The sequence below is a fragment of the Schistocerca cancellata genome, chromosome 3 (genome assembly GCF_023864275.1).
Source record: "Schistocerca cancellata isolate TAMUIC-IGC-003103 chromosome 3, iqSchCanc2.1, whole genome shotgun sequence".
NCBI lineage: Eukaryota > Metazoa > Arthropoda > Insecta > Orthoptera > Acrididae > Schistocerca > Schistocerca cancellata.
In genome coordinates this window covers 689,133,704-689,377,496 of record NC_064628.1, presented here as the reverse complement: position 1 = coordinate 689,377,496, position 243,793 = coordinate 689,133,704, and the positions used below count along the sequence as shown (strand labels likewise).

The window sequence follows — 243,793 nt, the reverse complement described above, 5'->3', positions numbered from 1 at the left end:
CAGACAGATTGGTTGCAGGCTCTCAGCTGGCCACCACCTAACCAACACACGGCCATCACTGGCATCGAGACAGAACCGGCTTTCATCAGAAAACACAACAGACCCCACCCTGCCATTCAGTGAGCTCCCGTTTGATATCACTGAAGTCGCAAACAGTGGTGGCTTGGGGTCGGTTGAAGGGTGTCTGGCTCGGAGCTCTCTTGAAGTAACTGATTTGTGACAGTTCGTTGTGTCACTGTGGTGCCAAGTGCTGCTCAGATTGCTACTGCAGACGCAGTACGATGCACCACAGCCAGAAGCCGAACACGATGGTCTTCCTTCGCGGTAGTGTCGCGTGGCTGTCCGGAGCCTGGTTTTCTTGCGACTGTACATTCTCGTGACCACCGCTGCTAGCAGTCATGTATAGTACCTTCATTCCTGCCAAATCTTTCTGCAGTATCGCAGAAGGAACATACAGCTTCCTCGTTCAAACTTAGTGAGGTGTTGATAATGCGTCTTTGTCACTTTGAAGGCGTTCGTGACTAACATCAGCTCACCTCGTTCAATCTCAAAGGTAATGCTCATGACTGTTAAAGGTGTATTTAAAGCAAACCCCAATTGCACGTCAATAGGGCACAACTAGTGACATTCATAAGCATCTGGGGTGAAACTTCGATAGAAATCATCTTTCAGGTGTAGAAACACGCCTACCACCTTTCGTTTATGTCACACAACTCCTTCTTTATGTTGTGATTCTTTTTCCATCAGTGTATTTACCGAGGTCAGGAGCCCCTCATTGCCACTGAGTTGTTACTATTCAGTGTGAGTCAATCTCTCTGCAGGTGTATTAGGGATCAGAAGCTTAAAGAGTCTTATGGCCGATATTATCTTATGTAGCTCGTAGTCCAAGGAAGCTCCACTACCTTCTTCACAGAGATCGCGTCTAACCGCACCTCTACATATCCGAAAATAAGTAATATTATTATTTAGACAGGTTCACTCCGCTCTGGAAATGGCTCTGAGCACTATGGGACTCAACATCTTAGGTCATAAGTCCCCTAGAACTTAGAACTACTTAAACCTAACTAACCTAAGGACATCACACACACCCATGCCCGAGGCAGGATTCGAACCTGCGACCGTAGCAGTCCCGCGGTTCCGGACTGCAGCGCCAGAACCGCTAGACCACCGCGGCCGGCACTCTCCGCTCTGGAGATCGAATTGTGGGTACTGCATGGTGTAAATGCTTGAGAAAAATTATTAAATCACGTAAAAAAGTCAGGTCCAGATTGTATACTAGTCAGGTTCCTCTCAGAGTATGCTGATAAAATAGCTCCATATTTAGCAATTATATACAACCACTCGCTCACAGAAACATACGTACCTAAAGACTGGAAAATTGCTCAGGTCACACCAATACCCAAGAAGGGAAGTAGGAGTAATCCTTTGAATCACAGGCCTATATCACTAACGTCGATTTGCAGTAGGGTTTTAGAACATACACTGTATTCGAACATTATGAAGTACCTCGAAGAAAACGATTTATTGACATATAGTCAGCACGGATTCAGAAAATATCCTTCTTGTGAAACACGACTAGTTCTTTATACTAACGAAGTAATAAGTGCTATCGACAGGGAATGTCACATTGATTCGATATTTTTAGGTTTCCAGAAGGCTTTCGACACCGTTCCTCACAAGCGTCTTCTAATCAAATTGCGTGTCTACGGAGTATCACCTCAGTTGTGCGACTGGATTCGTGATTTCCTGTCAGAAAGGTCACAGTTCGTAGTAATAGACGGAAAGTCATCGAGTAAAAGAGAAGTAATATCCGGCGTTCCCGAAGGAAGTGTTATAGGCCCTCTATTGTTCCTGATCTATGCTAACGACATAGGAGACAAACTCAGTAGCCGTTTAGATTGTTTGCAGATGATGCTGTCATTTACCGCCTTGTAAAGTCATCAGATGATCAAAACGACTTGCAAAATGGTTTAGATATCTGTATGGTAGGAAAGTGGCAATTGACTCTGAATAAAGAAAAGTGCGAAATTATTCACATGAGTACTAAAAGAAATCAGCTAAATTTCGATTACGCGATAAGTCACACAAATCTGAGGGCTGTAAATTCAACTAAATACTTAGGGATTACAATTACGAATAACCTAAATTGGAATGATCACATAGATAATATTGTGGGTAGAGCAAACCAAAGACTGCGATACACTTGGCAGAACACTTATAAGGTGGAACAGGTCTACCAAAGAGACTGCTTACACTACGCTTGTCCGCCCTTTTCTGGAGTACTGCTGTGCGGTGTGGGATACGCATCAGGTGGGACTGACGGATGACATCGAAAAAGTACAAAGAAGGGCAGCTCGTTTCGTATTATCGCGAAATAGGGGGGACAGTGTCACAGACATGATACGTGAATTGGAGTGGCAATCATTGAAACAAAGGCGTCTTTCGTTGCGACGGGATCTTCTCATGAAATTTCAATCACCAGGTTTTTCCTCCGATTGCGAAAACATTCTGTTGGCACCCACCTACATAGGGAGAAATGATCATCACGATAAAATAAGAGAAATCAGGGCTCGCACGGAAAAATTTAAGTGATCGTTTTTCCCGCGTGCCGTTCGAGAGTGGAGCGGTAGAGAGACAGCATGAAGGTGGTTCGTTGAACCCTCTGCCAGGCACTTTATTGTGAATAGTAGAGTAATCACGTAGATGTAGATGTTTGGGCGTAATTACGTAAGTTGAAACCAAAGATTTTCTTCTATTCGTTTATCCGTTACTATGCGAATAAGGATGACAACACCAAGATCCGTAAGCACAATAATCTCTGGTAAGCATATTGAAATTCTCAACTGTAGGAAATTCTTAATTACGTAATCTGTGTCCAATTTAGACGCCTCTTGAATAATGAAACTGATAATGTTTCACTGATATACCGTCCGTCCCCGGTAGCTGAGTGGTTTATGGAACTTACTGCTGCAGAAGTAGTTTGGTAAACCACATTTTCCGTCGGCTCGGTAGATCAGCGTGTTCGGTCAGAGAGCTGGTTGGCCTCTGTAAAAAAAAAAAAAAAAAAAAAAAAACTGAGTGGAAGTATCAACAAACGAACTTTAACGGATGTCTTGTGACGTCCGCAACGGGGAAAAAAAATTGGTCAGTGCCACAGAACGTCAATCCTAAGGGACCGGGTTCGATTCCCGACTGGGTCGGAGATTTTCTCCGCTCAGGGACTGAGTGTTGTGTTGTCCTAATCATCATAATTTCATCTCTATCGACGCGCAAGTCGCCGAAGTGGCGTCAAATTGAAAGACTTACACCCGGCCAACGGTCTACCCGACGGGAGGCCCAAGTCACTCGCAGTAGTGGTACTGATATACCCTAAACTATGGTTTGAAAATCATTCCTAGATTCATAGTTTATATCCCTTTTCGTAAGCTCGGTAAGTCAGAGGTTGAACACAACTTCCTTTTAGAATTGTAAGTTATGTAAATTTTCATTCATTCACACACATCTCAGTATAAATAAAGTGGAGTCACTTTTCATTTCGTAACACCACATACAGATGACTGCCACTTAGGTATTTCGAAGTACATCTGCCATCGAATGTGACTCTTCAGAACAGCTAACATCGAATTCTGACATAGGACTGAAGTTACAACCTTACATTTTCGTTTATGAAACGTAATTTCATTGTTAAAAACACAGGCTACAGCAAGTAAGGGAAGCGTCCGGCATCTTCTTCCTGCGCACGGCCGTCTACTTTCTGATGTGTGCGTAAGGCGATTTCAACATTACGTCCCAAGTCGAAGATACTGCGCCGCTTACGAAACATAAGAAACAACAAATATATACATTTGTACGTTTCACAACAGACGTTAACATAATTTACACAAACTCTGCCTGTGCTATATACTATAGGCCTACTTAACACGAATGAGTTCAGGCAGATACTTGCCATATGTCGTTGCTGCGTTAACTGATACTGTAAAAAACTCTATATTATCACATAGACGACCCTCAGCAGAATGACATATGGCGGAAGTTATTTTAATTCTTTACTAAATACAATTACTAATGGGATAACAATTTCATTTTCCTCTTGGGAAATGATCTCTTATTGCAGATACTGTTTAAGACGCCATAGTCTACACATATCTAACATTGCACGTCTCGGATTTTTTTTTACAGTTCAATCATAAAAAACTATCACTTCGGCTAATATGTCAATAGCTTTTAATCATTTACTTTTATACGAATTGTTGCAAACCTTCTCAGTCTCTTGCTCTTAGAATAAATGGAGCGTTACATGCAAATAAAAACCGTATCTATCTATAAACAGCGAGATGAACTTTTGTCACTCTTTTGTGTTTAAATTGAGCTAAAAATAAACCTATAGTACGTTGTTGCACTGTCTCTGAGATAAGCAGGTTACTCTTACCCATCATTCTCTACTTTAGAGTAATGACATGTTGTGCTAATTTGGGAGCAGCTTGGTTTATGTCCCAATGGAGTTCCTTTAAACTTTATAGATTGTATCACCTACGCCAAATTATATTGGCACTTGGATCTATGTGCATTCAAGGCTCAAAATATATTGCTTAGCCACATCTTCCCTCTTACTTGTCAGATGCGTACGACTGTGTTCCTTTTAATGACACCTTTTTAATAATAGATTAACGCGTGTAATTGACATCCTTTTTATAAACTTTTTTTTTTTTGAGTCATCAGACTTCTGACTGGTTTTGATGCGGCCCGCTACGAATTCCTCTCCTCCTCATCTCAGAGTAGCACTTGCAACCTACGTCCTCAATTAATGTATTTGCTGGATGTATTCCAATCTCTGTTTTCCTCTACAGTTTTTGCCCTCTACAGCTCCTCTAGTACCATAAAAGTCATTCCCTCATGTCTTAACAGATGTCCTATCATCCTGTCCCTTCTACGTATCAGTGTTTTCCACATATTCCTTTCCTCTCTGATTCTGCGCAAAACCTCCTCATTCCTTACCTTATCAGTCCACCTAATTTTCAACATTCGTCTGTAGCACCACATCCAAATGCTTCGATTCTCTTCTGTTCCGGTTTTCCCACAGTCCATGTTTCACTACCATACAATTCTGTACTTCAGACGTACATTCTCAGAAATTTCTTCCTCAAATTAGGGTGGATATTTGATATTAGTAGACTTTTCTTGGCCAGAAATGGCATTTTTGCCATTGCTAGTCTACTTTTGATGTCCTCCTTGCTCCGTCCGTCATTGGTTATTTTACTGCCCAGGTAGCAGAATTCCTTAACTTCTCCACTACGTGACCATCAATCGTGATGTTAAGTCTCTCGCTGTTCTCATTTCTACTACTACTCATTACCTTTGTCTTTCTTCGATTTACTCTCAATCCATACTCTATACTCATTAGACTGTTCATTCCGTTCAGCAGATCACGTAATTCTTCTTCACTTTCACTCAGGATAGCAATGTCATCCGCTAATCCTATCATTGATATCCTTTCACCTTCAATTTTAATTCCACACTTGAACATTTCTATTATTTCCATCAATACTTCCTCGATGTACAGATTGATCAGTAGGGGCGAAAGGCTACAGCCTTGTCTTACAACTTTTTTAACGAAGTGCTCGCATTAAAAAGGGTGTAAAACATTTTCTAATGACATACATTATTCACTAATTATCAGTTCTTATACACCATTTATTTCTATGTCATGACCTGCATTTTACTCTTTGCTGAATGTCTCACGGAAGCAGTTAGGTACATACTGTTAGCTTACACCTCAAGCTAGTAGTTCTTCGTAAAATTTATAATTAAACAGTTTGGCTTCTAGGAAATCGTCACAAAATGACCAGGATCTTAAGGGTACTACATTATGTGATTCTAATTATTACATTCAATTAACTTTTGCCCATTATTAATGGAGTGTGACATTGACAATTCTTAAACTAGCTTTAGGAGGGATAAATATAGTAGTAAATAACCAAGATATCGTCTTCTTTTTAATGATTGTTAATGATTGCGTCTATTCATTTTAACTGCCAACACTTATAGCCTCTCATGACTCTTTGCGGATTTTTCTGCCTATGTTACAAGTTTATAGTAAATTAATTTACCCTAATTAATGTTTCTGGGGTCAACTATTTGACCACTACCGAGATACTTCCTGTCCATACAAAGCATCTTGGCGGGCCGTGGTGGCCGAGCGGTTCTAGGCGCTTCAGTCTGGAACCGCGCGACTGCTACGGTCTCATGTTCGAATCCTGCCTCGGGCATGGATGTGTGTGATGTCCTTAGATTAGTTAGGGTTAAGTAGTTCTAAGTTCTTGGGGACTGATGACCTCAGATGTTAAATCCCATAGTGCTCAGAGCCATTCGAATTTGAAAGCATCTTGCTTAAGCAAAACATCGCATGAGAACCGCTTATCTGCGACATTCCCACAACTAATACCAATAACTCACTACAGAGAGAAACTTTTTCTGCACTTATCCACTAAAATACATACAGTCAGAACCGAATAAGTCGGATCTACCTCAATTCTCGGAAAATATGTAACTTCGGCTGATCCGTTTTGGCCGTATTATTCACAGCTAAACTATATACAACTACTTCTCATGCTTAAACTATACACTCTCATTGTAGATCCACTCCTAAGCTGTAGATTGTAAACACTCATCATCTGCATTACAGTTAATGAGGGAATTCATAAATTATTTCCGACATCTGCATTATTTTCTACCCTTTTTCAAGCCCATTCTTTATGTCCCTCTTTTATAGAGATGGTTTTAGCCAACAATGTCACAAACGGGATTACGCGTCCACTTCCTTTATTTCAGTAATTACGTTTCCTGAAAACCTGGAACAATTTTACCTGTTCTCTTTTTCTTTTAATTTGTAAATCTGAATTTGCACCACAAACTGGCAGTTGCACTGTCTACCACGCTGGTTATAATACCATCACTTGTACCTGTTCTTGATTGAAGATATAAAGTTCTTGTTTTTACGTCTTTTACACTGTTTGTCGAATTTTGCACTAGTAGGGCCCACTAATCACATATATGCTATAAGTACCATTAGAAAATTAGTTGCCTTTCTATCTTTCCTATTTTCTTTATATTTATCTTATTTGTTTCTTGCTTCTATTGCAGTAATCGACATTTACAAATGGTTCAAATGGCTCTGAGCACTATGGGACTTAACTTCTCAGGTCATCAGTCCCCTAGAACTTAGAACTACTTAAACCTAACTAACCTAAGGACATCACACACATTCACGCCCGAGGCAGGATTCGAACCTGCGACATTTACACATGTGTTCTGTATTATATAGGCCTTTGTTCTCTCCAGTACTAGGGTCTAAGTACTACAGCCTTGGGGTGTTTGGTTTCAACTGTCTCCCATGGACCTTGGTTCCTTACCTAAAATTTCTGTTTTTTATCTTGTATTTTGAGTTATGCTCGTGGGCTTTAACCATGACCAAGACCCTACTATTGAATTCCGGCAAGTACGCTAATGTATTGTGTTTCTTTAATCTTCGTTCAGTATACTGTTTAATTCTTGGTCCATTGCTTGTATTATAAAGTCTACATTCCCATGTGTTTGAGGAGGCCACCTTAGCCTATCTAATAGTGGTTCTCCTGTCACCCACCTACCCAACACCTCTAGTGGAGCAAACCCTTTACTGAAAGGGGTAATTCGTTCACCACTCAACCCATTTCATATGCATGTGCGCGGAATGTGTTCTACATAATCTGCCTGTCTGTTTCATTACCTGTTCGGTCATGTTTCCCTGAGGATGAAATTTCGAGATCGTTACTTGTTTAATTTCTCTACTTGTTTAGTTCCATAATCTTTCAAGAATTGAGTAAACATCTTTCCTGTAAACTGCCTGTGCGATCGTATGCGATGAGGGGCATGATATTTTTCGAAATAATGTATCTTTAAACACCGTATAACGCTGTGAGCTGTCGCAGCCCTTAATGGGTCGAAGCATACGAATTTAGACCAGCATTCCAATAAGACAAACATGTACTCTGCACCACCTCGTTCCTTCGGGATTGGCCCGTAGAAATCTGCTGCACATAAGTCACAAATTCCTATAGGAATAATCGGATATAGTCGTATTTTACCATGACAGTTAAAATATTTCGCCCTTTGGCAAACTATATATTGCCTAATAGTGACCTGGATCAACCTACTTAAGTTCTTACAATATTAATATTTATTAATGTGTAATAAACATTTTTAATACAAAAATGGCCATAACCATTGTGTATGTAAAGAACTAGTTGTTTCACTATATGGGAAAGAACACGTATCCTCCACATACTGTATTTCACATTATCTCTCCAGTACACTTACACCAATGATCACGCTGCTCCTTGTACCAGCTCTGATTTCTCGATGCGTGAATGATTTCCTCAAATAAGGGTCTGTTCTCTGTGCGTCGAGTATTGCTTTGACAGTTGTTTTTCCGTTTATATCTTTAAATTTGCAACTTAAAAAATAGATATGAAACTCTTTACCATTGGTCTCTGTCGCGTGATAGGTGTCTAATTCCATAGGTAAGCGAGAAGGGATCTGTCACTACATTTTTATCTCCTTTTACATAAACAGTCTCAAAATCAAATTATTGGAGGAAAAGTATTCACTTTTTTTAAACGTTCTTGTAAGAGTTTACTATTCATAAGTAAGGATAACGCTTTGTGATCAGTATATATTACACTTTTCTGCCTAACTCACAAGATCAAATGGCTCTGAGCACTATGGGATTTAACTTCTGAGGTCATCAGTCCCCTAGAACTTAGAACTACTTAAACCTAACTAACCTAAGGACATCACACACATCCATGCCCGAGGCAGCGGTCGCGCGTTTCCAGACTGTAGCGCCTAGAACCACTCGGCCACCCTGGCCGGCAACTAACAAGTATCGAAATCTTTTGAATCCGCAAATGAAAGCTAAAGCCGTATTCTGTAACGGCGCAGTTTATTTCATGTTTTCCCAACACTCGGCTGGCACATGCTACACTTATATGGTTACCAGTGTTTTCGAAATCCCCTCTATAAATCTCAGAGGCAACGCCGCAATCGCAGGCATCAGATGACATTTTGGATACCTCATCCATTCTAGGATGGTACAAAAGGTTGCCATTCGCTATAGCTGCCTTAAGAATGTAAAAGGCTTCTTTTCCCATCATCTAGTATTTTGCTTCAGCAAATTCGTGGTATCTTGTTGTACCGTACTAAACGCTGGAATACATCTTCTATAGAAACTGATTATGCCTAGAAAGGATTCCATTTGCTTTCTAGATGTTGGATAGGGACATTTGATTATGGCCTCGATTTTACTTGGACCTGCTTTAATACCCTTACTACTCACAATATGCCCTAAATTCTTCTTAGCTTCGGGTACCCCAAATAAGGATGTACTCAGTTTTATAGCGATACCTTTTTCCTGGAATTTGTCCAACACTTCCTCTAATAGCTCTAAATGTTCACACCAGGTTCGCGTAATAATTAGGACATCATCTACATACACGGTTATCTTCTGTAAAAGGTGTGCGCCCAGAGCAGGGTCTAAGGCTCTCATAAAAACACTTACAGACACATTTAACCCAAAGGGCAATATGGAACATCTGTAGGACCTTCCTTCGAACAAGAAAGCTGCGAGAGGTCTTGAATTAATGTGGAGCGGGACCAGCCAGTACCCAGAGGTTAGATCCATGGGGCTTATCTATCGTACTCCATCTAATCTGACTAGTATTTCTTCGATTGGAATTGGTCTATCTCTTTCCGTTTCAATATATTGATTAAGAGTGCACGCATCTAGAACCAAGCGAACTTCTCCGTTAAGCTTTTTAACAACCAACAAGGGATTGTCGTATGGACTAGATGACCGTTCAGTCACACCTTGATGCACCATTCCACAAATCTCTTGTTGGCAGTTTCCCTTAGTGCGAACGATATCGCATAAGACTTAACAAAGAACGGTTTACCTTCCTTTATTTTTAATTTACACTGGTACCCTTATATAATACCAGGCTGGTCTGGAAACACTTCCGTCTCAGTAAATTCCATAACTATTCTCTCTCTTGACTCGTTAACAACTCACTAGTTTGAACTTTCTCTCGGATTTTATCTATTTCACTATCCTCTAACTCCTGGTTATGTTTAATGTTGCTCTTTTCTGAAGCTTCTACGTTACTCGAACTTGTGAATATCATTTCTCGGTTTTCTGTTTGTTGTTCAGTCTGCCTAGTTCCTAGAAAGGGAATATCAACTATCGAATTGACAGTAGACAGCGCTAACTTTTTCCTAGCAAAATCTAATAAGTCCTGGTACTTCTAGAGCCAATCTAGTCCCAACAGCATTGAAACATTTAGATGTGGAATAATTGAAATTTATGATACGCGTCAAATTACCTTTTGAAAAGGTTAACGAAACTTCTTCCGCCGTAGGTTTTCCTCTTCCGCCCGTGATTCCTATAACATCTATAACAATTATCCCTTTTACTGAGTGAGCTTGATGAGTACTTGCCCTGGCGTCTTACTTGATAAGTAATTCCTTGTTCAACACAGATATATCACTGCCTGAATGCAGGACTATTTCCACAACTCGTCTCACCACGTACCCAGTGATTATAGGTTTGATAGTCTCACTTCCTGTGTCCATTTCCCTTTCTTCTAATAACTCTTCCCGTAACTCTTGTTCCTATCCTAACGTCTGTATTCATAATGATTTGGGCCGAGAACTGTTTACTGTTGACCCGCAAAATGGTCCCTCCTGTGGGTCCTTCGCCGTTTTCTGCCTGTTCAGTTATTACACTCCTCACTGAACACTGTTGTTGGTTTGAATTCCAGCGAAACTGCATGTCATTGCTAAAAACATTCTTGTTTCGGTTTTCGCTGAATTTTGCCCTTTTTTATCGCAATGTTGACTATTTGCTACCGTTGAATCCCTCTTCCCATTTCCTCGGTTCTCCTGTAATCCATATTTATTCCTGCGAGGCATTCATCTTCTTTCTCTTTCTCTAAACCATATTGTTGTTCTAGATATGTTAAAATTTCGTTTATCTTGCCTACATCCTTTCCAAACATCTTTTCTCTTAGGTGAATTAGCAGGCAATTCATCAATACTCCCACCATTTATCGTTTATCCAACTGTCTGTCCAATAATTTTATCTTATTTATATACCACTCAAAATACTTACGATAAGCTTCCCATTTTCGCCCAGGGACTGAGGTGCGTCAGTTCTGTAAATAACTTTTGGTGTTCTACTGTAGACCAGCATTTAGCCTACAGAACTCATGCCAACTAGTAAATTCTGTTCTATTTAAAACTGCCCATTCGGAGGCTTCACCCATCCAACAACCCACCAGGACATGAAAGCTGATTCAAACGTTCCTATAAAGACTATAAGGTGTATTTCATTACCCAGCTTGAATGTTTGGAATTGATTCGTCATATAATTGCTACTTTCAAACCGACATTCTTCTAGCCATTGTCGTGTTACGCTGTAGCTTCCGTATCACTATTTATCACTCCTCGGTGCTGTTCAATATATTTAAACCCACTCAAGCTCACCGAACAGGGACTAGGAAGTGCAGTAAACTCTCGGGATTTAGGGCGGAATACCTCAGAACTTTCTTTATTGACGTGTGAGCCTCCATTGCCTACTCTGTCACCCTCTCCGCATGCTGATGATCGAATATCAATTTAAATTGTTCTCGGACGCGCTCTGAATCTATTCTGGCACTTTTCCGTTGAATTCTAATGTTTTATACTTTACCCTGCAACTGTTCTACCGCATCTTCTACTTTCTTGAATTTTTCCTCTTGCCTTTTCTCATTAATGGCTTCACAATTACCCCAAGATACCATGATTTCCTCCCGCAATTTTTTAATCTGATCCTCAGTAAACTGTTGACCTTCATTAAACCTTTTGTTTGCTTCTTCATGGGACTTTAATTTCAAAGTATTTAGTTCCTCAGACTATTTATCTGTCTTTTAGATTTGCTCTTTACTGTTCTGGGATTCTTAAATGTGTTCGTCCAACTTAGTTGTGATCTCTTTTATTCTTTCTGAAAATAGTCCCTTTAAAGTTTCGATCCGGTTCTTAACGACCTCCGTTTCTAATCTTGACTCTTCAATATGAGTCTCCGACTTTTCGTTGACCCGAGTTACCTCATTATTAACTAGTTCCATTTTTGAACTTATTTCATTGCTACTATTGGTTAATATAACGTTCGTCTCTTTAAGGCCTGAGGCTAAACGATTATTTACTTCTTGCAAAGAATTATCTATTTTATTATTAGTTAAATTTATTTTATCATTAATTTCTCTCTTATTGGCCACTAACATTTCCTTGCTCTCCTTCACCATGTGGGAACAGCCTGACAGTGATGGCAGAACTTCCACGGTAAATTATTATGTTGACTAAATCTTGTAGTAAATTTAGGATCTACCTAACGATTAAGTCTTCACAATAGCATAACAGTTACTCGTACCAGTTAATGTAAATAAACCGCATCGATTAAAAAAAAAGTGTTCAAATGTGTGTGAAATCTTATGGGACTTAACAGCTAAGGTCATCAGTCCCTAAGCTTACACACTACTTAACCTAAATTATCCTAAGGACAAACACACACCCATGCTCGAGGGAGGACTCGAACCTCCGCCGTGACCAGCCGCACAGTCCATGACTGTAGCACCCTAGACCGCTCGGCTGATCCCGCGCGGCACATCGATTCAATTTGCTCTCAGTAACCCATGAAACAGTGTCACCACGATCACCCACGCCTTTTAAACAACATTCACCACATCTATTTATTATCTACACTGGGATGAGTCGCTACGAGGCTGTTGATCAGTGCTGATGCTGGGTGACGATGTGCTTCGGCTGCCTCGCAGTACTACGTTGGCTGCGAGTTGCTCTGCGTCGGCTGCAAGTTGCTCTGCGTCCATCTGCGAGTAGCTCTGTGTCAGCTGCAGGCTGCTGCAGCACCACCTCGTGGTGTGGGCGACCGCTCGTTGTTGCCGATCGCGCTGACCTTCGACTTGGAAAGGCCACACCTGTACAAAAAAACCTTCTCTGCCCCCTAGAGGCGTCTTCTTCTTTTCTTGTGCTTTCGCTAACAGTTTTCGCTTCGTCTTCTTACTTGCATCTTCTTTCTTCCGGATGTCTTCTTTCTTTAGGACGTATCTTCTCGTCTTGTACGTCTTGGTTTTTGTCAATGACTTTCTTTTATAGCTTCATTAGTGTCCACATTTTCCGTCCTGTCACGGTCGCCACTGAGATGTTACTATCTGAGAGTGGGTCACGTCGTAGTCTCTGTATAGCTATAATGGGCATCAGAAGCTTAAAGAGTCTCTTAAAGACTGTCTGGGCGCTTACATAAATATAGAAAGGAACGGCTCTTCCAGCATAAAGTCCGAAAATATAGCTCTAAGACAGAACGACAGCAATTTTTCAGAGCCGCAAGAAGTTAAAAAAAAAATGGCTCTGAGCACTATGGGACTCAACTGCTGTGGTCATAAGTCCCCTAGAACTTAGAACTACTTAAACCTAACTAACCTAAGGACAGCACACAACACCCAGCCATCACGAGGCAGAGAAAATCCCTGACCCCGCCGGGAATCGAACCCGGGAACCCGGGCGTGGGAAGCGAGAACGCTACCGCACGACCACGAGATGCGGGCGCGCAAGAAGTTATATCCACTTTCATCCATCATTACATAGTTATAATAGGCAAATTGACAATGGTTTTCCCTAATTTCTGAAGGTTCCACTTCGATGAAGCGTTTGCTTTGTCTTACATATTCCTATATTTTTCTTTATACGAATGTATTTTTCCCTCCATTATATGCTACTGTATTTTCTGTAAATTATTTCTTGACGTATTCATACTGCGGTTAAAATGGTTGATATTTAAATAAATAAATAAAACTAAAGAAGAAGTACTAAACGAAATGGAGAGAAAGGATCGTTATGGCTCAGTTTGAGTAAAGGAAGGGATTGGTTGATAGGTCACATTCTGAGACATCGCAGAATCGTCAGTTTCTATTGGAGGAAAACGTGGGGGGCGGGGGGAGGGGTCTAGGGTGGGGGTAAAAACTATAGAGAGACAACAAGCCTTTAATTCGGTACGCTCGTTCAAGTGGATGTCGGTTGCAGCAGTTATGCAGAAATGAAGAGGCTTCAGTCTCCGGGCAAAGCCTACAACAACAGCCCTGCCTGTCAGGAGACCAGACGGCTGTTGCGTAAGAGCGAGGTCGGATTACATGACGTGTCGTTATCTGCGAGCTAGCAGCGAGAGGAGCCAGTGTCCGCCCAGGAGGTGCGCAGTGCACACGCGGTGCAGGGCTATATACCGTCTGCTATGGCGGAGCCCACCAGCATCGACGATACACACACCACGTGCTGGCGGCCGCACGGCTTCTCTGGGTCATCGGCGACAACACAGACTGGTACTCCGACCGCATCTGTGGTACACCGAGAAAGCTGCGACCTCTCAGCTGCTATGTAGTGGGTTGCTGACTCAGCAGCGGTACCTCTACTGTCATGTAACTGGCGAGAGGGCAAGTGCACATCAGATCTAAGAGTTGCAACATCCTGCGTGCTACAGTTCGTCGTCTATTGTAAAACTCGTAAAGATGTTGTGGTCAGACAGTTTGTGGACAACGCTCTTGATTTTAACAGTAATTATAGCTCTGTTGTACGTGTACTTGTCGTCTGTGAATAACTACTGGAAGAGACTCGGCGTTCCGTGCGTGAAAAGTGAACTCCTCTTCGGCAGTGCTCGCCGCGCCCTCTTCGCCCAGGAGTCGCTGCCCACGTGTATCCACAGGATATGCCAGGAGCTCGGCGACGTGCCTTTCGGAGGATTCTACCTTATGACGACGCCTTGTCTCATGGTGAAAGATGTCGGACTCATCAATAAAATCCTTGTCTCTGACTTCGCGCATTTCACTGACAGGTAAGTCTCCAATTCATCTTACTTTCTTTAAGTCCACACTTTTCGAAATTTGTATGCCGTTTTTCTCTTTCTACTGTATCTGAGTACGTAAGTTGGAGACTGATTTGATGTAGCTCACCACGACAGCCTGCCTTGCGCTTTTCATATCTGCGTCACTACTACACCTTTATCCATTCCTATCTGTTTTTTGTATTAAAGCACTGTCCCACCCCCTTCCTCGTTTCCCTACTCCCCTTTACTACCCAACTAACTATTCCTTGCAGCTTCACGATGTGACCTACCAGCCTATCTGTTCCTTTAGTGAAGTCGTCACCTACACTGACGTCTACATGAATTCTCTGCAATTCCCACGTAAGTGCTTGGCAGACGGTTCATATAACCACTTTCAACCTACTACTCGACCGATTAACACTCCCTCTGGAGGTTGGAATCAACAAAATATTGTCATATTCGGAGGAGAAAGTTGTGCTTGAAATTTCGTGAAAAGACCTTGCCGCAACAAATAGTTGTTTTCTCCCCATTTCGAAGTTATACCTCCATTAATTATCCAATGTAATCGTTTTTGTCTTCTGCATTCTTCTGTAGCATCAAATTTCAAAAGCTTCTGTTCAATTCTTGCCTGTAGTTTTTATCGCCCACGTTTGATTTTCGTGCAATGCTACTCTCCGGACAAATACTTTCAGAAGAGGCTTCATAATAATCACGTTTATAATGAATGCTAACACGTTTCTCCTCAACAGGCACATTTTTATGCTGTTGTCAGTCTGCATTTTCTAACCTCGATACTTCTGCCATCGTCAGTGACTATTCTATCCGAATAGCAAAAAGCGTCTCATTTTCTAAGTTAGTTTCCTCATCATCACCTGATTTTAACCACCAGCACACAATTATTCCAGTTTTCTTTTGTGGCTGTTCGTCTTATAATCTCTTCCTGAGATTCTGTTCAACAAATCTTCAAAAGCAAAGGAAACTATATGGTTCCAGACTCCTCTTCAAGTCTCCAACATCTCTGACGTATATAGGGAGACTGAAGTAACGGAAGGAAATTTGTACCACGGCCAGGATTCGAACACACGTCCCTTGCCCACTAGGCAGGTGTGCTAACCACCATAACTCTCTGGCACAATGGCTTTGCACAACTGCATGGGCTACCCTAGCAACCCTCCCTACTCAATCCAGTTAATAACACATCTTTTGTAAAAGTTTTAAGAAAATGTAGTATGGACGGTTGGTTGGATGATTAAAGGGACAAAACTACTAGACCATCAGTCCCTGCGGATAGTTGCAAAGACGGAACATAACTCCACGAATTTTGAAGCTATTAAGGACGACGGAAAACGGAAAAAATGATTTTTCTTCTTTCTTCACGTTTGTAACCCATTCTGGGAGTTTCTTATTTTCATAACAAAAGTATGTTCTGCAGTACTCGATGTAAAAGTGTGTGCTCTCTAAGTTATGAGTTCCTTCCAGTTTGTGACTTCACTTTGACTAAAAAACGAAAGATGACGTTGCTGCGACCGAAACAATTAACAGTGGCATTTATATTCCTTATTCTCTCAAATGTTTGACCTTTTTTCCGAATTCGTATATCGCGATTTACGAGGGTATGCATCGGCAGGAATCTAAGAGTGTAGCTTAAACTTTTCTTAAGTAAAATGAGCAGCAACGATGTACATATTCTTTCTTGTCACATATACACATATGAAAGTTTTGCATCACCCTGGTTCCCATAACTTCTGGAGAGAGATGTTGACTGTGGATATTGTATCACAGACACACTCCCCTTGACTGTTCGGAGATGTCACCAAACCCGCCCAAAGATGTAAACAACAACGCATGACCAGCGCCTATTAGACGGAGGGGTTCCGACAGCCGATCAGTTCCAGTCATTCCTCCAGGAAGGAGGTACACGGCTCGTGTTGTCTGTAATTCAACCATGTCTAGACGGTCAATACCGCAGTTCGATCGCATCCTTGTTGTTACTTAGTGCCAGGAAGAGCTCTTAACAAGGGAAGTGTCCAAGCGTCTCGGAGTGAACCAAAGCGATGTTGTTCGGTTACGGAACAGATACAGAGAGACAGGAATTGTCGATGACATGCCTCGCACAGGGCCCCCAAAGGGCTACTACTGCAGTGGATGACCGCTGCCCACAGTTTATGGCTCGGAGGAACCCTAACAACAAAGCCACCATGTTGAATAATGCTTTTCGTGCAGCCACAGGACGTCGTGTTACGCCTCAAACTGTGCGCAGTAGGCTGCATGATGCGCAACTTCACTCCCGACGCCCCTGGCGAGGTCAATCTTTGCAACCACGTCACCATGCAGCGCGGTACAGATAGGCCGAACAACATGGGCAATGGACCGCTCAGGATTGGCACCACGTTCTCTTCATCTATGAGTGTCGCGTATGCCTTCAACCAGACAATCGTCGGAGACGTGTTTGGAGGCAACCCGGTCAGGCTGAACGCCTTAGACACACTGTCCAGCGAGTGCACCAAGGTGGAGGCTTCCTGTTGTTTTGGGTTGATGTTATGTTCGGCCGACATTCGCCTCTGGTGATCATGGAAGGCGCCGTAACGGCTGTACGATACGTGAATGCCATCCTCCGACCGATAGTGCAACCATATCGGCAGCATATTGGCGAGGCATTCGTATTCATGGACGACAATTTACGCCGCCATCGTGCACATCTTGTGAATGACTTCCTTCAGGCTAACGACATCGCTCGACTAGAGTGGGCAGCATGTTCTCCAGACATGAACCCTATTGAACATGCCTGGGATGGATTGAAAATGGCTGTCTATGGACGACGTGACCCACCAACCACTCTGAGGGATCTACGCCGAATAACCGTTGAGGAGTGGGACACTCTGGACCAAAAGCGCCTTGATGAATTTGTGGATAGTATGCCGCACGAATACACGCATGCATCACTGCAAGAGGACGTATTAGAGGTACCAGTGTGTACAGCAATCTGGACCACCACCTCTGAAAGTCTCGCTCTGTGGTGGTGCAACATGCAATGTGTGGTTTTCATGAGCAGTAAAAAGGGCGGAAATGATGTTTATGTTGATCTATATTCAAATTTTCTGTACAGGTTCCGGAACTCTCGGAACCGAGGTGATGCAAAACTTTCTTTGATTTGTGTATTTGGCTGTGTGTTTTCGAATATGTCGCGATTTCTGGTGGTGTGGTTAGGCAGGACCCTAAGAGTACAGCTTAAACTGATGAGAGTAAAACGAGGGGCAACCATGTTTATAAACTTACTTCTCGCTAATAATTTGCTGTTTATTCGGAATATGTGGCGGTTTTCGAGGGTGTCGTTTGGTAGGAACTTAAGAGCTCAGCGTAAATAGCCGTATATGAAACGAGCAGAAATCAGTTTTATGGTCTTGCTTGTCACAAATATTTAGCTGTGATCAAATCCTTAACAGTGATTTCGTAAATTTGTCAGGCAACACAAAGAGCCCACCACACATGTCCGCTTTCCGATTTCAGACGAATGCCAGATACACGTCCGATTTTGTTCAAAAAATGGTTCATGTGGCTCTGAGCACTGTGGGACTTAACATCTGGGGTCATCAGTCCCCTAGAACTTAGAGCTACTTAAACCCAACTAACCTAAGGACATCACACACATCCATGCCCGAGGCAGGATTCGAACCTGCGACTGTAGCGCCTAGAATCGCTCGGCCACCCTGGCCGGCCCGATTTTGTCACCCGTACTCAGAACACGCAGCGCTCTCGACGAATCACCTGGTCCGTCACCTAGGGACCAGAATGCCCTTAAAAGCAGTGTCCGAGATTGTTGACGTCATCCTCTGGACGTCCTACTCGAACCTGACTGTTCTCTACTGGACTGGATTACAGATTGCTATATGGACTATTGAAATGATAATTAAATGGACACCCTAGCTGCAAACAGGCGTTGATGAACTTTATTGGGGACATGCTAGGCGCACTACGAATGTAGTGGTGTGGACATGTTGGGTATGTGGATCTCACTGGGAGCGTGCAAGGGATAAGTCCCTGCAGACGCACTATCCTCTGTGTTTGCGGTGGCTCAGATGGACGCAGTCTGCCTTCGGCAGTGACACAGTGCGGACCGTGTTGCCTGCCGGCCGCGCTGTGGTGCGCGCGCCGGTTTGTTTACGCCGGAGCAGCTTCGCGTGTGCGGTGTTGTGAGTCTAGAACGAGATGGCACACTCGTACAGAAAAACGACTTTGAAGTTCAGTTTTGCGAACGACTACACACGACCAAAGGCACACGAGATTGAACGTTTCTTAAGAGAAGAGGTAAAAATCGATCCACAGGAAATCGTGGGAATCAATTTATCGATCGTTTCTAGCGTCGTCTATGTCAAGCTTGTTGACGAGGCGGCTTGCGAAAGACTTCTACAACGATCACCTAACGGGTATCGTTTCTGTCATGCCGACGGGAATGTTGGTGCGGTTACAGTCGATCATGCGGGAATGGGGATCCGCACTATACGAGTCTTCGAACTTCCGTTTGAGGTCCCGTCTGAACTTGTTACCGACGCCTTTCGACCATACGGTACAGTTCTATCCCATGTGGCCGAAAAATGGACGAGTTTTACCGCGTACCCCTTTTTAAATGGGGTGAGACAAATACGGATAGAACTGCGAAAGCACGTCCCTTCTTATTTGTACATAGGAGGTTGTCGCGCGATTATAATCTATGATGGGCAACCTCGCACTTGCTCGGGGTGTGGGAAAGAAGGTCACGTCCGCTCGGAATGCCTCCAGCGACGTTTAGTACAAACTCCACATGATGACGTTCAGGCGCCACAACAGACGCCTGTCTTACCGTTGACCATTGTGGAAGCCCTGAGAGGCGATGTGAGGGAGATTTCCGATGGGCACCAGCAGCTGCCCCCTATAGAGAACATGGAAACCAACGGACTGGAACTCCGACCACCGGTTCCACCACAGCAGACACAGGACACCACACAAGAGATGCAGCTGACGACCGCTCCAGGCTCATCCGTGGTGGCTGCCAGTGCTTCCACCGAGAGCGTGATAGGCCAGGACCAAGACGGAGGATACGAAACCCAAACAGCCGATGCGGAAGCAAGGCAACGGAAACAGCGTTCGCCGAAGAGAAGAAAGAAGCGTCGACTGACTTCTGCTGACGATAGCCATAGTCCCGATGGGACAGTGGACGACAACGACGGTATCGACCTGAGACCAGTGGATTCAACAGATACCGAGATGACGATGCAGGAATTACACAGCGACGATCACTTGAACTCTCCTTCTGATAACCGGAAGGCAGAAGTGGTGATGACAACTGTCCAAAATCAGAGCGGTGACGACGTTGCCTCCCATCCTTCGACCTGTTCCGGAAATATGCTGGGGGACTGGGCGCAAGAAATGGACCAACTGGAACAGAATGAAACTACGAACGCGCCGATTGAGGATAGTCCTGGCGAGAGGCCGGGAGGGGTCGGGAAATGTTGAACAACTTAGTGTGGTGAGGAGCGCCGGGAGTGCAGATAGATGCTTAATGACACCGCCCTGCAACTGATGAACACACGCCAGGCGTACCGCATTGCCACGATAAACATTAATGGCATTCGGACACCGCTTAAAATTCAAATGCTGAAAGATATGTTACGCGCTGCGGACGTGGATATTGTACTCCTACAAGAAGTGCGTTTCACTTCGCCGCCAGAGTTATACGGCTACGAGGCACATTAATCAGTGCACGATGAAAGTGGATGCGGTGTGGCGATCCTCACCAGGGAAGGAATAGGACTGGAGGACGTCATGTCCCTCCCTTCGGCACGTGACATAGCGATCACTGTCGACAGCGTACGTTTCATCAATTTATACGCGCCATCTGGCTCCACAAAACGCAGAGAAAGGGCGACCTTTTACACTGACGAGATAGCACCGTTGTTCGCTGGACGCTATGATAACTATATAGTGGGCGGCGACTTTAATTGTGTTGTCGACAAAAAGGACCAAGTACCTCATTATGTGCCATGCATAGAACTGCGTGCGTTGATTACCGAAATGGCGCTTCTGGATACCTGGGAACTGGAACATGGCGACAGACAGGGTTATACGTTTTTAACGGGACATTCGGCGAGTCGACTTAGTGTATGTGACTCGAGCTCTGCGGACGGCGATACTGGATGCCGAAATCTGGCCAGCGGCTTTTACGGATCATATGGTGTACGTCTGTACGATTTCACTAAGGCGTCAGAAAATATGGCGGAGTAAAGGTCACTGGAAAATGAATTGTGCACTTTTACGTGACACTGAATGTCGCCGGATGATAGAGGCGGCCTGGGAGACCTGCGTTCGCCGCCAACGAGCATACACCTCGGTTCTCCAGTGGTGGATTAATTTCGCAAAACCAACGTTACGGAGAACGTTGTTACGATACGGGCAGGACAAATCGCAGTGGAACCGTACGACGGCTGATTTTTATTTTACAGCCCTGAGGGAGCTGATGACCCAACAACCATCGCCGGAAAGGACACGGCCATGCGCAGGATAAAAGCCAAGTTATTACAGCTGACGAGACTAAGAATGGAAGGTATAATGGTCCGGGCAAGATTGGCGGACACAGTTGCTGCCGAAACCCCCTCCATGCACCACGTAGTACGTGAACGCCAACGACGACGCAGGACATTGATCAGGGAACTAATCTCTGAAACTGGCCAGCAAGTTGTGAACCAGCGTGATATTGCGCATGTGTTTACTGACTATTTCCGCCAGTTATATGGACCTGTACAAGTGAACCACGAGACACTACATGATGTCATCTCGGAAATGCCAGATAGAGGACCACCACTGGATGCAGAGACTTTCATCACAGCGATAACAGAGGACGAGCTGACAGATGCAATTGCCAGGGGGGCTCCGAACAAGTCCCCAGGACAGGACGGCTTCCCAATTGAATTTTACCGCGCCTTTGCATCCCTCATGGGACGGACCTGGATTCAGATGTACAACGAACTCCTGTTACCGGAGACTGAGATATCTGCCGAATTCACGGAGGGTATCATCATCCCAATACCCAAACCACGCGGTGGCAGAAGGCCAGGAGATTATAGACCACTCACTCTCTTGAACTGCGACTATAAGATTTTCGCGCGCATCCTTGGGGCTCGCCTGCGGTCTTCACTTTCTGATAGATTCCTCATAGATCAAACTTGCCTCGGCGGTAAGAGTAACGTACATTCGGCGCTCGGTGACTGCCGAGATATCATCGCATTAGCAGCGGCATGCCGAGTGCGTGGGGCACTCGTCGCAATTGACTTCGATCATGCGTTCGACAGAGTGGATCATACCTTTTTTCATGCGGTGATGTGCAGATTGGGAATCCCACAGGTCTTCATTCTAGTGATCATGCGACTGTTACACGGCGTGCGATCAAGGGTCTCGGTGAATGGACGGGGCACTGACTACATTGTTATTTCAAGGTCAGTTCGTCAAGGTTGCCCCCTTTCGATATTTTTGTATGCAATGGCTTTGGAACCCTGTCTATATGGTCTCCGAAGACGGTTGGAGGGAGTGCCGTTGCCACAACTGACCTTTCATTGCCGCGCTTATGCTGACGATGTGATGCTGGTGGCACGCACAGGCGAAGAAGTACGTACGGCGTTGGCATGGATACAGCGATACGGGATGACGGCAGGAAGCGTGCTTAATCTACAGAAATCACGCTGCATGAATGTCGGTCGAGGATTACAACCGGGGGAGGAAGGCCCACTCATGTTAGTTAAGACCATAAAATGCCTAGGTATTACGTTCCACACGGATGTGCAGCGGATAACTACCGACGCATATTGAAGCTGATGCGGACAATGGTGCTGTTACAGAAATTAAGAGCGTTGGATATGATTCAGAGCGTGACCTATGTTAACGTATACCTAGCACCGCGACTCACTCACGTAGCGCATGTCCTGCCTTTAACGCGCACAATGGCCTCACGGATACAAGCAACTTTCGGAACCTACGTGAGTGTGGGACACCTATTTAAAATCCAATACACAACGCTTACGCCACCACCTGGAGAGGGTGGACTTGGTCTAGTGAACGTATATGAAAAGGCACGGGCGTTATTCGTCAGTACGATTTTCCGACAGTGGCGCGGTCAATTTCGCAATATCTCGGGTGCGTTGGCCGATGTACTAGCGCCGACTTCAATGCTGCCCCCAGTCAATGTGGGCCATATTTCACCGAAGCTGTCACATTTCAAGTCATTTTTTTTGGAGCTTAGCTATGTCAGAGATTCCTTCCCAACAACTCGACTACCGACGACGCGAGATGTATACCAACTCTTACTGCGTCGGTGTCCCAGGAATACCCTGGAAAAGAAGTACCCAGACAAGAGCTGGCGACAGATATGGCGCGTTATACGGAACGTTTACCTCCCAACGTCGGTACGCTCAACATGGTTTGTGGTGGTAAATAGGAAGTTCGCAACGAATCAACGGCGGCACGCGATTCATTTGGCAGACACTCCACTATGTTTAGGCTGCGCAACAGTGGACACTGATGAACATCGCTTAGCATGTAGTGGGACGGCTCCAGTGTGGTACTTGGCACAACAGATATTGGCGTTCCTGTTACGCTCCGCCCCTCACACAATTTCATCAGACACACTTTTTCCCCCAAGAATCTTATTTTCCGGTCCAAAAAACCAATGCAGTGACATGGGTACGGGGAATGGTGGTGGACTACGTGTATAACGAATCGGAAAAGGACAAAATTGATTTTTGGCATTTTCTCCTGGATGGACACACGAAGCTGCAACAGCATAAGAAATATGGGCAAGACTTCGCTAATTACTTGCGACTTACATTTACCGACCCGCCGGCCAGATGGGGTGTGACGGGTGAGAGATGAGATAGACGAGGAAGCCGAGATAGACATCGATCACACTTACGGACCCTTAGTTAATTTCGAGAAGACGACCCAGTCTTACATCAACGTCTGGAGAACGAGTCGATAGATGGCTCTCTTGCTCTATCGAACGTCAGGTCGTGAGCAGGTGTCGCCCCCGACACGAATTTCATTTCATTGCTACAGGAGCATGTTTCTTTTACATTTGTACTATCCGCAATGCCTTCATGTCTTTCAGTTGGACATTTTCAGTTTTATTCATTTCCTTAATTACTTAATTTTCTAATTAGGCACTATCTGTCAACATATGGACATTATAGACGCTATTTATGCGGTAGTACAACAAAATGTATGTCAGCAAAGATGGTAAGCCTGACATTGGAAATTAAAAAAAAAAAATAAAAAAAAAATAAAAATAAAAAAATAAAAAAGTGGTAATCTTAAAAAAATGGTAGAGCACTTGCCCAAAAAAAAGATGGATAGAGCGTCTGCCATGTAAGCAGGAGATCCCGGGTTCGACTCCCGGTCGGGGCACAAATTTTCAACATGTCCCCAATGAAGTTCATCAACGCCTGTTTGCAGCTAGGGTGTCCATTTAATTATCATTTCATTTCTAGCAAAGCTGCATGGTCATCCACGGTAACTGTTCTTTCGGGAACAGATACTACTGTCATATGTATGGACTGTTGACTGATGTGCTCATAACTACTTTGCGAGACTTACGGACTTTTTGGTACTGTTCTTCTACCATCAAGTTTGCTCGCTCACCCTAAAGCACTTCTTTCAAGTTATGTTTTAACCTGTTCTGTCGTTGTGAATTAATAAAAGCTGTGTCCGCGGCTTGTGGTCTTGCGGTAGCGTTCTCGCTTCCCGCGCACGGGGTACCGGGTCCGATTCCCGGCGGGGTCAGGGATTTTTCTCTGCATCGAGATGACTGGGTGTTGTGTGTCTTTCATCATCATTTCATCCTCATTCACTCGCAAGTAGTGGCGTTAAAGAACTTGTGGAGCGGCGGCCGAACCGCTCCGCGAGGGGTCTCCCGGCCACCAATGCCATACGCTCATTATTATTAATAAAAGCTGTGCAGTTTGGTATACAGGAACCCAATAACCGAGCTGCAGTTTATGGCGGGTCATGGCCCATCTTACATAGGCCGGTGTGAGGTGGAGCGTACACCATTAAGTTAAGTAGTGGTTTTGACTTTGTTCATATGTACTGTTTGTGTTTTCCTTTTTTTTTCGTTTATAAGTGTATAGCTATGGTGTTCTTTTAATCATTGATAAAGGTCTTCTTAGGCACTTGTGGGTTTTATTGTTCTGAAAAAGGTGTAATTATCTACTCCGAAACCTAGGTTAACACTAGGTGCTTTTTTCGCAATCGAGGCGGGTTTCCAGTTTTTTAGTATTTTAATATACGCAGGTTTTCTCGTCGCATAATTTCCCTCCGTAGACAGAATTCTCGCAACCTCTGGGAAATGTCGAGTATGTAGTCTAATGGATTTATATTTTTCAGACCGTCTCGTCTCACACATTCGGGATGAATTGGAAGCATTTTTCCAGCGTGTAGTCGATTCTCTAAAAAAAGTTGATATTGTCTTTTACAGTGGCAACAGTACTTCTAATTTCCGGCACTGCATTTGCATCATCCACCACAAGGTTGAGTTTGTGATTTTAGCAATGAATATACTAGGTTCGATAATATTTTTTTGCTAAAATGGCTTGTACACCACTCTCTGCATGCCCTCGTAGAACAGCCGTCGAAGCCAAATACTACACAAGCTTCTGCTGGCAGACTATTACTGATCTATAAACTGTCAATGCTTCGGCGATTGATGAGACATTCTGTGACTTTCGTTCTACAAAATCTACAAATTCTTCCCGGATTTTCACTTTGCTTTCATCATAGTGGCTATATTCTCCCTAATAACATCGAATTATGAATTCTTTTTGGTGATGGTGATGTGTAAACAGTATGACGACGCCACTTTTCCAGATGAGTCCTTAACTTGTCGTCGCCAGAATCCGTTTTTAAATTCAATAAATCTAATAAAACACCATCGTGTGTCCGTTTTTCCCTAAGAGGCATATAGAGCAAAAAAAAGTATGCAAGAGAGAATCCATGACAATATTTGGCTGTTTTCATCGATCACTTTATGCAGTTGCACGTCCACAGATGTATGTTCAAGAGAAGTTTTTGCTGCAGCTAACGCTGTCAAGTGAAGCTGGGTTTTGACATGTTTACGACTATCTTCATGCACATTCTTGAATTTTGTGGATACCCTAATTATAAATGATCCAAAAATGCCTCCAACAGTGTCAGTGACAGGAGGGAACAAAACACAGTGGAATATACTAGCAACATTGCATATTGATTTAATCAAGTACGATTAAAATTTTTTTAGAAATCGCTTGCATCACTTTCAAAATTGTGGTTCCTTGAAGTGATTCAAGGATTTAGTAAAAGCTCCTTCTTCTTTTCCACTGACATTTGAGTAATCAGCCCAATATAACGACCCAGATGGTTTTCATTGCAGTCACTTTTTATTGCAACTTCCGAAACACCTTTGGACATACAAGGTAGTTGGAGTGTTGACTGAGAATTAGGAACCGAGACTGCTACAGTTAGAGGTATTTTTGATTATTGTTCAGTGTCACCATTGGATGTTGATCGTGACACTTCACTCTTGTTATGATCGTCATCGCTTCCATTGTCGATATTTCGATTCCTTTTCCTTTCATGAGCAGCAGATCCTATAAAATAGGTAAACGTAAATTATTTCCTACTATTTAACCATAAAACGAAAATAGAGTTAAGATAAATGGAAGACAGACAGTTTTATCGGAAACATAATAATATTCATGTGCCAAGTATCTATATTATTACTGCCGCTTCTGGTGTCTGAGAACAATATTAACAACGAGAAAGTCCAGAAACATCACAATAACATTTGTTGATTTCAAGAACGCCTACGACTCCATAGACAAACACTTTTCAATACATTGGAAGAAGTGAAGGTAGACAAAAAGACCAGAAAACTAATCCAGGAAACATTAACAAATTCAAAATTCAAAGTGAAGTTCATGGGAGAGATCTCGGAACCGTCCGAAGTCAAGACAGAAGAGAGACAGGGAGATGGCCTGTCACCCGTTTTATTTAAAGCAGTTTTAGAGAAAATAATCAGGACATGGGACAAAGGAGTCAATGGGGTAAAGATGGGGAGGCACAAAAATAGAACCATCAAAATAAAATGTCTGGCCTTTGCCGATGATATAGCCATCATAACAAATAACAGAAAAGAAGCCAAAGAAGCCCTAGAGACACTACATGAAATCGCAGCCGGAACAGGACTACAAATTTCGTATGAAAAAACGCGGTACATGGACACAAAATCCACAGACAGAAACCCATTGGTAAAAAGGTATGGAAAGATAGCACAAGTAGAAAGTTTCAAATACCTGGGAGAGATTATACAGAAAACAGGGAAAACTCGACAGCCAATCAAGAAAGTGTCGCAAAGCTGCAAAAAGCTTACAGACTTATATGGAAACATTACAACAAAAGAAATATTTCCGTTAGTGCTAAATTAAGACATTACAAGACATTACAAAGCAGTAGCCTTACCAGAAGCCTTGTATGCCTCAGAAACGACAGTAATCAGGGGAAGAACGAAAATCAAGGAAATGGAAAAGCAAGAGAGGAAAATTCTGAGAAAGTTCAGAGACAGGGGATTTGATAAAAAGACCGACAAAAGAACTGTACAAACAGACAGAGACAGTTACAGATAACATCAGAAAAAGAAGGGCTAAATTCTATGGGCGCATATATAGGATGAACGAAAAAAAAATAGGCTGATCAAGAAGATTTTTAACATAGTGATGAGTAATACGGTGAAAAGTAACTGGGCAAAGGAATGGAAGACCTCAAGAAATTAAATATCTCCACAGAAGAAATAACAAACAGAAAAAAATCAGGAAACAGAAATTCGAGGAAACACCAAAAGACAAGAAGCCAGGAAAGAAGTGGACAAAAGAGAGGAAGATGAAACGCGGTGAATATATGAGAGGTTTTTGGGAAGAGAAAAGAAAGAGACAAAAAAAGTGCTATGAAAATTGATTGTGTTTTAACGCTCTCTTAAATGGGGAATAAACGATAATAATTACTTCCTCCAGGCCGTGAACTATAAGAAATAATTGTTGTAGTGTGTGAACTTGTTAGTATATCCATGCCATTTCAACTACTAGGATTTTTTATGAATTCGATACAAAGCAGACAGTACTCAGGCAACAATCAATTTACTCGTAAATCTAGAATTAAAGTAATTTCCTGTTGTAACTCTCTCAAGACATTCCAAGTGCATTTGTTGTAGAATTCAGTAGAGTTGTTCCTATATAAATAGCATCAATTTCACAAGGAAATATTATAAGTCGCCTGCTGTTCCTAATCTATATAAAAGATTTAGGAGACAATCCGAGCAGTTATCTTACGTTGTTCGTAGATGATGATGTCTTTTTCCGTGTAGTGAAGTCATTAGAAGATCAAAACCAATTGCAAAATGATTTAAACAAAATATCTGCATAGTGGGAAAAGTGACAATTGGACCTGAACAGAGAAAAGTGTGAGGTCATCATGAGTACTAAGTGGAATCTCTTAAATTTCGTTTACACTACATATCACACAAATCTAAAGGCTGCCAATTCACGTAAATACCTAGGAATTAAAACTACGAATAACTGAAATTGGAGCTATCATACAAATAATGTTGTGAGGAAAGCTTAACAAAGAACGCAATTTATTGCCAGAACTATTAGGAGATACAAGTTTACTAAAGAGACTGCCTACACTACACTTGTCCGTGCTCCGCTAGAGTATTGCTATGCAGTGTGGCGCCCTTATCAGACAGGACCGACGGAGGACATCGTAAAAGGCGAAAAATGGGCAGCTCGTTTTGTGGAAATGGAAATGGCTCTGAGCACTATGGGACTCAACTGCTGTGGTCAGAAGTCCCCTAGAACTTAGAACTACTTAAACCTAACTAACCTAAGGACAGCACACAACACCCAGCCATCACGAGCTCGTTTTGTATTCACTAGCAGTGGCCTGTACGACAGCTAGCGCTCTGGAATGCGTTACCTTCTTTATTGTGTATTTCCTTCAATTGGTGTTGAGAACGATAGGCTCTCCTACTAACACACCCTTAAGTTTTTTTGTAGGGTTGAAATGTATGCAATGTTATTGGGCTGGTGCATAAGTTCATAGCGTTTTTCCATAAGTTTAATAAACACCAAAGATGCATATAACAGAGACTTCAGTCATCAATAACGTGTTCTTCAATATTTACAACACTCTGCCAATGCTGGGGTAACTTTCAGATTACCTGGCTGTGGAAATCACGTGGTTTTGAGGCGAAGAACATGTCGATCCATGTTTGAAGCGCATTTTCATTTGCAAAGGAAGTTCAACATTTTTCGATAGAGAGCAGAAATGGGGAAAATCTGAGGGCACAAGGTCAAATAAATAAGATGGGTGCGGAATGACTTTCCCATACAACTGCTGTGTAGTGTTTTTTGTCAATTTGTCACAGCTGTCGTCAAATTTTTCTGCTTAAGAGCCGAAATTGATGTTGTAGGACGACACCTAGGGCCGCATGGGAAGGAGAGTGGAAACTGGAGAGAGGGGGCGGTGCGAGGAGGGGGCGGCAGTTTTCACTAAACCACTGTTATTGATCGAAGCTTACCACTTACACGTATGAATCTACGCATCGTAAGGTATCACACCAAATATTTATAAGTGAAAAAGAAAAAAAATGAAACTACGTTCATTTTTCTGAAGGTTTAAACAGTGACCAGTTTTCTACATCGTAGCTGATACTGTGGCCAGTGCCGTGGCAACAAGATTCCGTGCTTGTTGTTCTGACTTGCAGACATATTTTCTAACTGTCTTGATACCCTACTATCTGAAACTATACCAAGCGACTGCAGCACATCCTTTTTAATAGCACTTTTGTATTATGCAAAATATAACAGAACAGAGACCGTTTTAAGGAATACAGTTAAACTAATTCATAATTGTTACGGAGGGATAGAATAGCGGATGATAGAATTCAGTTTTATCCGTTGTGTTATGAGTGTTCTGATTATAACTAACTCTTACTGTAGTGAAAAAATTGGCTACTTTTCCCGACCGGCTTACTGGCTCGCAGAAGAGACTGTTGTTGTTGTGGTCTCCAGTCCGAAAACAGCTTTGATGTAGCTCTATGCTGCTCTGTTCTGCGCCAACCTTTTCATCGCTGAGTAACTACTGCAACATACATACTTCTGAATCTGTTTGCTGTACTCATCTCTTGGTCTCCCTCTACGATTTTTACTCCACACACTTCCCTCCAATACTAAACTGGTGATCCCTTGGTGTTACAGAATTTGCCCTATCAACCGCTAACTCTTTCATTGCCATTGCCAGTCTACATTTTATATCCTCTCTACTTGCACCATCAACCGTTATTTTACTGCCAAAATAGCAAAACTCATCTACTACTTTAAATGTCTCGTTTCCTAGTCTAATTCCCTAAGCTGATTTAGTTCGACTAAATTCCATTATTCTTGTTTTGCTTTTGCTGATGTTCATATTATATCCATGTTTCAAGACTCTATCCACTCCGTTCATTGCTTATCCAAGTCTTTTGCTGTCTCTGACAGAATTACAATGTCATGGGCAAATCTCAAAGTCTTTATTTTTTCCCCCTGAACCTTAATTCCTTCTCCTACTTATTCTTTGGTTTCCTTTAGTTCTTGCTCAGTGTACATATTGAATAACATCTGGAATGGGCTACAACCCTATCTTTCAGTTTATCCAGGTCCCATCTCCTTAAATTTCCACCTTTTTGCAGTTTCTTAGTTTTTAATCTGTAGTTCATAACCAATAGATTGTGGTCAGAGTCCACATCTGGCCCTGGAAATGTCTTAAAATTTAAAATCTGGCTCCTAAATCTCTGTCTTACCATTGTGTATCAATCTGAAACCTCCCAGTGTCTCCAGGTCTCTTGCACGTATACATCCTTCTTTTAGGATTTTTAAACCAAATGTTAACGATGGTTGAATTATGTTCTGTGCAAAACTCTACCAGACGGTTTCCTCATTCGTTGCTTTCCCCTTGTCCATATTCACCTACTATATTTCCTTCTCTTCCTTTTCCTTGCGAATTTCGGTCTCCCATCACTATTACATTTTCGTCTCCCTTAATTATCTGAACAATTTCTTTTACGTCGTCATACATTTCTTCAAATTCTCATCTGCGGAGCTAGTTGGCATATAAACTTGTACGACTGTGGTGGGTGTAGGCTTCGTGTCTATCTTGGTTACAATAATGCGTTCACTGTGCTGTTCATAGTGGCTTACTCGCATTCCTATTTTCTTATTCATTATTAAACCAACTCCTGCATTACGCCTATCTGATTTTGTATTTATAACCCTGTATTCACTTGACCAGAAGTCCTGTTCCTCCTGCCAGCGAATTTCACTAATTCCCAGTATATCTAACCAACCGATCCATATCCCTTTTTAAATTTTCCAACCTAGCTGCCCAATTAAGGGATCTAACATCCCAGTCTCCGATCCATAAAACGCCAGTTTTGTTTCTCCTGATAACGACGTCTTCTTGAGTAGTCCCCGCCCGAATGGGCGACTATTTTACCTCCGGAATATTTCACCCAAGAAGAATCCATCATAATTTAACCATAGAGTAGAGCTGCATGCTCTCGGGAAGAATTACGGCTGTAGTTTCTCCTTTCTTTCAGCCGTTTGCAGTGCAACACAGGAAGATCGATTTGGTCGATGTTACAAGGCTAGATCAGTCAATCACAGACACGAAGCCAACAGCCACCACAGTCGTACAAGTTTATACGCCAACTAGATCTGCAGATGAGGAGATTAAAGAAATGTATCATAGCTGCCATTGCAACTACTGGAAAGGCTGCTGGCCCTCCTCAGGAGCCACATGTCTGTCTGGTTTTCCAATAGATATCTCTCCATTCTAGCGGTGCGGCTGTCTGTATCGCGGACGCACGCAAACCACCCCACCGACGGCAAGATCGACAGTTCATGGGGGTGGGGGAGGAAGAGACTATCAAATTGAAATAAGTAACAAGTAATTACATTGGTAGGCCAAAGGACGTTGTTTAAACATTGATATTGTAAAAATTATTGCTCGTCACACAAGTGAGGTATGAAGAATGATATACAGGACTTAGATTAGCTGACTCAGAAAAAAGTATTTACTAAAACGAAAGGGAACAAGTTTCCTCTGTCTCTCACTGACAACTATGACGATATATACGAGTGCTATTCGGAAAGTAAGTTCCGATAGCTCGCGAAATGGAAACCAATGCGAAAATCCGATGAAGTTTTGCACAGATGTGTGGATCTAGTATGCCCGTTGAATGTGGCACGTGATTCTTTTGAACTCTTGAGCGCACATCGAACACATAAGGATGCCTCGAAAATAGTGTCTCCGGCCAAGTATGAGCGCCGAGTGAAAGATTTCGCCTGACGTCGTGCAGCCCACATAACACAACTGTCATGCGTTTCGTTCTTCATGACAGTTCTCGGCCGCACTCTCCAGGGCAGTGAATATTCTCCCTCAGCGTCTTCTATGGAAAGTTTTTGGTCACCCACAACACAGCCTGTAATTATCTCGTCGTGAGTTTCATCTCTGCTCAAATGAACCACTGGCTATGAAGACAACATATGGCACAGACAACAGGCTGTAGTCGAGCGTAGGGAATTGACGAAAAGCATAGGTGGCTACCTTCTATGACAAGCGTACTGGAAAGATGGTACAAAGCTACGACAAACGTCTAAGTCGGTGCGGCGACTACGTAGAAAAGTAGCTGAAAAGTGTAGCTTACTACTACAAATAATTTTATTTTCAGAATGGTTGCCATTTCGCGAACGATAGGACATTACTTTAAGAATAGTCCTCGTGTTAGAACTAGTGTCACAATTTCTCGGCAGACAGCAGCGCTCTTCAGGGCAAAAACTACGCAGTGGTCACCTTTCTCATACTAGCTACTTTACCACACCTCCCCTTATCGACATTATCATGTTGGTAACCTACATAAATTAGTGTACTATAAATGCAATATTAAACACGAACTCAAATCTTATTAAATATTCTGAAAGTCATTTTTATTTTATTACAACAGCCTTAATTCATTTCCATATTACTTGCTACAAACATGTACCACATTTGAAGATGACCGTCTCTCTAATGTGCATTCACGAATCGGTGTTACTTCTGTTTGATATTTGTATCCTACACATTTGTACCATAGCGTTAGTTGCTCACTCCTGTGAGTTGTCATCGTTAGAAGACTAACAATATAATATTACCCCAATCATCTCTATTAATGAAGCAGCGGCCGCGCTACTTTACTTACCTCACCGAAGTGAATTAAAATTAAGCACATCTTAAAATACTTGTGTCTCTGTAAGTAATTTTGGTTATTATTGAGCAAAAAAAATACACTTCTAAGAAGCTCTTAAAGTTATTTGACGTTTTTGGATTCTGCTGTTAGTTGCTAGAATACGGCTGAAAACACTTCATTCGCATGCGGCCCGCGGGCCTCAGTTTGACGACCACTAGTTGGTTGGTTGATTTGGGGGAGGCGGACCAACAACGAGGTCATCGGTCCCATCGTATTAGGGAAGGATGGGAAGGAAGTCGGCCGTGCCCTTTCAAAGGAACCATCCCGACATTTGTCTGAAGCAATTTAGGGAAATCACGGAAAACCAAAATAAGGACGGCGGGCCGTAGGTTTAAATCGTCGTCCTCCGGGATGCGAATCCAGTGTGCTAACCACTGCGCCACTTCACTCAGTGATGACCACTACAGTTGAAGTGACAAACGATGCCGGTCGAGTTTAGGTTCGGTTCAAATGGTTCAAATGGCTCTGAGCACTATGGGACTCAACTGCTGCTACTTAAACCTAACTAACCTAAGGACATCACACACATCCATGCCCGAGGCAGGATTCGAACCTGCGACCGTAGCGGTCGTGCGGTTCCAGACTGTAGCGCCTTTAACCGCTCGGCCACTCCGGCCGGCGTTTAGGTTCGGTTTGCACACCTAAATCACGCATTCTCCGACAGCCAATGAGAGTTCAGTGGTCGTGGTAAGCGAGAAATTCTACACAAGAAGTTCTACACAGCAGTAATGGTTAGGCCTTGGGGAAGCAATCTGTAGTATACCACACCGTCGCTGTTCCACCAAATGCACAACATTATCTTTCGTGGATGAGTGCAGGACTTTGCACGGAGAGTGGTTGCTTTGTTTGCGCTCGTCCTTTCCTTTCTTTCTCTTATGTTAGAATAAAGACACCATTTCTCGTCGCCAGTAACGATACAGGATAGGAATGGTCGTTGTTGTTCACGAGCCAATTGACGATGAGCAAGCAAAGCTGTACATATAGCCACCCGCAGATTTTTGTGATTTTGGCACTGACTGCTGCTTATGTATTTGACGTGCCAACGAACCATTGTGTGTCATATTCAAGCAAAATTACCTCGTGTTAGAAAACTCTGACAGAGTTCGGGTTTGAAGTAGATGAAGGCGGGATGTGTCATTAAGATTTCGATCGCATAATGCGTTCACTTCAATAACAAAAGTGTATCCCGCATGTCGAAAATTCTGTAAAATCATCAGAAAATGCACTTTCTAAACTGTTGGTATATCGCCTTAACAATTTGTTGCTTGAAACTTCCTTGCAGGTTGAAACTATGTGCCGGACCGAAGATTGAACTCGGGACTTTTGCCTTTCGCGGGCAAGTGCTCTACCAGCTGAGCTACCCAAGCACGACTCACGTCCCCTCCTCACAGCTTTAATTCTGCCAGTACCTCGTCTCCTACCTTGCTAACTTTACAGAAGCTCTCCTGCGAACCTTGCAGAACTAGCACTCCTGAAAGAAAGGATATTGGGGAGACATAGCTTAGCCACAGCCTGGGGGATGTTTCCAGAATGAGATTTTCACTCTGCAGCGGAGTGCGCGCTCATATGAAACTTCTTGGCAGCTTATAACTGTGTGCCGGACCGAGACTCGAACTCGGGACCTTTTCCTATTCTTCCAGGAGTGCTAGTTCTGCTAGGTTCGCAGGAGAGCTTCTGCAAAGTTTGGAAGGTAGGAGACGAGGTACTGGCAGAAGTAAAGCTGCGAGGACGGGGCGTGACTCATGCTTGGGTAGCTCAGGTGGTAGAGCACTTGCCCGCGAAAGGCAAAGGTCCCGAGTTCGAGTCTCGGTTCGGCACACAGTTTTAATCTGACAGGAAATTTCATATCAGCGCACACTCCACTGCAGAGTGAAAATCTCATTCTGGAAACATCCCCCAGGTTGTGGCCAAGCCATGTCTCCCCAGTATCCTTTCTTTTAGGAGTGTTAGTTCTGCAAGGTTCGCAGGAGAGCTTCTGTAAAATTTGGAAGGTAGGAGACGAGGTACTGGCAGAAGTAAAGCTGCGAGGACTGGACGTGAGTCGTGCTTGGGTAGCTTAGTTGGTAGAGCACTTGCCCGCGAAAGGCAAAGGTCCCGAGTTCAAGTCTCGGTCCGGCACACAGTTTCAATCTGCCAGGAAGTTTCATATCAGCGCACACTCCGCTGCAGAGTGAAAATCTCATTCTGGAATTTGCTGCTTCACTTACAAATAAAATCGAAACGTGGCGCAACTCTTCTAGAACACATTGATGCCAGTTCCATATTTGTACATCGAACAGTCTGCGTTACATATTCCTACATCAAATAGTCTGCCTTTTTGACCGGTTTGAATGAAGTATATGATTAGGCGTGTGTTCTGCGCCGGATGAAGAAGACGACACACACCGAAAACCTTCTCAAGAAGGAGGGGAGGTAGTGAGGAAGAACTCCGTCCTCAGAGAATATGCTTCAGATTTTTTATTCATTCGAAACTGAGAACTTTCTCAGAGAATGTTCTTTTGATTTGAGAATCTTCTCCAGAAAAAGTTCTCTTTTTTATTCATGGAACTAAGTGTCACAGATACGATGTGCGATTTGGGGTGTCAATTATTAAAACAGAGGCGTTCCTCGTCGCTGCGAAATCCTTCCACGAAATTTTAGTCTCCAAGTTTTGTTGACATCCACGGAGAAATGACAGTTATAATAAAATGAGAGAAATCAGAGCGTACACGTTTTCCCTGCATGCTATTTGAGAGTGAAACAATGGAGAAATAGTGTGGAACTGGTTCGACGAACCATCTTCCAGGGCCGTAAGTGTGCACTGGAGAGTAGTCATGTGGATGGAATTTCTTTGTGCACTATATCGCATGTTACGTCGGTTTACATGGAAAATGGTGGAGCCGGAGATGACGCGAAAAACCGCATTAAAATGCCAAATGCTGCCTTCACAACAAGTTATACATATACCTGTGTAATATAAATACCTGTCGTAATATAAAACTACCTGTTGGGTCTGTAATTCAGAACAGTAGCAACCTACGTAAGAGATCAACAATTACTTAATAATGATAAAAAACAATTTCTTATTAAATAGGAACCTTGAACTGACGTAAAAAATTTGTACGAATGACATTCTAATACGTCACACGCTCCCCCTTGTGTTTCGCGCGGCAGAACGAACGACTTTACAAGAGATCAGACAGTCCTATTTGCGTTTCGCGCGTTATTACTGTCTACTGCTCACGCTCTCCGGGTGTATAACGCGTGGATGGTGTTATAGATCTACGTGAAGCAGCCGGTAGTCACAGATATGCACGCTTGGGGTGCTGTTGCGTAGGTGTATACTTTAAGCGCATCGTGTAATAGGGGCCTTGTTATGCTATGGGAGACATTCTAGTGCGCTTGCATGGGAACTATGGCAGTAATCGGAGGCACGCCGCCAACTGTAAACCATCTGCATCCCTTCATGCTTGATGTCTTCCCCGACAGTGATGTCATCTTTCAGCAGTATAATTGTCTGTGCCTCGGAACCAGAATCGTGCTACGGTGGTTTGAGGAAGATTATAGTGAACTCACGTTGATGTCTGGGCTACGAAATTCACCCGATGTAAATCCTATGGAACCCGTCTGGGTCGCTATCGGGAGGCATCGCCGCGTACTCAAATCAGCAGCCCAATTATTCATGCGATTGGATGACCTGTATGTAGACATCAAATGCCATATACCTCCACAAACCTACCAACAAACTGTCGGATTTCTGACACGCAAAATCAGAGATGTACTTCGTTGCAAAAACGAACAAACAAGCTATTAAGCAGGTGGCCTTAATATTTTGGCTCATCGGTGTAGAATACTATAGCAACGACAGTGCTACTAGCAACCAAAGATCACATTGCTTGTACTCAGAACCTCTGTGGTGTAGCATATCTAGTATTGAAAACCTCTGTCTTAAAAAAATATCCAGTATACAGATATGAAATATGACACATCGAATGAAAACAGAGCTTTGTATGTATTGTATTGTATGTTATAAGCGGACCTAGAAACGACGGAGAGGCTCCGACCCCGCCGCAGCCGCAGTGGTCCACAACCCCACGGCGACTACCGCAGTCCACTTCACCCCTCCGCCGCCCCACACCGAACCCAGGGGTATTGTGCGGTTCGGCCCCCGGTGGACCCCTCAGGGAACATCCCACACCAGACGAGTGTAATCCCTATGTTTGCGTGGTAGAGTAATGGCAGTGTACGCGTACGTGGAGAACTTGTTTGCGCAGCAATCGCCGACATAGTGTAACTGAGGCGGAATAAGGGGAACCAGCCCGCATTCGCCGAGGCAGATGGAAACCCGCCTTAAAAACCATCCACAGACTGGCCGGTTCACCGGACCTCGACACAAATCCGCCAGGCGGATCCGTGCCGGGGACCGTGCGCTCCTTCCCACCCGGAAAGCCGTGCGTTAAGCCGTCGGGATACGGACCGTGCATCCGAACGTTGAGCGTGCCGAGTTTCTGACGTCATAGCGTGGAATAGCACGGCCGGGAGTCTTTCCGAACGTGCAGAGCAATATCGGTCATGTCAGATATTCTGAGCGTGTGTCTGAGCGTTGACCAATGAGATGGTCAAACGCCACCTACGTCACACGCACGCCGTCTCCCTTCAGCACAGAGTTGTGAGGCGCCATATTGGCATTCATTTCAAGCCTGCCGTTTCTGAGCACCAGCAAATTGAGAATCACTGGAAAACTCGTTGTTACTTGTGTGATTCGTTCCAATAAAATAATGAGCAACATCATATTCGTGGCAAAGGAATTATTGTAAATTGCGTATTATGAGAGTAGGCTATTTGAAGGCAGCGACACGCTCAAGATCCACCCAAAACACATTGTTCTTGGTACAATTTGTTATAATTAAATTTCAGTTAGTAACATAATTATCTACGATTAACGTTTTTAGCAAAGGGTAACACAATATGTTTACATGTGAGAAGCCTCATCTTGGTTTAGCGTAATCGCTCGGCCAAGGTGGCTGAGTGGTTAACCCATCTGCATAGTAAGCAGGAGATGTGGATTCGATTCCTGGTCTTGGTAAAAATTTTAACGCCGGCACGGTAGCTCAGCGTGTTCGGTCAGAGGGTTAGCTGCCCTCTGTAATAAAAAAACTGAGTTAATCGATCAACAACGAACTTAAACGGATGTCTTACGACGTTCGCCCCGAGCAGATGCAACGAACGAAAGCGAGCAAAATGAAAAAAGAAAAAAAAAAGCGTAATGAGTAGCGTGTCTGTCTGGTAAGGAGTCTTCATTTGGGCGGTGGTTCGCGTCATAACAATTCAAATGACTTTTTCCCTAACATTTGCGTATTTATTAGGTTCTGATACTTTATTATTAGTTTAATATAAGTATATGCTATAATGTTTGATGTTATGGAAATATAAGTTCACCTTTAATTGACTTTGTTCGATTGGCTTAATCTACAGGACCGCTTGCGCTACTAGTGAAAGATATTTTGCGCTTCGTAATTTACATGTTGCAAAGATTCTGCTACTGGGTAGGAAGAGTGATCAAGTAAGACTGACCTTGGGGTTTTACCAAAATGTGGGAATGATGAAATAATGTTTATCTTATGTGGAGAAGTATTCCAAACTTGTACCGCACTGTTTGTAATGGAACTTTTATAAGCCTGTGTTTGAAATGGACATGGTACTTTCGTTTTCGTGGAAGATGGAGGAAATGTGCATTTTAACAGAGCTAACGTGGGAGTTTTACGCGCGCCCGTTGAGTAAACTGTGTGATTTACGAACTAGAAACATCCCTCAACTGTCGCTGGAGTGCGTTGCGATCGTGTATACCACGTTGGGGCCCCACGTACCGTATGCACAAGTCGCACCGTTCCTGAGCGTTCAGCATCACGTTGAACTTGGCACGCTCAACGTTAACGTTCGACAGCACGGTCCGTGTGCCGACGGCTTTAGACCGCACGGCCAACCGGGCGGACAAACAGAGCTTACTTCACTTTTCTTGAATACAAAGATTAGTTAAAAACCTAGCAAACAAACCTAGAAGAAGTTTTACTTAGTGCATGCGTTGCAGGATCAGCCCTCTGAGCACCAAGATGGAGCCGTTGGCGAAGCATCTGTTCTGCCTGGGCGGCGACCTCTGGAGGGAGATGCGGCTGTACATGTCCTCCGCCTTCTCAGACAGCAGCTGCCGGCGCGACTTCTGCCTGGTGAGGCTGTGCTGCGACCGGCTGCAGCAGAGCGTTCACGCGGCCTTCCAGGGCCGACACAGCCGCGACTTGCGCCTTACGGACCTGCTGGCCGGCTTCACCACTGACGTCATCGGCATGTGCGCCTTCGGCATCGAGTGCGGAGCCATCGACGACCCTAACTCGCAGTTCCGACGTATTGGAAGCATGGTAAGTCCTTTCCCGCTGCGTGCCGTTTAAGCTCTTTGGGCAGTTTCTCACAACCTCGTATCACGAACTCGCATCAAGAACAACTGCAAAGACTAGCAAGTTACAGATAGATATCCTCGGTGTAGCGAAGCAGCTTAACTTGTTTAATAAAGGCATGGTCTCCGATCCAGATTGTATTCCAGTCAATGTATTGACACATGTTGTTGTTGTGGTCTTCAGTCCTGAGACTGGTTTGATGCAGCTCTCCATGCTACTCTATCCTGTGCAAGCTTCTTCATCTCCCAGTACCTACTGCAGCCTACATACTTCTGAATCTGCTTAGTGTATTCATCTCTTGGTCTCCCTCTACGATTTTTACCCTCCACGCTGCCCTCAAATACTAAATTGGTGATCCCTCGGTGTCTCAGAACATGTCCTACCAACCGATCCCTTCTTCTAGTCAAGTTGTGCCACAAGCTCCTCTTCTCCCCAATTCTATTCAATACCTCCTCATTAGTTATGTGATCCACACATCTAATCCTCAGCATTCTTCTGTAGCACCACATTTCGAAAGCTTCTATTCTCTTCTTGTCCAAACTATTTATCATCCACGTTTCACTTCCATACTTGGCTACACTCTATACAAATACTTTCAGAAACGACTTCCTGACACTTAAATCAATACTCGATGTTAACAAATTTCTCTTCTTCAGACACTCTTTCTTTGCCATTGCCAGTCTACATTTTATATCCTCTCTACTTCGACCATCATCAGTTATTTTGCTCCCCAAATAGCAAAACTCCTTTACTACTTTAAGTGTTTCATTTCCTAATCTAATTCCCTCAGCATCACCTGACTTAATTCGACTACATTCCGTTATCCTCGTTTTTGCTTTTGTTTATGTTCATCTTATACCCTCCTTTCAAGACACTGTCCATTCCGTTCAACAGCTCTTCCAAGTCCTTTGCTATCTCTGACAGAATTACAATGTCATCGGCGAACCTCAAAGTTTTTATTTGTTCTCCATGGATTTTAATACCTACTCCGAACTTTTCTTTTGTTTCCTTTATTGCTTGCTCAATATACAGATTGAATAACATCGGGGATAGGCTACAGCCCTGTCTCACTCCCTTCCCAACCACTGCTTCCCTTTCATGTCCCTCGACTCTTATAACTGCCATCTGGTTTCTGTACAAATTGTAAATAGCCTTTCGCTCCCTGTATTTTAACCCTGCCACCTTCAGAATTTGAAAGAGAGTATTCCAATCAACATTGTCAAAAGCTTTCTCTAAGTCTACAAATGCTAGAAACGTAGGTTTGCCTTTCCTTAATCTTTCTTCTAAGATATGTCAGCCAACACAAATTCGGAAAATACCGTTCTCATGAAGCATAACTAGCTCTTCGTTCAGACGAAGTAATGAGTGCTATCGACAGGGGATGTCAAATTGATTCCATATTTCAAGATTTCCAGAAGGCTTTTCACACCGTTCTTCATAAGCGACTTCTAATCAAATTGTGTATATATTGAGTATCGTCTCAGATGCACCACTGGCTTCGTGATTTCATGCCAGAAAGGTCACAGTTCGTAGTAACTGACGGAAGCCATCGATAAAACAGAAGTAACATCTGGCGTTCCACAAGGACGTGTTACAGCCCTCTGTTGTTCCTGATCTACTTAAACGATATAGGAGACAAACTAGATAGCCGTCTTAGATTGTTTGCAGATGATGCTGTCATTTATCGTCTTTGAAAGTCATAGATGATCAAAAGCAATTGCAAAATGATGCTGACAAGACACCAGTATGCTGTGAATAGTAACAATTGACTCTAAATAATGAAAAGTGTGAAGTCATCCACATGAGTACTTAGGAATCCACTAAATTTAGGTTACACGATAAATAACACAAATCTAAAACCTCTCAGTTCAACTAAATACTTACGAATTGTAATTACAAATAACTTAAATTTGAACGATCACATGGATAATGTTGTGGGGAGAACAAAGCAAAGACTGCGATTTATTGGCAGAGTACTTAAAAAATGCAACAGGTCTGCTAAAGTGACTGCTTACATTACATGTGTCCACCATGTTCTGGAGTATTGCTGTGGTGTGTGGGATCTGCATCAGTCAGGATTGACGGAGGGCATCGAAAAAGTGCAATGAGGGGCAACCCGTTTTGTGTTGTCGCGAAATAGGGGAGAGCTCGCCACGGATGTGATAACCGAATTGGGTTGCCAGTCATGAAAACAAAGTCCTTTTTCGTTACGGCAGGATCTTCTCATGAAATTTCAATCACCAACTTTCTGCTCAGAGTGTGAAAATATTTTGTTGGCGCCCACTTATCTGGGGAGAAACCATCATCATACTAACATAAGAGGAATCAGAGCTCGCACAAGAAGATTTAAGTGTTCGTTCTTCCCGTGCACTGTACGAGAGTGAAACGGTAGGAAAATATATTCTGAAGATGTTTCGATGAACATGCTGCCAGGCACTTAATTGTGGATTACAGAGTAATCATGTATATGTACATCCAGGCCTCTCGATCGCTAATCTTCTTCCAAATTTCTGCCTGGCATATCCTCATCTAATTCATTTTTTCCAGTCTGCACAGGGTCTTCCTGCTTTCTCTTGTATGGAGGTCGTCATTATAGTGCTTTTTCGGCCATTGTTCATTCCGTAATCTCACCACGTGCCCATACCATCTTGAACGCCGTTTCTCCATCTCTTCAGTGGTGTGCGCGGGAGTCTTAATTCGCTTTCAGATTTCTGAATTTGGGGTCTTCTCTCGGCCTGAAGCTCCACAATTTCTTCCAAAAAATCCATTTGCACGGCTGCAGGTCTTCTTCTGTCCTATCATTTCTAAGGATTCATCCCCATATTAACGAATGAAATTTTTTTTTCTCATTGGTTCGGCCTGTAAAGGGCCACATGAAATGTCTTCTTTCTTTTCTCCTTTCTCTCTTTACAGTAGTTTTCCATCCTTTCCCTTTGTTTTTCACTTCTTTCTTCTGTCCGTATTGCGACTACCTTTTTCTTTATTTTCCTTTGAAGTCCTTGAAGCTTTTTGCTTTCGCTCTGAACTTCTGTCTTTTTCCTATTTCTTCCTCCGTTATTTTCGTTTCCTTCAGGTCTGCTTTAACTTCTTTGATCCAGATCACTTATGTTTTTGAGTCCGTCAAAAAATTTTTAGATATACGTAGAATACAGCTGTTCTCTTCCTCACTGTGTCTACTATTCGTTGTACATTTTCACAAACTTCCTTGTTACTTTTGAATTTCCATTTCCCATTGTCGTATTTTGGTCCCAAGATTTTCTTGATTGTTTTCCCTACTTTCTTTTTCTATTTCACCGAATCGTTTGGCTGTATATATCCAAAAGATATTCTGGAGCATAAAGGCACTATGGTCTAATGACAGTGCTGTAGTGCCGGATTTTTGAATTTATGGAAATGTATTTTTTGTTATACAGATTTTTTGTTAATTGAAAAACCACCGCAGGCCGGGGTGGCCGAGCGGTTCTAGGCGCTACAGTCGGGAACCGCGCGACCGCTACGGTCGCAGGTTCGAATCCTGCCTCGGGCATGGATGTGTGTGATGTCCTTAGGTTAGTTAGGTTTAATTAGTTCTAAGTTCTAGGCGACTGATGACCTCAGAAGTTAAGTCGCATAGTGCTCAGAGCCATTTGAACCTTTTATATTCTTGTGTAACCAGTTTTCAGGTATTTCGATGTCTTCTTCACATCCGTCACATATCCCATTTTTACAAAAGATATACCGTACTCAGGTCTGCTTTTGAAGCCCTCACTTGCACGAGATTTATCTGTATTGTTGCATCTTCTGTTGATTCAGCAAAGAAAGCAAGGTCGTTCGCAAAAAATTATTCCCTTTTCTCTCAATTGTGATTTTCTTGGTTCCTTCTTCTTCTGTTCTTTTCCTCCATTCCCTGATTACCCTTTCTAGTACACAGTTCAACGGCAGCGGAGACAACCCATCTACTTCTCTTACACCTATTCTGATCTCAAAAGCCATGGAGGTTTTACCTAAAAATTTAATAGTGCATTTTGTATTTGTTAATGTGTTTCTTAAGGTTTCGTGCCTCAATCGATAAAAACGGAACCATTATAGGAACACTTGTCCATCTGTCTGTCTGTCTGTTCAGAACAGTTTTTGTCAGGAGTGGGTCGACGTATCAAGTTGAAATTTATGTCACATACTGAGGTCTATAGTCGTTTGGCCGTATAATTAACGTTAGCTTCAATCAAAAGATACGGCCATTTATGCCACATATTTTGATACTTGCAAACTCACTCATTAAATCCTCTAGGGTATTCCCATTCCTCTGTAATCATGAAATTCGGCAAGAAGAAAGGTTTCACACTACAAGTTAAGGAAAAAAAAGAAGAAAATTATGAATTTGTGGTATGTCGCAACTGGGAATTAATTTGCAGAAAATTTGGAGACAGCTATGGTATTCACCTTCCTGGCCTAAGGAAAACCTGCAAAACCCGGCTAAAGCCACTGGTGGTTTACCACATTTTTGATTGTGCACTACTTTTGTGCATTATCCTTGTCCGGTCTCGTTGGTCGTCTTCTTATTGTCTGTGTTCTGCTCCCTTCCTGAATTGCCGCGAGGGTCCCTGGCCCCATTGCCACGATCGGCATTTTTCACTCTTTCATTAGGGCTCCAGAGAGACAAGATTAGGGTTAACTCTTCCTTGTCGCTTTGTCTGGTTCAAATGACTGCTTCAGCCATTCGTAATCGTCTGGCGTCAGAGGCCAAATGGAGAAGTCGAGGATCTCCTCAGTTATGATAACTTGGTCGACCATCTCTCATTGCGTTGGTCCATCTTTGACTTCTCTGGCTGCCTCTGCTTGTGTTCCACGGTTGACCTCCATTCTTGCCAACCATTTGCGGTGGTTTCTGTATTTCACAGTGTTGCTGTGTGTGGCCTTCCGTTTGGGACGCTGTCGAGGTACCCATTGGTAAACTGGCCTGCACGTCTTTGGGCTCCATTTGAGGTCACTGCAGGTATGCCTTTCTCAGGAGAAGGCTAGCAGCCACCGTCTCAGCACGGAAACTCGCTTCTGCTTCCTCCAGGACGGCGTCGGCGTTGTCGTGCCGGTTGTTTTTTTGTTGGCCTAATGTTGCGCCATCTACTGCTTCTGCAGGGTCATGCTCCTCTCGCTGGTCGGGCGCTGATTGCCCCCTCTCTACGGCGCGTCGCCGGCCTTCGTCACTCGCCCCCCCCCCCCCCCCCGCCCTGCCCGCTACTTCTGACACTGGGGGGTGGGGGAGAGGAGTAACCCCTCGCGCGAGATGGGGGACCACGACTAAGCAAATCCTTCAGGTACTTAGCGGATGAGTATGTCAGAGCACCAATGTTGCTGGTAATGAGGTGTAAATTAACCCCTTCTTGTGAACCTTCGGCAGTCCATAAAGTTTTGGTGGAACTAATGCAATCTGTCTTAGTCTTTTAACAACATCGTCTGGCAAGCCATTCTTTGAGAATGTCATGGTCTCCCTCTTCACCCTCTTGGTATTACTCTCTAAGTACCTAGAGGATTTGCTTAGTCCTAATGTCGGGAAGTGCTCACATCACATTTTTGTCGAAGTTCCTGGTATTGTTCGTTTGGAAGTCTTTCTCAGTTAGTGATAGACAGTTCCTTTCAAACTTCCTTTTGACTGTCATCGGTTTTGACGTTTAGCATATTTGTTGTTTAAAGTTAATGAAGTCTTCACTTTTTCTGGTGGAATACCATTTCTGCCTGACCTGTCTTCTGAGCAGTAATGCTTCTTCACACTGTTCATTCCACAATCCCTGCGTTTTGTGGCTTTTGAGTCGTGCTATTTCAAAGACGGTTTTGACTAATTTTGTTTTAATATCTATGCAGTCTGTATAAGCCGTTCCTGAAATTTTAGTTTCTTCGGTTTCAGAACTTCAGCGTCAGTTAATGAATCGTATGCCCTTGTTTCGGAATCCTTGTTTGTGGAATAAATTTCATTTTTATTGTGATTAGACACAGATCTGTTGCTATATTTGCACACATTCTTTTATGTTCATGATTTATTTTTGATTGTTTAAAGGCAGAGCTATCTGGAGTTCTCCCAGGTTTGCGTTTGTTGACTTCCAAATTTTCCATGGTAGTTCCTTAAAATGTTGCGAACATTAATTTAAGACTGAAGCCTCTGCATGGTTCTGTTAGTCTTTTCCCAGTTTTATTGATTATGTTATGTAAAAGTTCTAACATTATTCAATTAAACCTTTGCTATTTCGTGGTCCCATGATTCCAGAAGTTTTCAACTTTTCCTGTATTCCTTTTATTTTCCTCATTTATTGGAATATGATAGTTTGTTACGGTTTAAGACTTATTTGCATATCGCAGAGTAGGAACTCATAGCCTTTCACTTAAAAAAGCACTCCGTCTTCAGGCCACAAGTGGCCCATCGGGACCATCCGACCGCCGCGCCATCCGCAGTGGAGGACGCGGATAGGAGGAGCATGTGGTCAGCACACCGCTCTCCCGGTCGTTATGATGGTATTCTTGACCGACGCCGCTACTATTCAGTCGAGCAGCTCCTCAATTGGCATCACGAGGCTGAGTGCACCCTGAAAAGTGGCAATAGCGTATGGCGGCCTGGATGGTCACCCATCCAAGTACGGCCACACCCGACAGCGCTTAACTTCGGTGATCTCACGGGAACCGGTTTATCCACTGCGACGAGGCCGTTGCCCAGAGCCTTTCACTTGGAGAATAAAAATCTATGACCGAATTTAGTACTGCTCTGCTTCCACGAATTCCGTTCCCAGATGTGGAATGCCTTTTCCCATTGGGTTTCAGCCTTTCTCTCCTTTAAGAATCCTATATACCTCTGATGCTATAGTGTCCTCATCAGTGAATCTAATTTCTTGAAGAGCTAAGAGCTATATTTAGTATTTGACTAATACTTTAATTATTTATTATAATTCCCCGGTTTTCAAGAGTGAGTTTATGTTTAGGATGCCCAAGAAGTATTTCCTTTTTGTTATTAATTAACACGTAGGGCTTCAAGAAGATTGTCACTTCATCACTTTGCACTTTGCACGATCTGTCTGGAATACGAAGGTCCGCTTGCGCCGTTTTCAGCGACGGAGGATTTCCTTTTTAGTTTACCTCCTGGTGTAGTTCCATTTGGGGAAATTTCCATCATGCATAAGCTATCTGATATTCTTGTTGCGGAAATGGCGTGTTCCAATTCACATTTAAAGTTGAGATTGTAAATCTCAGACTATTATTTCAGCTGCACCTCACATGGGGTTCAGACGCTGACCAAACGCAGACTGATATAAAAACAAACCCATTTGAATTTTAATTTGTAACTTCTATATTATCCTTGAAACAGTGTTTACTCTTCCGCGAGTTCCACCGTACCGGTGATCTTCATCTCCGCCTTCTCTGCCGCTGACATCTTCACCGTTATCCTGGAAAGGGGCTCTCATGAGATTGTTATTTACTTTTACTTATTTATTTATTTCCTTAGTGATACAGAGTAACCCACAGCCTTGAAATTTTAGGTAGACTGCATGCTACTAAATCGAATAGAAAAGACTTTTCATTCTTAGTTATTAATGCTATTTAAATACTATAAAGAACATGATATATAAAAGTTTCTCCATGGTTACAAAGAACTTAACGTTTTATAATTGTTAAAGTGGTCCTATATAATTTGTTTCTGCCTAGTTGAAAAGGTTGTAATTTATATAATGCGAATATCAAAAAGTAATACAATAATGTGGTAAAAATAAGTTGCAATTTACAGATGGAAGCGACAGGCTACATTTGGATGTGTAACATATACTAAGTAGATTGTTGCTTGATAATAGCCTATTTCTACTTAGTTCATGTGAGAAGGTCTCGGTGGAACCTCGAGCTATTGTCATCTGAAATGGTGTACGTTTATGCAGTTTTGTTGTGTTTCTGTGTATTGATCTATTACTTGGAGTATCGCAAGTCAGGACACTACATGAGATTCAGTAGTTGTTTGTCTAGTTGATAGCTGTATATTCTGTGTGATGCCTTAGATGCATACACCTGCTGTTATACATATTATATACTGACTGAGCATTTGATAATTTGAATAAATGAATTTTAGCTTTACATGAAGAATAAACCTATGGTTGTAAATTTATATTAGTAGAAATAGAATGTAGTTCTTTGCTACTTGAGTGCAATATTCCTTAAAAAAATAAATAACATTTTTAGTTTTATACATGGCCTGTATAGAAAATACATTTGATATATATAGTACATTGAATGTATCTATACATAAAAAAGAGAATATACTTCTGCCTACACATAATAAGACGAATAATACATTGCTGCTCCTGTACAGTATACTACAAACAGTATACAATGTGTCGTTGGGGAGGAGGAGCCTTGGAATAAAAGTTCTTCGAGCCTTCTCCTACCCAGCGACATTACCTTATTACTAGTCTCTTAGAGTGTGGTGTCACTGCTTGTGTCGGTATCTTGTTTATTTTATGATTGGTACTGCTTGTTGCAGTGTCATGTGTTTGTGGTTTGGGCCCCTTACACTTTGATCTCTCCTGAGTCATGTTCACTTAATGTGTTGGTTCCTTCCTCTCTTTCGGAATCTGTGGTCGTGCTTGTGTCCTCCCATATTGTTTGTTTGTTGTTTGTGCTTGTCTACACCTCCTTTCATATGGTTTTTGGAGCTTGTATTCTACACACAGTGTGTTTGATACAATATCGGCTGTACTATTTGTTGTGTTCCAGACATCGGAATTGCATATGATTCTGGCGATGTTATTTTAGTTCTGGATACGTCGCACATCTGCTACTGTGTTGCATTGTAGTGTGACTTGTTCTAGTGTTTCAGTTTCTCCACATTCCCAGTTTCTTCATAGTTAGTTAGTCCCAGCGGTTTAAGTGTACCGGGTACGGTCCGTGACCAGTCAGGAAATCGTCCATCCTCCGACCAGGGTCGACATGCTTTAATTTTTAATTTTTCTCGTACAAAAGGAAAGAAAGACTATATTCGGCGACCCTTATCGGATGCCTCCTTCTCTCTATGCCATGTTTGAATCCGCCATTGTTTCATTCGTCTTTTGTTTATAATGTTGGTCCCTGTAATCTCAGTGTCTTTATCGAACCTGCCCATCTCAAGCCATTAAGGTGCAGTTCTATAACGAATTGTTATATCTATAGGGCAAGTTCCCATCATAATGAAAAATGCCTCTAGTGATGTGGTGTTGAAGGCTCCTCTCATTCTCAGGAGTACACTACGTTGACCTCGTCTTGCAGCTGTCTTGTTCGTCTGTCCGTTCAGTCAGTGACCACAAGCACCTGCGGCAAGGCATACGATGAATTCGAATAACAGAATATGGCAGATCCTCATCGTTTTAATAGGTAACTTGTACTGTGTTGTGTTGAGTCTTGCTAGTTCGTGCATAGTGTTGAAGGCTTCGTCAATTGTCAGTTTGATATGTTCGTTGGAAATCTGTTTTTCGTCAAGATGCAGTCTTAGATAGCGTGTGGCCCGCTTCTTAGGTATTGTCTAGTTTTAAAACTAGGTTCCTCTGTAGCGTCCTTCTGAGCAGTAAGTACACAGTTTTTTTGGATGCTATATTTTCTTTTTTCCCACCATTTTTTCATTTTCTGAAGTGGTTGCATGCCTTTTGTCTCTAGTGCTGCTCTCGAGTCGGCTGACACCACTGAAAGCAGGTCACCTGCGTTCGCCATTACAACTCTTACCCTGTCGTCAACCGCTAGATTAAGATATCCCAAAATTCTGGTCCACAGATCGAGCCCTGTGGACATCCCTTTGTTATTCTCTTGACAACCTTGCGTGTACCAGGCCTCCACTCTGCCACTCTGCCTCTGCAGTAGACGAGGAGGCTATTGCAGAGCGAAGTTGATAGCCGCATTTCCCTTAACCTGACAAAGAGAGACGGCCGCCACAGGTTATCAAAAGCCCCGGCTATGTCGATTAGTATGGTGGTCACGTATTGTTGCTGATGCTACTTGTTACTGTCAGTGCTTCGTTGATGGCATTTTCTATTGATATACCTTACTTGAAGCCTAATTGATGGGGTCTTAGGCCGAAGAGGTGTCTGAGCGATTGTAGGCGGTCACACAGGTGTCTTTCCTTCCCGTACCTTGGCAAGAGTGTTTAAGAGGCAGATCGGTCGGTAGGTTTTGGGGTCTGTTGGTTCTTTGCCTTTGATTTCCTGGTTATTACTACTTTAACAGTTTTCCAGAGGTTTTGAATTCTGCCTCTTAGTAGTGCCTCGCTGAACATGCTGGTAAAAAAAAAGTGTGATTTGTGTTACTGTTTGTTTTAATGTTTCTGAAAGTATTTTGTCTGGGCCGGGTGCTTTTTGGTTTTTAGGCTTATCGATTGTCGTCGCGGCTTCTTCTTATGAGAATGTTATCGTTACACTGTCATTGACGTGTGGTTGACTCGTCCTGTCTCTTAGAAAGTATGGTGTCGCTCGTCTTGTGTTCGATCGTCATCTGGGATGAGCCTGTTCAGGAGATTTCTGCTATGTTTCTCCATCCTTTGGTCACTGTGCCGTCATCTTGTTTTAGTGTCAATAGACCCTTTCTGTGTCTTAATTTGTTCTGTTTCCATCCTGAATGGTTGTCTCCCAAACATCGATTTGTTCGTGGGTTTTGACGAAATTGGTCCAGAAGTCTTGCCTTCTTGCCTGTAGTTGTTTTCGGTATTTATGTTTAGCATCACGAAACAGGTCATGTCTTATCTGTCTTTCAAGAGCTGTCTTTGCTTTTTTGTCCCGTGAATCCTCCGTTAATCTTTCTGCTGTTGTTTCTGTCCCACCCAGTTTTTGCTTGTGGTATAGCTGCTTCCTGTGCTCTTTGTAGGAAGTCTGTCAGAACATGCGTTTGTAATCTATGCTGCCTTGAACAGTGTGTAGAGATGACGCCTTAAAAATGTCTCGAACTTTTTACAGTTGGCCCATCCTGTCAGTAGATGCTACTGTTCATTGACCATGTTATGTGTTTTGGCATATTTGTCTGTGGTTATGAGGATTGCGTTATGGTCGCTGTGTGTGGCTCTATCTACTATCCTCCATGTTTTGACTAGTGGAAGAGATGGCTCTAACACTGGCTGTTACGCAAGTAGTTATTCAGCTTGGTGTTGATTGACAGAGTTATTGGATGTTCTGCTGAGGAATATCGTTCAAATACTGTCCAATTGGGGTGTTGTTGTAGTGACCTTCAGTCCAGAGACTGGTTTGATGCAGCTCTCCATGCTACTCTATCCTGTGCAAGCTCCTTCCTCTCCAAGTACCTACTGCAACAGACATCCTTCTGAATCTGCTTAGTGTATTCATCTCTTTGTCTCCATCTATGATTTTTATCCTCCACTCTGTCCTCCAATACTAAATTGGTGATCCCTTGATGCTTCAGAACGTGTCCCACCAACCGATCCCTTATTCTAGTCAAGTTGTGCCACAAATTTCTCTTCTCCCCAATTCTGTTCAATACCTCCTCATTAGTTACGTGATTTACCCACTTAATCTTCATTGTAGCATCATATTTCGAAAGCTTCTATTCTCTTCTTGTCTGAACTATTTATCGTCCATGTTTCACTTCCATACATGACTACACTCCATAGATCGCCCAAATTATGAACTGGTTTCAAATAACGATAGAGAGATACTGAAGGAAAGAGGTTTGACCATTAGTGACTACCATGGTAGAATATTGTCGGAAGATCTCTCGCAAAACGAAAAGAAATTCTGGTCGGATGTAAAGGCTGTTAGGGACACCAAAGTTAGCGTCCAGTCACTGGCGGACGACACTGGAACAGAAACTGAGAGTAGCAAAGCAAAAGCAGAAATGTTTAACTCTGTTTTCAAACGGTATTTTATAAAGGAAAACCCAGGTGTGCTGCCACAGTTTAATTATCGTACCACTGAAAAGATAAGTGAAATATCTATTAGAGTCACTGGCGCTTAGAAACGGCTGAAATCGTTGAGACTGAAGAAATCCGCTGGTCCCGAAGCAATCTGTTTCGGATTCCGTACACAATTGGCGGCTAAGTTAGCTGCTCTGTTAGCTATAATGTATCGTAGATACCTCCAACAAAATACCGTGCTTAGCAGCTGTATGAAAGCATAGGCCACACCCTTCTGCTACAAGTGTAGCAGAAGTGATCAACAAATCTATATTTCAGCATTCTTGACATCCATTGGTTGTAGAATCTTAGAGCATATTACGATTTCAAACATAATGAAGTATCTCGAACAGAATGGTCTCCTCCATGGAAACCAACCCGGATTCCGAAAATATTGATCGTGTGAAACACAATCACACTTTTACCACATGACATACTTCTGCATAATAGTTATGATGGAGGATGTATTATCGCCTGCTCCATGCATCATCTTGTTACAACAAAATTGCAGTACGATGGTATACATTATAGTAAGCACATGCTAAGATAACTTCCACCTAATATTCACTTGCAAGTGACATATCGCAAATAAAGACACCTAGGGTTATATCTTAACGATAAGACGGTTGTGATTGACTGTTTAACGTGGATGACCACCAGCTGTAGAATAAAACTACATAATGTATTTGTACGTCAAATCACAAGTCCAGTAGTGAACAAGATATCTGTAGGCACGTGCTTGACTCTGTGCTGTAAGTATTTCAAACGTTAATAAAAGGTGTTTACAACATGCTCGTGGTGTCAGTTCGTCTACTGGTGTACAGGGAAACTATAAACCATGTCCTAATTAAGGAAGTGCAGTTAATCAACTATGCTGACCCTAATAAATATGAGACAGAAGCGGTACACTGAGGTGACAAAAGTCATGGGATGTAGTGGTGCGCCTCCTTTTGCGCGGCGTATTGCAGCAGATCGACATGGCATAGACTCAACAAATCGTTGGTAGTCCCCTGCAGAAATATTGAACCATGCTGCCTCTAATGGCGAAAACGTTGCCGGTGCAGGATTTTGTGCATGACGTAACCATTCAGTTGTGTCCCATAAATGTTCGGTGGGATTCATGTCGAGGATCGAGGTGGCCAAATCATTCGCTCGAGTTGTCCAGAATATTCTTCAGACCAATTGTGAACAATTGTGATCCGGTGGAAACGTGCATTGTCATCCATAATTTAAGTCCCTGAATGGCTGTAAATGGACACCAAGTAGACGAACATAACCAATTACAGTAAAGTGGTTGAAATGGCTCTGAGCACTATGGGACTATTGGAGGTAATGAGTCCCCTAGAACTTAGAACTACTTAAACCTACCTAACATAAAGACATCACACACATCCATCCCCGAGGCAGGATTCGAACCTGCGATCGTAGCGGTCGCGCGGTTCCAGACTGAAGCGCCTAGAACCGCTCGGCCATCACGGCTGGCATTTACAGTAAATGATCGGTTCAGTTGGACCAGAGGACCTAGTGAATTTCTTGGAAACACAGCTTAAACCATTGTGGAGCCATCACCAACTTGGACAGTGCCTTGTTGTTAACTTGGATCCATGGCTTCTTGGGGCCTGCCCCCCATTCGAACCGTACCATCATCTCTTACAAACTGAAATCGGAACTCATCTGACCAGGCCACGGTTTTCCAGTCGCTTAGGGTCCAACTAATGTGGTCACAACCCCAGGAGAGGCACTGCATGCAATGTGGTGCTGTTAGCAAAGGTACTCGCAGCCGTCGTCTGCTGCGATAGCCTGCCTATTAACGCCAAATTTCACCGCACTGTCTTAACGGATAATTGCGTAGTACGTCCCGTATTGATTTCTGAGGTTATTTCATGCAGTGTTGCTTGTCAGTTAGCACTGACAGCTCTACACAAACGCTGCTGCGTTGTCCATGGTGAGAGGTAATGCATGAAAGTTGTTATTCTTGGCACATTCTTGACCCTGTGGATCTCGGAATATCGAATTCCCCAACGATTTCCGAAATGCAGTATCTTACGCATTCCAACTATCATTCCACGTTCAAAGTCTGTTACTGTACTGGCATAATCACCTCAGAACCCTTTTCGCATGACTCACCTTGAGCACAAATGAGAATTCCGCCAGCGCACAGCCCTTTTATACCTCGTGTACCCGATACTACCACCATCTGTATATGCACATATTGCTATCAATAACTTTTGTCACATCCCTGTATATTAAAAGAGGGGAAACGTTGTTCTCCACAATACTGCCATCGGCACAATGTCTGTTGTGAGTTGGCACAGTGTGACACACAGTTCGCCGAGAGACTAACAAACATTTTTTCTCCATAATTTCTAGGAATTTATCATTAAATTATTCTGTAGCGTTAATATTCGTCACAATTTTGTGGAATATGCTATGACATTATTATCTTATACACATCACACAAGGAAATCACATACAGTGTTTCCCCATGACACTACGCTATAAATCTGTGCTGCAGTCATAGGAAGCAACCATAAAATAAAACTTCGTAATCAGTCATCAGAGGCAGTATTTGGAGGAAGACTCCACGCCAGATTAAAACACAAGAACACGCAAGTACCTGAGCATGCAGCTAAGTTGCCTCCCTATACAGGTGTTTAGTGTCACAGTATAGGAGTGGGCACAAAAGACTTTAGACACACATGGTCATCGAAAACGCTGCAAACTGATTAGTAAAACAAAATCTAGTCAATAACGTAATATAAGTGAGACTTTCGTTTATAGAGATATCAAGGACACACTGATGTGGGTCGAAACCAGCAGCTTGCAAGCAATTACGACAGATAATTGGTTATACCAACTATCAAACAGCAATACGGATATGGTTAGGTCTCTGTTCGTCATTTCTAAATCAACATGTAACATATCTGACGTTCTTTTTTTTTTTGTAAAATGTGTAACACTGTTACTATTACTGCTATTATTAATGGTTATTCACTTGCAGCTATGCTTTTAAAAAGAAAAAAAATCACGTGAATATGATGACCATAGTGTTGCTGAACCTCTACTACCCAACTATTGCTGTTGGCGAGTCTGCGATTTTTATACAGTCTTATTATGACGGGTTAAATGAAAGGGTGCTCCATACTGATGGAAATCAACAGTGTCAGCTATGTCTTCTTACTGAAGCTTAAGTACCAGAAATTGCTCTTTGACATTCAGTGGTGGCGTGAGGTGGCTTGTTCCGCCTTATGAGTTAGTTATGTTTGTTAACTTTTTTGCAGATATGGAATGTTGGTCCTTCAGTAAACAAAATGTAATGTACAAGTTGTTCATTGTGTGCAGCTCCTATCAAATCGTAAAACACAAATTACCAAGTTGCATAATCTTTGTGGTCTAATTTGTGAAGCACCTGATTGTGGTACACTTAAAAAGTTGACACAGTTGGCTGGCTTTCGATTGTTTTTCTGATTTCATGAACATGCTCTTCGACTAAGGATGGAGCACCTCCACGCCCACACCGACGTGGTGACCAAACCAAAAGTTCTACTGTCACCTCCGTATAACATGTTAGTTTTCAAATCAGGAGTCACAGGATGCGGGCTTTGATGTTGTCCATGCGTCTGGGTAGGATCACTCATTAACATGGTCCATCACGAGACAGAAAGTGGACGAAAGCGATCGAAGGGCAGCGGTTTGTAAGGGAAAGACGTGCCAAGGCAAGCGCCAAGGGAGAAAAACCTCTGCGACAGTAGGACGGGTAGTAAGGGCAGTAGCGGTTTGCTAGCTGCGAAGTGCATGCAAGGTGTGGTTATGTTAGTGCGAGGTATCGTGTATCGTTACCTTTGTCGTGGCGGGTGCTCGTTGTAGGGCCTGTTGCAGCAGCTGCGTCCCTGTAACAGTTCGAGGTCGTCATAAATCAGTGGGTGATCGTCCATAGATCAGCTCACGCTGTAAGATGTGTGTGTGGCTGGTTGGCGTATTGTGTACAGTACTGCTTCCCTGCGACTGCCTGTTTTTCGGCGGGTCCAAAAAATGTCCAAATGAGTGTGAAATCTTGTGGGACTTAACTGCTAAGGTCATCAGTCCCTAAGCTTACACACTACTTAACCTAAATTATCCTAATGACAAACACACACACCCATGCCCGAGGGAGGATTCGAACCTCCACCGGGACCTGCCGCACAGTCCATGACTGCAGCGCCTTAGACTTCGGCCGGTCGAGCGTCTGTGTTGCTGTGTTGCAGGGGCTCGCCAGTACTGTTGTGTTGGCGTGCTACGGGCCGTAGATGTTTAGTTTCTTGCTAATAGTGTCTTTGGTCTATTATGTTTCCATCTATGGTTGTGGTCGTAGTTCCCCAGAGAAAGAATAAACGGGTTACGCGAGTGTCTCGTGTTTCTGTACAGTCGTGTGGAGAGTTTTTGGAATACCTGCAAGAGGATATCTAGCCGATATTCCCGGTGAAGATCCGCGGAGCATTGCTTATGATTGTGAATACTTTGTTCTGTATGAGCTGCAGACGGCGCAGGCGTGTGAGCGCAGCGTATTCCCAGACGGGAACAGCATACGTCATCAGAGGTCTAATAAGTGTGGTGTACATGGACCTGGACATCCTCATATTCAGTGTGCTACGCCTGTTAAGCATTGGGCAGAGTTCTTTGAGCGTCGAGTTTGCTTTGTTGGTCACGTGTTGAATGTGGTCCCCGCCAGAGTAGTTTGCGGTCCAGCCAGACACCGAGGTATTTGACCTTCTCACGGAAACGTATTGGGCGTGCATGTAGTATTATTGGGTTGCAGTGTTCATGTTTGCGCAGTAGTTTCAGTCTCCTAGTGAACAGAATGGCTTCGCACATGTCGAGGCTCTTGTGGTATAGGATATCTGCTTGCACGTCTAGCTACTTTCTCAGTAACAATTCGTATAGCGAAAAAAAGTTGCAGTGCTTTATGCAAGAACCAGCTGGCCGACTCCATGACGAGTGTCGTCTTGACATGTGTGCTATCCGTATGTGTGTGTGTGTGTGTGTGTGTGTGTGTGTGTGTGTGTGTGTGTGTTGGCTTGATACGGAGGGTGGCTGAGCAGCAGTGCCAGCCAGCTGCAGGCAGAACTCACTTCGTGCTGTGGCTTTCAAAGCAATTATATGTATCTTAATCTCACAGGGCTGGGCTACAAAGTTATCATTATTATTATTATTTCTCTTTCCTGTCTCAGACGTTATGTCTGGTTAAAAATGGAAAGTGACGCGGACCTTGATCAAGCGTGACTTCCTTTTAACTGTACGGTATATGTTACATTGCATTTAGGAACTTTCGGGTAATTGAACATGTACCAATAATTACAGTTTTCTGTAGTTGTATATATACGTTTGGATGTAGCTATATTGCCTTGATGTACTGGTGGATATTGTGTGGTATGACTCCTGTAGTTGATGGTATAATTGGTATGATGTCAACTTTATCCTGATGTCACATTATTATTATTATTATTGGAATATACTACAATAATTGCCTCTTGTTAGGGGTTTTATGCTACGGATTGCACTGTATTAACCTCTATAAATTGACAGTTACAGCTCTAGTAGGAATTTCCATAGACTACCTCTGTTGGTGGACCCATTTGCAGATCTGATCGTGTTCATAAAGTAACAAGCTGGAGATTTCTTTTCGTAGTCACAAGCTTCCTAGCAGTTTAACTTACCACTAATCATGTGTATGTCGGATTGCGCTGTTCTGCAGTAATATACATTACAGATGTAACAATTACATAAAAAGAGACATAGAATTTCATTTTTCGACTTCAATTTTTATTCAGCTTGTAAAAGTTACCCTTCTTGTGGAAGTGGAATAGTGGCTGCCTATAAAGACTACGTGATCAAAAGTATCCGGACGCCCCCAAAAAATACGTTTTTCATTTTAGGTGCATTGTGCTGCCACCTACTACCAGGTACTTCATATCAGCGACCTCATTAGTCATTAGACATCGTGAGAGAGCAGAATGGGGCGCTCCGCAGAACCCACGGACTTTGAACGTGGTCAGTTGATTGGGTGTCACTTGTGTCATATATCTGTACGCGAGATTTCCACACTCTTAAACACCCCTGGGTCCACTGTTTCCGATGTGATAGTGAAGTGGAAACGTGAAGGGACACTTACAGCACAAAAGCGTACAGGCCGACCTCGTCTGTTGACTGACAAGAGACCGCCGACACTTGAACAGGGTCATAATGTGTAATTCAGACCATCGCACAGGAATTCCAAACTGCATTAGGATCCACACAGTTAGGCGGGAGGTGAGAAAACTTGGATTTCATTGTCGAGCGGCTGATCATAAGCCGGTGTAAGGTGTAAGGAACCTAAAAACTGGACGATTGAACAGTGGAAAAACGTCGTGTGGAGTGACAATCACGGTACACAATGTGACGATCCGATGGCATGGTGTGGATATGTGAAATGACCGGTGAACGTCATCTGTCAGCGTGAGTAGTGCCAACAGTAAAATTCGGAGGCGGTGGTGTTACGGTGTGGTCGTGTTTTTCATGGAGGGGGCTTGCACCCGTTGTTGTTTTGCGTGGAAATATCACAGCACAGGCCTACATTAATGTTTTAAGCACCTTCTTGCTTCCTACTGTTGAAGAGAAATTCGGGGATGGCGATTGCATCTCTCAACACGATCGAGCACCTGTTCATAATGCACGGCCTGTGGAGGAATGGTTACACGACAATAACATCCCTGTAATGGACTGGCCTGCACAGTGTCCGGACCTGAATCCTACAGAACACTTCTGTGATGTCTTGGAACGCCGACTTTGTACCAGGTTACACCGACCGACATCGATACCTCTCCTCAGTGTAGCACTCCGTGAAGAATGGGTTGCAATTCCCCAAGAAATCTTCCAGCACCTGATTGAACGTATACCTGCGAGAGTGGAAGCTGTCATCAAGGCTAATGGTGGGCCTACACCATATTGAATTCCAGCATTACCGATGGAGGGCGCCACGAACTTGTATGTCACTTTCAGCAATGTGTACGGATACTTTTGAGCACATAGTGTAAGTAATGTAAATGAAAGACCACAGCTGTATTTTCAAAATTTTTATTACTCAGGCTACTAGTTTCAACGGTACATTTGTGTTATCTTTAGGTTCTGTGTATCAATAAAATAAACAAAAAAGGAAATCTCATATAGTTGCATTGCCTCTGTCTAATAAATTAATCGGTGGAAAAATAAAATACCACAACTGCTTTCACGTCACAAAAGGAAGAAAACTCGAACAAGGTACCCTTTGAGTGTATATATCAATACATGGAAAGGTTTTAAGTGTTGTGTTGGCAGAAGAGCCAACACCGTGTTACTAGTGGGGGCCGAAATGCACGCGTTTTAGCTCACGCAGGCTGGCGTGAGGAAGGAAGGACTCTACTAACGTGATGTCTGGAACATGGCAAGGAATAAGAACTCAGAAAGCGGACGTAATTACTTTGATACTAAACTTTAACCCATTAATGATGAACGTCGCTCTTGACGCTTCATGATTTACAATATTATCTGTTCAGAATAGTAACTGAATATGGCGCCTTGCTAGGTCGTAGCAAATGACGTAGCTGAAGGCTATGCTAAACTGTCGTCTCGGCAAATGAGAGCGTATGTAGACAGTGAACCATCGCTAGCAAAGTCGGCTGTCCAACTGGGGCGAGTGCTAGTGAGTCTCTCTCTAGACTAGACCTGCCGTGTGGCGGCGGTCGGTCTGCAATCACTGATAGTGGCGACACGCGGGTCCGACGTACACTAACGGACCGCGGCCGATTTAAAGGCTACCATCTAGCAAGTGTGGTGTCTGGCGATGACACCACATTAAGTACACAATTTTTTGCAGATACTTCAATCAAAAAATGGATAAAAGTATATGAACATTGATATGTTTCCCTTTCCAAAATTTACTGTTGTTAGACACTATATTGTTTTACAAAATGGCTCTGAGCTCTATGGGACTTAACATCTGAGGTCATCAGTCCGCTGTTGTTTTACACTGTCATAGTTTTAAAGTAAGCCAGTAGTTACCTCAGCAGGTTCCACCTTTTCCGCATGTATTAATAACTACACATATGATTGCTATGGTACATTTTTCTAACGTATGTTTTTACACTGAAGCGCCAAAGAAACTAGTCTAGACATGCGTGTTGAAATACAGAGATATGTAAACAGGCAGAATATGGCGCTGCGGTTGGCAACGCCTATATAAGACAACAAGTGTCTGGCGCAGTTGGTAGATCGGTTAGTGCTGCTGCAATTTAAGTGAGTTTGAACGTGGTGTTATACGGGACACAGCATCTCCGAGGTAGCGTTGAAGTGGGGATTTTCTAGTACGACCGTTTCACGAATGTATCGTGAACATCAGGAATCCGGTAAAACATCAGATCTCCGACATCGCTGCGGCCGGAAAAAGATCCTGCAAACGTGACGAACGAGGACTGAAGAGTATCTTTCAACGTGGCGGCAGAGCAGCCCTTCTACCAATTGCTGCAAATTTCGACGCTGGGCCATCAACAAGTGTCAGCGTGCGAACCATTTAAAGAAGCAGAATCGATATGGGCTTTCGGAGCCGAAGGTTCACTCGTGTACCCTTGATGATTGCACGACACAAAGCTTTTGCCTCGCCTGGGCCCGTCAGCACTGACATTGTACTGTTGAAGACTGCTGTCTGGTCAGACGAGTCTTGTCTGAAATTGTATCGAGCGGATGGCTGTGTACGGGTGTGGAGAAAACCTTTTGAATCCATGGACCGTGCATGTCAGAAGGGGACTTTTAAAACTGGTGGAGGCTCTGCAAGAATGTGGGGCGTGTGCAGTTGGAGTGATATGGGACTGCTGATACGTCTAGATACGACTCTGACGGGTGAAACGTGCGTAAGTATCTTATCTGATCACGTGCATCCATTCATGACCATTGTGCATTCCGACGTACTTGGGCAGTTCTAGCAGGACAATGCGACCACACTACCAAAATTGTTACAGAATGGCTCCAGGGACACTCCTTTGAGTTCAAACACTTCCGCTGGCCACCAAACGCTCAAGACATGAGCATTATTGAGCATATATGTGATGCCTTGTAACGTGCTGTTCGGAAGAGATCTCCACCTCCTCGTACTCTTACGGATTTATGGAGAGCCCTGCAGGATTCACAGTGTCAGTTCCTCCAGCACTACTTCAGACACTGGTCGAGTCCATGCCACGTCGTGTTGTGGCACTTCGGCGTGCTCACGAGGGCCCTACACGATATTATGTAGGTATACCAGTTTCTTTGGCTCTCCAGTGTACGTTCATGTACGAGGTGCATTCAAGTTCTAAGGCCTCCGATTTTTTTTTCAAATTAACTACTCACCCGAAATCGATGAAACTGGCGTTACTTCTCGACGTAATCGCCCTGCAGACGTACACATTTTTCACAACGCTGACGCCATGATTCCATGGCAGCGGCGAAGGCTTCTTTAGGAGTCTGTTTTGACCACTGGAAAATCGCTGAGGCAGCAGCACGGCTGGTGAATGTGCGGCCACGGAGAGTGTCTATCATTGTTGGAAAAAGCCAAAAGTCACTAGGAGACAGGTCAGGTGAGTAGGGAGCATGAGGAATCACTTCGAAGTTTTTATCACGAAGAAACTGTTGCGTAACGTTAGCTCGATGTGCGGGTGTGTTGTCTTGGTGAAACAGCACACGCGCAGCCCTTCCCGGACGTTTTTGTTGCAGTGCAGGAAGGAATTTGTTCTTCAAAATATTTTCGTAGGATGCACCTGTTACCGAAGTGCCCTTTGGAACGCAATGGGTAAGGATTACGCCCTCGCTGTCCCAGAACATGGACACCATCATTTTTTCAGCACTGGCGGTTACCCGAAATTTTTTTGGTGGCGGTGAATCTGTGTGCTTCCATTGAGCTGACTGGCGCTTTGTTTCTGGATTGAAAAATGGCATCCACGTCTCATCCATTGTCACAACCGACGAAAAGAAAGTCCCATTCATGCTGTCGTTACGCGTCAACATTGCTTGGCAACATGCCACGCGGGCAGCCTTGTGGTCGTCCGTCAGCATTCGTGGCACCCACCTGGATGACACTTTTCGCATTTTCAGGTCGTCATGCTGGATTGTGTGCACAGAACCCACAGAAATGCCAACTCTGGAGGCGATCTGTTCAACAGTCATTCGGCGATCCCCCAAAACAATTTTCTGCACTTTCTCGATCATGTCGTCAGACCGGCTTGTGCGAGCCCGAGGTTGTTTCGGTTTGTTGTCACACGATATTCTGCCTTCATTAAACTGTCGCACCTACGAACGCACTTTCGACACATCCATAACTCCATCACCACATATCTCCTTCAACTGTCGATGAATTTCAATTGGTTTCACACCACGCAAATTCAGAAAACGAATGATTGCACGCTGTTCAAGTAAGAAAACGTCGCCATTTTAAGTATTTAAATTCTCGCCGCTGGCGGTAAAATTCCATCTGCCATACGGTGCTGCCATCTCTGGGATGTATTGACAATGAACGCGGCCTCATTTTAAAACAATGCGCATGTTTCTATCTCTTTCCAGTCCGGAGAATAAAAATCGGAGGCCTTAGAACTTGAATGCACCTCGTACTTATGTAGTTTTATCGATCTTACAGTTCACTCACAGGGTACTTTGGTTGAGTTTTGTCCCTTTTACGATTTTAAAGCAGTTGTAGTATCTTATCTTTTTTCGTTAGTTAAGTTATTAGACAAAGGCAGTATAAACATATAAGTCGTTTTTTGATAAACAGGATCTGAAGATGACACAAATGTTGCGTTGAAACTACGTCTGAGTAGAAAATACTATGAAAATACGGCGGTGGTGTTCCATTTGCATTACAAGTTTTGTTTCGCTCATGTTCGTTTTAACACACAATGAAACATTACATTTCCCTCATATGAGAAATATCACGAGTGACGATCACATCACCAACGTTCCAACAATTTCAGGTTTATTTCAGCAGCCACTTGTCCATATTTGTCAGAACACAGGGAATGAGGGGCACCCTTATCCTTAATGTTGTAGACAACGTATTCCGGTAACAAATCTGCAACTCACTTCACTTTCTCCAAGCCCTTCACGAAGACACGCGACTCGACTGAGCATATGTAATTCTACCCCGTCTCCAATGGCATACCAGCTGTGCCCATACTGTACTCGTGGTTATTCTCCATTAACAGGTTTACAGAAATTAATGCAATTCATAGTAGGGCCTATTCAACTCCAAAATAAAATCATCAGATGCAATCACGCTACTTCGAGCGTCATCCGACATCAGAAGCGTTAGTTTCTTTGTAACAAATCGATTGTCTGCGATGCAGAATTCTTGCTAATCAAAGAGCACATCGTACATGGCTCTACATCTGACTTCAGCTTTCATACTAACACTCAAGCTGCTGCTAACAACGCTCATATAAGACTGATGTGAATTGTAGTTGGAACGGTGGATACATCTAGATTCTGGGCAGGAGTGAGCCAATAGGAGCTGTAGTTGGGTGAAAGCCTCTTGCTTCCTATTGGCTTATAAAAGCAGTAGGATGCATTTTCTCCACCACCACACATGAATTCCTGGGCTTTGACAAAAAAGGACAATATTATATGAAAGACACACATTTAAATTCCATCCTGAAAATTCGGCTTATATGTGTGTAGGTCATAGAAGACGATCCGGATGATGTGTGTATGTGTATGGACACACAACGTCATCTAATTCGATTACTACAAGCACAATAGAAGGTGTGAGTTGTGACAATGCATTTCTGAATGATAACAACATCAATATTTGCAATTGCTCGCTGTGTCCTGTACCATTTACCTGCATGCGTTGGTATAAATTATAATCCAGACTCCAACAGAGCTGAACAGGAGTACAGGTAGCAGCCATGCTAGCACGTCAATAGTTGCCGTGTTGAAACTACACGTAGTGTATGTTTAAAGAAAGAGCTTTTTTTGTAAACTATGTCTTGCTGCTAATAACCGAAAAGTTAATTTGTTAAACTACAGTTCAACTGCTGGCACATAGATTCATTGGTAACAAGCACAGCTGGGATCACATTTTACATAGGAACCCTTGTCTGGAAACATCATCCAACTACACTATAGAGCGTCAAAGTTACAGGGGCTGATGCCTATAAATGTAAATATACACAGTGTGATTCCATGATGATGTTACAGCCTTGCTAGGGTGACAGAGAAGGATAAGTATATCAGTTTGAGGTGAGAGTTCCTGTATCAGAAAACGAACGAGTCGAAAGTTATAAGCGAAAACCGTTTTGGTACCTCTGACAGTGTGATACATGTACTGGTACTACCGTTGCTAAGATTGTAACGCATGCAACTTTTAGAGATGCTAGTATGGACCAAAGCAAGGAAAAAATTTCCAGTAAACATGGGTTGTAAAATGCATACCTTAAGAGCTATAAGCACTTGTTCATCTTCGCTACTGTGAAACACATCTTCTATATTGACCCAGTGCTCATGCTCTTAAGGTATGCATTTTAGAGCCTATGTTTACTGGGCGTTTTTTCTTATTTTGTTCCATATTATCACGTCTGAAAGTTGCCTACCCGACAATCTTAGCACCGACAGTACCAGTACATGTATAACACTGTCAGAGATATCAAAACAGTTTTCGCTTGTAATTTTCGACTAGTTCGCTTCTGGTGTAGGGATCCTTAACTCAGACTGATACATTTGTTCTTCTCCATCGTCCTAGAAAGTTTTTAACATTATCACGGAATCACCCTGTATATACAGGGTGGTCCATCTGATGTTTCGGATGAGATTATCTCGAAAACTGTATACATTGGGTAAAAGTAGTGGGCAGGACAAGTTTGTAAGCTCAAAGGGGGACATCAAATGATAGTGCACGTGACCCCCAGCCCCCGCTCCCTTGGGTGGTGCAGGGGGCAGATTCGGATTCTCCATAAAAAAGTAATCAAGTTTTGTCTGAATCAGTTTTTAAGCCATTGAAAGATGGCGCAAAAATCGAGAAAAATTAAAGTTAGGGAAGAACTCCGATTTATTTAGAATGATCCGAGAAGGACGCATCAAATCGATAGAAAATGTGCACCTATCCTTCATTACGCCAAATTGGGCTTTTTTTTTCAAAATGTATCCTACCCGCCACAGTTTTGATCGAGGGAGGCGGAATGGTATTAAAATCTCGTTAGGGAACTCTTCACAGTTGCATTACTCACCCGACTGTGGTGCTACTGTGGCCAAACTGCGAACTATAGCTCAGTATAAAGGTTGGTGCAACACGATCAGACGTCACTTCATTTTCAGATTGTGAACCGTAAACATCAACTGATGAAAGTAAATTATTCCTTAGCGAAACATGGCTCACTATCCTACTACGGAGATTGTTGATATGATGTTAATTTTAGGTAAATGCCATAAGAATTACGCTGCAGCTGCGTAATTGTATGCGGATCGTTTCCCAAACAGACGACATCGAAGCGAAAACATTATTCTAAATTGCACTCAACGAGCTCGAAATGGATACATGCACCGTCCACCTCGCCATCGCGAATACAATGAAAATGACACTCGTACCGTTACCGTTCTCGCCTGTGCTCAACTGGATCCCGAAATTGGTAGTCGTGCGATTCACAGACAAACTGGAATACCAAAACCAACTGTTTTGAGGATTTTGAAGGAACATAAATATCATTTCTATCATATCTTACAGACACAGGCATTAACGCCGAAAGATATGCAGATAACGCGTGCATTTCCGCCAGTGGGCATTGGAAATGATAAGAGGTGACAATGATTTTTTTTAGATACGTTATGTTCACCGATGAAGCCACATTCAAAAACAATGGCGAATTAAATCGTCATGATTGTCATTATTGGTCCCCTGTCAATCCACACTGTCACAGACACGTTGACAATCAACACAAATAACGGTTAATGGTCTGGTGTGGAATTTTAAACGGTTACTTGGTAGGACCGTATTTTTTTTGACCGAAATGTTACTGGGAATCTTATTTACAACTTCTCTGTGATGCTGATTTTTTTTGACCGAAGTGTTACTGGGGAATCTTATTTACAACTTCTCTGTGATGCTGATTTAGAGACAGGATGGAGCAGCTCCCCATTATGCTAAAAATGTACGGAACGTTTTAAAATTACGGTACCCTGGTCGGTGAATAGGACGCGGCAGACCAGTTCAGTGGCCTCCACGTTCACCAGACCTAACATCTCCTGATTTTTTCTTGTGGAGTTATTTAAAAAATATTGTTTATGAAAGACGGCCTACAAACAGAAACGATATGGAGCAACGCATTCGAAGAGTGTGTGCGGCCATACCACGGGATGTGCTGCTCAAAACTATGGACAACTTTCGCCAACGATTGACTTTATGTATTGAAACAAATGGGGATAATTTTGAACAATTTCTTCGTCGTTAATTTCATTAATTAAGCACCCCAAATTGTGGGAGGCAAGGGGACTCACAATAATGAAGCACCCCATGGGAGCATCATTCTACTACGTTCATGTCGTTGTTCCTGGGTAACGCTAAAAGTAGGACACATTACATTTTGTACAAAAATAGCTTAATTTGGCGTAACGAAAGAATTGGTGCACATTTTTTATCGATTTGATGCGTCATTCTCGGATAATTCTAAATAAATCAGAGTTCTCCCCCAATTTTACTTTTTTCTCGATTTGAGCGCCATCTGTCAATGGTTTCAAAACATGTTTCAGACAAAATTTGATTACTTTTTTATGGAGAATCCGAATCTGCAATGAAAAATGGGTGTTTCCATTTAAAATTTAAAAGTTGCCCCCCCGCCGCATCCAAGGGGGTGGGGGCTGGAGGTCACGTGTAGTATCATTTGATGTCCCGCTTTGAGATTACCAACTTGTCTTACCCACTAATTTTACCCGATGAGTAGTTTTCAAGATAATCTCATCCGAAGCTTCAGATCGACCACCCTGTACCTACATTTACCGGTGCCGGCGCCTATAACTTTGACACTCTGTAGTGCCATTGGATGACGTTTCTGGACGTGGTTTCTTGCGTACAACTTGAAATACTAAGTCCCCTCTACAAACTCTAGATGTGTTTAACATGAATTGTCCGCAGCTCGTGGTCGTGCGGTAGCGTTCTCGCTTCCCGCGCCCGGGTTCCCGGGTTCGATTCCTGGCGGGGTCAGGAATTTTCTCTGTCTCGTGATGACTGGGTGTTGTGTGCTGTCCTTAGGTTAGTTAGGTTTAAGTAGTTCTAAGTTCTAGGGGACTGATGACCATAGATGTTAAATCCCATAGTGCTCCGAGCCATTTTTTTTAACATGAATTGCGAAACACCCTGTATATACATTTATTTACAAAAATTGTGTTGTAGCACAGTATTTCATAAACAGCTGTCTTCCATAAGCCTTTAAAATCAACCTGTATTGCAGGGAGTCCAACACGTGTGAACACATACATCCGAATACCGTTCATAAACTCAGCCGCTACGGACTTGATAGATTTAACACTTACACACTTACGTACAGGAAGGTTACAGGCACTGATGCACTTACTCTATATTTACGCTGTTGTGCAAATACATAGTTGTGTAGATTCATAGTACATTCCTCTTAACTTATATACGCCAGAGGCGCAATCTATCTGTTGCAGTTGATAATGCGTAATTTGCGTCTTTAAGTTCAGCACGACTGCATGTATTTACACATATGGCAATTATTTTCTTGGACGGTACGTCTGAATTTTTGGTCTTTCCTACCAATTTACGACTTGGCAACCTACAAGTCTCCAATTTTACCAATTGCCAGATGTGGCACCACTCAACTAACATCTTTTACGAACTACAGTATGACGTCTTTATTTTTTACACTGTCGAAATACTTACCACAGAGTACGTACGATGTATGTGTGGTGCATATGAGGCGCATTTGTGACACAGTTTTAGTGTCAATGTGGTATAGTTGCAGTACCGTGACGCCAGTTGACCAATTATGCAGCCAATTTACCAAGTTTTGGATTTGACCTCCTACCAAACTTTAAATTTTTTGTCAATTTGTCTATTGTACAGCCAATACTACCAATTTCTGGCTTTGGTGCCACTCAACTAACATTTTGCAGACTAGGCTATGACGTCATTATTTTATACTGTAAAAGTATCTTACCCACCCATCCCCCCATCCCCCATCGCCATTTTTTTACTCTGCTTCTCACTACAGCACTTGATCCCCTCACTACAGAGCTGCAGTTTCAAATGGAGAGCAACAGCACGTGCCTGACAAATAATACAGGCACTTTTGAGCACTAAATTAATTATGGACAGTGGAATCACATTATACCAATGTGTGTGTTGCATGTGAGACATCGATGTTACACCGACATGACACTTGCGTTACGTCAGATCATTCAGATACTATTCAGCCAGAAACAATTTGTTATATCTGAGCATTGAGAAATTATAAACATTGATGTGATGTGATGATGATGTGTATCTTGCATGTGAGGTACCGACATTACAGTGATGTGTGGCATCATCAGATTATTTGGATACTTTTGGCCAAAAAAATTGTTATAACAAATATCCAAGCACTGAGCTAGAAGAAGAGCACATTGCAGGAAAACAGTCGGAGCCTGTTCATTTTCACAGTACGTACAGCACTTGTATTAAAACGCTTGAAGGGCGACTGGCTCTCAGCATGATGCCGTCTGGAGCCGCGGGAGTTACTAGACTCCTACCGGGCGCCTCCCCAGGTGTCGGACAGGAGGATGCTCACCAAATTTGCTGCGTACCGGGGAAATAAAAAACCCGGGGTGGACCAAAACTAGTACCAAAGGGCACGACGGCTCCACACGTTAGTGGCGGTGCCCGACAGGGTCTGTTTCACATGTCAGTGGCGGCTGAGTCATGATTCAGGGCTACAAAACTTCGGTCCTATCAACTGGCACATGCCAGACAAAACTATGAATTACAAATAAAATCTTGGTTCATGTACGAAACAACAAAATTACCCCAGGTGGTAAAATCCACCAGTCTAGTGAAAAGGTGGCAACCGGTCGTTCGGATCCTGGGGAGATCGGGCCTACACTATTTGTGAGTGAGGCGGGGCACTCTGGAAAACTTTCCAAAAAAAAAAAAAATTTTTTTTGGAACAATAAACATACAGACAGTGATATAACCAGGAAAATTACATACAGTAACCGAAGAATTAAAGAAACTGAAAATCCAAATCCTAGCATTACAAGAGACAAGGCTTTTACAAAATCTTTTGATTCTTCAAAAGGAGAACTGATACGAAAATTGGCAGAGGGGTAAACATGCTTGATGTGGCCTTTATTGTTGAATAATCCGCTGTTAAATCTACAAAGTGTGTAAGAACCATTAACAAAAGACTAATGTTTCTTAAATTTAAAAATCAGAATAAAAACTATACTCTAATTAATGTTCATGCATCTTGCAACATTCAAAATAGGAAGAACCAAGAAGATGTAGATAAATTCTGGGAACGATTAGAACTTGGAATCTCTAAAATACCAAGAAATGACATGAATATACTTACTGGAGACTTCAACGCACAGATTGTCAAAGAAAAAAAAAATAGGAAGACAGTTGGCCTATACCCAGCGCACAGAATGACCAACAAAAACGGTAAGAGACTAATCCAGATCTGCCAACAGTTCAACATGAAAATCAGCACAGCTTCCTTCAATAAGAAACCTAGAAACAGAAAACGTGGAGATCCCCTATAGGCCATCTTGGAGAATTTCAGATAAACCATGTAGCCATCTCTTATGACTTCCAAAAAGAGATCAGAGATATCCAACTTAAGAACCACACAAATATCGACTCTGATCTCTACCCACGAGGCTTCGAGGACAGTTCACCATACGACGAAAAACACCACCAACACAGCCGGTAGTTCCAAAATTTAATCTACAAAAACTAACAAAATCAGAAACAATAGAAAAATGGGAAAATTCTCCTGCAAACAACTGGGAAATTCAAGACAAAAATCACGGAAACAGCCAAGGAACAAAAACCGTTACAAAACAAACCCAAACATCCATGATGGAATATGGAATGTGCAAATGCAGTTGAACTACGCAAAAAGCCTTCGCAAAATACAACTCGAATAAAATGAGGAGAATCACCAAAACTTTCTAGAAACACGAAAGGTTTCGAATAAAATTATCACACACGAGAAGAGAAAATATGTAATCCAGCAACTAGAATCAATAGAAACAGATTTTAAAAATTATAATACACATGGTTTATACAAGACATTCGAAAACCAAATTAGATCTTTGCTTCCGAAAACCAGATGGGAATTTAGCACTAAGCGATGAAGAAAATTGTGAAGTACTAGCAGAATATTTTGAAAAACTACTAAACTGTCCAGAACCAACAGAAACCTTCCCAATATTCAACACCAAAGCCCCGCAACAAAAAGATTCTACACCGCCAACAGAAGAAGAAATAATCAAACACATAAACAAACTTAAAAATGACAAAGCCTCTGGGGAGGATGGAATTGTAGCCGAATTTCTCAAAAGTCTAGGGACTAATTCAAGAAAGGAGCTAGTAAGAATTATTCAAAATGTGTGGGTCACCGAAGAAATCCCAGAAGATTGGAAGTGTGCCTTAATACACCCATTACATAAAAAAGGGAACAAACATGATGTGAATAATTACAGAGGAATTTCTCTACTCCCTGTCACATATAAAAAAGATATTGTCAGCTTGTATTCTTGAAAGAGCACAATAACTGCTAGAACCTAAAATCTCAGATTTTCAAGCTGGTTTCAGGCCAAACTAATAGTGCCCACAGCAAATTTTGAACCTATAATTCAACACAAGAATAAGGAAGATGCGAGGCAAGTCGCCTTCAAAAAGGCCTATGACTTCGTCCACAGACTCACATTATTTAAGATTCTTGAAGAAAAAGGACTAGATCGGAAAATACAGAAAATCATTCAGCAAACATTAACAAATGGAACATCCAAAGTGAAATTTATCGGAAAACTTTCAAAACCATTCGAGATAAATACTGGGATTAGACAAGGTCATAGGTTATCGCCTTTGTTGTTCTATGTAGTTCTAGATAGAGTCATGGAAGAATTGGAAAAGAAACTTGAAGAAGAAAATTGCTGGAAACCAATTTCATTAGGAAAAAAAAAAAAGAGCTACGTATCCTCTACTTAGCTTTTGAGGACCATCTCACAATAATGGCAGATTCTTGAGAGATGGCTATAAAACAGCTAGAAACTCAAAAAGAATGCGAAGAGAAAGTCGGCCTACAGATATCATTTGAAAAGACAGTGTTTACAACAACAATTTTAGAAATTTTCAAATTACAAACCAAATATGAAGAAATTAACAGAGTATCACACTTTAAATATCTAGGAGAAATTATCTCTCAAAAATATGCACAACAAGAAAGAATACAAAAAGCTCATAAAGGTTGAGGATTAGTGCAAAACCTCTGTAATAAAAAAATGCTTATCTTTAAATGCCAAAATTAGACATTACAAAACAGTAATTAAATCATCAATGTTACATGCCAGCGAAACTTCGGCACTAAACAAGAAAACTGCTATAGAAAACCTAAAGAAAGAAGAAAGAAAAATAATTAGGAAAATTTTGGGACCAAGATGGACCGAAAATGGATACAGATTACAGAAAACGTCCAAAATTGAAGAATATTCTAACATAGAGACAGACATAAGGAAAAGACGCCTCAAATTCTGTGACCTTATAATGAGGCTTCCCGAACACAGACTAACAAAAAGAATAGTGAAATATGTAGATTCTCTCGCTAATGAAGGGGAATGGATTCAGAATTTTAAAAAAGATTTGGAAGTAGCCAAAATCACGAAAGAAGAAATAGACCAAAGGCACAATTTTAGAATAAAAGTAGAAAAACGGGAGGTTAACCAGAGACAAAAGCCCGAAGAACCGGAACAAAATGGAGCGAAGAAAGAACAGCTAAATTCTCGCAAACAATGAAAAGCTGGTGGGTAAATAAAAAGAACCAGAAGAACAAGAAGAACGGAAAATGAACCATCTTTACTTAACATCTTTCACTGTAGGATCTTTGCGACTAATAATAATAACAATAATAATTACTAATAGCATTTATTAACACTGATGATACACAGTTTTGCTAAATTTTAGTAAGTCGTGTGGCACTTTGATGTCCTATACCTAATAAAATGCAGCTACATAACTTTCCTGTTTCTTGGCAGTTTATGATTTAGTCACTAAGACTGAAAGTATTATGCAGACACTCGGAGTTAACTGTTCCTACTGGTTCGTAAATAGCAACTGCTAAGTCGGAACTGTAATCATCTGAAAGTCAAATAAATAATAATCTGGTCCCGCGCGCCGCGGAATTTGAGTCCACACCACACGTCATGGACGTCGAAGACCCCTAGAGATCTCTGCACCATCGCGCCGTAAGCTGTGGCGGCGCGCGCCTCCTGGCCCACAGTTAGTGTGAGGGCGCCACAGTAAAACACGTGGTTCCAGTGGCCAATAGCTTCGTCCCCGATAGAGTACTTAAGCACCTGCCTCTCGCTCAGCCAGCTACTTTCTCTTCCCAGATGTCGGCGATCGAACTGACACCTCTGTCCCTCCCCTCGCTCCTGGTTTCCAGGAGCACACACCGAACTCAATGCCCCCTTCACTACTCAGGATATCATCGCTACATTCCGCACGAAACGCAACACCGCTCCCGGTCACGATCGTGTCACCTGCGCCACCTTCGTGAAGCTCCTGCCTCCTTCCTCTCCACCCTGACCATGCTCTATAATGTAGTCCTGTCCACCAGCTACTACCCTGACCTGTGGAAAACCTCCCGCATCCTGATGTTCCTTAAACCCGAAAAACTGCCGTCCGCTGTCTCCTCCTACCGTCCCATCAGCCTTACCTCGTCTTCAGCAAGGTCCTGGAATCCATCCTTATCTGACACATCCACCAGCATCTCCGCCAGCACCGCCTCCTTCCCGTTACCCAGTGTGGCTTTCGGCCATCCTTCTCTACCGATGACCTTCTCCCTCACCTCACTCATCTCCTCTCTGAACAGCTCAATTCCCGTTACTCTGCTATCTTCCTCTCCCTCGACCTCGTACGCGCCTATGACCATGTTTCCTCTTCAAGCTCCAAACCTTCGCCCTTCCCATTAACTACGTCCGTCTGATCGGCTCCTTTCTCTCCCACCGTCCTTCCTACGTCACCATCCATAACACGGATTCCTACACCTTTTTTCCCTCTGCCGGTGTGCCCCAAGGCTCCGTCCACTCCCCCCTTCTGTACCTTTTGTAGATGGCGGACATGCCGCCGCCATCACCCCCCGTCCACCTACTCCAGTTTGCCGATGACACCGCCTTCCTTGCCCTCGCCTCCACCCTGCAGAGCTCCCAACACCTTCTCCAATCCCATCTTGACCGGTCACCACCTGGTGCAACCAATGGTTGCTTAAGGTTAATCCTTCCAAAACCCAGGCGATCATTCTAGGCAAAACCACCCCTTCCTTCCGCCTCCTCGACCTCTATGGCACCATCTATGGCCATTCTATCGCCCTCACCCCCGCCCTTAAGTACCTTGACGTCACCCTTGACCGTCGCCTCTCCTGGACCCCTCATCTCCGGACAATCCAAGCTAAGACACGCTCCCAACTCCATCTCCTCAAGCTCCTTTCTGGCTGTACATGGGGTCTGGACCCCTCCACCATCCTCCACACCTATAAATCCCTCATCCGCCCTATCCTCTGCTACGCCCACCCTGCCTGGGTATCTGCCCCTCCTACCTTTTACAAATCCCTTCAAATCCTCGAACGCCATGCTCTTCGCCTCACCTATCGCATCCGTCTCCCCTCCCCCCACGCGGATCCTGTATGACCTTATTCCATTCCCCCAGCTCCTCCTTTTCCTAGAATGGATACGGATTCTCTACATCTCCTGTAAACTAGATCCCCCTCACCCTCTTGTCTCTCACATCCTCTCCCACCCACGTCTGCTGCCGCACCTGTATTTTATGTCCCACCTGCTCTCCATCTCACCACCCTCCTTACCCTCTCCCAAGGTGGCTTTCGCCATCTCTCCCTCCCTAATGATGCCCTCCTCCCCTCCATCTCCCTTTGCTATCAACTTTGATCCTCCCCTCCCACTTCCTGTGTTTTTTCCTCAGGGCACCCTCTCTCCATTCTCTCTCCCTTCCCTCCCTCATCCCTTCCTCCCCCCTCCTTCCCCAGGCCTCTGCTATCCCCCATCCCTTCATTCCTCCATCCATCTCCTCTGCCTTTGGCATCTCTGCTCCCCCCTCTCCCTCCCCCACCCTCCCCGGATTCACACACGTTAAGTGGACATTTGCGGGCCAGAGATCATCGCCATCGGTTTAGTGTGTGTGCGTCGTGTTTGTGATTCAGTGTTTTTCGTCGCCCACGCTCCTTCGTTCACGTGTGTCGTCTAAATCATCAGTGTTTGTGCACAGCGCCCCCAGTTTTCTTGTTTTTCGTCGAGTGTGAACGGCTTCAAGTTTTTTTAATTACTGTAACTCTTGTTTTTTAACCACCATTATGTTACTTTTCTGTCTTCATTCGTTTTCTCTCTTATTGTACTGCTTGTGGCTGAAGAGCGGAGTAAAATTTTCCGCTGCCAGCCCACCTTGTATGAGGTGCGAAATGACAATAACGAAAAAAAAAAAAAGCTCAGCCAGCCAGTCTAACATTGCGTACGTCTTTGGACTCATCGCCTCGCCTTAGACAGATTACTTACTTTCTTGTTCTGTGTACGAGTGGACGTGGTTGTTAGGTTTTCTTGTTACTCTGTTGTTTCGATTTTGTTGTTGTTCGTTCTGTCCTTTGTTGGTCGTGTCCGTCCTCTTCCGTTGTGTTGTTGTTCGCGGGCCGCTCTGTGGGTCCCGCCGCGTTTTCCGTCACTTCAGTCCCGCGCCTGTTCCGCTCGCTGTTACAACAAATAGTAATCGTTTCTGTGGGAAATGAAATCTGACATCCCAAGGTAGAGAAAAGCTATAATTTTGCTTGAGGATAATTTCCAGCATCATACAGCAGAAAACGATCCAGTGCATTCAGAATATTGGCTTAAAGCTGATGAAGCGCTCACCGTACAGCACTGATCTAGCTTCAAATGATTTTCACTCCTTTATTCCAACGAAGGAGCACCTACGTAAATCCGTTTTTTGTCTCGTTGCTTAGTTACAAAATCCTCTGTGGTTTCTGATATCTTAGGTAGTCGCCTAGCAACGGATACTCTGGGTATTTATTTAGTAGTAATCTTGTACGGCTCACAGTTGTATCGATGACAGCGAAAACTACCCTCAAGATGTTCATATGCTTAATGTGCCAACTCGCCGCTGCCAGAAACTCTCTCGCAAGACTTTTCGCTAACGGGTAGACCGCTGCAATATTCTGGAGTCTAGTGAATGTATAGTTCTTGCTGTTTCAACCTGTAGATGCCTCTTTCGTTTTGCGGCCGAACGAACTGCACGACATCTTTTTCCCGGTTGAATGATGATACTGTGTATCGCCTGGATTTGCGCAATCCGGAAGTGCAGCTGTTTCTGTATGTCCGCCTTTTGCTATCATTAGAGTGCCGCTTGAGTGTTAAAACTGCTGATTCATTCATGCTCCACTTTATGTTGTACGTACTCTAGAATAATATGACTCGATTTCAGACGAGGGTGAAGTTCAGCACACTGTAAGATAGACTATAAGAAAAGAATTTGTTTTTCAAAATACTTTTTCAGGCTTTCAATGTAATCTCCATTCTTGCTTGTGAGAACTTCCAAACATTTTAGCAACTTCTGTATTCCCGATAAGGCACCTTCATTGTTCAGATGTCTAATTGTTCGCGTTCATCAGTTGCATCAAACGTTTTCCATTGAGTTTGGGAAACAAATGAAAGTCTGGTGTCCTCATATAAGGAATGTACACTAAAGTGACGATAGTCATGGGGTAGCGGTATGTATATATACAGATGGCGGTAGTATCGAGTACACAAAGTATAAAAAAGCAGTGCATTGGCGGAGCTGTCATTTGTAGTCAGGTGATGCATGTGAAAAAGGTGACCGACATGATTGTTGCCGTACGACGGGATTTAATGTACTTTGATTGTGGAATGTTAGTTGGAGCTAGATGCACAGAACATTCCACTTCAAAAATAGTTAGAGAATTCGATATTCCGAGTTCCACAGTGTCAAGAGAGTGCCGAGAATGACAAATTTCAGGCATTATCTTTCACCACAGACAACCCAGTGGCCGACGGCCTTTACTTGACGACGGAGAGCAGCAGCGGTTGCATAGCGTTGTCAGTGCAAACAGAGAAGCAACATTGCGAAAACAGTCGCAGAAATCAATGTGGGACGTACAGCGAAGGTATCCGTTAGGACAGTGCGGCGAAATTTAGCGTTAATGAGCTATGGCAGCAGATGATCGATGCGAGTGCCTTTGCCAACAGCACGACATCGCCTGCAGCGCCTCTCCTGGGCTCGTGACCACATCAGTTGGACCAGGCTGTTCCAACCGAGCTCCAGGGAGCCGGAGCGCTCCGGAGCGCTCACTGCGGTAGCTCGGAGCCCACGTGGAGGGGGAAAGCGAACTCACTGCCCCCTGGCCGCATGCAGTCCCAACTGACGCAATAATCCGTGTGCAATGACAGCTATGACTAACCACGGGAGCCCTGTACCTCTATTGGAGGATACCTTTCTATTCATTGAGAGGGATGGTCGTCCACAGTGTCTTGTATGTCATAAAGTATTTAATTCTGCGAAGAAGTACAATATACAACGACATTATACACCTTCACGCAGCGCACTACGATCAGGTAGAAAGCGTCACCAAGATTTTGCTTCTTGTTTGAAAACTAAACTCAGGGACGAATTCGGGGAAGACATTTTGACTCTTCATTGTTTTATTCACCAAGAGGCACTGCGTGCTGGAACAGTAGAGCTAGGTGGCGCAAAGAAAGATGTCGTGAAGTGTGTGCATTTTGTGCGGCGTCACGGTATGAATCATCGCCAATTCAAAGGATTCCTGAAAGATATGGAAGCGAAGTGTGGGGATATACCTCACCACAGCACAGTTCGTTGGCTAAGTCGGGGAAAAGTTCTTGATGTTTTCTTAACCATTCGTGAGGAAATATCCCTTTTTCTCGAAATGAAAGGGGAAGAAATGCGTTGTGTGAAAGGTATAAAATGGATATCAGACTTGGCGTTCCTATCTGACATAACTATGCCTCTGAATAATTTAAATCTGTCATTACAGGGCAAAGGGCAGCTAATCGTTGACATGCACGACCAGATCAAAGCGTTCATGGAAAAGTTACGTTTATTTGAGAGGCAGATGAGTAATGGACATTTAACGTTCTTCAATCGTCTTGTTTCTTTAAAACTACCTGAAGGTACTACTTTCGGCGATTACCAAGCAAAGTTAAAGCAGCTCATCACGTCGTTTGAAACACGATTCCGAGACCTCACTAGTTTGGAAATCGAACTTAAGGTGTTCAGCACTCCTTTTTCAGTTTCCCCCATGACTTGTCATCGTCACTTCAATTGGAGATTATTGATTTGCAAAATTCAACTTTGCTGAAAGAGAGGTACTACAACACGCTGGATTTGTCACGATGGTATTGCTCCTTACAGCAAAAAAGTTTCCCATGCTTCACTACAATGCCGCTCAGCTCCTGTGCATGTTTGGATCTACGTATTGTTGTGAGCAGCTTTTCTCGGCTATGAAAAGAGTAAAAAGTAAGGAACGATCGTTTCTTCAGGATGCAACAACGAAGGCCATCCTCCGCATTAACGCTGCGAACACTTTGACGCCCGATATTTCCGATCTTGTAATGAAAAGAAAATGTCAAGCTACAGAGGCCCAATAAATTTAGTATGAAATTTCTTGGAAAACTGTTGTTTCTTATTTATTTTCTGAACATCGTATTTCCTGGTGTAGCATGTCACCACTAGCTAAGAGTATGAGGTTGTCGATCCTGTAAGATGCAGATGGCACATCAAAACGCTCGCCTTGCCACCTGCCTCAGCCAGAAGTGCCACGTGCCAGCGTGCAGGCCCACTAGAATGGTCACAGCGAGCGACACGGCTCCCTGGAGCAGGAGCGCTCCGTGGCTCACAATGGAGCCGACGAGCTGGAACAGCCTCGGTTAGACTCTAGACGACTGGCCTGGTCGGTTGAGTCCGGGATCAGTCGGTAATAGCTGATGGTAAGGTTCGAGTGAGGGCAGACGCACAAAGCCAGGAACCCAAGTTGTCAACAAGGCACAGTACAAGCTGGTGGTGGCTCCATAATGGTGTGGGCCGTGTTTGCATGGAATAGACTGGGTCCTCTGGTGCAACTGAACCGATCATTGACTAGAAATGGTTGTGTTTGGCTACATGGAAAACATCTGTAGCCATTCAACGATGAAATTTTTGTGGATGACAATGCGTCATGTCACCGGCCCACAGTTGTTCGTGAATGGTTTGAAGAACATTCGGGACCATTCGAGCGAATTATTTGGCCACCTAGATCTCCTGACATAAATAAAATATCGTCTCACTAGGGCCTCCCGTCGGGTAGACCGTTTGCCGGGTGCAAGTCTTACGATTTGACGCCACTTCGGTGACTTGTGCATGGATGGGGATGAAAATGATGATGATTAGGACAACACAACACCCAGTCCCTGGGCAGAGAAAATCTCCGACCCAGCCGGGAATCGAGCCCGGGTCCTTAGGACTGACATTCTGTCACGCTGGCCACTTAGCTACCGGGGGCGGACATCCCCTGACATGAATCCCATCTAGCATTTATGGGACATAATCGAGAGGTCAGTTCGTGCACAAAATCCTTCACAGGCAACATTTCCGTAGCTATGATGGCTACAGACCAGCATGGCTCAATGTTTCTGCAGAGTACTTGCAACGACTTGTTGAGACCATGCCATGTTGGGTTGCTGCACTACACCGGACAAAAGGAGGTCCAGCACGATGTTAGGAGGTATCCTACGACTTTTGTAATCTCGAGATAGTGTCGTATAGAGGCCGGCAGATCCTACTGCAAAGCTGTAGATGTGGATAGGGATACGTGTTAGGGGTGGAGCATCTTGAACAGTTTATATATGAAGATAGTAACTATTCTTGAAAGTACAGGTACCATTGATGACCGTGCAACTTCCCTAGAATAAAGGTAATTAATTGCAAGGACTTATCCCTTGCACGCTCCCCGTGAGCCCCACATCCCAAACTGTCCACATACGTAATGTACTTAATAGTTATTTACCCATCCAGTCATTACTAACGCACACTAAGGTGACGATTCCCGTAAGAGTTCGGGCAACCTGTGCGCATTCGCACAGCCGAAGGTCAATGGCTGGGTAGCCTTTAACTATGTATATGAAGATAGTAACTGTTATCGAAAGAACAGGTACCACTGATGACCGTGCTGCTGCCCTAGAATAAATGATAATTAATTGAAACCCTCAGCTGTCCCCGTCGAGGTATATCAATAACACCTGTCGGCAGCTGAGGGTTTCAATTAATTATCATTTATCTTGAACAGCTGCTTAGTTATAAAGTCGTCTGTGATTTCTGTTATCATAGGTAGATCGCCTTGTAGAAGTGGGTGGGGATACGTATTAGGGGTGGAGCGTCTTGAATACTTACATTGTTATAAAGTCTTCTGTGATTTCTGTTGTCTTAGGTAGATCGCCTTGCAATGTGTGCTCTGGGTATTTGGTCCTAGCCTCCTACAGCTCTGCGGTGTAGCGAGAACAACAAATGATGCTTCAAAAAGGTATCTATGGTTAATGTGAGAAACCATCTCTGCCAAAAATTCTCTCGCAAAACTTTTCGCTTATGGTAAGATCGCTGCAACATTCTGGAGTCTTGTGAATATGTTGTTGTCGCCTTTCGCAATCTATCGAAGGCGTTCGTGTTTTGCGTTCTGAAGGAAGCACGAATGGCGCGACATATTTTTTGAAGTTGAATGACGCTACATCGCTCGGATTTGCAGTGATCCAAAATTGCAGTTACTTCTGTATCTCAGCCTTCTCAATCAAGTCCCATTGCTGTCATGAGAGTATCGCCTGATTGCTCTGCTTTATGTTGTACGTAATCTAGAAGTATCTGATTCGCGGTTTCGATATTATTTTGATTGTGCGGAAGTTATTTCAAAAGTTCTGCATACTGTAAGATAGAATTGAAGAAAATAATTTATTTAAAAAAATACCTTTACAGGCCTTCAACATAATCTCCATTCTAGCTTATGACAACTTCTCTAAGTTTTATCAACTCCTATATTCCGTATAGGGCACCTTCATTTTTGTGCTGTCATTATACTCGGGTCACCTCACTGGAAGGTTTAACAACTGCAAGAAAGCTTTTATACGGAGTTGCTCCTTTAACTTGGAAAACAAATCATAGTGTGGTGGGTTCATATCAGGATGTATGGTGGGTGGGGAAGTATATTTATCTAGCGTTTCTCTCACTCGTAGGGCAATATGCGGTCCTGTATTATTGTGCAAAAGTACACCAGCTGCAAGCATGTCAGGCCTTCTTTGACATTTTGTAAAATCAGCTTGTAGTACGCGCCTCTTACAGACGCCCCCTATGACAGATTATTTGTAGCTTTGACTCCATTCGTGTCAAAGGCATAGATCATCAGTTTAACTTTTGATTGTTGGAGGCGGAATTTTATCGGTCGTGGAGAATCTAACTTTTCCATTTAAGAAACTTCAGTCCTGGCTCAAAATCTCATACCCAGGTTTCATCAAGTGCAACAAACCTTTTCAGAAACTGTTCTCCGTTCTGTTCGATAATGTTGAAGCAATTCTTTTACGACCTGCTTCCTGCTCTTCACTCACACATCATGCGGAACCCATCTGGCAGCAACTTTTCAGTTCTGTAACTTTTCAGTTATGATTATGTATGCTGAAGTGACAGACATTCAGGCCTATATGCAATTTCCTCACAGGTTGTTCGTCGAATACTCCCTCAAAATATCATTAACAATAAGTGGAGAGGGTCACTCTGTTGCAGTTGATGAACTTCCACTTCTTGGGTCGTCCTCAGTGCTTACCCGACCTTCACGGAAACAAAAAATTTTTAAATGTGTGTGAAACCTTATGGGACGTAGCTGCTAAGGCCATCAGTCCCTAAGCTTACACACTACTTAACCTAAATTATCCTAAGCACAAACACACACACCCATGCCCGAGGGAGGACTCGAACCACCGCCAGGACCAGCCGCACAGCCCATGACTACACTTCACGGAAACAGGCAGACCACTGCGATACTGCGCTGCGGTCCACTACACTTATTCCCACATACCTGTCTCAAAGTGGTGTAAATGTTCGTTGGGCTCTTTCCACGTAGGGATTCGATTTTGATGTAGGAACGATGGTCGCCTTGTGTAATCCGGTGGTGCGACAATAAAGTAATGAGACTGCTGTGAAGAAAAATGTTGCTTACCGTTTTAATCAAGATTAGTGTTGTCTCCTTCAAAGTAGTTCCCTTCTGATTGCACACACTTTTTCCAGCGCTTCTGCCATTGATGGTAACATTTCTGGAACTCATCTTGTGTAATATCCTCCAAGACTCTCGTCACAGCTTTTTGGACACCTTGTGTTGTTTGAAAATGGTGTCCCTTGACCGCCATTTTGACTCTTGGAAATAGAAAAAAGTCGTATGGAGAGATATCTGGTGAATAAGGTGGCTGTAGTAGTACTGAAATTTGTTTTGAGGTTAAAAATTTGATGTACTGACAGAGCAGTATGGGATGGCGCATTATCATGATGCAGAATCCAATTATCAGCAATGTTGGCACGGACACGAAGAAGTCTTTTACGAAGTCTTTCTAAAATATTGGTTAACTGTTTGTCCAGGAGGCAGATTGTACGAGTTAACGTACCCTGGCCAAGTTCACATCCATCTGTGAGGTTGATGGTCGTCCACTGCGATCTTCATCTTCAACATTCGTTCTGCCTTCACTACACATTTTATGCCAACGAAAAACTTGAGCTCTTGACCTAACCTCCTTTCCACAAGCCTTCTGAAGCTTACCATAAGTTGTCGTCGCGTTTTCACCCAATTTAACGCAAAAAGAAATGGCATACCGTTGAGCAATATTATGCGGTTCCATTTCCGTGACGAGAGACACAAACACGTGTTAACTTATTACAGCACAACTCACGACTGAGCAGTTGCATCGTTGTGCCGCTTGGACTAGAACCAGCTTATAGACCAAGTCAAAGATATTGTGCCTACGCAAGCCTGCAGGGTTGCCACATCTTGCAAAGAAAATCAGTCTCATTACTGTATTGTTGCACCTCGTATGTGACGATCACTCCGAAAGTCTCGCTCACGACTGATATGAATTTCAACTTAATCGCACCACCGTAAACAGTCGCGCATGCTCAGTATGCAGAACTCTTGTAGTGACCCTCCTATGGTGCGACACTAATATCGACTGACAGCTCTGCTACGCCGTTTTAAATGAACCTTCTGGTCATGCATATGATTATGGCCCTACCAAATTGCCATTTATGTTACTTTTCTGCCGGAAACATGCACAGGATAAAACTTTTTACGGGGCTTCTTTTTGCATTGCTAGTGTGCTAGGAATCGCGCTGTGAAATCGAAGTGGGAACAGTTTTCTTCACCCTGTATAAAGGAATACACCCTGTAACGTAAGAATGTGTAACCTAATTTATGCGAATCACTGAGTGAGAAAGTTCGATTTTTATTTTCTCATGCATGTCGGTAACACTTGCATCTAGTCCTGTAAGTACAACACTTGCCCGAAAGCCTCTATTTCTAATATTTTCTCTATACACAGAAGTAACAATTGTACATCCCTATGGTTCCTGAAACCCGCCACAGATGATCCTGTTCGTTCTTTATTCTGGGACACTCACACTACTTTTCTCTTCTTCGCAGATTCTTCCGAATACGAAGAAAAAGGCTTCCAGTGCACTGTTAGTCTTGACGTTGCCGAGAATCGGATCTTTCTTTGGCGTTAAATTCTTCAGCACCACAGTGAGAGAGTTTTTCGACCGGATAGTCATGGAAACTATAGATTACAGGAAGAAGAACAACATCCATCGGGAGGATTTGGTTCAACTAATGCTGGAACTGAAAGACGGCGGTATCATATCTGGAAAAAACGGCGAGGCGATAGGTGAGTACAAGCAGCGGAGATAGTTTTTAGGGTGCTGACTGTGTATAAGGGAATTGGCTAACTATGTATATCGAAAATACAGGACAATAAATTGGGTTCTTCATGTAGTAACAAACATAAAAATTCATATGAACAGCGTTCCGGAAAAGCATATCTCCAATCGATGAAGCTGACAATTAAAAAACAAAATGATTCAAATGGCTCTGAGCACTATGGGACTTAACTTCTGTGGTCATCAGTCCCCTAGAACTTAGAACTACTTAAACCTAACTAACCTAAGGACATCACACACATCCATGCCCGAGGCAGGATTCGAACCTGCGACCGTAGCAGTCGCGCGGTTCCGGACTGAGCGCCTGAACCGCTAGACCACCGCGGTCGGCTGACAATTAAAGCTTGACATACACTCCTGGAAACTGAAATAAGAACACCGTGAATTCATTGTCCCAGGAAGGGGAAACTTTATTGACACATTCCTGGGGTCAGATACATCACATGATCACACTAACAGAACCACAGGCACATAGACACAGGCAACAGAGCATGCACAATGTCGGCGCTAGTACAGTGTATATCCACCTTTCGCAGCAATGCAGGCTGCTATTCTCCCATGGAGACGATCGTAGAGATGCTGGATGTAGTCCTGTGGAACGGCTTGCCATGCCATTTCCTTCTGGCGCCTCAGTTGGACCAGCGTTCGTGCTGGACGTGCAGACCGCGTGAGACGACGCTTCATCCAGTCCCAAACATGCTCAATGGGGGACAGATCCGGAGATCTTGCTGGCCAGGGTAGTTGACTTACACCTTCTAGAGCACGTTGGGTGGCACGGGATACATGCGGACGTGCATTGTCCTGTTGGAACAGCAAGTTCCCTTGCCGGTCTAGGAATGGTAGAACGATGGGTTCGATGACGGTTTGGATGTACCGTGCACTATTCAGTGTCCCCCTCGACGATCACCAGTGGTGTACGGCCAGTGTAGGAGATCGCTCCCCACACCATGATGCCGGGTGTTGGCCCTGTGTGCCTCGGTCGTATGCAGTCCTGATTGTGGCGCTCACCTGCACGGCGCCAAACACGCATACGACCATCATAGGCACAAGGCAGAAGCGAATCTCATCGCTGAAGACGACACGTCTCCATTCGTCCCTCCATTCACGCCTGTCGCGACACCACTGGAGGCGGGCTGCACGATGTTGGGGCGTGAGCGGAAGACGGCCTAACGGTGTGCGGGACCGTAGCCCAGCTTCATGGAGACGGTTGCGAATGGTCCTCGCCGATACCCCAGGAGCAACAGTGTCCCTAATTTGCTGGGAAGTGGCGGTGCGGTCCCCTACGGCACTGCGTAGGATCCTACGGTCTTGGCGTGCATCCGTGCGTCGCTGCGGTCCGGTCCCAGGTCGACGGGCACGTGCACCTTCCGCCGACCACTGGCGACAACATCGATGTACTGTGGAGACCTCACGCCCCACGTGTTGAGCAATTCGGCGGTACGTCCACCCGGCCTCCCGCATGCCCACTATACGCCCTCGCTCAAAGTCCGTCAACTGCACATACGGTTCACGTCCACGCTGTCGCGGCATGCTACCAGTGTTAAAGACTGCGATGGAGTTCCGTATGGCACGGCAAACTGGCTGACACTGACGGCGGCGGTGCACAAATGCTGCGCAGCTAGCGCCATTCGACGGCCAACACCGCGGTTCCTGGTGTGTCCGCTGTGCCGTGCGTGTGATCATTGCTTGTACAGCCCTCTCGCAGTGTCCGGAGCAAGTATGGTGGGTCTGACACACCGGTGTCAATGTGTTCTTTTTTCCATTTCCAGGAGTGTATTTCTTAGAACCTTGCTTGTGTAACACATTACCTGATTACTTGGATATCAATCCATTAGTAGACCCAAGTGGAAGTTTCATATATCCAGGTGTTATGTGGCATGTTTCGTCCACGATAACATCAAGTTCCCTCTAGTGTTCAGACGTGGTAGGAGTATTCGGTTGCAGAGAACACAAATGCTTTGAGCAACCAGTGTTACAGTGTTTATGACTACAGGTGTTTAAAGCTATCTTAGCAAAGGTAGGATAATCCAAAACGAACTTTTACTCTGCAGCGGAATGTGTGCTGATATTAAATTGCCTGGAAGATTAAAACTGTATGCCGGACCGGAACTCGAACTTGGGACGTCTGCCTTTGGCTGGAAAGTCATCTATCGACTGAGCTATCCAAGTACGACTAACAACCCGCCCTGAAAGTTTTACTTTCGCCACTACCTCACCTCCTACTTTCCAAACTTCACTGAAGTTCACTGCCATACTTAGCGAGCCTAGCACCTATGGAAGGCTGAGGAATTATTTCCAGAATGAATTTTCACTCTGCAGCTGTATGCGTGATGGTTTTAAACTTCGTGGCGAGTTAAAACTGTGTACTATACCGGGACTCGAAAGTGGGACCTTCGTCTTCTGCGGGTAAGTGCCCTACCGACTGACCAATCGAAGCGTGGCTCACAATCTGGCCTAGATTTATTTCCGCCAGTACCTCATCTAGTATCTTCCAAACTTTACAGAACACCTGACGAGACTAGCTCTCTTGGAAGAAAGGTATGGCCTATAGTCATTGTGATTTTGGTTTTTTTTTTTTTTTTTTTACTCCTTGTCTTTCCTGTTGACACTACTGTTGGAATTGTTAGCATGAGATAGTACTCCTAAGAGCTGTGCAGTTTCTGCATCAAACAGAATAGAAAGTAATAAATCAATTTACTTTTTTAATATACTTCCCGAAACTTTTAATTGTGCACAATGTGTTGGATATTTTGAAATGATTATTAAATGAGATATACAAGAATGGACAGGATAAGATGGTACTGTCTTTTAGCTGCTCACTGGTGTACGAGATGAGATGTGGTCGCTGTGACTCAGCAGATCAAATACGCGAGAGCGTGTTGAAAAGTAATGCCTCCGAATGTTATATGTGAAAACTTTTTAAATAGAACAAACGCTATTAAGATTCTTCCTCTTTATTCTTCATGTTTACTTATGTGCAGCTTTTTGGCGGTCGAAAGCTTCGAATTGTAGCATGTGACATGGCCGTGTGTAACGTAACTACGTAGGTTTGTGATTAACAGCGTGCGGTAATCGAGTTTCGAATTCAGAGTTCGTCCCATACGTGGAGCACACTCTCCCTCTGCGTGACATGCCAGACCACATACGAGTGCCGGCCGTGGTGGCCGTGCGGTTCTAGGCGCTTCAGTCCGGAACCGCGGGACTGCTACGGTCGCAGGTTCGAATCCTGCCTCGGGCATGGATGTGTGTGATGTCCTTAGGTTAGTTAGGTTTAAGTAGTTCTAAGTTCTAGGGAACTGATGACCTCATATGTTAAGTCCCATAGTGCTCAGAGCCATTTGAACCACATACTAGTGCTGCGACATCTACAACAATCCCACACCTTGCGTTCACTGTCATCTATCATTCTCCATACGGTCCCGACGTGGCCCCATCCGATTTTCATCTGTTTCCGAAACTTAAAGAGCACATCCCGGCACCTCGCTTAGATAGTAATAAAGCACTGCCTTCTTCTGCTTCGTCTTCTTCTTCTCTCGTATAATAGGCAAATGTCCTGACTGACTGACCCATCATCGCCCAGCCCAAACCGCTAAGGATATAAACTTGAAATTTGGAGAGGTTGTGGATCTTACACTATAGGCATCGTTTAAGAACGGATTGTCCAAAATTCAACTCCTAAGATGGTGAAATAGGTCATAAAAGGCTTTTTGAAAATATGTCGCTATTAAGGGAATTTTGAAGCTAGAAATACGAAAACTGGTATTTGATTTCTCAGTCAGAAAAAAAAAACTTGTCAACATTTTTGGAAGTCAGCCACTAAGGTGGAAAAAATAGTGGGTGGATGTTGTTTTGAAAATAAAAAATTACCAAGGAACAACTAAAAATACGAATTTCACAATTTTTGGAAATTCATCCACAAAAGTGGTAAAATAGTGGGTGAAAGTTGTTTTGAAAATAAATAATTACCAAAGAACTACTAAAGATAATGTTTCAGCAGTTTTAGAAATTCAACCACAAAGGTGGTAAAATAGTGGGTGGAAGTTATTTTGAAAATAAATAATTACCAAAGAACTACTAAAAATACGTGTTTCAGCATTTTTGGAAGTTCAACCACAAAAGTGGTAAAATAGTGGGTGGAAGTTGTTTTGAAAATAAATAATTACCAAAGAACTACTAAAGGATTTTTGAGGCCACATCAATGACAACTGGTATTTGACTTCTCGGTTAGAAATTAAAAAAAAATGTGTTCCAGTTTTTCTGGAAACTCAACCCCTAAGGGAGTGTAATATATGATGAAAATTTTTAAGAAAATTTTAAAGCTAAATTTACGAAAATTAGAATTTTGCTTCTCGGTTAGAGATAAAGAAATATTTTTAGGGAATGAAAGCTGCTATAGAAATACCTACTCAAGAACGCAAAACGCATGATTAACAAAACCTTTGGACTCCAGCTATCAGAACTGCTTTTTGGTCAGACATTCGGAAAAGGCCATGCTTATATGGCGTGAAAAGGTTAGAAGATGTTGCAGTTTGTGAACAACATAAGAATTCGATTAAATAATAAAAAAAAATCTTTGCATGGCTTACAGTCTACGCGAACGGAGCAGCGGGCGCTAAGCTAGTTTGAGAAATAAATATGTAGACATGTAAAATAAAGATATAGAACGTTCATAACGTTTGTTTTATTTAAAAAGCTTTAAGAGTTTTCATGTAAAAAATTCGGAGGCACTACTTTTCTGTACATCCTCATACACCTAAGAAAACACGACTTTGAGGAATTAAATTTTATTTGCAGATTATTTTATCCAGTAGGACTGGTATAAGGGAATTGTTAACCAGATTTAAACACTGATTTTGGAACAAATAAAATATATTTCGTTTTTGAAGTCTTACTAGAGTGCAAGGAGATGACTTTTTTCCTGGTTGATTCTCACAACTAGCAGTTATTATTAGAATGATAAATAGCTAACATGATCTTTATGTAAGATGTTACAAATAAGATACAGTCGACGTTTGTACGAAACACAACATATGAATGTAATTTCAACAGACGTCTCATGTGTGATGCAAGAGGTTACTAGAGGTTATGCTGTTGTTGCAGAGGTGACAGACAACCTGGTGGTGGCGCAGATGATGATGGCGTTCACGATGGGCTTCGAGATGACTTCGTCGGCCATGAGCTTCTGTCTGCACGAGCTGTCCCTCAATCCAGCGATGCAGACGCTTGCCCGCAAGGAGGTGGACGCGATGCTCACCCGCCACGGGGGAGAGGTGACCTACGAGGCGATTCAGGAGATGACCTACTTGGACATGCTGATTGCAGGTCAGTGGCTGTTCTCTACCAATCTCGACCTACATAAATGTGCTGGGGCCAAAAGTCTTACTTGTTAATGAGGCGCTTGAAAATAATAAAGGTACCTAAAATAAACTGAATTCATTTACGATATCGTTCGAACTTTGCATGAAGGGCAACGTTCAGAGTGTATAAAGTCTTAATTTCTGGATACCGTTTGACACAGTGCCTCACTGCAGACTATTAACAAAGGTCTGAGCATACGGAATATATTGTCAGATATACGATATACGATTTAAAGTAAGAGTACCCAGTTCGTTGTCCAGAGCAGCGTGTATTCTTCGGAAACAAAGTTATCGTCACGATAGACTCAGGGAAGGAAGTGTGATAAGACTGCTCTTGTTCTCCATATAAAAGACGACCTGACGGGCAGGGAAAGCAGCAATTTGTGTCTGTTTACAGACGACGCTGTTGTGTACGGCAAAGTGTCGTCGTTTAGCCTAGGAGCACGTTGGATGACTTGGATAAAATTTCCTCTTTATGTTATGGATGGAAGTTTGGTCTAAATATGAGAAAATGTATGTTAATGTGTCGAGTTGGAAAAACAATTCTAAAATGTTCGAATACAGTATTAAGGGTGTTTTACTCGACACAGTCACGTCGATTAAATAACTAAGCATAACGTTGGACAGACCCATGAAGTGGAACGAGTACGTAAGGTTGCTCTTAGGGAAGGCCAATTGTTCTCTTCAGTTTATTGGGAGGGTTCTAAGAAAGTGCAGATCATCTATAAAGAAGACTGCGTACAGAACACTTGTGTGACCAATTCTTGGGTATTGATCGAGTGTTTGGGACTCCAATCAGTTAAGGTTAAAGGAAGACTTGAAGCATTCTAAGGTGTACTGCAATGTTTGTTAGGGTGTGTTACATCAAGACACGAGAGTTACAGAACTTCCCGTGAACTCAAGAAGACGTTCTTTCCGCGAAATACTATTGAGAAACTTTAGAGAATGAACATTGGCAAAAGACTGCCGAACGGTGCTACCGCCACCAACATACAAGATAAAAGAAATTAGGGCTCCTACGAAACGATGCACTCTGAGGTGACAGAGGTCGCGGGATACCACGTAACGTCGTGTCGGACCTCCTTTGGCCTGGCATAGTGTAGCAGCTCGACGTGACATGGACTCAACAAGTCGTTGGAAGTCCCTTCAGAAACATTGAGCCTTACTGCCTCTGTAGCCGCCCATAACTGAGGAAATGTTGCCTGTGCAGGATTTTGTACACGAACTGACCTCTCAACTACGTCCCATGAATGTTAGATGGTATTCATGTCAGGGGACCTGGGTAGCCAAATCACTCGCTCGAATTGTCCAGAATGTTCTTTGAACAAATCGTGAACAATTGTGGCACAGTGTCATGGCGCGTTGTCATCCACGGAAATTCCAAATGGTCTCCAAGTAGCAGAACATAACCATTTTCAGTCTATGAACGGTTCAGTTGGTCCAGAGGATACAGTCTACTCCATGTAAACACAGCTCACAGTATTATGGAGCCGCCAACAGTTTGCACTGTGCCTTGTTGACAACTTGGGTCCATGGTTTCGCGGGGCCTGTGCCACCCTCGAACCATACCACCAACTGACATCGGAACTCATCTGACCAGGCCACTACTTTCCAGTCATCTAGGATCCAACCGATGTGGTAACGAAGGAGCAGCAGCCGATGTCGTGCTGTTAGCAAAGGCACTCGTGTAAGTCGTTTGATGCCATAGTCCGGACCAAATTAAGCCGCACTGTCCTAACGGGTACGTCCGTCGTCCGTCCCACATTGATTTCTGCGGTTATTTCACGCAGTGTTGCATGTCTGTTAGCACTGACACTCCATGCAAACGCCACTCCTCTCGGTCGTTCAGTGAAGGCCCTTGGCCACTACGATGGCCGCGGTGAGAGGTAATGTCCGAAATTTGTTATACTCGTCACGATCTTGACACTGTGGATGTCGGAATATTGAATTCCCTAAAAATTTCCGAAATGGACTGCCCCATGCGTCAAGCTACAACTACCATTCCGCGATCGAAGTCGTGCGTCCATAATCACCTGGAAACCTTTCCACATGAATTACCTGAGCAGAGTGCACCCTCAGTGCATTGCTCTTTCAAAAAAATGGTTCAAATGGCTCTGAGCACTATGGGACTTAACATCTATGGTCATCAGTCCCCTAGAACTTAGAACTACTTAAACCTAACTAACCTAAGGACATCACACAACACCCAGTCATCACGAGGCAGAGAAAATCCCTGACCCCGCCGGGAATCGAACCAGGGAACCCGGGCGCGGGAAGCGAGAACGCTACCGCACGACCACGGCTGCGGACATTGGTCTTTCATACCTTGTGTACGTGGTACTACTGGCATCTGCATGTGTGTCTATCACTATGCCATGACTTTTGTCACCTCAGTGTAGTCGTTTTTCCTTGGTCCCGTCCGCCTGCTTAGCTGGGTGGTAACGTGCTTACCTCCCATGCACTAGGCCCGGGTTCGATTCCCGGCCGGGCCGGAGATTTTCTCCGCGTGTGGACTGGGTGTTGTGCTGTCCTCATCATTTCATCCTCTCATCGGCCGCAAGTTTCCCAATGTGGCGCCGAATGAAATAGCACTTGCCCTTGGCAGCCAAACCCGAATGGCACATCCCGGCCAACAATGCCATACGATCATTTCATTTTTTTCCTTGGCTGCATTTGTGTATAGAGTGGTGAAGGAAATGACTTGTATTCGTACAAGGTACCCTTCGCCATGCACTGTATGTTGGCTTACAAAGTACATGTGTAAATGTATGTGTAGGATTTATTAACATTCCTTTTGAAATGTCCTCTCCGATGTATTCACTCATTACTAGCTAAGTCTGACTTGTATTCCCTAATCGGTTTGGACTCTTCTTCTCCACGTGCCTTATTTGTTCCAATCATCCGGCACTATATTTCTGTCTTCCATTTCTTCCTGTGTGTATTTTCCATCTTAGCGTCGTCTTTTCTCCCATTCTTCTTCCGGGTGGCTCCCAGTTTCAAATCTTTCTCGGCGACCTAGTTAGTTAGTTAGTTACGTGTTCCATAAATCATTTGAACGATTCTTTTCTCGAAATGACGAGGAACGAGTCAGTTTACAAGATGTGTGTACATGATTAATGTTAATATATATGAACACACTATTCTTTTTAGATCTACTCATGCAGCTACACCTGAAATTTAATTTTTAATTTTTTCCTGGATACCGGTTTATAAGTAAAAATTCAACAATGGAATAGAAGGACTTATCCAGGGGGAATAATTTTAAATTATATTTAAAATTTGCTTCGCTAGCTCTCAGCTTTTACGTTGTTGGGCCAATGATCAAAAATTTCATTAAACTCCTCTCTTAGCCACTGACAGCTTTAACAGTGGGGCTTTAACCGTGGGTAATATAGGTCATTTTCCCCCTAGTGTGGTAGGTATGTACATCGTTATTCTTCTCAAATTATGGATGCATTATTTATGAAGAATGTCGTTAGCTAATATACGAGTATGTAGTGTGACGGCGCAATGAAAATGCTTAGGTATCTACATGAAGTCCGTGGGTGAACACCGCATATTATTGTTACTGCTCGCTTTTGTACAATCAGTACTTTCCTTCTAGGTGATGATTTATCGCAGAAAATTATTCCGTATGACATTATTGAATGGAAATTGAAAAATATGTCAGGAAGTTGATTCGTTTGTTTCCAAGCTCAGCAATTATGCGAAGAGAAAAAGTAGCTGAACCAAATTATTTGAGAAGCTCACTAATATGCTTCGTCCAGTTCAAGTTTTCATAAGTATGAAAAAATGATATGTGGAGCATTCTGCCCTATTTGCTGACTCCTGATCAAGTGATAATCAAGTGTTGGTATGACTCCATTTGTTGTATGGAACTGAATGTAATGTGTCTTCTTTTAAAAGTTAGGGAGAGTCCAGTTTTAGAGAATCTTTGGAAAATACCATTACGAACTCTTCTGTTGCTTCCTCTTTAAAGCGATTTATTATAACACTCGTATTGTCTGCAAGAAGTACAAATTTTGCTTGTTGAATGTTAAGTGGAAGGTCATTCACATATACAAGGAATAGGAGTGCATCCAAAATTAAACCCCCTGGGACTCCCTTTGAGATTGTTTTTAGTCCCAGTCAGTAATATTTACTAGCTTCCCGATGTTGTCTAAATTATTCATCACAAACTTTGCATTCTGTTTTTCTTTTTTTTTTTCTAAGTGTGATTCAAACCAGCTGTGTGCAAAGTCATCAGTTCCATAAAACTTCAGTTTCACTAAGAGAGTCTAATATTTAAGGCGTTCACTGTTTGGCCGTACCGCTGAATCGCTCTATTCTCCAAGTGTTTACAATGGAACACGTTGTCTCCTTTCGCCTTCATGCCTGCTCATTTCGTATCCTATCTTGCCTTGTCAACTGCAGACAGTCCAGCACCGCTGTAGCAATTTTTTCCCTAACTTCCCTTGTTTGAGACCTCATCTCAGCTTCATATAGAACTATGTTCTCTATCACACTATGAAATATGTCTTAGTGTCGTGCCGAATACTGTATTTTCTTTGTTCTTCCTCTGTATCAGATCCCACCAAATACTGTCGATATTTATTACCGAACACCATTTGCTATACTCCTCTTTAAGCTTTCCAGCTTGTATTCCATGTCCTCTTCAACTTCAGAGAATATTACCTGGCCGTTCGCAAATAAAAGAGAGTGAAGGGTATCATCACCAGTCATTATTCCCGTGCCTGAGCATTTCCTGCTTCAGCCATTCAGTGCATGTTCTAAATAAATATCAAGCAAAATCGGTGACATTCCACAACCTTGTTTTAGACCTTTGTCAACGACAATAATTCGGGTAAACTTGTTTCCCCTTTTTAATCACACCTTTTGTGTTCTTGCATACCTTTTTAACCAGGTTAATCCATTTTTCTCTCACGTTAATACGTCTCATTGTTTCCCATAATTTCACCCTAGGGTCACAGTCACATGCTTTTATTTTTATTTCTGTATTTTTCCAATAACTGTCTGACACAGTGAATGTCATCAAGACACGATCGTCCTTTCGTAAAAACAGTTTGCTGTTCACTTAAAGGCAACGCAACTTCTTCTATTTCTTTACTTACAATACTGGAGAAAAGCCTAGCTGCTGCTGGGACACCTATTCCTCCATAATTTGTACGTACTCTCTTGCCACCTTTTTTTTTATATATTTAGGAGATATATGATAAATTCCACTCCCTAAGTGCATCTGTTGCCCCCTCAATTTACCCAAAACATTTCTGCAGATGTCTTACCTCTACATTTCCTCCCTACTTCAGAAATTCCGTTCGTATATTTGCTGGTCCTGGGCCTTTATTTACTTTTGTTTTAGACAGTGCTGCTTTCGCATCCTCCCCCTCTATTTCTATATTATTTTCTTCTAAGACCTTCACTTCTTCTCTCTTTTAGTCCAAACTATTTTCCTGCAATGACGTTGAATGATGTCTTACCTATTCTTGAGCAGGAAATTTGATATAATGTTCTTAAACTCCTTGACATGCTTCCATGCTTCAGTAGACTTATTATATCGTTTACTGTGTTTCCCGCACATACTGTTCCGATGTTCATTCCTCTAAATCCTCATCCTCATTTTAACCTATTATCTGATCTTGACATATAAGTCTCTTGATTCTGACGTCTTCTCACTTAACCGCTTAACACATGCTTTTTTTTTTCTTTTCTTGATTCATGTCTTCTACGTCATTGGCAAACTCTCCTACAAATTTCTTCTTACATCCCCTCCGAAGTCATATCTTGCTGCTTCCAAAATACTTTCTTCCAATAGTCAATACATAGTTGCGAGATCTTCTGTCATTTCCATGTTACATTTACCGTGGAGCCTAGCTTAGTATAGCATTTTGACGATATATTGTCTAAGAAGGTCTACCTTAAACATCCCTTCTTTATATTCTGTGAGTTCATCCTTCAGTTTCGTGATAGTTGGTCTTACCTTTCTGGCATATTTTCCCCGCTGGCATATGACGATTAGTGGCGCTCTGTGGCTGTCTATATACCCTTACGTCAGCCAGTACTGCTTCCTTTTTTCCCCACTAAAAGTCTGTAATCGATTTACGATACCTCGTAGGTTCTTCCCATGTGTATTTATGTATATCTTGATGATGGAAAAATGTGTTTGCTACAATACAAACCAGTTCCGTACATATATTGATTTATATCCTTCTGTTATGTTATTGTGCTTTCTCCAAAAGGACCAACAATTTCTTCTTAAAACGTTCCTCCCCTACTCCCCGTTTTTGTTCGTATTTCTGAAACTTGAAAAACTCCAGTCGCATATAAAATAGCTATTAAACTCTTGAGAAAGCTGAAATAGCCTTCGCTCAGTATACAGTAATGCTGCCTATGACGTAATACCAGTTCCATGTACTCATTGCTTCTGCGCGGTCTAGGCCGCCTTGCCACGGTTCGCGTGGCTCCCCCAGTCGGAGATTCGAGTTCTCCCTCGGGCATGGGTACGTGTGTTGTCCTTAGCTTAAGCTAGTTTAAGTTGGATTAAATAGTGTATAAGCCTAGGGACCGATGACCTCAGCAGTTTGGTCCCATGGGAACTTGCCACCACCACCACAAATTCTTACAACTTCCGAAATATTCGCTTACAATATGCAGTACTACCACATGATGCTGTTTATTAAACATTCGAAACTGCTACCGGCGTCACGCTACTACTAATCTGAACGGTTCATTACAATAATATACTGTCCAGTTTCATTATTGTGGCCGCCTGTGAAAAGCTGGAATAACCACCTTTTACAGCGTGAGTCGCTGCAAGAGGTGCAGGAAGAGAGTCATTGAGATTCTGGAAGGTACTGACAAGAATGTGGAGCCATGCCGACTCCAGTCCCAAGGCCCGCTGAACTACGCTTCCCGGTTTAGTTTTAGTTATGTCATGTTCCGTAGATCATTTTCCCGATTATTTTATCGATATGACGTGGAACAAGTCAGACTACAAGATATATATATATATATATATATATATATATATATATATATATATGAATAGTGCTAATATTAATATTATTGAAGTTTTTCGTTATACACATGCAACTACATTTAGAGGTACTTTTTTTTACCATTTCTTAAACGGAAACTCGTCCAGTAGAAGAAGTTGTCCAAAAGAAGTGATATTAAGCTAGATTTAAAACTTAATCTGCTACCTGCCAGACACTTTATGTTGTTCGGCAAACGATCAAAGGTTTTTGTTGCTGAATAATGTACTCCTTTTTGAGCAACTGACAGTTTCAATAACGGATACGAAAGGTCATTTCTCCCTCTGGTGTTGTACGTATGAACATCACTGTTCTTCGCGAATTGAGATGGATTATTTTTAACGAAATTCATTAGTGAATATATGCACTCTGATGGTGCAGTTAAAATATCTAACTCCTTGAAAAGGTGCTTACATGACGTCCTTGGGTGAACACCACTAATTATTCTCACTGCTCTCTTTTGTGCAATCAATACTTTATGTCTAAGTGGTGAGTTACCCCAGAAAACTATTCCATAAGACATTATTGAGTGGAAATATGCAAAGTACGGTAGGAGGCTGATCTGTTTATCACCAACACTAGCGATTATACGAAGAGCGAAAGAAGCTGAACTTAGTTGTGTGAGAAGCTCAGTAATATGCTTCTTCCAGTTCAAGTTGTCATCAATGTGAACTCCCAAAAATTTGGAGAAATCTACTCTGTTAACTGAGCCCTGTTCATATGCTACACCAATTGTCGGTATTACTTTATTCGGTGTACAGAACTGGATATAGTTAGTTTTTTTCAAAATTAATGGAGAGTCCATTTTCTGAGAACCACTTCATAATTCTTTGAAACACATCCTTAACAACATCTTCAGCTGCTTTTTCTGGAATGGGATTTATTATAACACTCGTGTCATCTGCAAAAAGTACAAGTTCTGCTTGCCGAACGTTAAGTGGGAGGTCATCACATGAATAAGGAACAGCAGAGGACCTAAACTTGAACCCTGTGGGACTCCCTTTGCGATAGCTTCCCGTTCACTAGAATTTACCACCCTCCCAACATTATTTGTGCTATTCAGCACAACGTTTTGCTTTCTATTCATTAAATGTGACTCAAACCAGCTGTGTGTATAGCCTTCAATTCCATAAAACCTTAGTTTTTCTAAGACAGTGACATCATCCACACAGTCAAATGCCTTGGAGAGATCGCGCGAAAAGCCTGATAGATGAGGTCCCACAGATTCTCGACTGGATTCCAATCCGGGGAGTCTGATGGCCAGTCAGATACGATAAAAACCATCCTGATGCTCTTAGAACCTCACAAGTAAACTGCGAGCTGTGTGACACAGTGCACTGTTCCTCTGCTAGATGCTATCCTGCCGAGGAAAAACAAACTGCATGTAGGGGTAGACATGGTCCCCAAGGAGAGATGCGTACTTGTGTTGATCCGTTGTGCCTTCCAGAATGACGAGATCACTCAATGAATGTCACGAAAACAATCCCCAGACCATAACGCCCCTCCTCCGGCCTGGATTTTTTGACGATCGTTGCAGGGCAGAACACGCTGCCGTCTGACCGATGGAGCACAAAACGCGATTTATCTAAAAAGGCCACCCGTCACAATTCAGTGGACGTCCAGTTTTGGTATTGGTGTGCAAATTCCAGCCTTCATCGACGATGAGCAAGTGTCGACACTTGTGAATGCAGGCATCTGCTGTGGAGGCCATATGCAGCAACGTCACTCAGCTACCGTTGAGAAGACATTGTTGGTAGCCCATTGGCTCACCTGAGAGGTCAGTTGCTCAACAGTTGCACATCTCCGCGGCCGTCGTTCACCCCTTTCACTTACAGCCCGTTGCGCACCGCAGTTACCTCGGTACAAATTTTGAACCGAGCGAGGTGGCGCTGTGGTTAGCGCACTGGACTCGCATTCGGGAGGACGACGATTCAGTCCTGTGTCCTGCCATCCTGATTTAGGTTTTCCGTGATTTTCATAAATCTCTTCAGGCAAATGCCGGGATTGTTCCTTTGAAAAGGGCACGGACGACTTCCTTCCCTAATCCGATGAGACCGATGACCTCGCTGTATGGTCCCCTGCCGCAAATCAACCCAAATTTATTGTTAATAATCCAACCCAATTCAAAAGTAATAGCAGTGTGCATAGCTATAACACCAGGAGAAAGGATGATCTTCACTATGCAGGGTGAAATCTGACTTTGGCTCAGAAAGGGGTAAATTATGCTGCCAAAAAAGTCTTTGGTCACCTACCAAACAGCATCAAAAGCCTGACAGATAGCCAACTAACATTTAAAAATAAATTAAAAGAATTTCTAGAGGACAACTCCTTCTACTCATTGGCTGAATTTTTAGATATAAATTAAGGGAAAAAAAACAACTTAAATATTAGTGTCATGCAATATTTTGTGTAATGTAATATCTTGTACAGACATCTTTTATTAACCTGACACGTTCCACATCGTTACGAAGTGTCGTATTCAGGATCTATGGAACAAGTATTAATCTAATCTAATCTACTCTAATCTAATCTAATCTAATCTAAACCCAACAAATTTTGGAGAGCGCCATTTTGCCGCACAGTATACTATAACCTGGCCGGCACGCAAACATTTTACAGACGTCACCTTTTCGGAAATGCTTCCACCCGGGGCCCGAAAGCCAATGATCATGCCCTTTTTGAACGCCAAATAAATCACTCCACTACCGTGTAACGACAACGACTGCAGTTTCCTGCCTCCTCCCAACGCGCTTCCATATGATCTCCACGGCTAGTGCTGCCACCTGTTGTCTGTGAGTGGATGTTGCACGATGACGTTGGTCATAGGCGGTGGCCATATTAACCCTTTGGACCTGAACTTCTTTTGGGCGAAAGAAAACTTTCAGTTGATTTTTTGATCTTTTAGATGCAAAATTTGTACATAAATATGTACCCGTTTTCAGAATATAATTTTTACACTTGGCTTCTTCTTATGAACTAAAATAACTAATTTACAAATATTCACTTTTGTAATAAACGAACTGGTCACTCACTAATTACCATGCAAAATAACAATACTCAGTTATTCAGTGGAATATAACTAAGCAACTACTTACATTTTTCCTGGAGGTCACAAGCTGTGCTACATTGACATTTGGTATTTTAATAGTGATGATCAACAGTTGGCAGCACTTCTGCATGATGAAGAAATAGAACATTCACAAATATATAAATGAGGTTTCCATTGGAGGAAAATTATTCCTGTCGCAGCTAAGACACAGTAAAAGTTAATCTACACAATTGTATCCATTGAGTCTGAAAGCGTTAAAGTGACTGGACAGTCCATTTGCCAGATTACACATAATAACAGCAGCAGATCAGAATATTAGTATGTGGTATTCAGTCTCACTCGCGAGGGAGAATGAACATTACTAACAAGATTTATTACACAGTCTAGGTAGTGGTGCCAGTGCGAGAAAGTTTCAAATCCCACCGAGAATTTCTCTTTTCCAGTTGAAAGCCTCCCATCTTTACGCAATTCTCGTTCGTTACCGAGTTTGAGCGAAAGTTACGGACTCTTTGCCCTGCCGAATTCAGGCCTCTATCAAGACATCGCGGTATCACGCAGTGATGGTGTGATGTTTTCTGGCGGAAACTGTTTTCTTGTATCCTTATGTAATAAAGGCAAAGAAACTACTGATGGTGTCACAGATCTGTGGAAACATGTTTTGCTGAGAAAGTCGAGAAGAAAGTACGTATGATGATGACGCCGACAGCTTCAATTTCTTGCCAGTGAGACTGCGAAATGTTTCCAGAGACGCTGCGGCTGTACCCGATGCAGATGTACATGATGCGGCAGTGTACCAGGACGTACCAGGTGCCGGGTAGCGACCTGGTGCTGCAGAAGGGCACCATGGTGTACCTGCCAGTGCTGTCTCTCCAGAGGGACCCCCGCTTCTACCCGGACCCGCTGCGATTCGACCCGCAGCGCTTCGCCAACTGCAAGGGCGACATCGTCAGCGCCCCCTACTGGCCGTTTGGTGAGGGGCCGCGGGCCTGTCTGGGTGAGTGTATATAGATGATGATAATAATCATAATAATCAGTCTTGATTACACCACGTATGTTACAAGAACATAGGTGACCGGTTTCGGTCACATCACATGACCATCATCAGACCTATGGCATCCTTCGAAGATCGTAGGTGGAGCACTCTTCTCAGCTGCTGTGATGTCAACTGACAGTTTACTTTTACATTCATTAAGCGGGTACACGGCAGTTTGCTATGGTCGAAATAATAAGCAGAGAGAGGCTTTTGATGAAGAAACGCCAATTATGCACGGTATAAGCGTAGTGCAAAAAAAATGGTTCAAATGGCTCTGAGCACTATGGGACTTAACATCTATGGTCATCAGTCCCCTAGAACTTAGAACTACTTAAACCTAACTAACCTAAGGACAGCACACAACACCCAGTCATCACGAGGCAGAGAAAATCTTTGACCCCGCCGGGAATCGAACCCGGGAACCCGGGCGCGGGAAGCGAGAACGCTACCACACGACCACGAGCTGCGGACAAGGGTAATGCAAAAAGTTCTTTTGAGCAACTCACGTAAGTTATGCAAATACCACTAAAAGAGTTTAGGTTTCTTTCCATCAGGAACTGCGTGTTCCACGACCGTATTAGTGAGATCCAAGATTGGGGGAAGGGCAGCGTGTTTAATGCAGATCGATTTCAGCTACTCTGTAGCTGTCTTCAGCGCAGTTACATCCAAGTCGTGATGGCTCATCGTAAATAAACTCTCACATGGTACCGCGTTTCCATTACAGAAAACAAAGAGTTCCCCTTGCTCCTACATTGGATCTCACTAAGTAAGTTACATGAAGGCTACAAGTAGACAAATGCAAATTTTAACGTCGCTTCCTAAAACAGTTAAGTTATCTGTATTGGAACTTATTAGTCACGTTTCCTTTGCAAATGTTGTGTTGCAAGGGAATAATGTGTCCAGAAATGTTGACCATTATATATTCTTTGGAATTGTGAAGATGTGAGCGATGAAATATGGATAGCAAGAGGTTATTTGCAACTTGTACAGAAAACAGTCTGCAGTTATAAGAGACGAAGGACATGAAGAGGAAACAGTCTCCAGTTACATGTAATATATCGTCTTTTGCGATTGTAGCAAACGTCTTATTTAGAGCACACGCTTTTCAATTTATTTCAAAGTATCCTCTGTGGTATTTCAACAATGTAGCTTTCCTTACAAATCTGCTTGCTAATAACGTAAACAGTTCTCATGTTTTAAATTACTACTATTAAACACTATTAAATCATTATTATTATTAGTCACGATATTTTTGTTTCATATTTCATTCTTGATGTTCTTCTACTCACAAGTTTTGGATTTTAGTACCCTGAACTTTACAAAAAATTAATAAATTCTGGCTTTTCGTGCCTCATGGATCTATTTTAGCGTCAAGTACTTTGTTTTGAGGTTGTAGAGTGCGTTCGTCCTTTGGCCTGGTTTTGTGGTCGTGGAAGCGTCTGTTATTGCTCTGTGTGTGAGTGCTGTGTGTTATTTGACTGGTGTGTGTGCGCGCGAATGTGTGTGTGTGTGTGTACGCGTGCATGCACGTGAATATACGTATTACTTATTTTTGTAAGGGCTAGGGGCCGAGGTGATATGTCATAAATCATGTGAGTGAGAGGTTTTTTGGGTGAAACCGGAGGGGGGGGGGGGGGGAGTGGACTGTATGTGGTGTGTGTAAAAGGGGAGATGATCTTCCTAACTTCTGTCTAAAAGTTATTACACTCGTAAATCTTCTTCAGTGTGACACTATGGTGGGTGATGGTGAGTGGGTACCCTGCCTAGTTTATGCGATACTGCATTTGTGGTAGCCAGAGGGATTGTTGTTTACCTACTGTATGTATAATGGTTTAAATAACGTTTGTTTGCTAAAGTTTGTTTGGTCAAATGCTTCTCTTTCGTGAGTTCCTTTTGAATTTCGGCGTTTTCTTGTAGTGTTAGAAAAAAAAATTTTTTTTTGTTACCAATACTGAATCTGATTATTTTCATGCCTGTTTCTATCGTGGCAAAGTGGTGGTTTTCTGGTCTATGGTGTTCTGCAAATATTGAATGGCTGGTGCCATATACATACATGCTCTTTATACCTTATTTCTAATTTCTTTGTTGTACATTAGTGTCTTCCTACTTCTTTAAACATTACTATATTGAGTTATTACTTTGATAAGCTAAATTTAGTCCTCGGTTGTTAGGAATGTTACGAATTCTGTGTTAGTTCGTTTCCATATGTAAGTGTGTACCAACTAGTCTGTTGAATTTTAATGTTGTGTCCTTGTTGTGTAGCGCTGGTGTGGTTGGTACCAAAAACTTCACCACATTAAAAATGCGTATTACACTCATACTCATAAATTAAGGTTAACTGCAGAATGTGGTGTCACACAACGTGGCACTACACAAAACTGGTGCAAATAGCATAGGCACATAGGGAGCACACACGACACACATCTTTTAAGTCCATGGTATTGGTGATAAGTTGAGAAAACCGTCCCGAAACACATGTGCTACAAAACCCCACTGTTCCCTGCGCATGTATCCTGACATCAATATGGGGTATGATCACCATGCACACGTACACAGGCCGCGAAACGGGTTGGCATACTCTGGATCAGGTGGTCGAGCAGCTGCTGGGGTATAGCCTCCCATTCTTGCACCAGTGCCTGTCGGAGCTGCTGAAGTGTCCTAGGGGTTTGAAGACGTGCAGCGATACTTCGACCGAGAGCATCCCAGACGTGCTCGATGGGGTTTAGGTCTGGAGAACAGGCAGGCCACTCCATTCACCTGATATCTTCTGTTTCAACGTACTCCTCCACGATGGTAGCTCGGTGGGGCCTTGCGTTATCATCCATCAGGAGGAAGGTGGGACCAACTGCACCCCTATAAAGGTGGACGTACTGGTGCAAAATGACGTCCCGATACACCTGAACTGTTGCAGTTCCTCTGTCAAAGACCTGCAGGGATGTACGTGCACCAATCAAAATCCCACCCCACACCATCAAACCACGACCTCCATACAGGTCCTTTTCAAGGACATTAAGGGGGTGGTATCTGGTTGCTCGTTCACGCCAGATGAAAACCCGGCGAGCCTCACTGTTCAGACTATACCTGGACTCGTCCGTGAACATAACTTGGGACCACTGTTCCAATGACCATGTCCTGTGTTCTTGACACCAGGCTTTACGGGCTCTTCTGTGACCAGGGGTCAGTGGAATGCACCTTGCAGGTCTCCGGGCGAATAAACCAAGTCTGTTCAGTCGTCTGTAGACTGTGTGTCTGGAGGCAACTGTTCCAGTGGCTGCGGTGAGGTCCCGAGCAAGGCTACCTGCAGTACTCCGTGGCCGTCTGCGGGCACTGATGGTGAGATATCGGTGGATGTTCCGTACTGTAGCGCCTGGAGACGTTTCCTGTCTGCTGGAATCGTTGCCATAATCTTGAGATCACACTTCGTGGCACAGGGAGGGCCCGTGTCCAGCCTCCAGTCACCCTAGTATTCTACCCCTCATAACGTCATCAATATGTGTTCTTTGAGCCATTTTCAACAACAGTCAGCATTAGCACGTCTGAAAAATTCTGCACAATTACTCGCTGCACCGTACTCTGACATTCACATGCTCCCAGCGCCACCGTGCGACGACCGCAGGTCAAATGCAACGTATGGTCGTACCCCGAGATGATTTAAACCCGCAAACCGCCCTCCAGAGCGTTGTTTCACCACGTATCAGCATTATCCTCAGTTCATGACCATTAGTGTAAATATTAATATATGTTTTCTGTTTCACGTAAGCCTTTTTCGTGCTAGTGGCAGAATACTAACTGTATCCTCTTTACTTCTGGCTCCAGACAGTAAAACTTCTCTATTACTTTTAATGTCTTATTTCCCAGTCTAATTCCCTCACCTTCACCTGACTAAATCCCATTGCATTCCATTATTCTTGTTTTATTTTTATTTGTGCTCAACTGACAAACGTATTTAAAGACACTGTTAATTCCGTTCGGTTGATCTGCCGAGTACGTTGCGCCATTGGCAAACCTAAAAATTTCAGTTATTCTCCACTCTGAACTTTTTCTAGAATTTCTCCTTCGTTCCCCCCTTACTGGTTGCACGGTGTACAGACTGAATAACATGAACGATAGGCTGAAACCCCATCTTATTACCAGTTAATGCCTCCGTTTCATGTTCTTTGACATTTAGAACAGCAGTACTCTTACTTCTCACTGGTTTTGTATTTTTTTTTCTGATTGCAGGTTTCTGATTTTTAGTGAATGCTATAATTATGGGCGTACTCCGTCTGTTCGCAGGGCAAAAGTTCGCACTGATGGTTGTGAAAGCAGGGCTGGTGGCGCTGCTGTCTCGCTTCGAGTTCCGGCCGTGCCTCCGGTCTTCTGGGAGGCCAGCGGACTTCGAGCCTCACAGTCTCCTGGCGAGACCCGCAGGGGGCCTATGGGTCCGCGTCAGCCTTCGACCGTGGCTTCCTCTTCAGTGAAGGCGGAACATGATCCAAGCGTTACAGGGGGCTTCGAACCTCTCTTGCGGAGCCACGAGTTACGAGAGCGATCCAATAAGTACCCGTGTTAGGAATACAGACACCATTTTTTTCTAAGAATGCCTTTGAGCTTAGCTCCTGTTAAAAATGTGTACGTTTCCCAAGGTCTCACTTTTTTAGAACTCGTGTGAAAAAATCCCCCTGAGTCGTTTTCGCTGTATGAGGACAAAATCGCCGGGATCCAGGTCGTGAGAATTCGTGGAGGAGGCGCAGGGAAGAGGGTTGAAGGACGGGGTCGACGGAGCACGGTTGGAAATTCGTGACGCAAATCTTTTACATGAATGTGCTGGCGGTTTGTCGTAGCGATACAGCACTTTCTTCATCACCAAACAAGGCCACATATCCTTCAATATAGAACTGCTCGAATTTCTCACTGTAGTATTTTATAGCGATCATTTTTCCCTTTTCAAATAAACATGTGAGCATGACGCCCTTCGTATCCCCAAAAAAATCGTCTGTCACTTTTTCGGCCGACTGAGTTTCTTCGCTTTCTTCGGAACATATTTATCGGGAGCAACGTATTGTTTTGATGGCTGTTATATTTACGAGGTATAATGATAAATCCTGGCCTCATAGAGACGGCGACAGCTCGACGCAAAAACTGCTCGAAACACAGCTTCGAAACTGAAAGCGGCAGCTGTTTGTTATCCACTGTCAGCAGTCGCGTTACCGATCGCCATCTTGTCACGTGACATTGCCGTTCCCTTCGATTCACCTATGGCCACTGCTACCGTAAACAGCATCCATTTTCGCTTTAATCTTGCACGTCTTTTGCCATGCAAAAATGAAAAGCTAAGCATTAAACGATATTACAATTGTTCCATCTTGGTGGGAACCACGTAGCACAATGTACTGAAATGTGTGCCAGATCCGTACTATCCCATGAATCAACGTAATTTGCTTTAGCGCCATATAACAGATGGCGGTACACTATCTTAAAACACGGGTATTTGTAGAACCGCTCTCATAGTCCCACGGTACGTTGCACGGTATATTAGCTACTGCTAAACAAACTTCCGAACCAGAAAAATAAACAGACTTTGTGATGACAGAACCATACACGATTAAGATGTTCGAAATTTACATTTTTATATTCAGCCGAAGTAATAGGCGGTAAGCAGACAGGATAAAATACAGCAGATAAAAGTTCCACGCTAACACTCATTCACTTCCAGGAAAAATGTACAAATTACTATATACCAAACATGTTATGAAATCGAACTTTGAGATTTCTTTACTTGTCTGTTGTCTTTTAAAATAAAAAAAACAAAGAAACATTCGCTTAGCTTGACAAACATCCATTTTTCCAGATAAATAGCTGATTATTATCTCCTAACTATGTATCTAAGATAATCGGTCTCGTTATTTCAACTACAGTATTACAAGCAAGGTATTTTGCAGCTGTGAAGAACGACGATTATGATACAATAAATGGCAATGTTGTGGCTGACAGCAAGTTTCGAGTACTTTTAACAGCCACTTTCTCACGGTAGCAGCAAAAACATAATTAATTGGTTGAGTTGAAGAAGCAAGAGAGTATTTGAAAAAAATATCGTTCACAACACATTAAGCAACGAAAAGTAGCAGCAGCATTCCTCACTGAAATTACTAGAATCATAAAAGTTCTAAAACACAAGGGTTATATGGTTCATGGAATTTCAAAAAGAGTAATAAGTAACGTTCCAAGTGACGTATGCAGTGCATCACAGGAACAGGAGCTTTTGTTCACACAGCTTAAAAAATGTCGTGGTTAAACCTTCGTAAAAAAATGTGACAAGAAATACTAAAATAATTATTCCAGTTTTCTTACTTGCAGCAAGTGAAAGAAAGAGGTATCATAAATCCCGTCCCTGAAAATTCCCTTCCTTCATACCTCCTCTGTGTTACCACTGATCACGTGTCACTAGCCTCCAATGTACTAAGAGTGCAGTACACACGAGGCGCCTAGTTGCTGCCACTGACCTGAATGGAATGCATAAGTTCTGAATAACGTTCACCAATCTGCAGTCTTCTATAGTAGCTGTCCCATGCGCATAAAATAGCGCGTAGGTCGTGAATCCGTTATCTTGAAGCTGTAATAAATTGTTAGCGACGAACTAGCATTGTTTAAATAATTAACTTTGAATTGCTTTGCTTCAACGGGATGCCACTTGCTTTTTTATTAGCAGAATACGAGAAACTGCTCAATGAAAGTACAATTTATGAATCACAAATAATGTCCATTCTTCACACTTTCGCAGAGCATAAACAAAATAACGACCTGCGTGTTTACGTAATTACTATAAAACTAGTTCTTAATTACATGTCCGAAAACCAGAGATTGCTAAATAAGTTCTTAACCAATACCGACTGCGGCAGACAACATGTCTGTCCTCCTTAAATACCAATCGAGCTCTTATATTTATTAACAAGAGATTGTTAACTATGTTTTAACTGATATCAACCGCGGCGGACAACATATCTGTCCTCCGAGACTGCCGATCAAGCTGCGATCTGACAACCGAACCACCTCGCCCGCCGTCCAAGTGAGGCGCGGTCCGAAGATCTCCGAAGAACTTCGTTTACCTTTTCGTTCAGCAGTTGTTTATTATTCTGCTGGTAATTAACTCTTTTGAAATAATGGAATAATAGCCTGCTGTTGAGAGATGCTTCTATATGAAATGCAAATAAATTCACTGTTTACTTTTTCTAATATTAATAACGGAAGTTTATAATTTAGGTGTGCCACTTCCGAACTCAGCAGCCAATCACGTACAAGAAGCACAATTTAGGCGGCCTTCTCACGATACACGTACCGAGTAAACTATCAGTCACCGGTACCTCACACCACATTACGTCATCTTCCCACTGCTGCCTTCTCAACTACTCTGAGAAGTAGCTGAAAGCCAGCAATATCACAAACTGGCGGCTTTCTCTAAGAAATTCGGAAAAGCAGTGTTATAAAGTGTAGTCTCGTATTTAATTCGGAGCAATTTACTTTGAACGTCACAGCTTGGACATCACAAGGGTTGCTCGAATGTGAACGCTATTTATTCATCCACTCACCAACTATTGTAAGCCCTGAATACCGAAATATCGCCAGCTGGTAGTTCTTGCGATTGTTACAAGGATTTTGATTTGTACATCATATTACTCTCTAAGCAAAAATGTATGTTTTTATGGGACTGATGGCTTCACAAACAGCTGGTTTGAAAAAGCGTCCTTAACAAACATAATGCAAAGAGTTGTGCTGAATAATTCACACAATGTGATTAGAGAGAAATCACAAAAGGAACCCCAGAGGGTTCAATTTTGGAACCATTCCTATTTTTCTTATTTGTGAGTGACCTTAAACTTAACATTCTTCAAGTAGAAATGGTACTTCTTGCAGATGATACTAGTGTTATAATATATTCCACTAGAGAGAAAGCAACAGAAAAAATGTTATTAAGTGGTTCCCTGAAAACAGACTCTCCATAAATTTGAGGAAAAACGCTATATTCCGTTCTGTACAACATATAGTCTCACGTACAATTGTTGCAGCACATAAGTAGGAATCAGCAAACAGGGTAGAATGTTCCAAATTGTCAGGTAGACATATTAATGGAAACTTGAACTAGAAGGAGCATATTACTAAGCTGCTCAATCTATAAGTTCATCTACTTTTGATATTCGTATAATTGTTAGCCTTGCAAAGAAACGAATCAGTCGCAGATTTCCACTCGGTAATGTCTTATGGAATATTGGTGCAGCTCATCACGTAGAAAGAAAGTGTTAAGTAAATGAAAGCGAGCAGTAAGAATAATATATGTTGTTCACCTGCTGGCACCTTGTAGAAATCTCTTCAAGGAGTTATGCATTTTAACTCGTAATGAAATTGGGCATAAACAATGCATCAAAATTTGAGAACAATAGTTATGTTCACACCTACAACAGTAGAAGAAAAATTAGCTTTATTACACAGAATTCTCTCAGTGGCTCAGGAAAGAGTTCAGAAAATTTTGTAATAAGTTGCCCAATAATATGAAGCGTCTATTAGGTAACAAAGCACGTTTTACACCTAACCTAAAACCATTTCTTCTGGATAACTCGTTCTATTCTACACATTAAATTTTGTTTAAAAACTTGTACCCTGTAATAAAAAATTGTTTTTAATTGTGGTTGCATGAATATGAGTGAAAGAAATATGTTCGTGAATGTTGAATCTAATAATGCATACATGTTCTCCAAACTGACTTATTCTACATCATTTCGATAGAGAAACTGTTAATAAGATCTATAAACCATGTACACAATTAATATCTAAGTATTTTCGCAAGATGTTGTTGGAAGCTAACTCAGGAAATTTACTATTACTGGTTAAATGAGTTACCTGTCGATACTGGATAGATATTTTTTACGTTACTAATAGCAGCTCAGGTGGTAAGCCAGTACTAACCAAAGAAAGCAAAGATGAAATGTGGAAGGAATATATGGATGGTCTATTTAACCCATTACTGGCCAAAACTCTATCGGGTCATTTTTTGCAAACTTTTATACATAAATACCTTACATTGAGTGATTAATTGAATAAAAAGTTGTTTTGAAAATTTTCAGTTTATTAGAACAAAAACTACAGACCGTACCACTTTTGGGACATTGGCCAAATGCGCTATCCGATTTCACAACCTTATTCTCCATGCATAATATTGTAAGGAACAACACAAACAATAAATAAAGAATGTTTTAATATTATTGAATGTATATTCAGTATGAAATGAAGCAAAACACTTGTCGTGTACTCCAACATTGCATCTATCACAAATGTGTGTTGTTTTTTACTTGCAGTAAGCACATGTCTTCTGTGTTTTACTCTTTTCTGTGTTTTACTTGGCACAATGAAATGATTTCCTGGATGTAGACTTACATCTGTGCTCACCCGTCCTCCCATCAATTTGCTTCATTGTGGTCCTCTGAGTGTTGGTACTGATCCTGTTTTCTTTGATAGGTAAAACATCACTATTCTCTGTCGGACATCCAAAAGTGAGAGCTTCTCTCTAAAGTACCAGCTACATCTTGTACAACAGACTCATTGTTCAATACATTTTCGTCAATGTCTTCTTCATCTGTTATTACATCTGCATCGGGTGGAATAATCGCCAGTTCTACGTCATCATCTTCATCGTCACTCTCTTGATGGTTCGCTAGTTCTGCTAGAATTTCTTCAAGTGTAAGTCCACCCAACATGTTTTTATCCTGTTGGAATCTTAAAATTCGAATAGAACATGAAAAAAGCAGATATAAAGAACGTAAAATGCAATTCTTCTCTGTATAATACGTATACAAGAATAGGGCACATCAACAATAAATGATAGTGTAACACGCCATTGTCCCATTATTGGGACGCAAAAAATATATCGATATTGCACTTACTTGAAAAAATCTGAAGTATACTTAATCTTACATGGACATCCATATGTTCATAACAAACACAACCAGACAACTAAATCACAGCTCATTGCCGTCCAGGAACTACCAGCAGACATACAGTGCTGCCAAGTGCGAGAACAAAAAATCGGAAAGTTTATAGTTTTCCTGACATGAAGTACCTAGAAATAAGTTATTTATTTTACATTTACAGGCATTATAGCAGTTAGTTGAACCTACAGGTGCAACAATAAAGGTTAAAAGCTCCATTGCTTAAGTAGAAATAAGTAAAATATACGCGTCCCAAAAAAGGGACAATGGCCAGTAATGGGTTAAGGGAAAAACCTTCAGAACAATGCAACAGTGAAAGAAGGGGAAGTAGTTGATGATGAGATGGGAGATATGATATTGCGAGAAGAATTTGACAAAGTGGAAACGAGGCGCCTGTAGTAGACGTCATTCGTTCAGAATTATTGATTTCCTTGGAAGACAAAACTTTTCCACCAAGTGTGCAAGATATATGATACAGCAGAAATAAACTCGGATTTCAGATAGAATGTAATATTTCCCATCCAAAGAAGATACCTGCTGGAAGGTGTGAAAACAACAAAACCATCGTTTTAATAAGTCATCGTTGCAAAATATTGACTCGAATAATTTGCAGAAGAACGGAAAAACTGGTAGAAGGCAAACTCAGGAAGATCAGTTTGGGTTCTGGATAAATAAAGAACCGCGCGAGGCAATAGTGAACCTACATCTTATCTTAGAAGATAGGTTGAAGAAAGGCAAACCTACATTTAGAACATCATTATGTAGGGAAAGCCTTAGCTAATGCTGACTGGAATACACTCTTAGAAAGTCTGAAGGTATCAGAGAGAAAATATAGGGAGCGAAAGGTCATTTACAGTTTGTACAGAAATCAGATTGCAGTTGTAAGTGTCGAAGACGTGAAAGGGAGCCAGCATTTGAGGAGGAAGTGAGACATGGTTGTATCCTCTTTCCTATGTTATTCAGTCTATATATTAAGTGAGCAGTAAAGGAAGCCAAGGAGTAATGTAGTAAGTGATTGAAGGGAATACATATATATCTGTGATTACCAGAATACTTACTATTTACCTCTCAGCTGCAAATAATCGCCATCCCCAGCCTAGTCTTCTGGTGTCCGTTGTAAACAGAAGTTGCGGCTAGCCCAGCCCGACGAGTGTGAGGTGAGCTTCATCATTCATGCATTGTGCTCAATCAGTTATTTATGACGTTCCCTTTTTAGGTATTTATGCAGCCTCTTGGCTGTGTATTTATGTGGGCCAATTTGTAGCATTTGAAAGTGTTTTTCCTTTGTTACAAAGCTTGAATATAAAAAGGTGTGCTTGAGCATATTTCGCAACAAAACCTTTTTAATGATTAGGCACATCATTTATCAATTACGTTCTTTTCGCACATTTTAATGCTTCTTTTTAATTTTGCATGGTCTTCCTTTGAGAGCACATACATAGTTCATCCAGAGAAACAACTGGTCAGCTGTTGAGTAGGACTCATCGGCTGAGGTTTCCGCACAAAATTAATTACGTATGTAGACAGTCCATCCATTTCGGGAATCGAGAAATCCGTCGATTTTTACCTGTTTACGCCATTGATATTGGCAGGATATTGGTCCCAAGGATCCTAAGATTTTCGAGAACGTTTTAATTTCAGTAATATAAATATGATATAAAGTCGTGCAGGAGGCAGACGACTATTATTATAATAACGTGTAGTCCTGCATCCAGGCTGACTGAGTCGCAACGGTAAAAGTCAAGCATGAGGCAAGGAATGACTTTACTGCTGACATGACGCATTTCGGAATTCATCCATCATGAGGTATCTAGGAGCGATTGCAACGTCTAAATATGGCGTTCAAGTCGTATGTGAAATAAACATTGGCAAATTTCATGACTCCAGGCCAAAGGGCAGTATCCTATAGGTTTTGATGGGTGAGTTTGCGAGCATCAAAATATGTAACCTAAATGGACGTATTTTTCGATTGCATTAACTTAAATGCTTCAATTTCTTACGCCAACAAGGGATCATGGACCTTATTAAGCGACATAAATTTGAACTTGATACGTCTACCCGTTCCTAAGAAAAAGGTATCTTAACAGTCGGACAGATTGACAGACGGGCAGCAAAACGATCCTATAAGGGCTCCGTTTTTACAGATTCATGCATGGAACCCTAAAAGTTTAGTTATGATCCTTATTCTTACGATCCCTGTGTTAACCACCATTTAAATGGTTTTGGACAGAAATTTGATGCACGAAAACCTAAAAATTTAGTTATGATACTTATATTTTTTGTTTTTCTAGGAATATTTTTATCCTCAGTATTTTCATGTGTCGACGGATCTGGTTTCCCAGTAACAGGAATTGAGCTTCCCTCGGTTTTGTATCTTTCCGCTACTTCAGGAATAGCATCACCTTTCCTGGATTTTTTTTGTATAAATATTTACAGTGTAGTTCATGTTGTGAAGCTTTCTGCTTTGTGTGATGCATGTGAGAAACACGTGGTATTTATGTGTATTTACTATATCTTATTATAACAGGTAGTGAAGGGAGACGAAAATTTAATAGTCATGGGTGACTGGAATTCGTCAGTAGGAAAAGGGAGAGAAGGAAACATAGTAGGTGAATATGGATTGGGGGGAAGGAATGAAAGAGGAAGTCGCCTTGTAGAATTTTGCACAGAGCATAACTTAATCATAGCTAACACTTGGTTCAAGAATCATGAAAGGAGGCTGTATACATGGAAGAAGCCTGGAGATACTGACAGGTTTCAGATAGATTATATAATGGTAAGACAGAGATTTAGGAACCAGGTTTTAAATTGTAAGACGTTTCCTGGGGCAGATGTAGATTCTGACCACAATCTATTGGTTATGAACTGCAGATTGAAACTGAAGAAACTGCAAAATGGTGGGAATTTAAGAAGATGGGACCTGGATAAACTGAAAGAACCAGAGGTTGTAGAGAGTTTCAGGGAGAGCATAAGGGAACAATTGACAGGAATGGGGGAAAGAAATACAGTAGAAGAAGAATGGGTAGCTCTGAGGGATGAAGTGGTGAAGGCAGTAGACGATCAAGTAGGTAAAAAGACACGGGCTAATAAAAATCCTTGGGTAACAGAAGAAATATTGAATTTAATTGATGAAAGGAGAAAATATAAAAATGCAGTAAATGAAGCAGGCAAAAAGGAATACAAACGTATCAAAAATGAAATCGACAGGAAGTGCAAAATGGCTAAGCAGGGATGGCTAGAGGACAAATGTAAGGATGTAGAGGCTTGTCTCACTAGGGGTAAGATAGATACTGCCTACAGGAAAATTAAAGAGACCTTTGGAGAGAAGAGAACCACTTGTATGAATATCAAGAGCTCAGATGGCAACCCAGTTCTAAGCAAAGAAGGGAAAGCAGAAAGGTGGAAGGAGTATATAGAGGGTTTATACAAGGGCGATGTACTTGAGGACAATATTATGGAAATGGAAGAGGATGTAGATGAAGATGAAATGGGAGATAAGATACTGCGTGAAGAGTTTGACAGAGCACTGAAAGACCTGAGACAAAACAAGGCCCCGGGAGTAGACAACATTCCATTAGAACTACTGATGGCCTCGGGAGAGCCAGTCATGACAAAACTCTACCATCTGGTGAGCACGATGTACGAGACAGGCGAAATACCCTCAGACTTTAAGAAGAATATAATAATTCCAATCCCAAAGAAAGCAGGTGTTGACAGATGTGAAAGTTACCGAACTATCAGTTTAATAAGTCACAGCTGCAAAATACTAACGCGAATTCTTTACAGACGAATGGAAAAACTGGTAGAAGCCGACCTCGGGGAAGATCAGTTTGGATTCCGTAGAAATGTTGGAACACGTGAGGCAATACTGACCTTACGACTTACCTTGGAAGAAAGATTAAGAAAAGGCAAACCTACATTTCTAGCATTTGTAGACTTAGAGAAAGCTTTTGACAATGTTGACTGGAATACTCTCTTTCAAATTCTGAAGGTGGCAGGGGTAAAATACAGGAAGCGAAAGGCTATTTACAATTTGTACAGAAACCAGATGGCAGTTATAAGAGTCGAGGGGCATGAAAGGGAAGCAGTGGTTGGGAAAGGAGTGAGACAGGGTTGTAGCCTCTCCCCGATGTTATTCAATCTGTATATTGAGCAAGCAGTAAAGGAAACAAAAGAAAAATTCGGAGTAGGTATTAAAATTCATGGAGAAGAAGTAAAAACTTTGAGGTTCGCCGATGACATTGTAATTCTGTCAGAGACAGCAAAGGACTTGGAAGAGCAGTTGAACGGAATGGACAGTGTCTTGAAAGGAGGATATAAGATGAACATCAACAAAAGCAAAACGAGGATAATGGAATGTAGTCAAATTAAGTCTGGTGATGCTGAGGGAATTAGATTAGGAAATGAGACACTTAAAGTAGTAAAGGAGTTTTGCTATTTAGGGAGTAAAATAACCGATGATGGTCGAAGTAGAGAGGATATAAAATGTAGACTGGCAATGGCAAGGAAAGCGTTTCTGAAGAAGAGAAATTTGTTAACATCGAATATAGATTTAGGTGTCAGGAAGTCGTTTCTGAAAGTATTTGTATGGAGTGTAGCCATGTATGGAAGTGAGACATGGACGATAACTAGTTTGGACAAGAAGAGAATAGAAGCTTTCGAAATGTGGTGCTACAGAAGAATGCTGAAGATAAGGTGGGTAGATCACGTAACTAATGAGGAGGTATTGAATAGGATTGGGGAGAAGAGAAGTTTGTGGCACAACTTGACCAGAAGAAGGGATCGGTTGGTAGGACATGTTCTGAGGCATCGAGGGATCACAAATTTAGCATTGGAGGGCAGCGTGGATGGTAAAAATCGTAGAGGGAGACCAAGAGATCAATACACTAAGCAGATTCAGAAGGATGTAGGTTGCAGTAGTTACTGGGAGATGAAGCAGCTTGCACAGGATAGAGTAGCATGGAGAGCTGCATCAAACCAGTCTCAGGACTGAAGACCACAACAACAACAACAAAATGTTTCCACCTCCGTAGCTGAGTGGTCCCAGCAAGGAGGCTCAGCGTCTTCGGTCAGAAGGCTGGCTGCTCTTTGTAATAAAAAAAAAAAACTAAGTGAAGTATTCAGCGGTTAACTTGCAGGGATGTGATGTGACATCCGCCCAGATCAAATGATGGGAAGAACGACAGAAAAGAAAATGATGAGCGCGGCTTGCCGCTATGCTGGATACCCGGGTGTGATACCTGGTACTGTCCTTGATTTTTCCTTGGTGAGAGGACTGGTACGTGGTGTCCTCAGCCTTTTAAGGCCAACACAAGATTTACTCGACCGCTTAGTAGAGGTTCAAACGTCGAGAAGCCCGACAACGACCGCGAGGGCTGTGTCCTGACGGCATGCCCCTCCATATCGTATCCGATGACGCTATTGACAGATGATGACACGGCGTTCGGTCAGGTCCGATTAGCCTGCCGAGAGTCAGAACGTGGAACTTTGCCTTTTACTTTATTATAAAGCGTTCTGATCTCATAAGCGGCGATTTTCTATATCGTCCATGGCTCCCAATAAGGAAAACTCCACTTTTTTTAGGTAAATTTTTTCTTTAGCGTTGATAAGTGTAGCCCTTCCTTAACTTTGTTAACGAGAGGTTCTTATTGTTGTTGAGCTCTCATGAGATCCGGGCGTGTGTGCTGTCGTTGTTGGGTGGTTGGTTGATTTGGGGGAAGGGGACCAAACAGCGAGGTCATCGGTCCCATCTGATTAGGGAAGGATGGGGAAGGAAGTCGGCTGTGCACTTTCAAAGGAACCATCCCGGGATTTTCCTGAAGCGATTTAGGGAAATCACGAGAAACCTAAATTAGGATGGCCGGACGTTGTTTGAACCGTCGTCCCCCCGAATGCGAGTCCAGTGCGCTAACCACTGCGCTACCTCGTCCGGTGCTATCTCTGTCTATAGATGCTTTTCCTTAATATTTTTAATTTCATAACATGTCAACCAAGTCGGCGTGCCGGGAAGGTCGGCTTTCCTACTTTTTAAGTTTGCGACATAAACTTACGTAAAATTGACAGTATTCCTTCATATCACTAATATAACATTCAACAACCGAGTAATTCTATAAACCGGTAAACGCTATCGCACAAGAGCATTACTACACTCTTCCTGTCTCTCGTATGTATTGTGTGACACAGAAACATGTGTAAACTACCAAAGAACGTCACATACCATAGAGGGTTTTCACCTGCTGCTCATCTCCAGTGCCAAATGAATTTAACGTAGTCGTGCGGCGGACACATCATCTCAAGTGTCTCAGGCAGATTATGAGTCGAATATGTGGATGGGGTGACACTTTCTAGCAATAGGGGTCACTATTCAGTTAAAATATTTCTGAGGGTTCGTAGGATGTTGTTGTTGTGGTCTTCAGTCCGATGACTGGTTTGATACAGCCCTTCACGCTACTCTATCGTGTGACAGCCTCGTCATCTCCGAATAACTACTGCAACCTACATCCTTCTGAATCTGCTTACTGTATTCATCTCTTGGGCTACCTCTCCGATTTTTACCACCCACGCTACCCTCCAATATTAAAATGGTGATCCCTTGATGTCTCAGAATGTGTCCTATCAACAGATCTCTTCTTTTGGTCAAGTTTTGCCACAAATTCCTTGACTCCGCAATTCTATTCGGCACCTCCTCATTAGTTACGTGATTGACCCATCTAATCTTTAGCATTCTTCTGTAGTATCATATTTCGAAAGCTTCTGTTCTCTTTTTATATAAACTGTTTATCGCCCATGTTTCACTTCCATACAAGGCTACACTCCATACAAAAACTTTCAGAGAGGGCTTCCTGACGCGTAAATTTACACTCGATATTAACAAAGTTCTCTTCTTCAGAAATGCTTCTCTTGCCGTAGCCAGTCTAAATTTAATGTCCTCTGTACTTCGGATATGATCAGTTATTTTGCTGCCCAAACAGCAATACTCAACTACTACTTAGAGTGTCTCGCTCCTAATTTAGCTCCCTTAGCATCAACTGATTTAATTCGACTACATTGCGTTATCTTCCTTTTGCTTTTGTTGATGTTCACCTTACATCCTCCTTTAAAGACAGTGTCCATTCCGTTCAACTGTTCTTCTGAGTCTTTTGCTGTCTCTGACAGCACTACAATGTCATCGGCAAATCTCAAAGTTGTTATTTACTCTTGTGGTGTCACCGCCAGACACCACACTTGCTAGGTGGTAGCCTTTAAATCGGCCGCGGTCCGTTAGTATACGTCGGACCCGCGTGTTGCCACTATCAGTGATTGCAGACCGAGCGCCGCCACACGGCAGGTCTAGAGAGACTTCCTAGCACTCGCCCCAGTTGTACAACCGACTTTGCTAGCGATGGTTCACTGACAAAATACGCTCTCATTTGCCGAGACGATAGTTAGCATAGCCTTCAGCTAAGTCATTTGCTACGACCTAGCAAGGCGCCATTACCAGTTACTATTGAGATTATGAATAATGTACCGTCAAGAGCGACGTTCAAGAGCGATGTTCACCATTTATGGATTAAAGTTAAGTATCCCACCAGCTACGTCCGTTTTTCTAAAGTCTAATTTCCTTGTCCTGTTCCAGACCTCACGCCAGCCTGCGTGAGCTAAAACGCGTGCCTTTCGGCTTCCTCTCATACCCGGTGTTGGCTCTCCTGCCAACCCACAACATTTCTCCTTGAACTTTGATTCATATTTGTTGAATAGATACACTGAACCATATCAATGACGTAAGTTCGACGGGGAAACATGGAACATAATAACTTCTTAGGCAACAATATGGTAGGCTACATCGTTCCTGACGGGGAGATATTTTGACAAGCGAAAGAAGCGTCCTGCACATTTCAAGAAAATGTGATAAGACTATTTCTGTTCAGGTTTTAAGCGAAGGGACTTCATACAGCAAGCTACACATGTCGTCCTACGCAATGACCATTTCATAACAAGCTGACGCGTTGTCAGAAGAGTGTACATGTTCTACGTCTCATGAAGACACAGCTCTGCTACGATATGGACGACAGGTGTATCACAGTGTAGAAGTGAAATGGCGCTGTGACTGGAAACATACACCAACGTTTAAGTACGTGTGACAGCAATACTTTTGTGCAGTGTAAATGCCAGAAGCATCTCTGACGACAGAAGCTTCTAGCACTTAACAACAGCTCTGTGCATCGTCTCCATGTTTCACCAGAGGAGACACACTGGTCTGATGATGGTCTGTGTATGACTGAAACTGTGTACATATCATAAAAACAGAAACCATTTGCGATCTGGACTGGTTGTTTTTGTTACATTACGATACAACATTGCTGACGTTCCCGTTATGAGTTCAAATATTTGTAAAGTCTGTTGCTTCGATGAGAGTTTTTTTTTTCTTTATTGTAATTTCACTCCCCAAATTGGGGCGGGCTGGCAGCGGCACAATATGCCGCTCTTCAGCCAAGAGAGGTACAAAAAATAAACACATGAGGAAAAGAACATATATCAGAGAACGGTAAAAATTGGTGAAAAAAATGGGAATAAAAACAGATGATTATAAAAAGGTAGATCGAAAAAACGTAGATGAGAGTCACACACACACTTGTGGAGAGCGATCACTTTAGGTTGAAGAGAAAACAAAGAAACACCACTGTGGCAACACAATGAGGTATACTGGCGGCACTGCTGGCGGTGATGAAATGAAGCACTACAAGCATCACTTGGAAAATACTGACACAACAACAAAAACGATAAACGTTAAAAATCACTTCACTGAAGGGGGGGCTGCTATTACCAGGTGAATGATAGGGGAGGAAAGAGTTGGGGGGGGGAGAGACAGCAGGGGAAGCCTGGAGGGGGGAGGAGGGGGTGGGGGAGAGGAGAAGGAAAGGAGCCAGAAGCCTGGGGGGGGGAAGGAGAAAGAAGAGGGGTGACAGAGGGAAAGGATGATGAAGGGATGGGGGAGGGAGGGGGAGGGAGAGAGGGAGCCCTGAGGAGGGTGGAGGGGGGAAGAAGGGGTGACTAGATCTGGAAGGAGGGGTAGATGGAGGGTGCGAGGACATTATCTGGGAGGGGGAGTTGGCGGGAGCCACCTTGGGCGAGGGTATGGTGTGTGTGAGGAGGGAGACCAGGGTGGACACTGTGGTACAGGTGCAACAGCGAGCTGGGGTGGGAGATGATGGGGGAAACCAAAGGATGGGGAGGATCCAGTTTACAGAAGATGTATAGTATTCATATTCATTCAAGGAACAGGAGGAGATGGGGGAAGGGGATCAAATCATAGAGGATCAGCGTGGGGAATGGGAGATGGATGTGATAAGCGAGGCAGATTGCGTGGTGCTCAAGGATTTGGAGGGCTTTGTAGTAGGTGGGGGGGGGGGGGGTAGATCTAAGCAGGTCATAACACAGGATGGGTCGGATGAGGGACTTATAGCTATGTAGGGTAGTGGATGGGTCTAATCCCCATGTTCGACAGAAGAGGAGTTCGAGGAGATGGAGACGGTTACGTGCCTTGGCTTAGACTGTGTGGAGATGGGGGGTCCAGGAAAGGCAGCGGTAGAGGATGATGCCAAGGTAATTGAGGGTGGGAGTGAGGACAATGGGACGGCAATAGATGGTGAGGCAGAATTCGATGGGAGTGATGTGAGTGCTCTTTTATTCGATGAGTCGTATATCATACTTGTACAGTGGGCAAGACAGAAGTCTTCAGTAGTAGATATGTTACGTCTCAGACGTTGTGAGTACATGCAGTGCGATGGAAACCCAAAGAAACTTGTTAATGATTTTTGGTTGTCAGTTGTATTGTTGCCTGTCTAGCGTTTGAAAGTATTAAGCACAACCGAATACATACAGTCGCGAAAATCTCTGATGTTAAAGCTGACAGCCGGAGTGACACTAGCGCTCCTAGCGGTGAGAAAGCTCACAGTGGCACGCATCAGAGGGATAATGTATGTTTTCTTTACTTCTATAAAAATTTTAAGAAATAACTGCTATGTTTTTGCGTTCCATGAATTACTAAATTACCAAGTGAGATGACTTATCGTTAAATAAATGTAAAAACAACCGAATTTCACTGATTCGATGATATAAGCTACATCTTATTTATGAAGAAATTCTTTCGAATATATACATAATTGCAGCTTACTCTGTTGACAGTAAGAGAATATAAATACACATTTCGCTTGCGAGAAGCATACATATCTGTTGTTTGTTTTTATTATGATAGGCACATTTCTTGACATGTAACAAATGTTTTGTGGAGAGTCTAAGATTCGCCCATTCTTACATTTCACTCGACTTTATAATAAACAAATATTTTTATAAATGTAATTACTATTGCTTCAAAAATGAAGAAGTTGAATATTCTTGCCGTTTGTGGCTCAGATGTGGCAACGATTGTGGAACTGATTTCTTTCCTGTTGCGAAACACTTGTATTGCTTTTTGACGTTTTATTGCGACGTCTATGCCTTTTACCCTTTAGTTACAGGTGTGGTAGCTTACTTGGTACGTTAAACAATGTAGATATCACACTCCATATAGGTAGGTATTACCATATATGTTTCCTACGTTACACTTTCACTGATTTGGCTGGAAGTATAGCAAACAAAACTTCACGTTGTTGATTACATATGCGTCGTGTTTCTGCAAAACATCGGTCTTCTGGTGTATACTGACAATTTTTTGTTGCTAAAGGAAAATGTCATTTCTCAGTAAGTATCTGTACGTTACAAGAAAACCATAAATAAACTGTCCCGCTATCTACCGTTTCATATCTCCCAGGGACTTTAGTAAACTACAGAATAACAAATGTGGTGTCATTTTATAGTTATTGTCGGTTTTTATGGCACTACATACGCAACCTCTTGTAAAAAACGTTTAGAAATCAATATAAACGATAGTATTCGCATTCATCCGATATCGCACTCGGAAGTGTCACTTGCTGGCCCCTTGGCGCCCTGCTCTCGCAGTGGAAAAAAAAAGAACTAGACTGAATGCAGCCACTGTTTAGTTAGACTGTGGTATTAAGGGAGAGAGCCTGTTGGTCACCCTGCTGAGCGGTCTGAGAATAATTATCAGGACACATAAAAACGTAGAGGACGTTGACTTTTAGAAATGTGTTTTTTGTAAAGATTGGTTTTTAGAAGTGTGAAGATATTGAAGTAACGTCAGTGCATTGTTTGCTCCCGCAGTTTATGACGTGTTTGAGAAAGGTAAGTTTTCTGTTTTATTTTTATTTATTAATGTCTCGGGTCGGTTAGTTCGACTGTCGAGACGAAATTAAGCAAAATTATCTGCTCACATGGCTTGAACTCAGAGTTATAGATTACCACCGTAACATCCAGTTATCAAATTACATGGCAGAGTAATTTTTTATAAGGAATGAATTTTGTAAAGATTGTTGTAACTGATAAAAGTCAGTTTCATAATTCAGTTTTTAACTGCTAGTCTCTTCTATATTATTCAATACGTTCAGTTTCTTCCACCTCCCCTCACTAACTTTTTATTTTGTTATTCCGTGTCACCGAATTGCTCTTAGCGAAACACAGTTAGTCAAGACTTAAAAGTATGATATGTTCAGCATAGCCGGCCGAAGTGGCCGTGCGGTTAAAAGGCGCTGCAGTCTGGAACCGCAAGACCGCTACGGTCGCAGGTTCGAATCCTGCCTCGGGCATGGATGTTTGTGATGTCCTTAGGTTAGTTCGGTTTAAGTAGTTCTAAGTTCTAAGGGACTAATGACCTCAGCAGTTGAGTCCCATAGTGCTCAGAGCCATTTGACCCATTTTTGGTTCAGCATAGCTTCTTGTCCTTACATTGTACTTGGGCGAAGTTTGCTTTATCTGGTTTGCTGCTAAACTACGTTTTAACATTCATCACTTTCGATCACAAGCCGAGTTTCCATTCCTAAAAGGTAAGTTACGAAAATCTGTTAGGGCCAGTTTAACATCACGGTTAGAATATAGTAAGATTATTTACGATCGAGCACTGCATTTCAAAACTATCATCAGGGTCAGTGCTGTTAAGGTTTAGTTGAGATCTTATTTCCTTTGTCACATCTTCTTACTCTTACAATGCAGTGATATACACTCCTGGAAATTGAAATAAGAACACCGTGAATTCATTGTCCCAGGAAGGGGAAACTTTATTGACACATTCTTGGGGTCAGATACATCACATGATCACACTGACAGAACCACAGGCACATAGACACAGGCAACAGAGCATGCACAATGTCGGCACTAGTACAGTGCATATCCACCTTTCGCAGCAATGCAGGCTGCTATTCTCCCATGGAGACGATCGTAGAGATGCTGGATGTAGTCCTGTGGAACAGCTTGCCATGCCATTTCCACCTGGCGCCTCAGTTGGACCAGCGTTCGTGCTGGACGTGCAGACCGCGTGAGACGACGCTTCATCCAGTCCCAAACATGCTCAATGGGGGACAGATCCGGAGATCTTGCTGGCCAGGGTAGTTGACTTACACCTTCTAGAGCACGTTGGGTGGCACGGGATACATAAGGATGTGCATTGTCCTGTTGGAACAGCAAGTTCCCTTGCCGGTCTAGGAATGGTAGAACGATGGGTTCGATGACGGTTTGGATGTACCGTGCACTATTCAGTGTCCCCTCGACGATCACGGCCAGTGTATGAGATCGCTCCGCACACCATGATGCCGGGTGTTGGCCCTGTGTGCCTCGATCGTATGCAGTCCTGATTGTGGCGCTCACCTGCACGGCGCCAAACACGCATACCACCATCATTGGCACCAAGGCAGAAGCGACTCTCATCGCTGAAGACGACACGTCTCCATTCGTCCCTCCATTCACGCCTGTCGCGACACCACTGGAGGCGGGCTGCACGATGTTGGGGCGTGAGCGGAAGACGGCCTAACGGTGTGCGGGACCGTAGCCCAGCTTCATGGAGACGGTTGCGAATGGTCCTCGCCGATACTCCAGGAGCAACAGTGTCCCTAATTTGCTGGGAAGTGGCGGTGCGGTCCCCTACGGCACTGCGTAGGATCCTACGGTCTTGGCGTGCATCCGTGCGTCGCTGCGGTCCGGTTCCAGGTCGACGGGCACGTGCACCTTCCGCTGACCACTGGCGACAACATCGATGTAGTGTGGAGACCTCACGCCCCACGTGTTGAGCAATTCGGCGGTACGTCCACCCGGCCTCCCGCATGCCCGCTATACGCCCTCGCTCAAAGTCCGTCAACTGCACATACGGTTCACGTCCACGCTGTCGCGGCATGCTACCAGTGTTAAAGACTGCGATGGAGCTCCGTATGCCACGGCAAACTGGCTGACACTGACGGCGGCGGTGCACAAATGCTGCGCAGCTAGCGCCATTCGACGGCCAACACCGCGGTTCCTGGTGTGTCCGCTGTGCCGTGCGTGTGATCATTGCTTGTACAGCCCTCTCGCAGTGTCCGGAGCAAGTATGGTGGGTCTGACACACCGGTGTCAATGTGTTCTTTTTTCCATTTCCAGGGGTGTATGTTCGTTTGTGTCATTTAATATTGGGAAGATTCCTTAGTTAGTTTGGGTACATAAATTTGCAGATTATTTTAACAGTAGAGTTTGAACATTTATTCTTTCAAAGTTCGATTTGGAAATTTATGCAGGATCTTTACTCTGTTAACTTCGTATGTTGGAATTGCAAGACACCTACTATGACATCACACATTGCAGCACTGTTCACTACACTGCCCAATGCAGGATTTCACATGATAGCTTCTTTAGTATACAGTTTTAGGTTTTGTGACTTTTTTTTAGTAAGAGTCAACCGGAATGCAGTTAAACAATTACAGATGGATTTGGCAACTCATTTCACCAGATAGCGTTTTTGCAAGCATACCACTTGCATTGTTGTGTTGACAGGACGTCCACATTGCTATACATACACACACGAAAGTTTAAAAAAAGGACCAGTATACAAAGGAACAAATGAAACAGTCACGTACTGTATTATATAGTTACCTATGACGAAATTGTATCCAGTAAAAATTGGTCGAGTAGGTCTCAGTACAAAATGAGTCTCATGAGAAGGCTGGTGTTGAAAATTCCTTGCAGCAACTTAGGGTTTCAGTTAGCTCTAGGGTGGCTCAATGAAAAAAAAAATTGTAAATGGTACAGTGACACACTAAAGATCCAAATGTCTCAGGTTCGATCTTCAGTTAATCCTAGGATTTTTGACTATCAGTTATCACTTCTTTCACTTCTGGCAGTGTTTGCTGACGTGAAAATGCCGAGACGCACAGTGGATCGGAATCCACGTTAAACAGTAGGCTCCCCTCTAACTGTCTAGCAAAGCACGGCGCTGTTATAAACAGTTTTCAAATTAATGATTGCTTTACGTTTACACTGTTTCTAGTCTTTTCTTTGTAGTGGGTGTCAATCAGTGATCCAGGATACGATGGCTTGGTTCTTTTGCTCCTCCTCCGGTTTGGCGTCTGTCGCTGCCATGTCCTCCTTGCCTCTGGGTAATCATCGTTTTTTTGGAAGTCCACGGAATTGCTTCTTCCTTAGTCGGAATAGCTGGCATTTTTCATCGTTGGTGTCGTTTCTGGCGTTACGGCCATATTATGTAACGTATGTCTCTTAATTTGTTGGTGGTTGCTAGCACTCCCATCTGTATCCTGATGTGTTCAGTTTTCATATGATCCAGCCATGTGGCACCCATCGACCAGCGCTACATGTTCATTTCCACTCCGGGCAGCGATCCTGTTTTTGTTGACATTTTATCCACGCAGTCTGAAGTCTCGATGTCCGAAATTATAAGAGACCAGAGGCATTTAAACAGTACAGTTTTATTCAGTGATGACAATGCCGGTACTAAGACGTTTTAAAGGCAGCTTTTTTGTTCTTGAAGCCGTCCACATCGGACGCATATGTGCTATCGCTGCAGATAATTATTTGGCACATCGCCATTATTCTGTTTTATTGAAAAGCAATCTCACTAGGCGTACTCATAGTTACACACAGCAACAGAATTAATGTGTCTATGAATTTAATTTAGTATAATATTTATGAATACAGTGATATAAATTAATAAAATTTTCTCGGACTTCCAGCCGCGTCAGGCGGTTACAATCCCACGAGCTTTCGACCGAGCTCTCAGTCATTGTCAAGTGGTAAGACTGACTGCTGTGTCGCCGTGGCCGCGTCGTTATATAGCCGCACTGCTGGCTGTGACGCCACTAGTGCCCTCTTTCTCGCCATATACGGTAACGTTTTCATCCCGCGTCTTTCGCACCCGCTTCAACCTCGTGATGGCCGGGTCCCAGGCTGTGCTGAGCTGCAAACCGCCGTCCTTGTTGATGGTGTTTTCAGAGGTCTTTATTTCAGTAGTTTCTTTTATGACGCTGTTCCAAAATCCCTTCGTCCTCATAACGACAGATTTTCGTCAAATAGAATTCGGTGTCCACTTTCTAAGGCGTGTTCTGCCACGGCTGAAGCACCATCAACAAGGACGGCGGTTTGCAGCTCAGCACAGCCTGGGACCCGGCCATCGCGAGGTTGAAGCGGGCGCGAAAGACGCGGGATGAAAACGTTACCGTACATGGAGAGGAAGAGAGCACTAGTGACGTCACAGCCAGCAGTGCCGCTATATAGCGACGCGGGAACGTCAACAAAGTAGTCACTAGGCGTTCAGTCTGGAGCCGCGCGACTGCTACGGTCGCAGGTTCGAATCCTGCCTCGGGCATGGATGTGTGTGATGTCCTTAGGTTAGTTAGGTTTAAGTAGTCCTGAGTTCTAGGGGACTGATGACCACAGCAGTTAAGTCCCATAGTGCTCAGAGCCAACAAAGTAGTCATTCTTAACCAATTGATATTGACTGAGTAGAGTTCAGTCGAAAGCTCGTGGGATTTTAACCACCTGACGCGGCTGGAAGCTATAGAAAATTTTATTAATTCATATCGCCGCGAAACCATGCATTCACACAGTGATATGATTTAATCTTGTGTTTCATTTATGTTTCAAGCTATTGTTCCTATTAAACGGTGTCTTAGCATGACTAAAGGTTCCGTCTTAACAAACTTTACAAAGGTCCAGCACGAACCAAAACTTTGGAATTATTCATTCTAGAAAGTCCAATAAAGAAATATTTCAGAAAAACCACTCACGGTCAAACTTAGAATGGACAGACCTTAGGCAAAAAGCCATTGTCAAGCGCGCAAGCCGGCCGGAGTGGAAGAGCGATTCTAGGCGCTACAGTCTGGAACTGCGCGACTGCTACGGTCGCAGTTTCGAATTCTGCCTCGGGCATGGATGTGTGTGATGTCCTTAGGTTAGTTAGGTTTAAGTAGTTCTAAGTTCTAGGGGACTGATGACCTCAGATGTTAAGTCCCATAGTGCTCAGAGCCATTTTTGAGCCAAGCGCGCAAAGTTTGTATAAACTAAGCACATACTATTGTCATTACTTTACTTTTACTTTTCTTTACATGTGGCAAGGACCTTATCGGCCATACGCCTGCTCTATGAGCCTCTTCCACTTCTGCCTGTCCAATGCGCTGTTTGTCCAGTTGCTGTTGCTATTCATCCTGGTTGTGCCCTCCGGAATGTTATCCCACCATCTGATTCTGGGTCTCCCTCTTCGTATCGTTCCATCTATTGTTCTGCGGAATGCCATTATAGGTAGTCTATTCTCTGTCATTCTTGCCTGCCTGCCCAATTCAACCTTCTCCTCTTGAGCACTTCGACGATGTTACGGTGTTTGTACAGCCCTCTTAATTCTTCATTTCTTCTTATTTTCCATTCCATGTTATTTTCGTCGTATACAGGTCCAAAAATTTTCCTTACTACTTTTCTTTCATTACCTATTATTATTTGTCTGTTGTCTGATATTCACAAACCAGACAGGAAAAGCCACGATAAATCTAAACGTCCGCGTTCCGATACTCAGTTTTATTGATTCTTAACTTCAGGGTGTAATTGCTTAAACGATTCTTCTACATTGTCCGGTCACATTAGTATGACCACCTGTCAAAAACCTGAATAATCACTTTTTGCATAGCTGACAGCTTCGAGACGTGCAGGAAGAGAGTCGGTGAGGTTCTGGAAGGTACAGACAATGATGTGGAGCTGTGCTGCCTTCGTTGTCGTGGCCAGCTGCGCTATGTTTCTCGGCTGAGGATCTATAGCGCGAACATCCCGATCGGGATGGTATCACATATTCTAGATTTGGTTTATATCCGGGGACTTGGTAGCCAGGGGAGTGCGGTAAGGTCATCCTGGTGCTCTTCGAACCACACTGCGAGCTTTGGGCCAGGTTGCATTATCATGCTGGCAGACGCCTTCGTGCCGAGGAAAGACAATCTTTATTTAGGGGTGGACATGGTTCCCGAGGATAAATGCATTATTTGTAGATCCACTGTGCCTTGCACAATGACGAGATCATGCAGCGAATGCCACGAAAACATTCCCCAGGCCGTAACCGTTGCAAGGTGTTTGCTTTCAGACGTTTCACGCCAACCACCATCTGTCCGATGGCGCACAAAACGTGATTCATCAGAAAAGGGCAGCTGTCGCCACGCAGTGGACGTCAAGATACGGTACTGGCGTACAAATTCCCGTCTTCGTCGTCGACGAACAGCAGTCACAGTGGGTGCATGAACCAGGCGCTTGCTATTGCGGCCCATACGCAGCAAATTTCGCTGAACTATCGTAAAGGAGAAACTGTTGATAGACCCTTAGTATATGTAGGTGGTCAGCTGCTCAACGGTTGTTGCACGTCTGTTCGTCGGCACACATTTCAGCAGCCGACGTTCACCCTGTCATCGCCTCTGCGCCGATTTGGGTAGCGCCATTCTGCCATACACGGTATACTTTAGCCCCGGCCGCACGGGAACAGTTTACGAACTTAGCCGTTTCGGAAATGATTCCACTCTTGGACTCAAAGGCAATGATCATGCCCTTTAGAATGTCACATAAATCGCTCTGTTTCCGCATTACGACAACGGCTGCACTGATTTCCGCGTTTCGCCCGTCACGCTGTGCTGCCACCTGCCGTTTGTGAGTAGTTACTGCACGTTGGCCTCGAACATAGGCAATGATCACATTATGTGACAGGATCGTATAAATCCGGGTCTGATTTTCGAGATCAAGCGAGTTCGATCGGCCAGAAACACATCAGTAGCCTGTGTCAGCATGCAAGAATGGGGTGTCTGAATATCTGCCGTCCCTGTGTCCATACAAAAACACGAATAGGTGTCTTAAGAGACCCTCTACGCACCCCAACATCAACTGCAAAAACATTTGTAATAAGTTTCCTTTAATTTACGTCTATGGTCGCAAACTCTTAGTCAACAGATTACCGGTTTCGGTCTTTAATGGCCATCATCAGATCTGCAGCAAAAATAGGAAAAACATAAATACATTCGCAAACTGTATACAGCTTAAGAACAATACATAGACCATAATGAAAAGTAGTACTGACAAAATTTACATTTGTGCGCTTTAAATATGAAGAGCATACCTGTTCCATAAAAACAAAGTCCTAATGTACTGCAGCCATAGTGGCATCGTCAAATGTTAAATGCGGAATCAGCACCAGCATCGTCAAATACATTTAAATAACATCACATGCACGAGTCATGTTGTCAGTAGTACTACTGTTTAAAACAAGCTGCCGTACAGTAGCCACAAGATGTTTGTGTTGTAAGTTCACAGTTCACCAGATGTCGCTAATGTCGGCATACACTAGTTTTCAATAATTGATTGAAACAGCAAAAATTAAGGGGGATACAATAGTTGAAGTCTGTAATAAGCTTATAATCTATAAAAGGCATTACAGTAATAAAATGAACACGACAAAAGTAATATTGTTAAAAAGAGGAAGAGTTAAAAAACGGAGGTTGACATGTGACCCAGTGTCAATATTCTTGATATTCTATGTTGTTTGTTGTTGTGGTCTTCAGTCCTGAGACTGGTTTGATGCAGCTCTCCATGCTACTCTATCCTGTGCAAGCTTCTTCATCTCCCAGTACCTACTGCAACCTACATCCTTCTGAATCTGCTTAGTATATTCACCTCTTGGTCTCCCCCTACGATTTTTACCCTCCACGCTGCCCTCCAATGCTAAATTTGTGATCCTTTGATGCCTCAAAACGTGTCCTACCAACCGATCCCTTCTTCTAGTCAAGTTGTGCCACAGACTTCTCTCCTCCCCAATCCTATTCAATACCTCCTCATTAGTTACGTGATTTACCCACCTTATCTTCAGCATTCTTCTGTAGCACCACATTTCGAAAGTTATTATACTCTTCTTGTCCATACTAGTTATCGTCCATGTTTCACTTCCATACATGGCTACACTCCATACAAATACTTTCAGAAACGACTTCCTGACACTTAAATCTATACTAGATGTTAACAAATTTCTCTTCTTCAGAAGCGATTTCCTTGCCATTGCCAGTCTACATTTTATATCCTCTCTACTTCGACCATCATCAGTTATTTTACTCCCTAAATAGCAAAACTCCTTTACTACTTTAAGTGTCTCATTTCCTAATCTAATTCCCTCAGCATCACCCGACTTTCGACTACATTCCATTATCCTTGTTTTACTTTTGTTGATGTTCATCTTATATCCTCCTTTCAAGACACTGTCCATTCCATTCAACTGTTCTTCCAAGTCCTTTGCTGTCTCTGACAGAATTACAATGTCATCGGCGAACCTCAAAGTTTTTACTTCTTCTCCATGAATTTTAATACCTACTCCGAATTTTTCTTTTGTTTCCTTTACTGCTTGCTCAATATACAGATTGAATAACATCGGGGATAGGCTACAACCCTGTCTCACTCCTTTCCCAACCACTGCTTCCCTTTCATGCCCCTCGACTCTTATAACTGCCATCTGGTTTCTGTACAAATTGTAAATAGCCTTTCGCTCCCTGTATTTTACCCTTGCCACCTTTAGAATGTGGAAGAGAGTATTCCAGTCAACATTGTCAAAAGCTTTCTCTAAGTCTACAAATGCTAGAAACGTAGGTTTGCCTTTTCTTAATCTTTCTTCTAAGATACGTCGTAAGGTTAGTATTGCCTCACGTGTTCCAACATTTCTACGGAATCCAAACTGATCTTCCCCGAGGTCCGCTTCTACTAGTTTTTCCATTCGTCTGTAAAGAATTCGCGTTAGTATTTTGCAGCTGTGACTTATTAAACAGATAGTTCGGTAATTTTCACATCTGTCAACACCTGCTTTCTTTGGGATTGGAATTATTATATTCTTCTTGAAGTCTGAGGGTATTTCACCTGTCTCATACATCTTGCTCACCAGATGGTAGAGTTTTGTCAGGACTGGCTCTCCCAAGGCCGTCAGTAGTTCTAATGGAATGTTGTCTACTCTCGGGGCCTTGTTTCGACTCAGGTCTTTCAGTGCTCTGTCAAACTCTTCACGCAGTATCGTATCTCCCATTTCATCTTCATCTACATCCTCTTGCATTTCCATAATATTGTCCTCAAGTATATCGCCCTTGTATAAACCCTCTATATACTCCTTCCACCTTTCTGCCTTCCCTTCTTTGCTTAGAACTGGGTTGCCATCTGAGCTCTTGATATTCATACAAGTGGTTCTCTTCTCTCCAAAGGTCTCTTTAATTTTCCTGTAGGCAGTATCTATCTTACCCCTAGTGAGACAAGCCTCTACATCCTTACATTTGTCCTCTAGCCATCCCTGCTTAGCCATTTTGCACTTCCTGTCGATCTCATTTTTGAGACGTTCGTATTCCTTTTTGCCTGCTTCATTTACTGCATTTTTATATTTTCTCCTTTCATCAATTAAATTCAATATTTCATCTGTTACCCAAGGATTTCTATTAGCCCTCGTCTTTTTACCTACTTGATCGTCTGCTGCTTTCACTACTTCATCCCTCAGAGCTACCCATTCTTCTTCTACTGTATTTCTTTCCCCCGTTCATGTCAATTGTTCCCTTATGCTCTCCCTGAAACTCTGTACAACCTCTGGTTCTTTCAGTTTATCCAGGTCCCATCTCCTTAAATTCCCACCTTTTTGCAGTTTCTTCAGTTTCAATCTGCAGTTCATAACCAAGAGATTGTGGCCAGAGTCCACATCTGCCCCTGGAAACGTCTTACAATTTAAAACCTGGTTCCTAAATCTCTGTCTTACCATTATATAATCTATCTGATACCTTTTAGTATCTCCAGGATTCTTCCAGGTATACAACCTTCTTTTATGATTCTTGAACCAAGTGTTAGCTATGATTAAGTTATGCTCTGTGCAAAATTCTACAAGGCGGCTTCCTCTTTCATTTCTTCCCCCCAATCCATATTCACCTACTATGTTTCCTTCTCTCCCTTTTCCTACTGACGAATTCCAGTCACCCATGACTATTAAATTTTCGTCTCCCTTCACTACCTGAATAATTTCTTTTATCTCGTCATACATTTTATCAATTTCTTCATCATCTGCAGAGCTAGTTGGCATATAACCTTGTACTACTGTAGTAGGCATGGGCTTTGTGTCTATCTTGGCCACAATAATGCGTTCACTATGCTGTTTGTAGTAGCTAACCCGCACTCCTATTTTCCTATTCATTATTAAACCTACTCCTGCATTACCTCTATTTGATTTTGTATTTATAACCCTGTAATCACCTGACCAAAAGTCTTGTTCCTCCTGCCACCGAACTTCACTAATTCCCACTATATCTAACTTTAACCTATCCATTTCCCTTTTTAAATTTTCTAACCTACCTGCCCGATTAAGGGATCTGACATTCCACGCTCCGATCCGTAGAACGCCAGTTTTCTTTCTCCTGATAACGACGTCCTCTTGAGTAGTCCCCGCCCGGAGATCCGAATGGGGGACTATTTTATTCCGGAATATTTTACCCAAGAGGACGCCATCATCATTTAATCATACAGTAAAGCTGCATGTCCTCGGGAAAAATTACGGCTGTAGTTTCCCCTTGCTTTCAGCCGTTCGCAGTACCAGCACAGCAAGGCCGTTTTGGTTAATGTTACAAGGCCAGATCAGTCAATCATCCAGACTGTTGCCCCTGCAACTACTGAAAAGGCTGCTGCCCCTCTTCAGGAACCACATGTTTGTCTGGCCTCTCAACAGATACCCCTCCGTTGTGGTTGCACCTATGGTACGGCCATCTGTATCGCTGAGGCACGCAAGCCTCCCCACCAACGGCAAGGTCCATGGTTCATGGGGGGGGGGGTTGATATTCTAGATAAAACCGTATTCTAGATAATAACATAAATATTAAACACCGTTGATAGTGTACCGGGTTATATTAACAACCATAACACAAATCGCTAAAGGCGCCACAAATGAAAGAAAAAAAAACGTAGTGCTGCACATAACCAGCGCCCTCTGTTAGCGCTAACGTCAGAATTCCGCACAGGCGGGAAGTGGTTGGAGGAACGTGACCGGCAGAGGGTCCCTCGTACCCTGCGGTACTCCGCTGCAAGAAAAGAATGATAAAATTCCGTAAGAGTGGATGATCCACATTATCTAATTAATGCAGTCTATGAAATGAGTAGAGAAGGAACAAGAACATACTAGAGTCATGCGTAACATTTGTAATTCCATATGAGCAACGAACAACATTCGTAACACCAAAATTCAGTTAACTGCACGACTAGCATAGCAATATGCCCACATCTTTTACTAAGCAAATGAATTTGTCGTAATAAGAGACGTCTCTTTCAACGTGAGAATTCAGTTGTCACTGAGAAGCTATCTTCGCTCACAGTAACTGGCTCCACGTCTGCATGCAGCACAACGAATTGAATAACTACCTTTATCGCCGTCTGTCAGTTCTCCATGCAAACCTTGCGTTTATATGTCTCGTTTTCGTTTTGAGCAAGTGTGTCATTAATAGTCACAATGATGAGATATGCATATTACGTAAATCGTCCAAAACCTTCAACGTAAATAAATTGTGCGCAATAAACGGGTAACCACATTACTGTTCTATTACACCTACTGGCAAAGAACTTTTTTCGTAATTCTAAAAGATTTTTCCTGGTGTAAAGTGTGTAAAACGTTGAATCACATGAAGTTTTGTACAAACTTAGAATTTTTCTGAGGCATGCAAAATGTAGCTGTCACGCCAGTAGTGTTTAATGGTTTTCAGCAACTTTGCCTACTGCAAAAACTTGTTTTATATATATATATATATATAGTCTGTAATACAGCTATCTACCTGTGAGACAGTCATTCAAAATTCAAAAGATGAGCACTGAACTCAGGAAATCTATCCTCAAGTTGGAGGGAAGAACGTACTGTTCGAATCTTTCCTGCAAAAAAACCTACCGCCTTCAATTCACCTAATAATTGAAATAATAAAATGATTTATTAAAGCTCTACCAAAAGATGGTGACAGTGTCAACTACGTGACAAGTATGTACCCAAGGCTGTCTGGAGCCAAGGTGAAAGAAAGAGTTTCTGTTGGACGTAGACATTCGGAAGTTAAAGAAAGACGAAACGTTGGAAAATAAAACTAAAGGCATTGAAAGATCAGCATGGATATCCTTTAAAATTGTTGAAATGGTTGAAATGATTTGGGTGAAGGTCACGGTTAAAGCAGGCTCAGACATGGTAATTGGATGTCTCTATAGGCCCCCTGGCTCAGCAGCTGTTGTGGCTGAGCACCTGAAGGATAATTTGGAAAATATTTCGAGTAGATTTCCCCACCACGTTAAAGTTCTGGGTGGAGATTTTAATTTGCCGGATATAGACTGGGAGACTCAAACGTTCATAACGGGTGGCAGGGACAAAGAATCCAGTGAAATTTTTTTAAGTGCTTTATCTGAAAACTACCTTGAGCAGTTAAACAGAGAACCAACTCGTGGCGATAACATATTAGACCTTCTGGTGACAAACAGACCCGAACTATTTGAAAAAGTTAACGCAGAACAGGGAATCAGCGATCATAAAGCGGTTACGGCATCGATGATTTCAGCCGTAAATAGAAATATTAAAAAGGGTAGGAAGATTTTTCTGTTTAGAAAAAGTGACAAAAAGCAGATTTCAGAGTACCTGTTGGCTCAACACAAAAGTTTTGTCTCAAGTACAGGTAGTGTTGAGGATCAGTGGACAAAGTTCAAAACCATCGTACATTATGCGTTAGATGAGTATGTGCCAAGCAAGATCGTAAGAGATGGAAAAGAGCCACCGTGGTACAACAACCGAGTTAGAAAACTGCTGCGGAAGCAAAGGGAACTTCACAGCAAACATAAACATAGCCAAAGCCTTGCAGACAAACAAAAATTACGCGAAGCGAAATGTAGTGTGAGGAGGGCTATGCGAGAGGCGTTCAATGAATTCGAAAGTAAAGTTCTATGTACTGACTTGGCAGAAAATCCTAAGAAATTTTGGTCTTATGTCAAAGCGGTAGGTGGATCAAAACAAAATGTCCAGACACTCTGTGACCAAAATGGTACTGAAACAGAGGATGACAGACTAAAGGCCGAAATACTAAATGTCTTTTTCCAAAGTTGTTTCACAGAGGAAGACTGCACTGTAGTTCCTTCTCTAGATTGTCGCACAGATGACAAAATGGTAGATATCGAAATAGACGACAGAGGGATAGAGAAACAATTAAAATCGCTCAAAAGAGGAAAGACCTCTGGACCTGATGGGATACCAGTTCAATTTTACACAGAGTACGCGAAGGAACTTGCCCCCCTTCTTGCAGCGGTGTACCGTAGGTCTCTAGAAGAGCGTAGCGTTCCAAAGGATTTGAAAAGGGCACAGGTCATCCCCGTTTTCAAGAAGGGACGTCGAACAGATGTACAGAACTATATACCTATATCTCTAACGTCGATCAGTTGTAGAATTTTGGAACACGTATTGTGTTCGAGTATAATGACTTTTCTGGAGACTAGAAATCTACTCTGTAGGAATCAGCATGGGTTTCGAAAAAGACGGTCATGTGAAACTAAGCTCGCGCTATTCGTCCACGAGACTCAGAGGACCATAGACACGGGTTCACAGGTAGATGCCGTGTTTCTTGACTTCCGCAAGGCGTTCGATACAGTTCCCCACAGTCGTTTAATGAACAAAGTAAGAGCATATGGACTATCAGACCAATTGTGTGATTGGATTGAGAAGCTCCTAGATAACAGGACGCAGCATGTCATTCTCAATGGAGAGAAGTCTTCCGAAGTAAGAGTGATTTCAGGTGTGCCGCAGGGGAGTGTCATAGGACCGTTGCTATTCACAATATACATAAATGACCTGGTGGATGACATCGGAAGTTCACTGAGGCTTTTTGCAGATGATGCTGTGGTGTATCGAGAGGTTGTAACAATGGAAAATTGTACTGAAATGCAGGAGGATCTGCAGCGAATAGACGCATGGTGCAGGGAATGGCAATTGAATCTCAATGTAGACAAGTGTAATGTGCTGCGAATACACATAATAGATCCTTTATCATTTAGCTACAAAATAGCAGGTCAGCAACTGGAAGCAGTTAATACCATAAATTATCTGGGAGTACGCATTAGGAGTGATTTAAAATGGAATGATCATATAATGTTGATCGTCGGTAAAGCAGATGCCAGACTGAGATTCATTGGAAGAATCCTAAGGAAATGCAATCCGAAAACAAAGGAAGTAGGTTACAGTACGCTTGTTCGCCCACTGCTTGAATACTGCTCAGCAGTGTGGGATCCATACCAGATAGGGTTGATAGAAGATATAGAGAAGATCCAACGGAGAGCAGCGCGCTTCGTTACAGGATCATTCAGTAATCGCGAAAGCGTTACGGAGATGATAGATAAACTCCAGTGGAAGACTCTGCAGGAGAGACGCTCAGTAGCTCGGTACGGGCTTTTGTTAAAGTTTCGAGAACATACCTTCACCGAAGAGTCAAGCAGTATATTGCTCTCTCCTACGTATATCTCGCGAAGAGACCATGAGGATAAAGTCAGAGAGATTAGAGCCCACACAGAGGCATACCGACAATCCTTCTTTCCACGAACAATACGAGACTGGAATAAAAGGGAGAACCGATAGAGGTACTCAAGTTACCCTCTGCCACACACCGTCAGGTGGCTTTTGGAGTATGGATGTAGATGTAGATGTAGATGTAGATGTAGACAAGTCTCTCGGTAACTATAGAGACCTAGTTTGCTAGAATATAGTAACAAGCACGCTGCATAGCTTCGAAATATTAGGTGCCTCAATGAGCTTGAAGCCCTCCTACCTGGACTATCATGTCAGCTATTCTCCATAAAATCTAGGTACTGCAAGAAACAGGGAGAAAGGTTTCATCAAATGGTGAAAGAAATGAAACGAAGGTATTAGAGACAATTGGATATCAGCATGATAGCGCAGGGAGTGTCATGAGGCAGCGCACGAAAGAAAATTTTTGAGGCGAGTTTTGAGGGGAAAAAGAAGAGACAATAATGTTTAAGCCTTCGCATTGTAGCTGAAGAACATATACTTCATTATAAAGTTAGGAGTGGCTCCTTTTAGCGTATTCTTTAACAAATTTTTTAGATGTATGTAATTAGTATGAATTTTCTGAATTTTCGTCTACGAGGCCTATTAGGAAAGTAAGGTCCGATCGGTCGCGAAGTGGAAACCACAATGAAAATTAAAAATGTTTTATTTGCAACAGTTAGCTACACCTTCCAGCTACTTCTCTCCATAGTCGCCGCTGCGACTGCGACGTAGGTCGTAACATTTTTACCAATTTTCCAATACCCTCGTCACATAAGGCAGCCGCCTGTACTTTCTGCCGATTCTCTACCCTGCTCTGCAGCTTGTTGTCTGTGCCAGAATGTTGTCTTAATGGCCAATGGTTCATGTGAGTAGAGACGAAAATCAGAGGGAGTCAAGTCCGGACTGTATGGTGGGTGATCAAACACTTCCCATCGAAAACGTTGTAGGAGTGTCCTCATAGCCCCTGCAGTGTGCGACCGAGAACTGTCACGAAGACGGAAATGCACGACAGTCATGTTGTGTGGGTTGCATGAAATCAGGCTAAATCTCTCACAGGCACTCGTTCCTGGTGGGAGACCCTATTTCTTAGTCATCTTTACGGTCTCACTGTGCGCTCAGGACTGAAAAGAGCGAGGTGACGCGATCGACGGGCATACTAGAGACACTAACCAACAGATGTATGGAAATATTCATCGGGATTTCACTGTGGTTTCTGTTTCACAATCGATCGGACCTTATTTTCCGAATAGACCTCGTACTTTAGGAAAACCTTACGCGATAGGGAGATCTGTACTTAGCATACCAAAATAAATTAGTATCATATAAAACGACTAGAAAAAAAGCAAAATATAAATTTGTCGACCTTTATTGGAGACTACTTTTGTCAATAAAACGACTCGAAACAGCAACAGCAAAATGTCTAGGAGTAACTGTCCAGAGAGGGCAAAAACGAGGCCATAACATAAAACTAGTTGCAGGAAAGGCAGGCTCCAGGCTGGGTCTTGTTGGGAGAGTCCTAAGGAAATGCAATCACCACGAAAGAAGGGGCTTACAAAAAAACGTAGCCGGTACTTGAGTAATACCTGTCGGTCTGGGACTCCTACCACACAGAGTAAATAGAGGAGACAGAAGAGATACACAGAAGAGTTGGAAGTTCCGACATGCATTCGTTTAGTAAGCGCGTCAACGTTATGGGAGATGCTCATCCAACTCCAGTGAAATTCGCTGGGAGAAGGGCTTTGTACATCACGAAGAATCTCACTATAAACATTCAGAGAGCCAATGATCCGCCTCGCTAACGAACGCATATGCGATAGCGTTTGACTCGTAGGTGACCTGGTTTGATTCTTGTTGGTGAACAGTTTGTAACGTCGCCGGTTTTTCTAGTTGGTAGTTGATAGATAAGTACTGATCGGCCCTGGCTAAAACTCGGCGAAGTCGGTAGAGCGATGATAGTGTTATTAGGTAAAGACGACGTTACAAAAAACAGATCTGAAATGAACTCTCGACGTGTGAGTGATATTTAATTCACCAATTGTGACCAGTATTACGCTACTCGTTGTAATTAACTCGTTTATTTTCGATGGTGTAACAGTTGCTATAAAAATATTAATGATAAGTTCAATTTAGTTCCACAGACACCAACCTCCCCATAGTTTGGTTGTAATTTCAAATCTCTAATAAGTCGTAACACTGCGATTGCTTCCTAACGTCAAAGAGTTTCTATATATGCGCCGAGCGCTTCAGTCAAATATTATCGCAGAACGCAAAAGGTCACAATTATGTCTCTAAACAATTTTGTAATTTGGAATCACAAATGCGTAAATTGGCACGAAAGGGTGGTTTATTTCACGATAACAATCACTTCCTAACAAGGCCGTGAGGAAGAAGCTTTCCTAGGTGGGGGGGGGGGGGGGAATTTATAAATTATCTGCTTTAAAACTATTGCCAAGTTCCAGAGTCCATTTGCAGTGCAGTGATTGTCTATCACTGTTCAATGCCTAACTAGAGTTGAGTTCGAGTTATCTAATTAAAAAGTTCACTTCAGTCTAATATAAGGTAGTCCTCTATCCGGATTCTAAACGATGTTATAGTTGAAGTCAATGCTTCATTTGACTGCGTCATAGTAGATCGCAATTATCAATCCTCGAAAAATAATCTAACCGCGCCTACATATACGAGTACTCAAACAAGTCTGACCAGCTTCCTCTAACTCTCGTAACGTAGTGACAATGGATCAAATTTTCTTTAGCCATTACTCACGATTCTCAAAGAGTACTCACACGAAGTATTCTATGAGATCGTTGGTTCTACTTTGCTATTTTTAATTATAATGATTTTGCGATTTACTATGATTTTGAGTTTGAGTTTACTGAGATTCTATCTTTCTTTTATAAGTTGATAAATTACTAAGTACAAGGTTCTTGTTTCAATTACTGGTATTTATCCAAATAATAGTGTTAAATGGAACTTTGGTTACTTGTTCACTTTTCATGGAATTTGGAACTTGTTTTGGGGAAATTTTTGGGCTATTGGTTGCTATTTTTTCTTTTTTCATTCTTCGTCCGAGGAAGTGGCATTACAAGTTATCAACACCACTATTTGGGCGGCAAGGGGAAAATAGGTGGTGGCGTGAAGTCCCTGACCACCAGTCTTCGCACCAATGTCCTGGATTAAAATTCCGAACGTCTTAGCGGTGTTCAGTGCTTGATGGTGATTCGTCCATCGGATGGGGTCATTAAACTCGGCGGCCCCGTTGGTGCTGTTCGAGAGAAGTAGACTATGTGGCAGAGCCACGTTTCACCCTGTTCCTTCCCTATATCCATAACAACACAAACACAGCACTACGCTGTACAAGCACTCATCAGAGTCAACCACACTGCCCAGATACACACTCGACACTTCATAACAGGTCGGAGGAAGACAACGGCAAGCCATCTCCACTAGGACGCTACATAGAACGGTAATGCAGAATTCCTGCATCTGCTCCCATACGCCCTTTCGCTGACAAGGGAAACTCCACATTGCACTCCCGTCAACTTTAGTGGTAAAGTGGCACAGTGTATAGCCCGTCAAAAACTGAACAAGGATCAAGCATGAAAATAGGAAGATGGTGTATTGAACTGTGAAAAAAAATCAAAATAGAAATAGTAAACGGTCCAAGCTCAAGATTTGCAATATCGAGCACATTTGAAGAGCCGCAGCGTCGCGGTTCTGTGGTCACAGTGTTGGAGTGCGAAGGCTGAGATCTGTCTTCGAGTCTCCTTTGTGTCACATTCTTTCTCTCACGCAATTATGAACTGTCCGTCGGGCCACTGACGTGTCTGTCCGCTGTATTCAGATTTGTGTCTGCCTAGTGGTGTAACGTTAGTCTGCGACAGCGAAGTGTAAGGAAGGGACTCCAGACGCACGTACCTCCTATTTGTTCTACACAAATATGTTGTGACTCTTGCGTTCCGTTTGGGAAGTTTTGACTCTTGAATTCCTTTGTTGCAACATAGTTCAGAGACGTTTACATGTTGCTTTCATTTCTGTGAGAGGTCAATGCTGCATCCCACCTGCTCTCTCCATTCATCACATTTGCTTGGGACGGTAATATATTCTTACCACGTGACTCATTCTGTAACCAGTGTATAGTGCAACAACTGCCAAGACTACAAAAGAAGAGCAGATACGTCAGTGACCGGACGAACAGTTCATAATTTTGTGAAAGAAAATGGAACACGAGGGATATTTGAACATGGATCTCCCGCGATGCGGTCTAACATGATAACCACGCAACTACAGAGCGCGGTTCTTCCAAGTCGCTCGAGGTTGCACATCTTAAGCTTGGACCGTTCACTGTTTATATTTTGCTTCTTTTTCCACAGTTCAATACATCTCCCTGTTTTCATGCCTGATCTGTGTTCGGTTTTTGACAAACTCTCCACTGGATCATCTCACAAATAAATATTGGGGGGGGGGTGCGATGTGGAGTTTCCCTTATGAGTATGGGACTATTTTGATTTTGATTTTGATTTTCCAAGAAGAATCAACCAGTGTATAAGCTCTTCCCATATATAATTCGCAAAATGACCACGAACGGAAAAATCTGAAAAATTTCGGGGCCCTACTGACAGCCGTTCATTCAGCACACGCTTCTCGAACTTGACAGGAATTCGTAAAAGCAATAGTGTTGTCCGAAGTAACCGCCACCACGTACCGTAAATAGCAGCTCGCGCAGCATGGACAAATGTAGATGCATGGGGGCGTGCTGAAAAGTAACGCCTCGGAATTTTTCCATGTGAAATATCTTGAAACTTTTTACATAAAACACACTTTATTAACATTCTAAATCTTTATTCTTCGTGTTACCATATTTATTTCTCAACATAGTCACCCTGGGGACGAGCACATTTCTCTCAACGAGAGACCAGTTTGTTGATACCATCACTGTAGCATTCTTGAATTTGTTGACCGAACCACAACCTCGCCTCTGCTTGCACCGATTCATCACTTTCCAAGTGAAGTCAACGAAAACGTTCTTCAAGTTTTGAAAACAAATGAAAATCGGAAGGGGCCTCGACGGAACTGTACAGGGGCCGAATGATGACAGTGAACCCAACGCGTCGGATTGTTAAAGGTGTTGCGACGCTCGTTCTTGCTCATAGTGAAGGAGAACTCTTCGAATTCGTGCCTTCAGCAACACGATTGCAACACTCTGTTTCTCACGCACCGACATGGTTAAGTTGCACAACGCCATCTTATACGCTGCAATTCGGAGCCCTGTAGCAGTAGAGGGTTGCAACTTACGTCAGTGAAGAGGGAAAATCGACCGAATAATAAGCATGATATGTAATACTTCAATCGATATTGAGAACGGAATAAAAAATTCGGAGGCATTACTTTCCACCACGCCCTCATATATGTAGAATAGCAAACTATTTTATTTTTGTTTTATCCTTCACACAAAATCATTACCGGTGCGAAAAAAATATTTTTATGTGTGATTTGAAGCATGTTGTTCTTGTGTTAAGATGGATGAAACGTTAATGGTTCACAAATATTGCCCAGAAAAGTGATGTCACTGCGAAGTTCCTCATAATCCGCCCCCCCCCCTCCCATCTCCCCCGTGACTCGAGACACCTGAGCTTGAAGATAAGGCTGGCCTCAATGAAACTGCTTCTTCACGCTCCGCAGTGATCGGAGTTTTCGCGTGAGTCACCTCTGGCTGCGTTATCGATGGATCTCGAGTGGTAATCTCTGTTATGAGGTAACGGCTAAACACGCGTTCATATGCGAATCACGCTCCATTACACAAATCTCGCATGTCTTGCAACATATGTAAGGTTTCTAGTAAAATAAATTTCGTAGTATGAGTTGCATTAAACGCAACGGAAGTCATACTTCCGTTAACCAGTACAGTCTTGTAATTATTCTCCTTCGGATGAAAGGGGACGGAAGAGGAACTGTAGACTTACCTTATGCAGGTAATGTACAAGATATTCACTGAAGTTATCACCAATCGCAAATGACAAACACTAGATTTTAATGAGTCAAGGGAACAAGCTGGCGTTGGAAGATGACATAGCACAACGGATAATTTTCAGGGCACGAACGAAGCTGTAGACTGGAGTAGTGATAGTATGAATTATCGCTGTGTCTTGGTTACTAAGATTCTGAGGAGGTTTTAGACTTAGTTCCAACAAAATTTGTACTGACAACTCTTGAGAAAAGAGACACTGATTCAACCTGTGTTAGTGTACAGGGTGATTAAGGTAAGCTGTGTAGCTCAAGTCTTCCCTGAACCGTTTAAGTGCCGTACTTCTGTTTTCACCCAAATGACTTATGAAAAAGTGATCATTACGTGACGTGTAGTCTCTTTTCATAGCTACATTAATTACGGAGAGATCGGTGTCGAATTCGGTTTATCAAATGGAACCTATGATAATTTCTGCTGCTAGCAGCGTAGTTCTACAAGAAAAGAATTAAGTGCTTTTACTCTTTCCAAAATCCGTTTGGTAGAAATTACAGCACATAGAAAGGATTTATCTGTTTTAAACACGAAACCGATTGCCACATTATGCAGAAGTCCGAGTTGTTATATGGAACTGTCACGTCAGGTTCATTGTATGCTCCAGCTTGAAGCAGTTAAGAGAGTCTACTTTCAAAAGCAGAATATTGGAGAAAAGTTTAATTTAAAACTGATACTAATTACACTTGGCCACATATGGCTGGTCCAACAGACCAACAAGGCAAAGGATGTGGCATCTAAGGATGTTTCATCATTTAACTACAGTAACAGTTCTACTGTTGTTTATGCCAAAGTCTTGAAATAAAGGTGCTGGTCTAAAATTAAATAGATTTGCGAAACAGGGAATTGAGCAATAAAGATTGTTAACTAATAGCTTCGCATCATGAGTTTAATGTCAACATAAACACTTACGTTGCAATATTGCACCAGAAATAGGAACAAAAAGGAAGTCTCATTAGAATAAGTTTATCAATACTTCTTTAAAATTCCATTTAAGTTATCAAGTGTTCGAAGTGCCCAATGTCTACTATTGTACACCTTTGCAGTCATTGGTGCAAGGTTCAAAATGGTTCAAATGGCTCTGAGCACTATGGGACTTAACTTCTGTGGTCATCAGTCCCCTAGAACTTAGAACTACTTAAACCTAACTAACCTAAGGACATCACACACATCCATGCCCGAGGCAGGATTCGAACCTGCGATCGTAGCAGTCGCGCGGTTCCGGACTGAGCGGCTGAACCGCTAGACCCCTGCGGCCGGCTTGGTGCAAGGACAATTGAAATGATCAAAGAGATTCCTTCGATATCGTTGCACTAGCTACGATATTTTCAGTTCTCTTCGGTAGTCGAAACTTGTGCATATATGTATTTCATTTATTAGTTTATCCCAGAGAAAAAAGGTAGTGAGGTCCCATCAGGCGAACATGAAGGCCAAGTGATGATACCTTCACGTCCTGTGTAGTGACCAGAAAAGAGATGGGTGAGGCCTTTCTTAGCCAAAAGCAAGTAGTGAACCCATCGTGCTGGTATTACATTTTTTGTTTTGTTTTTATTCACCAGTCCTCTGTTTTCACGCAGCCCGGCACGAGTTCCTCTCCTGTGTCAGACATTTCATGACAGAGTAGCATATGGAAGCTCCGTCCACAATTATTTGCTGGATGTATTCCAATGTCGGTCTTCCTCTACAGTTTCTGTCAGCTCCCTCTAGTACGATGGAACTTATTCCCTGATGTCTTAACAGATGTCCTTTCATACTGCGCCATCTTATTCTCAGTGTTTTCCATATATTGCTCTCTTTGACGATTGTATGCAGAACCTCCTCATTCCTCAGATTAAGGCCTGTGTTTGGTGCTAGTAATCTTCTCTTGGTCACGAATGCCCTTTTTGGCTATGACAGTGTGCTTTTTATGTCCTCCTTGCTTCGTCCGTCATGGATTATTTTACTTCAAAGGTAGCAGAATTTATTAACTTGGTCTACTTTGTGATCACCAGCTCTGATGTAAGTTCCTGGTTGTTGTAATTCCTGCTACTTCTCACATCTATTTTCTGCTGCTTCTCCCTCCTATTTTCATAATTTAGAACATCTTGCATCATTTTACGTTATCAGATGCTTTTTCCAAATCGACAAGTCTTGCTTACATTAACAGCCGCAACGTCAGAACTGCCTCTCTAGTGCCTTTACGTTTCCGGAAGCTAAACTAATCGTCATCTAACAGGTCCTCAATTTTCTTTTCCAGTCTTCTCTATATTGTTCTTGGCCGCAACTTGGATACTTGAGCTGTTAAGCTGATAGTGTGATAATTATTTCAAGTGGTACTTCCTCTAGGAGAGCCGGTAGTATTTCGGTAAGAAACTATACGCGTCTTTTACCAGTTTGAGTTTCCTCAATAACTTAGGGATCAGACTCGTGGCCTCCATTAACGCCGCATCAAACGTTCACATTCCATTTCATCTGCTGTTCAACATGCCTCAATCATTAATTTTTTTCAAAGTACCCAGCTCTGGACCACGTGAACGACACAGACAGAATGAAAGCTACTGTCCTCTGTGTCACTTTTATACCGGTATCGTGGCAGTGCAACACTGTTTTCCTTCTTACACGACGTATTTCCTTATTTGGGTACGAATTCACGAACTTCTGGTATCATGTTAAAATGGATAAATCCTAAGTTACACATATTCCGAAATTAGCATCGGATTTTGAAGAGCGAAACACCGCTGAATTCGTCTTTTCGAATTGCGATTCCAGCAGCAGTAATTTTTATAGTTCCATTAAATAAAAGCCAAGTTGAGACCACTGCCTCTGTGATTAATATAGCTATGACAAGAGAGTCTACGTAATTCTGTGAGGACTTTCTCACGAATCATCAGTGTTTAAACATAAACACGATATCTTTAAAAGTACAGGAAACATTGAGCTGCACCCTTCTGTATATGTCAAAGACACAGCTTCCATAGGACTTCAACAGGGATTTACAAGAAAAGAAGGAATTAAGAAAACAAGGAATATTACGGATGAAATTTCCGTCGACGGCGAGGTGTACAGAGACGAAACACAAACTGGGGATGAGGAAGGAACCGTCACGGAATTTGTGAACCGCTTTCCTCTTGAATGCAAGTCCTGTGTATTAAATCTGCTCCAACTCGATCAGTAGAGAATGGAAAGGAAGGCCAGGAGATTCTACAGCCCCAAAATCGTTTTCTGCTCTCCGAGAGGGATTTTGCTTATTGAAGAACAAATACGTGTTAATGGGACTTATCTGATATAGTTTTGCTAATGCCTTTGTAGCGTTTGCCTCCAGTGCAGATGAGCATCAACAACGGCTGCAAAAACTAGAGTAACTTCGAAAGTAGACCTGAAAATCAGTTATAATAAAGCTAAAATAAAGTACAACCAACATACACCGAACAGCCAAAGAAACTGTTATAGGCATGCATATTAAAAACAGAGATATGTAAACAGGCAGAATACGGTGCTTCGGTCGGCAACGATACTGAAGAGCCAAAGAAACAGGTACACCTGCCTAATGTCGTGTAGGGCCCCAGTGAGCACGCAGAAGTGCCGCAACACGACGTGGTATGGGCTCGACTAATGTCTGAAGTGCGCCTGCCCAGTTAGCCGTTCGGTCTAATGCACTGCTTTCCGCTCAGGAAGGCGTACCGGTCCCGGGCACGAATCCGCCTGACAGATTAGTGTCGAGGTCCGGTGTGCCGGCCAATCTGTGGGTGGTTTTTAAGGCGGTTCTCCACCTACCTCGGCGAATGCGGACTGGTTCCTCTTATTCCGCCTCAGTTACACAATGTCAGCAATTTCTGCGCAAACACTGTCTCCACGTATGCGTACAGCATCATTACTCTACCATGTAAACATTGGGGTTACACTCGTCTGATGTGAGATGTTCCCAGGGGGTCCACTAGGGGCCGAACCGCACAATAACGCTGGGTTCGGTGTGGGGCGGCGGTGGGGTGAGTGGACTGCTGTAGCCTGTCGTGGGGTTGTGTACCACAGAGGGCGGGAACGAAGCCTCTCCGTCGTTTCTAAGTCCCCAGTTCAATACAATACAATGTCTGACGTAGTGCTGGAGGGAATTGACACCATGAATCCTGCAGGGCCGTCGATAAATCCGTAAGAGTACGAGGGTGTGGAGACCTCTTTAAAACAGCACGTTGAAAAGCATCCCAGATATGCTCAGTAATGTTCATGTTTAGTGACCAGCGGAACTGTTTGAACTCAGAAGAGTTCCTGGAACCACTCTGAAGGAATTCTGGGTGAGTGTGATGTCGCTTTGTTCTGCTGGAATTGCCTAAGTTCAAATGGTTCAAATGGCTCTAAGAATTATGGGACTTAACATCTGAGGTCATCAGTGCCCTAGACTTAGAAGTACTTAAACCTAACTAACCTAATGACATCACACACATCCATGCCTGAGGCAGGATTCGAACCTGCGACCATAGCAGCAGCGTAGTTCCGGACTGAAGCGCCTAGAACCGCTCGGTCACAGTGGCCGGCAATTGCCCAAGTCTGTTGGAAACCACAATGAACATGAATTGATGCAGGTGATCAGTCAGGATGCTTACGCATGTGTCACCTGTCAGAGTCGTATCTAGAAGTATCAGTGGTCCCATAGCACTCCAACTGCACACGTCCCACACCATTACAGATCCTCCACCAGCTTGAAAAGTCCCCTGCTGACGTTCAGGGTCTATGGATTCATGAGGTTGTCTCCATATCCGTACATGCCCATCCGCTCAATACAATTTGAAACCAGACTCGTCCGATCAGGCAACATGTTTCCAATCATCAACAATCCAATGTCGGTGTTGACGGGCCTAGACGAGGTGTAAAGCTTTGTGTTGTGCAGTCATCAAGGGTACACAAGTGGGCTTTCGGCTCCGAAAGCCCATATCAATGATGTTTCGTTGAATTGTTCACACTCAAGTTTATAAAAATCACTTGACACTTGGTGTTTATTGTCTGACGATCAATCGTTTATAACAGCTGACGGTAATGGTGACAACTGACGAAAGGCATCAGCTGGAACTGTTGCTGTACGAAGTGGAACTACGGGAACCGATCATTTATGGCTTCAGTCCGCGTTTATCCACGAGGGATGAAATAGCCTTGCATCTGTGATCTCGCTGGTGAAAATAGAAAGTAGTTCCAGTTGTTAGTACTCTCTTTGGCGGCTGACATTACCGTAGGCGTGTGGATTCGACCATTGCAAGGTCTCATAGTGGAAGTGTAAACTGGTTCCATTTTATGAATGCCAGCTAAGTGTCGGTATATCAGAATTGAGGTGCTTGGCATGAAGAGTGCTTGCTGAGTGGCATCCTCTGTAGATGTAGGCCCTATGCTATGTAGCATATGACTGTGGGCACGGCAGAAGCGAAAATGAAATAGAGGTGGGAAGGAAATGTGCCAGGCAGGTGGACAGGAGATGAACCAAGGAACTTTTTTGCTGTATTCATAGCGACAAGAAAACAACGAGATGACGACCTAATGAAAGGTGCGTACAAGGCAGTAGAAAAGATGTAGAAGTACGAATGATACGTGTAGCTGAAGAACAGGATGACAATAATGATGGTGAAGTCAAATTAAACAATTTCTGGTTCATAGGGAATGAGTTCCTACGATTCCTGCAGATGAAATAGCTGTGTGGTGGGTCAACAAATAGTGACAATCTTGAGATATTGCTCATTTCCGGATTAAATGTTCGTCATTAAAAAAAATGCTCTATCCGCCATTGAACAACGGTGAGGTATCTCGTGCAGTAAAAATTAATGACTCCATTCCTAAACAAGCGCCTCAAAGCATATTGCAATATCCACGTCTTGAAAGTGAAAATGAGGAGTACCTGACTTTACTGGCTCTGACAGGGTTGAGTCTTTTATAAAACCATAAGTTTTTTGATTACCCGCCAGCATAGCAGCACTTGTTAAAGCGTTGCTTTCGGGATGGTGAGGTGCACTGGGCCCTTATCGAATCCGGCTGGTAGATTAACGATGAGGGTGGGCGATGCGTTGGCAAGTCTGGATTTGATTTTAAAACAGTCACATCCCATAGGTGAATACCGGGCTGGTACCCAGCTTCTGGCTCAGTCACACGATTCGCAAACATTTAGAAAAGTTTCGCTCACTCTCACTTAAATAATATTATGCACAGACAGTTATGGTACGCGTATTCCGTCCTAGAGGGTGGGGGGGTTCAAATGGTTCAAATAGCTCTGAGCACTATGGAACTTAACTTCTGAGGTCCCCAGTCCCCTAGAACTTAGAACTATTTAAACCTAACTAACCTAAGGACATCACATACATCCATGCCCGAGGCAGGATTCGAACCTGCGACCGTAGCGGTCGCGCGGTTTCAGACTGTAGTGCCTAGAACCGCTCGGCCACCCCTGCCGGCTGGGGGGGGGGGGGGGGTAATGGTGTAACTGGCGTGGGGCCAGCTGTTAAATTAACCATGCCAAATCGGTTAATAACCATGCCGACCCTGCACCAGGGTAGGAAAAGGAACGAGAAGAAGGTAAGTCTTATGAATGCACTTTTTTTTGGGAGGAGGGCTGATTGGCTTATTGTAGCTTGCCAAGATATCCTCTTCTCACTTACACACTTACATACTACATTCTCACTTATTTGTTGTAACTGTTCCAATTTCTTTCATTATCTACAATTTTTGCACTCTACAGTTTCCTCTAGTACCTTACAAATTAACCCCTGGTACAAATAACTCGTCAACAGCTGATATCTCAACAAGTGAACACCTCGTCAATTTCAGTGTAGAGATGAAATGAGAGATCGCTGACCGCAGCACCTTAAACTCTCGGTATGCCAGGCTGTGTCAATCAGAAACAGGAGACGACGTGTGTAGAAATACAACATACACTATAAACTACCGGCACTCCACAAACAACGATAACCAATACCACATGTTATCGACGGCGAACTAACAATAGGTGGGCAAGTAGAGCCAACTCTTGTTCCTCTGTTGTTTGACCAGGGATGGAGCGGTATTCCAGGCAAAATTTAGGCAAAAATCTTCTTCACTGTTTATAAGGTCACTTGCTAATTTAATCTCTACGGCTTCCTTAAATCACTATCACAGTAACTGGAAGTACTTGCTACAGTCTGTAATTTTATGCTTCTTCAGATAACTGGAACGAAGGCAGTGTTCTACGCCCGCAAATTTCCCCACACTTATGTTCTATACACCAATCCCACACGTTCCCGATGATGCTGCTGACATATGTTCGGATACGGGTACAAAAGAAACCAGCCTTATGTAAACCGAGATCATCCTTTACAGACTCTAAAAGAATTCAATCTAAATGGAGGTCGAAAAATAAAATTCGCACCATGCTTCCTCAAACCACTACCAGTCCTATCAGAAAACCTATCTCTGAAAGGAAAAAATATCTATAGACTTCGGTGTAACGTCGTTATTCTCGATACTCTCCCAATTCCGATTTCGTCGACAATGTAAGGCGCATCCGATATGTCTCCCACTATACCCATTTCGCGAAATGTGATGTCAGAATGGGCTAACTCGATTGACAACCGTTCAGGATATGCGACGACATGAACACTACGAACCAAGGTACGAAGGACTCCTTTCATGCTGACGCGAAAGGTGACAACTACATTAATTTGAGGAAGAAATTTCTGAGAATGTAAATTTGGAGTACGTCATTGTATGGTGATGAAACATGGACTTTGGGAAAACCGGAATAGGAGAGAATGGAAGCATTTGAGGTGTGGTGCGACAGAAGAATGTTGAAAATTAGGTGAACTGATAAGGTAAAAACTGAGGAGATTCACCACAGAATCGTCGAGGAAAGGAATATGTGAGAAACACTGACGAGAAGAGTATTACACTGAAGATACAAATCATTGTGAACTGGCTTCCTATAAAAGGCGTCTCCAAACGAATCCAACTTTCATTTTGATCCACGTATCAAAAACAGGAAGGCAACCATCCTTTTCCACCTCCACAGTGAAGCGAATGTACTTGGGCATGAGTATAATGTGTGACACCTTTGCTGAATGGAGATGATACAATTCGAATGCTATACTCTGCAGTTTGATAGAATTTATTACTATAAAATTTTTAAAGCAACTGAAGAGCTATTTGAGAAGTGTCTCTTGTATACATTGCTTTTAGGTTTTTATACATAGCTTTGGATGTTTCACAATACTTGTGGTTTTAATTTTTTGTAAATTATTCACTTTACATAATTTTTTCGCTTTGCCATCTCAGAGCTGCCATTTCTTCTTTTCTTCTTCTGTATCGCATTTGCAAGTGGTTCAATTCCATCTATGATATCAAAAATGGTTCAAATGGCTCTGAGCACTATGGGACTCAACTGCTGTGGTCATAAGTCCCCTAGAACTTAGAACTACTTAAACCTAACTAACCTAAGGACATCACACACATCCATGCCCGAGGCAGGATTCGAACCTGCGGCCGTAGCGGTCGTGCGGTTCCAGTCTGTAGCGCCTTTAACCGCTCGGCCACTCCGGCCGGCATCTATGATATCACACAGATCTTTGATGGTAAACAATATTCTGACTTTGACGTCCCACATGGTGAAATTAAAGCACTGCTGTCCTTGAGCACTGTTATATCATGATATTCTTCGTTTTCTTGAGACAGTTTCAAGTGTGTTTCTTCTTTTCGACGTTCCTTCAGTGTTCTTACATTTATTTGTTGATTTCGCGATATTTTCACATTTAACATACACTATTATTACCTCTTTTTAGGGTTCGTTACCTCAGCTGGTAAAAACAAAGACCCCTTTTTCTCCCAGGAACGGGGACAAGTATCGAACTGAAATTTATGTCAAATGTAATAATGTCTACTATTCTTTGACGGCGTAAAAAAGTTAAGCTTCTAATACGGTCAAAAGACATAGCCGTTTATGTCACATATTTTGACACTCGTAAACCCATCCATCAAAGCCTATAATGAACTCCTATAGAAGTGTCAGACGATGTGGTCTAGCGCTAAAGAGCTTGCCTGGGAACCGAGAGGTCAGTACGCCTTCGACGTTGTAGCGAGCGGCTCGGACTTGCCTTGCGCTCCGGCCATGTTCCGTTAAATATAAATGTTGTGTGACTAGGGCCTCCCGTCGGGTAGACCGTTCGCCGTGTGCGTCTTGCGATTTGACGCCACTTCGGCGACTTGCGCGTCGATGGGGATGAAATGAGGATGATTAGGACAAGACAACACCCAGTCCCTGAGCGGAGAAAATGTCCGTTGCAGCCGAGAATCGAATCAGGGCCCTTAGGACTGACATTCTGTCGCGCTGACCACTCTGCTACCGGGGACGGACGCCGTGTTCCGTTAACGCGAGCCTTGTTTACATCCGAGAGGCGTCACATAGCGGTGTATTGATTGCTACAGATCAACATAGCTCTTTCCTACCGGAAGGTGACAATCAAGTTCACATTCTACGCACAATATAAAAGATCGAAAGCGCAAGAAACTGAAAATTTCATGCTCGATGTGGTGAAGCTATATCCACGGGAGCTGAAATGGATCCACGTGTCCATAGTGTCCAGCGCAGTATACGACAAATTAATAGACGAAGCAGCGTGTGGCAGACTCGTTCAAAAATGGTTCAAATGGCTCTGAGCACTATGGGACTTAACACCTGAGGTCATCAGTCCGCTAGAACTTAGAACTACTTAAACCTAACTAACCTAAGGACATCACACACATCCATGCCCGAGGCAGGATTCGAACCTGCGACCGTAGCAGTCGCGCTGTTCTGGACTGAAGCGCCTAGAACCGCACCGCCACCGCGGCCGGCAGACTTATTCATCGATCCACCGACGGTTATCGTTTTTGCCACACCGATGAGAACTTGGACGTAGTTTCACTTGATCGTGCCGGTCTAGGACAGAATGGAACGGGTATTCGAACTTCCCTTCGAAGTTACTGAGGACATGGTTATCGAAGCATTTGTCCATATTGCACGGTCCTTAATCATGCTGCGGAGAGATGAACTAGCTTCGAGACGCATGCCGTATTCAGTGGGATGTGCCAAATAAGCAATGAACTCCGGAAGCACATACCAACTTACGTGACAATTGGAGGATGTCAAGCCATCGTCATATACGATGGTCAGCTGAGGACTTGTTCTGGCTGCAGGAGGTAGGAAGGTCAAGTCGGAACTGACTGTCTTCAGTGACGTCTAGTACAGCTACATCGGGACACCCAGCACCCGCCACAGTAGAAGACGTCGCTGCCTATTACGTACGTGGAGGCGCTCCAGAACGTCGTGGGCAATGTGCATGACAGGCCATTCCCTGTAGAGTCTACGGGTATCTCCCCGATCCTACGTCCCCGACGGCGCAGACGAACTTGTCACACAATCAGCCAGACACCCCACAAAAGCTGCAAGTCAGGATCCTTCCACGCTCCCGACGAATCCATCTTCACTTACGGAAGCAGATCCGTAAGAGGATCACACTGAACAAAATCGCTCTGTAGGCGTTGAGGCGCGGTAACGAAAACAGCAGTCGCTGAAGAAGCAAACTCAGTGGCGGCTGTCAACCGAAGGAAAGAAACATAAATAAACGACGAACAACATAGTGGGAATGATCACGATTCGTTTCCACTGACTGTTAAGGGCAATGTCACACTCACATCTTCTGTACTATAGACTGTGGAGGAGCCACAACATCAAGGAGACGCAATGGAGACAACTGTCCAACAGGATGGCGTCCCACCTGTCAGTAGTAGAAACGAACACCCCTCAACAGCGAGCGTCCCCATCAATTCATTGGGAGATGGCGCACCGAAAATGGACCAGACTGACGAGATGCAGGAGGTAGGCGTTCTGTCACTGGCTCCCACAGACAGTGAGTCGGAAGGGAACTTCATCCACAGCAGACAATGAGACAGTGTCGTCTGGTCCCAGTCTTGGAGGAATGCCCCATTGCCAGCCAATTCGTTGGTATGTGACATTCTAGCAGTGCACAGCAGATACGATGTTCCACGTTTACTGTATTGATACAGTTAAAATCAATCGTATTAGCTCCAATGTAAAGATCCAAATGTAACAGACATGCTGTAGGCAGCTGATGTCGAAATAGTTTTTCTTCAGAAGGCACAAAATGATACCACTAAAGAGTTTTTTGGTTACCACATCTATCGTTTCACATGCACTGACAGCAGCAGTAGCATAGTCATACTTTTAGGAGAAGAGATAGTGAAGGAAAATGTGGGCTATTTACCATCGAACCCTTTACACAGAAGAAGTGACACCGCTCTTTCGAGGAATAAGGGAGAATTACATTGTCGGCGTCGACTTTAACTGTGTTGTGGCTCGATGACCATACCCACACTTCATCCTCTGCCTGGAATTACAAACGCTGGTCAGGGACCTTGCACTGCATAACACCTGGAAAATGAAGAACAGCGACACTTCGGATGCACGTACTTTACGATCCATTCAGGTAGTCGACTAGATAGGGTGTATCTGTCGCGTGGGCTACGCATGGCGACGATTGACGCCGAGGTGTGGCCCACGGCCTTTGCAGACCACCAGGCTTACAAATGCACCTTTGCTCTACCAAGGAAGCCAAAAATTACCCATCTATGGGATGGGAACTGTTTGAGGGAGATTCAAGGCACACGGCGTCAATGTCAATGGCGTCAAAGCTTGTAGGATTCTATGCTTAAATGGTGGGTCTGCTATGTCAAACTGGCTTTGCACAGAACGTTCGCACAATATGGCCAAGATGAGTCACGTTGGCAACAGGCGACTTCCGAATTTTAGTTCACAGCACTACGTCAGCTGGCAACGCAACCACTGTCTCCCAACCATCATGGCCTGTTCAGCGTATCAAAGCACAACTGCTGCATCTTACGGCGGTGACGATGGATGGATTTAAAGGCTCGATGGATTACGCAACGAATGACCGTCGTTACACTAAACAGTGAGAGAAAAGCGGCAGCGGCGATGTACACTTATACGGGACTTCCAAATGGATGATGGATCGTGGGTCACATCACAGAAGGATATTGCACGTGCTTTCACTCCCCACTACAGCAGTTTCCACGTGTAGAACCAATGGACAGAGCAGGACTCGCAGACGTTACTCAGGAAAGCAAGCGGCCAAGCAGTTCAATGCAGTGCGCCACCTTGTATCTGAAATTACCATAGACGATCTGGACGCAGCCCTAAAATGTGGAGCGTTAAACAAATATTCTGGACGAGATGGGCGGCATCTTGAGTTCTACTGTACCTTTGCTTCTCTAATGGGACTGACGTCGATACTGTTGTACAACAAACTCTAGACACCTACCTTACAGATCCCAGACAAAGTACACAGAGGGCCTCCCATTCCAAAACCAAGTGGTGGTCATAGACCACAAGACTACTGACCTTTAATAATATTGAACGCAGACTTAAGATCTTTGAACATATCCTATGTGCCAGCCTTCAAGCGGCAATGAAGGACAAAATACATTTAGACAAAATGTACCTGGACGGGAAGAGCAACATACACACGGCGCTAGGGTCATACAGGGATGTCATAGCACTGTGTTGGCTTGCAGGTTACGAGGAGCCCTGGAGGCAGTGATCTTCGATCACACTTTCAATCGAGTGGATCATGTGTTTTTATGCGCGGTCGTGGAATGGATGGAGATCACCCTATCTTTGTGGACACAATCTTCCTGTTGATTCATGACGCACAGTCGAGAGTCATGGTGAACGGTGCTAACTCAGAACCTGTCACGATCCAGCGATCAGTGCGGCAATGTTCCCCTCTTTCGGCTATCTTATTTGAAATTGCTCTTGAGCATGCATTACACGGCCTTTGAAGACATTTTGAAGGCGTCCAGTTACGGGCTGTATCTTTCCAACATCTCGCATAAGCCGACGGCGTCGTTCTATGGGTCAAGTCTAGAGACGAAATCCAGGTGTCACTAGCGTGCAAAAGATCCGAGGTATGGAACTGCCACCAGTGTCAGCAGTGCCCACTATCGAGGTTCCCACTCTCAAGCGTTTATGTGTGGTGGTCTGTGGAAACATACAGTGCACAGTGACGAGTAACTGTCAAGGGCTACTGCGGCAGATCCGCGTATTACTATGACAACACGTGCTGCAGTCAATCAATATATTCCAGCGCACACAGTGTGTCAATGTCTATTTGCACCAAAAATAGGTCACTTGGCGCACATATTGCCGTTGCCCACTACAGTCGCGTCAAGGTTACAATCAGCCTTCAGGCAATAGTGAGTGCTGACCTCCACTTTAAAATCCGTTACGATATGTTGATGCTGCCACTGAGAAAGGAGTCATCGGACTCGCAAACTTGAGAAACAGAACGCGTGCGATATTTCTTAGTATGATGCAACTCTTTTGGAGAACTGAGCTCATCACATTAATGGGCCCCCATTCACTCATTCCACCAGTCAGTGTTGGACACATTACGGAACAAATGGTTCAAATGGCTCTGAGCACTATGGGACTCAACTTCTGAGGTCATTAGCCCCCTAAGAACTAGTTAAACCTAACTAACCTAAGGACATCACAAACATCCATGCCCGAGGCAGGATTCGAACCTGCGACTGTAGCGGTCTTGCGGTTCCAGACTGCAGCGCCTTTAACCGCAACTAACCTAAGGACATCACAAACATCCATGCCCGAGGCAGGATTCGAACCTGCGACTGTAGCGGTCTTGCGGTTCCAGACTGCAGCGCCTTTAACCGCACGGCCACTTCGGCCGGCCCATTACGGATCAGCTCGCACAACTGCGGGACTTCTTCGTCGATTACAGTTATATTCAGGACGGTTTGCCGGAGACCAGGCTGCCTACAACGACAGACATTTATCGAATCTTCTTTCAACAATACCTCAAGAAAGTGGTCGAACAAAATTAGCGGTAAACAATGGCTGAGAATCTGGAGAGCGGTTCATCTCCCCTCTCTCCCCATCAAGATAAGTGCACTGTGGTATGTAGTGGTGAAGAACAAATTCCCGATTCGTCAACGACTGCACACTATGCACCTGGTCGACACACCGACATCCCCCACTGTGCGATCGTCGACTCCAACGAGCTTCATTTGATTAGTAGCACAGCAATGGAGTGTTGGCCGCTCACGACGAAATTGTTGCAACATGCGGCAGTCAAAGTTGACGACCTAGTCCTTCCAGATGAAATATACTTTCCCACTGTCCGGACAAACATTGTGAACTGGATAAAGAGGATGGCGATATATTATCTTTATCGAGCCAGTGACAAGGCTGTCTTAGATTTCCGTGTACATACTGCAAGAGCAATACACGACCTTGCGGCGACACGTAAAATACAGAACATTTTTTACCAATTAGGTTCGTTATTCACGAATCCTCTGGCTAACTGACGTGTCCTGAGTGCGAGAAATGCCGTGAGAAAATAGATCATGGTTCAGGAACTTATGTTCATGTCTGGTGCAATCAGGGTCTAAACCTCATTTTTAGGTTAGCGAGCCGGTCTCTGTGGCCGAGCAGTTCTAGGCGCTTCAGTCTGGAACCGCACGGTTGCTACCGTTGCAGGTTCGAATCCTGCCTCGGGCATGGCTGTGTCTGATGTCCTTAGGTCAGTTAGGTTTAAGTAGTTCTAGGGGGCTGATGACCTCAGGTGTTAAGTCCCATAGTGCTCAGAGCCATTTGTACCATTTTAAGTTAGCGAGAAGCCAACCTGGATACACGTCAACTAGGCCGTTGCAGGGTTCCGTTTGTTTTGTTAGTGAATTCGGTAATCTAGATGCCGATGGGAGCCGTTTTACGTTTGGACGTGTGAGCAGTGCGCCGAGTTCGATATTTCGCTCCCAGCGAGTTGAGTACGTTCTTTGTTGGTTAGAGGGTCGTTGGTTTTCTGTCTGGTGCAAGAGAGGTAGTGATTTGTGCAAAGAGGCAGGCTCGCAGTTGAGACTGGGTGGTCAATAGTACTGACGCACACTATTTCTGGTGCTAGCGTCGTCGGTCGACGTTCTCATATAGGGCGGTGTGGCTACTGACGGGCCGTGATGAGCCAGCCTTGTCCTACCCTGGCTGTACTTGTTCGGCAGTACCCAGGTTCCACCCAGAGAACTGGTTGCAATACGGCAAAGTCCACAGCTCGTGTCCCCTTCTGTACTAGAAGACCGGCACGTCAGCAACACAGGATTTTGCCGAACACCGCACCGAGTCAACGCCTTCCACGGATACCTTCACCTAGGAAAGAGGCCAGTTCCACATTCTTACATTTATGGTGAGCGTCGTTTGTATATTCTCCAGAGATTTGTCTCAACTGCCTGCTGTTGGCTGTCTGAAGCAGACTGGCTCTGGCCTTTTGCTTAGTTTTTCATTTTTGTTTAGTTGTGTTGCGTTCTCCCATTTTCCATTTAATATGATTTTTTACGGGTTTGTGGCATGTACTCAAGTCTCTCCCCTGGGGAAATTGGCTTATGTCTAGAGGAGATGTTTAAAAAAATATTTGATGCCCAATTTCAAGAAAAGTGCAGAATGTTGTTTTGGTGATTTAATTTTAAGGTCTCGAGACGAGTGCCCAATTCCAAGTCGCGTTTTGTCTCTGTGTTGGTCTTAAGAAAAGAGATCTGCTTCATTTAATGGCACTGACTTGTTTCTTGGAGCCACTAGGCAGTAAGTGTTCTACTCCGTAGCCAAGCGGTCTAAGGCGCTGGACTGTGCGGCTGGTCCCGGTGGAGGTTCGAGTCCTCCCTCGGGCATGGGTGTGTGTGTTTGTACCTAGGATAATTTAGGTTAAGTAGTGTGTAAGCTTAGTGACTGATGAACTTAGCAGTTAAGTCCCATAGGATTTCACACACATTTGAACATTTTTTTGTCAGAATGGGTCCGGACAAGGTGAACAGTGCTTTAGGCCTACTTGTAAAATTGTTTCGTCAAAACAACAGCAATAGTGCTACAGCTCTTCGCGAGTATTGACACGTTAAAGGAACGCGGGATGGTCTTCTTTCCGCACCGCGGTTGAAAAAAATGATTCGGAAGTTCAAATTAACTGGCGATATGGGAATTGCTACTGAGAGGGGCCGACGGCCAATTGCGCCACAAATTGTTGAAGAAGTTATTTACTGTTGCCATGGCTGAGAAAGCTGGACGCAATGTGCGATCTTCACGCGCTGGACGAGCTGTGGCACGACACCTGAACATTTCATGGTCCACGGTTCGAAAAGTGCTGCGAACAATTGTGAAATAATGTCTCTAGCGCAGCTCCAGGCTGTCGTCGATGCACATGGTCGCCACATTGAGCAACGTTTGTGATCTGGAACTTAAACATAGTACTCAATTGGCAAATGGTATCCTTTCATCTTGAAATTAAAATTTGTTTCATTCAGTGGCTTATTCGATATTTCTCGCCCGCATGTCATTACAAATGTTTGGACAAACTTTCATTGTCCTACGATCACTTGTTTTTCGTGAGGGCTCTCAAAGTAGTAAAAGTTTAATTATAACCACCCTGTACTTTATCCTCACAAAGTTTATGCAACCACATCCATAAGTGATTACCGACTTACGTAACTAAGACTGAAATCTTAATTCTACTGTGGCGGACGCAGTTGTTATACTATAAATGAAGATTTAACGGTGCAACATTTAGAAGCCATGACAAAAATAATTACATAAATGAACTCATAATTAAATATTAGAAATTTATAAAAGGTTTGATATGACTTTTACTTCACGTAACACTGGAAAATGTTTGACATACTTAGTGATGAAGGCGCGAAAATGATCACCCCTCCCAAAATGGTATGGGTAGTGCTGCAGACTGCGCTAGGACATCCATACGATAGTTTGTAGGGGGGAGGGGAGGGGGGCTGTGTTAGACCTGGAGTATGGAGTATTTTTAATATTTTGGAGGACGAATGGTAATTTGTACGTTGCCATAAAAAAGTTACTGTTCCCTCCCTGTTGAAAACCTGCATAATACCAACTTTTAAACCACTATCTTGAAGGAAAAACACCTTTTGTCCCTTCTTTCTTGTTTACAGACGTTATTTAGTAAAGAAACCGTAGGTTATTTACTGGTAACGACGAAATTCGGTAGCTTATAATCATTTACTTGAGGAGCAGTATGGTAGGCTTTTGTTGCAATGCACTTTGCAGTAAACCAGCGCAGACCTAGACACGGGTAAAATAACGAATCTTACTTCGACGTAAATAGATAACTATCTAACGCAATGGAAAAAAAAATACTGCCTGCCAGATGCAAGACTCGAAGCCTGTGCCCCAGGCGCTGAAGTCGCACACGTAGGCCCGGAGCCACAATGGCGTGAAGATTTAAAGTGGGTTAGAATAATTAGGGGTGATAGATCGACAAGCTTAATCGTTGCACTTTCGGCGACGTATGTCATCTGGCGACGTCACATGTTCAACATTTGCCATCCACTTTTGTGGTATTTCCCCACATTTGCTGCTCCATCTGTCTTACATTTCATTACTTGTGTCATTGTCCTCTACATCGGTTCAGAGGTTTTTAAACGTTAATAAGAATCACCCTCTAGTTGTTAATGAAAATAAAACATCTAGAACTTCCCCAAAAGAAAGGGTGTCTGTATTGACTTTTCCTGGCAGTCGAAGCAGTTGACAGCATTGTAGAAAAAATATACCATTGTTTTGAAAGTAAAGCTTTTGATATGGTCTCCCACAATATCTCATAAAAAAAATTCTACCACTATGGAGTGAGAGAGAATGCTCTATGTGTAATGCAGTTTTACTTGGACAACACAAAACAGGTAAGGTAAATAATCAAATGTCAGAGTGTCTTAGAGTTGTGTAAAGGGTGCACCTCAAGGATGTGTTCTTGGACCTTTCCTTTCTTTATTTACATAAATGATTTATCCACAGTTGTACCATGTGAAGCAGTGCTGTGTGCAGATGACACGACACTCATACAGCTGCAACACAGAATGGCAGTGGCAATAGAGGGATGTACTACTTGGTCTTAGGCAAATGTACTGCAGAAGAATGATAGTAAAACTGAAGACACTGTGAAAAGTATTCAGTCTGAATGGACAGTCATGATAACAAAACAGTCAAATTATTAGGATTTCACACAGATCATAGGCTCAGCTGGGATACCCACAGAGGAAAACCATGGCAGACTAGCACGTGCCATCTGCCTGCTGTACAAGCTGAGGAGCAGTGTCAGTAAAGAGCTTCTATTATATGCATATTTTGCATTCTTCCACTCCCATCTGAGCTTTGGTATATTATTATGGGGTGATCCTGTAGGCTCAAAATTATTGTTTAAATGGCATATGACAGCTGTAAGGTGCATTGCAGGAGTTAGCCCATATGAATCATGCCAATAATATTTAAAGAAACTAAATATAATGACACTGTCTAGTCTGTATATTTACAACTACCTTGTCTTTAAGAGAAACTAAGTAAATTTGACCTAAGGAGTCACAGTTACAAATATCTTGATACTGCCCACTTCAACAAATCACCTGAAAATGCATACACAGTGTCAGTAAATAAATTTAAAACTAGTCTTTCAAGATGGATGAAAAGTAAAGTAATTTACTCTGCTCAAGAGATCCTTGAGTGCGTGTCAAATGACACAAATTTCCTATGAGAATGAACAATAAAAAATCTACAAACTTTACATAAGCCACACTGTGTAACTATTTTATTGCTCTTTCATTTACTTATTGTTAATTATCAGTTTGATTGATTAGTATCTTTGTCATTCACTTAATTATGTAGATCATTTATCTTGCAATTACTCTCTTAGGAAACATTTTGTTGTTATTGGTATTTATTTAAACATTTAGTGTATCTGTCTTGGATTGTTTTCACATAGTTCATGACATTTGCCAAAGTTTATATTATTGTTATTATTGTTGTGTTAACTTTCTGTAGATGATATTGTTATTCAAATCTTCAAATGTGTGTGAAATCTTATGGGACTTAACTGCTAAGGTCATTAGGCCCTAAGCTTTCACATTACTTAACCTAAATTATCCTAAGGACAAACACACACACACACACCCATGCTCGAGGGAGGATTCGAACCTCCGCCGGGACCAGCCGCACAGTCCATGACTGCAGGGCCTTAGACCGCTCGGCTAATCCCGAGTGGCTGTTATTGTTATTGCATGTAAATATGACCAAAGATGAAATAAACATTTGTATTTGCATTTCTGATTTCAGTTGGTGTAGATTTTCAGTACATAAATTTATAAATTTCTTTCTGTCAACTATTGCATTTTATTGATCTTGAATTATCCTTTAATTACATAATGATTATGATTATGAACAATTTTGGTGTAATTTAACACTGGATGCCTTTATTTGAAGTTCCAGTTTTTGTTTGAAATTATGTACATATAGTACAGTGACCAAATTCACACAGCAAACAACTGAATAATAATTACACAGCTCGTACTTATATCATGATCAGCAATTAATGTAAATGCATAAATACAGTCATAAGTCTGAGTAATGAAAAACATAATAAAACACGGACTGATAAGTATACTTGACATCACGACTGAATATTTCAGTATATTCTATATTTCTTGGTCTGCTACGTTGCACTATCAAATTAATCATTTTTTCCTGGGAAGAACATAAAAAGGGGACTTTAGAAGAAAATCTATTACATTTACTTAGGCATATATTGCTTATGAAGCATGAAGCAGTTTCCATCAGGCTGCTGTTTTATAAACAGTACTTCATTAAGAACTATTAGCTAATTTTCAGTGTTGCTTACTCCTAAGTGCATAACAACTGTTGATGCATCATCCTCATAAGTGGTATAAAAAAGACAGACCGCACACCATGCACAGCCATGCATAGTGGCTACGCATAATTATCATAATGTGTGATTTCTGTGTTATACCTTTACAAGAATGATTCATTCCATAGGTCCAAAAATGAGATGATTCTTGTTGATATGGAATATGTCAGAAGTATAACATAGAAAAACACAGAACATTTGAAAATAATACTCATTTCCCTGATCATTTGTCAGGAGCTTATCAAGATATGTGAATACATTGCAGTAAACTATAACTGATAATATTTACACAATTAATACACTGTTGGAATGAAACATACTAATGCACTTTTAATAAATTTATCACACACAAAATATTTAATTCTTGTCTGTTGTGACCAACTGCTGTCAAAACTGAAATCTAACAGGCGCTATACTTATATGGTCTAATAGTCCAGTTAAGATATTTGCCTATAGATCAGAAGGAGTTACCTACCAAAACTACTTTCAAACTCTGTTTTAGCTGTACTTTATCTGAAAACAAGCTTTTAATTGTTGCTGGCAATTTATTGGTAATGTATGTTCCTGAATATTGCACCCCTCTTTGGATAAAAGCAAGTGATTTTAGGGCCTTATGTAGATTGTCGTTATTTCTAGTACTGATACTATGTGTTGAGGTATTGGTTGGAAATAGAGACAATTATGTACAACAAAATTTAATTAAGCAATAAATATACTGAGAAGCAGTGGTTATGACACCCAGTTCCTTGAACAGATTTCTACATGACGTTACTGAATTTACACCATAAATGAGTCTTATGACATGCTTTTGCACTCCAAAAAGGAACTTTATAATAATCATTTTCATCTGGCTGAAATTAAATAACAAATCCATGAATTAAAACTTATTGTAGAATCAGGATAGAAACAATCAAATGTTTGGGTGGAATTTTATTTGCAAGTTGAGAAAAGTAAGACTACTGTAGTTAATGTTGAAAATGTCAATGTACCTGACAGAGATAAGGTTGATGACATTGCAGTTTGTGTAATGATTGTATAGATACTGATATTTTAAATGAAATAGTTTACAGTGGTGATGAGATAAATGTTTTCTTCTTTTGAGGGGGGAGGAAATGAATATGTTGTATCTGAGTTGTCTAAAGAAGATGGGTTTTCAGCTTTAAGTTTTGAAAATTATTCAATTTCAGTTGTATCTAAAGAATCCGTTTGAGAAAGATTGTCTAAATTTGGTAAATAACTCTAACTTGACTGCTGGAACAAGTATCATTTCAAATTTTGTACATGCTTTAAAAGTAATTTGAAAGAATTTATGTGATGATGTAGTAAATGATGTAGTCTCCTATGAAATATTTGATTCTGTCGAGAAATTTGAGAGGGAGACTAGTTGTAAAATGTTTATGTAATGTTATGGGATTTTAATGGAAAAGGTACTATATGATATAGTAATTAGGTGTCCAAAAATCACCATATAGATTAATGTGTGATGAAAAAACAACAGTTTTGCACAAAAATTTGTTACTTGAATGAAATTTTAGTTTTTGCTATTTTATGGTTTCTACTCATACTGCACTAGCAATATTTATATTGTACTATAATTAACTGTATACTGTTATTGATATGTAGATTTCTATGCTAGGGGGTTGTGTTGCATCATGGTGACTTGATGAGATGTAAACAGGTCTTGAACTGAACCAATTTGTCTTTGTTATGTACCGGTAGTTCCATGAAATATACTTTTGCTGTAATGTTGAGGGCTTACATTGTGTAAACCCTCACAGGCATGTACACACTTTTTATGTTATGTGCTTGATATGTGCTGGGCCTCGAGTTGTTGCAGCACTATTTCTTTCTTCATCTATCCTGTGCAACATACCGGGGGAAACTTCATGTACTAATTAACACCTGTCATGACTACCAAACTGCAATAAAAGGAGTCAACATTACTTTCCTATCAAAAGGGTGAGTGAACAACCTAAACATTAGCAGATGTCTCTCTATCAAGGGGAGTGATTGTCCACTGTTGCATTTAAGCCCTTATGTGCACATTTTAGATTTAACAAGTTGCCACTGAATCTGACAATGAATAAAGAAACCAAGATATATTAACAGTTTAGAAATCTTTGATTTGTTGATAATAGTCAGGATTTTGAGTGCTGGCTCAACACATGATATGAAATATGAAGTGAAATATGAGATCATATGCTATCAAGAAACATGAATCTGTTTGATATAATAACAAGAAGAAATTAAACTGGCACATGTCTACCACTGCATGTAGAGCATTTAGCATGCAAATATAAACACACACACACACACACACACACACACACACACATCATATTGTGCACAGAAGTAAACCACCTACTGATATCTCCGAACCACTGAGCGAATCACACAAATATATCTCAATCCAAATGTTAAAACACTCCCAAAATGGCTTACTCAGCATACACACAAGCAGCACTTTGCCACCCAAATGCTACTACCAGATCGGTGTCAATTAGCCAAAGACCACAAAGATACCTCTGCATGCTCTCAGCTCTGTGAGTCATGTGACCAACTAACTTAGTCAAAAGTATATTGGTGGCCAACCAGATTTGGTCACAAAGAGTCATTTATGTTTAACAATTAAATTATATTTACTGAAAATTATTTATCAGAAACGTTAAAATATTCTTTCATTCATAACTGTTATAAAATTCACCTCTTTTGGTTTTAGGTCATTTCATTGCCACTATACTACGTTTACAACTCTTGTTTCTACACTGCATTGTTCAAATGTTTTTTTTAATACTTATTTCCAACTTTCCATTCAATAATCATTCAGTCAAATCTTATATTGCTTAATGAACAACTTTAACTGTTTCATTGTGGATGACTTATCTTGGCACTTATTTTTCCATCAATTTTCTCTCTCATCGGAAAATTCTTGGTAAAATTCGCCACAGTACACATGTTCAGCAGGCGACATTGCCACAGCTGTAATAAGAGTTATTATGTAACACTGCCACATGTTATCTTGCACCTGTCAATCTGTCAAAGCAATCTCCTACTGCCATTGTTATGCTTTCTCTGTTAGTAGTCATGTGATTAATTATGTTGGATTCACATGGTGTAAGACAGTATGACCTCACAGTAATTAAAAACATTCAAATACATTATGTTTAACAAATGACTATTTTTGTGTAAATATAGCTGTAAAGATATTTGAGTGTGTTAATATAATTTGATTACATAGTGGTTGCAGAATTTATAAACATTATGTTTAGGAAGGCAATTTGTAGCTTCTGAAGTTAATTCCATATACATGTTTATTTAATATTATGTTTATAGTTGAAGTGACAAAACCTTTTGAAGTGTAATTATGCTGTAAGTAGGCTCTCAGTACATTTTGCTACTTATATGGGTTACACTTAGTATGGGAAACAGTATTTATGATGAAGCAAAATAATTGGAAGATAAGGGAGGTTGTACTTGATTTCCCTACAGTCATGCTATAGTCATGAAATCAGTGCATAATGGTCATTACTATAGTATAGCAGAAGTGATGCCAGGCTTAATGGAACATTTGATATTTGGAAAATCTTGCACTTATTATCGCATTCATAGTTTGAGGCACTATTTTTTAAGAAATGGAAAATGAGGTACATTCGTGCAAAGTAAGACCATGTAAAGTAATGAATAATCTTATAATATGCATTGTTGATGACAATCATAGTGTTTGTATGTGGTGGATAATGACTCACCATTTTCATCACATTTCTGTTATCTGAGAGATAACAGTCAGTTGAAGTCTTCAGTTTATTAGGAGATGATATGATTGTGATGATGTGTTACGGTTATTTATGGAATATTATTTTGATGTTGATAATAATTATGATTATATGGTATTATGGAGATATTGAAGTATTAGGTATATTATTGAAGTTTTATGAGAAATATGACAATGATGTTATGGTTAGAGATTAATTGTCTTGAAATTTAGTGGACAGAATTCATGGAATCATATGGAATGTATTTACAGTGAAGTATAAATAATTTTGAGAAAGTCATTAAATATATAGTCAGCAGCAAGATTAACTGGTATCTGTCACCTATTGGTACATTGCAGAATCATGGAAAAACAGACAGAATGCCTAGATAAGGATATGACTTGTGCTTCAATAGGGCAGAAATGTTATGTTTCATTAGCTGAACAGCAGTGCTTAATAATGAAACCTATGAGAAGTAATTATGCTCATCTAATTACAAACAATATAAAACCATGACCACATATCTTCCCTGTAATAAATGATTCACCAAAAGACTAAGTGGGCTGCTGCCTTAACAGATGTAGAAGTAAATTCAGGTATGCATCAACTTAGTTTGTAGTGTCACCAGAGTTTGGTTTGTGATGGTAAATATGAATAATGATCATATTGTTCAAATTCTTGTATGCATACTAAATTGTACACACAGACAAAAGGAACAACAACTCAAAGATAGTCCATGCCTTATAGACAGCAATGACATGATTACCAACATAACAACACTAGCACACTACCACTTAATCTGGTGACAATTTCAACTTATAAGTAAGGCACTTGTGTGCTTCCTAGCAAGTAGTTTAATTAATACATCAGCAGGAATTTCCTTTGACTGGAAGTGCAGTGGAGATTCGATTCCCTGGACCTCAGTTATACATGATTATCTGGATTGTCAACCATGTGCGAATATCTTTGTAGTCTACTCCATGTGTTCTATGTGTACACAGACATGTTGTGTTGGTGCTACCTGCCTACGCCATGTGCGATCTCTGCCCCATGCATTTCATTATTGTTTGAGTTTGACAGTGCACATTTTATTAATGTTTGAGTTAGACAGCTGCGAGTCACTATTCTGCTGCAACATGTCACACATGTGCTTAAAAATGTCAAAGTGCAAGAGAGTGGTGTTATCACTGAAAGATAAAATAAACATTATTCATTCATTAAGAAATGAAGGAACTGACTGTAACTTAGCCAATGAGTACAGTGTAAATACTTCTGTGATAAATGATATCAAGAAGAATACCAATTCAGTTTTGAAGTACACCTGCCAGCTTGGTAATGAAGGCAAGAACAGACATAAAAAGGTGGTGAATAACTGAAAAATGAAGTTTTTGGAAGAAGCTTTGTATTGTTAGTTTTTACAAAAATGATCTACTGGGCAACAAATATATGGAGCTTTTCTCTCCAAAAAGGTGTTACAGTTAAATAAAAATGTAGATGGCAGTGAATAATTTGTCGCAAGTAATAAGTGGTTGTACAGACTTAAATCTCATAACTGAATTTATGAATAGGAAATACAAGGTGAAGAAACCTCCACTGATGAAGATGCAGAAAACATGGTTATAAAAGAAGAACTGGATGAAAATGACTGTGACTTAGACAATGTTTACAACACTGAGGAAATCAGGTTAAATTGGAAATCATTACCATCAAACTCTTTAGTTTGTCAACAGTTTCAACTCCAGGATATAGAACTAGTAAAGAGTGAATAATAAGTAATGTAAATTTGTGAAAATGCTGGGAGGATGCATAAAATGCCTTTTCTCCTCACTATAAAATCCAAAAACCCCAAATACTTCAAAAATATCACACATTCCATTAATTTATAAAAACCAGAATAGCTCATGAATGAACACCTAAATGTTCATTGGTTGTTATGACAACAATTTTATCCGTGAAGTAAAAAAGTTTCAAAAAAAAAAGTAGGTAAAGAAAGAAAAGATCTACTTTTAGTGGATAATGTGTCAAGCCATTCTTTGGCTGAACTGTCAGAGAGAGGAAATGAAATTAAAATTTTTATCACCTAATGTGGCTTCCTTGTTACACAGCCAATGGATGAATGTGTTATTAAAACATTAGAAAACAACTTTTACATAGGCTGTTATCTGTTGAGGAGCATAGCATAGTAGCAGTTCTGTCATTTTTCAAGCAAATTAATTTAAAGGAGTGCTGTTACATAGTTGTGGATGTGTGGTATTTGACTGAAAGGAAAAGTCTGAACAAAGCTTTGAACAGAATACTAAAATGGGAAAACAAAAATTCAATAGCAGATACAGATGGTTCTGTTTTGGAGGATATAAATGATCTAATGACAATCATAAAAATATGTCAGGAATGTGATGCCAATGATATGAAAGAGTGGCTCACAGGTGACAGCAATGATCAAGGTTTCCAGATCCTGTCAGATGACAAAACTGTTGGAAAGACATTCCAGGCAAAGGAACAGCAGAAAATGCAAGAAGGCAAAACAGGAAAATCTATATGTGGAAAATGGTGCAGGACCATCTCCTGTAGGAGCATTTCAAGCCCTGAAAAGAGCTTTCAAATAGTTAAAAAAATAAGTAAATGAATAATGTGAGATACTGTGTGTCCTTCAGTTAAAAAGAATTTATGATGTAGCAGCAGTGAAGATGAAAAATTGTTTGCATCAAATGACAATGTCAAATATCTTAAACAAAATTAAACTGCATTAACTGTCCTAAGCAACTACTATTAACAATTTTGTAATTAAGGTTGCAGAATTTTAGTAATTTTAGGGAAATATGTATATGCATATGAAAATGTGTTGCTTATCTCCTAATAAACATCGATTGTTGCTGATTTTAATGAGTTTAATTTGTATCTGTTGCTTTGAATAAACACCTAATATTATACAGGGTGTTACAAAAAGGTACGGCCAAACTTTCAGGAAACATTCCTCACACACAAAGAAAGAAAATATGTGGATATGTGTCTGCAAACGCTTATTTTCCATGTTAGAGCTCATTTTATTACTTCTCTTCAAATCGCATTAATCATGGAATGGAAACACACAGCAACAGAACGTACCAGCGTGACTTCAAACACTTTGTTACAGGAAATGTTCAAAATGTCCTCCGTTAGCAAGGATACATGCAGCCACCCTCCGTCGCATGGAATCCCTGATGCGCTGATGCAGCCCTGGAGAATGGCGTATTGTATCACAGCCGTCCACAATATGAGCACCAAGAGTCTCTACATTTGGTACCAGGCTTGTGTAGACAAGAGCTTTCAAATGCCCCCATAAATGAAAGTCAAGAGGGTTTGAGGTCAGGAGAGCGTGGAGGCCACGGAATTGGTCCGCCTCTACCAATCCATCAGTCACCGAATCTGTTGTTGAGAAGCGTACGAACACTTCGACGGAAATGTGCAGGAGCTCCTCGTGCATGAACCACATGTTGTGTTGTACTTATAAAAGGCACATGTTCTAGTAGCACAGGTAGAGTATCCCGTATGAAATCACGATAACGTGCTCCATTGAGCGTAGGTGGAAGAACATGCGGCCCAATCGAGACATCACCAACAATGCCTGCCAAAACGTTCACAGAAAATCTGTGTTGATGATGTGATTGCACAATTGCGTGCGGATTCTCGTCAGCCCACACATGTTGATTGTGAAAATTTACAATTTGATCACATTGGAATGAAGCCTCATCCGTAAAGAGAACATTTGCACTGAAATGAGGATTGACACATTGTTGGATGAACCATTCACAGAAGTGTACCCATGGAGGCCAATCAGCTGCTGATAGTGCCTGCACACACTGTACACGGTACGGAAACAACTGGTTCTCCCATAGCACTCTCCATACAGTGATGTGGTCAACGTTACCTTGTACAGTAGCAACTTCTCTGACGCTGACATTAGGGTTATCGTCAAGTGCATGAAGAATTGCCTCGTCCATTGCAGGTGTCCTCATCATTCTAGATCTTCCCCACTCACGAGTCACAGGCTGGAATGTTCCGTGCTCCCTAAGATGCCGATCAATTGCTTCGAACGTCTTCCTGTCGCGAGACCTTTGTTCTGGAAATCTGTCTCGATACAAATGTACCGTGCCATGGCTATTGCCCTGTGTTAATCCGTACATAAAATGGGTATCTGCCAACTCCGCATTTGTAAACATTGCACTGACTGCAAAACCACGTTCATGATGAACACTAACCTGTTGATGCTACGTACTGATGTGCTCGATGCTAGTACTGTAGAGCAATGAGTCGCATGTCAACACAAGCACTGAAGTCAACATTACCTTACTTCAATTTGGCCAACTGGTGGTGAATCGAGGAAGTACAGTACATACTGACGAAACTAAAATGAGCTCTAACATGGAAATTAAGCGTTTCCGGACACATGTCCACATAACATCTTTTCTTTATTTGTGTGTGAGGAATGTTTCCTGAAGGTTTGGCTGTATCTTTTTGTAACACCCTGTATATTAACCATAGAAAGATAATTATATGAGTGCGTATCTCAAAGATTGCCATATGCAACCAACCTAGTTTACCTTTCTAGAGTTAACAATACAAAAATTGCTTTTCTTCATATGTTCAGTTACTCAGATTTTTGATTACCTGAATGGCTTATGAGAGTTGGTCCAGTTAATGAAGTCTCCACTGTATTTGAGAGCAATCACACTTCTTTTTACACACTGTTTAATGAAATGTCTTCTAGCACAAACATGTTTCAACCTAGAATGCGACAGAACTCTGATTGTTATGGAAAATGATTACACGATCTTTAGGCTTATTATTTAGCAGTTCTTCTGTCAGCCAACTCAAATACACTGCCACTATGCCCACAGAATTTAAACTGGCATATTCTGCTTCAGTAGTAGATTTTGCAATATCCTTCAGTTTCTCTCTCAGAAAATTATATTTTTCCCCAGTCAAAAAGCACTCCGATATTGTGAAAACCTAGTAGCTAAATCATCTACCAAATTTGAGTCAAGAAAACCAGTTACATGCAGATACTTAAAATCCTCTTTGTTAAACACAGTGTTATAGCTCATAGTTCCCTTGAGATAAGAAGACTCATTTTGCTGCCTTCCAATGCCCACTATTAAACTTATAGTTATATTGACTTAAAATACTAGCTGTGTGAGATACGTTAATTCTTATATTAGTACTGGTAAACAGCAAACATCTCACAATTTTCTTATAGGACACCTGAATTTTGTCACCCTGCACATGCCAAAACTTTAATCCAGATTCCATAGTCGTTCCTATATAAGGAAAATCAAACATTTTAAAGCCTGCAACATAAACATTCTGCTCAAGCCTTACATTAGGTACCTTCTTCCCAGTTTTTAGTTATACACAAGCCTAGATACGACTTTCCTTCTTCTTGATCTTTAACTCCAAATTGCTCAGATAATTCCTGATACAACTTGACCTTTATCACATTATTATAAATCAGATATAAAAATTGTCTATGTACAGGGCAACAATTGCAAAATTTTAATGAAGACACAGTCTTCACCAGTATTTGCAATTTATTTATTTCTTTTTTGTTCATCATCATATCTTAAAATTGACAATTTTACATTTCAAGTTCTGCATCGTATTTAATAGTTTTCCATTTTTATGCCAGAAATCTGCTTTATAAATGCAAATTGACATAGTTCACTTGGAGCTTGTAAGTTTTACTCAAATCTGAATTTCCTGCATACAATTAAAGAGTTTTTATTCTCTTCTTAGCATAATTTTTAGATTATATGGTGGATTTGAACAACACATGGGAATTAGGAGATTTACTATCTACATTCAGATTCTTAGCACTAAAAACATACTTATCAATTAACAATTTATTAAGGGGGCAGCTTTTTATATAGCCTCCTTCCTGTGTGTTTAAAACTACTTTGGATCTTGCAGAGTCTTGTATGTTATACATTAGGTTATTTTTATTTCTAGTTCATGGGAATGGATAGTCACTCTGAAAGATATTGTATTTATTCATTTTTGTGGAAAGGAGACACGTTTTAACATAAAGGGAAGGTACAATCAAAATGCTTAGCTCTTTAAATTGCTTTTGATATGATTCTCAGTTTGTAATTCCTGTAATTGCTCTTACAGGTTTCTTCTGCCACATGACACTGTATGAGCATCAGGAGGGTTATCCCATAGTTTTATTATATACTGCAGACGAAACAGAAAGAAGACATAGCAAGAAGACAGTATTTGTTGTTTGCTAACAAATGCTTTTAACTTTGTTTAACAAAAAGACTACTCTACATAATGGGATGCATATTTTTTTGGTGTGGCTGTTCCAAGTCAGTTTATTTCCTAGGTTTAATAGAACACTTTTTGCTTTTTTGTTCCATTGTCTAGCTGATGGGCTTTAAGCCATAAATGTCCTTGGATAGTTTCTAGACTTTACCGTCATTCCCTTTTGACACAAGATCATGTCATTGCTTCATGAGAATGGTTTCCTCCAGGTCAACATATAGAAAAGCAGTCTTGATATCTTAAGATCAAGATTTACAACTAGTGAGAGCTCTAAGAATACTATATCAACTAGTGACAAAGTTTCATCATAATATATCCCAAATGTTTGAGTAAATTCTGTAGCACTAAGTCTAGGACAATGCAGTGCTGCACCATTTGCATTCTTTTTCAGCTTATTGTTGCCTACAATACTTTTACTCTTTGAGCATCAACAAGTTCCCAAACACCATGATCTGGAAATACTTTCTTTCTCCTTTGATGGCCTTTATCTGGCTTTCTCTGTCATTCATTAACAGACTCAGAGAATCTTTTCCCAAATTGGAAAAATCACCTAGGCCTACCATACAGATGACATATTCTGGGTACTCCTTGTGTTTGGTACATGGGTCAATCTTCCAACTGGCTGGTCCTCTTCTTGAGCATGAGTATCTGGTGGTAGCATCTCAGTCTCATCTATGTCTGCCACTGACTGAGAATCTGAGATATAGTCTGCAATTTGATCAGTGTCTGCACCATCACTCCCAGCTGACCAGTGTCTGCACCATCACTCCCAGCACTGCTGACTTCTGTTACTTCTTCTACCTCACCCTATTAAGCATGTTGCTCATTAAGCCAGAAAGTACAGTAGTCTTCATTTATATAGGGGTGTCCTGGTACTGATTGCTAGTTATGCATTCATTCTCAAAACACTCCTGCCTTTTGTAATTTTCTGGGGTTCTGTGGATCAAGTAGACAGCAGCCTTTAGTCATTTGATCACAACCTACAAATATAAGTTCCTTAGCTCTGATGGTCAATTTTTTTTCTTTTTGGCCTGGTACATGGAGAAAGGCTCAACAACCAGAAACTTTTAAATCGTTCAAAAAAAGATATTTTTCTCTCCCATAACTCTTGTGGAGGTTTATCATTAAGTGATGAATGAAGAATATAAACAGCTCTACTGCATGCCTCTGCCCAATATTACTTTGGCAGACCAGATTCAAATAACATACACCATGCTATATTACAAATTGATCTGTTTAGGGATATAGAGTTCAATAATCTGATCCACTATTCCATTCTCTCTGAGAAATTACTGCTAATTGAAGAACACTGTAATTCCTTGCTCAGCAATACATGGTAGACAAGGTACAATAAAGTTAGCAGTACATGACTGACAGAGCCTAACAGTGTTTCCTATATAGACAATTCCAAGAGGGGCACAGCAAGCAGGCTGAGCACACAACTGCTGTCATATTAGGAGGCCAGGTGGATTCCAGTAGCCAAATCAAGCACAAACTTCATGTATGAACTATGATGTGGTGCACACCCAAAGTTGGGTTACAGCACTCCTTTTTCCTTTGCAAAGAAGTGAGCATTATGGTTATGTCCATTTTTTCTGAAGTTGATATAAGTTGTTGAGTCATGCATTGTGCAGCCACAGGTGTGTAGGCACAAGTGAGAACAGGTTGGGCACCCACTCACCTGTGAGATGCCTTGCAGTAGGACAGGCAGTGCTGGTGCAGCTTTCATTCCAATGTCTGAGTTGTAATGTGCCGGGCTGTTTACTCATTTCAGTGCCTCTTACTAGTTCACATCACAATTGGATGTACCGGTATTGAAACATTTCCTCACCCAGTAGATAGTGCGCAGTGTTTTCGACCTACCTTGCTTTGTTTATTCAATATTGTCTTCCCGGTAGCTGCGCCCGTCTCACCTTAATCATACTGAAACTAAGAAGCCAGGATCCTAGGTGAAGTTTTCCAAAATCAAAAGTCAAGATCATATTCACTGTTGAACATTTATGTCAACCACATTACGATTTATTTGTTATCACTCGCACACACAATATTCATGTGACCAGGCCTCTTACACTTATTACACTTAATCGTTACATTAGGTAGGTCAAAAACTTCCAGTCTTTAACTATGTTCACAATTACACTTTTTAGGTATGACCAGAAAAATTAACTGACTTGCGCACTTTTTCTCCAAGAGAATCTGACCGAGAACTAACTGAAAATTGCACCAGCTCGGACCTTATATAGACGAGCGCTTGAATATTTGACTATTTCTGTTAATATATTATATTTTATAATTTCCCAGGGTTAAAATGATCCTTCCTAACCGGTTTTGAAGTTAACTATTGGGTTTTGTTATTTAAATAACATGAGTGAGCTGTATTAATTTAAAAATGTGGAACTAACTTATGCATCCGCCATGGGAATTCCTGACTTATAACCACGGCAGCCCTTTTGAACAATAATTTTTACATATTCAAATTTACTTAATTCTTAATTAATACAATTACAAAGTTGAGTCTGGAGTTATTTTACATAGAAAAATAAAGGTAGCAAAAGTATCAAAACATATCTTGGAATTATTTGGTAGTTTGATCACAATTGGCACTGAAAGTCATACAGGCTACAGATTTTAAGTCTTAATATCTATTTAACTAACAGACTTTAGATTGATTTAAACACTTTGCCGGAATCAGTAAAATTTAGGCTTTCTTTTGGATGCAGTCTTATAGCTGAATTTGATCTATTTGCTCACTCGAATTTTACTTAGTATGTATTGCACAATATACGTCATTGTTCATAACTTCTAATAGTATGCATTTCCAATAAAACTGATTAGCTCATTACGCTCAGAATAGACATTAGAATGTACTGAAATAATAAATTTTACTAGGGGAATTTTATTTAAACTATTTCTGAATTCGGTAGTATGAGGCTGAAGGCCACAGAATCTGTAGTTGGAATCTGAGTAGCGAAAATGAAAAAAAAAAAATAAATAAATAAATAAATAAAATAAAAGTTCATTGCTTAACTAAATTACTGAAGGAGTGTAAAACCAAAACAGGATAGGAGTGGGCAACCCTGCTTCGTTACAGAGTCCAAACCCAGGGGAGGAGGCAGTGGTGAAGCAGACATCTCCAGCTATGGTGGAGGTGGCAGCAGCATCAGCATCAACTATGACAGTTCAGGAGCTAGGTTTCTGCTGTGGCTGAAGGGGACACCCATAGCAAAGGAGGTAGTTGTGAAAACATTGACAGTGATGGCAGAGAAGGCAAAGGCACTGGCCATGATGTAGGAGATGACTGGGCAGACAGAGGACACAGGGGCAGCAGAGGTGCACCCGGTGCACAGCCGCCCATGCAAAACATAGCTGATCCATGTGACAGAATGCCCTCCACCTTAGCCATCCTGGCAAAGCAGAGGCATGCAATAAGACTACTCTCGGTTACTGCCAGCATCCATTCTGGCTGGTGGCCGAACATATGAACCCAAACAGCTGTACCGTGCCAAAATCTTTGTGGTGCTGATGCTGGCAAATGGCCTGACATCAGCCAAATCAGATGTAGCAAAGTTCATGGCTGATGACCATGTAACAACTCTGCTGAATTCTTATCATCAACAGCAGTGAACATATAAGAACTGAGGAACTGGTCAGGAGCTACTTCCGGTGAGACATCCAAAACATATTTTTTCATTTGAGTCTTAAATGTTTGTACTAGTTGTTCTGCCTCCCTGTTCAATTGAGGGTGGAAAGGCAGAGCTGCAACATGGCAGACATCACTTTCTTTTACAAAAGCTTCAAATTCCTGACCACATGAGGTGGTGCAGTGGTTAGCACAGTGGACTCACATTCAGGAGAACAATGGCTCAAACCTGTGTCTTGCCGTCCTGATTTATGTTTTCCATGATTTACATAAATTGCTTCAGGAAAATGTCATGATGGTTCCTTTGAAAGGACACAGCCAATTTCCTTCCCCACCTTTCCCTAATCCAATGGGGCAGATGATCTCACTATTTGTTCCACTCTGCCAAATCAAACAACCAACCAACCAACCTTCAAATTCCTGAGACAAGAACTGGGGGCTGTTGCCTGTAACTAATGTATACAGAAGACATTCCATTGCAAAAATTTTTGACAAATCTAAAACTATTACTGTCACAGAAATGAACAGACAGTATGCCACATCTGGAAACTTAGAATAGGCATCAGTTACAACAAGCCAGTAGAAATTCAGAAAAGTTCCCCCAAAATCTGCATGGATTTGTTCCCAAGGCTGCTGTGGATCATACCACAGTAAAAAAGAGGCATGGTGAACTACATACTGTGTGGCATACTGTGGGCAAGTTGCTTTTGTACGCAAGGGCTTTTGTACGTGACACACCCCAGTGGTCCACATGTAGTAAATGCATAACCTCATGCTGAAGGATGGATGGGACTACAATCCAGTGAACAGTGTATTCTGTAGCTAACAGAAACACTCCATCCAAAACAGAAAAACGGTTTTGTAATTAAAAATAATTTCTCAAAGGATCATAAGCATGGTCCGGAGGTTTGTCCAACCAGCCATGTTGCACAAAAGAAACAGGATCTGTGACTATCATAGCTACCATTTTAGTGCTTGTAATAGAAAAACCATCAACAACATTAAGAGCTTCCTCATCTAAATGAAAACAAAGTAATCCTCTTTATCAAACTGTGGATCCAGATGAATTAGCAAATTTGGTAACACATCAGCATTTGCATGTTGTACCGTAGATCAAAAATGTATCTCATAATTCTATCTTGACAGAAAAAGAGTGATTGTGTGGCTTTGTCTGGTAAGAACACTGAAAGGTTAAAAAGAGACACCAGTGGTTGTGGTCTGTAATCAGGTGAAAGTTAGACCCATGTAGAAAAACAAGACTTTTTTTTTTTTTTTTTTTTTTTTTTTTTTTTAGATAATACACAATCATCATTCTATCTGAGAATGATGCTGTTGTACTGAATTTAAGGATTTAGAGGCATATGCAATAGGGCATTTAAATCCACTCACATACTTATGATAAGGAGCAGCACCAAGAACAAACTGAGACACATCTGTCACTAACTCAAGGTTCTGGCTCAGCTGAAAAGCGGCAAAACAAGAGGCTGACTGCAGCTTATATTTCAACATCTTGAATGCCTAGTCACAAGCTGGAGACCAGTGAAATGGAATTGCCACAGGGACAGCATATGGTATGAATTTAAGGCAGTATGCAATTGTCCCTAAAAGTGCCTGTAATTCCTTGATGGACATGGGGAGTGATAATGTGGCAATAGCATCAATATGATGCCTAGTTGTTAAATGCCAGCACATGACACTTCGAAACACAAACAAATAATGGATGGTTGAGAAAACTGTGCCTTGTCCATATTGTGCTTTAAAACAGAAAACAGTGCACAGAAGTTCTGTAGAGACACCAGCCACTGCTATATCATCTAGATAGCTGATGCGGCTTGGAACTGATGCAATAAGGTGCTCTAAAACATATTGAAAAACAACTGCTCCACTTGCCACACCAAAAGGCAAATGCTGGTATTGATAAAGCCAAATGGGGTATTGATATATAGAAGATGTTTAGATTCCTCATCGAGTGGCAGCTGTAAATATGTCTCTGCCAAGTCAACCTTTGAAAAAATAATGGCCCCTCAATAAGTTTTCTAACAGCTGATCAGGGTGCAACAAATGACACATATAAATGACAAAATGTGCATTAGTTGGCTTTTTACTATCACCAGTGGTGTTGACAATTCACTGGAAGGAATAGGTCAAATAACCTGAAGGTATTAAATATGATCTAATTCTGCTTAACTTGACCTGGTATGGTTATCAGTACCAGACAGGCCTGGGAAAAACAGGAGCAGGCAGATTGTTTCAGCATTAATATGAACCCAAAAGTTTGTTGCATGACCCAGGCCTGGAGAAAATAGAGAGGAAAATTCAACACTGAGGGCATTTAACTGTTGATATGGAACTTGGTCAGAAACTACATGCACTTCATCATCGATGGAGAATCCAAACAGTTTAAAAGTGCCCAAACCAAACAGATTATCAGTGTAATCATTGTACACAACTAGGAATGTTAGTGTGTGAACCACAGCCTTTTAAGTCACAGGTGCAGAAAACTTTGTGAGAATGGGAATCTGTTGTTTGTTACACCTCACCAGCCTCCAAGACACTGGAATTAGATGGGGAGAACCCAAATTCACATAAATCTAAGAATTTAATGACATTGGTGCTGCAACCATGTCCACTTGCTTTCTCAATGATTCGTTAATCACACACACTTCAATGTATAACTTCCTTGGAGACATTATCACTGCTGTCGTACTGTTCACATTTGAGCTCATTTCATCCTCATCCAGGCTTGAAAATAAGTTACAGAGAGAGGCAAAGTGTGCTTTCTTATTGCATCTATTGCACTTTGCTCAGTGCTTGGGACACCTGGTTCATTTGTGTTGAATGAAGTGTGAAGGCTGCAGAGCATGAGGCTGTTGCCATTGTGACATGGACTGTTGTTGTCATGAACAACGATTAGCTATGTGGCGCTGAGGCGTCTATTAGACTGCTGCAATAGTGTCTACATTCCCTTGTAAACTGACTGAAGGCTGGAAGGGGTGAGAGGAACTGATTTCTGAAACTTTGGACCAGGCTTTTATCTAACCGCCTGCAGCCCATGGAACTTCAAGCAACTGAGGCCAAATCAAGCACAAACTCTCACACATGAACTGTGAAGCAGCGCACACACAACATTGGTAGTCACAGCACTGGGAGTTTGCAAATTCACTGCCATTGTCTGATCTGAGAGCTTTGATTTTTACACCTACCTCATTTTGTTCTCAAGTTTTAAACTGAAGGAAACAATAAATTGTTTGACATTCACTGTTGAGAAAATAACTTAATTTCCTTCTGAAAAAACCATCCACAAGTACCTACTCATACTTGGCCATTCCATGTGATGTTTGCTCCATGGAGATGCATAAATCAATATGCATCAAGTTATGCAACTAAGTAGCACATTGTCCTTCAGCTTTAGGAAACAGAAATTTAGACATCTTATGAGGTACACGTGATTTACTCTTGTCAACAGGTGCCATTGCCTCCATTCTGCAGACATACCATATTTATCTGATTATATGATGAGGTTTTTTTCTGAAATTAATTACTTGAAAAATACGAGATTGTCATATTTGCAGATTAAACTATTGCTGTTGAGGTCAATGTTTTTACATTGTTTAATAGCTTAATACTGGGGTCATCTTACATTTACAAATGAAGCATTGATTACTGGGGTTTTGTACAAATTCATTCTGTAGAATTCTGAAGAGTAGGGCTTAAAAACAATGCTTTAGTTCGAATAGGCTCAAGATTTTCTCATATGCCAAAATGTTCGATACAGTTCAGACTATACCTGGACTCATTCTTGAAAATAACCTGGGACCACTGTTCCAATTACCATGTACTGTGTTCTTGACACCGGGCTTTACAGGCTCTCCTGTGACCAGGGGTCAGTGGAATACACCTTGCAGGTGTCTGGGTGAATAAACCCTGTCTGTTCAGTCAAATGTTCCAGTGGCTGCGGTAACGTCCCGAGCAAGGCTACCTGCAATACTCCGTGGCCATCTGTGGGCACTGATGGTGAGATATTGGTCCTCTTGTGGTGTTGTACACTGTGGACATCCCATACTGTAGTGCCTGGACACGTTTCATGTCTGCTGGAATCCTTGCCGTAATCTTGAGATCACACTTTGTGGCACACAGAGGGCCTGTGCTATGACCTACTGTTTTTGACCAGCCTCCAGTCACTCTAGTGTTCTACCCCTCATAACGTCATCAATATGTGTTCTTTGAGCCAATTTCAACACACAGTCACCATTAGCACACCTGAAAATGTCTGCACACTTACTCGCTGCACTGTTCTCTGACATGCACCAATGCACCTCTGCATATATGGACTGCTGCCAGAGCCACAGTGCAACAACTGCAAGTCAAATGCACTGCATGGTCATACCCCAAGGTGATTTAAACCCGCAAACCACCCACCAGAGCATTATTTCAACATATATCAGCATTATCCTTAATTTATGAGCATGAGTGTATATTGCATACTTTGGCTTCAGTTTGCCTGAATCCATTTGTACTCGGAATTGAATTGACTTTAAAATTTTTGACAAATAGTCAACAATAACACACATTTCTGCAGGAGATACTAAAATTCTAGATTGGGTCCATTGATGTACTTCCATATTTCATGCAGTCAATGTGAGTCACCGTGAGGTATGATGGGAGTAGCAGCAGGTGTGTCAGCTGCTGGTTCTACACAGCCAATGAGAGAGGGAGGGCAGACAATATGTTTGTAAGCAAGGGACATTGTAACTTTTTCACATCAATACAGAAGTGAAATCCACTGTGTATCAGAAAAATTAGCAGTGTTGTTAGGTCACCATAACCATAATTTCAAAAATTTGGAAGAAATAGCTAGATATTTGTGACAACAAAGATATAAATTTCACAGCTGTTCTGTTGGGAGGATGTGGATGATGATTAAAAATAATGATACCACAGATGACCATAAACAAAAAAGGCAGTGAAGATAACGTAAACAATTTCTTTTTATTTATTTTATTTCTTCAGGTCTTGTCAGAAGGCAGACAATGAATAAATGGCGTACATTTAGAATAGATATATAGTTAAATTTTTAGGCAGATACATCATGTCAGTAAAAATTTGTAATTTCAATTAGTCAGAATATGTTAAAAAATAAATTTTTCACAAGGATCCTCTAGTCTTAAAAGAAAACGGGGAATCTTATATTCAAGGTCATCTTATACTTGGGTAAATATTGTAGCTTAAGCTCAGAGTCAGCTCTAAGATGACCATGTCTATGGTACCATAACTTCAATAGTATTAAAATTTCCCACAGCTAGATCAAGCTTATCTAATAACACAGGCCTAACACATTTTAGTTTATGATAATGATGGAAGATGAAGAAATGAAATAAAAATTGTGCCAAGGTTGGGACTCAAACATGGGTCTTATTGCTTACAATGCAGAAACTCTGTGGTCATCAGTGTTGCACAAACGACTCAAGTCGAATGCCCTTACCCAAACAAAGTTCATTTCATATCTTTAGCTTATTTTCCTCCTAAATTTTTATTATTGGCAAGGCTCTCCAGCATTGGAATAGCACACCAGTGTTGGATGTAATGGGGAATCCCTATGGTACAGGTGATTGTATAGATCTTACAATTAAATTTTCCGTGAGAAATTAAAGTCTCATCTTTATCCACGATGATGATGGAATCTGAAGAAATGAATTAAAATTTGTGCCACAGGTGGGACTCAAACCCAGGTTTTATTCTTTACTAGGCAGAAATACTGACCATTACACCACCACAGCAGTATGCTATACATTGTTGCATGAACTATCCAAGTTTGAAGGCCCTCCTCAGCACAAACTTCAATTCATATCTTCAGCTTATTCCCCCCCCCCCCCTCCCCCCCCCATAAATTGTCACTATTGCCAGAGCTCTCCAGAATTGTAATAGGGGCCCAGGGTTGGACATAGTGGGGAGGTCCTGTGGTATGTCCAACGCTGGGTTGCTATTCCAATGCTGGAGACCCCTAACAATAGCAACAATTTAGGGGGAAAATAAGCTGAAGATATGAATTGAAGTTTGTGTTGGAGAGGGCATTCAAACTTGGATAGTTTGTGCAACAATGTATACCATACTGCTGTGGTGGTGTAATGGTCAGCATATCTGTCTAGTAAAGAAGAAAACCTGGGTTTGAGTCGCACCTGTGGCACAAATTTTAATTAATTTCTTCAGCTTCCATCATTATTGTAGATAAAGATGAGACTTAATGTCTTGGGGAAAATTTAATTATAAGAAGTTTTTAGTTTATAAATGCCATTTGAGTTTGATTCAGAACAAAGTAGATCATTCTTTTTAAACATCTATCTTTGTCAAAAACAACACTCAAGCCTTTCTTAACCAGCAGAAAACCAACAACAAATTATTCGGTGAACCAGGGGCAAGAAGAAATTCCTAATTGAAGATGTACCTGGTGAACTGACAAAATTGTCTCATTTCCCTTCTTTTATTAATTCATCAATATCAGCACACTTAACAATTTTTTGTTTGCAAATTCTGAGGCCAGTCTTTTCTTGAAGTCATGTGTGATGATGTCCCAGCAGTTATCCACTCCCTCTGGTTGGAACCCAACACACAAAATGTACAAAATAATGACTTGTCTGCTACCTTCAACTCCATCTTTGATGATTCCTGCTTCTGGGGGCAGTCAGACATTTAGTGACCATGCTTCCAGCAACTGAAACATTTTATTTTCTTCTTTCATTGTTTGTCTTGGAGAAACAATGCTTTGTGAAAGAAACACTAATACTGTGACCTTTATCCAGTTTGAAGTTTTCTTGCACTCTTCCATTTAGCAGCTCTGGTCTGATTTTTTTCTGATGCGGAAGCTTCATCCATTGTATTGGATTCTGTGTCCATCCAAAAAGGCAAACTTTTCATAAACCCTTTAGCATAATGAGTGCAGTTAGTCCATCATCAACTGGTTTTTCGATGCTCTGCTGCTTGTTGGCTGCATGCAGCAAATGAGTTACATAATTCTGAACATTTCCTTCAAAGTTGGACAATTTAGTGTCTAACAGAGCATCCCTAAGATTCATCCATCTAGTTTTATTCTTACCAGCAACAACGTTTTCCAGAGTACACCAGGCTTCCTTTGCCTTTGTGTTTTCCACATGTGTGTATAGAAATCTGTCCATATGAAAAAGGATAAGGGTCTATGCTCTCCATTCAAAGTAGCATTTTTACCTGTGGCCTAGTCTAATAATTGTTCATGCATTAGAATGAGTTTCATTTGAAACTTCCATGTGCTGTAATCATCTTTGTTTTTCACTTGATTAGCAGTATTCACCAAAATTTACATTAATTTTGAAGCCATTTTCACAAACCTGGATTCACAGGAACTAAATTACATAACTCATTTCTTCCAAAAATGAGAGTACAAACACTGATGAGTTTTATGAGGCACAGACCATTACAAGTACCACTCACAATGCAGTCACATAACCTAATGTGTTTGTTCAGTTGTTTATATTCCCACCAGCACGATATACATAGTTCGCTGCACAGATTAACTGTCCTGGGCTCATAATCTGTTAGCAAATGTTTTTTGTGGTCATAAATATAAGTAACAATTATATGGTTCATAATACTTCTGTTCACACACATATATTACATTGCACACACTGGTAAAAGAACAACTCAAAGGTAGTCCACACATTATACACAGGAATGATAAAGATGAAACACGGATCATTACTAACATAACAGCAGTTGAGAAACTTGATGTTCTTTTCATATATTAAAAACTTCATATTGTCTCATTTTTTTGAGGAAAATGGGGAAAAGTTGTGGGGAAACAAGTAGATGCCAATATCACATTTCTTGAGATACAGATGATCATTCATCCCCACAACTACTGACAATCACAGAGGGCTTCAACAGTAGAGTGTTGCACTACTCTATGTTTGACCGGTTAAGCTCAGTTGCTGTAAGGAGGACTGAACTGCTCATGTCTGTCCTCACACAACTCTGGTCAGCCATGTACTTGCTTCACGTCTGCTGTCCAGACCCCAGACATGTGAATAGCCAAGCATGACAAATTCTCCATAATGTGATCTTTTGATGCTGAGTGCTGAAGACAGAGAAAATGTTTTCAAACAGGTTGGTGCTATGTATGTAAACATTTCAGTTAACTGCCTATTAATCTATGACTGTGAAACATCATTATGAGTGGATGTTGCTGCAAATTATGATTCCATTCTTTCTAGTTACTCATGGATCACATGAAAGTACATAAGTTAAAGAGGAACTGCTGTAACCACTTAAATTCCAGAGGTATGTGAGAAGTCTGGACTGTGCGGACAAATGTCACCAAGCATTGTTGTACCTCTCAATTACTGCTACTGAGAAGGATGCAGAGATGGAAACTGATATTGTTGAATGGTGGAAATAACATGAAAAGACAATGGCTTCTCTGACACTTGCAGCTAAGATCATAAGTCGTCTTGACCCTAATGTTGTGGGTGACATTTTATTAGTTCACAGTTAAAGATCTGCTATTACTTCTGACTTAGGTTACTTGATGTTGATTCTGCTCAGAAATTAAAGTGATATGATATAATGTACTTAAATTTAATGATCTTTTCAAATGAACTCCTAGAAATTATTAGGTCGCGGACCATCATCTCTCAGGAATTTCTTCAGGCTCTGATAACAAGTGATAAAGAGTTGTTGCAGTATTTGTAAGCGTCATTAAGTGACACTGGGTTGATTTTTGGCAAATGCAGCTAGGAACATACATTTGAATGAAGTATCTACAATTGCTGAAGACGTGATTCTATGTGCAACTTCACACCCAACCATTGTGTGCATAGCAGCAAGTCATCAGTTGTACTCATGTAGCCACTATGCTTTCTATTCTTGTAGAGTGCAGTTTTACCCCAAAAAGACTCAAGTGACATATTTATGGTTAAAAACAGGCAGTGCCTAGATATTTGAGTGGAGCATATGAAGACCATGAATTTCGAAATGACATCATAGGACCCACAGTTGAGTTTGAAGTGAATTCATGGAACTGGTTTCTGATCCCTAATGTGTAGCCTGTCAGGATGACTGAGCAGAGCTAAACCACACAATCAATAATAAAATGTGATCAAGACAGAAAAAAATATCATGTAAAAATGCATAAGCAATGTGGCTGAACTCTACAAAGTTGTCCTTTCTTCCATTATCAAGTTTATTGTATACTTTTATGCCGTAACAATGAACTCCCTTCTGTGACATGCTGATATTTTTTATATCTTTGTGAGGCTCATGTTTGCTTCTTTTATCATGACCATGAACAAATTTCTACACTGATGTCTAGGGTTGACTCTACTCCTAAGTCTGAATACCCTCTTCTGCTGTTTGTGACTGGTTTCACCAGAATATGATGCTATATGTTATAAATGAATGGAAATCTCTAATGTTTGCAGTTTTGATTGTTTCAAAGTCAAATATAGATGCAATCTAGTGAATGGCAAATGCTGCAGAATTTAGTTTTTTTATGGAGTTCAAGGATATGAACTTTCCAGTTAGGTTGCAAATAATATGTAATCCTAGGGACATGGAAGACAATTCTCAAAATATCCTTGTCACCACATTTTATTTCAACATATTCCAGTTATTTTTATGTGTTGTGAGAAAGTGAATGAACTAAGTCTTGTTAATACACACTTAACTTTTTCATTAGTAGCTTCATCTTTACTCTCATAATCAGATGATATGACCTCTTCAGCAACCAGTATATAATTACTGGACTCATCAGTATCAACATAACAAACAAAAAGATAACTCTTAACTTCCACTAACTCATTACTCATCAAAATTAATATCTGACACTTTTTCCTCTTGCAGAATTCCATTTACTGATTTATATAAATTTGTGAGCACTTCTGCATCCAGCTCTACCTGTCCATTACTAGGTTTTCTCTCATCACGTACAGTAATGTTCGTTGCTATGAAAGTGAATTTAAAAATGTTTGTATGTCACATAAGTAATGCAGATCTAGATTTTATTGAATCCTTTAATGTGCCCATAACATGTTTCAGCCATAGTCCATTATCAGATGATCTGGTGACAAATAATAAAGAGAAGTGCAAATAATGACATCGTACAGTACAACTTTATCAAATAAATGCGGATGTATAAATCTCAAATGAAATTAATCGAGCACAATTTTGAAGAACATAAGTGCATACCATCTAAGACCTTATATGTTTTGACAAGGACATTGAATAGTGTATGTACAAATGTCAAACAAAACATATACTCTCATGAAGTAGCCCTAGCCAATCACTAACTTCAGTTACAGGGTCAAGGCAATGCTAACAGAGACACAATGTAAGCTTGTGTCACTAGCGTGCAGTGCTTCTGATGGTAGGTAAAATAGAAATGTTAATGTAAAATAATAAAAGCTCAGTCAACACTAATGTCCAAGAAAGTTAGTTGTAGAAGCAGTATAATAGTACAAAACATTCGTTTTACAACAACATCTCATAGAACCACATTTGGTATGATTTGTCCATAACTTCAGTAGAGGGTATCACATCCAATACAAAGTTGATTAAAATAATTATTTTTCAGTGAAACAGACTTAAATAAAATAATTATTTAATTTTTACTGGAACAACTGTACAAAGAAATCAACAGTAAAGCACAGTGCAATAGTGTAGGTTTTGTAAAACAAACATATCATTACATGTCATCTTTGCATTTCTAATATGGCTTAAGGGAAACACTTTCCTAGTAAAATTACATGTCATCATTTAGAATTTCATAAAACATAGAAAAAGTTAGAAGAGAGAACAGTCGGATGGGGACTCCTATTGTTTTTTCCTACCCACAAGTAAATCATTGAAAAAAATCAAAGAACCACCTACAACTTCTTGAAATCTACTCATTTATTATATGTTCTGCATCTACCTGATTACTCACATATATTTAAATTTTTTATGAAATGTCAAATTCTACAGATTTATTACCAAAATGCAAAATGGACGTGTCTTCAGTGTTTTTAAGCTGATGTTGATTCTCTTTTAAATATCACAATGCAGTTCCACTACTTATGTATCCATGTTCATAAAATCTAATTTGAAACTCCATTCCAGTTTGCCCACAGTAATATTAACTTTGTATCAGTTGTGATGCCCTGTACTGAAGTTATGAACAAATTACACTGAATGTGGTTCTATATGATGTTGTTGTAAAAGTAATGTCTTGTACTGTTATACTTTTTTTACATTTTACCATATTGCTCATTATTGCTGACTGAGCTTTTGTTGTTTTATATTAACATTTTTTTGTACACATTATCAGAAGTGCTGCCCTCTAGTGCTATGAGCTTACATTAAGGTTCTGTTAGCAGTGCGTTGACACTGTAACTGTAGTCAGTGATTGGTCAGAGCTTCTTCTTATATACGACAGCACATGTTTTGCTTTACACTTGTGTGGGCATTATTCAGTGCACTTACCAATGTATATATTGATCTTAGATGGTATGTACTTATGTTCTTCAAAATTGTTCACAGTTAATTTCATTTGAGATTTATATAATCTTATTTATTGAGTGTTTTTTGGTATCATAATTTGCACTTCGCTTTATTATTTGTTACCAGATCATCTGATGATGGGCTGTGGTTGGAACACATCGTCGGCGCAACAAAGGATTCAGTACCATCTGGATCCATATTACTTATGTGATTTACTAGCATTTTTAAATTCACTTTCATAGTTACCATTATTATAGTCACACACCTCTGCCAGGACTTCGGGTCTGATCTACCATACTCATTGCTTTGCAAAATTTCCTGTAAAGTGCAGTTAATTCAACTGGTATGCTCCCCTGTCATTCTGCCTATAGGATTGTGAATTTCTTCTGCATTCAAATCTTTTCCTGCATTGAAATATTTTCCTGCAATTATCAGACCAATTTAGATTTATATTTCTCATCTGAAACTGACAGGCTCCCATTGGAACGATCCTCAGTTTCCCAGTATCTTTAACTTATGTTTGCATCTTCTGCTACCTTGTGGTCTTTTATTCCCCTCCCATGTTCTACCTCTATTTTCAAATTCTCTGTTTTCATTTCTATTCCTCTCATTCCACTGAAATAACTTCCATTTCCAGTTCACAGAGATTTCTTTCTGTAATTTCCTGTAACCTTCTCCCATAATTTCGTCCATGGTAATTTTTATTCCATCTCCCATGCTGATAACCACCAAAACCATACTGATTAAAATTTTAGCTCTCATTTTTCTCTAATGCTCTGTCTAACTTGTCAACATATTTTAAGAATTGCTCAATAGAATCATCAGGTCCATAAACTGATCACTACTGCCCCTTTCTCCCATAATCCTCTTTTAACACTAGAATGCCCAGAGGAGTGAAAATGACCTAGTTTTGTTTTTAAGTGGCAGTTATTTTTCACAGAGATGGGAACAACATTTTCTTTTAGTGTTGTATTCATTCAGAAAGTGCTTATATTATAATAATTAAAAAAATCATTTTGTGCAACTTACTATGATATTTTTCAGGTTTCACCTTTAATTCCTGGAGTGGTCATATTGACCTCTTTAAGATAATACTTTAATTTTGTTTATTGGTATGCATTGTGTTTATTTCATGCACTCCCAAACTTTTGTTTGTATATTGTAATATAAGCTAACAACGGTGGTCGCTGTACAACATACTTTTGATTGTCATTCTGTTGCAAGATTCAGTGTCTGAAAATGTTCATGAGGTGAAGGTCACAATGTATCAGAAATGTTATTCATGTGAAAACAAGCTACTTTCAAAGTTAATTCACTGTCTGATGTAACTCATAAATAAGTTGCTCCTGATAGCACAGTCCAGATAGAAGTAATGCCTAATTCACAAAGTGGATATCTTCCTAGTCATAATATTTTGAGAGAATCCCCCAGACCTATGCCACATGCAAAAAGAAATGTAATTGATGATCCTGCATGAAGTGCTTGTCACATTCACATTTGTTGTTCTATAAGTGCACACCTCCTTAACATTTGGTCAGACTATTGGGGCCTAGCATTTTGTGTGGAAACAGAGGATAAATAGATTCTGTGAATTTATGAGATTGCTGAAGTTCAACAAGATGTGTACACATTCTGCATATTTACAGACTGATAAATTTGCATCAGTTTGTACTGACTGGAAGAAATTCATAGAAATCCACACCATGTGTTACAAACATGGATCTGACATAATGAAAGATAGCAACTCTTCTGTTCAAAGAATTCATGGTTTTGAAGTCTGACAAGTATGGACAAAAGTACTGGTAAGCTGTAATGATGTTAGCAAGAACATATGTAAAGGTTCCCTTATCTTGTTGAGGATATTGCACAATAACAAGGTGAAAGAGCTTTAGATGATGTCATGATGCATCTAATGGAACAATTTCTATCCAAAGGCAGAAATTTCACTACAGATAAATTCTTTGCTTCCCTCAAACTTGCCAAGAAATTTAAAAAAAAGGTCAACCTTCATCATAGGAACAGTAAATGCAGCAAGAAGAGAAATTTTACATGCTCTGAGGTCTGTCAAGGCCTCTGTATTTGTCAAAAATTTTAAATTGTGATGATATTTCTTTTACTGTCTATCAAGGAAGCAAAGTAAAAAATGTGGTAGTGATGAATTTCCTTTATTGTAGTGTTGCAATAAATACAAATGAGGAAAAACCTCCAGAAACTGTAAGTTATTGCAACAAGAAAAAAGTTTGGAGTTGATATAGTAGACAAAATGTCCAGGCAGTATTCAGTCAAGGTGTCCTCAAGAATATGGCCAGTACAGTCCTTCTGCAATATTCTTGGCCTAGCAAGAATAAATATGTATGTAGTATCCATGGTTTTTACTGGGAAGAAGATTAAAAGAAGACATTTTATTCAGCAACTACTGTTCGAGTAAGTGAAGAGTCACTCACTTTGTAGGACTGCATATGATTATTAAAAGAATGGAGATGAAAATGAAGATCAGATAGCACAGAAACATTATAAATGTCAAGTTCTTAAATTCTGAAAGTGTCATAAAATCACTTCCAAGTGCACAGTTTGCAAGAAGATGGTTTGTTGAAGATGCACAAAGAAAACAGAATACAAATGTGTCAGTTGCGCTGCAAGTATAGACTAGCTAAAATTACTGTATGCATGAATAATTCAATTTTTCTATGCATTTACTCTTGGTTTGGTTTTATGGGTTTCATCAAAATATTTTAGATTTTTGATAACTGATATTACTTGTGTTCTGTTGCCTTTATTCATGATTCTGTATATCTTAAGTGACATATAAATCACATTAAAACAGTATCACACAATTCTGATATAATAATTCAGAACATTATTGTCAAAATGACCCCTCTAAGTATTATGGAGGGCAGTGAATGGCTAGACATCCTATTATTAAGAGCATCTGTTTGTGTTGATTCATCAAATGATTTGTCCAAATGAGTTAAGCTTCTATGTTGTTTCTTACAAACACTTTCATACTCCCACTTCCCTCTCTGTGATATAGCCCATTCAAAAATTTCCTTTTAGTTATGATTTTTCTGATTCTGATCAAAATTTGTTTTGAAAACTCCTTTCAAATTCAGTGTAAGCGAGATTTGAATTGGTGTTCTAGTTTGCCCAGGACAGTGCTTCAACATTCAAAAACTCTGCTATAAATTTCTTTTAAAATCCATCAGCCATTCAAGGAACTTAGCAACTAAAAAGCAGGAAATTTATATAGGCTCTAAAATCATGTAATATAACAAAGAAAGAAATTTTACTGCCATTAACCAAAATCAACAACTAAATACTTCATGAAGGAATCTTTCTAGATTACCTAAAAGGGTCTATTACAGTGTGTATCCATACGATAGGTGAATCCCCTCATAATGTCACCCGATCTCATTGACTCCAATAATATAAAAAAATAATAGAATATTGTATGCACAAACAGGTAAACCAGCATTTCAAATAAAATGACCTAGTCAACTTCTCCTAATATGATTTCAGACCTCAAAGCAGCTGAGTCAGTCACCACAAAAATGTATGATTCTTTTGAAAGTAAAAGGACAACCTTTACAACTATTCTGGATTTGAGATAAGCTTTGGATACTGTCTGCTATAGTATACTTATTGAAAAGCTCTGGTACTATAGAGATGGAGATAATGCTCTTCAACTTATTGAGTCATACCTAAGCAACAGAGGAAAGTTAGTACGTATAAACAGCCAAAGATCAGACCAATTACCTGTTACAAAGGTGGCCCACAGGGCTCAGTACTTGCTCCGTTCCTGTTAATAAATTTGTATTTACATTTGTGTGTGTGTGTGTGTGTGTGTGTGTGTGTGTGTGTGTCAGCTCTAATTATACAAGATGATGCTATAGAGGAACTGCGACACATTGCAAGTACAGCAATGGACAGGTGTGCTAACTGGTTCCAGGGAAATTGTTTACAGATTAATGACAATAAAACTGAGAACACTGTTTTCTATCTAAGTGTCTTCAAAAATGATTACAAAATTATTAAACCATTATGTTTCTATATAAAGGGTGATGTTTTTCCACTGTCTACAAACTCAAGGAACTGATCGATGGGAACATATGGAACAAAAAAGTTCTACTGAACTAATGTCTGGAAATGCATGGTTTCCATGCTAGAGACCATTTATTTAGTCATGCTTTGTTACAGAGACTGTAGTCTAATATGTGCTATGCCATGCAGCCACAGTTACAGTGTGCATGGTTTCCTCCTAGAGAGTGGTAGTGTTCCTCATAGCTCCCTCTCCTGCCATAGTACTTGGCAATGTGTCCAATTCACATCTTTTGCTGACTCACCTTGTAGTGGATGTGATAAGCATTGTACACAATGGTTTTGTATTTGAATTGAGAGCATGCCAACATAGAAAAGCAAATGGCAGCAGGTGGTGGGCAGTAAGTTAGTATCAGACCTACCCCCTGACAACAACCACAACATTCAATGTTTCACCTTTTGTCTGAGACAAGGTCGTTTCAGGAAGCAGGAAATCATGAAGGATGTACCCAAAATCTTCAGACACCAGACTTGGAGGAAAATGCTATTAACACAGTGGAGGGCAACTGCCGTGTCAGTACCAGGCATTTGGCCTGACAGTGCAGGGTAAGCCAGATGACCGTGTGGAACATTCTCCATGACAACCGTTACTAGCCTTATCAGTTACAGCATGTGCACGGTTATTAGCAACAGACTTTCCACATCAGGAGCAGTTCTGTCACTGGTTTCTTCACCAGGCAACCACAATTCCGGAATTTGGGTCATCCGTCCTATTCACAGATGAGGCCACCTTTAGGATGAATGTTATCTTCAATATTCATAGCAGTCATCCATGGGGTAGTATGCTGAACCCTATGGTATCGTGACAGTGAATCATTGACATCAGTGCAGCTGAAATGTATGGGCCAGGTCAATTGGCAAACATGTTTTGGAGCCAGCCTTCCTCCCATGTCACCTAACAGGCCAGAACTATCAGCATTTCTATCAGGTGACTTTGCCTCCCCTACTGGAAGAAGTGCCACTGATGATTCAAAGGGTTATGTGGCTGCTACATGAAGGTGCTCCACTTGACTTCACTGTTAGCATCCAGGCATATCTCAAGCATGTGTTCCCTGGTTGATGGATCAGATGAGGAGGTCCAGTTGCATGGCCTGCTCATTCACCAGATCTCAACTCATTTCTGGTTAAGGGGTGATCTCAAAAGTATCATGTATGCAGAGTCCATTGAAGATGCGAAGACACTGGGATAGCACATTTATGCTGCCTTTGACACTGTTTGGGTTGAGCATTGCTGGTGTGAACATGTGAAACAGGACATGCTAAGATGCATACATTCATGCTCTAAGGCATATAGAAACCATTTTCAACACATACTAGAGGGGGCCGCAAAGTTTCTAGCCTAACAAATAAAGAATGACAGAAATTTAATAATAACAATTTATTTTTCATTATAATACCCGTGTACACTAATACACTTACGAGCACACTCAGATAACTTCTGTAAACCATTCAAATAAAAGGTCCAACCAAGCATTCACAGCATCAATCACTGCATCATCATTGTCAAATTGTCATCCTTTGGGTTTTTTTTCGGGTTTGGGAAAAGAAAAATATCTCATGGAGCCAAATCTGTAGAATAGAGCAGAACCTGCAGTCACTTAGAGTTTCCAGTGTTGTGAGGGCTTTGTGCACCGGTGCATTATCCTGATGCCAAATAACTTCGCTCGTCAATTTTGTAAGTCTTTTTTCCCTTATCTCTTCTTTCAAATGGTGCAGGAGGGTGCAATAGTATGATGCATGATGGTTACGCCCTTTTGCAAGTAATCCACCATAATTGCCCTTCTGCATTCCAGAACACTGATGCCATTACCTTACTGGCTGATTTTTGCTCCTGGAAATCAAAATGGTGAATCCATATTTTTTCCACTGATAGATACCTTGGAAGAAAGCTGTCTTCATCTGCTTCAAATTGGTGAACAATTTTTTCACAACACTGCACAAACTCCTGTTTCTGATCTGCTTTCAAGTGTTTATGGAACCACAGAGATTAAACTTTCTGCAGTCCAAAAATCTGGTTTCAATGTGCTGCAACATTGTTTGATGATAATGCAAAATTGTATCATGAATTTCAGTCACTGTTTCTATAATGGTGACACCCGTCACTTCTTGGTACATCTCCACACTCATTCTTCCACATTTCAAGTCAGACATTAGTTTCCACTTTTGCATAAGATGGAGCACTGTCCTTAAGTATATCCAATACGTCCTCTGCAGTTTACTTGGGCATCATCCCCTTCAAATGAAGATATTCAATCACAGCATGGTTCTTGATTATATCGATATTCGCCATTTTGCTTATACTACAGTATGCAATGCATACTAGCGGCTAAACTAATGAAACTGGAGCCATGACATTTGACTTGTATACCCACAAAGGGACACCATAAAAGTAGGTGGTGTTGTTTTTGCAAGACATTGCGGTAACTATCTAGGGCTAGAAACTTTTTGATCGCCCCTCATACTGTAACTGTGGCTGCATGGTGCAGCATGTATTAGACTGCAGTCTCTGTAACAATGTTTGATTGAATAGAGTCTCTAGCATGGAAACCATGCATTTCCAAACAGAAATTCATTAGACCTTTTTTGTTCTGTATCCTCTCATCGATCAATCCCTAAAGTTTGTACACAGTGGAAAAAGTCACCCAATAGATCAGAAACTTTGCTGTGTGGACCACACAGAAAAATTGTGCCCCAAACTGCCTCAAGTGATTTATTTGTTGTACAAATTGAGGAATAGCATAAGCAAAACTCTGTTAGTCTATGCATATTTTGCAATTTTCCATTTCCATCTTACCTATGTAATTCTTTTATGGGGTACCTGCCCTGGATTAGAAATTGGTTTCAAGTAGATAGAAAAGGTTATGAGGTGTATAGCAGTACTAACCCCAAGAGAATCACATAAAGATAATTTCAAAGAGCTTATACTGTGTTGGTGGCTAGCCTCTATAAGTACAGTTGCCACTTCAGTGTAAAAGAGAATCTAAATAATTGTAACATAGGACACCAATACATGAACACAACACAATAACTGGACAATTGATTAATTTGCCCCACAGTAGCCTGCCTAAGGTTCATAACATCGCAAATATCTAGGCCTCAAATGTTTCAACAGACTTCCAAAAACTGCCTATTCTGTCCCCACCCCCCCCCTCCCCCCAATAGTACATTTCAAACTGTTTTTCCACAGAGATGTAAGAAAAGACTACTGCTCGGTAAAAGGATATGATGAATCAAATGTAAGTGACATATAGCTGTGACTGATTGCTGTCAAACAAAGGTGTAACCCTGGACATTATTAGCAAATGCAAAAACCTATAGTAAGTGGTATGTTAATTGGTTCCTGCATATATAATTCTAAGTTTATATGTACCACTGTGCTATTGACATAAACATCATTAGTTTTATGTACTCCTTCTCTTAGTTTTACATGTAAACATTTAGACTAGAACTATACAAAATCTTCAGAGGTGACATGAATGAACAAATATGTAAGTCAATGAAAAATCGTCATGACAGTGTTGCTCACAATCAATAGATTGGAGCTATTAATAGGTGCATAGACCCTTATAGCGCTATAGTTACTAACAGAACTTTTTGCGGCAAAATTTTCTTGTAATTTGACATTTTCTGCTAATGTGTGATACATTACTTTTGCATACATGTACATTAGTACTAACTACTGTTCAACTTTTATAATTTAGTATTAGTTACAGAAATCTGCTGATTTATTTTCCATTCCTAAGTTTCAAGCTTCTCCTTGAGGTTATGTTTAGTTTGATTTTATTTTTACATAACAGTGTGAACAGTTTCAAAATTTTTTGCTGCTATTTCAGTTTCATTTGTAAGATCTGATTCTATATTTTATTTAGATTTCAGATTCAGATACGTTAATCTGAACATCAAATTGTCTCTCCTCTGATTCTATAGTGCATTGTAGTTTGATAAATTTTACTTTTATTTTGCTACCTGGCTTTGTTAACTGGAGTTTAGATTTTAACTCACTGATTACCTGCATATCTTTGTCAAATGTGAGATTGTCCTCTTCAATTTATTGCTTAATTTACTGTATGAGATTTTGATTTTGTTGTTTGCTTTATCTACATCTCTCCCCAGCTCGTTGTCCAGCTCACTGTTTGTTTACTAGCTACTCCTCAATTATATTTATCCCTGTAATATACAATGAAGTGTAGCATTTTCCTTTGTAGATGAGCACAAAGCTTTGTTCATACCCAGAATCCCCTCCTATTTCATTGTCTGTAAATAACTCTAGTTTAATTGTTTTGCTGTAAATCTTTCATTCCAGTATTACAAAGAAAAAATATTGCATGGCCTACAGTCACTGCATGAAATGCAATACAAAAATAACAAAAGTAAACAGTATAAACAGTACTTATCTTTTTGATGTGTGTGATGATGTCATTCCAGTTCAGATTGTTAATAGTCACTTGTCCCATTTTATTCTGTATTTGTATTCTGTCCAATTTCATCCTTGATGTCCTTTCACAAATTCCAGTTTTTATTTTATTTTTCAAAAGTGCTGCAAAATATCAAATTCTGTTTTTAATGTCAGGTTAATTACAATTTACAAGGTACCCCAGTGCAACTCACCCAGTGTAATATTATCATTCTTTAGTATACAAACAATCATTTATATTTATGCAAACTTATAAAAGGTACTGCAGATAATTTTTACTGAAATACATTTAAAATGTTCATGATTGAGAGCCAAAACATTGGTTGATAATGTACAGTGAAGTCCATGACTGTGTGAATATTTGTCTTCAGAAAGTGTAGGACATATCTGACTGGATGTTTGTAATAAAGTGAAATATGCTAAAAGCATTTTCATTTAATGCTGTTTTTTTTTATTCTTTAACTTCTCTAGCAATGTAAACTCTAACTTCATAAAAAATTTCTCACAGACTGGTACTAAAATCTTGAACAGTAGTGAAATATGCTTACAATACAAAGGCTGGTTCCAAATGCATGCTAAAACTGAGTTAAGACTGCACTTTGGTGTCCTTTGCTACTGCTATATTTACAACATACAGAGTTTTGCAGAAGTAATTCCCAAATTTTAAATGTAAATAACACAACACTGCAAAATGACATTCAGAAATGTACTGCACAGTTTGAGTGAGTATTATTTTCCATTTATGTCACATACATTATTGCACCAAGTAGTGTTCGGCAAAGAAGGTGGTCTTGGAGAACTTTTACAACACCTTGTCAGGATTAGTCAGTTGCTAGCATGGTATGAAGTGGAGAATATAAAGTTTCATTATTGAGACTTACTTCAAAATTGCGTTCTCTGTTACCACAATACAGCATTTATTTCATAATAATTTATTTTAGGTCAACATAAAGAAGTTTCAAATAGATAAAAAATGCTGTTGTGGGGCAATAATTTAAGAAGAATGGGCTTGACTGTTAAAATGAAGTTACCTGGTACACTTTGTAATGTCTGAACACAAGAGAACATCTGTGGTGTGAAATGTGGCTTATCTCAACCTCCTCAGTGTTTGGTCAGTAGGCATATAATTACTATGATGCTCTTGGATTGCTCTGTAAGGAGCATACAGAGATGAAGTTCCATCTTTACAAAATAGCAAGCATTCAGGAAATCAGTGGACATAATTGGGCCAATAGCACAGCATGTTTTGAAAACCTAGTGTTCATCTGTAGGTGATGTAAATTGCAAACACTGAACTTTCAAACTGCACATTAAAATTTTGAATGTCATTTTGCATAGTTGCATTAGTTACATTTAAAGTATGGGAATTATTTCTGCTGAACCTTGTACCCTAGCTGAAATGTTTATCATACGTTGTTAGTTCTTGAACATGATTAAACTTATAATTAAAAATTATACTTTTGCTTTGAGTTAAAGTATTAATAAGTGTTTTGCAATAAAAGAAAATTCCAATTTCATACTGATAATCTAAATTATATCTGAGTATGTTCTTATGCATAAACAAACAATGGGAACTTCAGGTTCGAGCTGACATTGTTGTTTTTCTGCATAAATTTCATTAATTTCATAGCATTAACAATCAGTTTCAAAAAACATTAATTATGTTTCCAATTAGAAAATTGATTTACTAGCTAATCTATCATTTCTATGGTGAACAAATAAGAAGAACAATTGTAGGAACTGTTCACATGCTGATCCTTTTAGAATTTTCTGTGAAAGTTAATTTACATAAAAATAATAAACTGAAAGCCAAAAATAGCCTATTTGACCATACAGTAAATATAAACCCATATTCAAGTGAAAACAGGGTCAATCATGTTAGCAGTTGGACCTACAAAAACGTTTGGTTATATGCACCCATTGTATTGAAATGATCGTTAGACCTGGCATCAATAATTTCATGATATTGTTTCCTAGTTTATCACATTACAGACTAAAATACTGGTATGTTCACCTATCCTTGTAGGAAATATTACTGTGGAGAGTAACTCTAGGTGGCCATGAGCAGAACTGCCTGAAATGAGAGCAATATTGAAATCTCCATATACCCTTACTTTCTATTTATTTCTGCAAAGTCTTGTTGGTACCTTGTCTGGTTGTTTGGCGAAGTTTAAACATTTTCTATTGGGGGTCTATAGAGTCGAAGAACAACTTTATTTTATGTTTCCAAACCTATTACTGTAGTAGAGCACTCAAAGATTTCTTCATTCTTCAATGTTCATACTCATTGAGGTCTATGACCTACGATTCTATTCCATCTTTTGTGTAGGTTTTGGTAACTTTTAAAATACAGTCCTTGCTGTGACTTTCATGCTTTATTTTGTGTGTCTGCATGTTTACCTGGCCAATGTAAGCAAAGTGATGCTAAGTTTCTTCATTTCTCATTGTGAAGATGATTGTCTCTCACTTTTAAGTGGCTTTGTAAGTGTGTTCCTCTTGCAGCAGTAAGTCGGTTTTTAAAATTTTGAAAATATTGTGTATATTTTAGTGTTACATAATTGAAAATGAATAGTTTGAAATGTCCTGTTGGTAACAATGACATTTGTAATCCAGACATTTTTAAGTACATCTAATGTCTCACCCTGAGAATCTTACCAGTTCAAGATAATAGTTGAATGTAGTTGACAATGAAACATACCAATATTAGTTATCAGATAGCATGAGCTTCAGGAATCATTTCAAAAGTCCATATCTACCATATCTGTGAGATAGTTCTCTGGTGTGTTCTGAGCTCAAACATAATGAGGTATTTTGAACAGAATGGCCTGCTCCATGCCAACTGACATATGTTCTGAAAACAATGATCTTGTGGAGTCCAGCTTGTTTTCTTCTCACATGACATGCTGGAAGCCATACAACAGGGAATCCATGTAGATGCTGTATTCATTGACTTATGAATAGCTGTCGAATGAAATTTGTGCCTTGATTGAGGATATCGTCATGAGAGGATGCAACAAGTTATCTTAGATGGAGGGCGATTGACAAATATAACTTCAGATGAGCCACAGGGTGGTGGGTCAGAACCCCAGCAGTTCGGGTTGTGTGTCAATGACCTGGAAAAGAATATTAACAATAAACTCAGATTTTTAGACATGATGTAGTTATCTATCAGTCACATCTTCATAAAACTGAGATGAATGGTAGCATAAAAACTGGTAACTTGCTTTGATGTTGACAAATATAAAATTGTGCATTTCTGAAAATTGAAAAAATAGTATCTTATGACTGCAGCTTCAGAAAGGCACAATTGAAATTAGTCAGCTCATACCAAGTACTTGGATGTAACAAATTGTGGAGCTATGAAATGGAATGATCTTATATGTCACTTGTAGTTAAGGCTAGTGGGAGACTGGTGTACTGGAAGGATACTTGGAAAATACAGTCAGTCCACAAATGAGATTGCTTACAAATTGGTTTTGCAACCCAACCAAGAAAATTACTCAGTTGTGTGTGACACATATCACATAGAACTAACAAACAAGGGTAACATTAATCATTAAAGTTTGTTTTCACTCAGAGAAGAGCATCACAGAACATTTGAAAATCTTGAAGTGTCGCACCCTTGAAAAAAGACACTAACTATTTCAAAAAAGCCTACTTGTAAAGTGCGTGAGGAATCTAACAATGTTAACTGTCCCAATGTATTGCAAGACTAGACAAATTACAGTGAATACAGAAGTGTTTAACCAGTCATTCTTTCCATGCTCCACGCATGAATCAAGTGTGAAGCAACTCTAATATGTAGCACAGTAGGAAATACCCTGTAATATACTCTTCACCACAGTTAGCAGAGTAAGTATGCAGGTGTGAATATGGAAAACTGACTCTTGGCTAATTAAATTGAGGTTTGTATAGAAGTTCATGTATACAACCCTATTCATTTGTGTAATGAATTAGATCTTCTACGCATAACAACCATGACCAGAGGCAACACTTCCCAGGGGTGTAAGGAGTACACTGCACGAAGGTACCATGTACATGTTGCACTGTACACAAGTCACTTTGCTATTTTTAAACAATTTAATTTGAGTATTTCCAAATTTACAAATAGCCTTTGCAATTAACCTAACATTATCAACAACAGTAGCCCACAGTGAAAGTTCTTTTTCTAAATTAGAAATAAAAATCTTACCACAGCCTAGTGTTGTTGCAAAGTAGACTAACCCCTAATTTGACTGTTTCTTTTGTATGCTGTCCTGCAGCTACAAATTTTATGAAATGCATTGTAATGATAGTCTACCAGAGCTCCTGCTCTATATATTTTTTTGTTTATTGCTACCAGTTTAGAGCATGGCTCATTTTTGAGTGGTATGTAATAATTTTGTAAATGTTATTTTTCAAATGTGCGGCTATCGTGGACTATTATTACAATGCATTTCATATAACCTCTATACCTTTTATTAGATTTGAACCCAAAACCAACACTGAAATTAGTGATATTATCAAGGGTTTTGCAAATATAAAAGTTTGGAAGGTAGATTTTTTGTAAATATAGCTTCTATTTTTTTAAATTGAATGAATAATTAAATGTTTTAATGTTACATAAAGTTACAAGCAGGATGCTGTACCATTATATATGAGGTACGTAAAGTATAGGGAGGTGTACAAAGAAAGGATGACCTACACCTGAAGCAAAGAAAATGACATATGTGTATGGAGGCTGTCACTGTGAGAAATGTATGTGGTGTGACAAGTCTTTCTGAGGGAAGTAGTGTTATATAAAGATAGTTTCATGAAACTAAGGATTTCTATAATACTAAGGATTTTGAGGATTACTTCAGAGTCACAAATTAGAGGAACGTATCTGAATTGTAGTGGTCTAGCAAATACACTTAATTCAGAAAAACATTAGTAATGATATAAGTGTCTGAGTTTTGTATGTCAACCTAAAGCAAAGTTTAGGAGGTATGAAGAGTGTGGTATACAAAAGTTACTAGGCAATAAAAACGGTTGCAGTGATCCACATGGCTAAAGCTGTTATGGAATAGTTGAATTGCTCATATTTAGACTTGAGATAGGGATGGGACAAAAATGTTATTGCAATGATACATGTAACTCTACCTACAGTTGCTAGATGAACTGAGCAACATGCTGTTGCCAGCAATGTCAGGTTGAAGAGGGAAGAGAGGAAGTATGAAAAGAATTAAATTAAGATTGCATTTCTGCTTCTAAGTTGCTGTTGCTGGTTCTAAGCACAGAAAAAGGAGGGAGGTTGGCATATTGAGAGGCAATAAAGGAGCTACCAGGAAACAACATGAAGCAACCTCTAAGGCTCATTACCTTCATTTTAATAATAAATTCAAAAAATATTGATCGCCACATTACCGTTAACTTCTTAGCTTCATGGAAAATGCCTACAAAGAATGCAATTATCTCATGCTCTGGTAAATAGACTAGCTTTTCTTGGTCATCTGATTCTGGGTAAAAGGCCATCCTTTATGTGTAGGAATAAAATATACAGTTTTTGTACTTCTGTTTGGACACTGGTAATAAAGAATTCTCAATCATACCATCAGAGCAACTTAATAGTTTGGGCCTCCACCATTCACAAGTACGAAGACAAGTAAAAACTAGAAAATTTCAGTCACAGTTAATAAAAGTTCACATATTAACTTAGCTGCTCCATATGATGAGATACTCAACTTTGATATCCTCAGGGGTTGTTACTTCAGAAAGTTCCAGAGTTCGACATTGGATGATGTACTAATTTTTAAATAAAACACAATCACTTTCCTTGTTTTGTATTATGATTGATTACTATACACATTGATGGTAAATACATTTTATTGTCTGACAACCTCCAAAAGAATCTCACACAAACTGATTCCAATAGACAATAATGCAGATTGTCTGACTTTCTCACTCTCTCTTTTACACGCCTCTTTCTTACTGACTAACTGACTATCTGTCTCACTGACTGAGTGTCCCTTACTCTGCCCATGTGGCTCATGCACCACTTCCTTTTATATAAAACTAAACAGTTGAATACATTGTTAAATGTAAGATTTACAAAATAATAATTAAAAGTCATTAGACGTTTTTTGTTGCTTACATAAAAAAAAGGGGGCCCCATATTGCCATACATGTTCTGATAGACAATTAGGAACAATGAACTTAATTTTATATATAATTTCAATGAGTTATACAGAACAACAATTTAAATTACATTTAAGTTAATCATAAACAAATCACTTTGAATAAAATATTTTAAGGGTGTTTTGGACAGCTCTCAGGTAGAGCTCCAATTTTAAATAATCATAACGAATAAACATCATAGCTTTTCAGAAATATTGGAGAAGTAAATTTCCAATAATTTGTGGTGCAACATGACTGCACAGTTCACATCATAAAATTTCAAAGTTGGATTATTGACAAACAGCTTACTCTGCTTAGTTGCTAATATAAATCAAGTAACATATTAATGTGAAGTTTAATTTGGGATAACAAACTCATTTGTACTAATTTTTAAAGGGCAGTTTACTATTAAACTGTGTATAGATATAACAGAATAAAGTCCAGAACGTTAAATTTTCGTGCTAAATTGACCTACTCAGGGAATATTGTTTAATTTTTTTGGCTCATTTGTAACTGGATCGAGACCATACAATGAATTACATTAACGAATATTAAATAGATACAAATTAAGTTCACAGATTGTTAATATACAGGTTGTTACAAAAAGGTACGGCCAAACTTTCAGGAAACATTCCTCACACACAAATAAAGAAAAGATGTTATGTGGACATGTGTCCGGAAACGCTTACTTTCCATGTTAGAGCTCATTTTTGTTTCGTCAGTATGTACTGTATTTCCTTGATTCACCGCCAGTTGGCCCAATGAAGGAAGGTAATTGACTTCGGTGCTTATGTTGACATGCGACTCATTGCTCTACAGTACTAGCATCAAGCACATCCGTACGTAGAATCAACAGGTTAGTGTTCACGACGAACGTGGTTTTGCAGTCAGTGCAATGTTTACAAATGCGGAGTTGGCATATGCTCATTAGATGTATGGATTAGCACGGGGCAATAGCCGTGGCGCGGTACGTTTGTATCGAGACACATTTCCAGAACGAAGGTGTCCCGACAGGAAGACGTTCGAAGCAATTGATCGCCGTCTTAGGGAGAACGGAACATTCCAGCCTATGACTCGCGACTGGGGAAGACATAGAACGACGAGGACACCTGCAATGGACGAGGCAATTCTTCGTGCAGTTGACGATAACCCTAATGTCAGCGTCAGAGATGTTGCTGCTGTACAAGGTAACGTTGACCACGTGACTGTATGGAGAGTGCTACGGGAGAACCAGTTGTTTCCGTACCATGCACAACGTGTGCAGGCACTATCAGCAGCTGATTGGTCTCCACGGGTACACTTCTGCGACAATGTGTCAATCCTCATTTCAGTGCAAATGTTCTCTTTACGGATGGGGCTTCATTCCAACGTGATCAAATTGTAAATTTTCACAATCAACATGTGTGGGCTGACGAGAATCCGCACGCAATTGTGCAATCACGTCAACACAGATTTTCTGTGAACGTTTGGGCAGGCATTGTTGGTGATGTCTTGATTGGGCCCCATGTTCTTCCAGCTACGCTCAATGGAGCACGTTATCATGATTTCATATGGGATACTCTACCTGTGCTGCTAGAACATGTGCCCGCATCTCGTGGTCGTGCGGTAGCGTTCTCGCTTCCCACGCCCGGGTTCCCGGGTTCGATTCCCGGCGGGGTCAGGGATTTTCTCTGCCTCGTGATGGCTGGGTGTTGTGTGCTGTCCTTAGGTTAGTTAGGTTTAAGTAGTTCTAAGTTCTAGGGGACTAATGACCATAGATGTTAAGTCCCATAGTCCTCAGAGCCATTTGAACCATTTTTTGCTAGAACATGTGCCTTTACAAGTACGACACAACATGTGGTTCATGCACGATGGAGCTCCTGCACATTTCAGTCGAAGTGTTCCTACACTTCTCAACAACAGATTCGGTGACCGATGGATTGGTAGAGGCGGACCAATTCCATGACCTCCACGCTCTCCTGACCTCAACCATCTTGATTTTCATTTATGGGGGCATTTGAAAGCTCTTGTCTACGAAACCACTGTACCAAATGTAGAGACTCTTCGTGCTCTTATTGTGGATGGCTGTGATGCAATATGTCATTATCCAGGGCTGTATCAGCGCATCAGGGATTCTATGCGACGAAGGGTGGATGCATGTATCCTCGCTAACGGAGGATATTTTGAACATTTCCTGTAACAAAGTGTTTGAAGTCAAGCTGGTACGTTCTGTTACTGTGTGTTTCCATTCCATGATTAATGTGATTTGAAGAGAAACAATAAAATGAGCTCTAACATGGAAAGTAATCGTTTCCGGACACATGTCCACATAACATATTTTCTATCTTTGTGTGTGAGGAATGTTTCCTGAAAGTTTCGCCGTACCTTTTTGTAACACCCTGTATGTTTCATACTTGAACATGGCTTTTTTTAGTTAAAGGTCCGTTCATGTATTTTTAACCGTGTTTCTTCTCTCTGTGATTTCTCTAATATCGGACTTTGTTATCAAACAGCACTCAAAGACGACGGTGGATTGAGCCGGCCGACTTTTTGCTTAAAAGTACGGAACCTTTTGCCATGTCAAGTCACCCAACAATCTTACAATGACTAAAGACACAACATAAAATATACATAGGTTAGTAATAACTATATTCTGAAGTAAAAACACAATTTAAAATTACTACACTTACATTGTTACTTGAATTATGCAATTACAAGTGCCATTTGGTTGCAACTCATGAATAATATAATGACATAATGTAGTATTAATGATGATGTGACTAAATACGTTTGATCTGGACAAGACCAAGAAAACAAAAGGTGACTCTTCCTCTTTCGCCAATAATATGACGGCGTCTAGGTGAGTTCTAAATCGGATGAAATTAGTGGAGCTTTTATAGTTTGTAATTTTTTTCTGTTAGATCGTACAGAATAATGACGATAGCATGTTGGGCTGGTAGATGTGAATGGATGCAGATCTGCTTCGGACTGTAGTATATCTGTATATATTTTGGAGACATACCACAATGCACACATTTCCACTGAATGGTCAAAACACTGTCCTGTTGCACTAACTCAGGTCATTCTGTTTCTGCATGGGTTGCAGAAAGTGCTGGATTCGGATTTCTCCGACTTCTGCTCAGTTCTGACTTAAATTGGAACGATCACATGTGCAAAGCTGCAAAAATGGGAGCAGTTGTAGGATGTGTACGACTGACTAATACCACACTGGAATTTTACTGTAGCAGATAGGTTTGAGAAAAGTGGCTCGTTCCAAATATGACAGTGACGGAAATATGATTCACTTGTGGCCGTGATCCAATGCAGGTATGTGGTTGAATGAAAGGACTTGATTTCAAATAATAGAGATCATGTCTAGCGGATGGTGTAACACTAGAGATCTGAAAAGTTAGTGTACATTTCTTACGACCTCAATCAGCACACCATCTACTGCTGTTTGTGTTCCTTCTCAATCAGTCATTGCCTATAACTCAGTGGATCTATCGCAGAACCTCTGACATGGTATCGAGACAGAATACGTTACACATACTGGGTAAATATCTAGCGGCGTGAGGGAGTTGCAGATAGTGGTTTCATACCACCTTCCTTAGCCAAATAACTTTCAAAATTCAGCGATTTTTGTCCGGAAAAACCAATTCATTTGGAGGTAATGCCATACCTCCAAGCCCGTATAGCTTTTAACCCTCTGCCAGGCACTTAAATGTGATTTGCAGAGTATCCATGTAGATGTAGAACATGAATACTTGTGCGTACCTATAGAACCAAGACCGCTTGTGACAGTAACATACAGTACTTGTGGCGATCGAGCTTTTTAACATCTTGTCGATTACACCTCTCTTTCTAAGGCACAGTGGTAACATCCGCAAGAAAAACTTATGAGACACGTCCACCCATCGCTGATTTTCTCTCAGTATTATTTTGTATCGTCTGGAATCATTTATTGGCCAAGTATTATACTTAGTAGTAGTAGCATCAGGCTTATAAAGTATTTGTTTGTGTTCCGACATGTGTAAAGGAGATGACTGTGGAATACTGTGATAGCAGAGGGAAGAGTATGTTAAGTCATAAGAATAGTACAGATATTTCTATTTCCAGAGTCACAGCTGTCAGCAGGCTGTATTTCCAATACTTCGCTCACTGTCGAATATCGTCCAATTGAGCCTGCGATTGTAACATTTAGTTGTAAGTACAGCGATGAAATATATATGTCCCCAGTTTTCCCTGATTTTGCCTACGCATGGTCTGTGGTGGGTCTGATTCACGTTTCCCATTAATGCTAGGATCTGTCTGTATGGCGAGGCCTGTTGGATCGTAGGAATGTAGCTGAGTTAACTTTGTCATCCTCTAGACGGCAGAATAGTGAACTAGTACTTAGTATGTGTTGGATAACTTTCGTGATCGTGTGGAAATTTGAGAAGATTCAATATGGACGTGTGTTTCCACTGGGCCATTATTCCCGCCTATGTAAATTGTTCTGTTCATTGCTTCTGCATATTTTGCGCCTTTATTTAGTTGAGGGAACATGGATTGTGGTGTGTGCATCTAGCAGGTGAAAGACACATTTGCTGGTTCTCTAGACATGAGAAACACGTAATTTGACTTTGTAACTTATAGCGATGATTTGGAATCTGTTACAACACCAGCATTGGTATTAGCGAGTGGAAATATCAATTTCCTCTATTTTTGTTATGTCGATTATTTTTCATGTAAAGGTCCTCACGCACAGGATAAGTTTCTAGTTACTCAGTGGTCTAGAGCATGCACCACCTTGCTAAAGTTTGGGGTTTGTAGAGAAATAATTTCCAGTCTATATCTTGGGAATTATGTTGCGTGAGCGATTGGTAGGATGCTGCCATGTGCTTGATATCGAGAACTAACGCAAAAATGGTACACAGGCGCTGTCTGCCTTCGTGATCTATGTACGAGTGATGTAAAAGGGGTGATTTTGTATGGCGCATGATACAAATTGTATGTTTACTACATCAAGACAGTAGGCGGCAATGTATTGCTGGGTTGGAGATCGGTTTCACACACTAGTATTCAGGCTCCTGTCCTTGGTGGGAGAGCAGTGTAATTGAGTTGGAGTTTTTCCATAATTGACAATAAGTAGGGTACGTGGTGATATATTGATGGGTCGCAGATTGATTACACATTCTAACATTCAAGCTCCTGTCCTCAGTGGGAGAGCAGTGTAATTGAGTAAGAGTCTTTCCGTATGTAATGATATGTAGGGAAGTTTGTAAGATTTAGTTGTCGGTGAAATATGGCGATCTGTGTAAATTAGTTTTTTACCTCTGAAAGTCCCATCTGCAGAAACAAAGAAAAGGTGGAAGGTGTTTCCACACTGGCGGCATCATTAATTTGGAGGGTAAGTTTGATAAGAACCAATCATAATGCTCAATTCCTTCACAAGACATAGTTTGTACTAGGATGTAGGAGTCTCTACATAGCAGTGAGAATATTTGTGTATGTTGAGAGCAGGAAGGGTAACATGTGATGGGTGGGGTGCCACATTAGGACCACAAGGAAGATTGCATTCGACGTTATTCTGCGCTATTTTCGTAAACAGGTTCTGTTAGGGCAAGAATTTCTGTTCAGACAAGCTGAGACATCAAGAAAGTGAGCATTAACTATTTCTGGGACACTATACAATTTCTGAGAGGTTGACTTGGCTCTTATTTTGCATAGCCATGTGATATCAGTATAAGATTGAGAACCTTGTTAGATGCACTTCCGATGATTTGTTGCTATGTGCGCACAGTTCGTGGCATTGTGTCAGTCACGCTGGGTGGTTAAGCATGGTTTGACGCATCTCAGGTGTTGCGCTAGGAAAAATGCACCCTGTGCTATTCACTGACATCAGTATCCCCAGGTATTGCATCAGCAAGGGTAAAACTCACATGCTGCCCAGAGGTGTCTAGCATATTGGACCGGCGTCAGTGTGTGTTGGAGTTCTGTGATGTTAGAATAACAGTCAAGGAACTCTAACTGTATACCCAAAAATAGCAACTTTCACCCAGTCGCTTAGGCAGCAGTGGTGTGAGAGCAATGGCTTGTGCTGGCTTGCATCCAGCAGTGGCTCATGGCAGTGGCAGCACACTCTGCAAATAGGTCTTCATTCCTGTCGAGTCAGTCAGCAACATATATTTTGAGAGGAATTTCTCAGGTACCAAGTATGAAAGGGATGTCACCATCTCATGCTTGTGGGACCCGGACAGGCCCTTGTGCGTCACTTTGTTGGGGCTGCCGCTAGCATCCTGTGTGGTACAGTGGACAGGGGGTGGAAGGCAGGGCTTGTGTGTGTCTGTTGCATTATTTTGCCAGCAGGTCTGTAGGCTATGCGTTATTTGGACAGTTTACGAGTACTCAGCGTGTCTACTCATCAGTGTACTGCATTATTTAGGAGGAGTTTGCATGTCTGTACTGAAATTGTTTCGGTAATTTAGAGGTTCTTTGTGTGCCTGCAGAGCGTTATTTAGGAGTAGTTTACAGGTCTGTGGGCTGTGTGGCATGACCCCAAACATGTCAGAGCGTGTGTTTTGTATCAGTGTGATAAATATACTATCTTTCAAAATCTATCCCTAAATAAATTATTTCAAAATAAATAAAGTACACTCCTTCCTTAATCTCTCCAGCAGCCTAGGGCAGGCTAAGTCATTTTCACGCCATTTTCCCTCTCCAGACCACCATCTTGGATTACATCACAGGAGGGATGACAACAACCTCTGGTGACACTACTGTGTACTAGGTCAGTTGGACTCTAGATCTCGTGGTGGAGACACTGTCTGCATAATAAAGACTCATGTCCAGCACAGGCAGAGCATTTCCTTCCACCCTGGACAGTGATCTTGGATTACGTCACATAATGGATGACAGCACTCTCTGGTGGGTGTACTGTGTACTAGACCTGGACCTTGTGGCAAACACACTGTTCCCCACCATCTTGGATAATGGTACTTGTGTCATCAGCTGACGTCATGGTGGCCTTCTTGAATTATGTTACATATGAGAGTGCCCTCTGGTGGTGGTACTGTGTTCTAGGTCAGTTGGAGTCCGGACCCCACGGTGACCACACTGTTTCCCGCCATTTCCCCCCACCATCTTGGATTACGTCACTGGAGGGATGACAGTACCCTCTGGTGGTGTTACTGTGTACTAGGTCAGTTGGAGCCCGGACCCCTTGGCGACTACACTGGATGGTGGTAGTGCCTCTAATTCTTTAAATAAAATAGTGCATGCAAAATAATAAAGACTTAAGTCAAGCACAGGTCGAGTCCTCTCCCCTACAATCCATAGGAAGAGGTGGTGGTCGGATGATTTAGGTTAGTGGAGGTAGCCCAAGTGACCTATCTTCCTGTGATTTTCTTAGATTAGTAGAGATAACCATGGTGTGACGCATTATCCTGTTGGAATTTGACCTACCCGCCATTTTTCTGGGGGAGGGGAGGTGGGTTAGGTTAGTGGAGGTAGCCCAATTGCCCTATTTTCCCTCCAAAATCAGCCATCTTGAATGACGTCATTGCCGCCATCTTGGATGACATCATGCACTGTTGCCAAGTCTACACACCGCCATCTTGGATACATCTGGCAGCAATGGAGAGTGGGGTAGAACATAGGTTGTACCAATATACCACGGAATTTTATTAGACACAGGTTGTGGGGAAAAGTATCAAAAGCCTTTCGAAAATCTAGAAATGTAGATCCAGGTTGAGCTCCCTTGTCGATAATAATCATTACTTAATGAGAATAAGAAGCTAGTTGTGTTTCATAAGAATGATATTTCTGAATCTGTACTGACTGTGTGTCAACAGATCGTTACTATCGAGAGATGATTCATAATGTTTGAATACAGTATTTGTTTCAAAATCCCACTACAAAAGGACATCAGTGGTATGGGTATGTAATTCATCTGATTACTCCTACTAGCTCTCTTGACTACTGGTGTGACCTATGAAACTTCCTAATTTTTAGGTATAGTACTTTCATTCAGCGAGTGATGATATATGGTTCTCAAGTACGGAGCTATTATATCAGTATTTTGTGACGGGAAACTAATTATATACAATGTGGACCAAGCCTGCCTGTATTAAATGATTCAAGCTGCTTTGCTGCAACGAGACTATCTACCTCTAAGTTAATCATGTTGGCAGCAGTCCTTGATTCAAATTCTGGAATATTTACATAGTCGTCTTTGGTAATGGAATTTCGGAAAACTGTATTTAATAACACCCCTTTAGTGGTATTGCCCTCGGTAACATTAACTTAGCTACCACACAGAGAAGGTATTGATTGTGTCTTGCCACTTGTGTACTTCATATAAGACCAGAATCTCTCTGGATTTTCTGCCACATTTCGAAACAGATTTTAGTTGCTTAAACTGTTACAAAGCTTTCTGCACTGAAGTTCATGCCAAATTTCGAGCGTCTGTAAAACTTCGTCAGTTCAAATGGTTCAAATGGCTCTGAGCACTATGGGACTCAACATCTTAGGTCATAAGTTCCCTAGAACTTAGAACTACTTAAACCTAACTAACCTAAGGACATCACACACACCCATGCCCGAGGCAGGATTCGAACCTGCGACCGTAGCAGTCCCGCGGTAAACTTCGTCAGTCTTGGGGATTTTGCATACCTGTAAGTTTCGGCATGTTTCTCTCGTTGCTGCTGCAACAGTGTCCTGACCAGTTTTGTGTACCTTGGCGGTGATGGCAGGGGGGGTGGGGTGTCGGCTTCGTTGCTTATTTGTTTGGTACAAATCTCTCCACTGCTGTTGATGCTATTTATCTGAATTTAAAGCCACGTCCGGTCTTCGCTTTCGTAGTTAGTTAGGAATGAATCTAGACTGTATCTTTGGAAGGCGTGAAACAAATTTTTATCTGCTTTTTTAAATCGATAAATTTTGCATAGATTTTCGTTGGGTTTGGATGTTGCGATATATATATATATATATATATATATATATATATATATATATATATATATATATATATATATAGTCTCGCTACAATGATGTTGTAGTCATTAATCACTGTATCCGTCATAATGCTTTCTATTAGCTCGGAATTATTTGTTGCTAAGGGTCGAGTATACCAACGAACTTGCCGCAGTGTGATACCCCACCAACCGATGCAAGTCGAGGAATCTGCAGCCTACACAGCCGCAGAACCGTCTGAGCCTCTGACTCAGCAAATGATGAGCTCTGCTTTCATCTCGCAATCAAGACTGGCAGCCTTTACCACTTCAGACAGCCGCTCGAAACCAGAGAGAATCTCTTCCGATGCGAAGCAGCACCTCTCAACACCGACATGATCCACCACCTGCAGTTGGTTGCACCATGCGTTCTCCAAGTTATACGGAAGGACCAGTTCCAAGTTTTGGATGACTCTCCCTGGTACGAGATGGAATCCAAAATTTTCGGGACTGGTGCTGCCATCTGGAAAGTAGGAGTGGCGAGAGCTGCATATCTGATGAGTCAGTGTGTGGAGTGGCATTCAGCTGGGAGGACATGTTGCGTGTCCACAGTGATTTCCGTAATACTCTGTGTTTCGTGTGTGTCGATTTTACGATGGACCCGCGAACAGAACAGCGTGTGTGTATCAAATTCTGTGTGAATCTCGGGAAAAGTGCTACGGAGATCCTTGCAATGATTCAACAACTGTTTGGGGGACAGAGCATGAGCCATACACGTGTGTTTGAGTGGCATGCTCAGTTCAGGGCTGGCCGTACAGATGTCTAAGATGATGCTCACACTGGAAGGCCCGTTAGCTGCACAACACCAGACAGTGTTGCCAAACTTCAACAAAGTTCGTGTGGGTCGACGTCGAACCATTGAAGACGTTGCGGATGAAGTGGGTATTGGTTATGGGACATGTCAACGAATGTTGACTGATGAATTGGGCATGCATCGTGTCACTGCAAAATTTTTGCCAAGGATCTTGACTGCCGATCAGAAGGCACAGCCTGTTGAAGTGTGCACGGACCTTCGTCAGACTGCATCTGATGATCCAACCTTCTTGTCACGGGTTGTCACTGGCGATGAGAGCTGGATTTACAGTTATGACCCATAGACAAAGCAACAATCGTCCCAGTGGAAGAGCCTGAGCTCAAAAGACCCAAAAAAGCGAGATAGGTGATGAGCAAAGTGAAGAGCATGATGATCGTTTTCTTTGACACCAAGGGAATTGTGCACAAAGGATTCGTCTCACCCAACCAAACAGTGAATTCCACGTACTACGTGGCGTTTTGCGACGGCTCCGTGAAAACTTTGGCGTCAGGGGAACTGGCTGTTGCATTACGACAACGCGCCCTGTCACTTGTCCTTGCACACCACGACCTTTTTGGCAAAAAACAACATGGCGGTTGTACCCCACCCACCGTACTCGCCAGATTTGGCACCTTGCGACTTCGCGCTATTCCCAAAACTGAAACTCAAGTTGAAAGGCCGTCGTTTCGACACTCTAGAGAGGATTCAAGAAACTTCACTGGCTGTGATAAACACCTTCAAAGAAGAGGACTTCCAGAAAACGTTTGACCAGTGGCAGAAGCGCTTGGACCAATGTGAATGAGTGAATGGGAACTACTTCGAGGGTGATGGTGACCATAAGTTCAAAGGTAAGGTTTTCAACACAGGACAGCACCAGTCTCGAAATTTTTGGATAGCACCTCGTATGTACACACAGTGCACACTGGATGTCTTCCCCTCCCTGGCTACCATGCCCCTAAGGGTCCCCATTACACGCCTAACAACAACTAATAACCCACCCTCTGTGACTGCCCGGATCTTGCATGCTGAGAGGCTTCCTCTTCACTGGGATAAGCGACTGCATCTGGCTCAGGGTCTTTATTAACCACAGAGAGCGAATTATACCTGTACGTCAGACGAACATGGGAGGCTTTACGATCGGCCCCTTGTAACATCTTTTGCTGCCTGCTATACCTTGAGATGACATCCCACTCGACAATGGGCGAGGGGTCAATCTCAGTGCCGGTAGTAACAAGACATCTGGTAGGATTTGAAACTGCAATACTTTGTTAACCAGCTTATAATCAAGAATCATCAAAAAAATATAGAACAGACATCCGATGTCACTAATGTTCGGCATATAGACACACTAATGACACATACAAACTTCACACAACCAATTGTTGCCAAAAACATGGTCCACATTGACGAAAGTTTATTATTATGGTATTTTTTAAAGGTTAAATGATACTTTTTGACTTAGCCTACTATTAGAACATTCCTCTGGTTTACTAAGTTCAGCCACACATCACTTGTGATTGCATGGCAAAAAGCAAAAATGCTTTTATATTGTACTGGCCACAAAGCTTAACTGTTCACAACGTGAACTGACAAACCCAATTTACAGATATATCCTGGAATTTCTCCCCAAATTTTGGTACCTGGGCGTCTGTCAAGGATGCTTGCACGTTATTGTTATCCATGAATATTGTCATCAGAGGAAGAGGGCATGGTTTCCACGTGAGATAGTTATATCTTAGCAAAAGTGAATTTCAGGTTTCATCGAAATAATGTCAAGGATAACTAGTCACAAATTTGTGTTAACAAGCCGCTGAAAACGAAGAGAGAAGAATCTGTTTCGAAATTGATCACTGTTTTTTGAAATCGGAGAGAGTGGCAGCCAGTCAACAGATGTGAAATAGAACTACCTTAGTGTTTAAGCATATCATATTGTATCGTATCGCCTCACATCCACTGCTGAATTTTAGGGAGAGTGTGGTGTCACCGCCAGACACCACACTTGCTAGGTGGTAGCCTTTAAATCGGCCGCGGTCCGTTAGTATACGTCGGACCCGCGTGTCGCCACTATCAGTGATTGCAGACCGAGCGCCGCCACACGGCAGGTCTAGAGAGACTTCCTAGCACTCGCCCCAGTTGTACAACCGACTTTGCTAGCGATGGTTCACTGACAAAATACGCTCTCATTTGCCGAGACGATAGTTAGCATAGCCTTCAGCTACGTCATTTGCTACGACCTAGCAAGGCGCCATTACCAGTTACTATTGATACTGTGAATCATGTACCTTCAAGAGCGACGTTCACCATTAATGGATTAAAGTTAAGTATTCCACCAGTTACGTCCGTTTTTTTTCTAAATTCTAATTTCCTTGTCCTGTTCCAGACCTCACGCCAGCCTGCGTAAGCTAAAACGCTTGGCTTTCGGCTTCCTCTAGTAAGACGGTGTTGGCTCTCCTGCCAACCACAACAGAGAGTGCTGAAATATTCCACCGCTTTCCTTAAAAATGTGGCAGGAAATTAACATTCCTTCGTTATGGGCGGATCGCCGTCCGGAATTCCATATCCATTCACTCCATGAGATGCTCAGAAGAGGCAAAGGATTTAAATCAAGACAGTAAAACAAAGTGTAGTGACCTGAAACTAAGTACCGACAGATTCCCTTTTCCGAGCCAAATTCTTGCAGTGAATGTTTCCACTGCCTGGACTCAGAGTGTTTACCTACAGTTCACGTGTACCGTACTCTCACAGTTAACTAATCAGTAGTGCAGAAGATATTCCGGAAAGTATCCGTTATTGATAAATATCACATTTTGCCAAGGTTTGTCACCCGCTATACACAGTTTTCACTAATAGCATAATTCATTGCCTTGGTAGACTTCAGACACAATTATTCGCTGTTACGTAACAACAGAACTCTGCTAGAGGGCATCACCTAATCGTAGCGCTGTCTGTGCGTGCGGGATAGTTGGTGTGTTTCAATGAAGCCTCGAGCTATACCGGTGGTAGCTTACAGGTCTCAGTAGAGGATTCAGACTGAGAGTGCCTCACAACTAGGGGCTCCCGCAGGTTTTCATGTCAGTAGGAGCAAAATACTTCCTCAGATATAAGCATTTGGGGAAATGTGTACAAAACCTGTTTCTGCATTCCCAGATTTTACGTTTTCCCACGATTATAGTTTCTTTCTGTAGGTCCCTATTCCCTCAGTAAATAGTTTTCCGGCCATTAAAATTGTTTGAGCAAATAAAAGCAAATTTTAATGTTTATTTTGCGAAGTATTCACTGCTCGTGTACTGAACGCAGTACGATTTTAACTAACAGTCCGCCTCGGATACGAGGAGTGGACAATGAAGCAAAAATATCGATATCGTACCAAACAATGTCCTTTTGTGGAATATCGATACTTGTGTGCCGATATTATAATTTGTTTTTAAAACTAAAACAATACGTCAAAGTGCACGCTCCAGTTATTTCAGAAAACGTTGAAAGATTTTCTAACTACAAGCAAGTGTTGTCCGACAACACACTTTCGAAAAGCTGGATGTCATACCATGTAACAGATCTACGAAGGTTATACAACAATTTCCGTACATCCGCAAAAAATGTGATTTCTTAAAGAAAAGAAAACATAGTGATTTTAAATTAGTTACCCTTTTTGTAATTTCTGTTCCAGCCTTCTATAAGGTTCTTCATTATTCAAGTTCATTTTATAGCTCACTTTGCACAAGTTTTACGTCTTTTTTACGTCATGTTTACGATATTTTAAGGTCATTTTAACTATAATTTTCCAGGTACTTTAGATCATAAAATTCTGGACCTGCCGTTTACAGCTTTTTTGTCATGTTCGCAAAGTAAATGAGTTTTCACTAGTGAAAATTGCCTCCCACTGCCCTGCTCCTCATCTTCGTGGACACCCTGGCTCACAACGACCCATCTTCCGAATTTTCCGTTCCCTGCCTACCTTATTTTGCCCCTAACGCTGAGTATAGGGCAGGGACATCCGCTCTCCCAGGGAAGAAAGATCCGATTACAAATGCTACTGGCCCAGAAGCAGTGAAGTGGCAGCCTCACTGCTGAGCTTACCCTGCGCAGTGCCTGTAACTCATCAGGGGATTTTTGGCAACCATTCAAAACCTTACAAATGAGTCTCGGAAGAGTTTGTCACCCATAAGACAGTACTGTCTAAACGAAGTAGTATATGAGTTGAAACATGGAATATTGAAAGCTTATATCGGTACACATACGACAGAATGTGCTGACTAATACGTTCCAAAACGTCGCGCATAAAAACAGGATTCTTATGGAACTAATATCTCGGGTCCTGTTGATGACATAATGGGAGGGTTACGTTTTTTGGATAGCTCTTGTGCTAGCGACCATTTGTATACTCAACAGAAGGATCGTCTTACTGCCATTATCCTACAGTACAGTTGCAAAGCATTAATATTACACACTTTCTTCTGCTTAGGCAAAGGGAGAAAATCGATTGATTGTGTTTGCGTTTTATGTGGTGTACGGTGGATTTTAAGGGGCTTGTGGAAATACCAATAGTTCATGGGCGGCTCCTTAAAGAACACCAAAGAAATGACTTTTTTCGTACCAAGTCCGAGCCGCAGATTGCGAGACGGTTATCGTCAATCCAGTGGGAGGCGAAATTTGAATAATAAATAACCGCACCAAACTGCTCAAATTTTAAAGGTTTATTCTCTAGGCGTTTATCTAGAAGTGCCACCTTCCCGTTTTCAAAAACCGAGCTGTAGAGACCAATATGGCTATGTACAGCAAATAGGTGTAACTTTTACGACATATACTTAAGGTCAAGATCTCTAACAACTTTGAAATTTTTCTTTCTACCTTTGTCCTTTTATCAGATACGGAAGTTCATGTCTACCCTATCTGTACACTTAAAATATGGACGTAAAATCTGGTTTCAGGCGAAAACGTAGTTTGTTAAGGGACATAGCACGGAGAAATACGTTGTAAAGTGTCTCCGTTTTCATCAGAAGGGTTCTGGGAACCGTGTATTGTATTACTGAAGCACATGCAAAATTTTTGTGCACTTAAAATTCGGTCAGAGCTGTAAAATTAATTTTGCGTTATTTCAGTTTCACACAAGTAAAGTATCTAAATTTTATTAACCCATGAAGTTTTTTTCGTGACATGCCCTGCTGTAGCAGGGCAAAGTAGGGAACCAGAGGAAAAACGCGAATGTGGCCCTGCTTATTTAAAACACTCTGAGTGAAAACTGGGGTACCAGCTGCCTCATTCTACCTACCTCTGCAGGTTTAAAAAAATTCCCAAACATTTTGGCGTCTGAACATAATCGCACTTTTTTATGCTGAGAGGGAAGGAGAGTGTCAGTGGAAAGAGACGGAAAAATAATAAATACTGGAAGACAGTAGACAGTGGTTGTGGTGTAGAAAGAGTGAAGGTGACAATTGCTATGTGAGAGCAAGAGAGGGACACAGTGGAAGTGGAATGTAGTTGACAGTGACAATACAGTGCTTCAGTGCTTCCAAAAGAGTGAAGGAGGTAGTGCCAGTGGAAGAGGCCGAAGAGGGATAAAGAGACTGAGAAAGTGGAAGTGGGTGAGAGCCAGTAAAATGATAGAGTGTATGATATGACAATGAGGAAGAGGGAGACGGTGAAAGTGAGAAGAGACAGCAGCTATGGAAAGGAATGAATGAGATAGTAGCAGTAAGAGAGAGCAAGAGGAAGACACTAACACTGAAAGGGGACAGTAGTAGTAGGAAATAAATAAGGAGACTGTGGCTGTGAGAAAAGAGACAGTGACAATTAGGAGATACGAAGAGACAATGACAGTGAGTTGGGCTGAATGAGTGGGTGAGATTGGGCAGTGGAGTTGTATGGATATGAGCGACTTACAGCAGGGGTTGAGTGCCAGTTACATTTAGGGGAGCTTATGGGAGTGAGACGTGAGTTTCTTGCCAAAACTTTTGGGAAAATTTGTAAATGTGTTAAGGAAGGTGAAATGAGGCAGCTGGTACCCCACTTTTCAGTCAGAATCTTTTAAACAGGAGCATATCCGTCTTTTTTGTGCTCTGACACGAGCACCATAGGGGCATTTTTCCCGCTGGTAGGGAGAAATATCAGAAACAGAAAGGTACAAACTTGATGTAACTGCACTACATGAAATGAGGTAGAACGATGAAGGTGTACTTAAAGAGAGTAAGTCGATAATATTCTATAGAGGATGTGGAGAAAATCACAAACATGAGTGTGGAAAAGGCTTTGTAATATCTGACCGTCTGTTAACATAATTGAGGAGTTTTATGGCAGTTAATAAACTATTAAACACAAATATGAGGACATAACATTTGTAAACGCACATTCCACAACAGAAGTAAGTTAACAGAAATACAAAACTTATATTTGGAGATTTTAATCTTAAAGTGGGCAGCAGAGAATATACAGAGTGAACATCGGAAAGAGAGCATACGTGAGAAATCTAATGATAGTAGATTAAGGCTGATCAGTTTTGCGATTGCTCAAGGTCTAATAACTAACTCAACACTCTGCCTACATAAAATGATTCATAAAGGGATTTAGAAATCAACAAATGGGAAAACCGTATCCCAGTTTAACCATCTGTTGATAGACATGAAGCATAAGAAGACATAGAAGATGCAACATCATACAGACGTACAGGTGTAGACACGGATCACTTTCCATTCGTTGGGAAGGTGAAACAACAAATGCAGTAGTGGAGGAACAAATGCGTACCAGCAACACAACATTTGATGAAGATAAACTGTATCAGACCGAGATTGCTCGAGGATACCATGTGGCTGTGAGGAATTAGTTTGATACACTTATGTTAAAGAAACAATATGACGATGAAATGGATTTTGATATAATGTGGACCAAAATGAAGGAATAAGTGACAGATGCAGGCAAAGAGGTGACAGGTGAAAAGAAAAAGGAAAGAAGAGACTGTTTTAATCAAACATGCTAGGGAGCAGTAAAAGCAAGAATACAAGCAAGAGAAAGATTGATTAACAACATAAACAATGAAAACAATCATGAAGAACACGAGAAACAAGAATACTGAGTGCAGAAAAGAGAAAATATCTGATTTTTGTGCTAAAGGAACTGAAAAACAAAAAACAGGAGGCAATATCCAGTCATTAATGATAAAAACGGGAAGATGATAGTTGGCAAACAAATGGTCGTAGGAAGATGAGCAAAATACTTTACTAGACTATTAAATGCCAAAGACATTGTTTCAGCGAAAAGAACAATTAAAGGGCTATGAAACAGTTGATGTTACTGAGGAGGATGTGAGAAAGTCTGCAAATAGTCTGAAAACAGGAAGGCTCCAGGGGAAGATTAAATAATATAAAAAATGACCAAAAAAGGAGTCGAAGACATCTTTAAAGAGCTGACCACACTAATCAGAATGATATGGAAGAAGAAAAAGATAGCAAAATAATGAAAGTTAGCTGTCGTTGTACCAATCCATAAGAAGAAAAGCAAAAGAGACTGTAATAATTACAGAAGTATGTCACTGCTGTATACGAGCTACAAGATCTTATACCTGATAATGCTGGAAAAACTTAAGCCATACTCCAAGGAAATAATAGGAAATTAAAAAAAGCAGGTTTCAGGTTAGGAAAATCTACTATTTACCGTACATTAACTACAAGATAGGTATGGGAAAGGTATTGGAGATTTAATGAACCAGTAATCGCCACTTTCATAGAATTTTCGAAGCTTACACTAGCATCCATACAGTGGGCCTATAGAACATCTTCAGGGAGTTTGAAGCACCTGGGAAATTAGCCAACCTAGTAAAATCGTGTACTACGGAGACAAAAGCTAAAGTAAGATATCAGGGAGGGATGGTAAAGGACGTGGAGGTAGAAATTCGGGTAGTACAAGGTGGCGCAATGTCACACATATTATTTGATCTTGCCCTTATAAAAGTAGTGCATGAGAAGAAAGGAGTGGGAAAGGGCATCAATATGAATGGGAATTTGCAGATGCTTGCATATGCATATGATATGACAGCTATATCAGAGTCAAGAGAAGAAATGGGCAATGGAAGACCAGAACATTAGTGCGGGGAAGATGTGCTAGAGAATAAACCTAGAAAAGACAGAACTAAGTAGATGGAGGAATCACAGTGCAACTGAGGGTTTACAGGTGGGAGAGACGAAGTCAAACATTGTTGAGAATTTTAAAAATTTGGATTCATACTTCAGCCGGAAGGATGTCTAGCTAGATGTAAACCAACAAATTGTTATTGATTCCAGATCATATAACAGCCTAAAACCAGTCCTGAAATCAAAGGTAATCTCAATGATAGTTAAAATGAAGGCATATGATACAGTAAATGAAAGAAGGAAGAAATATTGGGTTTAACGTCCCGTCGACATCGAGGTCATTAGAGACGGAGCGGTTCTAGGCGCTTCAGTCTGGAAGCGCACGACCGCTACGGTCGCAGGTTCGAATCCTGCCTCGGGCATGGATGTGTGTGATCTCCTTAGGTTAGTTAGGTTTAAGTAGTTCTAAGTTCTAGGGGACTGATGACTTGAGATGTTAAGTCCCATATTGCTCAGAGCCATCTTTAGAGACGGAGGAGAAGCTCGCATTGTGTCAAGGATGGGGAGGAAATCAGCCTTGCCCCTTCAAAGGAATTACCCCGGAATTTGCCTGGAGCGATTTGGGGAAATAACAGAAAAATAGAGAAAAACTGATGGTGTTTGAGAGAAAGATGATGAGAAAGATTTTTGGGCCAGTGGAGGAAGAAGCAGGGTGGAGGATACTGAAAAATTAAGAGATACACTATGATGAATTAGCCTAGCATTGTACGCAAAGCAATGGTTGAGCGACTACAATAGGCTGTTTGTGTTGCGAGGATGACAGATGATGCAGTTCCAATAGCGATATTGATAGGCAGGTCTGAAGAAAAGTGACCTTGGAGAAGACCACAAATAAGATGGGAGGATGGACTACGGGAAGATCTGCAACATCTTGTGTTTACAGGAAACTGGTTGGAAGCTGCACAGGAGAGGATCTTCCGGAGGCAGTTTGTAAAGTCTGCGAGTGATCTACAAGTCCTTCATCGCTGGTTAACAGTAATAATATTAGCAACTGATGATAACCTCCCACACCGGAAAAAATCAGAAAGCTATAACAAACGACCGCAAAATCTACGATTAAACAGTTCCACCTTTCTAGTACGCATGTTCGTTCTATTGATTTTATGATGGATTTACTTGTTATGGTGATCTTGGTATCTCTCCCTTACAGAAAAGTAATTTTTAGGGCAACTGGTGACCTTGAGACTGTAGGAAAATGGCGAGTAGGCTTTGTAGATATTCTGTGTACAGATTCTGAATTGTAAGACCGCAGTACTAAAAATACAATAGTGGTCCTCAATGTTTCCCTAAAAAGGGGGACGCACGATGAAAACTATTCTTATAGACATGCACCGTAGTAATAAATATTTTCAGTAGATGATATAGTTAGAGAAGCAAATACCCTCCTTTGCGATGATTAAGAGGTTGACACTTTATCGAATGAGTATCCGGCGGTTGCAATACAGAGAAAGTGGTGCTCTCAGAATACTGACTACGAAATTGAATCACTGTAATCAGTGCGAAGGGAAGAGTTCAAGCTGTCCAATTGCAATTTTATCTTAGAAAACTATGAAACTGGCAGTTAAAAGGTGCCTGTGATGCCTCTCTGCCAATGAGAAATTAGCATATTTGCGTGTATTTTGGGACCTAGAAACTTCTTTTGTGGAGAGAGATGAGTAGAGTCGGGGCTTTGATCTCATTGTGATCAGACCTAGTGACAGGTGCTCCGATGAAAGTGATGGCGATATTTCGGTACCAAAATGTTTGAGAAGTGCCGTAAACTGTGGAAGAGTTCAATTTAATGTTCGGTGTAAAATTTAGAAATTTTGGTGACATTTTCAAAAACTAAATTCCGCGTGGCGTGTTGCTCACTTGTGAATAGGAACATTTTGTTACATAAGAATGATTCTGGCAGCATTTGAGAGAGCTGTTCTAAAAGAAACAATCCATTTGCAAACCTTCTGTGAAGGACAACTAATAATTACCATAAAGTGGCTATGGTTATGAATGATGTGTGCGTGTGGAATTTACTGGCTTTGTATAGCTTAGAATTAGGCTTGGTGGAAAGTGGTGTATGCAAGCTTATCGTGGCAGAGTGAAATTTTATGCACATAAATACTTTCATTTAACTATTATTAACCTCCCACCGACAAAACAATTATTGGTGCGACTTGTGGTTACCGGATGTACAGCTGTTTTTCTATGGCTTTTTCGGGCAGAGAACGGCGTTTCAGTAACTTCAAGGAGGCGTGCGTGTGAGAAGAGATTTACCACAAGGTGAGTGGAACTTAATACGCAGCAGAATCGCACTGCGCCGCCTCAATATCAGGTGAGGTGTAGGTGTGACAATGGAAGACAGTTAAAAATTAGTTCTGGTTCGCAGTAAATTACAAACACTAAGGAAATGTTTCTCCTCACTCTCGATTTAATTGCGTCGGTATCGAGTTGTGGCTGTCCACAGAAAAACATATACGCAAAGTGGCAGCTGGTTATCAAACGCGGCACAGCACAGAGCTACTTCCTCGTGAATGATAACACACTATCTGCATCACAAGAGGGTCCGCGACGGAATGAAATATTATCAATTAAACGAATTCTTGGGAAGCTGTGACTATTTATCATACTGTTTTTAATTTTCCCAGAGCCAAAAGCCCTGTAGAGGAAATTCAGAGATCTTGAGCGGGAGTGTAAATCACCAAAACTGATACTTTAGTTGTTGGTGTTAGTAACACGGACTATTTACTGCCCAGAGCTGAAGTCAATCTTTTGGAAGCTCTTCTAATCAGTTTCAAACATTAACGGACGTCAAAGACCAATAGTTGTCCAGGGGCAATAAATCAAAATGGAGAATGACTGAAATTTCAGTCTGGCTTTTGGTTCAATGTGCGAATTAATTTGTTGATATCTACGCAGTTCTATCAATGATTCTGTTATGGTATAAATGCAACAGATTGAAGATTGCAACAATGAATAATGTTTACATGTGTCAATGGAAATTTATTGTGTAGTATGGGATATCTGGATGAAGGAAGGATGTGCAGTCCTCATATACTGACATTCTGTGAGACAGTTCTTAGCTGGTGCACAAAAAAACAACGTCTGATGAAGGAGTGTCAACGATATTTAGAACGTACTCGATAGACTTTCGGATCACGAGAAGGAATGGTGTTCATCGGTTCACGGAAGTAAAAAATCTAAGAAGTTATAACTCATGAAGTAATATTTTTTGCAAAGGTTAAAATTTTGTGTTAAAAATAATGGCAGTGAGTCTGGGAGAGTATCAGTATTGAGAGAAGGGTGTATAACACCATAGTCAGGGAGCGTGCGGAAATGAGTCACCTAACTCCATGGAAGAGTATGATTTGGATGTTAGCGCGTCACGGGCTGTATGTGGATTACGTTTCCAGATTCAAACGAAAGAGAAATGAGGAATTTATCTATAAAGAAAACGGAACACAGAACCTTTAGAACTACGATGACTCAATCAAGGATGACAGCCGATGAAGAGACGGAATCTTCAAGAGATGCTGGTTTATAAGACATGAAACATGACGATGGAGCATGTGGTGAAAGTAGAGACGAAACACTAGTTAGAACTGCGCGGAAGGGAAAAGAAATCGCCGGGGGATAGTTTCATTATACGCCCCAGCATTCGTAAGAAGCGATGCAGGCGGTGCAGCGGATGGTCACACAAAGATTTAACCCGCTCCTCCAGAATACAAGTCTGTTATTTTTTCCACTTTATGGAGCAGAAAGGAACCCAGCGAAATACGTCTGAGGTTATTAAGAATTTTTGTGAAACCACGCTGCTGCTTTTTCATTGGGCCTCACAAATGAGAAGAAAAATTGGCCTTTGGTGGGATTTCAGGAACTATGTTTACTGCAGTTGCGATAAGTGTCAATGTAGTGCCGAAACTTCTACAATGTTTTATTCCATAAGAAAAATACGAGTAGTTTTGTTCCTAAGACGAGCAACAAACAGTATGAAATTTTTCCGTTATAACCCTTCATGAATACACTCGTCGTCTGGTGAAGCCTGTGCAGTTCATTTGACTACGTACGGTTATAGTAGAAATGGTTTCCTCACGTCCCACATCCAAACCAGCTCCCACCAGATACACAGCAGACCGCCGATGTCCCTATGGATCTGCAGAGGTTAAGTGACGTTCCTCCGTCAAACCCTTGCGGTAAACCTGCTCGGCGGTTTATGGGCGTGAAAACACTGTGTCTGCGACAATGAAATTCCACCCTAGACACTGCTGAGACCAGAAACCGAAGTTATTTCGTAATATCAGGTGCGCTGTGACCACTGCGTGGAGCACAGATTACCATACCACGTTCAAAGTCAGTTAATTCACGGCGAGCTCCCATGTTCCCTACACAGCTTTCTGTAACACAAAACTTGACAAAAACCTGTCAGACGCCCCTCCTATTCCTGATATACGAGGGTTGACTGAAAAGTGATGCCTCCACCTTCGTAACTCTTCAACAGCCGGCAGCACTGGTATGCGGCAGGTACTGGCTTCTTCCGTAGCCTCTTCTCTACAGCTCCAGTTGGCGGGAAGCCTTAACATTGAACGGCTGTGTTGTTACAGTGTAAAGTATGGAACCCTGCGCAGACGGTCGGGCAATGCGATTTAAGCAAAGTGCAGTCATTGAATTCTTGGCAGCAGAAGGTGTCACCCCAAAGGAGATTCATCAGAGAATGAAAGCAGTTTATGGTGAGTGTGTTGATGTGAGAACTGTGCGTCGCTGGGCAAGTAAGTTTAAAGATGTTGAGGCGGGAACACCTGACCTGCGTGACACACAAAGAGTTGGACGTCTGTGACAACAACCACCGAGTTTCACAAGAAAAATGTTGACAGATTGATTCAGGACGATCGTCACATCACTCAGAGAGAAATTGCAAGCACAATCGGCATTTCACAAGAGCGTGTGGATCACGTTATTGCTTTACTTGGCTGTCGGAAGATCTGTGCACGATGGGTATCCTGGATGCTAACTCCTGAAATGAAATCTCACCACCGTACAGCATCCTCAATACAGTCCAGATTTAGCACCGTCTGACTTCCATCTATTCCCGATAATGAAAGACGATCTGCGGGGACATCATTATGCTTCTGATGAAGACGTTGAGAGACCTGTAAGACCGTGGTTGCGGAAACAGGGTGTCGACTTCTTCCGTGACGGCTTCAGAAAACTTGTTCATCGTTGGCAGAAATGTATCCAATTGGCTGGTAATTATGTGGAAAGGTGAATATCGGTAATTAAAGATCACATTCTGAGGATTATTTCTGCTTTTGATTTATTAAAATATTCCCATCCAAACCCAATAAACGAAGGTGGAGGCATTACTTTTCATTCAACCCTTGTATGTGAATGACCTTCCACATAACATTCAACAAGCAAAATTGGTCCTTTTTACAGACGATACTAGTGTATCCTACTACAGAGAAACTGACAGAACAGTTGGTAAATGATATTTTCCAAAGAATAAGTAAGTGGTTTTCTGAACGCGAACCCTCCTTAAATTTTGAAAAAACACACTACATTTCATTCTGTACTTCAAGCAGAATCATACCAACAATTAATGAAGCACATGAGGAGTCAGAAAGTGGAGTAGAATGCTTCAAATTTTTCTGTGTACATATTAATGAAAACTGAAACTGGAAGAAGCATATTACTGAGCTTCTCAAACAATTAAGTTCAGCTTCTTTTGTTCTTCGTATAACTGCTAATCTTGGAAACAAACGTATGAACCTACTGACGTATTTTGTATGTTTCCACTCAAAAATGTCTACGGGATGTTACAAAGAAAGTACTGGTTGTACAAAAGCGAGCAGTAACAATAAAATGTGGTGTAGGTACCTCTTCAAGTAGCTAGGAATTTTAACTACGCTGTCACAATACATATATTCGCTAATGAAATTCATCATAATTGATCCATCAGAATTTGAGAAAAATAGTGATGTCGGTACCTTCAACACACGAGGGAAAAATGACCTTTGATACCCACTGTTAAAGATGTCAGTGGATCAGAAAGGAGTTCAATTTGCAGCAACAAAAATTTGTGATTATTTTGCCAGTAACATAACAGGCAGCGAAGTATGTTTTAAATCTAATGTAAAGTTATTTCTTCTGAATTATTCGTTTGATTCCGCTGATGAATTTCTACTTAAAAACTGGTAGCCTGCATAAAAAAGACTTAAGTGTAGTTGCAAATAGTGCTATGAGTAGGACAAAAAACAATAACGTGTTTATAAATGTTAAGACTAATCATTTATATCTTGTAAATTGACTCGATCCACATCGTTTCGATAAAAATCATTCAAATGACCTATGAACATTTAACTAACTAACTAACATGTAGCAACAACATTCGGTTGTTAGACACGGCACGTCATCTAATGAGACAACAATTCCCGTGACGTTTGGCCAGTATAAAGCATATAGTGCGATGTCGCAGCTGATGGATTTGTATTTATTACAGTTCTGATAAACAGTAACCCAGTAAAGGAAGGTCTGCAAGATGGAGTCCACTTATCAACTTGACCTTTAGCTCTCTTATCGCAACAACGCTGGCGCCATTCTAGTGTGTGCCTTCAGCGGGCTTTTCCATGCAGAAACCACTGTCAACTTTCGTGCAGTAACTGGCGTTCCACTTCTTGCAAAGAACCACGTAGAAGGTTACTCCGCCGGTTTAATACCGCATGTATTTCAAGAATCCACAACTCGTAAATATTTTCAAGAACGCTATGATTTTTCACATTGATATTCTAATAAAATTTCTTTATTGAACAACCAGTCTCGGTTCACAGACCATGATCAGGTTCGTAAAATCATTTACGACATTATACTAAGCGATAAAGTCAATGGCGTCAAATGATGAAATCTGTGAATTAGTCACTGCAGTCAAATAGCACAAAATTTCATTGTCAGTCATAAAAATGTGTGAAACAGTTCACTCATTCAAGTTATATTAAACGCCAGTATTAATATTACGAATGGAGGCATTCTACATACACGTATGTAGAACTCCTTCGTCCGCAGTTTTAATGCTGTCGGTTAATATAGCATAAAAGAGTACACATAACCCTAAGTAGAATGCCTCCGTTCATAATATTAATACTGACAATTAATATAACACAAATGAGTGAACTGTTTTGCACATTTTTGTGACTGACGATCAAATTTTTTACTATTTGACAACAGTGAGGAATTCATTGATTTTATTATTTGACGTCACTGATTTTATCGCTTAGGATAGGTTGTAAATCCTTTTGTGGATCTGATTACGGTATGTAGAACGAAACTGATTTTTCGATTAAGAAATTTTATCAACTGCTCTTATAGGTAAATAATGACGTCATTGTAAAACCGCATGGTTTTTTATTTAAAGTGTTACAATCGCATGTATCATTCAATGGCTTTCCGAACTATCACACTATATACGTCCAGATTATACAAAGTTTCAAGTATCCATTTTTGTCAGTTGCTATTTTTTGTGTCTTCTAAAAACTTTAATTGTGAAATTCACGGTGTCCTCCTAGGGAAGCAAAAGTACTACGGCCACTGAGCTCTTGATGGTAGCTGGTTGTCACCCTAACTAAATTAAAAATATCGAGTGTGACGGTGACAAACACAGAGCTATTCACAACGAGACAGTTCCTTTGGAGTGGGGGAAAAATCACGACTGGCGCACCACACGGATTGATACTGAACAGCTACTCTCTTGTTCTTGCTATATATAGTGTGTATCCGTAAGAGCGTGCAAAAATGTAACAGGACATAGAGACTGCTCCACTGAACAATTTGAGGCAGGGAACCTGGGGTCTGAGCAGTCAGCCTAAGGAGATATGGAATTAAACGTCTACCGCTTTGTCTAGCATGACTGTTTTCCAGCTTATTTACAACTAACATGCGTAGAAGTTTACACGTACTGTGCTGTTTATTTACACGTACATTCTTTCTTTCCTCTAAGGAAACAAGGAGGACGAGCCTGATTACTGGGAAGTCATAATACAGCTTTTGTTTACTTTACTTTTTCATAAGGTGGCTCTGTTGTATCATATTTATATTGTCCCCTTAGTTGTTCGTGAGAGGATGTGGATACAACATGACGATGCACCGCCTCACTTTAGTGTGGATGTACTGTGATGGAAGGCAAGAACACGAGGTCATGTAGTGAGCAAACTTGTAGGTGCTGCTCTCAAAGTAGTGTTTCAGAAAATAGCTCTACAGTCAAACAGTAAAAGCTTAACAATGACCTGATCTAATATGAAGGAAGCGACAATAATAACGATGTCACCTCAGTAACTTCCTTCACAACGTGGGTTTTCAGATACTCCTGAGACACCCAACCTTGAACCGTTTACGTCCGTTATACACCAATTAATCGATAAGTAACTCTGTTTAATAAGAACTAAGAAACCTACAACAAGACACGATAATACTTCGAACATAGTAACTGTACAGAAACGGGATTGCTGAAGAATCGGATACAACCCGTCAGCTTTGACCAATGATGTCAGAAGTTACCAAAGATATTGTGTTCCACAGATTTAACAGCACAGACGAATGTTGAGAAACGAAGGAAGGCAGGACAGAAAAAAGATAGTAGACATATCACGTACTACATTTATATTTCGAACACAGTGTTAAGTATATCGCTTTTTTGAGTCCTAGTATCCTGCTCTGCAGTTGAACTACATAGCTCAACATAAAAATGGGATACTAATGTAAAAAAGAAAGAGAAAGAAGTAACGTTAGCATGGAATACCGCAGTTGACATATATGAGTTCTATCCCGAACCTCAGCTGATCTGTATCGATTAACTGCAGTACAAGATACAAGTTTAATGCATGTCGATGTCTTCGCCTTCGCTAGCAGCAGTATCCTATTCGTCAGTTAACCTTTGTAGGTCAACTGAAGTACGGGATACAAATTTTACAGACGTTGCTTCTTTGGACTTCGCTACTACTAGCATGCTATTCTTCAGTTGGTACTAGTACTAGTGAACGCGGAAAGACCGACATAAGTAAAATTTGCATCCCATACTTCAGTTGACCTATAAATCCATATTCATATATAGGTCAACTTAAGAATAGGATACTAATGCTGGTGAAAACGAAAGCCGCGCAGGGTAGCTGCGCGGTCTGGGGCGTCTTGTCACGGTCCGCGCGGCTCCCCCCGTAGGAGGTTCGAGTCCTCCCTCGGGCATAGGTGTGTGTGTTGTCCATAGTGTAAGGTAGTTTAAGTTAGATTAAGTTGTGTGTAAGCTTAGTGACCGATGTCCTAAGCAGTTTGGTCCCATAAGATCTTACCAAAAATTTACAATTTTGAATACGAAACAATCGACGTACGTAACATCGGCATCCTGTATCTCAGTGGAACTACGCAAAGGCGAAAAAAATAACATACCTAAAATTTGTATCCCATACGTCAGTTGACCTATATAGGTCAACTGAAGGATAGGATATCAATCCTAGCGAAGACGAAAAATACCGAGATAAATAAGATTTGTATCTCTTTCTTCAGAATGCAGATGATAAACGGATATTCATTGGACAAATATACACTCCTGGAAATTGAAATAAGAACACCGTGAATTCATTGTCCCAGGAAGGGGAAACTTTATTGACACATTCCTGGGGTCAGATACATCACATGATCACACTGACAGAACCACAGGCACATAGACACAGGCAACAGAGCATGCACAATGTCGGCACTAGTACAGTGTATATCCACCTTTCGCAGCAATGCAGGCTGCTATTCTCCCATGGAGACGATCGTAGAGATGCTGGATGTAGTCCTGTGGAACGGCTTGCCATGCCATTTCCACCTGGCGCCTCAGTTGGACCAGCGTTCGTGCTGGACGTGCAGACCGCGTGAGATGACGCTTCATCCAGTCCCAAACATGCTCAATGGGGGACAGATCCGGAGATCTTGCTGGCCAGGATAGTTGACTTACACCTTCTAGAGCACGTTGGGTGGCACGGGATACATGCGGACGTGCATTGTCCTGTTGGAACAGCAAGTTCCCTTGCCGGTCTAGGAATGGTAGAACGATGGGTTCGATGACGGTTTGGATGTACCGTGCACTATTCAGTGTCCCCTCGACGATCACCAGTGGTGTAAGGCCAGTGTAGGAGATCGCTCCCCACACCATGATGCCGGGTGTTGGCCCTGTGTGCCTCGGTCGTATGCAGTCCTGATTGTGGCGCTCACCTGCACGGCGCCAAACACGCATACGACCATCATTGGCACCAAGGCAGAAGCGACTCTCATCGCTGAAGACGACACGTCTCCATTCGTCCCTCCATTCACGCCTGTCGCGACACCACTGGAGGCGGGCTGCACGATGTTGGGGCGTGAGCGGAAGACGGCCTAACGGTGTGCGGGACCGTAGCCCAGCTTCATGGAGACGGTTGCGAATGGTCCTCGCCGATACCCCAGGAGCAACAGTGTCCCTAATTTGCTGGGAAGTGGCGGTGCGGTCCCCTACGGCACTGCGTAGGATCCTACGGTCTTGGCGTGCATCCGTGCGTCGCTGCGGTCCGGTCCCAGGTCGACGGGCACGTGCACCTTCCGCCGACCACTGGCGACAACATCGATGTACTGTGGAGACCTCACGCCCCACGTGTTGAGCAATTCGGCGGTACGTCCACCCGGCCTCCCGCATGCCCACTATACGCCCTCGCTCAAAGTCCGTCAACTGCACATACGGTTCACGTCCACGCTGTCGCGGCATGCTACCAGTGTTAAAGACTGCGATGGAGCTCCGTATGCCACGGCAAACTGGCTGACACTGACGGCGGCGGTGCACAAATGCTGCGCAGCTAGCGCCATTCGACGGCCAACACCGCAGTTACTGGTGTGTCCGCTGTGCCGTGCGTGTGATAATTGCTTGTACAGCCCTCTCGCAGTGTCCGGAGCAAGTATGGTGGGTCTGACACACCGGTGTCAATGTGTTCTTTTTTCCATTTCCAGGAGTGTACGTCAACTGAAGAACAGGATAGTACCTTCATGGTTCAACTTAGGTACAGAATGCCAATGTTACGTATGTCGCTTTTTTCTTCTTTTCTAGCAGTAATATCCTATTCTTCAGCGGACCTAGTAGGTCGACTGAAATACGGTACACAAATTCTTCGTATGTCAGTCTTTTCGGTTGTACTAGTATCGACTGAAACATATCGTTGTAATACTGGTACTAGCAAAGGTGGAGAAAAGCGACAACTGTACAATTTGTACTCCGCACTGCGGTTGACGAACCCTGCTTCAAGTCTTCCATATTCATACGAATAGCTAAATCCATAGCTACAAACGAAAATCAAAAAGTAGAAATTATCCGGAATGAAAAACAATTCTTCCAAAATATCTAAAACTTATCAAGAATGGAAATAAGTACCGACTGAATTGGAACGAGCAGATGATTTAAATTAATGAAAGCTACAAAAGTCGTATACAATGTCTAGTTCTGTCTTAAAAAAAACATTTATTAATTTCAATTTACAATGACGACACCTCGCCACAGAAGATAACGGATTTATTATATATGGATCGAAAATAAAGTCAGTAATATCTATGAGTAAACAATGACGTTATTGGTCAAAGCCGACGGGTTGTATTCCATTCTTAAGTTGATCTGAATTTTTGCCGGAAATATGGGCTAATACCGGACGACGAAAGGAGAGATTGTGTAGACTGCGATGGGGCGATGTTTATAAAAGTTCGTAAGAAGAGTTCTGGTTGTGAAATACCTTTACAATTTCATTGTGGAAACTGTGGTAAACGAACGACTATCACGAAAAATACATGGTTTAACTATTCAAAATTATCGATCTAGACCAGCGTAATTCTTGTATCTTTGCTGGATTAGGGACGACACCCTGCAAGCAACAGCATTGGAAACTGACCTGTATACCAATACCGTGCGAGACTATTTCAGGTTCTGCAGAGAAGTGTCTTATGTGATAGTGACGAACGACAGTGGACCGATCGATCGACCAAATAAAGTTGTTGAAGTGGACGAGTCTCACATAGCAAGAAGAAAAAAATCAGAGAGGACGACCTTTAAAGAATGAAATCGAACATATTTTGGTATTAGGGAGCATAGAACGTGAGCTCCGGAAGTGCTTCGTGGTAAGAGTGTTCTTCAGAGACAAGGTGACTTTAGTTGATTTGAGAAAGCACTTTATTGCCCGGTAGCAAAGAAATTACAGACGGCTTTCAGTCCTACAAGACATTAAAAGCTGAAGGATTCCACCACGAGTTCGTGAACCATTGTGTAGAGCTCGTGTCTTCCGATGATCCCAGTGTGCTCACGTAGAACATCGAACGGCTGTTAATCAGTGAAATCGTCCGCAGCTCGTGGTCGTGCGGTAGCGTTCTCGCTTCCCGCGCCCGGGTTCGATTCCCGGCGGGGTCAGGGATTTTCTCTGCCTCGTGATGACTGGGTGTTGTGTGATGTCCTTAGGTTAGTTAGGTTTAATTAGGTCTAAGTTCTAGGGGACTGATGACCATATACGTTAAGTCCCATAGTGCTCAGAGCCATTTAATCGGTGAAATCTTCCGTTAAAAGATAAGGGCGTCCAGAAGAAAGAGAGCAACTCTACTTGTTTCAGTATATGTATTTCCGTAACTTGCGGTTGCAACGAACAGTTGACGCATGTAACACTCTGCCCACATTTTTGCGTGACAGGCAGAGTCTACCCAGGTTATGGCAAAAAGGGAATGCTCCCGTAGCGTACACATCAAATGCACTTGCTCATTACGACAACGTCGATGACGTGAGGTAAGTGATTTCCTTTGTAATTACAAGTATTTTAGTCAACGTTCGTCTTTTGTTGTTGTTGTTGTGACCACTATAAACATTCCTCATAACTCCCGCCACCACAGTTACATGATCGATTTAGAATCGCATGTTCGATATCTATCGTTTGAGTCCCGCGGCTTCGATAGGCAAACATTCTTGGAAATTACCGAATTTTTTTAGACATAGGATTGCTTCCAAATGAAGATAAATGGGAATTGTGTAGAAGGTCATGGACTCAATTACGTGAAACATCACAACAAAGGCGAGGATGCTGTTTTTCCTTTGCAACTGTACTGTGCCCAGAGTCACAAGGGAACATCTATAAGAAAGAACACATTGTTTGACAGTTCCAAGCTATCCATCGAGAATAGGATCATTTTAGTTTCTTGTAGGTTAAGAGACTATACGCTACAAGCGACAGCTTCGGAAACAGTTGTCCACGAATGACGTGTGCGACTAATACGACTTCTTCCGAAAAGTCTTTTACATCATAATAGCGAACGAAAGTGTTTCAACCGGTGGACAAAACAATTGCATTTAGCTACTAGCAAATATCAGGAGATAAGGATGAACTCTACCTCTTCCGCCGGCCGCGGTGGTCTCGCGGTTCTAGGCGCGCAGTCCGGAACTGTGCGACTGCTACGGTCGCAGGTTCGAATCCTGCCTCGGGCATGGATGTGTGTGATGTCCTTAGGTTAGTTAGGTTTAAGTAGTTCTAAGTTCTAGGGGAATGATGACCACAGCTGTTAAGTCCCATAGTGCTCAGAGCCATTTGAACCATTTGAACTACCTCTTCCATTACATGTATTTCCTCAACTGGAGGTTGCGTGGAAAAATTGAGCCTCATGATATTCTCTCGGTATTCCTGACTGACATAGCAAGAGTATACTCGGGTTAAGGGAAAAAGGATTGTTGCCAGCGATTTATACAATACGAAGTGCATGAAGAGGGCGTGGGTGGCGAGTGAAGTAAGTAATGTTACTGGTTTCATTTGTAAGTAACTGTAACCTATTAAAGGTTCGTCTTTTGTCGTTGCCCTAGTGAACACTGTAAAGTTTTCATTGCTCGCGTCACCAAAGTAGTGTGGTCGGCATAGAATATCACGTTCGATACATATCGTAACGGGACCTCGCGTTCGATAGGCAGTCATTCTTGGAAATTATCCAGTTTATTATTTGATATAAGGGAACAAAAAGAATTGTTAGAAGAAAGATTAGGCGAATGCGAGAGATGAAACGTTAATTCTATGTTTTTATCCTTCAAATAACGAATTGTTTACTTGCCATGAGACAACTGGCATTGTCATGATGAAGAATGTTACGATTTATCGGCTATTTTTCCTGTTTCGCCGATGACTTGTGGAGAACAAATAATTATTGTATACCATTCAGCAATAGCTGTTTTTTGTTCGTATACAGTGATGGTCACAGTATGTCTTATACAACCAAAGAAACATGAGATAATTTTCTTTGAACGTGTTTCACGAACGGGCCACTTCTACTGGTTACGGTTCATCTTAGGACACCAAAACCTATGACTGCTGCTCAGTTAAGGAATGTATCCCACGTTTTGTGTCCCGTTACGACGTTGTATATGGAGTTTGCTTTTTTTCCAATCAAATTTAGGTAGTATTTCCTTACACCGTTTGACAAGAGCCTGTTTTTGAGCTTCGGTCAAATTTTGCGAAATCCGTTGGGAACATTTTTTTCAGAGTTGAATTTTTTAGAAAATCGAATTAAACGGAAATCTTTCCGTGTTAAATTTGCAGTCTTTTACAAAGATCAAAAATTAAACTTGTCTTTTAATTTTCCGAATTTAACCGAATTTTAAAATCTTGTCTATCACATAAAGATGTAACATTGCCCAAGTTTTGATGTCCAGAACTTCATTGGGTTTTGAGTTATAAATTTTAAATATGATTTTAAACAATTTTTGAAAACTAACATTTGGTACCAGACCTCAGTTTGCACAGTCCAAATTTTTTAGGTTCATCCAGAAGACGCTGTTCAATAGTTCTAAGCATTCATTTTATGCAAACTGTTATTAATTTACTTTCAGTATATTTTTCAGGTTGCAAGCTTAAATTTTCCTTAATTATTGGCATATAAATGTGATAATAAAACAGACTACATTTTCGTTGATATTAAAGCGTAGATGTACGCAAACAGCTCAAGAATACTTCTTGCATAAATTTCAGTGAGAGTTTTAATATTTAGGATAAAACAGTTAGTACTGAAGTTAGTTAAACAAACTTTTAGAAAAGTAATTTTAAAATATTACTATAAAAGGAATGCTAGTACAGGACACATTCACCAGCACCATACATTTTCTCTTCCTACTCCTGTAAGGCTGCTTCCTCTTGTAATTTCAAGACTGGGGTAGCCATTTTCTTACATTTCTTCTTCTCCAGGCATTATCTTGCGGACTGCTTGGTCCGCCGCTGGTCTAGATAAGCAGGTCTTCTTCTACAAGGTTGATGAAGAAGTTCTGGGACGCCTGCTTTCTTCAGTATTCAAACATCCCATACTAAACCGATAAACAGCTTCTAAAAGACCAAAATGTATAGTTTTCTTCTTTTTTTTCTATGGACACTTGGACCGAAAGACACTGTGAAATATTTAATTTGCATTTTGTATCTTGCCATCACCGCATTTTGCCAAAAGTACATATATGCAAGTCTGCGAAATACAGGTATTACCTGTATCTTGACCATTTTGGCAGGTATCAGTGTGTCATGGCTGCTCGTGCAGTTCATATTTCGAATACTTCGTAGACGTACTTGAAATCCGGATACAGGCAGAAGGTCTTGGGATCTAAGAATAGACAATCCAATGATGTGAATTTGCCATTAATTTTTTTGAAGAAATTGAAATTTTTTGTGGGAGTGGCCCCTTAAGCGCTAATAATAAACAAACTATTCTGCCACTTTCTGAGGTGCCTTTGTTTTAACAGTAAACAGTAGTTATGTCACATCTCAATAGCGCCACGTAGTGGTTAGTTGTAAAAACAAAAGGCGACCGTTATAGCTAGACGCATTGTATTCCGAGAAAGCCTACTTACGAAGTTTCAAGAGCCAGGTTTAAATAATGGCTCTGAGAATATACGACAGCCCATGCGTACCACAGCTACAGGGATCGTGAGCACATGAGTGGATTAATTACAGATCGCGCAGAGGCATTTAAATAGTAATCCTTGCCCCGCTCCGTACGTTAATGATGCGGGAAGAAGCACTAATAACTGGTAAAATGGGAAGTACGCTGTTCCCCTCCCCCCTCCCCCTCCCCCTCCCCCTCCCCCCCCTCCTCCCACTTTGTTTTTCCTCTCCCTCCCCCTTTTCTTTCCCATCATCTGTCCAGGTGTCCCCCCCCCCCCCTCTGCCCTCGGATGTGGTATGTCATATTTGTGCCAACTTTTTAGTGCAGTGTTGATGTGAGTGTTCAGTGGTGGTGGTTAGTGTTTAACGTCCCGTCGACAACGAGGTCATTAGAAACGGAGCGCAAGCTCGGGTTAGGGAAGGATTGGGAAGGAAATCGGCCGTGCCATTTCAAAGGAACCATCCCGGCATTTGCCTGAAACGATTTAGGGAAATCACGGAAAACCTAAATCAGGATGGCCGGAGACGGGATTGAACCGTCGTCCTCCCGAATGCGAGTCCAGTGTGCTAACCACTGCGCCACCTCGCTCGGTACGTGAGTGTTCAGTGTTGTTCGTCTTTCCAAAGTGTTGCGAACAGAAATCATGCTGTCGCTAGGTGTGATTTTTATATTTCTTGCGAACAGAAACCAGACTGTCCCCGTGTTTTGTAATTGTCTATTATTTTACCTGTCTGCTTCCTGCGTATTTTATTAGCATCGCCAACCCTTTGTTTTATGTTTTAAGTTCCACAATTTTCCGCCATTTTACCATTTAAGTCATCGATTTTATCGCCTGCTTTTATTATTTATTACCTTCAGTTTTTTTTTACAAAAAAAATTCTGCAGGCTGAAGAGCGGCGTACTAAGCTGCTGCCAGCCCGCCCCCTTCGGGGGGAATCGAATCTCAGTAAAGGAAAAAAAAGTACACTCAGCCATGCGCTTCACAGTGGTTTGCAGAAAGTAGATGTCGATGAAGATGTAAATTTTCTTTATCATTCGTGTGTTTTATGAGTCATATTGCGTGGGGTGTACGGTTCGAAGACTGAAGTAATAGAACCTGGTACGTTATCCTGTACGTTGTGTATTCTTCGCCGGCAGCTGTGGCCGAACGGTTCTAGGCGCTTCATTCCGGAACCACACTGCTGCTACGGTCGCAGGTTCGAATCCTGCCTTGGGTATGGATGTGTGTGATGTCCTTAGGTTAGTTAGGTTTGAGTAGTTCTAAGTCTAGGGGACTGATGACCTCAGATGTTAAGTCCCATAGTGCTTAGAGTCATTTGAACCATTTGAGTATTCTTCAGCGACACGACTATTATCAGAGTGCGCTACGGTAGTTTGATAGGACTGCTGTTATTTTCTATATACGTAAACGATCTGGCGGACAAGGTGGGCAGCGATCTGCGGCTGTTTGCTGATGATGCTCTTGTGTACGGGAGGATGTGATTGAGTGACTGTAGGATGATGCAAGATGACTTAGACAAAATTTCTAGTTGGTTTGATGAATGTCAACTAGCCCTAAATGTAGAAAAATGTAAGTTAATGAAGGTGAGTAAGGAAAACAAACCACTAATGTTCGAAGACAGCATCAGTAGTGTACTGCTTGACACAGTCACGTCATTTAAATATCTAGGTGTAAGTTTGGAAAGCGAGATGAAATGGAGGGCGAATGGTCGACTACGGTTTACTAGGATAATTTTAGGAAAGTGTGGTTCATCTGTAAAGGAGACCGCATGTAAGACACTAGTGGGACCTATCCTTGAACACTGCTAGTGTGGTTGGGACTCGTACCGGGTCAGATTAAAGTGATTCGAAGTGATTCAGAGGCGGGCACTGGACTTGTTACCGGTACGTTCGAGCAACACACAAGTGTTATGGGGATGCTTTGGGAACTCAAATGAGAAACCCTGGAGGGAAGGGGACATTATTTTAGGGAAACACTACTGAGAAAATTTAATGAACCGGCATTTGAAGCTGAGTGCAACACGACTCTACTGTTGCCAACGTAAACTTCGCGTTGGGTTGAAAAAATGGTTCAAATGGCTCTGAGCACTATGGGACTTAACATCTGTGGTCATCAGTCCCCTAGAACTTAGAACTACTTAAACCTGACTGACCTAAGGACATCACACACATCCATGCCCGAGGCAGGATTCGAACCTGCGACCGTAGCAGTCGCGCGGTTCCGGACTGCGCGCCTAGAACCGCTAGACCACTGCGGCCGGCTTCGCGTTGGGACTACGTAAGTAAAATAAGAGAAATTAGGGCTCACACGGAGACGTGTAGGTGGCCGTTTTTCCCAAACTCTCTTTGCGACTGGAACAGGAAGGGAAATGAATAGTGGTGGTGCAGGGTGTCCTCCGTTACGCACCCTACAGTGACTTTGGAGCATGTATATAGATGTGAATGTAGCTTGCACCCAATGTTTAAAAGTTCGCTTTTACCTCCGGTTATGAAACTGCCGAGATGAAACTGCTAGGAAATAAGTTATATAAGTTACTAGCTGTAAAAAGTTTTGCATCGATTCCAATCTGCATTTAGGTCGTAAGTACACTAGAACCGTACTTGCCTGTGTGAAGTACATTTATGAGCAGCTGAGTTAGAGACACCTACCGCGTGGTGTGTAGCACCCCCTTTCGCTCTGCGGACGACAGCCACGCTTCAAAGCACATTCTCCACGAGACACTAAGCGATGAGAGTGCACCTGACCCATGAGCGCTGAAACGCCACCCTCATACTGTGCGTGATTATCGGTGCTGGGCCAAAGCTACGCACATCTCGCTCTATAGCGTCCAGATATGCTCAGTGGATTCAAAGTCAGGTGGCCTGTGGCCTATGAAAGAATCCCCATGTCTGTGGATTGCTTCTCAAACCAGTAACATTTAGTTCAAGAGCGCTGGGGTGACGCGGTATCATGCTGAAGGTAAACTTACTTTCGGACAGCTGCAGGAGAGGAAGCAAATGCAGACGATAAGACAGCAGGTTTCTGCATCGGTCACTGACGACGGGCATCCCGCAATCGGGAATACCTGAGCCAACTGCCTATATTTAGCAGGCATCGTCTGTGCTGGAACACGGGCTGTAAGGAATTAATGTATAGGTAAACCTACACATGCTGCGTAATATCTTTTGATTTAGTACTCTTTTCGCACTTTAGACGAGGACATCTTCAGATATTTATTACAATCATGGTAACACGTTAAAGGTTTAAAGCTTCGCTTGTTACAAGCGGAGCTTAAACCTTCAGACGAGGAGCTTATTCAGATATTTATTTCCGTGATGGTAATAAATATTCGAGGATGCTCTCGTCTGAAGAGCGAAACTAGTGATAAAGCAAAAATATTACGCGACATGTGGTGGTTTACGCGTACATTAAGCGGGCTATAAGTTACCTCGTTGGCAACGGGATGCATTGCGCCATATAGATGTCGACATACTCACACTCTTCCGTCATCGTATATCAACGTGAATCACGTGTCGGCGGTCCAGACGACATATTCTCGTGCTTCGAGTGTCCAATGATTGCGTTTTTCACCCATTCCAATCTTGTGACCTCTGACCTACAGTGTGTAAAGGTACAAGTGTGGGGTAATGTCAAAGCGAGGAGTTCGGTAAGAATGATTTAGCTATTCTCCGGTTAACAAAGGCGAACCAGTTAAGTTCATCGTCATAACAATGAAGCGATGGAATGAAATATGAATTTCCGGCAGAGCTTAAGCGTGATAGTTGACTTGTACTTTTATTGTACTAACTCCTTTATCGTTGATGAATGAAAGTTGTAATAAAGACATTCCCTACATCCAGATAGGGTGCCCCCCTATCTCTGGATAACTTTTGGTAGTGGAGGAAGTAGACCATCAGTTATGTGTTTGTTCTGTCAATGGTCATGGTGAAGCTTGAGTTTTTTATACTTATATGTATAATCTTGACATGATTTATTAGCTCTTTCAATAAATATTATTTTGTCTGTCTGGTACGTATATCCTAGTGCAATGCGTTCTGTATCTTCTCACATACAGTCAATAGTTTTCGTAATTGTTTATTGGATAAATTGTAATTTTAACTTCCCGTTTCGCAGGATAATTTGAAAATGGTTCGGGTAAACCGAAACTAGTCATCAGTTAAATAAAACGTGAATTTTGCAACTTTGGCTGTTTTTATATCGAACTGGAATGAAACATGTTGACAGGAAGAGGTTTATGTTTGTGTACATAGAATGAGGCGCACAACTACGATGATGCAACAAGAACTAGTGGGATACTGCTATCTGCATTCAATAGCGGATATGGATGGAATGGATATTGTAATCCAGGAATGGACCTCCTTAGTTGCTTATGGCAGTAGACTCCGGTGAAGGGGATTTGCTCTGAAAAGCGAAGCACTGGAGCAATGTCACGAGAACATCCTGTAGAGTGTCGGAGATGGAGTATCGAATACAGCGTATACCCGAGATCTGGCAGCCAGTAAATGAGTTGAAATCTCACATATTGCTGATTTTGTGCTCCATTCTCTCCAATGGCCATTACAAGGTCTAGTGGTGTGCCATTCTATTCACTGTGGAGGCAGGAGACCTATCTCTAACACAGCAAATGCACAAGGGGTTGCGAAAGTATATGACGCTATTTCAGTGATTACAATTTCTTTCTTTCTTTCGCTACCGCCTGCATCCCGCATTGATCGCAGGATCGGCAGGGTCAAGTACGGATTTGGCATGGTTAATTGTAAGGGGTGGCCGGATGTCCTACCTGCCACCACCCCTTACCCCTGGAGCGCAAATAGTGTACCCCAGCTGTCTGTGTCAAGTGTAGATCGTGAAATAGTGTGAAGGTGTTTCAAATGTCTGCGAATCGTGTAACTGAGGCGGGACGTGGGGACCAGCCCGGTATTCACCTAGCAGGATGTGGAAAACGCCTAAAAACCACATCCAGGCTGGCCGGCAGACCGGCCGTCGTCGTTAATCCACCGGGCGGATTCGATTCGGGGCCGGCGCGCCGACCCGAGTCCAGGAAGCAGTGCGTTAGCGCTCTCGGCTACCCTGGCGGGTATTTCAGTGATTACAATATTGGGTCAAATTTGTATAGAACTTGCCACTGTGAGGACACTTATTCCTATGACGTTGCACCACCTCTGGCGTGGAATCATGCACCCCAAACTGGCCTACAGCTGTTGCAACTGGTCCTTGATATCCTTGCTACTCGCACTGGGACAGAGTTGACATTCGAGCTGACCCCACACAAGCGGGACAGATCTGGGGAACTTGTTGATCACGGGAGTACCTCAACATCATCGAGACAGTTCATATTGAATGGACCTATTTTTTCCGTGGATGTCTAGTTAATTTCAGTCTTGACATTGCCACAGGGAGTACTGGAAGTGGATGGTTTACTCTCGCTATCGTCCGATGTGAGAATGCCTCTCTCCCTGGATTGGAATCATTCGCCGACCGAGATGTCATCGCTTACAAGACCTGGCATTATGGAATATATGCTAAGACTCATATAGTAATATGCCTTTTACATTGTATACCCGCTCCTGTCGTAAAGCTAGTAATGATGAAAAAATACATGTATGGATGAAAGGACTTTGTGTACTTGCTGAGAATGTAACTGCAACTGGTGATGTAACCCTGTACTATAATTATTAATAAATTTTGATCTGTAGCGTCAGCCGCCAATCGCTAGACGTACATCTGGTGAACGGGGGCTCAAGGATGCAACAGTTTGAAAAAAAAAATCTAAAGCATAGTGCCGCGTCGACTACGTGGTCCTGTTGAAAACTAACACAGCAAAAGTGTCGCTTGACAGGTACAGGGTCAAACAAAATGCTTGAACATGAATGCTATTCATAGCTATTGTATCTGACCATGAATGTCACCTGCGCGATGTCCACAATTCATTACAAGTGTCAGTCGTGGTCAGAACACTGTTCTGTATAGCTGTGAGTACATTATGTCGGAGCTAAGCGAATATAAACGAGGGCAAATTGTTGGAGCTCGTGGTAGTCGCTTTCGTATCAAAGAGAGCCATGGTTGGTCTTTCAAGAGGTGACGATCGAAGATCTATACAGCATACAGGGAAAGCGGAAAACATCCGCTAAGTCACAACATGGACCAAAGTGAGTGTTAAATAATCGTGAAGAGGATTGTCACGAAACGACAGCTGCAGAACAGAATGTCGCACTCGCGATCCCTGCCAGCACCAAAACGACACGAAGGAAGCTCCATATGCAGGGAATTTCAGGGCGAGCTGGAACTCCAAAAACACTCATCAGTGACGCAAATGCCCGTAACAGGAAAACTTGGTACCGAAGGCATATAAAATCTGGACAATGGAGCAACGGAAGAAACTCATTTGGTCGAATGCGTCTTGTTTCACACTGTTTACAACTTCTGGCCGAGTTTACGCCCCAAGAATGAAAGACGGACGGACATCGGTGATGATTTTTGCAGCCATATCGTGGTATTTCATGGTCTCCATGTTGACTTTTGTTGGTCGTATTACTGCAAGTATTATATGACAATTTTGGTGGATCAGACCCATTCTATGGTACAATGTTTGTTGCCCAACAGTGATTCTGTGCTCAAAGACGACAAGACCTCTTTTCAAACAACCCACACTGCCGAGGAATGGTTTTGTGAGCACGAGGATGAAGTGTAGCGCCTTCCCTGGTCATCACTGTCACCAGATCTCAATATCATTGAGCCTTTGCTCTCCTTTGGAGATAAGTGTGCGTGACCGCTATCCAGCTCAATTATTTTTAACTGAAGCTGCCACTATTTTGCAGCAAGAATCGCACATGTTTCCCTTGAAAATGGCACAGAACTTGTATTTTTCCGTTCCGGACGAGTGAAAACTTTTTTGAACGCGAGCGGGTTTGCTATACCTCATCAGACATGGTAATGTGTTGGGTTTGTGGTATTCTCATATGTCTGTCCACCGTTGTAACGCGTGAGGACGAAAGACTTCCCTCAATCAGTACCAGCCGTGACCTGTAGTAATATCCAATGGCTGTCCGTTCCATGACGCCAGGAGTAACACTGATATGCCTCTCCAAAATATTGGAAGGAAGGGATTTCTCCCAGATCGCCACCACACTCGCCGACAGTGGTCATCCAGTGGAGTGCAGAATGGCCATTCATCCCTGAACACAGTGCGACGCCATTCATCGGCAGTCCACGTTCCCTGCTCACCGTACGACTCCAAACGCAGCCATTTGTGAACGCGTGAATTCCTAATGGACTAAACTGCTGAGGTCATCGGTGCCTATCCGTACACACTACTTAAATTAACTATAACTACCTTATGCTAAGAACAACACACACACCCATGCCCGATGGAGGACTCGAAACTCTGGCGGGATGGGCCGCGCAATCCATGACATGGCGCCTCAAACCGCGCGGCCACTCCGCGCGGCAAAGCCATTATTGTTGAAGTGTCAACTGCAGCAAAAGCACGGAACGATAATTCCCTGGTCCGGCAGCTCCTAGTCTCAGATCAATCGTGCGGGATGACGCAGAATGTTCTAGGGAGTCCATTCTTGTTCTCGGATGGATAGCATAGATGTGGAAGGATTATGATGTGCTTGGTGCACAATACGGAGATCCTGTCTCGTGGTGTCAGTCGCGGTCGACCAGGACGTTGATGACGATTATGCTTGTCCTCACGTTTCCACCTAGACCAACGCCGTGCCGCTTTCACGTCCGAATGCCCCAAAAATCTGGACATTACTCGATTCTGCCATAAGGCCAAAAGGAGACACTTTGAAACTGCATACTTTTAGAAAAAGGAATTTTTAGATCACAGAAGTGAAACCATTAAAAAAATTAAAGATAATCTCCGATGTCGAGATTTTTTTTTTTTTAACACATCATAGAAGGAGCTAGCCTCAAAAATGCGCCAAAACAAGGCCGATTAATCAACTTTATTTTGAGCGTTGAGGTATCATTGTTTTAGTGAAGAAGATGTTGTTCAGAAGTTCTCCATTACTACTGAAAGTACAACATGTAAATTGAAAGACATCTATGTTTTTAAAGATGTTGTCAGTGACTTAATGTATTAAGAAAAAAATTAAGTTCATCATGTTAATTTTGCACTAAAATAATTAGTGATATTACAATTTCTATTTGGAAATCAGAATAAAAAACATTACTTCGTGAAATATGCCAGCGGCCTTGCCTTGCCTCTGTGGTAACATCGGTTCCCGTCAGATCACCGAAGTTAAGTGCTGTAGGGCTAGGCTAGCATTTGGATGGGTAACCATCTAGTCTGTCGAGCGCTGTTGGCAAGTGTAGTGCACTCAGCCCTTGTGAGGCAAACTGAAGAGCTACGTGACTGAGAACTAGCGTCTCCGGACTCATAAACTGACATACGGCCGGGAGAGCGGTGTGCTGACCACATGCTCCTCCATATCCGCATCCAGTGATACCTGTGGGCTGAGGATGACACGGCGGCTGGTCAGTATCGTTGAGCCTTCCTTGCCTCTTTAGATGGAGTTTAGTTTTTTCTTACTTCGTGGAATATTCTAGTTTTTGTACTGAATAAACTTTTTTCGACCATTTAATTTTTGTTTCCTACGATCCTAGATCTAAAATTGATTTTCACATGTTCCAGTTTAATCCAAAGACCAACAGAAACAGTAGTGAGATTAACACTGCTTTTTGAATTCACTCAGTGTATGAGTTTAAAAGAATAAACATGTAAACTAGGAGAATACACTGAACTCTGCCCAACACACAGTGCGTACGCACGCTCTCGGCGGCCGCCATGACCCGTCTGCTGGCTGGCAGCATCGTTGGTTCTGTGCCTTTCGTTGCCATGGCATACCGGCAGGCAAACAGATGCCAAGTCACTTCCCCCCTTAATCGACAGATAAGCACTATAGTGCACAGGTCTATGTACGTTTAGAAAGGAGAGAGAGGCTGGAAGCCCGGCTAGCGGTTCTACCAAGACGTCAGTATCCTCAGGTATGGATGCAGGGACCAAGCGTGGAGCAAAATGCGAAAACTCTGCTTCGCCTTGTTCAATGGGTTGCTGAAATGGCGTCGGAGAGTGCGGTTCAAACTCTACTGGTTGCTCTCCCGCGCTGCGGAATTTGAATGCTGCCGTGCACCATGGTGCAGGGGTGGCGAGCGAGTCCCATT

At 41.8% G+C, this 243,793-nt stretch overlaps 1 protein-coding gene across 1 annotated transcript; it reads left to right on the top strand.

Annotated features, from left to right (window-relative positions):
• Positions 1-14,322: 14,322 nt before the first annotated feature.
• On the top strand, positions 14,323-105,134 carry LOC126175672 (cytochrome P450 6k1-like). Its single transcript, XM_049922596.1, has 6 exons — positions 14,323-14,965; positions 39,394-39,718; positions 82,577-82,817; positions 87,970-88,191; positions 99,052-99,300; positions 103,615-105,134. The coding sequence occupies exons 1-6, from the start codon at positions 14,643-14,645 to the stop codon at positions 103,797-103,799; spliced, it is 1,545 nt and encodes a 514-aa protein (XP_049778553.1). The 5' UTR covers positions 14,323-14,642; the 3' UTR covers positions 103,800-105,134.
• The last annotated feature ends 138,659 nt before the right edge of the window (positions 105,135-243,793 follow it).

Coding starts and splice junctions, on each gene's coding strand:
- LOC126175672 (XM_049922596.1), top strand. CDS start 14,643: ATGTTGTGGTCAGACAGTTTGTGGACAACGCTCTTGATTTTAACAGTA. Junction 14,966..39,393: donor TTCGCGCATTTCACTGACAG/GTAAGTCTCCAA, acceptor CATGCGTTGCAG/GATCAGCCCTCTGAGCACCA. Junction 88,192..99,051: donor CTTGGACATGCTGATTGCAG/GTCAGTGGCTGT, acceptor AAATGTTTCCAG/AGACGCTGCGGCTGTACCCG.